Raw genomic sequence first — 243,793 nt, 5'->3', positions numbered from 1 at the left:
GCTGCAAATCAAGTTCAAAGTGCAAAAGGAGTTTGCACTCAATTACCACAGCAGGAGAGAGAGGAGAGGGTGGGAGGGAAACATGCCCTTCCCAGTAGGCCCAGGCAAAAGCAAACTGCTGCAGCTTCTCCTAGCTTGTCTGTTCTTCCTCATGAATAGTTTTTTCCAATACAAACACACTCTGGTGTTGCTTGGTTCCAAGCCTTCCAGTCTTGATCTGCAAAATGTTGGAAGATGTGGGCCACACTTGCCCAGTTCTGCCTTGCAGCAAGCAAGGGAATCATGTGCTCCTTCGGATGTTGTTCAACAACAGCTTCCATTCTCTCTCCACATGACCTGACTTTGAGACCTATGGTTGATGGGTGTTATAGTACATCCATCTGGATAGCCACCTGCTTCTATCACCATAGAGCATCCTGGAGGAGAGTGTGGTGGGAATGTTCACTGGGAACTCTCCTCTGGGCAGTGAGGATACACTGGAACATTTAAATATCAGAAAGGGTGTCATGTGAAAGAAGGAGCAAACTTTGCTAAACTAGAGGACATGGAGCAATGGATTCAAACTACAGGAAAAGAAATTTCACTTAAATTTTAGGAAAAACTTCCTGATAGTTAGAGCTGTGTGACAGTGGAATATGCTGCCATGGAGTGTAATGGAGTCTCCTTTTTTGGAGGTTTTTAAGAAGAGGCTGGATAGCCATCTCTTGGGAGTGCTTTGATTGTGTCTTCCTGCATGGCAGGGGGTTGGACTGGATGATCCTTGGGGTCTCTTCCAACTCTATGATTCTATGATTTTATGTTCTTGCAAATCTCATTTGCTATGGCTAATAGCCACCAACTCTTCTGTGAATCAAGATTCTTCAGTGAATCTTCTAACCTCCTATCAGAGTCAGTCATCCAAGCCAGCAGCCATCGCTCCATCTCATGACAGAAAATAAGATTATTACGCATGTCAGGTTTACTATGCATAAATTTATTATGCACATCAAATCAACCCAGATCTGCAAGAATCCTGGGCACAAGCTTCACATGGATAATTTGGGACAATTTAATTTAGGATTCCCAGCCATTAACTTCCTGGGTGGGGTAGCAGCAGGGGAAAGACATGTAATATTTTAACTGGACTTCTTGTACTAAGAATGGAAATGACCTTAAAAAGTGGTTCTTAAAACTTTTCTGCACTGCGGCTCGATGCTCTCAATGTGTGTGTGTGTTTGCAGACTTTCCACATGGTTTTATCTTATAACTGCTTCTTAAGAAGATTCTTCAAAGATGCAGCTCTTGCAATTATCTTCTGGTGCCATAATCCAACAAAACTACATACATGCAAGTTTCCCCTTCAATTGCTGACGAAGCAAGCAGCATTTCATAGAATCATAGAATCATAGAGTTGGAAGAGACCACACGGGCCATCCAGTCCAACCCCCTGCCATGCAGGAAATCACAATCAAAGCATCCCCAGCAGATGGCCATCTAGCCTCTGCTTAAAGACCTCCAAGGAAGGAGACTCCACTACACTCCGAGGGAGTGTGTTCCACTGTCGAACAGCCCTTACTGTCAGGAAGTTCCTCCTAATGTTGAGGTGGAATCTCTTCTCCTGGAGCTTGCATCCATTGTTCCGGGTCCTGTTCTCTGGAGCAGCAGAAAACAAGCTTGCTCCCTCCTCAATATGACATCCTTTCAAATATTTAAACAGGGCTATCATATCACCACTTAACCTTCTCTTCTCCAGGCTAAACATCCCCAGCTCCCTGAGTCGTTCCTCATAGGGCATATCTATTTCTAAGATAAAGGGTTGACTCTTTGGCATCTGGTGGAACCCTTCAGTTGTCCAGCATTTTCCTCTTTTGTTTTATTTATGACCTTAGTAACCAGCTGAAAGTGTACCAGAGATCATTCAGCTCCTCAAGCCACCATTGAAGAACCACTGCTCTAAACACTTTTAATAACAATATTTTTCCCTGACGTTTCATTTTTGAACATTAAGCTGTTCCAAAACTTCGTTTACTTTTTTCTACTGAAAAAGAAAAAAAAATGCAAATAAAAGAGACAGAGAACATGCCTCTGCCCGAACTATTTAATATGCTTTGTCTGTATCTTGGTTTAAAGTTGACCAACGCATACTATAGCATATCCTCCTATATCCAGCCAGTTTTCTTAACTAATTAGTCCTTTTGTATTAATGAGATTTTCTTAAATGTTGATGTGTCGTTCAAATTTTATACAAATTTTCTACTTGCAGATCAGAAGGAAGGTATAACGCAAGCAGTTGCACAATTCTTTGCAGCTGCCATTGCAAATTGTAAAAAGTTTGTTAAACACATGTAATATGTTATAATATAATCTCAAAATCTGTATAGATGGCTTGATTTAACAGTAAAATTTGTAAATGAGGAGGTATGGCCATATTTTACCATGCCATCAAACTAACCTAGTTGGGGACTAAAGTCTAATGAAGTTACCCCAACCAGTTGCATCTGATTAATGGCATTTTGTAGTTTAACTCTTGCTTGGACAGGGGACTGTGGTTTTGAACTAATATGTCTTGAATGTGGTGCTCTATTACACAATATGATAGAGTTGTTTGCGAGGTGATGGCAGCCTACTCATTGTGTGTGTTGTGTGTTTACCTGATCGTGCAGTCCTATCCTTACTTTTTATCCTTACTTTTTATAAACTATCATTTGTTTATATTCTCCAATCTGCCTGTATATGAACATATGGTATAAAACTAAGTTATGTTTTAAATTGGAATTTTGTAATTGTGCTGGCCAAATGGCTGTAATAAAGTTATTATTATTATTATTATTATTATATGTTGATGTGTCATTCAAAATTTGATCTCTGTTGCGTGGTACGCATTGCCCGTCCCCACCAACCCACCAAAGTTGCCCACTTTGGGCTATAGTTCCTCCGAGCTGTGAGTGCCACATTGTGCCATACTGCTCTGGCCAACAAAATGATGTTGTGCTACTCCTACTTTGCATCATCAGTTGTATGATTATACAGCAATTTATGATCTACAAAATTGAACATTTAAAAAATTTAAGATATATATAATTATTAAATATAATAAAATTATTAAATTATAATTATTTCATATAATACAATAAAATAAAAATACAACTTATGGCTATCTGTGCTGTGTATTTCTTCCTGATTTTTTTTGTTTTGGCTGCTAGAGCATACAAAGCTACTCTTCAGGTCACATCTTTGTCCAAATCCACTAAGAAGTTAAAAAACCACTTCTTGTGGATTCTGGAAAGGGCTAGTTTCAATTAAGGGTGTCACAAATCATCCACTTGGTTCACTATGTAGTGGACAAAACAAATACGTAGTGGACAAGGTCCTTTAATTCCAGGCATCCATATATGCATGTGTGCTCCTTTATTGGGATGCTTCTACGCCTCCCAGTTCTGTAGGCTGTGTCCATCGTATTCAGTCTTAATTCTGTGAAGGCTTTCTGCAATTGTACAAATGTTAAGTTGTTAAAGTAATCTGCATGTTAACAAATCTCCCTGAGTTTATGATATAATGGTGCACATGGGGGAAAATGGGCAGTATTTGAATCCCTTTGTGTGACTACTCCCCTTATTGTATTCTTAATAATCTTTTTTCCGTGCATCTGTCCAGAATCAGTCTATGGATCCACCTAGTCCAGAAATTTCTTGCCAGAGGCCTCTGGTAACTAAGGGGAAAATCCAATATGGATAAAACACTCCTCCCCTTCATGTTTGTCTTTTTTTTTAATTATTTTATTGGTAGAATGAAATTGATACATGTTATTATAATAAATTGATAAAATATTGATTAAATTCACCTTACAATAATATATAAAAAGGACTTTTACATTATATTCCCTATACATATAATATATCCCTTTATATTCCATTCTTTACTACTTTATCTAACTTTAATTCATATTTCTTTTCATCATATATTTTTCATAATTCCCCCCTTCCCCCAAGTGCTCCCCATCACCCGAGCCTGTCTTCTTATTACTCTATCTCCAGAATTGTAACTCTTCCTCTGGTGGTAAAACACCTCCTTCTTTTCCTAAAACTTTTTGTACAAATGTTTCTCATATTGCTTCGAAATCATTTCTCTTGATTATTCCTCTTCTAAACTTAATTTCACTAGTTAACTTATCATTAATTGCTATTTGCCAAATCTCTCTATACCAATCTTGTATTTGTAAATCTCCCTGGTCTTTCCACTTTTTTGCTATCATTAATCTCGCCGCTGTTAATAAATTTGTAATTAGATCCTTTATAACTTGGGTGCAGTTAATTTTATCATATAAAGATAATAACGCTATCTTTGGACTAAATTCTAAATCAATTTTTGTTATTTCTTTTATCTCCTCAAATACAATTTGCCAAAATTTCCTTACGGTTCTACAACCCCACCACATATGCATATAAGTGCCTATCTCTTGACACCCTCTCCAACATAACCTTGAATAATTCTTATTTATATGACTTAACCTTACAGGCGTTAAACCCTTCATGTTTGTCTTGAAGCATGGAGGCACCATTTAATCATTACTGCTCACACCTGTTGTCTAACATATCCCTCACAAACCCTCATTTAAAGTTGTTTTGGACACAATTGCACACCAATTGAAAAGTCCCAGGTTTTGTTTCTTCACCCCTGATTTTATACTAGGTGAAAATAAACCAACCTGGGGAGCTGGTATAAAAGGCCTCTGGTCATTCCAGGAGCTTACCTTGGGCATATCACATGCTCTCAGCTTCAGCGGAAGGCAATAGCAAATCTCCTCTGAACAAATCCTGCCCGAAAAGAAAACCCATAAGTCAGAATGACTTGAAGGCACATAAGAAGAAGAAGATGCTCTCGAAGCTGGTGCCCTACCAAATCTCTCATAACACAAAGTGTCATGAGACAATTATTCCCACAAACCCCAAATGTTACAAAACAACACATATGGGATATTCTGGATGTACAATTTGATTTCAATGCACTCTTCACTATAGCAAAACTCCCACTGATTTTCAAAGAGTAAGATTAGAGCCCCAAACACTTCTGCTTGGATGAAAAACCATTTAGATGCAATTAAAAGCAAGAATGTAGCCTAAAATGTTTCTATTTGCATTCAAAACCAGTAGGATGAAGTGCAATAAAATGCAAAATTGCAGCCCCAAACACTTTTACTTGTATTCAGCACTGAAATTAATTACAATAAAATGTTTGTTGTTTGCACCAAACCCCAAATAACTGGCATCACCTTTGCAAAACTAAGGACTATTTTTTTTCCTGTTGAAAAACTGACACCTGAAATTTTTAACTCAAGTCAAAAAGCTATCATTGTGCCAACTGGAACAGCAACAAAACCTGATTCAACAATTAAAAGAAAAATGATACCACATCACAACTGGTTTTGGATCTGATCTGATTACCGGATCTGACACAGCGAGAAAAAAGTGAAAGGTCATTCCAGCCAACCAACAGTTGTTGAAAAATCCCCTCTCCATTTCTGAAGCAACAGGATGCATTGAAACAACTCTCAAAGAAGCCCTTGTTGTGGTGAAACAAGAATCTTGTGACACCATGCAGACCAACAAGTTTTATTTGGCAGAAGCTTCTGTGGACTCCAGCTCACTTCATCCAATGCAAGGATACAGGCCATAACACATTCTGCCAAAGGGAGAGTGGGGAAAGGAATGCCACAAGATGCTTTGGTTATTTTTATCGCAGTAAGCCAACGTGGCTAACCCCTGTAGGGAAAAAACTGGGGGAGTTGGACAGTCCTCCTCCTCTTCTTGCAGTCGGATCATCTCCATCAGCCAAACTGGAGGATGCATGGATTTCCATAAGCCAGTATAGTATAGTGGTTTGTGTGTTGGACTTTGAGACCAGGGTTCAAATCCCTGCTTGGCCATAGAAACCTACTAGATGATCTTGGGCAAGTCACATTCTTTCCCATACCTTGGCTGGGAATTTGTACAGAGAGGGTTTGCCTTGGCAAAGGCAAACCCTCTCTGTACAAATTCTGCCAAGAAACCTCTGTGATAGATTCGCTGGAGGGTCACCATAAGTCAAAAATGACTTGAAGGTACACAACCACCACTACCACCACAAGAATGGACATCCATATGTTGTTTAACTGCAATTCCCATTATCCCTCTCTATTGGGTCTTTCAGTCCAACAGCATTGGGGGACCACACAGATGCCTCATCCTTGAGCAAAGTAATTTTACAGTCTTCTAATATTATCCATTCTTTGGTTTGCTATCCATGGTAGAATGGAGGAGATAACAGCAAATATCTTCACCAGCACCACAATGGACCCCAATCTCAGGACAGGCCTTAGTTTAATGGTAGCTATCCCAGGCAGAAGATCACAGGTTCACTCCCTGGCAGTTTCAGATAAAGATGAGAGAGATTCTTATCTCAGATCCTGAAGAACAGCTGTCAGCCCAATAAATACTGAACATGAAAACCAATAACCTGACAAAGTAGAAGGCTGTTTCTAAATCAGACCAGAACGTTATGTTATTTTTTTGGACTACAACTCCCATAATCCCCTGCCAGCATAACTATTGAAACTGAATTATATCTACCTAATTCTACCTAATCCTGTGTGCTTACACCCACACCATCTAGAGCAAGTGACTTGTGACACCAGTGCCTTCCCCATTCCCCAATTTGCTCACCCCTAAGTGCATCTGCACCAGAGAACTGTACCAGTTTGATAGCAGTTTGTTATCACTCCATCCTATGGAACCCTGGGATTTGATGTTAAATATAGGCTAGAATGCTAGAGGGCTCCAGCACACACCCTTGAACTACAATTCTGAGAAGTCTAAGTACAGTACCTCACCAAACTACAAATCCCACAATTCCATAGGCTGAAGCCCTAACCATAAAAGGGGGGTGAAGCTGTTCTGTGGAATGCAAGGACATTCTTTGTTTCCATTTGATCAGCTGAGCCTAAAGTCCTATGTGCTCATGCTGGGACGTAAGCATCATTGGGCACAGTGCACCATTCATTCAGGTAATTGCATTTGTGAGGCTGCACCGCACACTGACCTGTCACATACCCTCGTTCCAACTATCCCAATGTGGCAAAGGCAGTCCCAAATTAATCCCTTGCTGTCCCATTTTTTGAGATGCTTAAAAATGTCCCAGCTTCTCTCTCCTCCTCCCACTTTTCCCCTTTATTCTCAGATGACTTCAGTTGCTGCAAACTGATTTCAAAATGTGAAAACACTTTGCACAGAAATAACTGAGTGGCAGCGAGAGGAAAAGAATCAATGAAATCTTTCCATTTCCTATCATTGTTTTTGTTAACTGCCATCAAGTCGACTTCGACTTATTATGAATGAGAGACCTCCAAGTCACTTATTAACAGCCCTGTTTAGGTCTTGAACACTCGGGGCGGTGGCTTCCTTAATGGAGTCTATCCATCTGCAGAGAGGTCTTTCTCTTTTCCTATTGCCTTCTACCTTACCAAGCATTATTGTCTTTTGTAGTGAGTCATGTCCTTATCATACGACAGTCTCCGTTTAGTCATCTTGGCTTCTAGGGACAGTTCAGGCTCGATTTGCTGTAACACTCATTTCTTTGTCTTTCTAGCAGTCCATGGTACCGTCTCCTTCACCACATTTCTAATGAGTTGATTCTCTTCCTATCAACTTTCTTCACTGTCCAGCTTTCACAGCCATGCATAGAAAATGGAAATACAATGGCATGAACACTATAACTTTAATATTCAGGATCTTGTCAAGCTCCTTCATAGCTGCACTTCCAAGTCTCAGTTTTCTTTTGATTTCTTGACTGGAGTCTCCATTCTGATTCATGAATCAGCCAAGGTATGGGAAATCTTAAACTCTTTCAATATCTTCATTGTCTGCTTTAAAGTGATGTAGAGCCAGGATGATGTAGTGGTTTGAGTGTTGGACTATCACTATGGAGACCAGGGTTTGATTCCCAGGTGGTCCAGAGACGATGACCTGGAGCAATGGATGCAAGCTACAGGAAAAGAGATTCCACCTCATCATTAGGAGGAACTTCCTGACAATGAGGACTGTTTGACAATGGAACCCACTCCCTTGGAGTGTAGTGGAGTCACCTTCTTTGGAGGTCTTTAAACAGAGCCTGGATGGCCATCTGTTGGGGATGCTTTGCTTCAGAGTTCCTGCATGGCAGGGGTGGACTGGATGGCCCTTGTGGTCTCTTCCAACTCTATGATTCTATAATTCTATGACTGAGTGACTTTAGGCAAGTCACATGATCTCAGCCTCAAGGGAAGGCAATGGGCAAACTTTTCTGAACAACCCCCCGCCCCCACAAAAGAAAACCTGTGATAGCATCCCCATAGGTCAGAAATGACTTGAAGGCACACAACGATGCAGGCTAGACAGCGTAACTGTTACATGGATTTGTAATTGGTTAACTGGCCAAACCCAAAGGGTGCTCAACAATGGCTCTTTTTCATCCAGGAGTGAAGGGACCAGTGGGGTCCCACAGGGCTCTGTCCTGGGCCCAGTGCTATTCAACATCTTTATCAACGACTGGTAAAAGGTTGGACTGGATGGCCCTTGCGGTCTCTTCCAACTCTATGATTCTATGATTCTATGAACGACAAATCATCTGCAGCCATCATTTTTGTTTTCTTAATATTCGGCTGTAAACCTCCCTTTGCACTTTCTTCTTCAACTTTCTTCATCAGTTGTTCCAAGTCTTTGCTATTTTCTGGTAGCAGCATAATGTCATCTGGGTATCTTAAATTGTTGGAGTGCCTTCCTCTAGTTTCAATGCCTCCTTCTTCCGAGCCTAATTCTGCCTTTTCATTTATGTTCACCAAACAAGATAAACAGGGTGATAAAATGCAACCTTGTCTGACCCTCTTGGCAACTGGCCCTTTCCCTGTAGACTTAGGTAAAAAATAAACTGCTAGCATGTCTATTCTTCCTTTTAAATAACTTCTGGCATCTTGACCATACCCTGATGTGGCTTGGTCACACACATCTCAGTTTTCATCTGTGAAATGTTGCAGGGAATGCTGTCAGCAGAAGGGAACACAATCGGACAAATATATAAATACAGTGCATAAATAAAGTGGGCCCTTGGTATCTCCTGGATTTTGGTTCCAGGACCTTCATGGATACCAAACTGCGGATGCTCAAGTCCCATTAAATACAATGGCATAGTAAAATGGTGTCCCTTATATAAAAGGAAAAAGCAAGGTTTGCTTTTTGGTATTTATATATATTTTTGAACATATTCAAACCGTGGATGCTTGATCCGTGAATAAAGAATCTGGAAATAGGTAGGGCCAACTGTATGCACAGGATTGTGCTGAAAATCCCTATTTCTCCCATTCTTTCTCTTTGCTCCATGCCCCAAAATATGCATGTCACAAACATACCGTAGGCTAGAATTAAAAGAGACGGGCAGGATTTCCCCATTTCCACCCCAGGATAGAAGAGATTGAACAGATTCTTTTATAAACACATTACAAAGATCATCCCATTTCAATGCTGGTCCCCACCTCCCCACCCTCAATGAATTCCAGTATCTTTGCCATCTTATTGCAGCTGAACTAACATTCTCCAAAAGGGGGGAAAGTGTGACCTAGCTTCATTCATAGCTGGAGGGAAAGGGGCATCTTTTTACATTTTTGTAGTTTGCTTTGTCTCCATGACCAGCCTTCGGTTTTCAAGCCTTTTCTTCTAGAATGATTGTGGGATTTCTCTGGAGTAAGCATCTCCAGGGGCCTAAATCGCTTACTGTAGCAATCCAGCACAGGAGTTCAGCAGCACATCTGTTTCCATTTGAAGACTGCAGTTTTTAAATCCCTTACAGCCGAAGGCTGTTTTCACCAGAAGAAAAAATCTGGGTAGGCTGACTTTTGTTGCAAAAATTTGAAATAGTTGACTACCTTTACCTGGGCAATAATCTTTCCTTGATCTAGTTGCATTTTGAGGCAGGCGAGGGGGCAAAAAGAGAGAAAGAGACTACCTATCTTTCCTTCACAAGAAACAAGTGGTTAACAAACAAGCAATATAAAACTGCTATTAAAATAGCACAGAAGTATTCTGTCCTGAAGGGCTGAGAAGCAGAAGAGAGCAATGAGCAGCTCTCTGCTGCCCCTAGAAGGGAAAACTTGATGTGGCAGGATTATGTTACAGAAATGTAGATTTTGTTTGGTCATTAGAAGAAATGTCTTGATGGGAAGGTGTTTAAAACTAGAGTCAATTGTGTAGAGGATCAGCAGGCTTGCTTGAAGCCTCCAAGCAGAGACAGAGCAGCCATCTGACAAGGATATGCAGCAGTGAGCGCAAGCTTCTATGTTGCAGAATGATATAGCAGGGAAAGAACCTACTGGTCATCCAGTCTGCCCCCCCCCCCTTGCCAAAGCAGAAATCCACAGCTAAACAGTGGGGCAGTGAATCCACCATGCGCTCAGTTCTAATTTTAAAGATGCTGTCCATGGTTCTCAATTTATATTGAGGATGACATCCAGCACCTTAGAAAGTGACCTTTATGGTTTAGACTAAAAAATGGAGTAAGTCCTTCACTCCACGGATGTGGGGTCACCATCACTGGAGATGGGCTAAGTCTGGATTTGTGGCGATGGCTAAGGAGACATTCCCCATCTCTTATGATTCCATATACTTGTGTGTGTGTATGACTCAAGAGAACAGGGTTCGAATCCCTGCTCAGCCATGAAACTAACTGGGTGTCCCTGGGCACGTCACACTCTCAGCTTCCGAGGATGGCAATGGCAAACCCCTTAAGAAACTTCCCAAGAAAACCTGATCACAGGTTCGCCTTGGGGGGTCACCGTAAGTTGGAAATGACAGACAGACAGAGTGCTTGTGTGCTTTCAAAATCTGGTAACCTTCAGGGTACTACAAGACCCTTATATATATGTGTGTGTGTAAATGTATACTCTCTCTCTCTCTCTCTCTCTCACACACACACACACACACACTAAGGGTCTTGTAGTACCTTCAAGGTTACCAAATTTGTCAACTATCTCTGCTGCAAAAGCACTGGAGGGAAAATTGGTCTCCCAGGAGCCATAAAGAGACATTCGCTTTATAAAAGACCTGCTTACACTGGAGATGAAGGCTACTGAAATGGATGTGTGCCGCCATGCTTCAACAAGGCTTCAACATTTGGAGGCCTTAGCTTTGAGAGCATGACCTATGGGGACTGTCAGGATGAGCCCCTACTCCATGGCCCTTGTTCTAGCCTGATGACTCTAACCACTCCACCTCTTGCACCTGCCTGCCAATCTCAACTCTGGACTTGCCAGTTGTTAATTGCCGTCGCGTGGATCTCGACCCACAATGGTGACCCTATGGATGAGACATCTCCAGGCTCCCCTGTCCTCTCCTGCTCTGCCCAGCTCCTGCAAACTCATAGTCTCTTTAATAAAGTCCATCCATCCAGCATGTGACCTTCCCCTACTTCCCTCCACCTTTTCCAAAACCTGCCACTTTTGCCCTTCAAACAGCAGAGTGATTCCTGTGGACCCATGTCCAAGGCTTCCTAAACCAAGGCCCCAACCAGGTAAGAGCCGTTCCATTGCCACTACCCACGATTTCCCCAGCTAAACCCAAATATACCCTTCTAGTGGCAATGGCAACACACTTCACCCATGCTCAGAGGCACAATTGCCCTGCAAAATCATCATCATCCCAGCAGTGCTCTACCCTGGGCATGGACAACTGGTTCTGCAGTTTTTTTGTGGGTTTTTTGGGCGAAACATCAGGAATAAACTCTTCCAGAACTTGGCCACATAGTCCAAAAAACCCACAAAAAAACTATGGATGCTGGCCATGAAAGCTTCGACTTTGCAAACTGGTTCTGCCTCTAACCCAGATGAAACTGTGGGGGAAATGAATGGCACTTGCACATGGCAGAGAACAGTGCATAGCCATGCACAGGTTGCACATGAGGTTTTGGGGGGGGGGAGGAAAGAAAAATGTGTCCCCCTTGAGCTGGGGGAGGAGAAGATGCATAGCAGGGGTGAACCTTTCCAATCCATTTGCACACACACATACACCCAGAGAGCCTTATTTGTCTTTTTGTGGCTGTTCCAGTCCCTGCTTTCCTTAGGCTGCAGTTGCTGCTTTGCATGCATCCATGCAGAGATGCATGCAAGGAAAGCCAAGGAGCAAGGAGCTGAAGGTGTGTGTGTGTGTGTGTGTGAGAGAGAGAGAGAGAGAGAGAGAGAGAGAGAGAGAGAGAGATGCAGCCTCCCAAGTGCAACGGATCCTTTCCCTTTTTCCATCCCAAAGATCTTGCACAAATAAACGAAGAAGCCAGCGAGGAGGGAGCCCCGGAGGAGGCGAGCGGACGCCGGGGGCTGGCTGCTGCTGCTGCTGCTGCTGCTGCTGCTGGGGCTTTGACGCGAGGAAGTGCAAAACAGCCGTGGCTTTAGGAAGTCAATCGCTGGGGCTGGGGGGCGCGTGCGCAGTGGAGGAGACCCTGCCAGCCAGGAGCCTCCTTCCCTTTTTTAAAAAGGACAAGAAATCTACCTCTCTCTCTCTCTCTCTCGGCTTCTCAACCCCCCCCCCCTTTTTTTTCCCCGGGTCCTTTGCAAAGGCAGCAGCTGCTTGCCAAAAAAAGATATTACATTACATTAAAAATCAAGGAAGCCCCCCTTTCGGAAAAGGAGGAGGGGGCGGCAAGCAAGACGGATGTGCTGCAAGCAGCGGAGCCTCGGATGCCCGGAACGTGAGTCAAAAGCCCTGCTCTGGTTTTGTGGCATTTGGAGGGGGTTTTGCCAAAGGTGTCTTTGCAGGAGACCATTGCAAAGCTCGGGGGCAAAAAGGGGGGCAGAGGGGTTGCACCCAGGAGGGGGGTGGGATGAAGGGGTGGAATCGGAGCTGACTTTGCCCAAAGAATCACAGCAGCCCCTTCTTCTTTCCTGGGGGCACCCCCTCCCTGCCCTTGGGCTCTTCCTCCGCTTCCTTGGCCCTCTTGCCAACCGCTCTGCCCCTCTCGCCTTCTGGGCTAAGCTTGGCTCAAACGGGCCTTTCCCAAACCCTGAGCTGAAAGGAAAATGGCTTTTTTAAAATGCCAAGTCGGGAGGAGAAGGAAACCCGGGGCATGCATCAAGTGGGCACCGGGCGATGGCATTGCAAGGGGCGAGAAGAAGGAGCAGAAGCAGCACTGGGAGGGCAAGAGAGAGAAGCCTTGCGGGATGGCCAGCATTGAAAGGCAGTTGAAGGGGGCTGGCGGTGGGGTCTTGCGATGCCCTCCTCCGGCTGGGTTTTCATGCCAGCCATGTGCCAGGCGGTTGGGCAAAGTGAGGGGAAGCCCAGGGAGGAAGAAACCCCCGGGGAAGAAGGGAAGGAGGCATGGCATCGCCATTGGCATGGCTTTGCCCCGGCAGGCTGGCTGCCCTCTGGCGCCCTGGAACCAAATGCCTTGCAAGACGGCCAGTGAGTTGGTGCCATGTCATGCCACTTTCCCTTCCCAAATGCCATGCCTCTTCTTCTGCCAAGCCATGCATGCCATGCCACCTTCCCTTCCCAATCCTCCTCCTCCTTCTTCTGCCAAGCCATGCCACCTTCCCTTCCCAACCCAGCTTCTTCTTCCTCTTCTGCCAAGCCATGCATGCCATGCCATGCCACCTTCCCTTCCCAAGTCTCATCCTCCTCTTCTTGCAAGCCATGCCATCTTTCCTTCCCAATTCATCTTCATCTTTGTCTTCTGACAAGCCATGCATTCATGCCACCTTCCCTTCCCAAGTCCTCTTCTTCTTCCTCTTTTCCTTTTCTTCTTCCTTTTTCTATCATGCCATATCATGCCACCTTCCTTTCCCAAGCCTTCTCTTCCTCCTCGTCTGTCTTCCATGCCATGCATGCCATACCAACTTCCCTTCCCAAGTTCTCTTTTCCTTCTTCTCCATCTCTTTCTCCTCCTTCTTCTTCCAAGCCATGCCACACCATGCCATGCCACCCCTTCCCAAGCCTCCTCCTGTTCCTTCTTCTTTTGCCATGAGATGTCACCTTCCCTTCTCAAGTCCTTTTCTTCTTATTTTTCTTATTTTCTTATTATTTATTTACGGTATTTATATTTATTTATTTTTCTTGTGCCATGTCATACATACCATGCCATGCCATATTCCCTTCCCAAGTCATCGTTGTATTCTTCTCCTTCTCCTCCTCCTCCTTCTTCTGCCAAGCCATGCCATGCCATGCATGCCATGCCACCATCCCTTCCCAAACTCTCTTCTTTTTCATCTTCAGCCAAGCCATCCATTCATGCCATGCCATGCCATGCCACCTTTCCTTCCCAAGCCCTCTTCCTTCTCCTCTGAAGCCTTCCCTTTCCCCCTCAATTTTATTTTTAAGACATCAGCAATTGTTTAGTGTGTGTTTAGGCAAGAGATATATAAAATATATGATACCGTATCCAGAAGATAAGAGGTGGCTTTGGGAGAATGCCAGCCAAGGCCTGGCACCTTCCCCCCCCCCCCAGAAGAAAATGCCAGGGATCTACTGCCTCTGGCTATGGAGGGGGCCAAATACATACAGGGTGGACCCCCTCCGCCCCAAAAAAGGTGGCTATATGCTTAACAGCTAATAATGCTGCAATCCCCCCCCCAAAAAAAATGCCATTTGTAACTGTGATTAAAGTACTATTATAACATTTATTCTACAACATAAATGTATTAGCTTAGCTTTTAAATCATCGCCAGAGCTATGATCATCTGTTAAAGGGTGCATACATTTTGAGGACACCCTGTGTGCGTGTGTGTGTGTGTGTGTGTGTATGGGTAGATGTGTATAGATAAATTTATATACACACACACAAACTCTCTCTCTCTCTATATATATATATATACACACACACACACACACACACAAGTACACACATATATATCTATATATCTACACACACACACACACGTGTGTACATATTTAGATATATATGTATGTATATATCTATCATCTATACGCATGTGCATGTGTATGCGTGTGTGGCTATATCTGTTGGATCTATACACATAGAGAAATACAAGGTATATACAGATACACACAGACACATACTTACATACACACGTGTAGATGTAGATGTGGGTATGGGTATATCTATCTTATCTATGCACACACACAAATACACAATCTCTCTCTCTCTCTGTGTATATTATATACACACACACACACACACACACACACACACATGCATGGTTCATGTGTGTATATATATCTGTCTTATCTATACCCCCACATACGCAAACGGACCCAGGTATGTGTGTAAGTATGCTTGTGTGTGTGTGCATTTATGAGGATCCTGTCTTTTCCAGGCTCCCGCCTTGCATTCTCTCCTCCGCCATGTCATCCATTTTGCCACTGGGCCCCTCTGGTTCTGTGCTCTGCATCCTGAGGGAGTCCCTGCCCTGCAGGCTTTCCTTGCCCTGCTTTGCTGCACGTCCTCCCATCCATCCCTCCATCCTCAGTGCTGTAGGAAGCAGTGGTCCTGCCTGCAGTTGGGGAGGGAAGAGGAGGAGAAAGTCCCTGCAAGGGTTTCCTCTCTGCAGCATCCACTGGGTGTGGGATTCCCCTCCCTCCCTGCCTCCTCCTCTTCTTGATGCTTCCCTTTGGAGGGCACCCAGGGCCTTGCCTTCCCTCCCCACCCTGGAGCATTGGTATCCTCCCCCCTGGAGCAAGGGAATCCCTGGCACCCAGGCTCTTGCCAGCCCAGCAGATCCTGCCTTTTGCAGGCAGAGGAAATATGGCGCAGGCGGGGATATGGATGGGGGGGGGGGTGTTTGAAGTCTAGGATTTCCCTTCCTCTCCCTCCCTCCTTTTCTGGCGCTTCCTTGCAGAGAGAGGAACTCCATTTCCCTAGGAAGAGGTTCGCCTTGGCTTCGGTCTTCCCCAGCTGCATTGCTCCTGAAAGCCTCCTGCATTGTGTACGCGCTTTCAAGCTGGTTATCTGCAGCTTATGGCCACCCCACGAATGTCACAGGGTTTTCTTAGGCAAGGAATCCACAGAGGTGGTTTGGCCTCTGAAATAGAGGGGACAGAACCTGGGATGCTTTGGTGGACTCCCATGGAAGGACTAACAAGGGCTGACCCTGTTTAGCTTCCAGGATCAGATGCAGTCGGCTGATTTCATAAGGTTTTCCTAAGCAAGGAATCATCAGAGGTGGTTTTGCTAGTTCCTTCCTATGAAATATAGCCTACAGCTCCTGGGATTTGTCATTGGTCTCCCATGCTAGTGCTAACCAGGGCTGATCCTGCTTTGTTTTCAAGATCAGACAGGAGCTGGCGCCTTTGGGGTATTTAGACATATGTGCATATGTACCTTCAAGTCACCTGTCAACTTAGGGCAACCCTATGAATTTCATAGGGTTTTCTTAGGCAGGGAATCCTCAGAGTTGGCTTTGCCAGTTACTTCTTCTGAAATACGGCCTACAGCAATTGGTATTTGTTGGTACTATACTAACTACTAACTAAATATAGTTTAATATAGTTGGTACTATACTAACTAAATACTAACCAGGGCTGACCCTGCTTAGCTTTCAAGATCAGATGCAATTGGGTGATTTCATAAGATTTGTTTAAGCAAGGAATCCTCAAGAGGTGATTTTGCCAGTTCCTTCCTTTGAAATACAGCTACAGCCCCTGGGATTCCTTGGTCTCCCATCCAACTAACTAACCAGGGCTGACCCTGCTTAGTTTCCAAGATCAGAGGAGATCTGGTGCCTTCCATAAGCTTCCTCTACTTCAGTGCTGGATGCTTATCTTCTATAGGCATGGTTTCACCAGGCAGAAACCCCCAGGCTGTATCCTTGGCATATCAGGCATTCAAAAACAGTGGGAGGCACCCCACAAAAAAAAGCAGCTTTGGTGGGGGAAAAACACAACCTTGCTGTGATTCTTAGAATCAGAGCCACCACAAACCATCTTCATACATACATACCCATTATGTCTTATTTTGGAAGCTGGGTGGGATCAGGCCTGGTTCCTTCTTGGATGGGTGACCACCAGAAATGGCCAGGTAGCAATGGGAAAGAGGCCTACCAGAAAGCAATGGGAGGCATTGCTACCAATCCAAGTTGACCATGGCTGGTGTCACACTTCTGAATTAATTCAGTTTGACACTTCTTCAACTGCCATGTTATGCAATCCTGGAATTTGTAGTTTGGTGAGGCACCAGAACTCTGACAGAGAAGGCTAAATATCTCACAAAACTATAGATCCCAGAATCACATAGCATTGAGCTATGACAGTTAAAGCGGTGTCATACTGTATTAATTCTGCAGTGTAGATGCAGCCCATCTTGGGCTAGAAGGGCCAATAGTTTGCCAGCTTTCTGTGTTCTTCCGCAAGATATATTATTCCAAATACTGCTTTCTGTGGCTCCCAAGGCTGATAAATCACTATTCCACTTTGAATGTACCATTTTCATCTGATTTCATAACCTAAAGCAGGGGCAGGTCTGGTTTATGATTTGATGGGAGTCCTCTAGGGAATACCAGGGATCTCTAGTTCAGCCTAGGTTATATCCTAGACGGCGGCTGCCAATCTGAGTTGGGCTTGGTATTGAGACAGGTTCCTAAGCAGGCAGCACTAGACTGGATGAATTTTGTTTAATTTAGTTGGACCATGTTTGCCATCCATTTCTTGTTTCTTGAGCACTTTCAAATGTGCATATTAAAAGTACAATGGCAATATTAAGGATTTTAAGGGCAAAGATTTTTATTTTATTTTTAATCATGGGACATCCTTCCAATGTAGATTGTTGCTACAGCTATGCTACCGATTTAGAGATCAGAAACATAGCTGTGTTAGTCTGGAATATCAACATGCAAAGGGATCTTGTAGCACCTTTGAGACTAACTATGCAAAAGAAGTTGTAGCATAAGCTTCTGTAGAGTTGGTCTACTTCCTCAGATGCATGGAGTGAACTGGTGCCCAGGAATAACCTTTATAATCAGACTGTTGTGGTTTGACCATTGGACTACAACTCCGGAGACTAGGGTTCGATTCCCAGCTTGGCCCTGAAACTCACTAGGTGATCTTGGGGTAAGTCACATGCTCTCAGCCTTAGGGGAAGGCAGTGGCAAACCTCTTCTGAACAAATCTTACCAAGAAAACCCCATGATAGGTTTGTGTTAGGGTCTCCATAAATCAGAAGGACTTGAACAAATCTTGCCAAGAAAACTCCATGATATATTTGCCTTGTGGTCTCCATACTCAGAAGGACTTGGCCTCACACAGAAGCAGCAGCAGTAGCAACAACAACAACAGCAATGAATAGCCATAGAAATACAAAATTTATAGGTGTGATGATGGGGTGGCATGTTCAGTTTTAACTATAATGTACAAAGGCAGGAAAAAAGATGTTGCCTAAGGGCAAGGTAGATCGATGACCATATGCATGGGGGAAGCAGTTTCGAATGTGATGTGTGTCCAGAATGGCAACCAGAAAGAAGATGTGGCTAAGAGCATCTTCATGAGGTTACGGTGTTAACCAGTGTTATAATATGTGTAGTGTGCCAGGAAGCCACAGATTTAGAGAATTTCAGATAGATTGGACTAAAGAAGCATAATTTTTCATAGTACAATGGGCCCTTGGTATCCATGGAGGTTTGGTTTCAGGACCCTCATGGATACCAAGATCCATGGATGTTCAAGTCCCATTATAAAACGGTGTAGTGCAATGGTGTCCATATATAAAATGGCAAAATCAAGGTTTGGTTTTTGGAATTTATATATATGTTTTGAATATTTTCTAGCTGTGGGTGCTTGAATCACTGGATAAGAATCTGTGGATATGGAAGTCTGAATGTATGGTGTTTTCTAGCTGTTTCTAAACCCACTCGTTCTATAATTTTGAGGGAGGCTGTTTATAGCAGTTTCTTGGATCTGCACCAGAGTTCTTCCAAGAGTTGCTTTAAAAAATAAAGCAGGGTGTACTTTATGAAGTTGAAGGCTTTTGTGGCTGGCATCCATAGTTTTTTGTGGGTTTTTCGGGTTGTGTGGCGATGTTCTAGAGGAGGTTATTCCTGACGTTTCGCCAGCATCTGTGGCTGGCATCTTCAGAGAAATCTTCTTCCCTGAAGATGCCAGCCACAGATGCTGGCAAAACGTCAGAAACAAACTCTTCTAGAATATGGCCACATAGCCCAAAAAACCCACAAAAAACTAAGGTGTACTTTGTTGGGGTGGCTCTGTGGTTTGAAAGGTAAATGTTCTCTTTTTTATTATTATTTTTAAAAACAGTGTTACACTGCAAAAGTGCACTGATGCTTTATAACTCAAAAAAAGAAAGAGGGAGAGACAGGGATACATTTTGTTCAATATGGGCCCAAACAGACATGCCAAAATAAAGCTACTTTGGGTCACTTTGGAAGTGTGCTGTTTAAATGACGCATATGTCCTAAGAGGCCGGACACTGCGCCAAAGCTACGCTCCAGCTTTGGCGCAGCTTCTGGCCTCTTAAGATGCGTGTGTCATTTAAACAACATACCGCCAAAGTGACCCAAAGTAGCTTTATTTTGGCCTGTCTGTTCGGGCCCTAAGTCTCAGAATTCAAAAGATGAGTGAGAATAAAATGTTGCAGATGGTGCCAGGAATTGCTAGGAAATTGTCCAGGAGAACAACAAAAAAGTATATATTTAAAAACCCTCAAAACAACAACAACAACTATTGCGACATCCTAGCATATTTGTCCTATCTAGAGGAGCCCAGAAAGTGATTTGTGTATGGGTGTTTAGATAGGTCAAAAGTTATGGTGGGATTTTGAATTTCCTTATTCCTGGTTGCTGCTACACTGCAGAAATAAAGCAGTTTGACCCCACTTTAACTTTTTTGGCTCAGTGCTACAGAATTCTCAGGTTTGCAGTTTTGTGAGATACTTAGCTTTTCCTATCACAGAGCTTTGGTGCCCCACCAAACTACAAATCCGAAAGGTAGGTAATGGGACAGACCTCTACCTGAGACTTTGCAGAGCAGCTGTCAGTCGGAGGAAATAGAGCCTAATTCGATAGACCAGTCATCTAACTCGGTCAGCATAAACCAGTTTTGTGTTTTCAGATAACGTTTTGTTGTTGTTGTTGTTGTTGTTGTTGTTGCTCAACAGGAACTGATGATTTCCGAAGATTTGGGCACGTTGAGCCATTCTTGTGAACTCTTTTTATTGGTGTATGCCTTGCAACTTTCCTGATTTGATACACTTTTGAGATTTAGGTGTGTGTATGTGTGTGTTTTAAAGTTCCAGACATTGTTAACTTTATCATTTTGAACTGAAAAACTTCAGATTGCAAACTGGGGACTGTCCATTTTACTTCAGCGTGGTGTGTGTGTGTGTGTGTACGCGTGTGCCTGTGTGTGTGCATGCTTTACTTTAATATATACTCTCTGTGTGTGTGTGCGCACGCGCGTGTATGCAGAGCAGTAAATTTAGTGAGAATGCGATAATTAAAAGGTGGTTTATAAAGGTATATGAAAAATGGCTAAGAATGTACAAACAGTTTGAATCAACCTGATAACAGCAGGTGAAAGAAAGAAGACAGCGATAAACCATATCACAGTCAGGGGTGGGTAGTAGTTACATCTCCCCATGAATCTTCAAACTATCACATCTGTTTGTTCTGCATGGGATTCTTGATAAATATCTAGATCCTTTCTTGTGGATGTTTATGTCCAAATGTGGAAGGATGTTGCATACCACAGAGCAGACCTCTGGCTGATGCACAAGACCTTTGGGATTACAAGGGTCCTGTGAGAAGTTCCTATCTCTCTTTGCAGCCCACCCATAAAGGCTTGTTGTCTGGCAGTTATAATGCAGCCAAACTGCATAGGATCATGGAACCATATCACTGCAAGTGACCTCAAAGGTCACCTAGTCTAGCTCCTGACATAGTAGGAATCTACAGCAAAACCAGCATCGTGAAGTAGGACAGTTCTGAGCATGGATTCAAAAATAGAAGCAGTGGGGGTCTCACTCCCCCAACAAGGGTATGTCTTTGACTCCCTCTCCTCAATAGTTAGCCAGAACTGAACCACTATTTTTGTATTCTATAAAAATGCATCTCCAAGTAGCCAAAATAATGACCCACCTGCCATTGGTGAGCTTCTCCTGCCTTTAAATCATTCTGTGGTCCATGTTTTGAGTTAGCCTGTTCCACTGTTGAACAGCTTCTGCTGTTAGGAAGTATTTCCCGATCTTTAGCCAAAATCTTTCTTGTAATTTGAATCTATTGATTCAGGTTCTGCCCTCTGGGGCCTGAGAAAACAAGCTTACTCTGTATTCCCCATGACAGCTCTTCAGATATTTGAAGATGGTTATCAGGCTACATTTCAGTCTTCTCTTCTGTCTAAACATGCGTGACCACTTCAACTGTTTCTCATAGGATTTGAATTCCAGACCATTTACCTCCTTTGGGCATCCTCTCCTTTGGGAACTGGCTTTATATATGGAAGCTGTAGTCCCTAGTTTCTTCGGGTGGAAGAAGAGTAAAACACTGTCAAATCATTCAACTGGTCAGTGAAGGATTTGTTATGGGCTGCAAACTGTAAAAACCAAACCAGAAGAGTGTAAGAAAAAGAAAATTGATAACTCCCATAAATGTAGATTTAATTTTCTTCAGAAAACTAAGCAAGCTTGAGCCTGGTAAGGACTAGGGATGGAAAGAATGTTCAAAAATATTTGAAAGACCTGTATTTCAAGTGTTGAGAAACTCTGACGAGAAGAATCCTAAACTGATGAGAATATTCGCAGTTCAGGATTCATTCTGCCCAAAATTCACACATGGTTATTTCGTTTAGAAAACAGTATTTTCTGCACAGGAATAGAAAAAAGCTGTTTTCTGCACAGAAAATGCTGTAATTGGGAGTTTATTCTGTGCGATGTTTGCGTACAGTCAATTTGCATAAAAATATCTGTGCAGGATACAGCTTTTTCTGTGCAGAAAATAATATTTCTGTATTGATTGCTTGCTAATCTGTCCTCCCTTCCCTTCCCTCCCTCCCTCCATCCCTCCCTCCTGGATGAAGAAGGCAAAAACGTGAGTTGAAGGAGACTGGACTGCTCTGCCATGAAAACCTACTGGGTGACCTTGGGCAAGCCACACTCTCTCAACCTCAGAGGATAATGGCAACCTCCCTCAGAATAGCCTGCCAAGAAAACCCTGTGATAGGTTTGCCTTTGGGTCGCCATAAGTTGGAAATGGCTTAAAGCCACACAGCACACATGCACACTTCTCCAGGCTGAATAGGAAGAGAGGGAAGGAGAGAGAGAGAGAGAGAGAGAAAGGCAAAGGCTGGCCAACAGTCTGTCTGTCAGCTCTGCTGTCTCTTAACCTGTTCACCTCTCCTCCTTCCTGCAGTGGAATAGCCATGTGCCAGGTAAAGTGCAGGCCCAGCCAGCCAACCAACCTTTGCCCTGGCATCTATGATGTGGCTGCTCCGCTGCAGGGAAGATGTGGGCTAAGCAGCTTTCAAGCTTTACTGATCCCCATGAGGACATTGCAGCCCCCTGGGAGTCTGCGAACCAAAGATTAAGAGCCACCGATCTAAGTCATTGATATAAATATTGAAGAGTGTTCGTCCCAGCCTCTTGCAATGAGCAGGAGGTTGAACTTGATGGCCCATGAAGCCTCTTCCCACTTTTTGATTCTATGACAGAGTCCTCCAGCATTCCAATCAAGACCAGTTTGAAGCACAGCCATTGATTATGACTCTGAACATCATTTTCCAACAAATTATGGATCCCTCTGACACTGTTCCCATCTATTCCACATTTAACCACTAATCAAAATACCACAGGAGACTTTATCAAATGCTTTGCTGTAATCCAGATCAATGATATCTACAGCACTCACACCATCTGCTAAGCTAGTGATCTGATCGAAAAAAGATATAAGATTAGTTTGGCAGGATTTATTCATGACAAACCCATGCTAGCTCCTACTGATCACTGTGTTGTCATCTAGATACTTTCAGAAAGACTCCTGTATAATCCATGTTGATGTTTTTCCTGGTACTGAGGTTAGGCTGACTGGTTTACAACAAGTGTGGTGGTGAAGGAGGGGTCTAGTTCCATAGGGAATAACTGGAGACCACGAAGTGTGTTCTGAAGAGTGGAAATATCCATAAAGTTAGCAGTTTTATTCAACTTACTAAATTGTAAAGAGATTTGAAGCAGAAAACTTCAGCGCTTGCTTTTTGCAGGCTAGAGGGCCTGCTCCTTTCCAGAAGACTCCAGTTCACACTCCCTACCTAAGCAAGCAGACAAAAAGCTTTCCGTGTTCTGTACAACAGTACCAGATTGAATCCCTAACATTTCTAAGTAGGGCTATGAAAGAGTCCTGCCCTAAATCCTGATGTGCCCTTGCTGTTGGTCAGTTGATAGTACTGATCCAGATGGACCAGTGGTCTGACTCAGGATAAGGCACCTTCCTGTGTCCCTAACTGTAGAAAGGTCTGAGGCCATGGAAGGCTTTGAAGGTTATGAGTGAGAATCATATAATCATAGAAAGAGACTGCAAGGACCATCCAGTTCAACTCCATTCTGCCATTCAGAAAGACACAACCAAAGCACTCCCAACATCCAGCCTCTATTTAAAAACCTCCAAAGAAGGCGACTCCACCACACTCAGAGGCAGCATGTTCCACTGTTGAACAGCTCTTACCATGCAGGAATACACAATTAAACCATCAAACCTCTTGTTTAAAAACCTCCAAAGGAGGAGAGTCTATGGCATGGAACAGACCGCCCAAAAATGGCGGCCTGCCGGCACCTGGATTTCCACCGGAGGGAAGCCTCAGCCACCAAACTGAGAGGCTTCCCGCCAGCGGAAAAAGAACCCACAAAAAGCAGGTTCTTTTTGCGTCACGCTTTTGACGCCCAAGTGCACAAATGGCGCACTGATTACATTACAAGCGCGACGCGGTGTGCGGACACTATGCATCAGTCACATAATGGCAGCACCCGTGTAGACAGGGTGCCACCATTTTGATGCTGCCAGTATGTACTAGGGTTAGGGAGCGTCTGCATGGTGTGTGCTCCCTAACCCTAGTAACGCTGCCGCCACACCACATTTTGCCCATCTGTACTGGGCCCAAGGCAACCTATTCCACTGTCAAGCAGTTCTTGCCATCAGGAAGTTCTTCCTAATGTTTAGGTGGAATCTATTGTCTTGTTGCTCCGTGTTTTAGACTCTGGAGCAGCAGAAAACAAGCTTGCTTCATCCTCATATGGCATCCCTTCAAATATTTAAACATGGCTATAATGTCACCCATTAAGCTTCTCTTCTCCAGGCTAAACATAGCCAGCTTACCCTCATTCATCTTGGAGTGGCCCAAGGTCAGAAGAAACAGGAAAAAGAACTGTACACTTAGGCCTGATAGAGATGGTGTGGAAGTGCCGTCCTTAGGCCAAAACTAGGGCTGGGGAGCGCACAGCAACCACACGCTCCCCAGCCCTAGTTCGTATGGACAGTGCCATTTTGGAAGTGCATCGTTCATACAAAGTGTGGGATGATGGCATCATGCACGCACCATCTCCACACGGATTGGCGCATGTCTGACGTCACCATGATGCTGCAGGGCACTTGGGGTGCCCTTTCAGCATTGCGGGAAGGAGCTCCGAAACGGAGCTCCTTTTGCACACACACATCGCTGGCGCGGCTTCTATATGGCTGCACCAGCGATGCAAAGGAGAAAGGGGCTGGGCTTGTTGGGGTGTTCAGAGGCATGAAGCCCCATGGATACCTCTTTCCAGGCATTTTGCTGATTCTCTGTAGCCTGGATAAGTGCCGGATTGGGGCCTCTGGGCTGCCGGTGAGGTTCCTTCACCTCTGGCTGATCAGCAGTTTCATCCTATGACTGTGAGACAGAAGTGTTCTTATTTGTCATTAAGCCAGCTTTGACTTATGGTGAGCTTATAAATGAGAACTTCAGAAGAACCTGCCCTGCTGAGAACTTGCAAAGTCAAGTTGTGGCTTCCTCAATTGAGTTAGTCCACCTGTAGTGTGGTTCATCTCTTTCCCTACTGCCTTTCACTTTACCTAGCATTATCGTCTTTTTCTTGTAAATCATGCCATCTCAGGATATATCCACAGTATGATAGACTCCATTTAATGATGGACTTGAATTTTACCTAGATAGGATAACAAGTGGCCTAAATAAATATAAAGGCACCAGATCCCATTCCGTCTGATCTTGGAAGCTAAGCAGGGTCAACTCTGATTAGCACTTAAATGGGAGAATGCCAAAGAATACCAGGTGCTGTAGGCTATATTTCAGAAGAAGGAACTGGCCAAACCATTTCTGAGTACAGTTGGCCCTCCGTATCCATGGATTCAACTATCCATGGCTTGAAAATATTGCATTTTTTAAAAAGTTCTAAAAAGCAAACCTTCATTTTTCATTTTATATAAGGGGCACCATTATACTACATCACTGTATATAATGGGACTACCAATTTTGTTATCCTTGGGGGTCTTGGAACCAAACCCAAGTGGTTCCAAGGGCTCACAGTAATCCTTGCCTAAGAAAATCCTATGAAATTCATGGGTTTGGCAAAGTTAACAGGCAACTGGAAGGCACATATATACACATACATACACAAACATGCGCACACACAGAGGGTGCCAAATGAAGAGTTTGTGGGGTGGGGGAGGAAGGTGTGGGGGAAACAGAAAGCATTTTCAAGCACAGAGTCAATAGAGGAATCCATTTTCCCAGGGGGACCAATGTTTGGCTCCTGTTGCAGATGCTGGAGTCTGCAAAGGTTGTGCATATGTGTTGGTCAGATAGTTCATCTCAGGATACATAAAGAATTGGGCTCTTTTCTGCTCTCCAGACCCATCCAAGGGAGCTGGGCAGACTTCACATTGTTTAAAGTGGGTGCCAGATGCTGATGTTTGGCTCCCATTCTCTGCATTCCGTACTGAGCAACCTGAACTGATCCCTTTATCACTGAATGCACTAGCTTTCATAAAGCCATAAAGATAGGCATAAAGATCGTCCTTAGATTGTCCTGTTTTTTGAAATTTTGATGAAATGCATCACCCCTCTTGCCTTTACTGTATGGGCACAAATAAATAGCATTTGCAAAAGACATTAGGAAATGAAGGGGTTTTTTTTTTAAAGATGTTTAGCGTTTCTCAGCATCTCAGCCTTTACATTTGATTGAATTAGATTTGCCTCCTTTTAAGAGACAACATTTCCTCATAGGTCATCTTTTTGGATAAGGCCTTCAAGCTGTGTTCCTTTCCTCATTGTGCCTCCCCCCACCCCACAAAGAGTATTAACAAGTAATTGAAAAGGGATTTTCCTTCGTAATACCAGCAATTGAAGCTGATGTTAATGAACTCGGAATCAAACGGAATAAAGAATTAGACTGTCCTATATAAGTTAATCAAAGAGAAAATTGCCTCAATCGCTATTGTTTCTTTGAATTTAAAATTGGGTTTGGTCCAGCAAAAATGGGTCTCTGAATTGCATGGGGCTTTACTATATTTTGAAGGATGGAACTGGCCAGTGTTGTTAAGGCTTAGTGGTCTTAAGCAGATAGAAGTTGATATCTTATATCTCTCTTGGCATAATTCCATAGAAGAAGGAGGAAAAGATGGTAACCTGTTGAAGGCCTTTAAACAGAGGTTGGGTGGGCATCTTTCAGCAGTGCATTAGCTGGACCTTCCTGCATGGCAGAGGGTTGGATTTCATGGCCCTTGTGGTCATATAGGTTCTCTGATTCTTACCATCAGGACGTTCTTTCTAATGTTTAGGTGGGATCTCTTTTCCTGTAGTTTGCATCCGTTGTTTCGAGTCCTGTTATCTGGAGCTGCAGAAAACAAGCTTGCTCCATCCTCAATATGACATTCCTTCAAATATTTGAACATGGCTGTCATGACACTTCTTAACCTTCTCTTCCCTAGGCTAAACATACCCAGCTCCCTAAGTCACTCTTCATAGGGCATGGTTTCAAGACAATTCTCAGTTTTGGTTGTCCTTCTCTGGACACGCTCCAGCTTCTGTTATGATGCTACAACAAACAACAATCCCCAGAATTCCATATCATGGAGCCATGGCAATTAAACTAGTGTCAAACTGGATTATTTCTGCAGTGTGGATGTGACCTTATCCTGCTGCTTCCTTTATTAAGAGAATCCATCTGTGGTGTGGCTTCCTTTTGTCCTACTGCTTAAACATATGTTTAAGCTTCTGAATCACAGGGAGGATGAACAGCAGAATGAATGAATACACACATGACAAAACAAAACAGCCAGATTTTCACAGTGCAGCATGTGCTATGGCAGAGGTGGGAACAAAAGGAAATGGGTATCACTAGAAGTTATAACAGTTATTTTTGAACTACAGCTCCCAGAACACCCCTCAATCCAGCATGCTGGAGTGAGGGATTCAGAGAATTGTAGCCCATCCCCACCCCACTGCCGCCGCCAAAAAAAAAGGGCATATGGGCTGCTGCATGAAAACCCCTCATTCCCAGACCTTGTGAAACTCTGGAAATAATTTTTTTTGTAATTTTGCATGCTTTGTAAAGAAGTGGCTGAACATGGTCATGCTCTTCAAGATTGAAAAACATTGTCTCCTCATGATGCTGCTGGTACTACTGTCAGATTTCAAGCAGCCATTTATGCATTGTCAGGGGCCTGATCACCTGGTTCCTTATGGGGGGTAGGAATCACCTCTAAGTAATCGATACAGGAGAGTCTCTGGGCTCTTTCATACAGAGGAGGCAAGCGTCATTAAATCGTCATTAAATTGTGCTAATAATGCAATCGGGGGGAGGATTATCACACCTCCACGCGTTTCTCCCATTTGTGTCCCATGTGTAAACAGGGCGCATCGTTGAGTAATAATGGGAGTTTCCATTATTACCCAGTGATGCATCCATTACTGTTTACGCACAGGACACGAACAGGAGAAGTGTGTGGGAGTGTGATAATCTTTCCCCCATCGCACTATTCCTACTTTCATAGGAATTTAGGACAGTTTTCTTGTTCAGAAGTTTAATTAAATAAATATATTTTATGTTCCCTCAATCTATTGTACATACTCACCTGTAAGTCAATCTCATACATAATTTGTGGGCAGGTTTGGGGGAAACAAACCTATGGATTTTTATATGACTTGTGGATAAGACAAGGGCAAAATGGGCATGCAATAAACAATCTTTTCTCTCATTTGAAAAATGTAGAGGTGAGAAGCCCTTCTTTGCCATTACCCCTTGTCCAAACCAGAAAAGAAAGAAAGGCAGAACTCCCTCCTTCCTTGCCACATCTTTGTCCTGAGTGGCATTCAGCCACAATGTAGTGGAGCCCGAAAAATGTGGCACACCTGATATTTTGGACACTTAAGATGGAGCTGAGTGGTGGCAACCATTTTAAACAGGGGCTTACTGTATAAGCCATTTGCAGAAAGCCAGGCAAGCTTCATGAGAAGTTGACTCACTAGAAAAGACAATAATACTTGGTAAACAGCAAATAGGAAAAGTGGAAGACAGCATTCCAGATGGATAGACTCAGGGTGCATCTACACTGTAGAAATAATGCAGTTTGACACTGCTTTAATTGCCATGGCACCATCCTACAGAATCCTGTGATTTGTAGTTTTGTGCACTCTTTGGCTGAGAAAGCTAAAGATGTTGTAGGACTACAGATCCTAGGATTCCATAGGTTGGAGCAACAGCATTTAAAGTGGTGTCACATTGCATTATCTCTACAGTGTAGATGCATCCTCAATCAAGGAAGCCACAGCCTTGAGTATGTGGAACTTGAAGAGGGCAGTTCAGGATAGGGGGACTTAGAGACTCCAAGGGTCATCCAGTCCAACCTCCATTCTGCAATGCAGGAACACACAATCAAAGCACCCCCGATAGATGGCCATCCAGCCTCTCTTTAAAGACCTCCAAAGAAGGAGAGTCCACCACTCTCTGAGGGAGCATCTTTCACTAACCTCACAGATCTAAACCAATCTAGCATCCTGCAGATGCATTGGATGAAACCTCCCACCATGCTAGCCAGAGGACAAGGGCAGTTGCTATCAAAAACATTTGGAAGATGCCAGGTTTGGAAATGGATCACTAAGACAAATATGTCACAGCAACTAATCTTGCCCATTTTCCAATGAAGGTACTCAGCTAGTTCCACTGATACAACAATGATCACAAATTCACCTTCCTTCTGATTCTGAGTGGTCATTTTACTTTAGATCGAAGGGAATGCTGGCAGCAAAAGATGCATATACTTTTGCAAAAACTTGATTGCTTTTTTTTTAAATGCTTATGCAGATCTGAGTGTGCATCCCAAGGAAATTATAGCACCATACATTTGGATGCAATCCACATTTCATAGACTCATAAAATCATAATCATAGAATTGGAAGAGACCACAAGAGCCATCCAGTCCAACCCACTGCAATGCAGGAATATATAATCAAAGCACTCCTGATGGATGGCCACCCAGCCACTGCTTAAAAACCTCCAAAGAAGGAGACTATACCAGTCTCCAAGGCAGCATCTTCCACTGTCAAAAAACTTTTACCACCAGGAAGTTCTTCCAAATGTTGAGGTGGAATCTCTTTTCCTGTGGTTTGAGTCCATTGCTCTGTGTCCTAGCACCAAAAACCAAGCTTGGTCCTTCTTCAGTATGACATCCTTTCACACTAAGAGAATATGGTTTTTTAATATGTGTGTGTGTGTGTGTGTGTGTGCGTGCTAGTAGAGGCAAGAAAAAATATTCAAAAAATGGGAACAAAAGAGCCAGATATAACAGAATGGTGACTTAAATTATACGACTACGGAAGCTAACAAACTAACCAGCCTTATGAGAAATGAATCAAGAAACAAATTTAGACAAAACTGGCCAAATGTACTAACATGTTATAAAGAAATAAGGGGAGAGGGAAATGTTTTAGGGGTAGCAGATCAAATATTCAGATAAAGTTGTCCCTCAGTATCCACAGATTCAAACATCCAAGGCTTGAAAACATTTTAAAAGTATATAAATTCCAGAAAGCAAGCCTTGATTTTGCCATTTTATATAAGGGGCACTATTTTGCTATGTTATTGTGTATAATGGGACTTGAGCATCCATGGATTTTGTTATCCATGAAGCATCCTTGAACCAAACCCCAGAGGTTACCAAGGGCCCATTTTATATAAGAATATTAGAGGAAGGGAGAGAATATACAACGGGCCCTTCCCTTACGCGGAAATCTGTTCCGGAACCCCTGCCCGCGTAAGGGAAAAAACTCGTATAACAAATACAGCATGATTTCAAATACTTAAATACTGGCTATCATGTCACCTCCTAACCTTCTCTTCTCCTGTCTAAATGTATCTGGAGACTTGGAGATCTCCCATTCATAGGGTCACTGTGCGTTAAAGTCGATTTGATGGCAAATAACAACCACAATATGAACAACTTTTTTTTGCAATAGATCAGGGGTTTGTTTGTTTTTTGCAACCCTGCCTGCCATTCTTCTGCTACTTCTTGGGAGCTTCTCTGCCAAGGCTGCTCAGGAATGCTTTTGACAAGGGAGTTAGAAAATGCATTCCATTTTGTCTAAAGGGAAATGCTGATTAAATAGCTATTGACTTTTTTAAAGCTGTCTTTTTATGGAGCTTTAACCATTGATTAATAGGTGCTTATCTGCCCCAGTGTTGCCAGGCCTTTATAGATGGATACGCTTTGGGGGCATCAGCACTTGTCTGCTTTTAAATCTTAAAGCCTAGGAAGGATTACAGAGGTTAACAACTGAGGGGTAAATGAGCTCAGAGCCCTGTTGTGTTTCTCGCTGTGTGTTCCTGTTGAAACTTGGTTATTGCCACTTGTATTCCTTTATGGAGGGAAATGCAGATCTGTTCTTATTGATTAAAGATGTTTTATTTATTTATTATTTTTATTAACTATTAAAATGTTAGTGGTGGCTTCCAGTAAAAAAGCAGAGAGAAGCTTTCACGAACTCTGCTTTTTTGCAAAGCTTTTTTAATTCTATTCCGTTTATGTGGTTGCATATGAAAGGCAAAACGTGGGATACAGTTGTGATAGATGGACAGATAAACAGACTATGCTGTGTGCCTTCAAGTTATTTCTGACTTATGGAGGCCCTAAGGCAAACCTATCCTGGGGTTTTCTTGGCAATTTTCATTCAGAGAAGGCTAGCCATGGCCTTTCCCTGTGGCTGAGAGAGTGTCACCCAGTGGCTTTCGTGGCAGAGCGGAAAATCGAACCCTGTTCTCCAAAATCATAGTCAAAGACTCAAACCACTATTCCATGCTGGCTCTAGACTATATCTAGACTGAATTAGGAGTAATGGACTGTTTTTGATACAGGAATGGAAAAGTCCAGCAGTCTTTATTTGCATTCATGTTTTTTAAACCTCAAGTTTTTTCTTTCCCGAATATGTATAATTTTAATAAGAGCTTGAGAAACAAAATGAAACGAATTTTTCACTGCTCTGTGCTGGGCCAAATTCAGGAGGTACAGCTGTTCTCAGCATGATGAGGACAGTGTTGTAACCGATGTGCCATTTATATGCGCAAGAACAGGAACCTCACAGAAAAGGAAGTGGCAATCCTAGTTTAGCATTACATGTAATGTGATGCAACGGACAAAGATTCAAACCCAAACTTTTCACTCAAAATCTTGAGTCTCGATGGATTGATCTGTCAGTTTTCATTTCTTGCATGTTCAAATTGTTTCAGTTTTCAAGTTTTCCTATTTTGAATATGAACAAAATGGCAAATTTCACAAAATGGTTATAAAACCACAAAATTAGATAACATTTTTACCCACCTTATTCTGATTCTAAAGCAGAGGGGGAAATTGAATGGCCCATGGGCCACATGAGTCCCTTGAGGTCCATTATGATCTTTGGGGGGCATACACTGTATTGTTGTTTGATACCAAGTCATCTTAGATTTATGGCGACCCTATAAATTAGGGATGGGGAATAGTGGTGATTTTGGGGTTACTTCTTGTCCTACTCCGGAATAAGATATATTTTTTCTTACTGTTATTCCTACTCCTACTCCTGTAAAAACCTCTGACTCCTTTACGCCTGACTCCTTACTCCTATTCCTTCTCCCCATGCTTGGGGAAAAGCTCTGGTTGCTTTGCAAGGCTGATGTGTGTGTAAGTGTCTCTCTTTGCCTCCCAATCCCTTCCGCAGTATAATCTAATAAAATTGTTGGGGTTTTTTGGTGTTTGCATGTACAATATAATAACAAGAATAAGGAGTAACAAATATATTTTGTTACTCCTTATTCCTACTCCTACTCTTGTAAAAACCTCTTACTCCTTTACTCCTTACTCGTAATCCTACTCCCCAGCTCAGAACTTGCAAATGGCTTCCTTGATGGAGTCAGTTTAGCTATGATAATGGCCTCCCTCTCTTCCTGCTGGCTTCCACTTTTCCTGGCATCATCATCTTTCCATTGAATCATGTCACCTCATGACATGTCCAAAGTATGATAGCTTCAGTTTAGTCACCTTTACTTCTAGTGAGAGTTCAGGCTTTATTTGTCCACAGACCCATATATTTGTGTTCTTGGCAATCCATGCTATCTGTAGAACTCACCTCTAGCACCACATTTCAAATCAGTTGGTGTCTTGTGCATGGATAAATTCCCCTATTGAAGATGTTGGACATGTTTGCATGGAGCAAAACATCTGCATTTAATTCTAAGTTAAAGAGAGTTGTGCATGCAGTACCATTGGGCACCGATGTGCACTGTGCATTTTGTTGGGCATTCATTTGCAAATTTGGTGTCTTGGTTCAGTTGTCCAACGTTGGCATGTAGTACAAGATATGTGTAACACACTTAATTACATCACCCAAACATAGCTTTCTGCTCCACAATTCTGATGTAGGGTTTTGGCCACAGTGTTCCATATTTCTAGAAACCATTCATTTAGGAACAGGGAGCATGTGATTGTCAGGATTTTGGACTGCAAGATCCATCATTTGCTCTACTGGGTAGGAATGATGGGACTTGCAATTCAACATCTAAAGGGCCCATCTTAATGCTCCAAGTGGCAGCAGTAACTGCCTTTTTTGTTAGCTCCTTTCCCTTTCTGGGAAAGGGAAAAGTCCAAGTCCTTGGAGGTCTGGAAATAGGGAGAAACCAGATAACTAGCAAAACAACATATACACACTAAAATACATTGTAGAGAACGCATTGATTTTTCCATATATAGCCTGTCCTCCTTTTCAAACTCGGTTTTGCTCAGACTTTTGAAGAGCTCCTTGTCAAGGAAGAATTACCTCCAGGCATTCATTCATGAAAGTCATGCAAAACTTGTAGTTTTTTTCTCCTCCCACCCCCACATCCCCTGCCTTTTTTTAGGATACACACGACAACATAGACTGCTGAGGGCAGGCAGCCAATAACACATTTTTGTGGGTTATTGATTTTTTCTCTCTCTCTTTTTTTACAGATGGGTTTGCAAAGCTGGCTTGGTTAAACAGGAAGAGCTACCACTAACAAGAAAATGCAGATGAGCGTAGATTAAACGCACATGAGCTCTATGCTTCTAGGAGAGAAAAAAACAACCCAAAAGAAAGCCAAGCCACTTCATTAGGTGGTATTGTTAGGGGGTGAAATCCAATAATCAGGGCTTGCTTTTGCCTCCAAGCAGAAGTGCTTTTTTACAATGGCAGGCACTGGTTTTTTTATAGGACAAGATAAGGGATTACTGTACTTGAGCATACCTTGAGAAGCTGGCTAAACTTGCTTCCACCCCGATAAGCCAAGACCTTGGGTGCATCTACAATAAAGAAATAATGCAGTTTGACACCACTTTAACTGCTGTTAATCCCAGGATTTTAGTTTTGTGAGGTACCACTACTTTTTGGCAGAGGAAGCTAAAGAACTTGTAAAGCTACAAATGCCAGGGTTCCAGAGGATGGAGGTACAGCACTTAAAGTGGTGTCAAACTGCATTATTTCTACAGTATAAATGAACCCTTTGAGACTCAAATTTTCTCATCTCTTCTATGTAGCCATATGTTCAGGTTTTGTTTCTCCAGTGTCCTTTCATATTACACACTTATAATGCTGTGATCCCACTTTAACTGCCATGGCAGCATCTGTACAATCCTGGAGTTTCTAATGTGGTGAGACACTGCAGCTCTTTGGCTGAGAATTTTAAATACCTCTGGGCTTTGACTTATGGTGACTGTATAAATGGGAGACCACCAAGAGACCAGTTCTTGCAAACCAGGCTGTGGTTTCCTTCATTAAATTTATTTCATTTATAATGTGATCTTCCTATTTTCCTACTGCCATCAAGTCAGTAGTGGTTTGAGCATTGGACTATGATCCTGGAGACCAGGGTTCAATTTCCAGCATGACCATGAAGCCCACTAGGTGACTTTGAGCATGTCACACTCTCTCAGCCTCAGGGGAAGGCAATGGCAAACATTCTCTGAACAAAGCTTGCCAAGAAAACTCCATGATAGATTTGCCTTAGTGTTGCCAAAAGTCAGAAACTACTTGAAGGCACACAACAAACATGCACAACACATCAACTTTACTGAGTTTTTTCATTCTTTTCAGTGAATCATGCCTTCACAATATATGTCCAAAGAGTGACAATCTCCATTCAGTCATTTTGACCTTCACTAAGAGGTATCCTCAGACCCACTTATTTGTCTTTTTGATGATCCATGGCTTCTTCTTCCACTCTTCCTCTTCCTTCTCATCCTTTTCTTTGCATTTATTTATAACTCATATTTTCCCTAGTTTGGGTTTTGAGAAAACTTATAACTATTACAACACTCCATCCGGCTGGATTTGGTACATGGTTTTTGTGGGTTTTTTGGGCTATGTGGCCATATTCTAGAAGATTTTCTTCCTGACGTTTCACCAGCATCTGTTGCTGGCATCTTCAAAGAATGCTTGCCTGGAAAAAGTGGATCTATATATACTGTGTGAGCCAGGGAATGCAGGAGTGATTTGCATGTGTATTGTTCTGTGCTGATGGCAGGCCTCAGGAATAGCAAAATAAGGACACATAGCCCAAAAAACCATGGATCCCGGCCATGAAAGTCTTCGACTTCACATTGGATTTGGTACTTTCCATCATCTTAGAATTCAGAAACGTAGCTGTGTTAATCTGGATCTGTATGCAAAGGGATTGTGTAGCACCATTGAGGCACGCTGAGAGAAAGGAAGAAGTTGGTAACATAATCTTTTGTAGGCTTAAGTCTACTTCCTCAATGAAAGTTTGTGCTACCAACTTCTTTCTCTCAGAAGCTGCATGCATGGGCCAGAATGCCCGTTTCCCCCCACTTAGCCCAGTTTAAAAAAACCTGGATGTCTGCAGTGGTGTCCAGTAGACCCGTCAGCTACATGCCCCCTTTATCTATCGCCGCATCTGCTGTTGTCTATGCAGGCCCTTGTCGTGACCTGTGATGATTTTTGAAGGGGTCCTGACCATGTGTGTGAAGCTAGGGACCCTCCTTCCTGAGCATGGGGATGCCCTGAATAAAGTCCCACTCCTTGTAGAAGCTAACCTAGCTTCAGAAGATGTAACCAGGAGCAGTTTCTCTCCAATTTCATTTGGAAATCTCAAATGTTGGAAGTGGGAGGGTGGTTTTCTATAGGAAAAGATATAAAGAGATCTTTAAAAATAAGTTAAAAGCCTCATACAGTTTGGGTCCAGCCCACCTGAAGGACCATGTTTTCTCATATGAATAGAGTTGCCATTTGGCTCGGAAAACCTGGAAAATCCTGGATTGAAGTACTGGTTGACTGGGCCAGTTGAAGGAGTAAATCCTGGATTTCTTCATCACAGGCCAAGGGGTAGGTTAAAATGTGGCATTGGCGATGAAGCAGGAAACTGTACAAGAAGACTGGTACTGGCGGGAGCTTCATCTCACCCTGCAGGCTCCGGTTGCTACTGCACAAGCATAGCATTATCATCTTCTTATTCTTTTCCCTTTCCCTTCCCCGGCAGACCCAGAAGACGGGGAAGGAAGAGAGGTGAGAAGAGATGGCCTTGTGTGGTGATTGTGTTGGCATCTTGAGCCTAGGACTAGACAACATGGTGGAACCTCGCTTTCAAACTTGAGAGAACAAAGGGAGCCTCTCTGTTCTCTGGAGCTGTTTGGAAGCCTCCTTCTTTTCACAGGGAGAAAAAGACAAAAAAGAGAGCTCTTGTTGTTTGTTGTTGTTTTTTTTATTTATATACCGCTATTCCAAAGATCATAGCAGTGAACAGCAAGTAAGCTAATTTGCCCCCAACAGTCTGGGTACTCATTTTAGCGACCTCGGAAGGATGCAAGCCTGAGTCGAGCTTGGGCCCTTTTGCTGGTCTTGAACTCACAACCTTGTGGTTTTGAGTGAATGGCTGCAGAACAGGCATTTAACCACTGCGCCACCAGGACTCCTTGGCATGGTACTGGTACTGAGTTTGAAACAAAATGGTAGAAACCATGCAGTGATTAATGTGTCAAATTTGCATAATCAGAATGCAAATTAATAATATGCATATAATAATTTGCATAATATGCAAATTTGATGCCCAGACATGAAGGACCGGAATATGGCAACCCTACATATGTGCCTCCCTTAGAATTTGTGGCATCCATATGAGGCTTCCTGATCTCTGAGATGTTAGTCACACAACCTATTTTCACAGCCACGTTTGGTGAGAATATAGGAGAAGGTCTTTGCAGTTACTTTTCTCTGGTTCTGGAACTCTCTCCATGTGTGTGTTTTAATAAAAACCAGTAAGACACATAACATTGGGCTTTGAACACACTAGTAAGAGATAAGATTTTTCTATACTGTAGATTATTATGCGCTTTAGGGGAAAGCGTGCCATCATTGTTACGGTTGACATAGTTTATTAGCGGAGACTAGACTTTGTAAAATCAAGATTATATTTCTGTCTTTGTTCATTAACATTAAAAGATATTTTTCCACATCAATTGTTCCATCAGTGCCTATAATCCCCCCTGGTTAATTCAGCTGGGTATTTTCTAATTTTTGTACGATTATGGTTAGTACTTTGGGTTGTGGTTCCTTCCTTGTCTTTCCATTGTGAATTGTAGACTGCTATTTCAGCAGGCTATTTGGAAATGGACTTTTAACAGTATCCTGTACTTTTTACAAATTAATTTTGGCCTTTTTAATGGATATGCTTTAAATGGTTCTTAGTCTATAGTTTATTAGAATTTTTGTTGTTGTTACCTGCCTTCGTATCAGTCTCGACCCATGGCAACCCTCCTGATGAGACATTTCCAAGACCCCCTTCTTGTTGTTCTTGTTATCCACCCCCAAATTGATCTTGACCCATGGCCGCCCTGTAAATGAGACATCTCAAAGATTCCCCGTCCTCTACTCCTCTGCTCAGGTCCAGCAAATTCATACCGGTGAATCCATCTAGCATGTGGCTTTCCTCTCTTTCTGCTTCCCTCCACCTTTCCTAGCATTATTGTTTTCTCCAATGAGTCATGATTTCTCATGATGTGTCCAAAGTACGACAACCTGAGTTTTGCCATCTTGGCTTCCAGAGAGATTTCTGGTTTGGTCTGTTCTAGTACCCATTTGTTTGACTTCTGGGCTATCCATAGTATCCTCAGCCATCTTCTCCAGCAACACATTTCAAATGAATTGATTTTCTTCCTATCATCTTTCTTAACTGTCCAGCTCTCACATACATGCATGGTAATAGCAATAACATTTTGTATGGTTCCCCCCCACCCCCCGGTATGTGTTTCATTTGTATTTGTTTTAATTTTTGTAAACCACCCGGGATCCCAGTTTGGGAAAGAAGGCAGGATATCAGTCAATGATCAGTGAAGTTGCTTTAAAATTGGCAAAATTAAAAAAAACTGCTGTTCCAGATCAGTTAAAAAGTACATGGTTTTTGAAGCATTATTTGCAATTTGGGACCAATTCGGTGAAAATTCACACAGGATTGTTTTCCACAGAAAACAACATTTCTTGCATAGGAAATCATACTTCGACATAGAAATAACATGTCCATAGGCAAATCACATCCTCTCAGCCTCAGAGGGAGGCAAAGGCAAAGGCAACCCCACCCCCCGCAAACAATTCTTGCTAAGAAAACCCCATGTTAGGGTCACCTTAGAGTTGTCATGAGTTGGAAATGACTTGAAGGCACATTACAAGAAGCAATGATGCAGAAAAGGCTGGCTTTTTGTTCAGAAAAAATGGTTTTCTATGCAAATCACACACATGTGAATATTTTGCAGAAGTCCCAAATATAGCATTTTCTATCTAGAAAATAGCTTTTTTCTGCACAGAAAATGAAGTTTTCTGTGTGACATTTTAAGTTACTACCGTGCTAAAATGCTAAGGATTGGATAAAACTCTCATAATGGGGGCAAACTTCTTATTTGGGGTCAATGTCTTTTTTTTATCCTCACCATCCTATGTTTCCCCATGCTATCCTTCCTCTAACTTATTCATTTTTGTTGAATCCAGGCACTAAAACGTGTGGGATTTGGTACTGATGAAAGGGGAGGCATACAGATTAAGTCATGGGATTCTGAGATCCAAAATCCTCCAAAATCCAAAATCATCAGTATGGATAGCTGAGATAGTGACACCTTTGCTTTCTGGTGGTTCAGTGTACACAGACTTTGTTTCATGCACAAAATTGCTGTATACAAGATTATTGTCAGCTTTTGTGTATAAAGTGTATACAGAAGATAAATGAATTTCATGTTTAGACATACGTCCTATCTCCAAGTTATCTCTTTACATATGTGTAAATATTTGCAATTCCCCAAAATCCAGAACTGAAAACACTTCTGGCCCCAAGCATTTTGGATAAGGGAGACGCAACCTGTATTTCATTGAGAATCTCTCAGCCAGCATGGTGGAGTGGTTTGAACATGGGACTAGGACTCTGGAGACCAGGGTTTGAATCTAGGTTTCGGCCATGGGAACCCACTGGGTGACCTTGGGCAAATCATACTCTTTTGGCCTAAGAGGAAGGTAATAGCAAAACCCCTGTGAAGAAACACACCAAGGAACCAATAATAGCTTCGCTTTTGGGTTGCCGTCAGTCAGAAATGGCTTGAAGGCACACAACAACAGTATTCTTGTTGTTACAAAGCCAACATTGGAGTGTAGGAAGAGAACATAGCATGGTCGAAATGCCACTGCCATCCTGTGCTTCGCCTCCCCCTCTTTTTCTCTCTCTTTTTTCTCACCCACTTCCTCTCTTCATTCTCTGTGTGGCCACAAGCGTTTCCTATCTCTAGGAAGCTGTCATGAAAGATCTTTGCTAGCCGGGGCTTTCCCAAAAAAGGGCTTTGCCGTTGCATTTGATTATGCCACTTCCTTTGCCACTCCCTTTCCTGTTAAGTAAGAAGATGTTTGCTTCCTCTCTTCTTCTCTCTTTTCCCCCCTGCCACACCTCAAGTCTATGTATCTGTCCTTTTTTGAAACCATAGTATGCCAAGTGCTGTAGGTTGGCACCCATCTGTTTGGAAAGACCTCCAGGATGGCTAGATGGATCCTTGCCAGCCATGGGACAGGTATGGTACCTCTACACACCTGCAACCTCTTTACCTTGTTTTTCAGTTTGGAAGCAAACCATAAGGTAGGGTTCATGATGGTAGGTCTCTACTGGGACCAGTTCTCTGCCAAAGGAACACTGTGAGATGGAGATGCCAAAAAAGCAAAAGACAATTCCAATTACCAGGGCTTCATTTCTTCTTTCTTAAAAAAAAAATGGGTATTTTCAAATGTGAAACGATGCATTTCAAGTAAAGGATGAATTGCTCCTCCCGAAGGCTTACAATAGAAATTGTTCACCCAATACAAGCCTGTTTGAGTTTTAAGATTTTGGAGAGCTTTCTCTCCATCCCACTACCACTGCTGGCACATTTGTTGAGGGCACAGGACGGAGCCTTCTTGGTGGCTGCTCCCAGGGTATGGAATTTCCTCCCACAGAAGGTACGGTTAGCCCCATCTCTGCTTTTTTCCCCACCAGCAGGCAAAGACATTTCATTTAGGTAGGCTGCTCACGTATTTGACTCCTACCTCATGTCACTCATTTTGATACATCATCCTGTGCATTTATTTGCTTTTGCTGTTGTGTGTCTTCAAGTCGTTTCCAGTATATGGCAACTCTAATGTGAATCTATCAGTCTATCATGGGGTTTTCTTGGCAAGGTTTGTTCAAAGGAGGTTTGTCATTGCCATCCTCTGAGGCTGAGAGAGTGTGACTTGCCCAAGGTCACCCAGTAGGTCGAAGGCTTTCATGGCCGGAATCCATAGTTTTTTGTGAGCTGGGGGTACATGTGGCTCTAGGGCAGCACATTGCCCACCCCGATCTACACCAGTTTATTGCTAACCTGAGTTCCCTATGACTGCTTTGCCAGTAAAGCCCATTGATCACTCCATAATATTTGGAATTTCATACTTGTGCATAGCTCTGTGCTTTCAGAGTCTGTGATACATCATTCTCTAGAAAGTTAAAATACCAATACAGCTACAGCTGGACTTCCTTATCCATGGATTCTTTATCCACAGATGCAGGCATCCATGGCTTGAAAATGTTTTTAAACTATATAAATTCTAAAAAGCAAACCTTGATTTTGCCATTGTATATAAGGGACGCCATTTTATTATGTTGTTGTATATAATGGGTCTTGAGCATCCACAGGTTTGGATATTCACGAGGGGTGGTGGTCTTAGAACCAAACTCCAGCAGATACCAAGGGCCCAGTGTATATGTCTGATCGATGTCAACATTAATGGAAGTAATTTTTACTAGCCCCAGGGAACTAGGCAGGTGGCTACTTACTAGCCGGAAGTTGAGATATGTCTGCTAAAGCTCACCTCTTTCTGTGTAACATCCATTCCTATAAAGTGGGCCCTTAGTCTCTGCTCGGGTTTGGTTCCAAGATCCCTGTGGATACCCAAATCCATGGATGCTGAAGTCCAATCACATGCAATGGTGCAGTAAAATGGAGTCCCTTATATAAAATGCCAAAATCAAGATTTTCTTTTTGGAATTATCTTGGGGAGGGGGGAATATTTTAAAGCCATGGGTGGTTGAATCCTTGGGTGTAGAATCCGTGGATACAGAGGGCAGACTGTACATTTTCCATCATAATCAAGGCTGTGAAAATTACCTTTTTGATGTGGGTTATCTTTCTGGAATAACTGTGTTAAGAGCTGGAAAATTGCTTCAAATTCCAGATATACAGCAGCATAACCTTTCATTGTCTCGCGTTCCATTCCATTCCTTTTATCATAATCTCCCTCTTGTATTTTCCCTTGCTTCTTTTTCTTATCTTTCATGCTTTTTATTCATTCCTCTACTCTACTCCTTTTGCTAGTTTCCTTTTTATCTGCCACCAGCTCCCATCACATATATGCAAGTTCTTTTGATGCAGCTTAAGGTCGAGCACACACAAGGTTTCTTGGAGAGAGCACATAGGAAAAAAAGCAATACTTTAAGGGGGCATACTTAGGGTTTTACAAAATATAGGGGTATTTTTCTGGGTGAAATGGTATCTGATGGTAATGCTTCAGTGCTAGCCATTCTAGCAAACTTTTCCTTTTTTCAGGGTGTTGTGTTAGTGTGGCTGATGATAAAGACCCATGTGTCATTATGTCATTTTGCAACATTTTTCCCATGTAAAAAGACATCCATTCCATAGTTTGCAATTTGTTGCTGTGGTTGTGTGCCTTCAAGTCATTTCTAACTTATGGGAGCCATTGCCTTCCCCTGAGGCTGAGAGCATGTGGCTTGCCCGAGGTCACACAGTGGGTTTCATGGCCGAGTAGGGAAAATGGACCCTGATTGCAAGAGTCATAGTCCAATGCTCCATCCACTATGCCATGCTGTCTCTTAACTTCATTATAGAATCATACAGTCTTCGAGTTGGAAGGGATCACAAGAGTCATCTAATCCAATGCAGAGATATGCAATTCAGATACTCCTGAAAGATTTCTATCCAGTACTCAAACCGATATGCCATAGTCCAGTGTTCAAACGCTTTGCCATTGCCTCCTCCATATCAGAGTCACCAGTCATGGAGATCATTTTTGGAGGTCCCTGGATGCATCTATTCCGTAGAAATAACATAGTTTGACACCACTTTAACTGCCATGGTTCTGTCTTATAGAATCCTGGCATTTGTAGTTTTGTGAGGCACCAGTATTTTTTGACAGAGAAGCTGAAAGGCCTTGTAAAACTACAAATCCCATGGTTCCATTGGACTTAGAGTGGGGTCAAAGCAGATTATTTCTACAGTGTAGATGCATTCTACATCAACTTGGTAGCAACGTGGAAGACTCCAAATTGTAAAACACCCTCTGTAGAAACTTGTGGCTCAGGAAGATTGCTTGGGGACCCACATTTTTGTCCTTTTGGTGCCAAGGATCTTGTTATTTTTCCAAAGATTTTTTTTAAAAAGCAATTTGTCCTTGAATTTATTGATCTGATGCTGCTTTTGCCCATTGCTTTTAATTTTGATGCAACGTTGTGTGCAGTTTTGTATTTCTGTTCCTGATCACACTATTGATGTATTTTAACAGCCTTCAAAAATAATTGTATTTGAAAGGCAGAACACAAGGTTTATTAATAAATGTAAAATGCAAAAGAAGTGCTACCGGTAATCACATCATAACCGTCAGATTGGAGTCGTGTTTTTTTTCTCTTGACTGTGATTCAGCAATATAATACATACATCCTGAATCTCTTAATAGTAAGTGTACTTCACCTTAGTTGAATTTACTCTAATTTTCCTAGTATCTTAACCCTGATTTTCTGAGGACTATACTCACTGAAAGTCCTTGTTTGCTTACTTAATGGTTTGATCCTATTTTCAAAATCAAAATAACATTGGATGTTAAAAATTAGCTCTTGGTCTAAATCCTTTTAGTCCCAACCACTGAATCAATGGGAATGTTCTAAGTCAACATTGCATTCTATTAACACAATGTGTCTACTCTAGGTGAACCTAGCAATAGGATTAAATCTGAGTTGTGTGTCCACACTATTCTATTTTATTACCAGTTTAACTGTGATGGCTCCATCCTCTGGAATTCTGGGATTTATAGTTTTGTGAGACTCCTCTGCCAGTGAGATGTAGCACCTTACCAAGTTCAAACCCTTGGATTCCAATGGATGAAGCCATGGTGGTTAAGGAAGTATCTAAGTGATGTAGTTGTGCAGTGTAGATACAGTCTTAGGATGGGAAAAGTATGGTGTATGAGTTACATGTGCCTCTAACCCATTTCTGTGGGTCCCAGACCACCCCAAAATCACTCAGGATTTCACAGTATGAAATATATTCCCAGCAATAAGGGGAACTATCTGGTGGCAGTTGGGTTAGTTTCAGCCTTCCAAAACTCCCAAAGCAAAGCATAAAGAACCCAAGAAATCATCTATTTGTGATTGAAGTTGAAACTACATGTCGCTTCTGGTTTACACAGGTCTAATTTGCACTGCAGAACTAATGCAGTTTGACACTGCTTTAACTGCCATGGCTCAATGCTGTGGAATCCTGGGATTTGTAGTTTGGTGAGGTGTTCAGCCTGGATTGTCAGAGAGCACTGATGCCGCAACAAACTACAAATCCCAGGATTTGATAAGATGATTCCATGACAGTTAAAATGGTGTCAAACTGCATTAGTTATGCAGTGCAGGTTAGACTTCAGAATATACTGGTGCGGCCGATGATGATGATGATGATGATGATGATGATGATGATGATGATGATTTGGCCACTTGTGAAAAGAATGGGCCAGTTTGCCATTTTTATTATCTGCCTCAGTCAACAAAATTCTCTTGAAAAAAGTTTCCACGTGAGACAGATTTCATCTAGATTACTAGAAATCCTTCTGCAAGGAGGGATAGTCTCAACTACCAGTAAATAATTCCACTGTGGATATGCAAAACTGTGAAGCCTGTTGTGAATTGTAGTGAGTCTCTGTGTTGCAGTGCTCACTGTTCTAATTGTATTGTTCTTTTGAACTGTAAACTGCGTTGACTCTCAATTTTGGGGGGGGGGGGGGGAGAAGCAGGAAATAATAATAATAATAATAATAATAATAATACTCAGTAAGGCCAACCTCTCTGTTTTCATTGCTTGAGGCAAATAAAAATAAAATAAGCCATATTGGCTTCAGGTAGCTAGGGACAGAAAGGAGAAAAGCATGGTCAATACATCAGTATGGTGTAGTGGTTTTAGACCCTAAGGTGACCCTATCATGGGGTTTTCTTGACAAGATTTGTTCAGAGGAGGTTTGCCATTGCTTTCTCCTGAGGCTGAGAGCATTTGAGTTGCCCAAGGGCACCCAGTGGTTTCATAGAATCAAACCCTGGGTTCCAGGGTCATAGTGCAATGCTCAAACTACTATGCTATGGTGACTTTCTAGAGTATATTGATGCCCTTCTTTATAGACCTTACACCATAAGACCTTCTTCTTTGTAGGTCTTCAAGCAGGTTGGATCACTTGGGAGTGTTGTGCAGTTGTGTATTCCTGAATAGGAGAGGGTTGGTCTAATGGCCTGTGTGGTCCTTTCCAGTTCTGTGATTCTAAGATTCAGCCCAGGAACCTGAGTTTTCCCACCCATGCCGTACAGAAATGCCCAAGGCTTTTGCCCCAAGAGAGGTTAGTGGTATTTCTGTGGCTTTTAAGTGAGAGACTTAGGCTGCATCTCCACTACAGAGATAATGCAGTTTGACACAGCTTTAACTGTCATGGCTCTGTGCTATGGCATTGCAGGATTTCTAGTTTTGTGAGACATTTGGCCTTCTCTGTCAGAAAGCTGTGGTGCCAGAACAAACTAAAAATCCCTGGATTCCATAGTATTGAACCATGGCAATTAAGACAGAGTCACACTGCATTAGTTCATAGCGCAGGTGCAGTCTTAACTGTGCTGTTAATCTGCCACATTCACCGTATTTTCTTTGGAATCCTACTATAATTTCCAATAGCTTCTGACATCTCCTTTTATTTGTACCTAGGAAAATTTCTAGGAAAGAAGAAACAAACTAATTGGAGAATCTATTTTCTTAATACTATGAGTCATCCATCATCAAATATTACCTTTGGTTGTATGGTGGCTTCCCATATTGATGGGTGACTATGGGTTTTAATTTGAATTTCAAAGGGGCTATCCAAGGTATTGAACCCTATCACACAGATAGATGGATCCTTTAAAAATCATGCTAAAACCCAGAGTAGTCATACCATCTCATTGAAATGGGACTTCCCAGAGGACACTGACACTATCCAGTAAACATATTATCCAGGCCATGTTGGGCATACAACAAAGTACAATCAAATCCCAAAATCCACAAAACAGCTATAGCTTTTTTAGGCCAACCAAAATGCGCAAAATACATATTGCAAGCTTTTGAAGCTCCCCTACCTTTACCAAAGGTGTTAAGATCACACAGGAGCAATAGAATCACAGAGCCTATGACTTTAACATCATGTATATTTTATTTTATTTTTCCTGTATGATTGTTGCCACCTGATGAAGAAGCCAGTGGAACTTAGAAAGCTTGCAACATGTATTTTGCACATTTTGGTTGGCCCAGTAAAGCTATCACCGTTTTGTGGGTTTTGGATTTTACTGTCCTTTACTGTCCAGTAAGGAACAGGATTTGAGTTCTAGCTATGCACAGACAGCACTTCATGTTTTACCTAGTCCTGGGGTCGGCAATGTGTGTCATTTTATTTCTCAAAATGACGGTGAAGTCTCGCGCGACGTTTCACGTGGTCATGCGAGACTTTGCCGCCATTTTGCGAAACAAAATGGCAGCGGCCTAGACGCGAAGTCTCACACGACCACAGGAAACAGGGCTCCGGCAGCCGCAGCGGGCCTCTGGGAGGCCCATTGCCGTCGCTGGGGCCCTCCAAGAGGGCTCCGGCAGGGGCAGCAGGCAGGGGCAGGCAAAGAGGGGGAGGCCTCCAGCGCTGGTGGCCCCCGCTGGCTTTTTTGCCAGAGGAGGCCTCCAGCACTGGCGACCCCCGCCAGCCTTTTTGCCGGCCTCTGACAGGGCCTGGGGCCCCGTCAGGGGCCAGCAAAGAGGGGGAGGCCTCCAGCACTGGCAGCCCCCATTGGCTTTTTTGCCGGCCTCTGACGGGGCCTGGGGCCCCGTCAGGGGCCGGCAAAGAGGAGGAGGCCTGGCCCCCGGAGGGTGGAAGCTCTGCCCCCGGCATGCGGCTCTGCCCCCGGAGGGTGGAAGTTCCACCCCCCAGCTTCGGCCCCCTAGTTGTCTGAGGGACAGCAACCCGGCCCCCAGCATAAAAAGGTTGTCTACTCTTGACCTAGTCTTTCACACCCCGGGTAACATCATGTGTGACTAATTTTCAGGAAATAGTTCACAGACAATATTCTACACTGGGCCAACACCTACAGTGCTTTACACTTGTGTTTACCGCCAACCTAGGTCTCCTCCCTGCATCGCTCTGCAGTGTGAGATGAAGTTTGCAACTGAGCAGTCCTGAACTATCTATATCTATAATCCTGAACCGCACAATATTGTATGTTGTGTGCAACTGCAGGTTTCCCAGAACAAAAGAGTATGTCTCCTTTTAAAGAGAAGAAAAAAAAGACACGTCCCATTTTGTTGTCTTGGGAAATTTCCGCATTTTCAGATTGTTCCTCTTCGCGATTAACACACTCTCCCTTCTTCCTCTTTTTCAAGGGTGTTTTGAGAGAGCTGGTGGCATTATAGCTACCCAAAATGAACTTCCTTTATTTGCTGGGTAGTTGGCTCTCTGTGGATTGGTGTGCACACAAGGTGCTGTGCCTACACAACTTGCCCACCGTGATGCATTTGCCAGGCACTTTGAGCAGAAAGTTGTTTGTATTTTTTCAGAACCTGACAGTACAGCTACCGCAGAGCCTAAGGAGACATCCAGTGCACCATCTGGTCCATTTTCTTGGGATCATTTTCAGTTGTTGCAGCCTGATGATGTGCTTGAATCAGTCCATCCTACCACATGTAGTCTTGACCCTTGTCCATCTTGGCACTTAAGATCTAGCAGATGCGGGTTCATTGAGTGGGCCCAGGGGATGGTAAATACAGTGCTACCTCGGGTTACGAAATTAATTCGTTCCGCGGCGCCGTTCGTAACCCGATACATTTCGCAACCCGAAAAGGCTTTCCGTTAGCGCTGGAAAGCCGCTAGCCGCGCTTCGCATTTAAATTTTGCACCGAAATGAATTTCGTAACCCGAAAAATCTTTCGTTACCCGGAACAGTTTTTTCCAATCTAACTTTTTCGTACCCCGGAAATTTCGTAACGCGATCAATTCGTATCCCGGGGTACCACTGTACCACATCTGGAGATGGTGCCTGCTGCCTTGAAGGAGGCATCTAGTGCACCCTCTCCTGAAGAAGATCCCCCTGGAAACAGAGGTATGGGATAACTACCACCCTATCACTAGTATCCCATATTTGGGGGAAATGCTTGAACATCTGTTGGCTGAGCAGCTTCAGATGTTATTGAAGGAAACAGATTATCTAGACCCATTTTAACCTGGTTTCAGGCCAGGGTTTGTCATTGTTGTGTGCCTTCAAATCATTTCCAACTTAGGCGACCCTAAGGTGACCCTATCCTGGGGTTTTCACAGCAAGATTTGTTTAGAGAAGGTTTGCCATTGCCTTCCCCTAAGGCTGAGAGTGTGTGACTTGCCCAGGGTCACCCAGTGGGTTTCATGGCCAAGCTGGGAATACACTCTAGAAAATACTCTCTGACAGCAAACTCGAGAAAGGTCTTCACATGAAACCTTTGGGTCTTACTGCCAAACACCCACAAAACAACTCAGTTTAGATCAGACTAGGATAGATCAGCTGATTTAGTATAAAATCTTTTTTTTTTTTTACATTTCCATATATGTGTGCAATCTTCCTCTGGAAAGCATCTGTCAGTGTGTACTTTTTAGGCATAAAATAAGCCAGCAACTGGATGGGAAGATTAGCCACCAAAAATACCAACAAGGATACCAACCCCCTCCCTTCTGCCATCTGAGAATTCTTCCTTCCAAGGAAGTCCTTTGTCAAGTGCAGGTCCAAAACAAGTTCCTCTTTCTGGGAATGCATGCAAGGACACGGGGTGAAGCAGTTATTAATCTTCTCCTCAAAGCTTGTGAAAGTTACTTTTCTGGACAGAATTCCCGTGGCAGTGCTGGATGGCAGATTCTGGGACTGAGATCCTATTATTATTATTATTATTATTATTATTATTAACTTATATCCCACCTTTCTCCCAGTACAAGGAACTCAAGGCTGTGAGCAGCCAATTTAAAACAATACAGTTTAAAGACAGTACACAAGCATTAAAATGCATAAATATAATTTTTTAAAAAGCAATTAAACATGTGAAGTCGAAGGCTTTCATGGCTGGCATCCATAGTTTTTTGTGGGTTTTTCAGGCTATGTGGCCAAGTTCTGGAAGAGTTTATTTCTGACATTTTGCCAGGATCACAGATGCTGGTGAAACATCAGGAATAAACTCTTCTAGAACATGGCCACATAGCTCAAAAAACCCACACAAAACTAAATAATTAAACAATATTAAAAATTGAAACAGTTATGAATTAATATGTAACATGTCAAAAACTCAGTACAAACCTTGAAATGTAAACTGCACAGTATTTAAATCGCAGCCCAGATCCAATATCAAAGTTGTGTTGCATTAAACTCTAGCTACAAACGTATGCGAGAGCCAGCGTGGTGTAATGATTTGGGTGCTGAACTAGGACTCCAGAGACCAGGATTTGATTCCCCGCTCAGCCATGAAACCCACTGAGTGACCTTGAGCAAGTCATATGCTCTCAGCCTCAGGGGAAGGCCAGGGCAAACCTCCTCTGAACATATCTTGCCAAGAAAACCCTATGATAAGGTCACCATAAATCAGAAACGACTTGAAGGCACACAACAACAACAGGCTTATGCATTGATTTTCCTATGAGCCCCTTGTCCTGAATGGCAACATTGCTCAACTCACTGTGCAACCCACTTCACAACAAAATAATGTTTGCCTGCAGAAGGGCACTGGCTGTGTAACTCAATTGCCATGATCTTGAATGAATGCAGATGTTGCTCAGAAATGTCCGGTTCTTTCTGCCAAGGGATTTATGCATGCAGAAGGCACCTAAGCCATGCCATGGTATTTCCAATTCCTGTCTGTGGTTGGGAATGCTGGACAGTGAAGAAAGCTGATGGGAAGAGAATCAATTTATTTCTAATGTGCTGGAGCAGAGTTCTGCACATAGTACAGACTGACAAAGAGACAAGTAACTGGGCCCTGGAGCAAATCAAGCCAGAACTCACACTTAGAAGCCAAGCTCACTAAGCTGAGGCTACTGTCCAGTCGGCCCTCCGCATTTGTAGCTTTGACTTTTGTGGATTTGATTATTCACAGATTTCATTAATATGTTCTCTCTAGGAATCTCTAGGTCCTCCAGCATGACTTTGTGGTCAACGTCTGCCAAAACTCATAGAAACATAGAATCATAGAATTGTAGAGTTGGAAGAGACCGCAAGGGCCATCCAGTCCAACCCCCTGCCATGCAGGAAATCCAAATCAAAGCATCCCTGACAGATGGCCATCCAGCCTCTGTTTAAAGACCTACAAGGAAGGAGACTCTATCACCCTCCGAGGGAGTGCATTCCACTGTCGAACAGCCCTTACTGTCAGGAAGTTCCTCCTAATGTTCAGGTGGAATCTCTTTTCCTGTAGCTTGCATCCATTGTTCCGGGTTCTGTTCTCTGGAGCAGCAGAAAACAAGCTTGCTCCCTCTTCAACATGGCATCCTTTCAAATATTTAAACAGGGCTATCATATCACTTCTTAACCTTCTTTTCTCCAGGCTAAACATCCCCAGCTCCCTAAGTCGTTCCTCATAGGACATGGTTTCCAGACCCTTCACCATTTTTGTTGCCCTCCTTTGGACACGCTCCAGTTTCTCAATGTCCTTTTTGAATTGTGGTGCCCAGAACGGGACACAATATTCCAGGTGGGGCCTGACCAAAGCAGAATACAGTGGCACTATTACTTCTCTTGATCTAGACACTATACTTTTATTGATGCAGCCTAAAATTGCATTGGCCTTTTTAGCTGCCGCATCACACTGTTCACTCATGTTGAACTTGTGGACTACTTGGACTCCTAGATCCCTTCCACACGTAGTTTCATTCAGCCAGGTGTCCCCAATCCTATATCTGTGCATTTTATTTTTCCGCCCTACGTGAAATACCTTACATTTCTCCGTGTTGAATTTCATTTTGTTAGCTTTGGCCCAGCTTTCTAGTCTATTCAGGTCATTTTGAATCTTGATCCTGTCCTCTGGGGTATTAGCTATTCCTCCTAATTTGGTGTCATCTGCAAATTTGATAAGTATGCTCCCAATTCTGTCATCCAGGTCATTGATAAATTGACATCATGCTGGAAGATGTACAGATTCATAGAGAGAACACTTCTCTAGGCATTTGTGGGTCCTCCAGCACATTTCTATGGTCAGCTTCTGGCAGATGTTAACCAGAGAGTTGCCCTGGAGGACCTAGAGATTCCTAGAGAGGTGTTCTCTCAGGTTAAAAAAATAGGTTTTTAAAATTGTGATTTTTCCACTTTCACGGGCATCCTGTGCCCCTAAGCCCAGCGAATGTGGAGGACCCACTGTATTTTGGACACAACATGAGGAGACTCCCTAGCAAAAACGGTGATGCTGGGGAATGTGTAAATTAGAAGAAGAATGCAATGGTGATGGATTGATTCAGTCAAAGAAGCTATGGTCTTAAGTTTGCAAGCTTGAAGCAGTAAAATGGGTCCTTGGTATCTGCTGGGATTTGGTTCCAGGACCCCTCAGCGGTACCAACATCTGCACAAGTCTCAATAAATGCAATGAAATAGGAAAACGGCATCCTTTGTATGAAATGGCAAATTCACGGCTTGCTTTTATATATTTTTAAAATATTTTCTTCCATGGGTGGTTGAATCTGTGGATACAGAGAGCAAACTGTAATAGGGCCTTTTGGAAGGTCATAAGTTGAAGCCAGGTTAATGGCAAACAAGGAACCCAGTACAATTCCACGCTGGGAATTAAAGGGGAGAGAACATTTCTGACTAGCATCCAGTTAGTGGCATGAAGTAGGCATCTATCTTTCTATAGTAGCTCCTAAACTTTGGAATTCTCTTCCACGGGAGGCCTGCTTGCCTCCCTCTCTGTTCTCTTTTCTCTGGCAGGCAAAACCTTTTTATTTCAATGGGCATTCAGCTTTGGTGTAGTTGTGGTAGAAGGTTTTTCTTTTCAAATTAAAATCAATAAGTTTGTCTATAACTTTTAAAAAAAGAAAAGAAAAACACCTTTTGTATTATGATATACATTGTTTCAGCTATAGTTTGTTTTTGTTTTCTAACCTGCAATGTAAATTGCCTTAAGTCCATCATTGAGAGAAAGGTTGTTGTTGTTGTTGTTGTTGTTGCTGTTGCTGTGTACTTTCAGGTCGTTTCCAACTTATGGCAACCCTAAGGTTTTCCTGGACAAGACATGCTCAGAGGGGATTTGTCTTTGTTTTCCTTTGAAGTTGAGGAAGTGTGACTTGCCCAAGGTCAGCCGATGAGTTTTCATGACCAAGCAGGGATTGGCCTAGTCTCTGGAAATATAAATTAAATAAATCTACCAATAGAGCTCTTCTGCCTCCAGATCCCATCTCTTTTGTATGTGTTGTGTACCTTCAAGTCATTTCTGACTTATGGCAACCCTATCATGGGTTTTTCTTGGCAAGATTTGTTCAGAGATGTGCCATTGCCTTCCCCTGAGGCTGAGAGCATGTGACTTGGCCAAAGTCACCTAGTCGGTTTCATAGCCGAGCTGGGAATTGCCCCTGGTCTCCAGAGTTGTAATCCAACACACAAACCACTTCTCTCCCCTTTTTTCTCTTTTCCACCTTACAGATCTCTCTGCACTGCAGTCCTTTTTTTCCATTCTCTCTACCTTTCTTTTTGTTCCTTCAATCCCCCTGTTTCTCCCTTTTCTTCTTCTGCTGTTTCTTTTCCGTTTTCCTTTTATCTCTTTTTATCTTACCCACTTCAGCAGCAGAGGCACACAAGGCTTTCACTAAACCTGGAGTTAATGAGCAGAGCAACTCCCAAATAGATCCCATTCCCTGCCTAGATGATTGCATGGCTGGAGATTTGTACTGGAAATCATATTGATTGCAGCAACGTTTATGTGTGTTTGTGCCTTCAAGTAACCTGTCGACTTATGGTGACCTCATGAATTTCATAGAGTTTTCTTAGGCAAGGAATACTCAGAGGTGTTTTTACCAGTTCCTTCCTCTGAAATAGAGCCTGCAGCACCTGGCATTCTCTGTTGCAGCTGGAATGGGCATAGGATTGGAAACTGGAGAGGGTTCTAGATTCTTTAATGGTTGTGTATATACCCTAAAGGCACCAGATTCTGTTTGATCTTGGAAGCTATGTCAGGTTGGCCCTGTTTAGTACTTGGATGGGAGACTGCCAATGACCACCAGGTGCAGAAGCCTATATTTCACTGGCCAAACTACCCTTGAGGATTCCTTGCCTAAGAAAACCCTATGAAATCCATGAGATTGCCATAAAATGACAGGTGATCTGAAGGTACATCCATCCATCAATACATACATAGAAGAGGGCATTCAGCAGGTATTGCTTGTTATTCAACCAGAAAACAAGTAACACATGCTGAAATTCCCTCTTCCAAGCAACTCTTACAGTACAGGAGCCCACTGCAGCTTTCTCTCTGGCAAACCTAAATGGGCATCATCAAAAGAGAAAGTGCAAAACGTTCTTCACAAAGGCAACGTGGATCTACCTTGGATCGTGCTATGGTTCTTTGCTCTACAGCTGTTTCAAGCACCAGGACACCATTCTGGACTTGTACAGCTCTGGTTGCTTTGCGAATCCATTCCACTTCCTAATGGCCACCATCTGTTTCTTCTGGTGTGGTCCATTTAATTCCCTCTGTGTCTCCCATTGCGTATCCCTTGCTGAAGAATTGGCCTGGTTCTTCTGCTTTGCACCGCGTGTTGCTAATAGAGTAGACAAGGAGAACACCTGGGCTCTTCAGGAATGTGCATCTGGTTGTGATATTCACACACAAGCCCAGAGGAAATCTGAAAAGTTTTTCTTTTTTCTTTTAGTGGACTTGGCAGATGTTGACTAAATTGCATAACGGGATTCCGAGCTAAGCCTTTTCATAATAACATTCAGTAAAACAGTCCTTTTATTTTGTTTTTTATTCCTCCCCCACTTTCTCCATATGAGTCTTCTCAAGCCAGCTAAGAAGCTGTCTCAGAAGAAGGCCAGCCTCACAAGCTGATGCTGGGATGCGATAAAAAGTTTTAGCATGAGATGCTTGAGGAGATTTTAACATCCCCTTCATCTGGAGTCCAAACAGAAGCATGTCTGTCTTAGCCAGCAACCTTTAAAAAAAATTAACCAGTTATCATTTTATCTTTCACATCTCAAGCATTCAGAATGCTCTGACAACTTGTAATGTCAGGCGTTAGCCCTACAAAGCAAGTCCTGTGTCATGATGTCCCATCCGAACCTTGAACAAGGAAACTGGAAAAGAAGACTAGAAAGAGAAATGGCTGGATTGAATTATATTCACAAATTCCAGACCATTAGGCAGAAAGATGAATAAGGACAATGGCTTCATGGCACACTGCATATATTCATTATGCAAACGGGTCTTGTAGCACCTTTGAGACTAAGTGAAAGAAAGAAGTTGGTGGCATGAGCTTTCATAAACTTGAGCCTACTTCCTCATGCATCCGAGGAAGTACACTTGGGTCTATGAAAGCCCATGCTATCAGCTTCTTTCTTTCAGTTAGAAGATTACCACACAAGACGCTAGTGATGGAATTGAAGTGGAATTACAATTTATGATTCCTCTCTTTTTTGTATGATATCGTCACTCATCTGTTGCTGGTTCATTGCTGATCTATTGTTATACCATTATTGTCATACAATTTCTCATTAACAAGAGATACCTGTCAATACTCTCCTCCAGCCAAGAGAGGGAAGGGATGAGTCTCATAATTGGAATGTGGAAATAGAGGGGTATAACCTTTTAAAGAGAAATAGGCCAAACAGGAGAGGAGGAATAGCACTATATGTCAGAGATACTTACACCAGTGAAGAGATCCAGGACATCAATCCTGGAAGACAGGTGGAGAGCATCTGGATAAAAATTAAAGGGAGGGAAACAACAGGGATGTTATGGTGGGAGTCTACTACAGACCCCCAAGTCAGACGGAGGAATTGGATGATGCCTTTCTAGAACAGATGACCACACAGTCAGAAAAGAGAGATGTAGTAGTGATGGGCGACTTCAACTATCCTGATATTTGCTGGAAGTCAAACTCAGCAAAATCCTCAAGGCCTAGCAAATTCCTCACTTGCCTGGAAGACAATTTCATGGTCCAAAAGGTGGAAGAGGCAACAAGGGGGTCAGCTATTTTAGATCTGATCCTAACCAACAAGGATGACTTGGTTAATGGGGTGCAAGTAGTGGGATCATTAGGTGGAAGTGACCATGTTCTCCTGGAGTTTGTAATACAGTGGAAAGGAGAAGCCAGGCATAGTCAGACACGCATCCTAGACTTTAGGAGAGCGGATTTCAGTAAACTTAGAGAAGTATTGAGGGCGATTCCATGGTCAGAAATACTAAAAGATAAAGGAGTTCAGGACGGATGGGAGTTTCTCAAAAGGGAGATACTGAAGGCACAATTTCAAACAGTTCCAGTGAGAAAGAAAAACGGGAGGTGTCTCAAGAAACCAGGTTGGATGACTAAGGAACTTTCTACTGAGCTGACTTTTAAATGGAACATGTATAAGAAATGGAAAAAGGGGGAAATCACGAAAAGGGAATTCAAAGAAATAGCAGGCAAGTGTAGGGGTAAAGTCAGAAAAGCTAAAGCACAGAATGAACTCAGGCTTGCTAGAGAGGTTAAGAACAATAAAAAGGGCTTTTTTTAGATGTCCACAGCAAAAGTAAGAAGAAGGAAATGGTAGGGCCACTGCGTCGAGAAGATGGCAAAATGCTAACAGAAGACAGAGAAAAGGCAGAATTACTCAACACCTTCTTTGCCTCAGTCTTCTCAGAAAAGGCAAAGGGTGCTCAACCTGAGGATAATGGAGCAGAGGACAGAATAGGGGAATTTCAGCACAGAATAAGTAAAGAGATAGTAGAGGAACACCTTGTTAATCTAAATGAATTTAAGTCTCCGGGACCAGATGAACTCCATCCAAGGGTATTAAAATAACTGGCAAAAGTAATATCGGAGCCATTGGCAATCATATTTGAAAACTCCTGGAGAACAGGAGAGATCCCAGCAGACTGGAGGAGGGCAAACGTTGTTCCCATCTTCAAAAAGGGGAAAAAAGAGGATCCCAACAATTATCGTTCAGTTAGTCTGACATCAATACCAGGAAAGATTCTGGAGCAGATCATTAAACAGAGAGTCTGTGAACATCTAGATGGCAATTCCTTAATCACAAAAAGTCAACATGGGTCATGCCAGACAAACCTAATCTCTTTCTTTGATAAAATTACCAGCTTGGTAGATGAAGGGAATGCTGTGGATATAGTATATCTTGATTTCAGTAAGGCCTTTGACAAGGTTTCCCATGACATTCTTGCAAACAAGCTTGTAAAATGTGGACTAGACAAGGCAACTGTTACATGGATTTGTAATTGGTTGACCGTCCGAACCCAAAGGGTGCTCAGCAATGGCTCCTTTTCATCCTGGAGGGAAGTGACCAGTGGGGTCCCACAGGGCTCTGTTCTGGGGCCAGTGCTATTCAACATCTTTATCAATGACCTGGATGACAGAATTGGGAGCATACTTATCAAATTTGTAGATGGCACCAAATTAGGAGGAATAGCTAATACCCCAGAGGACAGAATCAAAATTCAAAATGACCTGAATAGACTAGAAAGCTGAGCCAAAGCTAACAAAATGAAATTCAACACGGAGAAATATAAGGTATTGCACTTAGGGTGGAAAAATAAAATGCACAAATATAGGATTGGGGACACCTGGCTGAATGAAACTACATGTGAAAGGGATCTAGGAGTCCAAGTAGACCACAAGTTCAACATGAGTGAACAGTGTGATGCGGCAGCTAAAAAGGCCAATGCAATTTTAGGCTGCATCAATAGAAGTATAGTGTCTAGATCAAGGGAAATAATAGTGCCACTATATTCTGCTTTGGTCAGGCCCCACCTGGAATATTGTGTCCAGTTCTGGGTGCCACAATTCAGAAAGGACATTGAAAAACTGGAGCGTGTCCAAAGGAGGGTGACTAAAATGGTGAAGGGTCTGGAAACCATATCCTATGAGGAACGACTTAGGGAGCTGGGGATGTTTAGCCTGGAGAAAAGAAGGTTAAGAGGTGATATGATAGCCCTGTTTAAATATTTGAAAGGATATCATGTTGAGGAGGGAGCAAGCTTGTTTTCTGCTGCTCCAGAGAACAGAACCCAGAACAATGGATGCAAGCTACAGGAAAAGAGATTCCACCTCAACATTAGGAGGAACTTCCTGACAGTAAGGGCTGTTCGACAGTGGAATGCACTCCCTCGGAGGGTGATAGAGTCTCCTTCCTTGGAGGTCTTTAAACAGAGGCTGGATGGCCATCTGTCAGGGATGCTTTGATTTGGATTTCCTGCATGGCAGGGGGTTGGACTGGATGGCCCTAGTGGTCTCTTCCAACTCTATGATTCTGTGATTCTATGAAAGGAATCATAGGGCCCAATCCCACTGAAGGAATAACCCGTATCCTGACTCGGGTCTGCCCTGCTATTTTAATCAATTCCAAAAGGCCCCGCATTCCCACTATGAAAATGGGGCCTCTTTGGAATCGATTCTTTGGGAGGGTGCGCTTGTCGTTCCCATTGGAACTGGGGAAGACAAGCAGCCCTCCACCAGACCCTTTCTCTCCTTTTCTCTCTTCTTCCCCTCCTCTCCCCTCCTCTCCCGTCCCCTCCCCTCCCTCCCTCCCTCCCTCCCTCCCTCCTTCCCTCCCTCCCTTCCTTTCTTCCTACTTCCCTTTGCTGGGCACCTGCCACTTCCCTGGGGCTGGCAAGGCTGCTGCTGCTGCTGCTGCTGCACTGCCGCCGCTTGCCCTGTGCTGGCTGGCGTGACAGGAGCACCGGCAGCCCCGCCAGCCCTGGGGAAGCGGCGGGAGCCCAGTGGAGGAAATAGGAAGAAGAAGAAGAAGAAGAAGAAGAAGAAGAAGAAGAAGAAGAAGAAGAAGAAGAAGAAGAAGAAGAAGATAGGATGGAAGAAGAAAGAGGAGGAAGGAGGGATGGGAAAGAAACGGAGGGAGGGAGGGAGGGAGGGGAGACAAGAGGAGAGGAGGGGAAGGAAAGAAGAAAGAAAGGGTCAGAAGCACCGACAACAGAAGAAAGGGAGCAGGGAAAAGAAGAAGAATCGATACCAACCTGACGTTCCCACATGTTGGATGCAGGTTGGAATCGATTCTTACCAAAAGGAGCTCAAAGTAACTGCTATCAAAATACCCCGGCCTTTTTGTGTTTACCCCGTTTCCCCCCCACTGGAATCGATCAGATGAGGATCTGAATCAATGTTCAGTGGGAACAAGGGCCTTTTAACTTGATTTTGGATTCGAGGCTTTAGGTAGTGGGAATGGGCCCATAGAATCACAGGGCCATCCAATCCAAACCCCTGCTCATCCAAGCTCTTTTTAAAGACCCCAAAGATGAGGTCCTTCCAAGGCAGTCTATTCCACTGTTAAACAGCTCTTAAAGTATTTTTGTTTAAAGTTATTCCTAATGTTTAGGTATAGTCTCTTTCCTTGTAATTTGAATCCCTTGGTTCATGTCCTAGTCTCTGGAGCTGCAAAAAGCAAGCTTGCTCTATCTTCTGCATGCCATCCATATTTATATTTAAAGATAGCTATCATGTCACCTCTTAGTTGTTTCCCAGCTTAAACATACCCAAGTCATTCCTTATAAGGTTTGGTTTCCAGACCTTTGATCATCTTGGACACTCTTCTTTGGACACATTCCAGCTTGTCAATATCCTTCTTGAACTGAGGTGTCCAGAACTGGCAAGGTCTGACCAAAAGAGAAATAATCTTGGAGGCCCATGCAGTTGGGGGCTGCAGTTTTTCTGTCCCAGGCTGGCAGTGGGAATTTACCAGCTTAGCTTTGTTGCTGTAGGGAAATACTTATAGATAGGAAGCACAGAAGTCAAACCTTTGACTGGTGATGGATGCCAGATGCTGTTGCACAAGAGAGGTCAAGAAAGGTGCTTGTGTGAGCAGGGAACTGGCTGTACAATTACGACAGACTGTGATAACACAGGTCCCCCTTAAAGTCGGTGAAGATGAAGGCATCTGCTCTAGGAAGAAGGAGAAGTGGAGGAAGGAACATCAACAATCTAAGATATGCCAAGGACACCATGCTACTTGCATAAAACATCACAGACTCAGAACAATTACTAAGGAAGGACAAGAAGGAAAATGCAAAGGCAGGCTTAATGATGAATGTAAAGAAAAAATAATTCAACTTAGATAACGAGAAAATTGAAATAGTTGAAGAGTTCCCATAACAAGTATCAAACACTGATCAGAATGATGAGTGCAGTGATGAAATTAGAAGAAGACTAAGGATGGGAAGGGCAGCTATGAAAGAACTAGAAAAGTTCCTAAAGTGTAAAGATACAGGACTGAGCACTAAGCCAGGATTGCCCAAGCTGTTGTATTCCCCATTACCATGTACAGAATGCGAGAGCTGGACAGTGAAGCAAACAGATAGGAAGAAAATCAGTTCATTTGAGCAATTCTTGGTGCAGTCTCAGAAGATTCGGCAGTGCTGAGCAATGCAGCTATTTAATTATTTATTCATTTTTATTTAATTTATATGCTGCTTTTCTCCCTGCAAGAGACTCAGGATGGCTTTCAGATAAAGGTGGCTCACAGTTTTTGATCAAGAGAAAAGATGGGAGGGGGCTTCAGCCTTATCTTTAACTTTTTGACTTCCCTCTAACACTTAACAGGAATGCAAGAATGATTTTTTTTTTAAAAAAAGAAACCAATAGCAGTAGCTTAATTTATATAATGTATATGGGAAAATGGGGGAGTTTTTTGACAAAGAGCTTAAGTCTGGAAACAGGGTTAAGGCATACACAGATCCACTGAGTGAAAATGCAGACCAGTTACTTAAAAACCTTTAGCAACTTAACACAAATTTTTGAATGTTTATAACCAGCTTGCTTCTTTCTGTATCCTATTACATTCTGATCTCGTACAGCTATGTAATTGTTCTTCATTACCTCTGACTATGGTAGCACTGATCCTGTCATGCAGTACCTTCCAACATTTCGCAGATGAAAATTGGGACACATTTGGCCAGACAACCTCAGAGCACAGTCAAAATGGGAAAAGCTGTTAATGAGGAAGAACACACAAGCTAAAAGAAGCTGCAGCAGATTGCTTTTGCCTGAACCTACTGGAAAGGGCAGGATTCAGTTCTTCCTTTCCTCGCTGCTCTGGTGAGTTAATTAAATGCAAACTACTTTTGCACTTTAAACTCAGTTTGCAGCAATCCCAGGAAGCTGAGGACAAAGGGGGAAGGTGGAGGGAGAAGGAGAAAGAAACTGGGGCATTTTAAAAGCAGCTGAAAAAAGTGGAAAGGCAGGGTTAATTGGGACTGACCCTATCAAACAGGGAATGTTGGAAGGTATGAAAATATAGTACAGATTTGGAGCATCTTCTACTGCTCCCATATGGGACAGGATTTTCAGGTCCTAAATATGAGGTGTCCCATACAAATTGGGGGCCTGGGCATCCTAACATTTTTGCAGTCTGGAGGTTCGACCAAAAACAGGACAGTTAAGGAGTATGAACTATGAAGCAGGGAGTGAGTGAATATGATTTACATCTGAAGATAGAGATTAATATCCCTGGAAGCTCAGGCTCAGATAGATCAGCTAGTCTCATTGATTACCTCTGATTTCTCTTTCTGTACTGTGACAGACTAGCACAGCTATCTCTTTCAAAGCAACCAGGTGAAAAAGTGTGTCAGCATCCAACTCTCATAGGCTGTGCCTTAGGGCTGTGATTACCAGAAGGATGTGGTGAAGAAAATGATAATTAGGCAGGCCATATTTTGAGTGTACTAAATTATGTTGTGTGGGGTACAAAAAGAGTCTAGACCCCTTTATAGAGCTGTTAAGCTGTGTGTCATGGAGTGACTAGCTGCTTTAGAAATAGTTTGCATGAAAGCAGGAGGCTGTGGGCACAAATGCAAAATTAAAATTAGAGCAAAGCAATCATTATGGGAGTGTAAACTTCCCATGCAGCAAAGTCAGGAGAACTTTGGCTTCACCATAAGATGTCCCTATGATGGCCTGTATGGGTGGAGTGTCCCTTATCTGAAATGCTTGGGACCAGAAGCATTCTGTATTTATATATATATAGTCAGCCCTTCTTATACACAGATTTGTTATACAGTTTGAAATGTTCCAAAAAAGTATAAATTTCAATGATCAAACCTTGATTTTCCATTTTTTATAAGGGACACCATTTTGCTCTGCCATTATATTTAATGGGACTTGAGCATACACAGATTTTGTTATACACGGGGGATCTTGGAACCAAACACCAGCGTATAACAAGGGTCCACTGTATTGGAATACCTGTATTTGCATATACAGAAAGAGCCATAGAACCGTATCGCATTACAAAAGACGAGAGGCAGCAAGACAAGCGGCTTTTTGCTTATCTTCTTGCATGACGTTGTAGTACTTCCGTTCTCACTCCAGAAGGAGACAACCGTAAACCGTGTGCCTTATGTCCTGCTGGAAACATCCATTTGGCAAAAGTTATGTGTTTATGACTGGCTCCCTCTGGAGGGAGAACCAAAGTACTGTGACGTCATGCGGGAAGGTAAGCAAAAAGCTGTGTCTGTCTCACTGCCTTTCATCTTCCTTTTGCAATGTGATATGGTTCGTAATGAACAGGGTGACCAGATATCCTAACCACAAAGGCACTGCAAAATGTGGAACATTACAAAATAAAAGCTAAACATTTTGAAATTCCTCCTGAACAGAAGGTTGAAATGTAGGACATGTCATGGAAAACGGGGATTTCCGGTCACTTTGATAATGAAACTAGCGAGAGACTGAGGATCTGTGAAATAGCAGGAATGCAAATCTAGTGCATGGCACAAATCCACACCTTCCACCATTTCACAGATCCTTGTGTCTCTCTCCAGATGATCTCTCTCCAGCCTTGCAAATATGGTACAGGTCTGGCACAGATTAGAAAGCTGGGTCAAAATTAACAAAATGAACTTCAACAGGGAGAAATGTAAGGTACCGCACTTAGGTAGAAAAAAATGAAATGCACAGATATAGGATGGGGGACACCTGTCTAAAGGAGACTACATGTGAAAGGGATCTAGGAGTTCTACTAGACCGCAAATTGAACATGAGTCAGCAGTGTGATGCAGCAGCTAAAAAGGCCAATGCGATTTTAGTGTGTATGAACAGACATTTTGGCGGGCTACAGACGGGCAGGAGAAGACGTCTTGGAGGTGTATTCTGCTGAATACGGAGCCTCCAGACCGCCCGCCCCGGGGGCGTGCTTCAGGTGTCGGGGCTTCCACATGGGGGGCCGTGAAGACGCCTCACCTGGGTCCGTTTCGGACCCGTAGCTTCTATACCGCCGCCTCGGAGGACGCCGCAAAGAAAGGGGCAGCTTCCGCACGGGCGGCCCAAACCGCGGCTTTTTTTTTCCTTTGCCGGCTGGCGGATGCGCAGCTGCGCAGCTGCAGCGCTAAGCAGCGGCGGCAGAAAGCCTATGGGCACATTTAAAGCGCCCAAGCCCCTTTAAAACTTTTTTCCCCACCCTGCCCAAGAACAAAGGTGGCCTCCTGCCAGCTGGTGATCAGCTGGTGTTGGCATCCTTGTCCGCTTGCACGTTGCCAATGTCACCAGCATCATGGATGCCTCCTCTCCTTTGGTCCCCGCGCTCCTGCTGAATCTGCAATGCACAGCTACAGCTGTCTCCGCTGCCACCGCTGTCCCCCTGCCATCCCCCATCACCTCCCTTGTATATATGTAAATATTTACAGTTTTAGCGTTTTTTATTGTTAGGTGAAAATGGCACAGGAATGTGTGTAGGGGCTCACTTTAAAGTCCAAACTTTCCAAGCAGCGCATGCGTACATGTTGCTCTAGGGTTAGGGTTAGGGTTAGGGTTAGGGTTACGAGTCTTAAAATGCGCTGCAGCTGTGCTGCAGCTTCCACACCTGCATGGCAGCGGACGCTGCAATTAAAGCCTGACTGCAAACTGCGCATGTTCCAAGACCCCAACTCATTATGCGACGCAGCAGACACGGAGCTTTTAAATGGGCAACTTAAATTAGTGGCGTAGCAATTCTGGTGTACCGGTGCAGCAGCTCTCATGGCTTCTTCCACTTCTCGATATGTGTCAGCATTCAGGTAGGACTGCTCCAGTTTCTGCAAAATGTTTGGCTGGGACCATATAGCTATCAGGTCAGCCGTCTCAGTATGAGACCAAGACGTCCCCCTGCCTTTTTTCGGGGTGCTGGTGGATGGCTGAGCCATCCTGCCTGGTGGCAAAGGGGAGCCGCCGCACAGCTGTGCCAGGAGCAGCCGAACTGTGCCCGTTCCCAGGTGAAAATGGCGCAGGAATGTGTGTAGGGGGTCACTTTAAATTCCAAACTTTCCCTTATCACTTTCTACAACCAAAACATCCGCCGGCAAAACTTACAACTTCCCGCGATTCCAGCAACGCATGCGCACATGGAGCTCTAGGGTTAGGATTACAAGCCTTAAAATGCGCCGCAGCTGTGCCGCAGTTTCCACAGCTGCATGGCAGCGGACGCTGCAATTAAAGCCCGACTGCAAACCACGCATGTCCCGGACCCCGACCCATTATGCGACGCAGCTGACACGGAGCTTTTAAACGGGCAACTTATATTTGCGGCGTAGCAATTCTGACGTACCGGTGCAGCAGCTTACATACGGAGCTGCGCACGTACACCGCAAATCAAAAAGAAGCGGAAAAAAGCAGCACTTTTTTAATGCCGCCTCTTCCCGCTTGGGGCGTGCGGGGGGCGTGTTCATGGCGGCATTCAGGTAAGGGCCGTCTGAAGGCTCTACCTTCATGACGTCATGAATACACCCCTTTTTGCCCGTCTGTATCCCGCCATAGTTTCTTGATCAAGGGATGTAATAGTGCCACTCTATTCTGCTTTGGTCCCCCCCCCCCCCCCCCGGAATACTGTGTCCAGTTCTGGGAACCAGAATTCAAAAAGGATGTTGACAAGCTGGAATGTGTCCAAAAGAGGGCCACCAAACTAGTGAAAGGCCTGGAAACCATACCTTATGAGGAGGACTTAGGGAGCTGGGGATATTTAGCCTGGAGAAGAGACAGTTAAGAAATGATAGCCCTGTTTAAATATTTGAAGGGATGTCATATTGAGGAGGGAGCAAACTTGTTTTCTGCTGCTCCAGAGACTAGGACCCGAAGCAATGGATGCAAGCTGCAGGAAAAGAGATTCCACCTCAACATTAGGAGGAACGTCCTGACAGTAAGGGCTGTTCGACAGTGGAACACACTTCCTCGGAATGTAGTGGAGTCTCGTAGTGGAGTCTCCCTCCTTGGAGGTCTTCAAACGGAGGCTGGATGGCCATCTGTCGGGGATGCTTTGATTTGGATTTCCTGCATGGCAGGGGACTGGATGGCCCTTGCGGTCTCTTCCAACTTTATGATTCTATGATTCTATTCCTTATGATCTCCCTAGTCCCCCTCCAACTGGTCAGGTGTTATATCTAAACACATGAAACGTTTCAGAAATTGCTGTTCACCAGTTCTCATTGAGCCTTCTTTATTATTATTCAGCAGATATACTCAAAAGTGCTAAAGTGCTCTGCTATTATCATTAAACATTAGGATCAGTTGTTTCGGTGCAACTATTTCTCTCCTTGCCTTGCTTGATCTCTGTGAAACCTGTGTCCTGGAAACAATGGCTGCATCTACAATTACTGGCTGTTGCCACATGGAAGAATTAATGCAATTTGACACTGCTCTAACTGTCATGGATTCATCCTAGGAAGGCTTGGGGTTTGTAGTTGGTTGTGGCACCAGAGCTCTGACAGAGAAGGCTAAATATCTCACAAAACTATAAATCCCAGAATTCCATGACACTGAGCCATGGCAGTTAAAGCAGTGCCAAACTGTATTAATTCTGCAGTATGGCGCCAGCCAGTTACCATATTTATTAGCAGCAGCCATCTTCGCTAGTTTCAGAACAATACAGCCATCCATCCAAGCAGAGATACATTTCATTTAATTCTTACATTACATTTCATTTTGGAAAATACTGGGTTATTTTAATGTAAAATGACCTGGGAGTTCCTGGTAATGTCAAAGGTTCCCAGAAATTATTTTGGGATATTTTTGAATGAAAAAAACGTCATGTGGATCTCCAAAATAAAATCCACTTGTACAGGAACAAAACCTGGGACATTCAGACTTTTCCTGCCTGGAAAGGGTTCTAGATATGCATTGGTAACTCACCTTTAAAATCCTAAATAGCTTGGGGCCCCAATATGCTTGTCCAGAGTCCAACTGGGACTGTTCCAGGTCTCCCATCTTTCCTTTGCAACACAAAGTGCAGCCCGGGAACCACATGCTGTCCCTAGGTCCATGTTTGTGGTCCACAGGGGACAAACATTGCCCCACAATGCACTATAGGGAGCATGGGGACATTTTTAGTGTCTTTTTGGAGGGTGTGGGCCAGTATATAAGCCCAGGAGAAGCATTTTTTTAAAAACAAAAAAATGACTTATCAGTTACTTTTTTAAAACAGGAAGCGAACTGGCAACTTCCTGTTGTTACAAAAGGCCTCTCCCGAACTTGCCCCAATGAGGATCAAAAAATGCCCCAGATGGCTTCTAGAGCAGCAGTTCTCAAAGTTTTGTCCTCTGGTTTTTTGGACTTCTGCTCCCAGAAGCCCTAGCCAGCTTGGCCAACAAGCAGGAATTCTGGAAGCTGAAGTTCAAAGCATCTGGAGGACTAAAATTTGGGAAACTCTGCCCTAGATGCCTTGGACTTCAACTCCCATATGCATCATCAGAAAGCGGTCAACGGTCAGAGGTTGTGGGAGTTGAAGTCCAGAACATCTGGAGGACCAAAGTTTGGGAACAACTGTTCTAGATGCTCCCATAAGCCTCAGAAAGCATGGCTAACAATCGGAGATTGTGGGAGCTGAAGTCTAAAATATCTGGAGGACCGAACTTTGGGAACCACTGCTGTAGATGCTTTGGACTTCAGCTCCCATAAGCCTCAGAAAGTATAGCCAATGGTCAGAGATAGTGGGAGCTGGAGTCCAAAACATCTGGAGGATGTTTTTGCCACCTTACATATTTAGAAACAAATTTTGAAAACCTTTTTAAAATTGGCAGACTAGTAAATATGATTGGGCTGTAGTTCCCAGCAGCCACAACTGGTACTGTCAGTGGTGTGGAATGATGGGAGTTGTAGTTCAGCAACATCTGGGGCCTGCACTCCCCACCCCCTTCCAGTTGCTAGTCGGTCATGTCACTTTGGTTGAGCTGTTTTGGCTGGAGCATTTTTCCCTTGCCTTCTTCACTGTATCTGTGACTCACACAAATTGGATCCTGCACCTGGGACCCATTCACACTACACAGTTCTTGCGCTGTTATTCCACTTTTGCTGCCATGGTTCCAACCTATGGAATCCTGGGTTTTGTAGTTCAGTGAGTCATTTGATGCTTATGCCAGCCTCAGCTGAAAAGGAGGAAAATATTTTTAAATTCTTTTAAAATATTTTCCTCCTTTCCAGCTGAGGCTGGCATAAGCATCGAATGTATAACTGCATTCAAGGTATAACTGACCCAAATACTTCCATTGTCCCAGTTCAGCAGGGACAGTCCCAATTAATCCTCTGTTGTTCCCTTTTTCTACTTCTTTTAAAAAATGTCCCTGCCATTTGGGGTAACAGTATCCATTGTGCAACGGTGGAGTAGCTGATGTGCCATGGTCCAATGTAAAATGGATACTGACTTGCATTGGGACATTCCCCACTGCACATCCAGGCTGCAGCTAGGAAGCGCCACAGCATGACAAGAGCACCCAGTGTGCATCAGAAGTTCCAGATGTGCATCAGATATGTCCATTGGACATCAGAAGATCCAAGTCATCTTCCAACGTGCCTGATGCACATTTGAGCTCTCTTGCCAATGCCCAGATGTTCATCTTTTGTAGTTTAGACAGAAATTATTATTATTATTATTATTATTATTAAATTTTATTTATATCTCCCGCTTCTCCCTTCGGATCGAAGCAGGATTACAACAGTAAAAACATCATAAAATACATACAAAAGACATCAATCAAAAATGCAAAGGGGAAGAGTTGTTACAGTATTTCTCACAGTCGTAAGAATCGAGTCATCATATTCAGATGTTCAAAATCAGATTAGAGGAGATCCATTGGATAGGCCCGCCAGAAGAGATCCGTCTTCAATGCCCTCTTGAACGCTTCCAAAGAAGGTATAAGGTGGATCTCTTCTGGTAAGTTGTTCCAAAGTCTAGGGGCCATCGCAGAAAACGTTTTACAAGAGGTGGTTTTCAACCTGTTTTTGGGGTGTTCTAATATTATGTTTCTGCAACATAGCTATAGGTTTTTAAAGTTACAAAACACAGACTGTGATGCATGTAGCATCTAAAGACGCAGCCTTTCAGATAGTCTGGACCAATGTTATATTGTTTTTTATAGGTTGTAGGCATCACTTTGAATTGTGCCTGGAAGGAAACTGGTAGCCAACAAAGCTGTTTCAGCAAGGGAATAATATTTTCCCTATAACCAGCCTCAGTCAGCAGACTTATGTCTGCCTCTTGATTATTCGCTCCTCTTTCTTTACACCCAGCTGTTTCATTTCCTCCACTCACTTCTTCATTGGTTTGCCTTTTTTGTGGACTTCCATAGTCTTTTTCATCAAAACGTGCCTCCTTTGGATGGAAAAGACGGGGGAATTGCCAGATGGACAATCACTCTTGAGGCTCTTTTTTGCCTGGGAAAAAGCACCTGACAGTGGCTTGGGATCTGCTGTCCATTTGTTGGTGAGAATGGTAAATTTGCTCTGAGTCCTGCTCTGGGATTTAACTCCTTTAAAGATCAGACTAACACCCAGCACAGATCTGCCACCTTACTGACATTGTAGCCACTAGCTGTCAGTATTGATTGATTGACTGATTCATTCATTCAGCTGGTACAAAATGCACTGTCTAGACTGCCAACCGGGGGCTGGTTATATGATTTCAAACAGTTTCATTGTCTAAGGGTCTGTTCCTGGGCACAATTCAAAGTTCTTGTTCTGACCTTTAAAACTCTGTATGTCTTTGTCTGGGAGACTTTCAACAATGTCAGCTCCTGAAATGGTTGAGCATGTTCATAACTAATTTTTTGCAGATCAGCAAATCTCAAATCAATTACTGAGATACTAGAGATTATCCCTGGAATACATTGGGTTTTGGCTATGCAAACATTGTCAGCCAAGTGGGTGTCGAAATGTTTGAATGCTATCTGAAAATGAAATCGAGTGGATGCCTCTATGTTGATTTTGCAGCATTTTGAATGATGTAGTGATAAGGTTTTTTGGAATGACTTGTCACTGTTGATAAAATATGGTTACATCACTATCCAAAGACCAAACAAAAGTCCTTGCAGTGGGGGCACTCAGGTTCTCCATGGCCAAAGAAATTCAAGGCTCGCAGGTCAGCAGGAAAGGTGATGGTCACTGTCTTTTGGGATAAGGAAGGTGTTTTGATGGCTGTCTGTCTTCAGAAGAGCCAAACAGTTAATGGAGAATACTATTCTAACTTGCTGTGCAAACTAAAAGAAGCATTGAAGGAAAACAAGTGAGGGAAGATGCAGAAAGGTGTTCTCTTTTTGCAGGGCAATGCACCTGCATATAGGATTGGCAAGATAATGGCTGTTTTGAAGAATTTAGGGTTTCAGTGCATATTAGACCACACACCCTACTCACCAGATTTTAGAACCATAGAATCATAGAGATGGAAGAGACCACAAGGGCCATCCAGTCCAACCCCCTGCCATGTAGGAGCTCTCAATCAAAGCATCCCTGACAGATGGCCATCCAGCCTCTGTTTAAAGACTTCCAAGGAAGGAGATTCCACCGCTCTCTGAGAAAGGAGTGTGTTCCACTGTTGAACAGCCCTTACTGTCAGGAAGTTCCTCCTAATGTTTAGGTGGAATCTCTGTTCCTGTAGCTTGCATCCATTATTCCATGTTCTAGTCTCTGGAGCAGCAGAAAACAAACTTGCTCCATCCTCAGTGTGACACCCCTTCAAATACCTAAACAGGGCTATCATATCACCTCTTAATCTCCATCTGGCTAGTTCCTCTTTCTGAACATTAAAAACGGTTTGAAAGGAAGGACATTTTTGAATGATTCGGAGGTGATAGCATCAGCAAAGCAGTATTTCCGTGACCAGACATCAGAATTTGTTTTGGAGGGGTGAAAGAAAGAAGAAACAAACTGAACTTCAGGTTGAATATGTGGAATAACATATAAGTTTCATTGTTCTGGGTGATCCCCTTCTTGGTTAGGCTGAGAACTTTTGAGCTTTTATAAATTTTTGAAATATTTTCAAGCTGTGGATGCTTGAATCCATGTTTGAAATATCTATAGATACTGAGGGCCCACTGTACACTCCAGAGTGCCATAGTTGCCCTTGGCTCCACTTGATGCACAGTTTGCCTCTTCAGCAAATATAAAAAGCAATATGAGTATCATTTGACATGCAGTTAATAGCTGAAAGCCAGTGTTATGTAATGAAAGATCAACTGGAATCCATCCTTATGCAAAACGTGTGTCCTGGAATTCCATCTGTCCTTTCTTATGGTTGGAGGTGACCTCCCTTATGTCAAGCTGCATGACACAGTTGTGAATCCTGAGCAGAACTGAGGCGTGGTACAGACAGCGCAAAAGCGCCGTGCTGGCGCCAATTTTAAAGCTAGGGACCGCACGACAACCGCACGGTCCCTAACTCTAACACTGCCATTGTTACGTAAGCACTATACGGCAACTGCACATTGCCACGCAGCGCTTATGTTACGAGTGCGCCAGTGGCACGCTCATTACGTTCCAACTTCAACGCAAAAAGAAACTGGTTTTTCTTGGTTCTTTTTCCTGCAGAGGGAAGCCACACGGTTTGGCGGCTGTGGCTTCCCTCCAGAGGAAATTAGGTCGCTGGCAGGCCACCCTTTTCAGGCAGTCTGTCCCGCGCCTGAGAAATGTTACTTGTTGGGACCACAAGTCCCATGATCCTTCAGTCTTCATAGCTTTTGGTTTTATTAGAAACAAGTAGCTGGTCCTCACTCCACTTACTGCAATGAGGGGAACACTGGACTCATGGCTAGGAAGAAACTGGGGAGACTCAGCCATGGTTGAATATTGTTGACCAGTGGCAGCTGGTAGTTGACCTGTCAGTAGAATGTTGAATCTGTTCTGGGTTTTACTCAAAACATTAGAGGAGTTGTCCACAGTGGTGAATTTTTCAGCACCTTGCATAGCTCCTTTAAATTCTACACTGCAACATGGAATGAGTTCGCCACCACAAAGCATGGAAGCCATGAGTTAGTAAAGCAGTCTGCAGTGATTTAGACTCAAGTTGATTGACTCGGACTCAAGTAATTTCAGTTACTCGAATTTGCATAAATGATGCACTGGCTTGACTCAACTTATGACTTGCATATTCTTAGTGATCAACTGGCTGGTGTCATTCACCTTCTTAAGCAGATGGGGCAATATCCACCTACAGAATGTGGGATGCATTTCTCGGAGGGGAACAGCAAATTCATTAGGCATCAAGCTTGAGGTGGAAGGGTCCTTCTAAAGCTTTTGAAAAGTGAAGTCAAAGGCTTTCACAGCCAGCATCCATAGTTTTTTGTGGGTTTTTTGGGCTGTGTGGCCGTGTTCTGGAAGAGTTCATTCCTGATGTTTTGCCAGCATCTGTGGCTGGTATCTTCAGATGCTGGCGAAATGTCAGGAATAAACTCTTCCAGAACATGGCCACATAGCCCAAAATACCCATAAAAAAACTATAGCTTTTGAAAAGGTTTAGAGGGTTCTTCCGATGTGCAGCAGGAACAGACTGTTAAGTACACCTCAAGCCCATTGCTTAATGCATTTGCTGTTCCCCTCCAAGAAACGTGCCCTGCCTCCTTTTCTTTTTCTTCTATGAAAAATTGGCTCCCAAACTTGAGACTTGACTTAAAAGTAGCTTGTGAGGACTTGAGACTTGACTTGAGACTTGAAAGTAGAGACTTGAGAGTTGGAGTAAAAGACTTGAATACATCCCTGGCAATCTCGCCTTCCTTGCATGGATGTTAGAAGGATGAAGTGGTCCAGCTGTGTGGTGTCCCTCCCACCTTGAGCAACCTTGGAGTTACTTTGTTGAAACCACTGTGTCAGAGGAGTTATGGGACCTCCTTTGTGATAGTATTTTCACGTCTACAAGTTATCATATCCTTACTTGGTGGTTATGTCATTTCTCTGTCTGTCTGTCTGTCTGTCTGTCTCTCTCTCTCTGTGTGTGTGTATGTATGTATATATATATATATGGGCACCTCAAGTGTTCACACTTGATAAAAAGCATTTTCAAGACACATGTGCTTAGTTGGATTGCTGTTAAATACTCTGCATAGAGCCACTCTCAGATTTTGAGTTTCTCCCTGGAATGAGAGGGGTCTACCTACAATGCCTACCTATAAATCCTTGTAAATTTCATTCTTGATGGTGAGAACAATAAATTTACGAGTTTTACTTCTAGCTGAGTGAAAGTAATAAAAAATAAAGTTTTACAAGACTGTTAATACTGCGGGTCTTCTTCCACGCACAAAAAGTGCCTGTGGTCTTTTGCACAGAAAACAAATTTCTGGGAAGAAAACAAGTTTCTTGTCCAGAAAACCCAGATTTCTGTGCAAAAATAAAATAAAATAAAATAAAATAAAATAAAATAAAATCTATGTGATGTTATTTTCTGTGCTGAAAATCCAGGTTTCTGTGCTGGTTTTCTGCACAGAAATTGCCATTTTCTGCATTTGAAATACGTGCCTCTTATATAACCCCAATTATCCATCAACGTCCAGGTAGATAAGAGAAGTTTTATCTTGATTATCTCCTTGCAGACTGCAGCAAATGTATAACTTTTACAGTTGCTAAATTCTTTGCAGCTGCTATTACTAGTCATAAAAAGTTTTTAAAGCAGATGCAGTAATCGATACGGCTATAATTGTTGCAGATAGATTATGTAATAATGGCCCTATCATCTAAATCTATACTATGCAACTTTGTTTAAATCGATTGATTATGTTAATATACAGGAATTTGTACAAGTTTTATATTTTAATAACTTTTTAATATAATAGGATAATCTGAAACCATGACCTTGAAATGTTTACTCCAGGAGATAGGTCTGTTTATAGTTATCTACCCATATCTACATTCTGGACCGGTATCGTGTTTTTATACACACACACACACACACACAATTTACTTTTTGGATATTCTCTAGGTTGGTGTTGTAATTATACGTTGCTTATGCTGTGTGTATATGAGCATATACTATTCTGATGCTCGGTCGCTGTTTTTCTTTTTCTTTTTGTGCTGGCTGTGCGCCATAATAAATATTCATTCCATTCATTTTCTGCATTTTAAAAAAAGGCAATGCCCATTTATTTTGTGTAGAATAAGTGCAGAACTGCACAGATTCTCATCTGTCTAAAATTCTCCTCTTCAGAGTTTCTTGCCACTTAAGAATCTTAAATTGCAAATTGCAGGATTCCATAGGAAGCTGCCAAGGCAGATAAAGTGGAATCATAGTGCTATAACTGTGTAGTGTGAAAGAGTCCCAGATGAGCATGTAGGCTGAACCCATTGTGTCACAGCTGCTCATAGGATATGCATGGAAACTGAGGGACCTTGTGCCATTCTGAGCCTGAACTACCTACCTCTCAGGGCTGTTGTGAGGGTAAAGCAGGAAGGGAAGGGAAGTAAGCCCTGTGCTTATCCTAGGAAAGCAAGGATGTAGTACATTCAAAAGCAACATGTACTGTTTAAGATTAATGTTTGAATATGATAGTTTATTTAATTATTTTAAACTTTTTAATCACTATTGCTTTTAATCTGAACCTGGTTTTAATATACACTTTGGCTCCTGTGTTAGGAGGAAGGCAAGATATGAATGAATGAAAGAATGAACGAATGAACAAACTAGCAACAAATCAAAGAACTAATAATATCACCTCGACTAGAGTAGGCCCACTGAATTTATGGGATTTTCCTATGTGTTGACTGCAACCATTGGCCCCATGGGTCTAATATAGTTAGGAATCACCAACCGGATGCCAACCTATAGCTTAAAACAAAACAAAGCATGGGATTTCCTAAGTGTCTGGTGTTCAGAACTCACCAAGAGAGAACTGTGTTGGGATGATGCTAAGAGCGGTTGTCTTTCTCTTTCCACAGGTGCCATCCCATAAGCCTCAGGGGCCCTAGGAAGGGCCGTTGTCAACGGGCCACGTGGCCAGCCCTTGGCCAGACGAGACAGCCACAGTGGTCCACAACGGCAGAAGAGAACTGCTCATGCCGACTGTTTATGAAGTGGGGAAACAGGTGAACTCCTGATCTTGTCTTACAGTAAAGTCTTCATTAGAAAGATGGTGTGTGTATGTGTGTTGGTGAACATTTTGGGCAGCACTGAAAGGGACTCCCTTCTTAAGACTTATCCCCTTGCTCCCAAGTTGCATCCCAAGATGGTGGGAAGAGTAAGCTAATTTAACAATTCAATTCCTGAACTGGCCTTGTTGACCTGTGTCAATGCTTATTATTATTATTATTATTATTATTATTATTATTATTTCTTATCCGTCTCTCCCCATGGCTCAAGGAGTTTAACATAGTTAAAACACAATCATTACATAAAATACACATATTAAGCTCCATCTCTATGCAATATTTATATTACAATACATAGGACAATCATTAAATATAAAATTCATGTTTAAAATTCATGATTAAAAACTGCCTGGATAGATAAGTTTTCAAATGTGTTCTATATTTTGACAGCTGGTTTAGCTATCAGACCCCTTCCAACTGGTTATTCTACAGTCTTGGGGTGCCGATGAAAGTTTCCCCCCCCTAAATGTGCCAGAGACTGGCACCATATTTATGTCCATTGACTACAACTCTTTCTTTCTTTCCTGGAAAAGTACTACACACCAGCAGTCATAGCTCACAGATGGGCACCAGTCCATGGATCACCATTCTTAGTGCTGCCCTAAGTGACATCAGCCTGTTGTTGTTGTTTTGTGTGCCTTCAGGTCATAGTGACCCTAGTGCAAACTTATCACAGTGGTTTCCTGGCAAGTTTAGTTCAGAGTGGGGCTGACATTGCCTTCTTCTGAGACTTGAGAGAGTGTGACATGCTATCATTGCATGTACAGCGCTGTGTAAATTTACAGCGCTTCATAAATAAAGGTTAATAATAATAATAATAATAATAATAATAATAATAATAATATCATCACCTCATGGATTTCCATGGCTGAGCTGGGATTCAGACCTTGATCTCACCAGAGTCCTAGTCCAATACTCAACCCACTACACTATACTGACTATGCACATCAACCTGTAACTAAATCTAATAGGCCAGGTAGCATCTTGACATCATCCTGTTTAATACATGATCCCTGATTGGGTGGAATCAGCCATGTGATTGACACAAGAGGAAGCTTCTTTGAATGCAACTGGCTTTGCTTGCCAATCCATTTGTCTCCATGAGGTCAAACAAAGACAGCCAAATTCATTCGCAGGAGTATTTTGTTAATTATGTGATCCCTGCTTGGCTGAGATTATCCACTCACTCACAGGTCAGAAGAAAAATATGATGAAATTCCATTGACACCTTTTAAAGGCAGGGTTAAAAATTAATTTAATTATAATTATAATTAATTATATATATTTTTAAAATGTTTCTTCCCTACACCTTGGTGTAGTTTTGCTGACATGCCGACTTTTCCTATTAATTGCCATCAAGTTGGCTTCAACTTGTGAATGAGGGACCTGCAAGAAACCCTCTTCAGATCTTGCAGACTCAGAACCCTTGGCTTCCTTGGTTGTCTATGTGTTGTGCAACTTGAGACTCTCCTTTCACCTTACAGCATGCCAGCAGCTGAGCGTTCTTTTATCTTAAGTCCAGTTGCATCATTACACACAGCAGTACTCGTACTTGTCCTCTGTTCTTCCTCAGTAGCTGGTTGAGTGCCTTCTCTCTCTTACCTTCTCCATTTTGCTTCCTTTCTTGATAGTACCCAGAGCCAGAGTACCCGGAGAGACCCCTTCCAATGTCCCAGCATGAGACTTCTCCAACAGCACTGCGACGAGCCAGCAACCATCGACGGGCCAATCCCTGCTGCCTCTGCTGGTGTTGCTGCTGCAGTTGCTCATGGTAAGTATGGTGTGCAGACTGTGATTGGGAAAAGTCTGGTATGGACAGGATGGAAGTCTTCTGCTACTATTGAATATAATTGTTTGTGTTACCTGCATGGGTATATGATTACCTAACAAAGCCAGAAATACAGGGATATTTTGCGATAGCCCATTTCATGTGTGGTGTGTTTATAAACTGGGGAGAGGAGGTAAATCCAGTTCTCCTGAAGTACACAGGTAGCCACATATCCTTCCTGATAGTTCCATCATTCCATCCCAGCTTGTGTATGTTTTTTTTTTCTCCCATTCTAAACATTTAAATGCCTCTCCTAAGCCTTATTTAATGCCAGTGGAGGTTGGCTCACACTGGAAGTAAAGATGACTAAACTGAGGCTATTATATACTTTGGATATAACATGAGATGATATGACTCATTGGAGAAAGACAATAATGCTGGGCCTAAATATTCTAAAGACACCCATTCCCATCTGATATTGGAAGCTAAGCAGAGTCAGCCTTTGATAGTACTTGGATGGGAGACAACCAACAAATACCAGGTGGTGTAGGCTATATTTCAGCAGGAAGGAACTGGCAAAACCACCTTTGAGTATTCCTTGCCAAAGAGAACCCTGTGAAATTCATGGGGTCACCATAAAATGACAGGCAACTTACACACACATGCAAACTGGAAGGTACTAGGAAAAGAAGAAGACTACACTACTATTTGTTTGTTTGTTTGTTTCTTCTGTCTTTCACCCAATATAGGGACTCCAGGCAAATTTCAAACAGTACAAATTAAAAACAATGCAATGCAAAAGCATTAAAGGTGTGATTATAAAGTTTTTTAAAATTACACAATTTATCATGTTAAAAACATTACACAATAAAATTATTGAAATGCATTAAAACTATATACAATTTTGATGTCTGAATGCTGTGCATTTAGAAGCCCAACCCTTATCGGTTTTAACAAGCCAGATGACACAAAAATGTTTTTACCTCCCTCTGAAAGGAGAGCAGGGATGGAGCCATCCTGTCTGCTCTAGGGAGCGAGTTCCAGAACCTGGGAGCAGCCACCAAATCAGCTTGAGAAGGTGACAGGACAGAGAGAAAGGCCTCTTTAGAAGATGGTAGTGCTCTAATGGGTTCATAAACATGGCCACATAGCCCAAAAAACCCCAAAAAACTATGGTTCATAAATACATATACAGTCCTTCGATTAACCTGAACCCAAGCTGTGTATTGATTTGTTCAAGGAAGCCACAGCCCTAGTTTGCAAGATCTGAGCAGAGCTGATGATGACCAAGGGGTTGGGAGGTCTCTCATTCAAAGTCGACTTGATGGCAGTCAAACCCTGGATTAGAACCCTTAACACAGTGATGGCAAACGTTTAAGAGACCGAGTGCCCAAACAGCAACCAAAAGCCCACTATTTATCACAAAGTTCCATGTCCTTCTGGCTTTCTAATAATAATAATAATAATAGGATTTATTTATATGCCACCCAATCACTGGGAATCCGGGTGGCTTACAACAGAGGGGATAATAGAGGGTACCCTGCCCTCAGGCTTACAATCTAAAAAGACACGACACAAAAGAAGGGAATGGTGGGAGGGGAGGAGAGGGGATGAGCTCCAACATTCTTCTCTCCTTCTGAGGCCTGGACCAAGGCAGATGGAGGGCTCTTCTTCTTCATGCTAGCCCTGATGGAGTTGGGCCAGCCTATTCTCTCCCTCACAGGCTGAAGTTAAGGAGGGATGAGATACAAGGGGCAGAGGCTGATGAACTCTGGCAAACTCTGTGCTGAGGTGACAGCATGTGTGCCCACAGAAAGGGCTCTGAGTGCCCCCTTTGGCACTTGTGCCATAGGTTCGCCACCACTGCCTTAACACCTGGATTCGCCACCCTACTAAGAGACACCAGCTGCAGTTGGTATTTTGGGGCTCAGCTATCACTGGATTGTGCTCCCTCAAGAACTTCAGTAGAACTGAATTCAGTTCTGAGGGTGAAAGAGATGCTCCACCCTTCCTTCACACTGATCTTCAAAATAATGAAAGATTGACTAAAAACAAAACTTCTTGTTTTGTTGGACCCATTATTGCCACTCTGGTAGGGTGCAGTGGTTGAAATGATCTCTGCTCCTTCTGCAATTGTTTTCTTTTCTTTATAAATAAAAAAAAAATTAAAACTTTTTATTTATACCCCACTTTTTGTTAAAATAATCAAAGTGGCTTACAACAGTTAAAATAGTACATCCATTTTTACCAAGTACCCCCCTTAAAAAAGATTAAACAATATAAGATTTAAAATTACATAAATATTGAAAACCAATAACAGTAGCAGAGTCGTCATATATATGTGGGGGAATCACCACATGGCTGAGTAGTTTATTCTGGAAAAGCCTGCCGGAAAAGATCCATCTTGACAGCTTTCTTGAAGCTGTCTAAGTTGGTAATTTGATGGATCTCATCCAGCAGGCAATTCCATAGACTGAGAACGGTTGCAGAAAAGGTCCTCTGGGAAGTTGCAGTCAGTCTGGTCTTTATAGGTTGCAATAAATTCTTCCCAGAGGACCTGAGTGTACAGGGCAGATTATATGGATGTAGGTGAGCCCTTAGATAAGTTGGGCCCAAGCCATGTAAGGCTTTAAAGGTGTCAACCAACACCTTGTACTGTGCCCGAAAACTAATAGGCAGCCAGTGGAGTGACTTCAATATTGGTGTTATATGGTCACTCCTGGATGTTCTTTAAAATATTTATGTCCTGCTCTATATCATGAGATCTTAGTTGCCCATCCAGGTCTAAGGGATTAGTATGGATGGCTCTTGGTTCCCACCTCAGTATCAGCAACTTGTATGCATTTAGTTTGGATTAAAAGCCAGAAGGAGTGTTCTTCTTTTGAGGTCTTTAAACAGAGGCCATCTGTCAGGGATGCTTTGATTGAGAGTCTGGCCACATCAGAATCAAAAAGCTAGCTTAGATAGACTAGGCGGACTGTCATTCAGTTCCAAGATGCTGGTTCCTACATTATGGGAAATTTACAGACGGTTGCCTGGGCCTTTGCTGGCTGATGTTCAGCTGTACTCTTTGGGATGGGCCACATACTTCAGCATGTTTATCGCTGGAGGCGAATCGGGGGAGTGTTTGACAAAGTAAGTATAAACGCCATCTTGAACAGATGGTCTTATATTTGTGCTTCACAGTGTGCGGAGGCTTTTGAAACCACTATGCATCCAGTTTTGTTTGGGTCTGGGAGTTTTTCTGTGTGTGCTGGATTTAGGGTATTATGTATTGGCTAATTTCCCTGTGATCTGTTTTAGTAAATAGAAGCCTTTCCTAGCTTAGGCTGTATGGAGTAGCATGTCTGGATCCATCAGCCATTGCTATATTTTGCAGCAGGGAATTTTACAGTTCTACTCAGTGCTGTGTGTGAAGGATGGCTTCCTCTTATTTGCCCTAAATCTCCCATCTTTCAGCTTTGGCTGGCCCTGGGTTCAAGTATTAAAAAGAGGGGACATAAACATCTCCATTTCTACTTTCTCCACATTGCACCTGGATTCAGAGATCTTCTGGTATCATATTCATGCATAAGTTCCCTAGGGACAGGGGTTGGTAACTGTAGATGGGCAATTTTTAATTCCTCTCTCCTCCAGTGGACCACATTGGTATACTCAGTGTGACCAAAAGCGATGTTATGTCATGTCCAGTTTTGAATTTGACAGATCTTTTTCCTTTGTGGTGGAATGTGAGGGCCAGAGGCAAACCCATTGTGTTTTGCAGTGGTTTTGAGACACTGTGGGTGCTTCTGGGGGTGAAAAATCACTACCATTAAAAATGTGCAGTCTAGGGTTTTTAGAGAGTATCAGGAGGGGCCAAAGGTCCCATGCAGTCACACTTGCTCCCCTCTGCCCCCCAAACATTACTGTCCTTTTTTATCTGATGCAGAACCTCTGTATTTCAGTATTGTGTTAGCAGGACTGGGCATATGGTGCCATTGCACATGGTTGTGCCTTGTGTGTGCTTTCTCATGTCCTTTGTGCATAGTTGTGCATGCTTGCACATTGGGTTCACGTAAATTGAGCCAGATCACAAACCACTAACGAAGCGGTGTGAGGTAAGCTGTGAGAGCCAGCATTGCATAGTGGTTTCAGTGTTGGACTAGGACTCTGGGGGACAAGAGTTCAGTTCTCCACTCAATCATGAAAACCCACTGGTTGACCTTAGGTAAGTCAGCAATTTCTTCCAGCTTCAGAGGAGGGCTGTGACAAACCTCCTTGGAGTGACTCTTGCCAGGAAAAGCCTTTGATAGATTCAGCATAGGGTCATTATAAGTCAAAAATGACTTGGAAGGCATGAATAATGCTTGGTCTCCTTGATACAGGATCTTAGTTAGAGTGTCTGTTTTGCTGCAGATCACTGATCAGCCAATGATTCCAGTGGGAAGAGGGTCACAACTCAGTGGCAGAGCACAAACGTTGCCTGCAGAAGTTACCCAGCATTCTCTTTAAAAGAAAGCTTCCAAATGGCAGGGCTGGCAAAGACTTCTACCTGAATCCTATACAGTAGAGATGGGAAACTGTGTGGAAGGCATTGTTCTCCCAGAATTCCCCCCCCCCCCGCATGGACCACACTGCCCACAGCAAGCCCAAATACCCCCATTTTCCTCTGCAGCCCCTCTCAAAATGAGACTAAAGTGTTGCTGCATGACTCCCATCATTTTGACAAAGACTGCAGAAGAAAATGGTGATTCTTGGACTGTTGTAGGAATGGAGTGAGGGTGTTTTTATATGTTTTAGATACTTCATAATAATAATATAATAATAATAAAAGTTTATTTATATCCCGCCCCTTGAGGTCAATTGAGGCGGCTAACAACGATAAAATACAATACATTGTAGATCAAAATTCCCTCCCCCCCTTAAAAAATTATTAAATCAATTATAATTAAAACCAACTAATTAAACAACATTAACACATACACCTTATTACAAGACAAAAACAAAACAGAACAAAACAAATAAAACAGTAAACTACGGTAGCATTTCCAAGGAGGACCTTGGGGACTCTCATAAGAACAGGGTTCCTGAGGCCAAGGTTATCTATTCCGGAAAGGCCTGCCGGAAGAGATCCGTCTTGACAGCCTTTGCATGTTTTTGTCTGGTTTAAGGGCCAAGTATGGCTGGAAAATTATGCCATTTTAAAAAAATCAAGGTGGGTATTGGTGGGTTTTTAGGGACTGGTGGGATGCCTCAGAGAGTGGATTCCAGGGGCCTGTGGGGCTCAATTTGCCCACCCTTGTTATAAAGCTACTGTTGGTACAATAGGTGATCTTTTGCTAGGCATTAGTCCATAATATTCCTCATATCCTCTATTGAGCTCTACCAAGAACACTTCCCCAATGTAAGGCAAGGATTGTCTACATTTGTCAGAATACTTGGGGCTGCCACCGGAGTATTCTGGCCATGAAATTCCACCCGAATCCCCCATTACTTGCTGTGAGTTTTTGGCAAACTATGTGCAGCAGCCTTCCAAGACGGTCCCTGCGAATTGGCCAGTGATTCTCTCTGAGGTCAGAACCCAGAGTCTTTCATTCCCACAGAGCAACTCGGCAGAGATGCGCTCAGGGACCATGTGGGAAGGCAGCCTGCCATCATGGCCGCATTTTGCTCCAGACTTTCTGGAAAACTCAGAGCAAAGGGTTAAGTCTTTTTAATGCAGGAGTTGGGGTGGAAACCCTCAATTGTGTGCAGGCATTGTGGAAACGGACCCAATTTGGGTTTTTGACCTACATAATGTAAACAACATGCAGTGAGCCCAGTGCAAATTCAGGCTTATACACAATTTAGAGACGCCCCCAGACAGACTTTTAACTGAGATGGAAAAATGTGGAGAGAGTAAACCCTTAATCAGATATGTGTGTCCGTATGTCCTTTTTTGTGTGTCCATTAACCCCAGTGGTATGAGCCAGAGGAGGGTGTGGGGCTCAAAATTACCTCTTTTGAAGGAGGATTTCTGTGGTCTTGTTCATTCCCTGCATGGTCAATTGCCCTCTGGCTGGAGGCAGGATGTGACAATGAAATGTGCACATGTGGCACCATTGTTCCTGGTAGTGCTTTAAGTGTTTGATGGTCCAAAGTTGGAGGAAAGGTGGCATTAAAAAAAGAAGAAAGAAGAGCAGTCCAGAGTATTCTGACCAATGTATATGAGCCCTGTCTTGAGTTCATATACTGGGAGGAAGGTGAGGTATAAATAAATAAAATGATAATACAGTGGACCATTGGTATCTGCTGGGGTTTAGTTCCAGCCCCCTCTCTCCTGTGGATACTAAAATCCGTGGATGCTCATGTCCCATTAAATACAATAGCATCTTAAAAAGGTATCCCTTATATAAAATGGCAAAATCAAGGTTTGATTTTTAGAATTTACATATTTTTAAAGTATTTTGAAGCTGTGGATGTTTGAATCTATGGATAAAAAAATCCATGGATATGGAAGGCTATAATAATAATAATAATAATAATAAAATAAAGCTCAAACAACATGGCTTTTGTAGTCTGCAAAAGAGAAAGTGTTAACATTTTTGCTTTATATTTGCAAACTTCAGTCAGTTAAATGGTGAGATCAGTATATTTACCAACATTCCCAGAGTGAATCATCCAGCCAATAATTGGCTGGAATCTTGGTAGTTTATAAGGTATACTTGTACGTATACCATATAGAAACGGTTGTGCTTTCTAAGAGATTGTTCAAAGGGTGGTAACCTGATCCGATTATGCAAGTGTTACACCAGAAACAAGTTGAACTTTCTAAGAGGTTCTTCGATTCCACTGTGGCTGAGGTTGTAGACCTAGGGCTATGTTCAGAGGCTGCACACCAGGGCTAAGATCCTGCACTGGGGTTGCATAGTGCAAATCTCCTCACGAGGAGTTATGTCTTAATTATGTAGAAGCCTTGTGCTCAGTGGCAGCATCATGCAACTGAACCAAAACAATAAATGTGTAAGCAAATGCACAACTAATGTGCATCCATATGCAGTATGTATTAGCACACAGTGTGCATCTGTACATAGTGCATATTGATGTTGTTACTAAGTGCTGTCAAGTTGACTTCAATTTATAGCAACCTAGTAAATGACAGATCTCCAAGTCACCCTGTCATCAACAGCCCTGCTCAGGTCTTGCCATGGGTTGACATGCCAGTCAGAACCATGGCTTTCTTGACTGAGTATATCCACCTGGAGTACAGTCTTCAGCTTTTTGTACAGCCTTCTACCCTACCAAGCATTACTGTCTTTTCTAGTGAGTCATGTTTTCTTTCTCATGATATGTCTAAAGTGTGACAGTCTCAGCTTAGTCATCTTGGCTTCTAGGAAGAGTTCAGGCTCGATTTGCTCTAAGACCCATTGATTTGTCATTTTAGCAGTCCATGGTATCTGTAGAAGTTTGCTCCAGCGCCCACATTTCAAATGAGATCATTTCCTTTTTATCAGGTTTTTTTTCACTTTCCAACTTTCACAACTATATATAGAAATCAGAAATACAGTGGACCCTTCCCATCCATGAGGGTTGGGTTGCAGCTCCCACCCAACCCCTAAATGTTGGACAGCCATGCCCCATAAAATTGAGCAGTGGTGACATGAATGTGGATGCATCAGCACATCCACATGCACTACCACCATTGAATAATATGTGACATAGAATCATAGAGTTGGAAGAGACTGCATGGGCCATCCAGTCCAACCCCCTGCCATGCAGGAAATCCAAATCAAAGGATCCCCAACAGATGGCCATCCAGCCTCTGCTTAAAGACCTCCAAGGAAGGGGACTCCACTACACTCCAAGGGAGTGTGTTCCACTGTTGAACAGCCCTTACTGTCAGGAAGTTCTTCCTAATGTTGAGCTGGAATCTCTTTTCCTGTAGCTTGCATCCATTGTTCCGGGTCCTGTTCTCTGGAGCAGCAGAAAACAAGCTTGCTCCCTCCTCAACATGACATCCTTTCAAATATTTAAACAGGGCTATCATATCACCTCTCAACCTTCTCTTCTCCAGGCTAAACATCCCCAGCTCCCTGAGTCGTTCCTCATAGGGCATGGTTTCCAGACCTTTCACCATTTTAGTTGCCCTCCTCTGGACACGCTCCAGTTTCTCAATGTCCTTTTTGAATTGTGGTGCCCAGAACTGGACACAATATTCCAGGTGGGGCCTGACCAGAGCAGAATACAATGGCACAATTACTTCTCTTGATCTAGACACTATACTTTTATTGATGCAGCCTAAAATTGCATTGGCCTTTTTAGCTGCCGCATCACACTGTTGACTCATGTTCAACTTATCGTCTACTTGGACTCCTAGATCCCTTTCACATGTACTTTCATTCAGCCATGTGTCTCCCATCCTGTATCTGTGCATTTCATTTTTCTGCCCTAAGTGCAGTACCTTACATTTCTCTGTGTTGACATGGTGATTCACAAGTGATAAAATCCATAGATCTCCAGGTCATCAATACAAAGGGTTCATTGTACAATGGCATAGACAATCCTGATTTTGGTATTCAAAGTGTGTATCTCCAATTCCTATCCCAGAATTGAATGCAACTGTTTGGCATCAGACAAAATGTCTCAACAGCTTCTGTAAGAGAACCTGTGCATTTGTAAAGCTCCAGTAGTTCTGCCACTGATGAGACAGCAGCATTGCCACTCAACTCAGCACATGATCAGTTACTCTACTGTACAGTTGTCTCATTCCAATGCAGCTATGCTGGTGGAAAGTTATGGTATGCAACCTCTCAGCATGACCTCAGTCACTGTAGGAATTGAAAATACATTCATTATTTGTTATTGGGTCAAAAAACAGGGTTCCTGTCAGTCAGGATACCTCGTTGGGAAGAATAGTAGACCAACAAGAATCTTGGGCAATTTTCACCCTAACAATGACTGTCCTGGACTGCTGTGAAGGATTTATTCTTCCTAGGAAAACATGTTTTTCTGTGCACAAAAACGGGAAGATCCTTTGGGGTCTTGCTGCAACTGCTCCTCTCAGTGAATTCCACATCTGGGAGAGCATTTCAGTCATTTCCCAACACCTTGATCTGCAGTGCCTTGGAAACCCTTTGGGCTGAAACAGCCCAGAGGGGCAACATCACTGCTGTTTATGTTAGCCCAGGTGCCAACTTCACTGCTGGTTACATTGGTCCAGGAGGGCAACTTTGCTGCCCATAATACTAGCCCAGTTGTCACTATCAGGGCAGGTTACACTTGTCCAGAGGAGCAATTTTGTTGCTGTTTACACTAGCCCAGAGGAGTAACTTTTCTGCCAATTATGACAGCCCAAATATCAAATTTGCTGCTGGTTACACAGTAGTAGCCCAGGGGAACTCGCTGCTGGTTACACTAGCTCACAGGAGCAACTTTATTGTGACTTATACTGGCTCAGGTGGCAACTTCACTGCCAAGCAATCTCTTTTAAAGTTAAACAGCGCAAGAGGTCTGCAACTTGTTTAAAAGGTGAATTGCCACTCGAGGAGGCTGCCAAGAGAGTCAGCTTACCTTTTAGCTTGACACAGGACAGTTTTAGCCAGAGATAGAACAGAATAAGGGCCAGCGTGGTGTAGTGGTTTGAGCACTGGACATAGGGGCTGTACAGAGCTCAGAAGGGGCGGCCTCAAGCCACCACTTTTCAGCCAGATCGGGGCTGTGGCAACCACACACCACAGCCCTGATCTGGCCTTTGCAGGGTGCAAAAAGTGACACCTTTTTGCGCCCTGCAAAGGGTGCGATAACCACAGTGCTGTGGCTTTATGGCGTTCCTTCAGTTCTGCTTCATGCAGACACAGCACCAGAAGAGAGCCATGATGTGGTGTGGTGTCCCTGTGGAGCAGCGCACGGTGTCACGGCACCCTGGGGGCGGAGTCAAGGTGTGTGTCATGTGGACTCTATGCCCCAACTCCCCCCCCCCCCGGCCAGCCTTTATGGCTGATCTGCACAGGGCCTAAGACACTGGAGACCAGGGTTTGAATTCTGTCTTGGCCATGGAAACCCACGGAATGACCTTAGGCAGGTCACACTCTCTCTGCCTCAGAGGATGGCAATGGCAAAAACCCCTCTGAAAAAACTTGCCAAGAAAACCCCACAAAAAGTTCGCCTTAGAGTCACCATAAGTCGGAAACGACCTGAAGGCACACAAAAACAACAAGGGCAGTTGGAGCAGTTGCAAAACCAGCCCCATGCCCATATCCATTGAGATTGCGCATAATTCAGAAGGCTGGTTTTACAGCATTCTGAATTGTGTGGAGGGCTACCACAAGTAAGTGGTGCTTCTGCTTTTCCAACACTCACCTTACATACATATGTAGAAGGTGACCAAAACCCACCCCTGTTGAAGGTATTCCTTTCCAGATGCCTGGTTAGGGACCCTGTTGTTTCCTAAATTGTGAGGCAACACTGACCTCTACTGGATGATTCAGAGAATCACAGGACTCTGGTTAGTTAATTTCCAGGGGGAAAAGCTGTGTTCCTTGGTGGCTGCATCCATACTGCAGAAATAATCCAGTTTCACACCACTTTAACTGCCATGGTTGTTCCCAGAATCCCATAGCACTGAACCATGACAGATAAAGCAGTGTCAAACTGGATTTTTTCTGCAGTGTGGATGGATTCATCCTTAGCTAAAATACCGTATATACTTGACTATAAGTCAATCTCATGTATAAATTGAGGGCAGGTTTTGGGGCCCAAATTATGGATTTGAATATGACCCATGGATAAGTTGAGGGTAAAACACAGGGGCATATAACAAAGGATCTAAAGCAGCGGTTCTCAACCTTTCTAATACCATGACCCTTTAATACAGTTCCTCATGTTGTGGTGTCTCCCACCCATAAATTTATTTTCGTCTTGGTTCCTAAGACCATCAGAAATATGTGTTTTTCTGTTTTGTATGTTGCTATTTTAAAACAATAAAACAATTTTAAAAAAGGAAATATGTATTTTCCAATGGTCTTAGGCAACCCTTGTGAAAGGTCCGTTCGCCCTCCCGAAGGGGTCGCAACACACAAGTTGAGAACTGCTGATCTAAAGGATGAAACAAAGGATCATAGAATCATAGAGTTGGAAGAGACCGCAAAGGCCATCCAGTCCAACTCCTTGCCATGCAGGAAATCTCAATCAAAGCATCCCTGACAGATGGCCATCCAGCCTCTGCTTAAAGACCTCCAAAAAAGGAGACTCTACTACACTCCGAGGAAGTGTGTTCCACTGTCGAACAGCCCTTACTGTCAGGAAGTTCCTCCTAATGTTGAGGTGGAATCTCTTTTCCTGGAGCTTGCATCCATTGCTCCGTGTCCTAGTCTCTGGAGCAGCAGAAAACAAGTTAGCTTCCTCCTCAATATGAAAATGATGCCAAAGAACTTTCAAAACTCCAGTTGGCAAAAATTTTTATGCTCACACTAAAGACTTGATGGATGACAGAATAGAAGGGGGTCAGTGTTTCCAAGGCAGATTGCATTCTTGGCTTTTACCTGGGGATGGTTCCTTTATTATATAGGAGTTAAAGTACAGAACTTAAATTGACCTGTGGATAATTCGACATAAGTTTTTTGTTCAATTTTTTGATTAACATTTCTAGACTTATACATGAGTATATACAGTAACAAGGTGTCTTGCAGCAAGCACCTTACAGACAAACAAGTTTCAATTGGGTGAAGCTTTTGTGTACTCCAGCCCCATTCTTAAGAGACTGCATCTGCTGGAGCAGCTTTCCATTCATAAAATCTCCTCCCAATCTAGTTGTGCTGTTGTGGGCTTCAGTTGTGGTGTTGCGTCTGTCCCATTCCAACTTCTCCCTTTCCTTTTTTGTGGTTAGGAATGAAGATCGTGAGCGGGCATGGCGGGCATCGCGAGACACCAAACTGGAGACCATACCAAACTGTGAATCTTGGTGAGTTGCCTTAGTTGCACGTAGGGCTGTTGTGTATTTCACAATTTCAGAACTGTAGTCTCCATGCCTGCTCCCAGAAGAACTGGTGAGCTATCAGGCCCATTCTCAAAAATTTATTTCCATTTTTTAAATCATACGCTGAAAGCCATGGCGGAAGAGCCCGATGAATGCCCTGGAAGAATGGGGTGCGTGCCCATGGTGTGTGCGTGCGCTGCTGCACTGCTGTGCCGTCGTGGGCACGAGCCTCCATTACTTCCAATGGGGCTCCAGCATGCACGGAATTCCCCTTACACAGAGGGATCCGGAACGGATCCTCGCGTAAGGGGAGGGCACACTGCATTTTTAATTTGTTGTTGCATTCTTATCCCACCTTCTCACTAGCAGATTAGTATTTAAACAGCTAACCTGACCCCCCCCCCAAAAAAAAATAATCATAGCATTGCTATCAGCCTCACTAAAGACTATGAAATTGGCAAACTCATTCCCCCCAAAATTATTTTTCTTTTTAAAAAAAAATGTAAGTAAATAATCACATTTTAATCTCGCTTTTCCGCTAATAAATTTAGAGGTAGGTTATACAGTCAGCCCTTCCCATAGGTGTGCTTGCCTTCTGCGGCTTTGAGCTTACGCGGAAGGCAAGCCCCAGCAAAAGTAATGGGGCATGTACCCGCGCCGCCACTAGCACGTGTCCCATTATTTTCTATGGGGCTTGAGCATACAGTCTTTCCCCCATATGCAAGTGTGTGTGTGTGTGTGTGTGTGTGTGTGTGTGTGTCCCCGGAACAGATCCCCCCATGTAAGGGGAGGGCAGACTGTACATCCCATAGATAGATAGATAGATAGATAGATAGATAGATAGGAATATTAATTTTGCACTTGGAGATGCAGCATACTGTTTTTGAGAACACTCAGCTGGACTGTATATGGAGGGTAAACTGCTGTGATCCAGCAGGATTTGGCTAGAGTCTCATTGAATTATCTTTGCGTATTCTCTATATGTTCTTCGTGGTTCCTTGCATGTGGTTTTCCACTGGATGGGGACCGCACTTACAGCGCCAAGCCGACCTCTGAGGAAGTCAAAGGTTGGTCCCAGTCATTTGACAAGTTGATGAAAAACCCAGCTGGCAGAAACGTGTTCCGGGAATTCTTACGGACTGAGTACAGCGAGGAGAACATGCTCTTTTGGCTGGCTTGCGAGGAACTCAAAAGCGAGTGTAACAAGCATGCCATTGAGGAGAAGGCACGGATTATCTACGAAGATTACATCTCCATCCTTTCGCCCAAGGAGGTACTAGATACTATTATTTAATATGGCTCAAAACAAATCCAGTATAATCAACAGGGTAAATAAAGGTCAGCCCTGGCTAGTACTTGGATGGGAGACTGCCAAGGAATTCCAGGTCCTGTAAGCCATGTTTCAGAGGGAGGCAAGGGTAAACCACCTCTAAATATAGTCAACCCTTGGTTTTGGTGGGCAAATGGCTCCACCCCATTATCATCAGCAGATTATCAGCATCCATTGACGATAATGGGACTTGAGGTTCAACAATTTTTGATATCTTCAGGGGTTCCAGAATGAAACCTCCACTGGTAGAAAGGCCAACTGGATTCCTTGCATAAAAAATCTCTATGAAATTCATTGGGCCACCATAAAGCAATAGAGAGTTTGAAGGCACATTGTAGTTGTCTTCAAATAGTTTCTGACTGATGGCAAATTTTCACAGGGTTTTCTTGGCAGAAGTTGTTCAGAGGGGATTTGCCCCTGCTTCCCTCAGGCTGAGTGCGACTTTTTCAAGATCACCTAGTGGGTTTCCATAGCTGAGCAGGGATTCGATCCCTGGTCTGCCAGTGTCCTAGTCCAACATAGTGGAGTCACATAGACACACACCTAACCAAAGGAGGGCTGGTGGTTTCTAATTAATCTTTTACTAGTCTTTTTCTTCACACATTAAAGGAGCTGTCCAGGGAGGTGTTGAACACTACCCCTGAATAGGCTTAGCCCCTGGAATTCATTGGGATTCATTGCCCTGCTTATGAGGGAATCGCGAGCGGTCACTAACACAAAATGGAGTGATGGCCACCTGATTTGGGATTAAAGACCAAAGCTTAGAAAAAATATTAGTAATAATGTAGCCACTTTTCCAAGCTGTAATGATGCTGCTCTTGGTTTCATCTCCTGCTTTGGGCCTCTTACTCTGCATTAAGTCCTGGTCTCTTTTTAATTTTCCTATATGATTTTGTTTCCTCTCTGCATTTTCTCTCCTGTTCCTCAGGTCAGCTTAGACTCACGTGTGCGCGAAGGCATCAACCACAAAATGCAAGACCCGTCCTCACACACCTTTGATGATGCACAGCTACAGATCTACACACTCATGCATAGAGACTCCTACCCCCGTTTTCTGAACTCTGCCATATATAAAGCATTGCTCCAGAGTGTCTCTCGGTCATCCTCAGAGTCCTAAGCATCCTATCCACAAATAACCACTGGTGGTACAAAATACAAAGTGATGATTCCTTTTCATACAGCAGGTGTTAAGTTTTATGGGGGCAGAAATGGCTCTTTCACTTGCTCTTGCAGAACCAAGAGACCTAAAATGGTATTCCTGGTACACCAGAACCCCTAATTCTTCTCAGCTGCGGCTACAGCCTGGTTTATCCAGTTACTGGAAAGATTAGTCCCATGTAACTCGTCTGGTCTTCTTCCGTCAGAAAATTGAGCCGTGACTTCTGCCATCATGCAAACCTCAAACTCAGGCCTCTGCTTTTACTACTGAATCCATGTTGGCAAACTAGCACCTGACTGACCACACAGAAGAACTGGAGTACGGAAGGGAGCAACCAAATGGTGTCTCGGGGGTGGGATGGGGGGTGAGGTGGGGAAACCTTGGGCATCGTGGCAAAAGAGAAAAAAAAGGCCAAAGTCCACATTTTCTGAATGTTGTTCTCTCTTTGATCTGTCTCTCTTTTCTGTTTTTTTTAAAAAATAGTTATTTCCACGGTGCTCCTGTAGTAGTAACTTCAGTCAAAGCCAAACTCTTGGGTACTTTAGGATAAGAAGAGTCTGAATTACACAGAGTTGCTTTCAGGAGATACGTCATAGCCCAAGTAGAGTCCTCTGTTGCTCCAAGGCTTTGGGGTTTTTGTTTCCAAATTGCATTTATTTCAATTTGGGCCAGTCTTGTCTTAACTCAGTGACAAGAGGAAAGGTGAATAATACCCAAGAAAAAAGGCTTGACTTTTCCCTAAGAATTCCAGTGAAACCAGAGCCCTCAACTCCAGGAATTGTTTTTGCCTCAATACAGAAATACTGGGTGTAAGGCAACATTTCTGAAGTCCTGGTGGGCTTTTTCTATGTGTCCCCCAAGTTTCTCCATGTTTGTAAGCCCTATCTAGCTTGCATGGAGGCTTTTCTCTGCTGACACAGCATATTACCAAGACTCAGGTGGCTTCTGCTATGGTTTTCAGATGCAAAGGAATTTCTTGAGCTTGCCAGATCCTGATGAAGTTTAGTCCTGTGCATAAGGCTCTATGATTTCTTAGAAGAGGGAAGGGGACATTTTCACCAGTGAAAAATACGTGTTTGCCAAGCTTCTTTGGAAGCAGAACTTCTGTTAGCAGTGCAACCTTTCGACTAGAATGACAGCAGTGAGGGAGCATGGGCTTTCCCATTCCCAGTGGCTGGCAGCTGGCAAAAGTAGAGTTTCATAGTCCCCTGTGGCCTAGGAATCATGCCACTGTGTGTCCTTCAGTCGCTCAAGACTACTAACTTGATTTATAGTGGGAAACTGGATGATGGCCTAATTCACACACAAGCTGCTTCCCTCCTCTGGCATTGTGCAGCCTACACAGCTACAACTAACTATACTGCTGTTCACTGGTGGAAGAATGAAGGGGGAAAACTGCATTTTCACACTGATGTAAAGCACGTACTCCCTGCTCACTTCCCTTGACAAACAGCATTTTTAAAGAATATTCTGATTGCTGCTACATCTACAGAGATGATATGGCCTTTGATGAGATCTAAGCAACAACAATGCAGTTTGACACCATTTTAACTGCCATGGCCCAATGCTGTGAAATTCTGGGATCTGTAGTTTTGTGAGATGTAGTGCTCTGGTACCACAAGACAACAAATCCTTGGATTCCGTAGGATGGAGCTATGACAAAGCCATGTCAAATGGCATTATTTCTGCTTCTGCAGTGCAGATTAATCCCTTGATAAGTGAAATTTGGTCTCAAACCAAAAAAACAAAAAAAAAAAAACCAAAACAAACCTAGCCTAAATGGACCTTTGGCCTGATTCAACCAGATTCTTCTTATGTTACCTGTAGGAATGGAAAGATTATTCAAAAATATCCCCAAAAATGATTTTAAAAATGATGTTTTATCAAGAAACTCTGACAACAAGAAACTGGATTGATGGGAATCTGCACAGTTTAGAAATTGGCACATAATGTTTTCCACAGAAAACAGCAATTTTTCTGTGCAAGAAACAGAAAATAATATTTTTGTATGGAAATACCTTGTGTGTGTGTGTGTGTGTGTGTGTGCGTGTTTGTGTAGAAAAAGCTGTTTCCTGTGCAGAAAATTGAGGATATTCCATGCATAATTCACATATAGTTGATTTGTACTGAGAAGACTTTCTGTGCAGGAAACCACTTTTCATGCAGAAATTATTTTCTGTGCAGAAAAAGCCATTTCCTGTGCAAAACAACCACATGTGAATTTTGCACAGAAAATCCCCAAAAAGGCTCTGAAAAAAATATGTAGTTTCCAAAATCTTTCTCAAAGCAGAAAGAAAATTGCTAAAATTACCCATTGCTTCTTTGAAGATAAGGTATCCAGACTCCTCAGATGGAGCTTTGAAGTACTTAAAAATGCTCTGGAGAAAGCCAGGGCTTCTACCAATGTGGTTTGTTCTCCATGACATTATTGTAATGGAAAAACATATTGTCTCATAGGAAGCCCTACCTTGGTTGGAAATGTGACAACAACAAAGTTTCTCACACCAGACATCTCACATGAACCATTTTAATTCCCATCAACCATCCATTTGGGCCTTATTACTACATGAACTCTGCTGCTTCCAAACAAGTGACTGAATTTGGGTTATCCATGTGAAATGCAGCATTCTTTTTTCCCTTTCCCCCATTCTAATAATTGAAACACTATTTCACAAGCTGAAATTTAAGTGGGCTCTTAATCATAGGCAGAAAGTATCAGAGAGTTCCTCTAGTGTCGTTAGAGTTCATTCATTTCTGAGCAGTGAAGTGCACAACTTGGAAGAATGACAATGGTGTCTCATAAGCAGCCAGAGTTCAGTTTCTTTTTCCAGCTTTCCATACAATAAACAACTTGCAAGACAAGCATCCACACACATGCCTGAGAAACAGATGAGATCCTGTATCAGAAGTTGTTGCTCTACAGCTATGTGTCAAGCCTCCCCCCCGCCGCCTGCCCCCCCAAAAAACCCACACTGTTTCAAAGTACTTTTGTCCCTTCACTATCATGGCCATTTCCAAGTTGTCAAGAAAGTAGAAGGACAAGTGGTAATGCATCCAGCTATTTTCCTGTAGCTGAGCTGCAACAGGCATCTTCCAGGTGTCTCTGCAAGTTTTCGGTAGATGTTTTTGCAGCACTATCTGTGCCATCCCATGCTCCAACATAGAAATGGCTGATTGCTGTGCTGCTTACACAAGTTGGGTTTGGGGGATTCTGGTCATTGTATAGCCAGAACAGAATCCCAACCTACATAAACATGCATAAAGGGAGTTGCAATGGTATAAATCCAACTTAATACCATCATAAATGATCACAGGATGCCAACCGTAACTTTTTTTCTGTGCAATAAATACCAGTCGTGTAAAGATTTTTGAATTGCTAAAAGAAAGAGGAGAATAGCAACAGGTATATCCTAGAACAAAGTGTGTGCGGAGGGATCCCTGGATTGGTGCCAGTCCCTGGCATGTTAGGAGATAATATATTTACCAATCCTCCCATATCAGATAACCTTAGGAGCATTGTTTTAGGACAAGTTGGTTGTGAATGTCCCTCTGGCTATTATATCTCTAGACTCAGCCATGTGCCATCTAATATGGAGACCAAAGAGACCATCCATCAGAAAAACGTGAATAATGTAACTTGGCAAGTTATTTTTTCTGATATGGGCATCCACATGTATACACACGTATTCCTGCACAAGGAGGAAATCTGGTTTGCAAAAATACAAAAAAAGGGAGGAATTGGGTGGAGAGGAGACTGGGGTATACCCACAGGGGAAAATAGGGTTTTGGTCCCCCAAATAAGAATCCTGCCTTCTTCATAGAATTTTCCTTCAGTCCCCGAATAACTAGCATGGCAGGGTAAGACACTGAAAAACATTCACATGTAGCACTTTTCTGTTGGCTGTCTTCACATTCTCTTTGTTACTGTGCTTTTCTTTAGCTCCTTAACTTTTCTAAATGCTTGATTGAAGTTTTAAGTGACTACAAGGCTAGCACATGCATTTGTATGGTTATCCATATAATCTGATTATAAAGGTCCTTCCTGCACAACATTTCACTTCATGCATCTGAGGAAGTAGGCTACAATTTCTTTCATTTAGTCTCAAGTGTTACAAGATCCCTTTACATACTGATATTCCAGACTAACACAGCTATGCCTGTGCATTCTACATGGCCAGAGGGAGCAGAATTCTTATTTGGAGAGAGCGGTACCTTCATTTTGATCGTACCCCCATAACTACACCCGGGGAGACTCAAATAGCTCAATAAGAACTGAGCATCCTCACTGGGCACTGTATAATGACGTGGAAAAGGAGTGAAAGAGGAGGGGGGAAATCCAATGGCATTTCCTGGAGGAAGGTGTGGCTAACTGGCTAAAACAGGGGTAGGCAACCTTTTTGAGCCAGGTGCCGGGTTGCTGTCCCTCAGACAACTGGGGGGCCAAAGCCAAAAAATAAATAATTAAATGTTTTTTTAAAAAATGACCTCCCTCCGGAGAGAGAAGTCTGGCAGAGGAAAGGCCTCCCAGGACAGCGGACCACCAGGCCCTGGGCTCCCTCAGGGGCCCTTCCTCTGCCAGACCTCCCTCCGGAGAGAGAAGTCTGGTGGAGGAAAGGCTCCCAGGGAACCCAGGACGGCGGCCCACCAGGCCCTGGGCTCCCTTAGGGGCCCTTCCTCCGCCAGACCTCCCTCCAGAGAGAGGTCTGGCGGAGGAAAGGCCGCCAGGGAGGTCAGGGGGCGGCCCACCAATCAGCGGCAATCGGTGGCAGGACCGGGCTGGGGCCGGTGCCAAGGCCTCGGCGGACCGGATGCGGCCCGTGGGCCGTAGGTTGCCGACCCCTGGGCTAAAATATTGAACAAGAGCATGTCTGTGCAGTAAGTTTTAGTTTGTATTTGCAAAGCATATTTGCAAAATGTCTGTATCTCATCACTCTTATTTCCATTTTGTAGACAGAAAACACTGCTTCTAAGGCTATAGCAAGACAAGTACAGTAAAACAGCTGCCAAAGGTGCAACAAGACACAACATATCTCATTGTTCACCTGACATTGCATGGATCTTTGCCTTTGTCCTGGTCAAGGGACAAACCATGTATCTGTGATACATGCTGAGTAGTAAACTGAAGAGGGATGTAAGATGAGTCAAGTCCACAGTGTGTACAACAGTAACCAAGGATGCAAATACTGGCATTTAACATGCTGAGATCAGCCCAGTACAGTACCAGAGAATTTGGTTCGAAAGAGATCAACTATAATGAAGCCTCTACCTAATGAATGCAAAAAGGGAACATTAACTGCTCATCTAGCTAGCACAACCACAGGAAGCAACTTCTTGCTTCAGTGTAGAATGTGACCTTACAAACACTTTCATTTAATATTCAGAAAAATATTCACAAAGCAGCAGTATAACTATGTTCTGGGGCATTAATCATAGAATCGTAGAGCTGGAAAAAAGGTTTCCTGTGATCAGGCCCATTGTAGACTCCCAGTTCCCCTATATGCAAATTCCTTTGAAGTCCATGCCACAAAGTGTATATTCAATGTCCAGAAAGATGGAACACAAAAATACAGATGATTTAGTATGGGTAGTCAGTGTTGTGTAATGGTTTCAGAGCTTGATTTGTCTAGTACCCATTGATTTGTTTTTCTAGCAGTCCATGGTACCTACAATCCTTCTCCAGCACCACATTTCTAATGAATTGATTTTCTTTTTGTCCGCTTTTTCCACTGTGCAGCTTTCACAACCACTTGCAGAAATTGGAAATATGATGGCATGGACAATCCTAAATGTAAATGATTATATATTTACAGTTCAGGATCTTGCCTAGTTCCTTTATAGCTCCCTTCCAAGTCCTAGTCTTCATCTGATTTCTTGTCTGCAATCTCCATTCTGATTAATGACTAAGACAATGTACAGAAAATCCTAAACGATTTCTATGTCTTCACCATCTACTTTAAAATTACGTAAATCATCTGCGGTAATTATTTTTTATTTTCTTATTGTTCAGCTATAAACCTTTCTTTGCACTTTCTTCCTTGCCCTTCTTCAGTAACTGTTCTAAGTCTGTTATTTTTTGCCAATAGAATGGTGTCATCTGCATATCTTAAATCATTGATGTTCCTTCCTCCACTTTTTACACCTCCATCCTCTGAGTCTTATCCTGCTTTACATATATGTAAAGCATACAGGTTGAACAGATAGGGTGATAAATGCAGCTTTGCCTGACCTTGCCAACTGGAAACCATTCCATTCTCTGTATTCTGTCCTGACTATACCCTCTTATCCCAAGTACAGTTTACACTTCAGGATTATTTATTTACTTATTGCACTTATATCCTGCCTGACTCTCAAAATAGGATCCAAGTCAAGAATCAAATGTTGTGACACACTCATTTCTTTAAGGATGATCTGTAGTTTTTTATTATAATAGGTAAGGCCCTGACTGATTTACTTCTGAAATATTTTGATACACTCCATTATCCAACTTATGTTTGCAATATGTCTCTTTCTTTCTTGAATCCAGCTTAGACATCTGGCATTTCTTGCTGTACATCTGGCAAAAGTCTGTTGTAGAATTTGGAATGCAATGGTCCTGTGATTGATGGAATACCTGGTGTCCCTCTGTTAGGGATTGGAATTCATATTGCGTGTTTCCAATCTATGGACCATCCTTCTGTTTTCCATATTTGTTGATTTTAGTTAGATCTAGAGCATATTCTGTCTCTGTAGCCTGAAGCAGCATTATTGGTATGCATCTCTTCCTGATGATTTATTTCTCCCAAGTGCTCTGACTGTAGTTTCCACTTGACTTCCTATAATTGAACGATTATCTTCATATGGTTCTTCCTTGAATCAATATAATCCTTTCATCTTTTTTATATAGTTCTTCCATGTATTGTTTCCATTGTCTTTTTATTTCTATTTGGTCATGTGTGATGTGTTCCTCTGCTGGTTTAAATTTCCCTTTGATTTTCCAGTTCTTGTGGAAGTGGTCTCTTGTTCTTCCTTTGTTGTCATTTCTATTTCTCTGCATTATTGTAGTACTTCTCTTTGTCCCTGCACACAAGTCGCTGAATAGTTGCATTCAGGGTTCTGACTCTATTTCAACTCTCTCAGTGAAATGACCCAACAAGGGAGAGAAACAAATGGGATTTAGGTAAAACACAATTTATGGAATTCATTGTCAGAAAATGTAGTAGCCACTGGCTTAGACAGGTTTATTTCTAAAAGGATTAAAGAAACTATTGGAAGACATAGCTTTCACAGTTTTTACTCATGATAGCTAAACCAGAGCTTAGAAGAGTTCCTTTTGAGAATACACATCTCAGGGTTTCTCAGCCAGCACGGTCAATATCTAGCATGGAAATAATAATAATAATAATAATAATAATAATAATAATAATAATAATAAATTTTTATTTATATCTCCCGCTTCTCCCTTTGGATTTTGGGATTTAGAGTTCAGAACTCCATCTTCAGTGTTGAAAGAGAATCTCCCACGGTTCCCTTTCTTCACATTTGAAAAGACAATACTGGGCTATTGCTCCAACACATCTGTTTCTTTTGTATTACAGTACACCCTTGGCTTACGCGGGGGATCCATTCCGGACCACTCCCCCCTGCATAAGGCAAATACTGTGCATGCTCAAGTCCCATTCAAGTGAATGGGGCTTGTGCATGTGGTGGTGTGGCGGTGCGCACGTGCTACGGGCACGCACCCCATTCATCCAAATGGGACGTGCCACCCCTCGCGCCCCGCACGGCTTTGCACATAAGCTCAAAGCCATGTATAACATGGGCGCACTGTACTTCTCACTATAGGGGCATTTACACTGTAGAAATAATGCAGTTTGACACCACTTTAACCGCCCTGGCTCCATCCTAGAATCCTGGAATTTGTAGTCTTGTGGGGCACCAGCACTCTTTTGACAGAGAAGGCTAAACACGTTGCAAAACTACAAATCCCAGGATTCCATAGGATGGAGCACCAGCACTTACAATGGTTTCTAGTTGCCTTATTTCTCCACTGTAGATGCACCCACAGATGGGTTTCTTTGGACTGCATGCAGAACTCAATGCATGGAGAATCTTGTTTCACAGTGGAGTGGAAATACAGTACATGATATTCATGATCTAGTTACATAAGGGAGGGTTGTGACTTAAAACAGTTCCTTCATATCTGCATTTTTATTAGAACAGCTACCCTCCATGAATATTTTCTTAAACTACATTAACAATTAAATTATTTGAAAAATCTTGCCAATCCTTCAGTTTAAAAACAAACCAGGGATTGTATTTTACCATGGACCTTGTGCTGTGATCCATACTGACATTGTTGAGGTACACTCCCTTGACCAATAGTTTCTACCAGTGGTCACCTTTGAATAAAAGAATGCCATGGTAACAGGAAAGAGTAATTTGCTCAATGCACCAGAGTTCTCTCTCCATGCTGAGCAGCTCAGACAAGAATAGAAATACTCAGCAAGGCAGTGATGTTTATTTTTGTAAAACATAAAAGATGCAAGTTTGGGAGTGGGCAGGCAGACTTGTCTGTTATGCTTGCCATATTTAGTATGTTCTCCAATTGGCACAGGTACAAACTAGCTGTGGAATCCAGTCAGAAATACACAGCAGAGGCCAAAAGTAGTGTGTTGCATTTTCAGATCATGAGGTCAAGCCCTTTTCTCTCCATATATCTGACCCATCATCTCTTCAGCCAAAGTGCCTTGTTTATTTTTACTTTTTGGTAATTCTTATTTTCCCAGCAAAGAAATGAGAGCTTTCACTGCTGTTGCTTTTAATCAAAAGTATTTTAGAAAAGAAAAGCAGTGGGAATAAATGAATAGGTCTTAGAGCTAATCAAGCTTGAACTATCATTAGATGCCAAGATGACTAAACTGTGGCCGTTTTACTTTGGACATATCATGAGATGATGTGACTCAATGGAAAAGATAACAATGCCTGGCAAAGTGGAAAAGAGGGAGACCACACCACAACTGGGTCGATTCAATCAAGGAAGCCACAGCCATGGGTTTGCAAGACCTGAGCAAGGCAGTTGATTACCAGGGATCCTGGGGGTCTCTATGGCATAGAGTTGCCATACGTCAAAGTCGAGTTGAAGACAAATAGCAACAACAGTTTCATGGTACAAGACTGGTTAGGAAATGTTACAGTCAAAGTACAAACCAAACTTGACAAATCTTCAGTCCAGGGTTTTCCAATTATGCCAGCAGAGTTGGAAAAGGCTATAACACCAATCCTGCAAGAATTACACCTGGCTGGTAAAACACACAGAGAATAGCATGACAGGCTGTATGCCCAATTCTGTTGCAGGGCTTCTGGTGCATGATAGGACAATGACAAAGAGGGCCAAGCCTACAGCTTGTTTTATAGCAGCCAGGAAATTATCCCCTCCCACCACACACAGAGACACACACACACAGATTTTTAGACACTAAAAAGACTGGAAGAGAAAGAATGACAGGTTGTACAGGTGGCTTTCCTTTTTGCCTTTAAGGCTACCCAATGACTTTTTTAAAAAAAATTAAAAGCAAATTTCTTGGCCCCAAAAATAACCGATTATGATTCACTCAAAGAGAAGACAAGTTTCCACCAAACCTGAGCTTTGCCCAATTCAGATAAAAGCCATGTGAAATGTGCTACTTATGCAGACTCAACATTCACCTGCAGACATGACTGCCTATAAACTCTGAAGTTTTCAAATTGATGTGCTCCTTTATTCACAGGAACAGTGGTTGTTCATTTACAAATTTTATTAGTTTGTTCATTTGCAACTGTACATGAGACAAAACCAAACAAACAAACAAACAAACAAAAAAACCAGGCACAGAATGCTAAAAGCAGCACAGAGAGAGAGATGCAATCCAAATAATTCTGTTTGATTTTTGCAAAGACACTCTCCTGCTACAAAGCTGCATTCTTTCCTGTTACAAGGGGCAGTACTTTGCTCCTATTGCTTTCCTTGCCCCTTGGCTACTTCAGCTAAGTAGGTGATGGCAGCACGTTCCAGGCTTTAAACTTACCAACAAAGCAAAACTGCCACCTCTTTACTTCCTCCCTTAGTAGCTTTGTTCTATTTCTCCCTCTCTCAGATCTCTTCTTGTCTTTCCCTCAGCATTACAGGACACCTCTTTTGCCAGCCTCCAATACTTGTGTGCTGATGACACCCCTCCTCAAAAGCTGCAGAGACCACTTCTTTATGTGGACCAGGTCACTCGCTCAGTTCTATGGCTGACATTCTCTTTTTCTCTACACATCCAACCCAAATGAATGATGGAGCCTAGCCCTTTCTCAGAGGTTGCTGTATGAATACAAAGGCAGAAGCATTTCTTAGTGAGTACAAACAAGGAATGACACCCTACCCTCTTGGGAAGGCCAGGAATCTCAAACAGAATTCTTAGCACTTTCAGCAAACTACAGTTTGCAGAATAATTTGAAAGGCACAGGAGCCACAACTGGTGTACACAGAGAAAATCTGAATGGTTCAACACATGGCTTCAAGTTTACAACCATGAAACTAGAATAGAAAGCAAGAGAATGAGGCCTGTCCCTTTTGTAACCCACCACCAAGTACTGGCCAATGTGAACCAACTAATGGAGAAAGTCTTCATGAAGTTCCTTCTCAGTGTAGTTTGTTCCTATATATCCCTCAACAAAAATACCTTTGTTTCTCTGTGGACACATTTCTTTCTCTGTTTTATCTTATAGCTTGGTTCTAGGGGAACATCTATAGTACACAACGTATTTAAACTGGTTTGGAACTGGTCTCGCATCCCCCTCCCAAAAAACCTCTTCTGAATTGTAGTTTGAAAAAATTCCAAAGAGCCTTGATTGAGAACAACCTGATTTCCAAGTAAAGGTAGAATGAGTTGAAATTTGTAACATATGCCTAAGCTTCACGCAGTGGCAGTTAAAATGACACCCTAAGTACCAAAAACGGAGGCCTTGTTCTCTCTTTGTTCTAGAGAGTGGGACGAATGTTCTTTAGAGCTTCTGAAAAAGGCAACTGGAAACAAGGAAAGCAACAAGAAGCCATTGCACATTATGAGAGTCAAGACTACATGCCTGGCCAATGAGTTTTTTAAAAATGAATAAACCAAAAATGTTTAATACTTTTCCAAGTCCTCACAATACTGATTAGGATGAGAAACTCTAGAGGTGGTCAGTCCACACAAATTCTCCATCTGGTACCCTCCCAACTTCCATTCCCAGCTCCTGCTCCTCCATTCCTAGGTGTGCAGATAGCTGGGCCCTCCTCACCTGGACGATGTACAGAGCACAAAGCAAAATCGGTGACAAACAACAGTACAAAATTTGCTGGCGGTCTTAGTGGGAATGTATTGTGGAGATCTGGCCCACGATTGGCTGTTGCTGCTCCTGTCACAGGTGTCTCAGCAGAACTGCAAAAGGTTGGGAGGATTAAGAAAGCAAAAGAAGAGACATATGATTTCCCCCCAAGATTTCTGTTCTGGTGGGCTTTAAAACCAATTTGCAATATAGCTTTTATGCAATTTAAAAACTAGGGAGAGGAGACAAACATATCCTAAAGCAGCTGCAAACTCTGGTTACTTATACTGATGTTATTTGGATCCCAGCCTTTCTTCTTAGCAAACATATCAACACACTCTGTCAATCTGACCTGCAGTTTCAGATGCCCTGCTTCTACACTAAGTTACCCTTTATAGCAAAGGTGAGAACTGTACAACCCCCAAGGATTTTCCTGAGATCCTCAAATCGGGGGGAAATGAAAAATATGGACAGGTTGCTTACCTGTAACAGTATTTCTTCGAGTGGTCATCTGCGAATACATACAAATGGGTTTTACTGCGCCTGCGCAGTGCTGCTCGGAACCTTTTGGAATCACTGGGCAAAGTTTACTTTGCAACATATAGAAACTTTTTAGCGGTAACTCCGCCCACCCGTTATAAGGCCCCTGCCTTCCCGCTCTTTTCCCCAGTTCCGCAATTTTTTCCGCCAAGCAGGCGATGGAAGAGCCAATAAGAGCAGGACACTGAGGGGATGGATGGGTGGGATTTGTATGTATTCGCAGATGACCACTCGAAGAAATACTGTTACAGGTAAGCAACCTGTCCTTCTTCTTCGTGGTCTCTGCGAATCATACAAATGGGTTTAGACTGACAAGCTTAGGTATGCGGCGGAGGGAGTGTCCTGAGACCAAAGCTATGGTAAACCAAAGGTACATTTATTACAACAATAAACACCTTGAACCATAAAAGGAGTCAGTCTTTGTTCTTTGCACAACCAAACGTAGCAACAACATTGCTAAACCTGAAAAGGGGAGATAAGGTCGTGCAAGACCCATCCCATTGAAATTGTGCAAACCCACATTCAACAGAATGTAAACGCAAAGGCATTATATACATAAATGCTGAAACACAACCATCAGTAGTGCAATCAATGCAACCCTGAAACCAACACAGCCCTCCCGAAAGCTGCGTCTCGGATGGCTCTGGTGTCCAACCTATAATGCTTAATAAAAGTCAGAGGTTGGGACCAGACAGCAGCCTTACAGACATCCTCCAAGGGAATCCCCGACAGGAATGCAGAGGATGCTGACATTGCCCTTGTAGAGTGGGACCGCACCCTACCAGGGAGAGGTTTGCCCAGCAGTTCATAACAGAGGTGGATGGTACCGGCCACCCATTTGGAAAACCTCTGCGCAGAGACAGGCAACCCCTTCTTCGGCTCCGAGTAGCATTGGAAAAGTCTCTCGGACCGACTGGAGGCAGCAGTTCTGTCCAGGTAAAACGCCAACGCTCTCCTGACGTCGAGAGTGTGCAGGCTTCGTTCCGCATCCGAAGTCGGATTGGAAGCGAGGGTAGGCAACACAATGTCCTGGCACATGTGGAAAGCAGACACAACCTTAGGCAAGAAAGTAATATCTGTCCGCAGGACCACCTTGTCCTTGTGAAACCTCAGGAAGGGCTGGTCCCTCCGCAAGGCACAGAGTTCGCCCGCACGGCGGGCAGAGGTGATGGCCACAAGAAAGGCGGTTTTCCAAGTCAGTAGTCTCAAGTCCGCCGTGGCCATCGGTTCAAAGGGCTTGGATTGGAGTGAGGACAGTACCGCCTCCAAGCTCCAAGCCGGCGCCGGTACCGACACAGGAGGATGCAAATTGGCACATCCCTTAAGGAACCCCTTCACCAAGGGATCCCTAAAAAAGGAAGCCCTCCCCCCAAATTGGTACTTGGCACAAATGGCAGACAAATAGCACTTGATGGATGCGAGGCACAACCCCTCATCCAAAAGCGCCATCAAAAACTCCAGCACCACTGGAGTGGACACCTGAGCAGGAGACAAGCCTTTCCGATCAAGGAAGAGGCTAAACCTCTTCCATTTCAGGGCGTAGGACCGCTGGGTGGAAGGTTTCCTCGCAGCCAGGATCACCGTCCTCACCACCTCCGGCAGGGCAGTCAGGGCTGGATCTTCCAGGCCACCAGCGGTAGGCTCTCGATGTCCGGGTGGAGAATCCGTCCATCCTGGGTCGACAGCAGGTCCGGGCGGGGATCGAGGCGGAGGAAGCATCTCCTGGAGAGATGAAGGAGGGATGCGAACCAAGGCTGTCTGGGCCACCACAGGGTGATTAGGATCGCATGCGAACGGTCCGTTGTCATCTTGGACACCACCCTGATGATGAGAGGGAACGGAGGGAAGGCGTAGAGGAGCTCTCCCGTCCAAAGGAAGGCGAAGGCATCCCGGAGGGATCCGTCCATTCGCTTCCTGGAGCAGAACTGGGGACAGTGGCTGTTCCATCTGGTCGTGAAGAGGTCGATCCGGGGGGTTCCCCACCGGTCGAAGAGATCGCTGACCATCTCGGGGAGGAGCCTCCACTCGTGACACACTGACGGAGATCTGCTGAGGCGATCTGCCAACTCGTTGTCCTCTCCAGGAAGATGAATCACCTGGAGGAGGACCTGTCACTGGATGCACCAATCCCAGATGCGGAGAGTGAGGTCGAGCAGGGTCCTGGATCTGGTGCCTCCCTGTTTGTTGATGTAGTACATCACGGTGGTGTTGTCTGTCCTCAGGAGGACCACCTTGCCTGCGACAGCGGATTCGAATGCCCTCAGCGCCTTTTCCACTGCCAGCATCTCGAGAGCGTTGATGTGGAAAAGCTTGTCCTGGGCAGACCACTTGTCCTTGACGACCAGGTCGAGCAGGTGGGCGCCCCATCCCTCCAGGGAGGCATCTGTTGTCAGAATCAGTTGGGGCTGTGGTTGATGAAAGGGCATCCCGGTGCACACGTTGCGGTAATCCAACCACCATCTCAGCGAAGTCACTACCAGTCTCGGTACCGTGAGCCACTTGGACAGGGGGTCCTCCATCGGGGAGAAGACTGAGAGGAACCAGGACTGCAGAGGTCGAAGACGAAGCCTTGACCATGGCGTCACAAACGTCGTCGATGCCATGTGGCCCAGGGCGACTTGGACATCTCTGGCCCTCACCCTTCTGTGGGAGATGCAAGGCTTGATCGATGTCACCAGTGCCTGGAAACGGTCTGGAGGGAGAAAGGCGGAGCATGTTTCGGAGTCGAGGATGGCTCCGATGAACTTGACCTGCCTGGACGGCATGAAGTGGGATTTCTCTCGATTGATGACCAGTCCGAGAGAGTCCAAAAGGTGCAAGGCGAACGAGATTGCTTCCTGCAACTCTACCTGTGATTCGGCAGCAAACAACCAGTCGTCCAGATACGGGAAGACCATGAAACCTCTCTGATGGAGGTATGCCACCACCGGTGCCATGCACTTCGTGAAGACCCTTGGAGCCGTGGCAAGGCCAAAGGGGAGCACGTTGTAGTGGTACGAGGCAGTGCCCACGGCGAAGGCGAGGAATCTCCGGTGGGACTCCCGGATCCCGATATGGAAGTAAGCGTCTTTCAGGTCGACGGTTGCAAACCACAGGCCCTGGTGGAGCAAAGGCAGAATGGAGGCCAAGGTTACCATTCAGAAGCGACGGTATTCGAGGAACAAGTTAAGTTGTCTCAAGTCCAGGATGGGCCTGATGCCACCATCCATCTTCGGTACCGTGAAGTACCTGGAGAAAAAGGCCCCAGAACATTGGTCCGGTGGTAAAGGGGAAATTGCCCCCTTTTCAAGCAGAGTGCGCACTTCGTCAAGAAGGGTGTCCGAGGGGAGGGTGGACAGAAAGGCTCCGGTCACAGGGAGCTCTTGAAACTCGAGGGCATATCCCCTACGGACGATGTCGAGAACCCACGAGTCCGATGTTATTGAGGCCCAGGTGTTAACAAAGGGCCTCAAGATGTCCAAAAAGAAGAGGGGCGAAGGAGAGACGAAGCGCGCTGCGTCCCTTCAGGCTCTCTTCTTCCCCTGGTCGTTATCCTGCCGACGGGACTTGCGGTACCGGGGCGGGAAGTTGCGACGGCCAGAGGAGGAGGAAGACTGTGAGGGGTAACGGCGCCTCTGGGAGCCCTGCTGCTGAGGCTGCCGGTCTTGTGGGAAGGTGCCCTGGGACTGACCTTGCGGTGGCCAAGGACGATTCCTCCTTCTGAAGGGTGAGATAGAAGTCGACGACATCCCATGTTTTTTCGCCGCCGCCTTCATTCTGAACTTGCGGTTCAGACGCTCGTCAGGGTCGGCGTGGAAGAGGCCGGTACCGTCCAGGGGCATGTCCTCGATCGTCGATTTGACATTGGCATTGAGGTCCGACCCCCTCAGCCAAGCATGGCGGCGTAGAGCCATCGATGCTGCCATGGCTCACCCCGCACAGTCGGCGACATTCCTGGATGCGGTGATGAGCCAGCTTCCAATCGAGTGGGCCTCGTCGCAGATTTCAACCAGGCGGCGTTGGACCTCATCCGGGACATCGGGGACGATGGGTGAGATTCCTTCCATCAAGGCCTGGATGTAAGCCCCCATACAGGCGTTATAGTTTATGGCCTTAACGATGAGGGCAGCCGAAGAGTAGGCCTTTTTAGCGAGGCCATCGATCTTCTTGGCCTCACGATCTGCCGGGGAGGTCGCCTGCTTCAGTACGAAGGTCTGTTGGGCCCCCTCGACAATCGCCGAGTTTGGCTTCGGGTGGTCAGTCAACCATGGGCAACTCGGCGAGGAGATCCGGTACAGCATCTCGACCTTCCGGGAGGATGCGGCGAGCGAAGCTGGAGCATCCCATGACCTCTGAACAATGGATTGCAGGGATGGCAGCATAGGGATGCAGGGCGGCGTAGGGACTCGACCGAGGACTCGGCGCTCCACAGGATCACGAGCCTCCTCCTTGGGAGGGGAGAGCTCGATATCCAGGGTTCGGCACATCTTAATGATGTGCTCGCTGAAGGAGCGGACATCATCAGTCGGAGATGAAGGACCCGGATGATGCATCCCCTGAGGTGAAGGCGGGTCGGATGGGTCCTCGTCTTCGTCTGACGGTTCCCGTGATGGCTGCGCGGGATCCCGGTCGGAGTCAGAATCAGAAGTCACGGGGATGTCTGGGACCTTGGCTCGGGATGGAGAGCGAGCTGGAATCCGAGGGACCACTGGCTCCGAAGGCGGATGACGAGGAACCGAAGTCGAAGCCACTGCATGGGAGGAAGAGGGTTTGTCTCCCTGGAATGCCACCGGGCGCAGGTTCAGCCTCGTGAACTCCCTGAAGGTCGTCTCCTTCGGGACCGACATGTAGTACCTTTGGGTTTCGGTATCGAAAAACATGTCAGTGTCTGGCTCCTGCGGCTCGTCCATGTCAGAACCAGGCTCAACCTCCTCAATATCAGAGTGGAAGGAGAGAGGGGACGGCTCCCTTTGGGGGGAAGCTGGAGCGTCATCACCGATGGCAGAGGGGTCTTGTGCCGGCGGTAGTGGTGTGACTAGCACGGCGGTCGCGTGCAAAGAGGCAGAGGTCTCCGGGTGCGAGGGGGCTGACCCCGAGGCCTTCTTAGAAGGGGAGGATTGCTTATGCGGGGCGCGCTCCTTCGCCTTGGGCTGGCGCTCCGACCCGGTGTGGTCCTTGGTGGACTTGGACCTCTTGGATGCGGGAGCATCAGCTGCCTCCTTATGACGCCTCTTCTTCGAAGACCTCGGCGTCTCAGCCCGTTCTTCGGGGGGGAAGAAGGGGTTGTCCGGCAGGTCGTGCAGGACAGCAGCTGACTTGGAGTGGGCTTTGGCCGGCTTAACCTTCTCCGTTGGGGCGGACCTCCCCGAAGAGGATGCCTCCGTCTCGGGCAGCTTGGATGCGTGCCAGGATGCCTTCGATGCCGCCTTGGAGGATGGAGGCGAAGCGAGCCGGACCTCCGCCTCCACGCGCTCCTTTGCGCACGAGCCCTCCGGGGATGGCTTCCTCCCGGATCTAGCCTTGGGCTCGGAACCCTCGGTCCCCGGGGTCTTCTGGGGGCGCTTGGAGGGTTCATCGGTGACACTGGGTCTCGGGGGACCACGGGTCACATCGGAGGTGGTGGGGGATCGTGTCCCAGCCGGGACAGACACCACACTCAAAACACTAGCCCGGGATGACGACGCAGGTGGCGCGATCGGAGGAACCAACGACGAGCGGGGACGTCCCTCTTGAACCTTGCCCAAGGCAATAGCCGAAGTCAACCGGGACTCACGGTTTTTCCTGGCCTGGGAAGACAGAGACTTGCAGAGAGGGCAGGCTCTGGCATCGTGGTCCTTGCCCAGGCACAGGAGGCAGGAGGAGTGCAGGTCCTGGACGGGCACCTTGCCCCCGCAGACGTCACATTTTTTGAAGGGCGCAGGCATCCTTCCAAAGTCGACACGTTGAGGGGGAATCCACAAATGAAGTCAAACAAGCCGAGAAGTCCGAAGTTACCGGGGCGGGAGAGAGAGAATGGTCAAAACACAGTCCGAGGTCAAAAACGAAAGTGATTCCGAGCAAGCGAAAGTTCCTTGAAGCAGCTAGCGCGGCGGAAAAAAAGAACTGGGGAAAAGAGCGGGAAGGCAGGGGCCTTATAACGGGTGGGCGGAGTTACCGCCAAAAAGTTTCTATATGTTGCAAAGTAAACTTTGCCCAGTGATTCCAGAAGGTTCCGAGCAGCACTGCACAGGCGCAGTAAAACCCATTTGTATGATTCGCAGAGACCACGAAGAAGAAATTTAAAATACCTCACACACACCACACACACACCACCCAGGCTCTTTTAGTTTAGTTCCTGTCCTGCAAGTGGCCAATGTCTTCCTTCAACCCTTGACAGTCTGCAGCCTCTACTTTAGAGGTAGTCTCATGAATCCTCCTTAAGATTTCTGCAAATTGTTAAAGAGACTGCTATATGAATACAGAAATGGATGTCTGGAGGTACAGCTTACCCTTCTACTTTGTGTTGTTTTGTATGCTTAAACCTGCCCTTTGCAATCTGCTTTGTTCCTTGTGGATGGGAAACCATGGGAAAGGAAGAGGAATAAACAACTTGACTAGCAGGAGAAGAATTAAACTGCCACCCACCCAGTCCTCTAGTCAACCACAAAGCCACAACTGGGTGGGTGATGACAGAACAATACGCAGAATACTGTATACATTGTCCCTTAGATTTAAAATAAATTCATCAATAATGCTTACCTTCCAGCGGTTCCCACATTCATTACACACAACAAAAGTGGTCATTGGCTCATCGGAACTGCGGGTTTGTACCTGTCCAAGTGGGAGAAAATAACATTTGAGGCTGAGCACAGGCATCTTACTGATCTTCAGAGTTGCCCAGCAGCCATCGTTCCTCATCACCTTCTATCTCACACATATACTTGATCATTTGCCCATTGCTCACTTGGGAATCCAAAACTAGCCCTCCAACCAGCAGTAGCTCCAAGTGAACTTTGGGCTGAAGTGACCCTTCTTGGAGCTCAATCCATCAAGATGTGCTCCTGCACAAGATCCACAGAAGTGAAGGGGAGCTGTGCACTACACTTCCTGCAGCACTGCACAGTCTGCCAGAGCTTGTGGATATTAGCCTGATCAAATGCAAACTCATAGCACTACAGAACAAGCACACCAACTCAAACCAGACAGCTATTCTCTTGAAGGCCAGGTGTCTCACAACTGTGACCTAAAAAGGTATCTCTTTCAACAAACATGAAAGGGCCCTGTCAGATCAAGACAAAGGCCCATCTAATCCAGCCTATTTTTCCTAACCATAGCCATTTTGGGAAATCAGAAGCAGATCCTAAGGGAAGAGGAAGGCTGCCTCTCAACATGAAGGTTTCATATGGTTTGTAAGGCTCACAGTCACTAGCCTTTACCTCCTTGAATTAAATCCTTTTCAAAGCTATCTAAACAAATGACAATCTTTCCTGATTTCTGGGGGCAGTGAATTCCACACATAGGTCATTTCTTGTGTGCAGAAATTCTTGGGGGAGGGTCTATCCCAAACCTACCAGAAATCAGATTTAGGTGTCACTCCAAGTTTTGGAATTCAAGAACCAAAAAGCAAGAAATTATTTCACAATGTCATAAAACTCTATTTACAGTGCCCCTCACTTAGTCTTCTCTTCCCAAACTGAAAAAAAAGCATCTCAGTCCATGGATCATTGTAGTCAGCCTTCCATGTAGCTTCTCCTGGGCTAGGATTTTCTATCTGAAGAAGACTGACGGACACTACCCTCAAATGCATCCATAATAAATAATAATAAATAAAAAATTTATTTCTATCCCGCTTTTTACCAGGCAATCAAAGCGGTGTACAACAAATTAAAATGCATCCATATGTACATAATGCCCCCCTTAAAACAAGATTAAACAGTATAAGATTAAATCTGCATATTAAAATCCAACTAATTCAAATGATAATCATCATGGGCAGAGTTCATAGATGGGAAGTCTTATTCGTGGCCGAGTATTTTATTCTGGGAAGGCCTGCTGGAAGAGATCAATCTTAATGGCTTTTTTAAAGATCCCTAGATTGGTAATTTGACGGATCTCGTCCGGCAGGCCATTCCATAAGTTGGGAGAGGCTACAGAAAATGTCCTCTGGGAGGTCACCGTCAACCTGGTCTTTAAGGGCTATAATAAATTCCTCCCAGAGGACCTGAATGTACGGGGCGGATTGTATGGAAGCAGGCGATCCCTTAGATAGGTTGGGTCCAAGCTTTAAAGGTGATAACCAATACCTTGTACTGTGCCCAAAAACTAATAGGCAGCCAGTGGAATGACTTCAATATTGGTGTTATATGGTCACTCCTTGCTGTTTCTTTGACCAACCTGGCTGCCATATTCTGTACCAACTGGAGTTTCCGGACTAGGCACAAGGGTAGCCCCATGCAGAGCGTATTGCAAAAATCAAGTCTTGAGGTTACCAGCGCATGTACTACAGTTTCCCCGTTCCAGGAAAGGGCACAGCTGGCGTATCAGCCGAAGCTGATAACAGGCACTCTTGACCGTCGCATTCACCTGATTCCTCATCTGAAGTGACGGATCAAGAAGCACCCCCAGACTGCGAACACAGTTCTTCAAGGATTGTAAGCCCGAGGGCAGGGAACCGTCCAATTAAAAAGATTATATGTACAGCGCTGTGTAAATTTACAGTGGTTTATAAATAAAGCTTAATAATAATAATAATAATAATAATAAGGAGAGGGTGAGACCCTCTAGGACTGGAGGTTGCAGCCCAATACCTGTTTTGGGGGTCCCCACCATAAGTACTTCCGTTTTGTCTGGATTCAACTTGAGCTTGTTTTCCCTTATCCAATCCATTACTGCCTGAAGACACTGGTTGAGGGCAGAGATGCCATCTGTCGTTGTCGCTGATGACCAGGACATGGAGAAATATATTTGGGTGTCATCAGCATATTGATAACACCTGGCCCTATATCCTCGGATGATTTCTCCCAGTGGCTTCATATAGATGTTAAATAGCATCGGGGACAGGATGGCGCCTTGAGGGACACCACAATTAAGCTCTGTTTTTGAAGAGCGACTGTCCCCGAGCATCACCCTCTGGAACCTGCCCAAGAGGAAGGAATGGAACCATTGCAATGCAGTGCCTGCGATTCTTAACTCTCTCAGGCGTTCCAGAAGGATGTCGTGGTCTACTGTGTCAAATGCTGCTGAGAGGTCTAGCAACACCAACAGGGTCACATTCCCTCTGTCGGTGGCTCGATGCAGGTCATCAGTTAAAGCGACCATGGCAGTCTCCACCCCATACCCAGTCCTGAAGCCCATTTGAAATGGATCAAGAAAATCAGCTTCATCCAAGACCACTTGGAGCTGAAGAGCAACTGCCCTCTCGATCACCTTGCTCAAAAATGGCAGATGAGAAACAGGCCTATAATTTTTCATGTCCAGGGGGTCCAGGGAGGGTTTTTTCAAGAGCGGTCTAATGATCGCTTCTTTCAAGGAGGATGGTGTATGGCCCTCCCCAAGGGAAGCACTGATGATACATCTAAGAAGTGCCATCAGTGCCTCACCCCCCTGGACAGCCAGCCACGATGGGCAGAGATCAAGAGGGCATGTTGTCTTTTTTACTTTTCCAAGGATCTTGTCCACATCATCAGTACTCACTAGCTCAAACTGATCCAGTTTAATCTCATAAACAGGTTTACTGGACACCTCATTAGTCGATTTTGCTTCAACATTGACGTCCAAACGGGCTCTTATTTGAGAAATTTTGTCTGCAAAGTAGTTGTTAAAAGCGTTGCAGCAGGCCATTGTTGGGTTAAGTAGAGGGTTCTGGGTTGAGGGCATCACCGTCAGTTCCCTCACCACCCTAAACAGCTCTGCCAGACAAGACTTTGCAGACGCAATATGAGCAGACGAGGAGGATCTCTTCACTGCTTTAATTGCCTCTCCGTAAGAAAAATTGAATTTCTTATGGAGAGTTCTGTCAGATAAGAGACCAGATTTCTGCCAATCGCGCTCTAGTCACTGTCCCTGCCGCTTCATATTCTTCAGCTCTCTGGTATACCAGGGCTTCCGATTTGAAGCAGGTCAGAAAGGACGCTCAGGAGCGATTGTGTCGATGGCCTTAGTAAGATCGGTGTTCCACATATTCACCAAGGCTTCAACAGAATCACTGGCATTATCAACCATCAAACCCTCTAGAGCTTTCTGGAATCCTAGCGGTTCCATTAGCTTTCGAGGGCATTCTAATGGGTCCTCCACCCCGAGGGAGCAGACAGTGGCTCTTAGTTCTGCCCTGACCAGGAAATGATCCGTCCACGACAATGCAGAGGTATTAACTACCTCTGCCCGTGGATATTCCTGCTCCATACTAAAGACCGCATCGAGAGTATGACCCGCACATGGGCCCGATGACCAATTGGGAAAGGCCCATGGTTATCATGGATTCCATGAACTCCCGAGCCACACCTGTTAGACTGGTCTCGAGTGGGATGTTGAAGTCTCCCAGGACTAAGAGTCTGGGTGACTCCAACAACAACAACGAGACCAGCTGTGGCAGCTCGGATAGGGAGTCTGTTAAGTAACAGGGTGGACGGTATACCAACAGAATCCCTATACTGTCCCTGGTCTTCAGGCGTAGGTACATACACTCGAAGCGGTCCATCTTCTGGACAGGTATTCTGGTCAAGGTGAGATTGTCTCTATAAACCAGGGCCACTCCACCCACCCACCCCGCCCACTTTCCCATACCTGCTCCATGACAGCATACCCAGCTGGGAGAGCTTGATTCCAAGCGATGGCACTATCTTCTCCCAGCCAGGTTTCTGTGAAACAAGCCAGGTCGGCATTCATGCATCTGCACCTTCCTTCTCACAACCCCCTAGTAACTGATATACAGAGGCATACTGCCTCCATTAATGGAGGTGACAATGTAGCCATTCAGATTAGTACTCACTGATGGTCTTATCTTCAATAAATATATCTAATCCCCCTTTAAATCCATCCAATTTGTCAGTCATCTTGAGGCATCGAATTCCACAGTTTAAGAAATGTGAAGCAATGCTTCATTTTATCTGTCCTCAGTCTCCCATCATTTGGCTTCGCCTGTTTCTATAAATCAATATGGACAGCATGGCCATACTGTCTTTCCGTTCAAAAGGAAAATTAGTAAAAGACCATCTTGAAACATGTTTCCTCTTTTATATCATGGATTTCACTAGATCCAGTTTTAGCTCTTTTTCCTTCCCCAACTCTCTTTTTGGTCTGTTAGAAATATGGCCCCAATCCTTATAGGCCAGATTATGTCAACACCCTCATGGGGAAGCTAAACACCTTCAGCTGGAAGGAAAGGACACTCTGGCGGGTTATAGACTGCCCATTTGGGGCGGGCTGCACCCGCCCCTTTCCCCACTGTATCGGGGCCTTAGTGTGCAGAGCGGCAGCCGCTGAGGCCCCAATCCGCCGCTTTTCAGGCTGCGGGGAAGCGGCAAAACGCCGCTTCCTCGCAGCCTGAAAAGGGGTGTTCTTGGGGCTTCAAGCCCCAAGGACACCCCGCAGCGGCGGGGAGGGGGAGAAAGGGGCCACTTGGCCCCTTTCTCCCTTGCTTCGCTGGGCGCAGCCGTCTGAAGGCTGCGCCCAGCAAAGCAAAGTGGCGCCTCAAACCAGGAAGGAGCTCTGAAACGGAGCTCCTTCCTGGTTCGCGCAAAGGGCGCCCTAGGCGCCCTGGCACGAGGTGAGGACGTCACATCCGCGCTGCCCAGTGTAGAGGCGTCGCAGCCGTGACGTCCTCATGACAGCGGCCGTCTGGAACGGCCGCCGTCACTTTTTATGCGCGGAGCACGTATTAGGGTTAGGGAGGTGCGGAAGCACCGCACCTCCCTAACCCTAGTACGCGCTCCGCGCGTACTTTCATGGCAGTCTATAACCCGCCTCTGGGGCCTAAAGAAAAATGCCAGCTGTTCTTTTGAGTTGTTTCATAAACATTCAGAACCTCACCTGGGTATAGGTACAGTTCTTTTTCTTACACTTTCCACAGGTGAAGAGGTCAGTCTGCGTTCCTCCTGTTTTAGCCATTTGATGCTCCCGAATAGCCTCTTTGGTCATGGCTTTCCGGATCTCCTTCAGCTCGTTGCTGGCCATTTCCTTTCAGAGGAAGAGTACAAGGACATCATTTCAGTTGTCTGACTGATGTACACTTGTTGGAGGCTAAAAGTATTCAAAGCTAACTGCAATCACATTTTTGTCCCACAGAAACTTGGAGGCAAATGAGCAACCTCCATTGTCTCAGCAAAACACTAGCTAGTCTTGATGCAGAAAAGTTAAAAGGCGTTTCAGATATGTATCCTAATCTAATATAAACAGCACTTCTGGATCAGAACATCTAGTCTAATGGTTCTCAACCACAGGGCCTCCAGATGTTTTGCACTCCAACCCCAATCATCTCATATCAACACCCAAGCTGGTTGGGCACTGAAGTCCAAAACATTTGGAGAATCAAAGGGTCAAAAGCATTGATTTAGTCCATCATCCTAGCTCCTACAGTGGCAAAATGAGTTCCTGTAGGCCACAAGCAGACCACAGGTAGTTTTCTTGGCTCTTTGTACTGCTGAATTGGGTATCCTTCCCTATCAATAGTAGCCCTTGAGAATTTTGGAAGCAGAGCTAAATTTCTCAAAGTTCTGCTTTCAAACAGAGCAACAAACTGGAACTAGTAACACTGGACTTCTCAGCTGTTCAGCCCTCCATCTCACCTCTGAGGTCATCACTGCAATTTGTTCTGCAGTGATCACCCCGCATAAGACATTCTTTCGGAGGTCAGGATTCTTGGAGTCTTTCAGATTGGAGAGGCGGCTCCTGACACGGTTTTTGTACTTCAAGTCTGTGTTTTTGACATCTTGGTATATATGTTCAAATGCCATTAAGGAGCAACCTAACAGATTTTTGCTTGTCTTAGCTCCATCCCCAAACAGATTAGTATGTCAATCTTAGAAAAGCATTGAGTGCCACCTGGGCATTTCTAGATCAGCAGAGAAAACCTAGAATTGTGAGGATGAGGAGATTATCTTGGGAAGCAGCCATCTAGGTAGCCATTCCAACAAGTATCTCCACATCTGAATGGGGAGGAAGAATGCCAAGGAATTGTGAAGCCTTTATTCCTTGCACTCATACTCCACTCGGGATTGCAACTTCGCTACAATGCCTATCCTAGTGGAAGAGACATATCACATCTTAACTAGAACATGTACCTCAGGAGCAGAATATGCCCTCCTTAACTGGAAATAGTACTTTTCAAGAGAGATAAGATCTAGGATATATACCTCACTCTAGCAGTATTTCTGACTAGAGAAGGCTTCAGACCAGTGCTGAGTAACAGTGTTAGTTATTGACTCCTAGACTAAGGTTCTCTAGCTTAAGTTATTGTCATCTCTGACTCTCAGCACCTGTCTAGAGCACTATTCTGCTATAGTGAATGTTCTTCAACATTCAGGAATCCTTACTGAATAATTGTTGATGACCTCAAAACCTTACATTTTCCAGGATTTTCTGGGAATCTTACCACCATGGTATAGAGAAAGCCTTAGGATAATGAGGAAGTTTTTGGAACAGCAGCCACCCCCAAATCCCCCTAAGATTCTTTCTACTTGAATAAAAGGATATATTCTTCTATTTGGGCAGCGATTTGCTCACAGTCAGCACCAATGGCTACATAGTCATCTGCAAAGAAATAAGAAACAAGCTAGCAAATGGACCCACAGCACGTAAGACAAATACCAAAACAAGCAGCTGCCTTTTTCATTTTGCTTTAGGTCTCACTGCACTTCACCAAAGATGACTGAATTCAGCTAAACATAGTAATGAAGACCACATATTTCAGACATGTTGGGGGGAATTTCTTGTGATAGTTTACTCTAACTTTCACCAAAAATGGGTTTTGAAGTACGTAACACAGTAAGTTTATATAAAAGCAAACAGAATTCAAACATAAAAACACACTTTAGCCATGTTCACACTTACGTTTAAACCAGCTTGCAATTCGCACTGATACAGGGTCGCTGAATCGATTCATACTGATGTGTAAGTCACACTATGTTTTCCATTATCGAATGCATTCGTGTCTATTTGATCCATAATAGATCTTGGAGCAGGACAAAGAACCATAAAGCTCTGTCAAGTGGAATGAAGTTACACTACCTGCCCTCTCTCACTTTCCAAACTCCAACTTTCAGCAGTAACTGTCATCTTCCAACACAGCTGTTCCTCACTGGTAGAGCATGTTGGGGAGGGCTCAGAGGAGAACCCAACTCAAGGCAATAGCTGTGTTGGGAGGGGATGGTTACAGCTGAAATTCAGAGTCTGGAGGAGGTACCTCTGTCCTGCTTCAGAGAAGATTACTGTACCTTGTCCTGCTCCAAGATCTGTTAAGGATTAAAGTTACAGCAGCCCCATCCCAGATCCAATCTGGCAACCCTAGTTGCAGCGACTGAGACAGGTTTCACTGCCTCTGAAAGCAGTGGGAGCAAAAGGAGAGTGTTCCCCAGATATTTTAAGATCCAGGCAGGCTTCAACAGGATGTGTTCTTTCAAACAGCCATCCTAAAGTTCAAGTTTCAAGAATTGTACCCAGAAGTCAACCAATCAGCAGCCAGCAACATTAGTACATTGTCTATCCTCTCAAAAGAGCTAGCTCTTAGCTGCCATATCCAAGGTGAGAGTGCTAGAGGTGAACTGGAGAAAATTCTCACTTCCACCTGCCATAAAGACAGACTCTTTTGCTAACTTATTAATGCTTTATAAAAATGCAGGTGGGGTAGGAGTTGTATGGTACCTTTAAGACTAACAAATCTTAGCATGAGCTTTCACATATTACAATCTGCTTCCTTAGGTGCACTGATGGAGTACAATGTTACGGCTTCATATATGGCATATTAATTTCCCAATTATATGGTAATTTCCCAATTAGACTACTGCGGTATATTTTACATGGGGCTGCCCTTGAAGATTACTCTGAAGCTACTTCCTGTGCAAAACACAGCAGCCATAATGCTGACAGGAATATTCTGTATTAATCACAAAACCTGTTTTCAAAGAACTGCATGGATTGTCACTATCTGGTCTGAAATCAAAGTGATGGTGATGAAATGCAAAACCTTAAATGGCCTAAGATATTGATATGCATTCTGTATACCGTCAGTCTCCATATCCATGGATTTTTTTATGCACTGATCCAAGCATTCATGGCTTGAAAGTATTTTTAAACATATTAATTCCAAAAGGCAAAGCATGATTTTGCCATTTTATATAAGGGACACCATTTTACTGTGCCACTGTATTTAATGGGACATGAGTGCCCGTGGATTTTGGTATCCATATGCGGTCCTGGACCCAAACCCCAGCGGATAACAAGGGTCCACTGTTTATGCCTGCTCAAGGATTAAGATCAGCTGGAGTGGCCCTTCTGTGTCCCACTACTGGGAGCAATACAATACATGAGAATGTGTGTGAGTGCCTGCTCTGCTGTGGCCTTTGAACTGGGGAACATCCTCTCCTAGGAGACCCAATTGAGACCAATACTGGTTTTATTCTGGTACCAAGTTATACAATGGCTTTTAATCAAATCTTTGGGGCTTTACTATGCTGTATCACTGAGTGATGGTGAATCTTCATACTCTTCTTGATTAGGCCATCATTCAAAGCAATGTTATCATGGCTCTTTTTTATCAGAACTGTTCCAGAATGTGAATGGGGTGTGGGAGTTATAGGTCAGATGAACCTCAGAGTTTAGCAGTGGTCATTATGAACATAACCAAATATAAGTTATTTTATAATGCCAAGATTCAGGGCTATAGAAGGAGAAATGCTACACACCAACTCTCCTGTTACTTACTGTCTGTCTGGAGGGCAGAAGTTAACATTTCTCTACACTTGTTACGCACAGTGTCACATGTGACAGGCAATGGTGGAAAGGTGGTCATTTTTGGAGTGGTGGGGGTCTTCGGAGGATCCTGTCTTTTAGTGGAGCTAAAAGAGAAAATAAACTAGTCAGAATTTCTCCACTCACATTGTTAAAGTCAAGTCATGAAGAGCTAGTGGAAATGTGAGAATGAAAAATTAGAATTGTTATCAACATCCTAAGCTTTCAGAAATAAGCTTTATAATATCCAAGATTCAGAATCCTTCAGAAATAAAAGAGGAGTGGAGAAGGCAAGCTGAAAGTATTATTCTTCATCTGCAATATGCAGAAAAGTTGTCTTAGCCACAATATTTGCTGGTACAGTCAGCCCTGTGTATCCACAGATTTTTTATTCATGGATTTAACCATACACAGCTTGAAATATTAAAAACAAATATAAATTTCAAAAGCATACCTTTCAAAAGGTATATTAAAAACAATATATAAAATATTAAAAACAAATATAAATTTCAAAAGCCATTTTATATGAGGGAGAGCATGTTACTATGCCATTGTATTTAATGGGATTTGAGTATCTATGGATTTTAGTATCCATAGGGAGTCCTGGAACGAAACCTCAGTGTTCGGGTCGACAGGTATCTATTCTAAGGTTTATTTTTTTAAAAAAACAGAGAGAGAGTTTTCTATTAAATTTCTTTACCCAAATGTATGGTCAGCCACCTGTATCCACAGCTTCTTTATCCACAGATACCATCATCCATTGCTTGAAAATATTTTTATAGTATATAAATTCCCCAAAACAAACCTTAATGTTTTTCATTTTATATAAGGAACACCATTTCACTATCCATAATATTTAATGGGACTTGAACATCCATGGATTTTGATATCCACAGAGATTCTGAAACCAAACTCCAGCAAATATCAAGGGCACACTGCAGTGTGTGTGTGTGTGTGTATGCCTTCAAATCACTTGTTGGCTTATACAACCTCATGAACTTCAAAGGGATTTCTTAGGCAAGGAATATCCAGAGGTGGTTTTTCCAGTTCCTTCCTCTGAAGGACCTGGTATTTGGTGGTGGTCTCCCATCCAAAACAAACCAGGGTTGACCCTGCTTAGCTTCCAAGATCAGAAGGGATCTTGTGTCTTTAGAGTATTTAGTCCTATCCTAAAAGTAGACTCCACATATATTAAAAACGTAAGCACCTTGCTGATTCAGGTCTAAGAACCATCTAATCTATGATCTTATTTCTCATCAGTGACCAAGTAGATTGCTGTCAGAAACCTACAAGTAGAACAAGAAGGAGGTTTTTATCTCCAGCTGTTGCTCATCTTCATACTGTTCTGATCCAGGCATGAAGATGTCAAGATTAATAATCCCTATCAGTTCCCTCATTTAGCTCACCTTTTAAAGCAGTTTAAACCAGCGGCCATATTGTGGCCAACAAATTCCATACACAAATTATGCTCTCTGCAAAAAATGATTTCTTCTTATTTGTCCTGAATTTTCTACCAAAGAATGAAACATTTTTCTTGGTTTGTATTTAAATAATTTCTTTTTCTTAAATTAGATACTAATTTCATTTTGTAAACCAATGTAAACGTTTAGGTGGAAAGAAATATATACATACATACACATATACATACATATATACATATCTTTATTGAATAAGTCTCCAGACCATTTCAAAGAATACAAGATAAAGGGGGGGAAATACATAGTTAAAACTTATATAAAAAGTAATCTCTATTTTAAAAAAAAAAAACCATACAAAGTTAAAACTTACATTAAAAGAAATCTCTATAAAATTTAAAATATATGGCTCTGATTACACTGTTCTTGCAATTTGCACAACAATCTATCTGGGTTCCTTTTCTTCGTCTTGCTTCAGTAGAATAGCAGCTTTCACTGCGAACAAGGCAACCCTAAGAGTAATAAAAGACTCAACTCCTTGCAATAGCAGAGCCAGCTTGCTTTCATCTTCCCTTTCCCTCAAATTTCTGAAGATGGGAGCTAGATATTGCTCTCTAATACTGTTATAGGTGGAAAGAAATATATAAATACTGGGCAGAGTCAAGAAGAATTTTTAACGTTTCCTTCCTAAAAGCGCAGCTGAGTAGGTGGTCTAATGTAAGACCATTACTATGAAATATTTTCCAAGGAACAGAATATAACTAGCCATTAGAAATTCTGAAGCAATTGAATAATTACACTTTTAGATCAGAATCCTGCTGCTATGTACCCTATGCTGGTGTTAACTATGCCAGCATAGACAGTGGTAGCAGTAGGAAAATGGCTGTGGATTCAATAGCCCTGAAGGAAATAAGGTGCCACAGAAATAAACTGCTTAGAGATGGCAGGTTCTATCTGCCTCTTTTGCCATTGCAGAATTCTGGGAAAATACAACCACTAGCATAACACAGCAACAGGATTCCAGCTTCAGATTCCCCAATAGCCAGATTCCTCTGGGTGATGTTCAATACATTAAAATATAACAAAACCAAGGGGGAAAAACTGGCAGCAATGGAATTGGCCAAGTATTACAAATAATTATCAACCCAGTAATTATTCAGCCAATGTCAGGCAATCTTTGCAAATGAATATTCTTGTAAGAAAAGGTGAGAATTCAAAGGTAAGGTGAAGATCAGTATTATTCTGGAGTTTTACCTCCATCATGTTTCCATTGACACTTCAAAATCTGTGTTCTGCTTTACACATACAGTTCCCAGTTTTTGATGTAAGAGAAAAAAAATCCATTGTAGGTAGAAAATAGGCAGTCTAGGAAACACCCTGAATCCCAACAAATATTAACTAGATTGTGAGACCTTCTGCTCATTACGAAGAACTATAAAATGCTTCAGAGCAAAACACATTGCAAGGATATATAGCTCGGTGACAGTCAATTGTTACAAGCCAGCAAATCTTCAATGTCTTATAGCTCCGTTGAGTATTCAGAATACTCCACATGCATTATCTTGTAATCTTTATCTTGTAATCCAGGCAACTTGAAGACACATACATACACAATGCCCTTAAAGGGTGTTGTATGTGCTTCAAATCATCTGTCAATTTAAGGCAATCCCATGAATTTCATAAGGTTTGCTTAGGCAAGAAATACTCAAGAGGTGGTTTTACCAGTTCCTTCCTCTGAAATATAGCCTGCAGCACTTGGTACTGTTTGAGTCTCCCATCCAAGTACTAACCAGGGCTGACCTGCTCATCTTCCAAGATCAGACAGGATTTAGTGCCTTTAGTGCCTGAGTTGGGACTGTTTTTTAACAGCCAGATAGAAAGCCAGTGTGGTGTAGTGGTTTGAGCATTGGACTAGGAGTCTGGAGACCAGGGTTCAAATCCCTGCTCAGCCATGAAATCCACCAGATGACCTTAGACATGTCACATGTTCTCAGCCTCATGGGAAGGCAATGGCAAACCTCCTCCAAAATCACTTTAGGGTCAGCTTAAGTCAGAAAGAACTTGAAGGCATACAACAGAAAAAGAGTGGCCATATAAGCATCAGTTAGTCTCGCCCTGTGAGTTAGCTATGAGCAAAACTTACTGAAATTATCTTCTGCACAAATCCCGCTGGACTGATTCATTCCATTTCATTACATAGAAGAATTCCCCAACAAATCATATACCTAGTTTCTGTTGAATTTCTGCCTTGTATGACAAAAATACAAAAATATTCATTACTTTGAACTGAACTAAATCTGGACATAAGCATGAGGAATACATGCATTCTGCATATTTCCATGATTCTATGTTGAACCCCTATCACTCCACATCACTTTCTAAACTGGCTGAGACCGATGAGAATTCAAGTCCAGTAACACCCAGATGAAACACTTCACGCAATAAAAGAAAAAGTTGAACCATCTTGAATCCCTATATTGGGAAAAAGGTGGGATATAAGAAAATAATAATAATAATAATAATAATAATAATAATAATAATGGCAAAGGAAAATTGGGGGGGGGGGACCAGAAGCATGAATGCAACTCTGCAACATCTAGTGCACAGGGATAAGGAAAAATACTACAATGACCAATGTAGAACAATAGAAGACAACAACAAAAGGGGAAGAATGAGAGACCTCTACTAAAATATCTGGGAAATCAAAGCTAAATTCAAACCAAAGGCAAGGGTGTTCTATGGAGAGAAAAAGAATATAATACAGGATCAAGAAGAAATAAAAAGACAATGAAGGCAATACACAGAAGAGTTATATAAAAGAGATGAGGAAATGAATGACATAGGGAAAGAGAAATCGCATGAAGATGAAGCCCAAATTCCAAAAAAGTGGAATCTGCAATAAGAGAAACTGGGAAAAATAAATCACCAGGAACAGATGATACCCCAATCGAACTGCTACAATGCTCACAAACAGAAACAACTCTAGTGTTAACTAAAATATGCCAACAAATATGGAAAACAAACAGGTAGCCAACAGACTGGAAACAATCAATGCATATACCAATCCACAAGAAAGGAGATATAAAAGACTGCAGCAACTATAGGACAATAGCACCAATTTCATATGCAAGCAAAATAATGCTCAATGTTTTGCAGCATAGACTCCAAACATATATAGAGAGAAATCCCAGAGGTGTGAGCAGGATTCAGGAAAGGGAGATGTACCAGGGACCACTTCGCAAACATACAATGGCTGATGGAGCGCGCCAAAGAATTCCAGAAAAAATCAGCATGTGTTTCATAGACTATAGCAAAGTATTTGACTGCATAGATCATGAAAAGCTATGGAACACACTCAAAGAGATGGGGGTGCCACTACATTTGATAATCCTGATAAGAAACATGTACCAAGGACAAGTGGCCTCTGTCAGAACAGAATCCAGAGAAACAGAGTGGTTCCCAATAGGCAAAGGGATCAGACAAGGGTTCATCCTTTCACCCTATCTGTTCAACCTATATGCTGAAAACATCATAAGAAAAGCAGAGTTGGAATTAGAATAAGGAGGAGTGAATACAGGAGGATGAAACATCAACAACCTAAGAAAAGCCAATGAGTCCATAATATTGGCAAAAAAAACAGCACATACTTGGAACAGTTAATAAGGAAAGTTAAAGATGAAAAGTGCAAAGGCAGGTTTAATGCTGAACATAAAGAAAACAAAATAATGACTACTGAAGAAATATATAAATTCAATCTAGACAATGAGGAAATTGAAATAAAGAATTCTCATACCTAGGACCAAACATTGACCAGAATAGTTACTGCAGTCAAGAAATAAGAAGACAACTGGGAATGGGAAGGGCAGCTAAGAAAGAACTAGAAAAGGTCCTGAAGAGTAAAGACATACAACTGAGCACTAAAGTCAGAATAATTCAAACCACTGTATAACCCATTACCATGTACAGATGTTGGACAGTGAAGGAAGCAGACAGAAAGAAAATAAACTCATTTGAGATGTGGCGTTGTAGAACAGTACTTAGGATACCATGAGCAGCCAAGAAGCAAATAATTTGGTCATTGAACAGATCAGATCAGAGCTCTCCTTGGAAGCCAAGCTTATCAAGTTAAGCTATTATAATTTGGCCACATAATGAGAAAAAAATCATTAGGAAAAAATAATACTAGGAACAGTAGAGGATGGAAAAAAGAGGGGAAGACTGCAAACCAGATGGATGAACCCAATCAGGGGGGTTAGGGGCATGGGTTTGCAGAACCTGAGAAGTGAAATGGAAGATAGGGATACTTGGAGATGTCTCATCCAGAGGGTCGCCATGAGTTAGAATTGACTCAAGGGCAGCTAACAGCAAAAACACCCCAAGTCATTATGTCCCGCAGCCCTAAAAAAGAGACTATGGGACACATATTTTGGCTGTGAGTAGGACTTGCAATATAAGTACACATAATAAACTTATTTCCATGATTCATTGGAAGAGATCATGTTAACTCTAAATTATGGTAAAATCAAATTAACCTGCAAAGAAGATATGTCCAATGACTCATTCAACTCATCCATTTTTAAGATTCATCTCCATGCACAGTGGTAGCATCAGCAAATGGGTATACATATCTCCACCCAGTCAGAATTCCCTATCTTCAATTTCCTTCTGGAGTCAATAGTATTATCCATTTTCCTACACATAATGTCATCTTTCCGAATACACTGAATTGAACATCCAGCTTACTCCTGGCATCTGGTGGTAGTACTTAGAAAATCTCAAGTCTGAAACCAGGAGAATTGCTACCATTAAATGTAGCCAATATACTATATATTCATTCATTCATTCATTCATTCATTCATTCTAGATAACCATTCATCCTAAAATATTCCAGGACAATTTACAATGGAAGTGCAACACAATAAAAATCTTCTATCTTCCTGCTCATGATCAACTGCAGTTTTTGAAGCAGTGGATTCTACTCAGTTGCCATTACACAAAGGTTGAAAAGAAGGGCTCCAGCATTTACAAGCCACCAGGACTGGGAAGAATGCATAGCAGGGGAACAGGGAGGTGCTGAAGTGCATCATACAAAGCAGAGGTCTTTAGCACTATGCCACAACAAACTGGTGTATCTGCTCTGAGTAAAAAGCTCTCACCATCCTGACCGAAATCCCATTACTATTCCTCATTAGCCACATTGGATCCGTGGGATTTACATGAATGTTTACTTAACATTGAGCAAGAAGTATGCAAAGGGATCTTGTAGCACCTTTGATAGTGGGTGAAAGAAAAGTTCTAGTCAAGGCCTGATAGGCCCTAAGGAAGTAGAACAATTCTTATGCAAAAACTTCTTTTGCAGTTAGTTTCAAAGGTGCTACAAGATCCCTTTCATATTCCAGACTGACATGGCTACGTCTCTGAATTCAGTCAGCAAATAGGCTGTTGTAGTGTGCCTTCGAGTCATTTCTTACTGATGGAGACCTTAAGGCAAACCTATCACAGAGTTTTCTTGACAAGCTTTGTTCAGAGAGGGTTTGCCTTTGCCTTCCTGAGGCTGAGAGTGTGACTTCTCCAAGATCACCCAGTGGATTTCCATGGCCAAATGGGGATTCAATCCTTGGTCTCAGTGTTCTAGTCCAACACTCAAACCACTGTACTTCACTGGCTTTTACTGCAAACAGACTGTAGCTATGTTGAAGTCTCCAAAGACATGTAAAAAAACGTAGACCCTGCTCCAATTCCATTGTTTAAACGCCTTCTATGAGGAAGAGAACAAATGGATATATATTGCTTTCATATAACTTCATATTATGGCTGCATTTTAGCACCCTGATTCTTCTATTCCCCCCCCCCCACACACACACACACAATCTTTTCCTGCAATATGTGAGTTGTCTCATTAGCTTAAATCCAGGGCTAGCAGCTCTGTAAGCCCCAGTGCATGCTTCCTCTCAGCTTGTGGAAGGGTGTGTGTATGTGGTCTTAAGAGGTGATTGACTAACACAGAACAGCAGTATGCAAAGGAATGCTGTAGTACCTTTGAGACTGGGAGAAATAGGTTGGTAGCATAAGCTTTCATAGACTGAAGACGCATGGTGGGAAGTGCCTAGGAACAGACCATTATAGCTATGAATGAGCTGGCTGCATGTTAGAATAGCAACAGAAATGCAAAGTTGTGGGTATGGTGGTAAGATGACAAATTCAGTTTTAACTATGGTTGTTGGGGAATAAAGGCAAGAGGAAAGAGGTTGCCTAAAGCCAAGGTGGGTAGACAACCACATAACCAACATTTATATGGACACTGGTGGAGGGTTATTAAGTAGAAAGGAGATATGATAAACTGTCCAAGACAACCTCCATGATGCTAAGGTGTTAACTAGTGCTATATCGGGAAACCATTGTCTCTGCTCAACCCACTGTTGGTGGACTGGAGTTTGCGGATATATTCCACTTCTCCTGTTTCTCTTTCCAGTCTTTCAATGTAGTTTTAATTCAAGGACTGCCGTTCTGGAGATCTGAGATGGAATACCCAGGACTGAAGTGTTCTGGGTTTTGTGTATGTGTATTCTAGCACAGAGCCTGGCCTGTTTAATATAAAAACGTAAAGGTAGTCCCTTGACATGACTGTCTAGTTGTAACCGACTGTAGGGCCACTGCTCATCTCTGTTTCTGAGCTGAAGAGCCAGCATTGTTCGAGGGCTGCTCTGGTAGTCATGAGGCCAGCATGACTGCACCAAACACTGTTACCTTCCCACTATCCGGTACCTATTTATCTACTTGCAGTTGCGTGCTTTCGAACTGCCAGGTAGGCAGAAGCTGGGATGAGTGATGGGAGCTTGCCCCATCATACAGCACTCAGGCCTTGAACTTCCAATCTTCCAATAGGCAACCACATTATATTCCAATTACTCCCTCCACTATTCAGTTATTTATTTCATTTTTATGTTGCCTCTCCCCCCAAAAAGGGACCCAAGGCAGCCCACAAAATAAAAACATTTAAAAAAACTTTACAGTAAAAATGTAAAAAGTTAAAATAATCTAGTTAAAACAATATAAAATTCATACATAACTATTATTTGCTATTTGACATTTTTAATTTGTTGCCTGTTCTACTGAACCCTTTCCTGTATTGTTATGTATTATTTATATGTATTATGCTATTATTTCTTAGATTGTATGCCATGGACAGGTTTACTCTTATCTATTTTGTTTGTATGTACAGCACTGTGCAAATTTACAGCACTATATAAATAATATAATAATAATAACAATAACAATGACAATAATACTCACCTTGGCTTTATGCAGCAATGTCTTTCCTCCTGCCCACAAGTTTTGCATTTCTATTGCTATTCACACATGCAACCAGCTCATTTATAGCTGTAAAGGTTTCTTCCCAGGAATTTCACTCCATCATGCATCTGATGGAGTAGACTTAAGTCTACAAAAGCTCATGCTACCAACTTATTTCTCTGTTAAACAGTGCTACAATATATACTTTTCACATACTGATGCATACTAAGGGGCTGTACAGACCGGACATTAAGGCCGGTCTGGGGGCGGAGTCGGGGCATGGCATCCATACGACGCACACCCCAATTCCGCTCTCATACCAGCGTGGTGCCGCACACCACACCACAGAGCTTCGTGATGGTCCTCTGGCACTGTGTCTACATGACGCAGCAGCAAAGGAGCGCAGAAAAGCTGCAGTGTTGGTAGCTATGGCACCCTTCCTACAGCACAGAAAGGAGCCACTTTTTGCAGCTCTTTTGCACCGTGGAAAGATTGGGGCCACAGCATGCGGTTGCCACGGCCCCGATTTGACGCTAGAAGGGCAGCTGCAGGCAGTCTGTACAGCCCCCAAGATGGCTATCTTTGAATAGAACAGCAGCTTGAACTTTTCGCCTGGTGGTTATTGTAAGTTGATTATTTTTGTTTGTTTGTTTGTTGGATTTACATAATCATTTAGCAACCATTCAGTACAGTATTTTCCGCTGTGCTTTCAAGTCTATTTGTTTTTAAATAAATATTGAGAACGAGAAAGTTTCAAATGCAGAGCTCCAGTCTGGCTTTAAAAGCTCATGGCTTGCAATGCTTTCAAGCAGGAAAAAAGGACTAAAGTCCAATCAGCACACGAAAATATGGAGTTTCTGCTGTTCTCTTGGCAACCACAGCTAATCCGGCAGGTGAAACGACTCCCCTACGCAGTTCTGTCAATTTCAATATAACAGAAAATGCAAAAAAGAAAACTTACATGGCAAAGGTTGAACAGATTTAAGCCATGCTTCTTAGGCATGCTACCTTAGTGTATGAACTTGATTTAACTTCAAATAAAATGATCCATACCCCCCAATAGTTTAAACTGAGAAATGGAGCAGAGGAATAAAAATCAATTCATTAATAAAAATTTCGGTTGCTGCTTCTTTTGGATTAAATATAGTAAAAATGCCACCTCTTGCCAATGTAGAGAAAAGTTTTTAAGCAAAAGGAATGCCAAATAAAGGATTAAAATACACAGTGGTTAAAGCAAGTATTACTAGCTCCACCTAGTGTCAGCTCCCTGTCCAGGAGAAAAACACTATCTCAAGCTGGAAAGGAACAGTAACGTTTATGTAGCAACAGAATAGCCAACCTTAGGAAGAGCTGTCATTTGCAACATCCGATCATGCAACAATTTGTATAGATCAGCTTCTCCAAATTTTTACAGAGTTGCAAAAATGAAGTACATACATGAGCTACAGGGAATCAACTCTCCATGAAATTAACCACTAGAGGACAAGATTTTAAGAGCAGCTGCTCAATTAACTGACCTTGTGTTTCCACCCAGAGTATGCTTTAAAGCAGCATAATCCAATGTTTAAGACAACAATCTCAAAGAGGGTAAATTATAATGTCCTAGAACTGGCGCCCTGCATCACTTCTGGGTGATGTATCAAAGGAAAACTTATACAAGATTGATGCACAACAGACTTCTGGAATCTTCACTATGCCAGGGCTCTGTGTGTAAAGGAAAGAATCAGAGTTCACTGCAATTTGGAATATGGGTGGTTATCAACATAGCTTCAAGTTGAAAGGCTGCAGGACTGCTGGGTGGTATTATTGCTTCCACTTGGAGAAATGTACCCAATACAATAATTCTTGCTTCAGGTGAAATAAGAAGCACAAAATGCCTTGGAGAAATAAACTTTAAGCTGCCTAGGAGGTAAGTGTGTGTATGAGTAAGTGCATGCATGGGCATGTGTGGGAGGGATAAGAATGGGTTAATTTTTTAAAAAATGAAACACAAAGAAAATCAACAAAATCAGAAAAGATGTTTTTATTAATAAAGGAAAGACAAGCATAAGAGAGAATTAAGAAGGAATGAAAGTAAATCAAATCATAAACAAGGATAACCAAAATAAACTCACAAAGGACACCGTGTTTTGTAGACATTTATTTTTTTCCCATTTACAACCACAGAATTTTTTAAAAGGCACCACCCTAATTCATTTCCTTGCAGGCACCCTCTCCTTTTGAGCAGACGTAATATATTGATATCAATCTATAATTCTCCCAGCCAACAAGCTGGTAAGGAAAATGTACTAACATTTACATTGTAGTAAGGCCAGGATATGAGGAAAGCATTAGGTGCAAGAACACTATCTCTGGCAAAAGGGAAGCATTACCTTTGGTCTTTTGAGTCACCACTCTCCTTTGAAGACGAAGTTGGCAAAGAAGAATTCTTTTTCTTCTCATCACTTTTATCCTCTGAGGCGTCTGGATGTAGAAAGAGTAGAAAAGAAGAGACCAAACAAGAACAAAAAATTAGTCCTGAAAGGTAACTGTGATCTACCCAGCAGATGTCCAACAGGTTCTAAGACCTTGTTCATTCATAAAACAAGCTTAACTACTGGCCAAATCCTGTAAGTTCTAGTGGTAAAAGAGTTGCTCCTAGTATAGTCCAATTAGGCAGCAGAGTGATTAAAACAGAGCTTTCCTCAGCCAGTGCCTCCATCAGCCCCATCATAATTACAGTAGGCTCCAACATCTCAGCCTCAGCTTCCGTGCTTCACATGAAACTTTGCAGGTTCGGGTTATTGAGAAATGGCATTTGAACATTAAGGTTTTAAGAAGAGCATGCATTTTTTCACCGTTTATAAACTTTTGTATGCTGTGAATTGAAGCTATGTATAGGTTCTCCAGCACAACTCTACGGTCAACTTCTGGCAGAGTTGTGCTGGAAGACCTAGAGAGATTTCTAGAGAGAACGTATTAATCAAAATTGGGGGGGGGGGGGGGGGAATCAAATTCACAAAAGTCAAAGCCACAAATATGAGACCAACTGTAAAGTATTTATTCTGTTCAACTAGATGCTATAGGAAGATTGGAAGCTGCCTTATACTGAGGTCAGACCAACACTCCATCTAGTCCAATATTTTCAATTCTAACTGGTTTCAGGCAGTATCCTTTCCTCACCCTACCAGGTATTACTTGGTGGTCTCCCATCCAAGTCCTAACTCAGAACCACCCTGCTTAGCTTCCAAAATTAGACGATGTTAGTTGTGTGCAGGATGATATGACGGTATGCACCTCTGCCGCTGCTTCAGAATAATGATAGTCATACTAACAAAGCAGAGACAGGGCCATGATCTCCGCCTGTTCATTTATACAGCATCCTATGAGGTTTTGAAGATAAACTTCTAGTAGAAGTAAAAATGAAGGAGCAACAGGGGGAAGTTCTTGAAGGTATCACTTTTATAATATTTCCTCATTAAAAGGAATAAAAGTATAATAATTTTTGGAATTTTAATTCAAATTTCCTACATAAGAAGTTCTGTAACCTTTATTTTGAAGGCCCACTATTTTAGAGGGCAGCCACGTCCCACTATCAGTATAATGGTAACTTAAAGTATTAATACAAATAGTACCGTAAAGAAAAGGTTATGCAAAAACAGAGCTTCTTTGTACAAAGATGGGGAGTTGAGAGAAAAAAGAAAGAGGCTGCTACCTTTATGCCCTGCTTGTGAGTATATCCTCAAAATCTGAATGACCATGAGAGCAGAAACAGAATGATGGACAGATGGGTCCTTCAAGCAGTCTGGCAGTGACAAGACTAATCTTATACTGTCTTGAAACTTGAAATATACCCTATCCCTCACCTAGAAGTTTTTTCCAGGCTTTGATAAGTGATTTGGCGAGGGCAATCACATCTTCATCTGTGCTTTGCTTTCGGAGTGCATTCACAGACATCCCAATCCGAGTCGACTGTAAACCAATTAAAAAGAATTCTACAATTAAAAAGAAGCAAAAAAGGAAGCAGCACCCAAAGACTAAGACCAAATCACAAGCAGAGAGTTGCACTCATTTTAGGCCATGAAATATCAATTTTAATGCACATTCTTCATAGCTCTTATCTTATTTATCCCAGGGAAGATTTTCCCCATGTACTTCACAGGGCCTTGGATTTGTTTTCTTCTGCTATGGGACAAGAAAGACTGTCAGAACAAGAGACAGGATGTTGCATGGTAAGCAACAATCCAAAACGCCAGAGCAGAAGGAGGTATGAATCCCATTTTGGAATCCCATTTTGGGAGATATAAATCCAATAAATAAATGAAATGAAATAGATTAACAATAGATTACTGTAAAAGGAAACACATTGATTCAATTTCTAATAGTTAAATAACTCATAATCATAAGATAACATGAGCAGAGGACAGGTCTAGCAGTAGCTTCTTCCCATGTGTGACAGAATTGAGACATTTTAACAACTGTCTTCCTCTCTGATCTGCCTAAGGTCACCCAATGGGTTACATGGCCAAGCTAGAATTCAAACCCTGGTCTCCAGAGTCACTGTCTGATGCTCAAACCACTACACCATGGAGGATTACAAAGCAACAATATATTTTTTTTCAAAATTACAAAGGACTGGTAATGTTGTTGCTTTTTGGTGTTACAAGTAATATTTTTGTGGGTTTTTTTAGCTATGTGGCCATGTTCTAGAAGTTTCTTCCTGACATTTTGCCAGCATCTGTGGCTGGCGTCAGAGAATGCTTGCCTGGAAAGGAGTTGGGTATATATATTGTGTGACCTGGAAAGACAGGAGTGTTTTGTATGTGTCTTGATCTGTTGCTAGTGACAGGCCTCTGGGTGGGAGGGTATGCAAAGGAGGATTAGTGTTTGCAAAGACCACTAATCAAGCAGACACTAATGCCAGCCACAGATGCTGGCAAAACGTCTGGAAGAAACTCTTCTAGAACATGGCCACATAGCCTGACAAACCCACAAAAAACTATGGATGCCGGCCATGAAAGCCTTCGACTTCACACAAGTAATATTACTTTTAAAATGTTGCTGGGGGGGGGGGGGGTAATGGAGGGAGGGCTTTTGTGTATTTTTAAAGCACATAAAATAACGTTAAAGGTACCTAAAAGTAATGTTACTTTTTAATGAGTAATAGATAACCTCAAATGAGTGAATTTAAACTTCATGACTTAACAAGGCACCCTTTAAAAAAGCCAAGCTCTTTGCTCATGTAACTACATTGGTCTACATCCTACATCCTAGAGCAGACCTATTAAACAGTAAGGCAACACTTTTGCAAATCCCATCTAGGTCTACTCTACCTAGTATTAGAAACTAGATTTAGACCAAATAACCCAAGGGACAGGAACATGAATACCTGTTTACCAAAGCAATGACACAATTTTGCTAATGGCCTCTTTAATTTTAATTGCTGTAAAATTATCTGATTTAATAACAGCTCAAGCACTTCCGAAAGCTGTATTCTGGAAGCATCTCCTCTTGGAAAATCTGAAAAGGCTGAGATTTTATTAATTATAGTTTTAAAATGCCATTGTTTATTATATCGAGACATCCAGTCATCAAGATACACTGATGCCAATGCAGAAGAGATAGCCAAGGATATACTGTTCATGGTAGGATTTTATATATTCACCCAGGTGCAGTATTTTGCATCATGATTTCCAAGCTTGCATTTTTAAGACCAAACATTTGAAGCAGGGTTGGACATTGAAGGCTCAGAAACTAAAAAGGGCAGTTGAAAGGGAATGTAATACAACAGACCTTTTCCATCTGTTGGGGTTTGGTTCTGGAGGCCCCTGTAGACGGGGGAAAAACTAGACTGCAACTAGAATGACTATAAGCAAAAAGTTTTGCTAAAGTTATCCCATTTACAAACTCAGTGTTTTCTTGCACCAGAATCTGGATTGTCTCTAGGGCACAATAAACAACGTCATACTACATTATTCATATTCATTACTAGTAGTAATATTTAATATCTATTTAATAATTAATATATATTTGGCATTGACAGAGTGGCACACTGGGAGGGAGAACTGAGGAGTTAGCAGCAAAGTATGAGAGGGAATACAGAATGACATGAATTACCTGCAATAAATCCAGAGTAACTGGCATACTTTTCAGTTCCTTTAGTAAATCCATTGCCCCTTCCTAGGAAAGAAATAAAAAACCCAACAAGTTAAATATACTGGCAATCAAACTGAGTCCAAATTGCTTCTATGAGATCAACTGAATGTAAGTCTAGCAAATTAGTAAAATTCAAAACAGGCTATTTGAGGCAGAGGGAGACAGCTCATGCAAAAGAAATATGACCACTCAAACCAGCAGTTCTGGCTCCAAAAGATTATTATGGGAAACTCTGTAATTTTACTCAAATCAGTGTGGATTCTATGAAATAATATTCATCTTGTAGCATTCATCAATGTATGGAAGGTGCCTCATAAGCCACTGGGTTTACCACATTCCAGTAGTGCATATCACCGCTTAGTATCCTGTTGTTCAGTGTTATCATATATGTGTCCTTACAACTGTGGAGGAACCATCAGGAAATGAACAAAACAAGACCCACCAATCACATCTTAACATGTAGTTGTCCCTTACAAATCATATTTATGGTTGGGTTCTTTTGCCTCCTAACAGGAGAAACTACGGTCACCAAAGGCTTTGGCTTAAAAGAAAGCTATAGTACAGACATGTCTATGTGTGTATGTGCTTTCAAGTGGCCTATCAATATATGGCAACCCCATTAATTTCATAGGGTTTTCTTAGGCCAGGAATCCTCAGAGGAGGTTTTGCCAGGTCCTTCCTCTGAAATATAGCCTACAACACCTGGTATTTGTTGGTTATCTCCCAGCTAAGTACTAACCAGAACTGACCCTACTGTATCATACTACTACTGTATCACCAAAATGAAAGTTTCCAAACCAAATTATTTTGTAGCAATCTGGATACAGTGAGCTGTCAGCCAAACCTATTAAACTTTGTCTGCATTTACTTCTGTGAGTAGAAAATGTATATCCCACCTTTATCCCATACAGTCCAGGGCAGCAAAATTGTGGACAGTATCTACCAAAAATCAGATGATGGGGGGAAAGCTAGATTGTGGGCATCAAGACAAGACAAATTGGATGAATTTTTGAAAATCCACTAAAAATTAATTTGTGTGTGTGCCTGTCTTCAAGTCAATTCCAACATATGGTGACCCTAAAGTGAACCTATTATCATAGGGTTTTCTTAGCAAGTTTCTTCAAAGGGGGTTTGCCATTGCTTTCCCTTGAGGCTGAGAGAGTGTGACTTGTTCAAGGTCACCCAGTGGGTTTTGTTATACAAACCCATAAGCTTGATCACAGTAAAAAACAAACAAAAAAAACCTGATGTGTTCCCAAATGGGACCATAATGAAGATCATAATTAGGTTTTGAACTTAATTCATCAGTTACTCTGAGTATCTCTTGAACAAACACTTTGGATTTCTCTATTTCTTCCTCTACAAGACACATTTATGAAGATTTTTTTTACCAAACTTGATATTTACACATTAGGTTGACACCATAAATAGTTTTACTGATGTTCCAGACTAACCAGCAAACTTCAGCTTTTTCAGCAAATTGTTGGTTTAGGAACACTGGAATGAACTTGAGTTAATGACTGCAGGTTCCACCCCTCTGCCTTTTCCTACTTTCAAATTGTAAGTGAAAACACTGTCTGGAATGTATCACGACTCTTTCAGCAATTTCTTCACCCTTTCCACTAGAAAAGGCCTTTCTTCCTCTGTTCAGCCAATGAATATTCTGGGCTTTAACAGACCACCACCTCTAATACAGTGGCTAACCACAGAAGCAAGGAGGAGGTCTAAATTGAGGGGTATTCTGTTTCTTTTATTCTTCCATCTTCATAAAAAGGGTCTATTTCATCTCAAAAAGGGATTCAGTCACAATCCAGCAACAAGATAGGGCATAGAGAGATGCATCACAACAAAACTGGAAGATTCAAGTTACAAGAATCCAGGACACACGATTTGCTCTTTAGCAAAGTTTACTAATCACTTTTTAGCTTTCTTGAAAGTCCATTCAAGCTAGACTGCACATAAAAGAATGCAAAATAAATTCTGTTTTCACTGAAGTCTTTAATCTTCTCTTCAAGCTACATTGAAGCCAAGCCAATGGTACTTATATGGCTATTCATGTAGCTTACAGTTGTAAACCGCTTAGAGACTGCTTAGTGTGGTATCAAGCTGTATATAAATGAAGCTGCTATTGCTATATTTGCATTTATGGTTTTTCCTTTGTCCAATGTTTGTTGCACAGAAGATAATCTAAAAGTCAAGAATTTCTTGACTGCAAAAATCAGGTATTTCGCCAGTGGAGATACAGTTGGCCCTCCACATTTTCAGATTTTGCAGATTTGATTATGTTCTCTATAGGAATCTCTAGGTCCTCCAGAGAAATTTTGTTGAAAGTTGACCATAGGAGTTGCACTCGAGGAGATTTCTAGAGAGGGGTTCTCTCAATTTAAAAAAATAGTGAGTGAGAGTGTGTGTGTGTGTGTGTGTGTGTGTATATATATATGCAGTTTTTTCACTTTCCCAGGGGTCTTGTGTGCTTAACCTCAGTGAATGTGGAGGGCCTACTGTACATTAGATGGTATGATCATCTACAGGCCCCTTAAAAACTGAATATATTTTGCAAGGCAATCTAATTTCTTCTTATTCTGACTGTTTGTAATCAATACTTTAAAAGAACTGCCAAAACTGCCACCATCAGATTTGATGGAAAGCAGTGTGGAGAAATGCTATGAGTAAATTCACATTTATGTTATGTGTTAATATATTTCAAGATATGTTTCAAGACTGTCTGAGAATGGTTGCCTGATGACAGATTCTGAAAGGAGACAGAGGACAGCTATCTCAAATAAAAGTGTCTATGGGGATTAAAACCAAAGGCAAGCAAGTAATACATCACTTTATGCATGCAGCACAAAGTGATTTAAAATTAAAACAAAGCAAACCAATTTAACGCGGGCTGTTGGCAGCTGAACAGACAGGAATGCTCTCCTTGCTGGCTAAAGGAGTGTTCCTCCAGCAGAAGGTAATGTATTGGTAAGTCTTCTCTGATTCCATTTTTGTCAAGGAAAATAATTTATTTTCTTTAAAAATGGGGCATCTAAGTGGGGGACTAATGTTGGGACAGTGCATTCTTTTGTGGTTACATTGTGGTTTCAACACATCCACTAAAGAAACAGGAGCCCTGTCCTTTATTTTACTTAGCAGCCCTGAATAATGTAGACAGCAATTTGTATCACACAGCTCTCTCCACCATTACCAGTCCTTAATGTCATGTGGGAAGACACACACTTCAGAATGGGTGTCATGTGCAAGCATCTTTTTAGCCATGTACCTTGTTACTGTGTGTTCTTAGGCACATATATAATGTTCATGTGTACAGGAGAATGTCATGTTTTGACAACTTTAACAACCAATTAACCACAAGATGGTTATGTTCCTATCAATTTTAGTGTGAACTGTACATTAAAACCCTTATGTACTGGAGGAAAATTCCATTACATGACTGTGCTGCCTTCAAGTAGTTTCCAACTACTTTACGGTTCCTTGGCATCCTCTGGGGTTTGGTTCCAGGACTCCCTATGGATACCAAAATCCATGGATGCTCAAGTCACATACCATACAACGGGGTAGTAAAATGGTGTCCCTTATTGAAAATGGAAAATAAAGGTTTGCTTTTAGGATCTGTTTATCAAGCCTTGGATCCATAGATACAGAGGTCCGACTGTACAGGATTTTCTAGGCAAGCATTTATTAAGAGGCTTGCCACTGCCTTCTTCCAAGGATGAGAGAATGTGACTTGTCCAAGATTATCGTGGGCTTCCATGGCTGAGCAGGCATCTGAACTTTCTTCTCCCAGAGTCTTAGTCCAACAATGGGATCCAGAACAATGGGTTCAAACTACAAGGAAAGACATTCCATCTAAACATTAAACAATTACATTAAGGTGTCCCTTATGTAAAATCACAAATCAATGTTTGCTTTTGGAATTTGTATACAATAGGCCCTCCACATTCGCTGGGGTTATGGGCACAGGACCCCTGGGAAAGCGGGAAAACAGCAAATAAAAAAACATATTTTTTTCCTTAGAGAACCCCTCTCTAGGAGGACCCACAAATGCCTACAGACGTGTTTTCTCTGGTGATTTTAGGTCCTCCAGCACACCTCTATGGTCATCTTCTGGCAGAGCTGCGCTGGAAGGCCAAGAGATGCCTAGAGAAAACATACTAATCGAATGAGCAAATAAACAAATCTGCAAAACTCAAAACTGCAAATGTGGAAGGATGACTGTATTTTAAAATATATTTTCAGGCAGTGATAACTGAATTTAAGGATGTCGAGGATGGAGAAGCTTGTTTTCTGGAGTTCCTGAGACTAGGATACGGAACAATGGATGCAAGCTACAGGAAAGAGATTCCACCTGAACATTAGGATGAACTTCCTGAGCTGTTTGATAGTGGAAGACCCTCCCTCGGTGAGTGGTGGAACCTCCTTCTTTGGAGTCTTTCAACAGAGGCTGGATGGCCATCTGTCAGGGCCACTGACTGTGAACTCCTGAGCAGTAGAATTGGGTTGCACTGGGGTCTCTTCCAACTCTATGGTTCTATGAATTGTTTCTTGCCAGTGTCTTGACTGAGCGAGGTAATAGTGCCACTCTGCTCTGCTTTAGTCAGGCCTCACCTGGAATACTGTGTCCAGTTCTGGGCACCACAATTCAAAAAGGATGTTGAGAAGCAGGAGCGTATCCAGAGGAGGGCCATCAAAATGGTGAAAGGTCTGGAAACCACCAAGTCCTATGAGGAGAGACTTAGGGAGCTGGGTACATTTAGCCTGGAGAACAGAAGGTTAAGCGATGATATGATAGCACTGTTTAAATATTTGAAGGGATGTCATATTGAGGGTGGAGCAAGTTGGAAGAGACCCCAAGGGCTACTCAGTCCAACCCCATTCTACCATGAAGCGAAGACACAATCAAGCTTGTTTCCTGCTCCTCCAGAAACTAGGACTGAGAGCAATGGATGCAAGCTCCAGGAAAAGAGATTCCACCTCAACATTAGGAGGAACCTCCTGACAGTAAGGGCTGTTTGTCAGTGGTGGAGTCTCCTTGTTTGGAGGTTTTTAAACAGAGGCTTGATGGCCATCTGTCATAAATGTTTTCACAGAATCACAGAGCTGGAAGAGACCTCAAGGGTCATAAGGTCCAACCCTTCACCACTGGGTTTGACGGTGCAGCCTTTCTTCTCCACAGGCAGCCTGGTGAAGACCTCTGAACAGATATTGTGAGTGACAGGAATTGCAGTCAAAGCCCTCCCTGTGACAGATGGCCATCCAGCCTCTGTTTAAAGACCTCCAAGGAAGGAGCCCCCACCGCTCTCCCAGGGAGGAGTGTGCTCCACTGTCAAGCAGCCCTTACTGTCCTCCTAATGTTGAGGCGGAATCTCTTTTCCTCTAGTTTCAATCCACTGCTCTGGGTCCTGTTCTCTGGAGCAGCAGAAAACAAGCTTGGTTGTGTCTTCCTGCACGGCAGAATGGGGTTGGACTGGACGGCCCCTATTGATATTATTATTTAGAGTATTTATACCCCTTTCTTCAGCCATAAATGGCTAATGAGACCCTTGGGTCTCTTTCAGCTTGATGATTCTATGAATCCGTGGATACAAAATCTGTGGATAGGGAGGGATGGCTGGAATTAAAACAGAACAGGTAACACTCCACTGTAGACCCTTCCCTCCGCAGTCGCTGGGGTCAGGGGCACAGGACCCCCTATGGATGCGGGGAAAGCGCAAGAGAGAAAGCCTTTCTAGGAACCTCTAGGTCCTCCGGTGTGGCTTTTGGTGAAAGCTGGCCATAGAGTTGTGCCGGGAGGACCTAGCTATTCCTAGAGAGAACGTATTAATAAACTCCATGAATAACCAAATCTGCAAAAGCAAAAGGCTGCAAATGTGGAGGAAGGAGTGTGGATCGCTGGGAGGTTCCACAACGTCTCAACCTAAAGAACCCTTCCCCAACCTCTGCCTTGATTTTGGTTAGAAAACGTATCCTCCAAGAGCTACTTTTCCATATTCCAAGGCAGCCATGAAGCAAGGCTATGCATGCCATGAAGCCATTCAGAGGGAAGAGGCATGCCTCCTTCAAGGCAGAGAGAAGGAGGCGTGGCTAGGCAAAAAAGCAGGGCGGAGCCAGCCAATGAAAAGCGCGGGATAGAAAGTGAGGGCGGAGCTTTCCCGTTTGGGAGGCAGGGAAGTTGGTGAGAGAATGTGGGCGGGGCCTGTTACCCTGAGGAGGGCGTTGTGGGCGGGGCTGACGCTTGAAAACCAAAAAAGGGGGGCCACCAAACAGCCGTTGAAGAAAGGCGGTTGTGGGCGGGGCTAAGGCTTCACGCGACGACGGCGCGGTTGCCAAGGCGACGAGGGGAGATGGACAGGCGGGTGGGGAAGTGGGAGGGTCTCTCTGTGTTCCGGGGGTAATAATAACAGGCGGCGAAGGACGGGGAGAGAGGAGCCTCGGAGGCACCCAAAGGGGGCCCTCCCGGCGTCCCTCGCTCACTCACCGCGCTCTTCTTGGCGACCATTTTGTCGAGCCGCTTGGCGATGCGCACAATCTCTTCCTCGCCGCCCATGGCGCCTCGCCCAGGCTGCCCGCCGCAAGGGTCGGGAGGGGAGAGGATGCCTCGGGACGCGGCCAAAGCGCGCCCTGCCGCCGCAGAAGAGCTCACGCGCCACTACTAGCACCGCCACCCGCACCTAGAGACGGTTTCCTGCGTCGGCCAAAAGCATGACGGGAAGCGTAGTCTCAGCAGGGCCTGGAGCCCCTTCAGCGCCGCCTTCGAACGCGCTCCCCGGACCGCGTTTCCCAGAGGGCATTGCGCGGTTCCTCCTGCGTCGGCCCGAAGCATGATGGGAAGCGTAGTCTTGGTTCGGCCTGGAACCCCTTCAGCGCCCAACGCGACCGCGCTCGCCCGGACCGCGTTTCCCAGAGGGCATTGCGCGGTTCCTCCTGCGTCGGCCCGAAGCATGATGGGAAGCGTAGTCTTGGTTCGGCCTGGAACCCCTTCAGCGCCCAACGCGACCGCGCTCGCCCGGACCGCGTTTCCCAGAGGGCATTGCGCGAGCGAGGGTCTGTGGAACTTCGGTCCGAAACACACTGCGGGAATAATCCGGTTTGGGACCGCTTTAACTGTCCTGTGGTTCAGTGCTAGGGACTCTCTGACAGAGAAGGCTCAATGCCTCTCATAACCACAGTTCCCAGGATTCCCTAGCATTGAGCCAGGGCAGTTAAAGCGGTCTCAAACTGGATTGGACCTTAGCCGCCTCTGCCAGAGAGCTTTGGTGCCACAACAAACTATAATAATAATAATAATAATGATGATGATGATAATAAATATTTTTATCCCTCCTCTCTACGCAACGCAGTCGAGGCGGCTTACAATAATATTAAAATACACAGTCCATATCCCCCAATCTCACCCCCCTTAAAATACAGTTAAACTACAGTTCCCAGAATTCCATAGCCTTGCGCCGTGGCAGTTAAAGGGGTGTCGAACGATTATTCCTGCAGCCAATCGTGTGACAAATTAACAGCGCAGGGCCTTTCAGCGCTTTTGGCCGAAGAGCAAAGTACAGCAACACCCCAAATCCACAAAACAGGGATACCTTTAACCCGCCGACCGAAATCCTAGATGCGAGCTTTCGGAGGGACTTAAGAATCATAGCAATGAATGGGAAACTGACACCCAGATCGAAAGTAAAAAGGGGATGATTGGGGATACGGGGAATTACCTCCACGGGAGGAATTCAGACTTTGGGTGGAATATAACTATATCAGGGTGAAAATGGATATAAAGTATCCTTATCCAAGTTGTAACAATGTAGAAAATATGTAGACGGTCAGATAGGCAGATGTTAGTCAAAGGCTTTTCCCAATGAGTTATTGGTGTGTCTTTCTTTGGATGGGTATCTATGCGAGCAAAACTTTGTATCTCTTCATATCTATTTTTCTATGGAGGCAGGTCCATATTTTTCACCAGATGCTCAAAGGGATCCGCATACAATCCTTCGCTGCCCATGTTCTCGGCTGTTTTTTAAAACAACCCGTTTTTGTTCCTTCCACTTTCCTCCTTCCTCCAGGGCTTTCCCCCCATTTGCCAGCATTCTCTGAAGATGCCCATAGCCACAGATGCTGGCGAAACGTCAGGAATAAACTCTCCTGGGACACAGGACCTTTCCACACGGGGCACAGAAGTAGGGTCAGTTCGCATTGGTCGATGCGTATTCGCGTTATATCGCATTGGCGTTCCACACCTGTGAGCTCAGAATACGTATTGACCAACGCGATATAACGTGAATACGCTTTGGCCAATGCGTATTCACGGCTGGGTTCCGAACTGAAGTCAGCTGGCTCCTCCGTTTTGCGAGTCCGCAAAAATAGTGGATTCACAGGATCCGTATTGATGGCCAGTGTGAAACCTCTGCTGCTTTGGCTGGTGTGTACATCCAATCCACTGGTTCTCCTGAAGACCAACGGGTTACAAATTTCCCATGATGCTGTGCTGGAATTTCCCCCATCTCCTTCCGTTGGCCCTTTCCCCTTTCAGGACAACCGCTGGGGCTGGGAAGCCATTTTCCCACTGAACGAGATAAAGCAGAAACCTTTTGTGTCGGGGGGGGGGGGGAATGTATATGTGTATATACATACACACACACACACACACACACACACACAGATGTGTGTGTAAGCATATACATGCAGCATTACACTTTCGGCCGCCCCACAGTTTGTGTGTGTGTGTGTGTGTGTGTATATATATATATGTGCATATGTGTATATATATATATATATATATATATATATATATATATATATATTAACACTCATACAGACAAATGTGTGTGTGCACATAAAAAAGGCATCTCACTTTTGGCTGTACCACTATGTGTATATATATAAGTATGTATATATATATACATAAGTATGTATGTATGTATTTATGTGTGTGCATATATGTATGTGTGTGTGTGTGTGTGTGTATATATATATATACACACACACACACATATACAGATGGTGCATACCCCTTTCGTAAGTTGCTAAAGGCAGCAATTCTCGTGATATTACGCGCTAAACAGTGACCTCATTCTTCACCCTGGAAGTTAAAAATGTTGCCCCCGTTCAGAGCCCCACAGAGCATGCGCAAAGCTGACGATGCACATCGGCCAATACACATTGTATTGGGCTGGTGTGGCTATCCAATCTGCACTTGCCTCACTTTGCCTAAATACGCATTGGCTGATTCGCAAAACCTCGATTTGGAAGGCTGTCCAGGTGTGAATGAACGATGCGATATGACGCGAATACGCATCGGCCAATGCGAACTGACCCTACTTCTGTGCCCTGTGTGGATAGATCCACAGACTCATAGCCCAAAAAACCCACAAATATCCTGTGCTTTCTGACTCCAAATCATTTCTAGGGATAAGCATAAGAAATAAGAACGCCTTCTATAAAGCAAAGGAAGGGGAGGATCCTGCCAGTTACACACACATAAGTTCCCCAGTAGGATGGTTTGGGCATTTTGGTGGATGCTGAATGGCCATATTATCTCTGTGACTGACAGATGCTGGAGGAAATCCGAGAAGTAATGGTGTGTCATGATTCCAAGACACATCTGAACATGCATCTGAGGAAGTAGGCTCAAGTCTATGAAAGCTCATGCTACCAACTTCTTTCTTTCAGTTAGTCTCAAAGGTGCTGCAAGATCTCTCTGCAATTTTTCTTTTAAAAAAACCAACATCTGCCTGGCTTCAACTGAAGAAAAAGCATCACACAAAGTCATATGGAGGCTATCACACGAGGAGGGAAGCGGCAATAAAGAGGTATGCGCAAACTTCTCATGTGAAGACCCTGGAATCCTCCAGCAACAAGTCATTCACAGGGAAGTCCCATGCATTAGTTTTCAGTCACGAGAATAAAGGACAATTGGCCAGGTGCAAAAGTCAATTGCAGTTTGTTCTCATGACTGAGGAAGCATTTATCCTCAATGCATTTCACGGCGGCACTTACTTCTCAAGACTGTGATCGTGTTGCAGTGGATTTAGGACTTATTCATAAGGCATGGGGCACGAATTTGTTTCCACTGGCTGAAAGTGATGTGCAAATTTTAATCTGACTTACTTTATTGTGTGGAAGGGACACAATTAGAATAGACATGTGCAATTGGGCCGAAACAGCACATGCGCGAAACCACCATAATAACACCTTACATATGTGCAGAACGCAATCGCAATATTATTTGGCTTTTGTGCTGTCATTGCTATTGCTATATTGTCATTATCTCTCTATTGCACTCATGTGCGAAAATATTGACCATTATAGTGGTACTCTCACGTTCTCTTCTAATGCTGGGATTGTTGCTGAGTTGGCTCTCATGTGATAATCTCCATAGAGTTGGAAGAGCCTACAAGGACCATCCAGTCCAACCCATCCTGCTATTCAAGAAGACACAGTCAAAGCACCAACAGATGGCTATCCAGCCTCTGTTTAAAAACCTCCAAGTCAAGAGACTCCACCACTTCGAGGGAATAAGTTCCTCTGACAAATAGCTCCCACTGTCAGGAGGTTCTTCCTAATGTTGAGGTGGAATCTCAGTTCCTGTAGTTTGAATCCATTGCTCCGGATCCTGTTCTCTGGAGCAGCAGAAAACAAGCTTGCTCCATCCTCAATATGACATGACTTCAAATATTTGAACAGGGCTATCATATCACTTCTTAACCATCTCTTCTCAAGCCTAAACATACCCAGCTCCCCAAGTTGCTCCTCATAGGGCTTGGTGGTTTCTGGACTCTTCACCATTTTGGTTGCCCTCCTTTGGACACGCTGATGGTCCTTTAGTAGAAATGATTCCAAGGTCCACAACGCAGCTATAGCAATAGCAACTTAATTTATGTACCGCTTCATACCACTAAGCAGTCTCTAAGCAGTTTACAACGTGTAAGCTAATTGCCCCTACAATCTGGATACTCATTTTCGTGACCTCAGAAGAATCCAAGTTCAGCCTGAGCCCTGGCTGGTATTGAACTCACAACCTTGTGGTTTGTGAGTGAGTAACTGCAGTACAGGCATTTAACCACTGCACCGCCAGGGCACAGGCCTGAGCCCTATTGTTAATCCCACCTGGTATAACCATATTCAACCAGAGTGATTTGCCTGTATGTGGACTCATCATTCAACAGTGGATTCCGTGAGTCTGCTTTAGTTGATACTAACCCCCCAGGACAAAGGCCTAGGAGGACTACCCTAAATCAACTGTATAAGTTCCAATGAACTGAACAGGATTTCTTCCAGAGCTGTATTCATACTGTTAATTTTACCCATTACTGCTGTTATACCCCACTTCTCAAGAGATGCTTGTGGCAACTAAAATTGTGTTTGTGCTGTTAGATCAGTGATGCCAAATTTTCCATGTATTAATTCCTTTAAGAGAGCATCAGTACTCAGGAAACATCTGCAGATGGCACTCTTGTGCCGTCCATTAAGTATTTGAAGAGTGCTGGTACCATGATGGCTCCACAACAATCAGCTTTTCCACACAATAAGTATGCAACATTAACTGTGTTTCTATGTAACCTTGAGTTGCAACCTTTGCTGTATATTTCCACGATACTGTTCCAAGGCCCTTTTCAGTTCCAGTAGTACAATACTGTCACTGTCTCGAATGCTGCTTAGGGGTAGGATGGACACATTAGCTGCGTGCTACTACTTGTCCTTCCTCTATTTTTATTTTTAAGGTACATTTTAAAAAAGATGATTGTATGTACAGTATGTCCTAAGAGAGAGGGGGGAAACAATTGCTGACTGCCCAATTCCCAAAATTTGTTCTTTTGGGAAATACAAAATGGATTCCTTGGCAAGCCCTTCATATGTTGTAATGCAGCCCATGCTCCATCATTCTGAGCTGCTTGCTTCATGATGAGGAGAGACATAGGAAGCTGGGTATGTTTCGCCTGGAGAAAAGAAGGTTAAGAGGTCATATGACAGCTCTGTTTAAATATAAATATGAAAAGGTGTCATATTGAGGATGGAGCAAACATGACCCTTGTGATCTCTGCCAGTTCTGTAATTCTAACATGGAAGTAGTCTAAATGTTTGGAGTTGGAAGTACAGATATTTCTGTACTATTAAAGTGTCCAGAACTGGGACTCTCCAGTGTTTAGTCCATTACCTATTGCTCTTTGGCAAGGAAAGGAAAACACAGTCATCACGAGGAGGGCATGATGGGATGCAAAGGCCAAGTAAGGGAGTCCTAGATGCAGGTGGAAGTGGGGAAGCAAAATTAAGAGGGATGGAAGAGCACAAATATCAATGGGACCAAGTCCAGAAACATGGAAAATGCCCAGCAGGAGGTCACTGGCAGAACATCCAGCAATTGTAGACTTTGCAGTGATAGAAAGTCAATCTCTAGCTAATCAGGAAGCCAATCAGGGTTTTCAAAAGTGCACAAAGAGATGAAAATTAGTGTAGATCTTGCCTTCACGTTCAATCGGTTCGAGATTTTGGACCTTCTGGTTGTCAGAACATTTGCAAGATATGTAGCAGTTGTTGTCTGCCATCAAGTTGGCTTCGACTTACGAATGAGAGGCTTCAAAGAACTCTGCTCAGGTTTTGCAAAGTTTGGGCTCTGGCTTCCTTTGTTGATTCAATCCATCTGTAATGCAGTCTTCCTTCCTTTCTTTTCCTGCTGCCTTCCCTTTTCCCCAGCATTATTATCTTTTTCCAATAAGTAATCTGTAGACATTGAACTCATCAAATGAGTTTGTTTGCTTTCTGTCAGCTTTTTTTCACTGTCCAACTTTCATAACTACACAAGGAAATAAGAAATACTATGGTATGAGTGACCTATGGCTACCTCTCCACAGGACTGGTGACCAGATCAAAGCATCCATTGGCACTTTCTCGGAGCAAAGAAGACTCCTCTCTTGGACATGGAAGGGGAAAAGGAATGCTGTGTCTGGATGCATGCATGTGGGTTTACCCTGACTGCCAGAATTGTGAAACGGGGTTACAAGTTGTTGTTGTGTTTATTTAAACTTTTGTTGACAATAAAGACCACAGAGCATGTGGATTTTGAGACACGTTGGAGTTTTTTACAAATTATTTTTAAAGGTCAAAATTGAAGCCTTAGCCACATGCGTTCTCATTATGGCAGGAGAAGGGAGGCAATGTTGCCAGGGATCCCAGAACAATGAGGCTCAGTGTAGTGTGCATTAGGCAATGGTCCAAACCAGAATCTGGAAAAAGTACAGTGCCTGGCAAGTTTCCATCATGTGGCAAAATCCAGGCTATAGAAGGTCAAGCTTTAGCTCAGGGATAGTGTGACAGAGAGGCTTCAATGCAGATGGCAGACAGAGAACAGGAGTGAGAGGAATGGGTCCAAGACACCATCCTGACCACCCCACAGAAGAGAGTGTGTTGGAGATCCTGTCGCTGCAGAATGCTGCAAAATGTGGTTTGCATCTTCTCATCACTGAGACAGCATATGATGTTACCCCAAATTCCAAAATGCTCAGTCACTCTAAGATGAATTAAGAAGGAATGTAGAGGAGATGAAATTTACAACCTCTGCTCCCATTTGGCTACTCTGTGATCAGAATACTGGATTGAAAGGGGCGCTGGTTCAATCTGACATGGTTCTTACATTCATTCCCACTCAAAAGGTTGGCATGTGTGCATCCCAAATCCAAGCACACCAGACAAGGTTTTATCAGTATTGGCACCCAAACTGTGGAACTTCCTTTATAGGAAAGCCAGTCTGTGGCTCCATCTCTCTTGAGCTTTTGGCAAGCAACCAAGACTGGATGGTTTTGTCTGGTCTTTTGTGCCTACAACCAGGGTGGCTTTTCTGAAGTGTGTTTTTAAGTTTTTCTTTTGTTTTAAAATGTGTTTAGGAAGCTTATCCCATGGCTTAATAAACCGATTTGCCTCTACCCGGCTTAAATCTTAATTCGGGCGGCATCCTGTTATTATTGCAATGTTTTTGCTGCCTAATTTGCTGCCCAAATACATCCTGGGTCCATCCCCACTTCCAGGAGCATGCCTCGTGGCCATTTTCTTAACTCAGAAAACTCCCAAATCCGTAAAGAGCAACGACCGTGTTGTTGTCCGGTTCATCTCCACCCTTTGAATACCAAAGGGCAGTGCCAGCAAAACTGGGTGGATAGAGTATGAAAGGAGAAAACCCCACTGTAGAAAAGTGGAGAAGGAGGTTCGGGTTGAGTGGGCGAAAGAGGAGGTAGACAAGTGGGAGGACCCTGAGAAGGAGGGGCAGGCAGAAGGAGGGGAAAGAAGGGAACAAGCGCAGGTGGAAGGGCAGACCATGCCCGAGAAAGAGAAGGAGGAGCCCGGAGACCATTTAAGGATTGAGGGCGAGGCGTTAGGGGGGAGGAGAAGGAAGAAGGGGGTGCAGTGAGGTGGGCATGGGAGGGAAAAAACAGGTAATCAAACTTTTGTCCGAGCAGGCTGCCCCATTAGCCTCCAGGCATCATATGGACACCTACGCGTAGGGCCCCACCAAGCGGTGCACCCTGTGGAACCGTGTTGGGAAGGGGTCCTCAGTGGGGAGCCTTACAACCCGGGAATAGGATGAGCTGCACAAGGTCCCCACAACCTCAAAAAGACTTGTTGGGACTCCAAAGGGGAGTGTTGGGAGCACAGCCCACACCCATTAGAAAGAGAGAAAGCAGAGTTAGACTATGCCGAGAAGGCTTTCAGACCGCCTCAGCCAAGGGGCCAAGAAGACTGAGGCCGGGAGCCTTCCCGTGAGGTGCTTTATGGACTGAGGATTGTGCGTTTCAGTGACGTAACTTGGAACCAGTTCTGGAACTGTTTTGTTTGATTGTGTTGGGGAACTCACTACTACATTAAAGTTTCGTTTCTTCTTGCTGCATCAATAGTGGTCTCACGTGTGCGTTTGGCGTCTCCCGTGGCTCATGGATTCCCAGGGAGGCCTCCCCATCCTCGGGCCACAGGCCCCGCTCACACCCACCTCTACAGGAGCCGAGCTGTTGCAACAGCAGGAATTCCTAGGGAGATGGGGAAGGGAGAGAGAAATTAGAAAAGTTCCTACTCCTTTGACTCATGACTTTTTCCTTCTCGCACTGTGTATACAGTATTAGAACATTTTAATTTGCTTTAGGAGTAATGTGAACATACATGGGGCTCTTTCAGATTACACATTTATGCTACTTTGAGTCCGCTTTAATTGTCATGTTTCCCTCCTATGGAATCCTGGTATTTCCAGTTTCATGATGTGCTTGAAATTCTCAACAGAGAGCTCTATATTCACCTGGAATACGCTGTCTAGTTCTGGGCATCACAATTCAGAAAGGATGTGGACAAGCAGGAGTGTCTCCAGGGGAGGGTCTAGAAACCACCAAGCCCTATGAGGAGAGACTTAGAGAGGTGGGTATGTACAGACTGAAGAAGAGAAGGTTAAGAGGTGATATGATAGCACTGTTTAAATATTTGAAGGGATGTTATATTGAGGACTGAGTAAGCTTGTTTTCTGCTGCTCCAGAGAATAGGGCATGGAACAATGGATGTAAAGTACAGGAAAAGAGATTCCACCTAAACATTAGGAAGAGCTTCCTGATGGTAAGAACTGTTTGGCAGTGGAATATATTGCCTCTGGGAGTGGTGGGGTCTCCTTCTTTGGAGGTCTTTAAACAGAGGCTGGATGGCCATATGTCACAGGTGTGTTGAATGTGTCTTCCTACATGACAGGGGCTTGGACAGGATGGCTCTTGAGGTCTCTTCCAACTCTGGGATTCTATGATTCTGTTGCCTTCCCAAACTACAAATTCCAGGAGCTATTCACAACAGTGCTCTTATTTCACTTTAACTGCCATGGGGCCATCCTATGGAATCTTGGAAATGTTAGTCTAGTGAGGTGCTAGTACATTCTAGATGGCCCTTCCCAAACTGCAAATCCCAGTATTCCACAGGATAGAACCATGGCAGTTAAAATGGAATGGTAGTGCTATCATTTTGTAGCGTGAATGGGCTCCATAATTTCATAGGATTCAGCAAAGGCAGTAAAACCAGCATCAAAGTGCTATAAATGTGTAGTATGAACAGACCCCTGGTTCCCTCTAAAATAATCCAGAATGCCTAGACTGTAGTGAGGAACCATAGACTGACTCTGACCATGAGTACCTCTTACTCAAAGTTCTTCAACCTGGGGGCTTCCCAAGGGGTTGGAGTATATATTGACCACCTTGTGTCCCTATATTGGGGAGAAAGGCAGGAAATAATAATAATAATAATAATAATAATAATAATAATAATACACTGCATAGCAGCAACTTTCAAACAGTAATCTTTGCCAGCATTACCCAGAGATGCCACAGGCTCCTTTTTTTCACACATTTATTGCCTTGCTCACATTGATCAAATAATATTGTTATTAATATCAACAACAATGATATCAATCAGTTACTATTTTTATCCTATTTTATATTTTATATTTATATTTATCATATTTTATATTTTACTTCATATTTTATATTTTACTGTTGTTAACCACCCGGATTGGTTTGCCAGAGGGCGGGATACAAATTATTATTATTATTATCCTGGTTTTCAGAAAATCATGTCTTCCAAAGCAGCTCACATCACATAAAAAGACAAAGAGAGGATTAAAAACTTCAGTGGAAAGGATCCAAGGAACGGCAGAATGGAAGGAAAAGGTGGTACTAGAAGAAAACAAGGTTTGGACAGTTACTTTTCAAAAGGAACTTATCATGTAACTCACTGCAAAGCATAAAATAAGTACTAGGTTACTATTTGGATTAGTCCTACCATGGAGAGAAACTGTTATATTTTCATTCCTCTGGGGGAGGGGACAAAAATCTATTTTAAAACACTAAGAAAATACTGTAAAATCTGGAAAGAAATAACCTTACATGCCCTCAAAAAAGCATTTTAGCCCCTCAAGGTACTGAGGAGTAACAAAGTAATAGTTACCCATGGATTTGAGATCCTCCAGAAAGGGCAAATGTTGCTTGAGGGTGTAGAATCAAGGGAGTTTTTCAATACGCAAATGACATTTCTGTTGTCCCAGACTATTTTTGGCAATTCCTAGCATCAGCTACAATCTTTGACTCCTACCCTCAAGTGTTTTGTCTTTTTTAAAAAAAAAAACACTGACACATAGTTGGGAGAGAAAGCCCTTTCTCTCTTCTCACCCTTTCTTCTTAATTTTCTTTAAAATATAGTGCACCGGTGAACTGACTCTTTTGAATGACTGAAGTACTCTCAACTTGCTGAGGCAGATCAGAAGGGAACGATAGTCAGTGGCATCAAAAGTTGCTAAAAGCTGACCAGGAACAAAGCTGCCCTCCCCTGTCCCTGTCACAAGATTGTCCATCTTGGCAAACAAGGGCAAACCAGTCTCAAATGTGGTCTAAAACCCAGACTGGAATGGGTCTAGACTCTAGATTATCAGTATCCTCCAAAGGTGCCAATAGGAGCTAATATTTATTAAATGTATTTTTTAGAATTTGGTAGTTGTGTTCCTTCAAGTTGTTTCCAAAAAACCCAAAGTGTTTTCTGAGGCTGATTTACCCAAGGTCCCCCAGGAGTTTCCATAGCTGAGTGTGGAATCAAATCCTGATCTCTAAAGGCATAGTCAGATAGTCAAACCACTACACCATCCTTCTCTCTTAATACTTAGTACTTATTATATATGTATTTATTAAATTCTTGTGAAACTAATGGAATTTGCATAGACATTCTCTGTGCATCCCAGAGGATCAGTGCATAAGCAGACTTCAATACATATTTAATAATATATTTATTAATATTTATATTTAAATAGATTTATTATACAGTGTGCCCTCAATATCTGCTGGGGTTTGGTACCAGGGCTCCCCATGGATAACAAAATCTGTGGATGCTAAAGTCCCGTTATCTAGAGTGGCATAGTAACATTGTGTCCCTTATATCAAATGGCAAAATCAAGGTTTGCTTTTCGAAATGTATATACAGTATTTTAAAAATATTTTCAAGCCATAGATGCTTGAATCCGTGGATGAAAAAATCCGTAGATAAAAAGTGAATCTATGGATATGGGGACTATAATAGAAATATATTTAATGGAGTGTGCATCAGTGGCATCAATAGAGTTGGTGTCACCTGGTGGGGCAACTCATGGTGTCACCACCATACAGGAATCCTTAGTAATGCTTTTTTGCACTAATGTTACTCATAAATCATAATTGTCATATGTCACTGAATGTAATGCTAATAGTTGTACCATAAAAATTAAAAACATACCTTCAAATCACAATATCACATGCACAATCGAAATATAGTTATATATGCATAGTGAAGATTTGGTTAAAATGTGATGTTTTTAAAGAAAATTTTAAAAGACTTTTAAAAAAATAAATTTTATTTTTTTTCAAAAATTAAAATTTTGAAACGTGAACTTTGAAATAATTCTGTGGCCTCTCTTTTCTTCTCCCACTGAGCATCACCCCACTCCTACCATCTCTTAAAGCATTTTAAAGGGAAGCAGGTGACTGCCAGAGCCCATTTCTGCCAAAAGGTAGGTATGTGAGAAGAAACAGTGTCACCCCCTTTTAAGATGTCACCTGGTGCAGTCCGCACCCCCCTAGTGACGCCACTGGTGTGCGTGTGTGTGTGTGTACGGAGATATTTCTTGATTTCTTCCCAATGCATGGTAAAGTTACTTTTTTAACAACAGCTCCCAAAATTCCCCAGCCACCTTTGGAGGTTCTGGGAGTTATCTTTTCTTAAGCAACTTTTAGAGCTCTGCTGCTTCCTTTTTCTCCACTGCATGCACAGAAACTGCAAGCTAGGCTATTCTATTTGTGTTCTTCACCCTGCAGCTTCTCTGCCCACTCTTTCACTGTCCTTGACCCAGAGAAGTCCGGTGTCCCTGGACTTCCCTTTTGGCTTCAGCAAATGCCCTCCTCTCAATGGCGCCACTGCAAAACTGGCTGTGGGAAGGCGGGGGCTCCCTAACTCTCACAGAGGGCTTGCACATGTCATGCTTCCTAAACCACCTCCCCCAACACACACACACACATACACTTCCCAGAAACTTCAGCAAAGCAGAGACAGAGAAGTGGGAGACAGGCACTCGGTATAATCTCAGATTTTCCCCAGGCTCTTGGCTCATTACCCTGCTCAGGTCTTGCAAACTGAAATCCCTTGCTTCTTAGGTTGAGTCTATCCATCTATTGTGGGATCCCTGCCCCTGGTTTGAAGAAACACATCTACTGCTTTCTTTGTTTAAAATGTTTCCATCTTCCCTGAGATCAGGTGACCAGACATCCTCCTTTTCCAGGACATGTTCTACATTTCAACTTGCTGTCCAGGAGGGATTTCAGAATGTCCTCCCTTTTGAGCATTGGCTGAGAAGCAAGAATTTATATTTATATTTATATTTATATTAGTGCTTTTATTGTATATACTAATGTATAAGTCTAGAAATTTTAGTCAAAAAATAGACCGAAAAAACTTGAGCCAACCTATCTATGGGTCAATGGAGTTTGTCACACGGGGGGAATCCCATGCAAAAATAGGGGTTTAAATTGGAAAACCCTCACAAAAGCGGGTTGATTTTCATACGACATCATTGTTAAACTAATGTTAACCCAAACGTTTGGGTTAACATTGGAAAATCATAAAAGTAAAAAGGAGCGGCTTTTGTTTACTTTCCATTTGGGTTGACACAAGTTTAACAGCAACATGTGTGAAAATCAACCCACTTTTGTGAGGTTTTTCTACCTTTTAAATCCTGTTTTCACACAGGATTTCCCACGTATGATTAACTACAGTGTAAGTATAGTATTTTAACTCTTATAAAAAACAAAGGAACCATCCCCAGGTGAAAGGCAAAACTATAATCTGTCCTGGAAGCAGTGACCACCCTCTACTCTCTCTCATCCATCCAGCCTTTAGTGTAACCACAAACAGTTAACTGCTGATGTTTTGTAAGTCCTTTAGCATTGTTTTCCTTTGGAGTTTGTCACACAGGAGGAATTTCTCTTAATTTCGAATGAAAAGAAAGCGAATTTACATGAATTCGAATTGCTTTCAAACTGACTTCCCATTGCTCAAAAATAGCTTGCCATTGCTCGAAATTGCATGTGATCACCTTGCATGCAATAACATGAAACCCCATGACTGCGTTCGGACTGACTTCCCATTGCCCGAAATTGCGTGTGGTAGTCTATCATGCAATAACGTTAAATCCCATGATTGCGTTCAGATTGCCATTGGATTATACTTCCAATTTCCCTTGTTTGATAAACTCTTCAGTTGACCCTGGATAGGGTTCGAATTGACCTAGCATTGACTTCAATTACGTGTGATAACGTCTTGCACAATAACATGAATCTGCATGATTGCATCTGGGATCACACTGCATTGACCTTACAATTTCCCCCAGTTTCCCCTGTGTGATAACATCCACTGTAAATATATCAACATGTCCCCTTTTCAGGGGGAAAAAGCCAAAGGTGGATCATCTGCCAGAAGATTTCTACCTGATGCTTGAAGTGAGGGGCAAAATTTTGAGCTGGTGTTCAGTCTGCTGACACACAAGACCAAGTTGCAAGTTCAGGGAATAAGAGCCACTGGCCTTAAGCAACATCTTTCCCTTGCTTTTGCCCCTCAGTGACCATAGTTAAAAACATGTCTCCTCATCACCATACCCTCAAGTTTTGTATTTCGATGGCTATTCATATACTGTAGTCTGATCCTTCCTAGGCACTGGTTCACTACATGCATCTGAGGAAGTAGACCAAGTCTACAAAAGCATATACTACAGTGGAACCTTTGTATCTGCTGGGGTTTGGTTTCATGGATGCCAAAATCTGTGGCTGCTCAAGTCCCATTAAATACAATGGCACAGTAGTTTGGTGTCCCTTTTATAAAATGGCAACATCAAGCTTTGTTTTTTGGAAATTATATTTTTTAAATTATTTTCATACTGTGGATGCTTGAATCCATGGGGAAAAAATCCATGGATATGGAGGGTTGACTACAACTTATTTTGCACAGTTAGTGTCAGAGGTGCTACAAGAATGTTTTGCACCGTGCATACTGATATTCCAGATTAGCCAGACAGTGGAGTTTATCCCATGCAAAAACAGGATTTAAAAGCTGGGGAAAAACCACAAATGCAGGTTGATTTTCATACATGTCCTTGTTAAACTGGTGTTAACCCAAATGGAAAGTAGACAAAATCCACTCCTTTTTACTTTCAGGATTTTCTGAAAGTAAAAAACAGCGGCTTTTGTCTACTTTTCATCTACTTTCCATTCATGTTAACACCACTTCAACAATGACGTTGTGTGAAAATCAACCCACTTTTGCAGTTTTTTTCCAATTTAAACCCCTGTTTCTGCATGGGATTTTCCCTGTGTGATAAACTCCTATGGTTCTGAATTCACCCCACAGATGGGTTTCTGCAACCACTATTAAAATGTTAAGATGGTTTCTTTGGATTTTTCACTGCACTTCTCTGTTGCTACTGCTCCCAGTGAGCACAGAACCCAGGCTCCTGAAAGTAAATGTCTCACTTGAACACAATGACAGCCTCTTTCCCTGAGCTGCACAATTCCCAGAAACGCACAGCCTCCTGCTAACACCTCCCTTGGGAAGCACATGCCAGCCAGCCGGCCTGTCGGCACCAATGCAAGGAGAATACTCCCTTCCACCTACTGGCAAAGGAAGCCTGCATGCTCCCAAAAGGGGGGGACCTTGGGGTTTACAGTATATCTCTTTCTCATAGTGGCTACAAAATAGGGAAGGCAAGAACTGACAGTGGCTGGAGGGAAGGGTGGGGATGGGGAGGGAGAAAATGATGGGAAACAAGCATGTGTTTGGGGTCTGGAGTCGAAGGCTTTCATGGCTGGCATCCATAGTTTTTTGTGGGGTTTTCGGGCTATGTGGCCATGTTCTAGGAGAGTTTCTTCCTGACATTTTGCCAGCATCTGTGGCTGGCATCTTTTGGCTGTTTGGGGCTGGATTTTTGGGGTCTCCTCACCACCCAAAGAGTTAAACATACAATTCTTCATCTTCATTTTTCCATAGTACAGGGGTGAGAGTTGTGGGACCTTAGGATTGCCAGATCTCCAGGCATCTTTCTCCAGTTTTCATGGCTCATCTCCAAGTGGCAGACGAGGGTGAACATTCTCCAGTTTTTGTGGGCTCAGCTGTAGGCAAAAAGAGTTGGCTGTGCACATCTCCAGTTCAATTATTAATAGAACAGCAGCTTGCTACTTTCGCCAAAGATTTCTTGATTTGTTGATGCAAATTGCAAAGACTTTCCAGTGAGGTCCAGTATTTATTTAGTTAGCCTTCCCAGTCATTGCAGTGCCAGGGCTCATCCTCCACACTGCTCTACATCCACCTTCTGGCTAGAGGCAAGTCGGCTAGATTAAATGTTCCTTAACCTGTCTTCCTAAAGCCATCTTTTCATATACACCTTATACATATAGATTAAAGGTAATTTTATGCATAACATTTTAAATAATTTTGTGTATGAAACAAAGTTTGTGTATACCAAATCATGAGAAAGCAAAAGTGTTACTATCTCAGCCAACCTTGCATCTGAGGAAGTAGACCAAGTCTATGAAAGTTTAAGCTAGCATCTCTTCCACACAGTTAGTCCTAAAGGTGTGACAAGATCCCTTTGCATTCTGATATTCCAGACTAATACAACTATGTCTCTAAATTTGGATTTTGGAGTATTTCAAAATTCAAGATGAAGAATTTTCAACCTTTATGTAAATTCCAGGATTTCTCTGCTCAGAATAGTTGTTTTGCATGTACATTCTCATCAATAACTGTGCTGTCATGCTGCATGGCTACAGCCTTTTGACCACACTTTGATGTCCCACATTTCCCAGTTTTCATCCTTGAAATGTCAGAAATTATGAAAAGGCTGACCCCAGCTCACTCTGCAATAGGAACAATATAGCAAAGTGTACACAATTGTGACACTGAATATTAGATGGTTAATTCACCTTCTTCATTCTCTAGGATGGATTTCTGCCTTAGAATTCTGTACATGCATCTTTGACGATGTTCAGACTGCCTTCCTTTAGCCTGGCCTGCATTATGGGAGACAAGATGAATCCAGGGCTTCATGGATTTACTTTCTTGACTACTAATCCCAGAATCTCAAAAGTAATATTTTCTAATCTGTAAATGAACTTTGCAGCCTGATACCCCTTGCAGGTTGAAGGATTCCATAGGGGGCAAAAATGTGTTTTGAAGCAGATTTTGAAGTGATTCTTACAAGGAAAGATTTGATGCCACTCTTCTTTGAATCCTCCAGTCTACAAACCGTGACTCACATCCTTCCATGATTCCTCTATGCAATGGGCTATGCCCCACCATAAAAATTCAATGGCTAGCATATCCATCTTGATTCTGGGGAATTTATGGATTCATATTCCTATTCATGCTATGAAATCATTATGCAGCCTTGGGTAAATCACTCCTTTTTCTCTCTTACTCAGTCCCTGTTACCCTCACCTAGGAAATAAGAACACTAATATATCACCACACAAAGGTGTGCTGAAAGTAAGTGCACTTTGGTGGGTAAGAATCACTTTGAGAGGATTTGTCCATACCCCTAGAATCATAGAATCATAGAGTTGGAAGAGACCACAAGGACCATCCAGTCCAACCCCCTGCCATGCAGGAAATCACAATCAAAGCATCCCCGACAGATGGCCATCCAGCCTCTGCTTGAAGACCTCCAAGGAAGGAGACTCCACTACACTCCGAGGGAGTTTGTACCACTGTCGAACAGCCCTTACTGTCAGGAAGTTCCTCCTAATGTTGAGGTGGAATCTTTTTTCCTGTTGTTTGCATCCATTGCTCCGGGTCCTAGTCTCTGGAGCAGCAGAAAACAAGCTTGCTCCCTCCTCAATATGACATCCCTTTAAATATTTGAACAGGGCTATCATATCACCTCTTAACCTTCTCTTCTCCAAGCTAAACATCCCCAGCTCCCTGAGTCGTTCCTCATAGGGCAAGGTTTCCAGACCTTTCACCATTTTAGTCGCCCTCCTTTGGACACGCTCCAGTTTCTCAATGTCCTTTTTGAATTGTGGTGCCCAGAACTGGACACAATATTCCAGGTGGGGCCTGACCAGAGCAGAATATAGTGGCACTATGACTTCCCTTGGTCTAGACACTATACTTCTATTGATGCAGCCTAAAATCGCATTGGCCTTGTTAACTGCCGCATCGCACTGTTGACTCATGTTCAACTTATGGTCTACTTGGACTCCTAGATCCCTTTCACATGTAGTTTCATTCAGCCAGGTGTCCTCCATCCTATATCTGTGCTTTTCGTTTTTCCACCCTAAGTGCAGTACCTTACATTTCTCCGTGTTGAATTTCATTTTGTTAGCTATGGCCCAGTTTTCTAGTCTGTTCAGGTCATTTTGTATCTTGATCCTGTCCTCTGGAGTATTAGCTACTCCCCCTAATTTGGTGTCATCTGCAAATTTGATAAGTATGCCCCCAATATTGTCCTCCAAGTCATTGATAAAGATGTTGAATAGCACTGGGCCCAGGACAGAGCCCTGTGGGACCCCACTGGTCACTTCTCTCCAGGATGAAAAAGAGCCATTGTTGAGCACTCTTTGGCTTTGGCCGGTCAACCAATTACAAATCCATGTAACAGTTGCCTTGTCTAGCCCACATTTTACAAGCTTGTTTGCAAGAATATCATGGGGAACTTTGTCAAAGGCCCCTGGTGAATTGCTCTTCAGAAGCTTGTTTTTTTGTACAGACAAGGGATTGTACTCGAAGGCCCCTGATAATGCCTTTCAACTTTATGATTCTAAGGAGATGCATGGCAGAATACTCATTCCTGTGAGTGGAAATTTGCAAGAATATTATAGAAGAGGATTGAGAAATAGCAACAGCAATAGCCAATTCATTTCCATACCACTTATCACTGAACTAGCACTCCCTAAGCAGTTTACAATATGCAAGCCAATTGTCCCAACAATCTGGGTACTCATTTTACCGACCTACGAAAGGATGGAGGACTGAATGGACCCTGGAGCCCTGCCTGGGATTGACCTCACAACCTTGGGGCTGTGAGTGGCTGCAGTACCAGCATTTAGCCACTTTGCCACCAGGGCTCCTAATGTGGCCATCCAGGTATTGTGGGAATTCAGCTCCCAAGACCAACCGTTGGATATGTTGGTGTGGGCGGGGCTGGCGCCGCAGGCTGCATGTTGGGCTCAGAAAGGGGAAGTTCTGTCCCACGTGCCAAACAAACTCACCAGGAGCACGCTTTTGCTGCAACAGTGTTTAATTCCCCAACCAACTATTCTTCCCTTCTGCCCAAGTATATAACAACAAAACAAAGTAAACAAGTCAACCAAGGTGTTTCTAAGTCCCGAAGTTCAAGACCTTAGCTTCAGGTCTCTCCGACCCCGGTGTCTCCTGGGGCGCTCCTCCTCTGTCCAGCGGAGTGCTTTTCTAGCGGCTCCCAGTCGGCCTTGTCCTGGTCTTGAGGAGTAGGGCCAATCTCCCACTTTTCCCCTTTAGGGTCCCGCCATTTGTCTTCGAGGTCCCTGCTGGGTGGTCCTTTCCACACCTCCTCGTCCGAGTAGGCAAAATCCCCTTCCGTACGAGGATGCCTTAACTCCACCTCCTGGTGGGGTCCCCTCCTTCGGAAGCCGGGCCGGGCTTGCAGGGAGACCGGGACCCCGTCCCTCCCTGGACTTCTCTTTACCTCCACTGCCCCTCTCTCGTCCGCAACTCCCCGACCTCCTCTTCCGCGGTATATCCCTCTTTCCGAGCGCCACTCTCCCTTCTCTTTTATCCCCTTCTCAGGGCACCTTGGCTCCTCCTTCCCTAGCTCCGCCTCCTCACCAGTTCCTCCCTCCTTTCCCACCTGGCTCACTTCCGCCCCCTCAGCTCTCCCTGTCTGAGGGCTCCCCTCACTACAGTTGGCTACCACTGATAGGAATTGCAGTTCAATACCATCTAGAAGGCCACATGTTTCCTACCTTTGTTCTGGAACATGGATGGTCCCAAAGGCCCTTGCCCCTTCTCAAAGTTCCCAGACCACCCAAGTTAATTTGGGGACTATTTTTCACTCCTAAACCTGCAGATCATCTCAAAGCAATTGCAAAACACTGAGATTTGAAGTAAGAGCATAGAGCAGTACAGTGAACAGGCTCTGTTCAGGCTCAAAGTGGGTGGCTCCACATGTCTTCTCATAGGTAATAGAGCACCTTCAGGCATCCATAGCAAAATGCAATTCTGTCTATGTGTACCCAGAAATAAGGGGTTATTCAAATAGCAAAATTAATCCAGGTAGAATCTAGGTTGAATTTTTGTTGTCCACATGCATTTCAAATACATAGGATTAAGTTGGGGGGGGGGGAGCTGCCAAAACCCCTACTTAATGTGGAATAATTGATGTCAGAGGGTTTTCCGAGTTTTTCTAAAAGATTCACATTCTTGGCCTTGTGAATAATTGATATGAATAGACCGGAGATAAACCAGGATAAAGCTCTGCATGTGTTAAATGTGCTACAAATACATTTGTATCATCACTTCCATCTATATTCGAGTGCTGACACATGTGAGCAACTGAATTCACAGAGATGTGCATAAATGTGGCGATTCCATAGTGTGAACATCAAACCCAGAATGCATAATTGTAAACCGCCCTGATCTGAGGAAGGGCGGTATATAAATAAAAATTTTATTTTTTTTATTTATAATTGACCCCAAAGCTTCTATGAAACAATCTTTAGCCCTTCAAAACATAGTTGGTGTCTGCTCAGCAACCTTCAGGCAATAAAAGCAAAGCATGAATATGCAAAATCCAAAGGTATGCAAAGCTCAGTTTGGTACTCTGAAGAGTATTTAACATTTGAATGCCTTGGAATAGCCTCTCCTCTCTGATCTCTTACAAGAAGCTTGTGGAGCAGACATTTCCCCCATCACTACATAATCCCGCCTGTGCAACAACCACAGCTTTGAATAATTTTTCCCAGAGGAATAGCCTCTTCCTACAGATCTATTGGCAGTTCAGGACTTATTTGGTGAAAAATAAATAAATATTTTAAAAAACCAAACCACATGAGTTTTTGAGCAGAATCAAAATGTATTTTTCTCTGCATCACTGTTGGTTTTGCACAGAAAACGATATTTTCTGTGCAGAAAACTTGCTCCCTGCACAGAAAATCACAGTTTCTGTGCAGAAAACAACATTCCAGCATAGAAAATGCCTTTTTTTTCCAATGAAAAAAAAGAGGAAAATCCACATGGTTATTTTTTTCATTCAAAATAAGCCCCAGACTGATAAGATTCTCATTCCACAATTCTCTCTTTGCCTGGCTTTTCCTACATATTGAAAACCTCCTTTTCCACTGTTGTTCAGATATTTCTTAATATCTATGTTTCTAATCAGTTTGCAAACTGCTGGGAGAACAATGCCAAAGCAAAATTTGCTGCAAATTTATTCCTTACATCTCAGGCAATTTCTAAATAGGACAAAGGCATTTTAATAAGGTCGGCCCCATTTTCAAGGGAGAGACCTAACATAAACACAAATGACAGTATAAGTTCAGACGCATTAACTTTTGGAGGGCAGGGAATACAAAAGGAGATTGGAGTGCATTTCTCAAATGCTCCTCCACAAAAGGTACTCCTTGGGTGTAGAAAACTAGCACATCAGGGAGTTATCTAAATGATGGGGGAATGAACCATGAAGAATGTTCTTGTTTACCAGCAAGGGCATTTAAATGGTTAACTTGCCACATTTCTCAAACAGCCAAGCATTTCCAGGAGTGCCACAATTGTCCGAATTTCTTTTGGAAGGAGATCACTGGAAGCTTCCTTGTGTTTTGCAGCATCTATTTATTTATATACGCTAAGGGGAAATGGATAACTTAAACAAGGGATGGGAATTGTGTGGTCAGGGGGCAAAATGAGGACATTGCCTCCCCCATACGAATTCTGCCCCCCAAATGAAATTTCCCTTCAATCTCCTAATTTGCAGAAATTAGATGATAAAAATTGCTCACACCTAGAATGCTTAAATGTGCTGGGTTCATATTCCCCTGGGATTCCCTGCCCTTTGCTTTGGATGCCTAAAATGGATTAGATTTCTAAATACCCCACTGGTTTTCACTTCCCACAGTGCTAGAAATTTGGGACAGAAAGATGATTCAGTTGGGAGTGCAGAACTCTTATTTTGGGGGCAATGCCCCAATTTTTGCCTCTGTAGTTGCACTCCTATGTATGGATCTTCAAATGTTGCCAAACTGCAGCTCCTATCAGCCTTAGCCATTGTAGCCAGAGCTGAGGAATGCTGGGAGGTGCAGTTCAACATCTGAAAGGCCGCATAATTCCCGTCCCAGTTAAACAACTCCAGCAGATAACAAAATGCCATGTTTGTTTGCCAGCAGCTGAATTATTCATATCTATTTATTATGGTGGCTGGATTTTACTTATGTAGTGTGGTGCGCTGTTTTCATGCTTAATTGTGGGTTTTTTAAAAGAAACTTTTAAATGGGGCTCGTTTTAACTTTTGTTTTAACATTAATATTAGTTAATTGTTTTTTAGCTTTTGTAATTCATGTTTTAGTCTTCTCCGTTTTATAATATTGTAAGCAGCTTTGAATTCCATTTTGGGAGAAAGGCGGGATATAAATTCAATGAAATAAATAAATGAACTCCCAAGAGTGTCGCACTGGCATCAATGAGGGGTGCAGGGGATACAGACCACACCAGGTGACACCCGAAGCGGGAGTGAAACCACTGTTCCTCAAACATTTGCCCTTTGGCAGAAAAAGACTGTGGTATTCACCTGTATCTCTTTAAAATGTTGAAGAATGGTATGAGTTTGGTGGGTTTAGGAGAAAGGAGATGCCTAAGGTTTGTTTTTGTTTTGTTTTTTTAAAAAAAAAGCATTTCAATTTTCAAAATTCAAAATTTAATTTTTTAAAAATTCTTATTTTAATTTTTTTGAAATGTTCTTTAAAAACATCACATTTTACCAAATACTCACTTTAACCACATGAAACTATGTATGTGTAAACACATTTATTCTATGCGTATGACATTGTAATTTAGAGATATAGTATTAATTTTGCTAATTGTTTCTATCATGACTTTTCCCATTGCAGTGGACCCTCCACATTCACTGAGTTTAGGGGCACAGGACCTAAACTGGAAGAACGGCAAATAAAAAACCATGGAGTCATGCTGGAGCACCCAGAGGCTCCTTGAGAAAACACAATAATCCAATCCACAAAAAATCAAAGCTGCAAGAGTCAAAGCTGCGAACGGAGAGGGCCGACTGTACATTCAGTGATATTTGGGAATTATGATTTATGAGTAAATTTGTACAAAAAACATTACTAAAGTTTTTGTATGGTGTGATATGGGAGGAGGTCAATGATGAGGAGTTACTGCATGAGTTACCGGAGTGGGTAACGCCAACCCTAGGGATGCCACAGGAGAGGGATATCTCTCCATCATCTGACACTGAGATTATCACATGGGCAAAAGTGATGGGAGAATTCCTCTTTATTCATGGGATAATGATGTGCGACGTCATCTGATAATCCTCGCACAATTGCTCAATAGTGATGGGAGTGTTACATTATACGTTTTTAGACTTTTTTTTACTGTGATGTTACCCTGAAATCTTTGGGGATTGGATGGGATATTAATATTTAATTAAAATAAAAATGAGAACTTGATCCTTTGTCCTTGAATGCTGGTGGTGAAATGGAAGAAGTCAAATGATCTGTAAAATCCCTGAATTTCTGGTATTGAAAAACCAAATGGATTTCAAACAAATAGTAAATCCCAATTCTGCTGTAGGTATCTTGCTTTTTTAGAAGTTTCCATCTTGTTTTAACATGTCTGAAACACACTCAGCTTGCAGATCTGAGTGAGAACTAGCACCTTGGCATATCCAGCTATGTTTTTAAACTGGCTGGCAACAGGGGTTTATTTTAAGCACACCAATGACTGCAACCATAAACTCTTGTGTAGACAAAAAAGCCTGTTTGCTTTTTATTGTTGGCTCAGAATCATTCCCAAAGGAAAGTTTTTTCCCCCTTTGGGAACGGACCAAAAAGAAAAGGAAAAAAAAGAGGCATGCTGCAGAAATTTCCCGTCTCCCCAGTCTGATTTTGACAGCATCTTCCTGGTTTGGGATTGCCTGCGGTGTGCCTTGCAAGCCGCCCACAGCACACAGGCTCCTTCTCCCATCATTGTTGACTCCACAATGAAGACTGTTTGTATTGTTCCTTCCCAGAAGCTTTGCCAATCGCACATGTGTCTCAAGCTGATAGCACGAAGCTTTGGCAAAGCTTCATGCTCCATCAGATAAGCACCCGGGACTTTATCCCTTCACCTCCAGCACACCAAGGGGCCAAGGAGCAGAGAGTCAGATTTAATTTATTTCTCTCTCTCTCTCTTTTAAAAAGAATAGCACTGAAGATCCACAGCTGGGGAAAAGGATAAAGCACACACAACTCCTCAGGTTTCATGTTCCATTGTGAATTTAACATCCTGTAAGAATGCATAGCTCATCTCAAGGAATGAAGAGAGTAAGAAGAATCTTCATGTTGTCGTTGTGTGTTTTCATGTCATTTCCGACTTATGGTGACCCTAAGGCCTCTCACTGGGTTTTCTCTGCAAGATTTGTTCAGAGGAGGTTGGCCATTGCCTTCCCCTGAGACTGAGAGCATGTGACTTGCCCATGGCCACCCAGTGGGTTTCATACAGAGTGACTATTTTCAATCTGTTAATTCCAATCTGGATTTCACTCCAAATCGTAAAGGAGCTATCCAAGGGGCAGAACCCAAATGAGTTCACGTTATCCTTTATGGATTTGATTCTTAGAGCAAATCAGGGCCAGGGCTATTCAATGTCTTGACACCTAATTAGGAGGAGTAGCTAATACCCCAGAGGAGAGGAACATAATTCAAAATGACTTTAACAGATTAGAAAGCTGGGTCAAAACTGACAAAATGAATTTCAACAGTGAGAAATGTAAGGTACTACACTTACACAAAATGAAATAAAATAAAATAAAAATGAAAGGCTCAGATCTAGGATGGGTGACACATGACCTGAGAATAGGACATGTGAGAGGTTCCTAGGAGTTTTAGTAGACTACAAACTGAACATGAGTCCACCATGTGATGCAGCAGCTAAGAAAGCTGATCCTAGGATGCATCAATAGGAGTGTAGTGTCTAGACTGAGTGAAGTAATAGTGCCACTCTATTCTGCTTTGGTCAGGCTTGATACTGTGTCGGGTTCTAGGCACTACAATTCAAGAAGGATATATTGTCAAGCTGGAGCATGACCAGAGGAGGATGACCATAATGGGGAAAGGTCTGAAAACCAGGCCCTATGAGGAGAGACTTAGGAAGCTGGGTATATTTAGCTTGGAGAAGAGAAGGTTAGAAGTTGGCTTGATATCCATGTTTAAATATTTGAAAGATTGTCTTATTGAGGATAGAGCAAGCTTTTTTTCTGCTGCTCCCAAGACTAGGGCACGAAGCAATAGATTCAAACTACATGAAAACAGATTCATCCTAAACCTTAGGAACAACATCCTGACAGGAAATTCGACAGTGGAAGATGCTCTTTCTGAGAGTGGCAAAATATGTATCTTCGGAGGTGTTTAAACAGAGGCTGGATGGCCATCCATTCGAGAATGCTTTGACTATGTCTTCCTGCATGGCAAAATGGGGTTGGATTTGATGGCCTTTGTGGTCTCTTCCAGCTCTATGCTTCTATGATTCTAGGCTGGACTCTCCATAGAAGCAAAGCCACAGAAGCCACAGCCATGAATCTACAAGAGCTGAGCAGAGCTATTAAGGACAGGATAACTTAGCGGCCCTCAGCCCCAGAGGTGAGTACAGCCAAACAGAACAAGTAAACATGCTTTCTAAAACTAACTTTTTAGAATATCGTTAAATCGTTTTCAAAGCACAGAGAGATTTATTTAGCCATGTTAGTCTGGAATACCAATATGTAACTTGTAGCACTTTTGAAGCTAATTGTGCAAAAGAAGATTTTGCAGTCCTGGAGCAAAATAAAAACAACTACTAGTCATCCCATTTTTTTATCCACAGATTCAACCTTCATGGCTTGAAAATATTCAGAAATAATGTAAATTCCAAAAAAGCAAACCTTGATTTTGCAATTTTATATAAGTGATAACATTTCATTGTGCTATTTTATTTCATGGAACTTGAGCATCCATGGATTTTTATATGGAACCAAACCTCAGAGGATATCAAGCATTCACACAATATCATATTTCCCAACACTGGACATTTTACAGAAATGCACAAACCCACTCATGAAAATGTGGATATTTCCTGAGAAGCAAACCTTTGAAAACCTAACATCTAAAAGCAGATTTTAACAAAGAGATTTTTTTTCAAAAAGTCATATTGTTTAGCACAAGAGGACAAAACAAATCAGGACTGAGATCAGGATAATAATAATAATAATATGATTTATTTGTATACCGCTTTTCCTACGATCAAAGCGGTTTACAGCATACATATGCATATACAAAACAAAGCAAGTAACAAAAAAAAACCATTGGGTGATCTTGTGCAAGTCACATGTTCTCAGTCTCAGGATGCAACTTCAGCAAGTTCTGGTTGCTTCCTTCTCAATGGAGCAGTGAATCAGCTCCAGGTTTTTGTTGTTGTGTGCTTTCAAATCATTTCTGACTTACGGCAACCCTAAGGAGAACCTATACTGCATTTTTCTTGGCAAGATTTGTTCAGAGGAGGTTTGCCATTGTTTTCGCCTGAGACTGAGAACATGTGACTTGCACAAGATCACCCAATGGTTTCTATGGTCAAGCAGGGACTTGAACCCGGATCTCAAGAGCCATAGTCCAACACTCAGACCATTATGTCATGTTTAGCCTAAACTTTAAGGTATCCAAAATGCTAAGCATATTGTGAGGATAGGTTTCAGTACCTTGGAGAACTCCTTGGAGTAAAACCAAAGGGTTCCGCTGGCATGACAGCCACCAGCTGCCACTGCTCAGGACTAGATTAGTGCAATGTACCAAATGTGGAGCTGCCCTTGTAGACTATTCAGATGTTGCACTTTGGTCAAAAACAGCTCTGAGATTGCTAACTGGGATGGGACAAAAGGAAAATATCTTGCCAGTTTGTTTTTTTAAGTTACACTAATGACTTTTCCAAACACGGTTTATAATACTGATGATTAGTTTTTAATGACTAAAATTCTGGATCCCAGTTATTTAAAGGATTATGTATTTTGCCCATGAGTTCACACAATGGTCATAACCATCTCTGGAGGCCTTCTTCCATATTCTTTTGCCACCACAGTTTGAGGAAAATGAACGGTGACATGGCCTTTTGGGTCATGGCCCTGTGTCTCTTGCTTGGGATGCTGGCCTGGACCCAAACATGAGGTCTTCTCTATAACAGGCAAAAATCATTTTAGCTGCCCAGAATAATATGCCTGGCATATGAAATCAACTTTCATTTCTATTATTTTATTATTTGTTTGTTTGTTTGTTTATTGAATGTATATTCTATTACAACCAGGGCGGCCAGTTGACTGAAAAAAATTTTCAACAGCAAAGTTATTGCTTTATGGTGCAGAAATATGGGGATCAGATAGTCACACTGGCAAAATAGGATAAAATTTTCCAAAAGCTCTGCACTTTACCAAATGGAACTCCTCCTCCTTTTTTGCGCACTGAATTTGGCTGCCCCTCAGTTAAAACAAGAATAGATTTTACACAGATAAAATATTTTAAACATATTGCTACCTTATCAACTAATCATCTCCCAGCATTGTGTTACTTGGAAATGTGCAACAACCAGTTCTGGAAATCAAGTTTTCAAATTCTTTCACAAAAATACAACTTTTCTGAGTTGAACGCTGTTATTGGCATGGATAAGAGGCAATTAAGAGAATTCCTTTTTTGGACTGATTCAAGAAAAGATCTGCAGTCAATTAGGACCTCACAATTTTCCTTTTGGTTCTCCTTTTTGAAGACTGAACATTTTAGAGCCAAATATTTGACTAAACTCAAGTCGCCTGCTTTAAGAATTGCCTTCACTGAGCTACAACTTCAAGTAATGCCTACTGCAGTTCCAGACGGACGCTACAGCAAAATGCCTTTTGAGAACAGACTATGCATCTGCAGTCAGTCTCAGGTGGAGGATATTGTTCACTACTTGTTAATTTGTCCATTGTACAGCAACCCTAGAAAGAAATTCTTAACACCTTTGCTGATAAACAAAAGTGGGAGCTCTACTGTTGATTCGGTCCAATTCCTTTTGAGTGACACCAACGACTGTGTTACACATCGAGAGGCTCTTTTTGCCATGGCTGCAAAAAGGATTAGAAAGAGAGAGTTAAATAAAATTGCCATGGAGATGCCAAGTATTAATTAGATTTTATGATTTTATTGTATATGTTTACTAATATTCAGGAAAGATGTCTCTTTTTCCTTTTGTCCTTTTTAACAGTTACGTATTTTAACTGCACACTAAATGTTGGGACATTTTTTGTCCTTTGTATTCGGTGCCTTTTGTTTTAAATGTTTTATGCTTTTTGATAAGCTCTTTTTGTCATGGCATTTGGCTAATACAATAAACACTAATTTGTACTTGAATTTATACCCCACCTGTTTCCCAAAAATGGGATTCAGTATTACTTATAATAATCCAAAAAAGATGTCACTAATTTATTAGCAAAAGTTAAAAAGAAATTAAATATCGGTATTATTTAAGGCATGATTAAAACAGTTGAAAACAGCTAAAATGTTGAAAACATAATTTCAATAAAAGATGTTCCAATCATGAGTTTGTCCTTTCTTGTTCTTATAAATTTATCATTATTTTTGTTTTGTAATTTGTTTTATTTTTATCTTTTGGCAGTTACTGTCAAACCGCTCTGATGCTGTAGTTTTGGGGTATCCACTACTGCAGTGGTCCTTAACTTTTGGTTCTCCAGATGCTTTTCACTTCAGTGCCCAGATATCCTGGTAGGCCTGGATAACAATAAGGGTTTTGAGGAGCTGAAGTCTTGAGAAATGCTGTTTGGAGAATTCTAAGTATCTCACCAAACTACAAATGCCAGGATTCAGTAAAATGTAGCCATGATGACTGAAGTGCTATCACACTGCTGTAAATGGCAGTGTGAATAAATCCTTGGAAGTTTTGGGAATAGAAGCCTGGCAATGTAAATTTAATGTAAATTTCTTAGATAAATGGATGCTGGCGTAGTTTAGGCCCGGTGCATACCGGCCTTTCAGGCGCCCTCATCACGTGCGAAGGTTGCCTGGGGGGGTGGAGCGCCCACACCCCCCACATCCCTCGCACGTGATGAGGGCGTAACAATGGCGGCACCCTGTTTACATGGGTGCCGTCATTGTTACGTGGCACACTTGTTATGCTGCCACCGCAGCTTCAAAAGAACCCCTTTTTGGTGGCTGAGGCTTCCCTCCGGCAGAAAAACAGGTGCCGGCAGGCCACCCTTTTTGGGTGGTCTGTACTGCACCTAAGAATCAGAAAGTTGAAAGGGACCACAAGAAGCATCTAGTCTAACCCATGCCATACAAAAATATGCAGCTAAAGCAATGGCATCACTAGGGGATGGGGGGTGCAGACTGCACCAGGTGACACCCTAGGGGTTGATGACCCCACTTCTTCTCAAACACCTACCAGAAATGGCCTGTGAAATTCACCTGCTTCCCTATAAAATGCTTGAAGGGATGGTGGGAATGGGCTGAAGCCCAGTGGAAGGAGAAAGGAGAGGCCCCCAAATTTTTTTAAATTAAAATTTCAAAATTTTAATTTTTGTAAAGTCTTTTTGAATTTTATTTAAAAACACTGCATTTTAACCAAATCTTCATCATGTATATATAAATACATGTAGGTTGTGCATATGATATTGTAATTTGAAGGTATATTTTTAATTTTGCTAGTTTTTTATGTCACGACTATTACCATTACATTCAGTGGTATATGGAAATTATGATTTACGAGTAACATTAGTGCAAAAAAGCTTTACTAAGGATTCTGTATGCTGTGAAATGGGAGGAGGTCAATGGGGGGGTGACACCATGAGTTAGCGCACTGGGTGACACCAACTCTAGTGATGCCACTGAGCTAAAGCAGTCCCAAGAGATGGCCATCTAGCCTCTGTTTAGATCAGCAGTTCTCAAACTGTGGCTCGTGACCCTTTCACAGGGGTTGCCTAAGACCATCGGAAAACACATATTTCCAATGGTCTTAGGAACTGAGACAACACAATTTTATGGTTGGAGGTCACCACAACATGAGAAACTGCATTAAAGGGTATCAGCATTAAGAAAGTTGAGATAGAGAATCCACCATCTACTCTGCTGTCAGTTCTCACTGCCAAGAACTTCTTCCTAATATTTAAGTAGAATCTTTTCTCTTGTAACTTTAACTCATTGGTTTGTGTTCTGGTCTCTGGAGTAGCACAAAACAACCTTGCTCCATTTTCAACATGACATCTTTTCAAATAAAGATGCCTACCATGTCACTTCTCACTAGTTTTCGGTGGGTTTTGCAGGCTGTGTGGCCACTTTCTGGAAGAAAACTATGGATGCTGGCTGTGAAAGACTTTGATCTCTTCGCTCCTCCAAGTTAAACATGCCCAACTTCTTAAGACAATGGTTCCCAAACTTTGGTCCTCCAGGTTTTCAGACTTAAATCCCCAGGATGTTTGGCTTTCAGCCACAATGAACACCTGGAGGACCAAAGTTTGGGAATCACTGCCTTAAGCCATTCCTCACAGGGCTTGGTTTCCAGATCTTTTACCATTTAGGTTGTCCTCCTCTGGACATGTTCCTACTGGTCAGTATCCTTCTGGAACTTACTGGAGCATGAACCATTATGAAGGTTCAATATGGAGCATTAGTGTTAGGCTGTTCATACATGCACATCTGTCACTTCATGAAAGATGGCCTATTTGCATGAATAGTTGCTTGCTTGTTCTGATATCACAAGACATCACCTGAAAACACAATCCTTGTAAATTGAGTCTCTTTATCTGTTGTTGTTGTTGTGTGCCTTCAAGTCATTTCTGACTAATGGTGACTCTAAGGAAAACCTATCTCAGGGTTTTCTATGGCTGAGACTGTGTGACTTTCCCAAGGTCATCCAGAGGGTTTCCATGGCTGTGCAAGTAATTGAACCCTAATCTTCCAGGTCTTACTCCGATGCTCAAACCACTACACCATACTGACCCTGTTTCTTTACCTGTACAGCCTTGCAAGAAAGGCAGTCAGATAAGGACTATCCCAGGGGATGAAATTTCAGTGCCCAATCCTGCAGTCTAGGGATCAGTACACTGGTACCTCGGGTTACGAAATTAATTCGTTCCGCTATTCCTTTCGTAACCCGAAAATTTCGTAACCCGAAACACATTTTCCATTGAAAATAACTAATGCGTTCTATGACCTCAGACTGAACCTGCAAGTCAAAACAAAGGTACAATAGAGGCCTATTAAGCTAAGTACCCTACAATACAAGTTGCCTGAGGCACTAAAGAGCTTAAGAATGACATGCAGGTCCATTCTAAAGTTTCTAAAGGATAAAGAAAAAAAGGTTTTGACTTATCTTTGCTGGTCCTGGCATCTCAGAGTGAGGCAGGAGGAGGAGGAGGAGGAGGGGGTGGCAGCCAAAAAACCAAATTTAAACCAATTTAACCAATTCAACCAATTTAACCAATTTAACCAATTCAACCAATTCAACCAATTTAACCAATTTAACCAATTCAACCAATTTAACCAATTTAACCAATTTAACCAATTCAACCAATTTAACCAATTCAACCAATTTAACCAATTCAACCAATTTAACCAATTCAACCAATTTAACAAAGTTAACCATTTTAACAAAGTTAACCATTTTAACAACATTTTTTTAAAAAAATTTGGTGTTTTTTTTAAGGGTCCTGAGCACCTTTGCCCTTCTTGGATGACGGTTCTCCCTCTTTTGTGAAGAACTGGTCCAAGGATGTCTGCTTTTGCCGGGCCTTAAGCAGGTTCCTAAAATGGCTAAGGCAGACATTATCAAAATGGGCAATGGCATGGCTGGTGAGCACCTTCTCAGGGTGATGCTTCTCAACATAAGAAGACACATTGTGGAATTGCCGCAAAATGTCTTTAATTTCTGCCGTTGGCAAAAATGCCCCCGCCGCCTCCTCCTGCTGGCCCCTGTAAAAATGGAGCACGTCCTCATCCACGGCCGAGTGTTGCATGGCCGCCAAGGCCTTCAGGTCCTCTGTTGTCAGGTCCTCGCTGTGCTCCTCAATGAGTTCCTCCACGTCCTCGTTGTCCACGTCAAGTCCCAGGGACCTTGCGATGGAGACAATCTCAGTCACCTCTTCTTCACCTGGCTCAGCACCCTCGGTCTGTGACCCTTCCAAGGAAGAAGCATCAGGCCACAGCTTCCTCCACGCAGCAATCAGGTTGCGCCTGGTGATCTCCTGCCAGGCCAAGTCCACCATCTTCAAGCACACGACGATATCAAAATGCTGCTTCCAGAACTCTCGCAGGGTCAGCTGTGTGCTCTCCGTTACATCAAAACACCGCTTGAAGAGGTGCTTGGTGTAGATCTTCTTGAAGTTGGCAATGACCTGCTGGTCCATGGGTTGCAAGAGGGAGGTCGTGTTGGGTGGCAGAAACTGGACCTTGATGAAGGAGAACTCAGCAAGGATGTCCTTTTCCAGGCCAGGCGGGTGCGCAGGAGCATTGTCCAAGAGGAGGAGGCACTTCAAGGGCAAATCCTCTTCCTCCAGGTACCGCTTCACAGTCGGGGCGAAGACACTGTTGATCCACTCCACGAAAAGGAGGCGTGTGACCCATGCGCGGCCATTGGAACGCCACATCACTGGCAACCTGTCCTTTTGAATGTTGTGTGTCTTGAAGGCCCTTGGATTTTCCGAGTGGTACACCAACAGGGGCTTGATCTTACAGTCCCCGCTGGCATTCGCACACAACGCAAGTGTGAAGTGGTCCTTCATAGGCTTGTGGCCTGGCAATCTCCTCTCCTCCTGGGTGATGTAGGTGCGGCGAGGCATCTTCTTCCAGAAGAGGCCCGTCTCGTCGCAATTGAACACTTGCTGTGGGACGTAGCCTTCCTCCTCCACCATGGCCTTGAACTCGATGACAAATGCTTCGGCGGCCTGGTGGTCTGTGCTGGACGCCTCGCCGTGACGGACGACAGAGTGGATCCCGGTCCTCCTTTTGAACCTTTCAAACCAGCCACGTGAGGCTTTGAATTCCGGGGTGGCTGGCTCCTCCTGGGAAGAAGTTCCTTCGCCTGCCTCCTTGCTGGCCAGGTCTTCAAAAATGGTGGTGGCCTTCTCACAGATGACCGAGGTGGTCACAGTGTCCCCGGCTCGCTCCTTTTCTTTAATCCAGAGGAGCAGCAGGCGCTCCATCTCCTCGTGCTTTGGTGTCCTCTGCTTGGCAATCGTAGTCACGCCTTTCGCAGGAGCCACAACGGCTCTGATGGCCTCCTTCTGCTTGAGGACAGTGCCAATTGTCGAAGGGTTTCTTCCATACTCCTTGGCAATGTCCACCAAGCGCACGCCCCTCTCATGCTTGGCGATGATTTCCTTCTTGTCCTCCAAGGACAAGGGAGCCCTCTTCTTTTTGTCACCGCCGCTTTTATCTGTGGCTTTCTTGGGAGCCATAGCTCAAGCCTAAAAAGGACAAAAGGCACAGGCACTGAGCAAAAGCCACAATTGGAAACCACCCCCACCCCCAAGGTCACACTCTGTGGCCCACATCAAATCAAGGCCAAACATGCAAAACTCACATCCCACACTCTCAAATCATCACAGCCATGACCAAAGCACCCCAGAACCCAAACTCAAAGGCCAGAAACCCCAAATCTGAAAATGCAACCCCATGGTCACACTCTCTGGCCCACATCAAATCAAGGCCAAACATGCAAAACTCACATCCCACACTTTGAAATCATCACAGCCATGACCAAAGCACCCCAGAACCCAAACTCAAAGGCCAGAAACCCCAAATCTAAAAATGCAACCCCAAAGTCACACTCTCTGGCCCACATCAAATCAAGGCCAAACATGCAAAACTCACATCCCACACTTTGAAAACATCACAGCCATGACCAAAGCACCCCAGAACCCAAACTCAAAGGCCAGAAACCCCAAATCTAAAAATGCAACCCCATGGTCACACTCTCTGGCCCACATCAAATCAAGGCCAAACATGCAAAAGTCACATCCCACACTTTGAAATCATCACAGCCATGACCAAAGCACCCCAGAACCCAAACTCAAAGGCCAGAAACCCCAAATCTAAAAATGCAACCCCAAAGTCACACTCTCTGGCCCACATCAAATCAAGGCCAAACATGCAAAACTCACATCCCACACTTTGAAAACATCACAGCCATGACCAAAGCACCCCAGAACCCAAACTCAAAGGCCAAAACCCCCAAATCTGAAAATGCAACCCCAAAGTCACACTCTCTGGCCCACATCAAATCAAGGCCAAACATGCAAAACTCACATCCCACACTTTGAAAACATCACAGCCATGACCAAAGCACCCCAGAACCCAAACTCAAAGGCCAAAACCCCCAAATCTGAAAATGCAACCCCAAAGTCACACTCTCTGGCCCACATCAAATCAAGGCCAAACATGCAAAACTCACATCCCACACTCTCAAATCATCACAGCCATGACCAAACCACCCCAGAACCCAAACTCAAAGGCCAAAACCCCCAAATCTGAAAATGCAACCCCAAAGTCACACTCTCTGGCCCACATCAAATCAAGGCCAAACATGCAAAACTCACATCCCACACTCTCAAATCATCACAGCCATGACCAAACCACCCCAGAACCCAAACTCAAAGGCCAAAACCCCCAAATCTGAAAATGCAACCCCAAAGTCACACTCTCTGGCCCACATCAAATCAAGGCCAAACATGCAAAACTCACACCCCACACTTTGAAAACATGAGCAAAGCACCCCACCACCCCACAGCAAAAGCATGGTCACACTGTCTCACCCCACAAGAAGAAGGTAGAAATCCATCCACCTACCTGTAGAGAAATTCCTGATGGCAGGTCTTGATCCGAAGTGTACAGTCCAAAGGCAGAAAGCCAGAACAAGTCCAAAGGCAGAAAGCCAGAACAAGTCCAAAGGCAGAAAGCCAGAACAAGTCCAAAGGCAGAAAGCCAGAAAAAGTCCAAGCCTCCACTGGAACAAAGAGTTAGAGTTCAGAAGCAACTCTTCCTCTCCAGTCCACAAGGCCAGACAAGGGGGCAGATCAATGGAAGCCGGCTTTTGTTTCTGAAGCCAGGCCACCCCCCCCCCCCCAATTTCGTTAGCCAATCCAGATGATCAGCTTGATTTCTCAAGCCAATCACTACTGCTAACGAAATTCAAAATTCGCACCAAAGCTAACCCCTAACCCAGCCCCCTTAGCTAAGCTTTCCGTTAGCACTTTTCCGTTAGCCTATAGCTGCACTTTGCAGCATTTGAATTTCGCGCCGAAATGTATTTCGTAACCCGAAAAATATTTCGTAACCCGAAACAGTTTTTGCCAATCCAACTTTTTCGTATCCCGGAAATTTCGTAACCCGATCATTTCGTATCCCGAGGCACCAGTGTACTTGCAATGTTGTATGGCATAGATCCTGGTATTGTTATAAAGGTGATGTTATAAAGAGCAGCCCCTGGTTATGTCCTTAAACAGGATCCCTTAAACCACAGCTACAGAGTATAGTTACTCAAACAAAAAGTCCCAGGTAGGGTGAAGAACGTCTTGACAGTAAGAATTACAGTAGAGAGAAAATGAGAGCATTGTCCTATAACTGGAATTCTGCCCGCTTAATGAAAATTTCCTTCAGCCCTCAAATGTCTAGCATTGCTGTAAAGTTAAAACTTCACTTGAGTAACTAGAAGTGGAGTTTAGGCATGCAAAGAAGATGGGCAGCAGAGTGACCAAGGGAATGCAAACACAGCAAATAGAAGAATTCTAGGTGTGAACCATTTTCAGTGTCTCACTCTCTGCCATGCTAGAAATTTAGGGACTGAAGGAAAAATTAATGGGGGGGGGGAGGGAATCAAAATTCTTATTTAAGGAGAACAGTGTCCTCATTTTGATGCCCGTGTAGGGATGCCATATCCCGGTGGCCGCCGGGAAAATCCCGCTTTTGGGGGGCCCTCCCGGTCCCGGTCCAGTTTGGCCCCCAGCCATGCATTGGTTCCAGTTCGGGGCCCGCTCCTGCGGCCATTGCCGCTGCCGCTAATGCCAACCCACCTCCTCCTGCTCTTCCTGGAGTGGTGGGACCGTGGGCAGCGCCAACCCACCTCATCCTCCAGCTCCGCCTTCCTCCTCCTCCTCCTCGGCAGCAGCTGCGCCGCCGCCGCCGCACCTCCGGCGCCAGGGCCGGGCTTTCCTGCCTGTGCACGCAGGGGGCTCTAAAGCAGGAGCTTGTCCCCTGCTTTGGCCAGCCAGCCAATGGCCAGCTGGCCAAAGGGGACAGGCTCCTCGGCGCACGCTGCCTGGGCCTCAGCAGGGACCAGTGGAAGCGCGCCTGCCCCGCTTCCCTCCACGCACGCGCACCAGCCACAGGAGGAGGAGGAGGAGGGGGGGGGGAGCAGAAGGAGGAGGAGGAGGAAGGGTGCCTTGAAGGGCAGAATTGGGGCAGAGGAGGAGGAGGAGGAGGAGGAGGAGGAGGAAAGCTGAGTCAGTGGCCATTAGGTCTGCCTTGGTTTTTTTGGGTTTTTTTAATTATTTTTTAAAAATATAAAATACTTATTTTATTTTATTAATTTTTATTATTTCTTGTTTTTTATTTTATTAATTTTTATTATTGCTTTTTATTTTTTTCCATTATTTTTATTATTAAATATATACACCCCTGTCTTGATTTTTATTTTTTTGTCTAGGAATAATGCCAAAATGTCCTCCATTTTGATCATGCCTTAGAAACATGCATTTAGATTAACATTTTTTAAAAATCATCAAATTTTTTCGCGTGTCCTCCATTTTAATAAAAACATGTCCTACATTTGAATATGTTGTCCTACATTTGTCCTACATTTGTCCCGGTTTGGAGGTCCTGGCTTATGGCAACCCTATGCCTGTGGCATAGCTACACCCCTGAACACCAAGCTTAACAAATGAGGAAAATAAATACTTTTTTTCAAGATAGTACTCTCATCCTAAGAGCCTTATGGCATGAAAAAAGAAATCTGAATGGAAGCAGGAGAGTAGTGACTTGCTCCTTGCCTCTTCGTCTGTCATCATAGCACATCCGTTCTCTTCCCAAAAGAGATAGTCACAAAAGAGTGACTTTTGTTGCACTGCAAAAATCCTTTTGACAAAAGGCACGCTTTTACAATCATCTGTCTTGGGAAGGAGAACAGAAGTGCTGCAGTGGCATGTGGAGAGGCATGGAGAAAGTTGCTACTCTCCAGCTCTATTTTGGCTTTCTTTCCTCTTTTCTCTGAGATTCCTTCCCCGCAACCCGAGGACTAGAGAAGGCCCTAAGATTTGGCAACCCTATGCACAAGCCATGCAATTTTGAGAAACCCAGTGCATGTGTGAATCATAACCACCCCCATCCCCAAGTATGAAAACACCCATGGGGGTGGTTATGGGAATCCTAGGTTTGGGGAAATGCTTGTGCTTTCTCTCTCCTGTGTGTTATGTGTCCCCATGCCAATTCCCACACCCAGACCTCAGCTTCTGTGGAAAGGAAAAGCGCTTTCTCTGCCTGAACCTTTCTCCCAAGACGTCGCCTGCCAATGTTCAAAAATAAAAGGATGGAGGCCTTCGTTTTCAAAGAAATCTCACTAGGAGGTGGGGGTGAGGAAGAGGAGAACTCTTGTTTCTCTTTAATCAGGAAAGAAACACTCTATCAAAATGGCCCTGACACACATCCTGCCTGCCTCTCAGACAAGTGTTATTTATAAAAAGGCGGCAGACCTGGTGCAATGGTTCCCTAGTTGCTCCATCCCCCCTCAAGCCATGCTGAGTAATCTGAAGTTTGCAGCCTGACAACTGGCCTGAAAAGGAGCTTTTTTTAAAATGCATTTTTCTTTGATTTTATCATCATTGGTTTATTTTTTTAACCAGTTGAATGTATATACCTCTGTTCTTTGAACAAAGTCAAGTTGGGTCCTCTCTACCATGCTTTTTCTTCACAACAGGTTTGTGAGGTGGGTTAGGCAGAGAGAGAAGACAGAGAGAGAGACTGGCTCAAGACAATCCAGTGCATTTCATGACTTACTAGGGGACTTGAACCTGGAGCTCTCAATGTCCAGCACTCTTTAAACACTGCAACACACATTGCCATTTCCATGCCACTCCAGCCTTCCCACAGGTCTAATCTGCACTGCAGAAATAATGCAGCTGGACACCACTTTAATTGTCATGGCTCAATGCTCTGGAATTTTGAAATTTGTAGTTTTGTGAAATATTTAGCTTTCTCTGTCAGAGAGCTCTGGTACCATAGCAAACTACAAACCCCAGGGTTCCACAACATTGAGCCACGGCAGTTAAAGCAATGTCAAACTGAATTATTTCTGCAGTGCAGATGCAGCCAAAGTTGACTTGATGGCAGTTAACAATGCAATAAGCATGTCACCTCTCTGTCTTCTCTTCACAAAGTTGAACATGTCAAGGACACACGCATGTGCAGGACATGAAGCAATGGATTCAAAATACAAGAGAAGAGATTCCAATTAAATATTAGAAAGAACTTCCTGGCAGTAAATGCTGTTCAACAGTGGAACACCCTCCATCAGAGTATGGTGGAATCTCCTTCTTTGGAAGTTTTAAACAGAGAGTAAATGGCCATCTGCTGGGAGTGCTTTGATTGTGTATTCCTGCATGGCAGAATTGGGTTGGACTGGATGGCCTTTGTGACCTCTTTCAACTGATTCTATGAGTTCCTTCAGACTTTCCTCTAGACTTTGTTCTACATGCATCATACCATTGTTGGTGTCCTTCTATGAATCCATTGCAACTTGTCTATATTCTTCTTAGAATGAGGTGCCCAGCACTAAATGAAGTACTCCAGACAAGGTGTCACTATCACAGAATATTGTGGGAATATTGTTTTCCTTAGCTAGGACACTATGGTTAAAATGTTAAAATATTAAAGCTTCCCTTTAATAATATCCTTGCATTAAGCATGTTCCTTAGCAGGTAGCCACCCATCATCAATATTCATCTGATGTTCTTTTGCTGCCTGTTTATCGATCCATTTCCTGTATTGCTATGTACTGTATATGTATTATCCTACTTGAGAGTATGTATTTTCCCTGGAAGAAGATTAACGTTCCATTTTGAAGCCAAGCCCTCCCTCCTGTCCATCTGCCTTGGTCCAGGCCTCAGAGGTAGAGAGGAACTGCTGGACCTCTTACCCTTTCCCTCCACCACTCCCTTCTCCTTCTGTGTCATGTCTTTTTAGATTGTAAGCCCGAGGGCAGGGAACCGTCTAACTAAAAAGATTGCATGTACAGTGCTGTGTAAATTTACAGCGCTTCATAAATAAAGGTTAATAATAATAATAATAATAATAATGGCTCTCCTTCATTTCAGCAGGACTGGACCAGCTGAACTTCCCAGGGAATTGCATCTTTTAGCTCTGACAGAGAAGACTGTTCTCCCTGCTGCTATTTTATCAATGATGGGGAGGGGGGGCATGAAACCATCCCTTTCTGCATATCAGAGCATTTTGTGGGTACGCAGAGGGATTTTGTTTCACTTAATCTTGCAGAACCTTTCAGAAGTTTTTTTGCTTTTGAATTGCTCCCTCCTGCCATCTACCCAAATATTATAGGAGGAAAGCAAGACAATGAAGTGTATATCTTTCCTGTGACTTTTGATCTTGCTCTATATCAGTTCTGTATTTTCTGGAAAGAGAGGAGTAAGACTTACTGAGATCTATGAGATGAGTGAAAGATCCCCAAATCCATATAGTCTGAAATTAGCTTATGAATCAGACAAAACTTCGGAGGAGGGATGACTGTAGACGGTGACCCTCCAAGGAGTTTGATGAAAGGGCCGTAAGAGCCAGCCTTTGGAGAGCAAGAAAGCAGCTTAATGTGTTTTCAAACTCCAGCCATCTGCAGTGAACCAGTGAGGTAATGGTCTGTTCTAAGTTATAACACATCAAGGACCTCAAGCAGTTGGGAGGAACAGAAAACCTTTCCCAGATGGAGACATCCCAGATTATTAGATCACACACATCTGAATGGGAGGGGAGAAAAGAAAATTCCCATTCCCCTCCCCCTGTGCTCCCCCTAATTCTGTTCTCTTGGTGTTCCTGACAAGCAAGGGAATGGCCTTCCAGCTTTTTCTCTTTGGCTCAGGGTTTGGAAAAATTACCGGAGGGAAGGGGGCTAAATCCAATTGTTAGTCCTAACTAGAGTAGATTAATTGATTCAATGGAATGTACATAAGTGCAGATTTCTCAAGTTTCCATTGATTTGGTGGGTGTACTCTAGTTGGAATCAACAACAGGATTGAATCCTTGGACTACAACTCCCAATATCCCCCATCAGCAAGGCTGACTGGATTAGGGATTATTGGAGTGGTGGTCCCAAAACATTAAGATTTAATGCTTTTGTTCTATTTGCATATTTTATTCTTCACATCCTGTTCTATTTTGCGCATTATGTTCTATTTGCATATTCTATTCTATTCTATTCTATTCTGCATATTCTATTCTATTTTGCACATTCTGTTTTATTTGCATATTCTGTTCTATTTTGAACATTCTGTTCTATTTCTGTTCTCTTGATGCCAAACTTAACTTGGCATGTGTCTCTTGTGTGTTTTTGTGTTGGAGGTAGAAGTTTGTTCTACCAAAATATATGTGGGATTCCTCCCCCCCCCCCCATATTTGTTATTTGAGGCTTATTCCAGTGTTCACCTGCTGGCATGAAGGATTAAATGGGTGGTGATAATGTAGATGTACACATAAGCCCTGCTTCTGAACACCCCCCATGTACCCAACTGAGTCTAGACTTTCCCCGTGGAGCATAAAGGTGAAGCGGTATCTGCAATTGCTCCCAGAATTTCATAGTTACAGAGCTACTATGATTAGGAAACCTGTTAATGCCAGGTTTGTGATCCTGGAAGTTCTGCAACCACATTCACCGGAACATGGTTAAAGGGCTCTCTACGATCATTCATGCTCAATGCACACAAATCAGGTTTGGGGAAACATTTCTGGGGCAGGACTTAAATGCATGCCCACGTATCCCTTCATTCTATTTCTAAGTAGAATTATCTTTGAGGAAGCTTCTGAGCCATGCTAATTTAGACCACAATATTTCCTGTAATAAAGCACCCCAAGATAACATTTCAGATATGGTACATGGCATAAAAATTGCTCCAAGGAATGTCTATTATGAATGAGACCTATAGCTCATATAGATGTACTATATAGAAAATAAAGTGTTTGTCTGTCTGTCATGCTTTACAAATCTACACACTTAATCACAAGTTGTCCAATTTGGTGTATTATTTAATGGGACCAAAATAAGAATAGAATTAACTTCATCTGTCAACTGCTTTTCTTGCCTCCAGACATATTGGGTTTCTGTGTCTTTTACTCTAGGATGCATATTTGTGAACACGTTTTGACTAAACTCCATATTGAGGTGGAGAGTGACATCCCAAACATTGTCATGCAAATGTAGCATCAATCCCCAAACAAAAACGTGTTTGTTTGTTTGTTGTGTTTGTTTGTTTGTTGTTAAACAGTTGTTTATGGCCTATTTTGTATGGAAGTTGGTGTGAAGCAAATGTTACAGTCTGAGGATACTACTATTTGGATTCTTGCCTCTTTCAAACTATAGTGAAGTTTTCAATGTCAGCCTAGGCAATGCCAGGTAAGTTTCAAGTCATGTCATATCTATATCATATCATCAGTGTTCATTTTTATCACATAATTTTGGCACAGAATTGTCTTCCCACTGTCTGTGGCCCTTTGCCATAATTTGACAGCCCTACTTATTTCTCACCTTTTAAATGATCATGGCCACAATGGGGCTGAAGGTATCAAATTGTCCACCTCAAGGCTGAAAATCACGAGGAGCTCCAAATGTTGGACTGCAAGTCCCAGCAGCCCCAGCCCATATAGACAATGAATAATGAGAGTTGTAATTCAATTACAACTGGTTATTTTTATGTGCCTTCAAGTCATTTCTGATTTATAACAACCTCAATGTGGACCTTGATTTCAGTAAGGCCTTTGACAAGGTTCTCCATGACATTCTTGCAAATAAGCTTGTAAAATGTGCTAGACAAGGCAACTGTTACATGGTTTTGTAATTGGTTAACCATCCGAACCCAAAGGGTGCTCAACAATGGCTCCTTTCCATCCTGGAGGGAAGTGACCAGTGGGGTCCCACAGGGCTCTGTCCTGGGCCCAGTGCTATTCAACATCTTTATCAATGACCTGGATGACAGAATTGGGAGCATACTCATCAAATTTGCAGATGACACCAAATTAGGAGGAATAGCTTATACTCCAGAGGACAGGACCAAGATTCAAAATGACCTGAATAGACTAGAAAGCTGGGCCACAGCTAACAAAATGAAATTCAACAGAGAGAAATGTAAGGTACTGCACTTAGGGCAGAAAAATGAAATGCACAGATATAGGATCGAGGACATTGGCTGAATGAAACTACATGTGAAAGGGATCTAGGAGTCCAAGTAGCCCACAAGATGAACATGAGTCAACAGTGCGATGTGGCAGCTAAAAAGGCCAATGCAATTTTAGGCTGCATCAATAGAAGTACAGTGTCTAGATCAAGAGAAGTAATAGTGCCACTCTATTCTCCTCTGGAATATTGTGTCCAGTTCTGGGCATCACAATTTAAAAAGTGTGTCAGGGTGACTAAAATGGTGAAGGGCCTGGAAACCATGCCCTATGAGGAGAGACTTAGGGAGCTAAATATGATTAGACTGGAGAAGAGAAGGTTAAGGGGTGATATGATAGCCCTGTTTAAATATTTGAAGGGATGTCATATTGAGGAGGGAGCAAGCTTGTTATCTGCTGCTCCAGAGAACAGGACCCGGAGCAATGGATGCAAGCTTCAGGAAAAGAGATTCCAGCTCAACATTAGGAGGAACTTCCTGACAGTAAGGGCTATTCGACAGTGGAACAAACTCCCTCGGAGAATAGTGGAGTCTCCTTCCTTAGAGGTCTTTAAACAGAGGCTGGACGGCCATCTGTCGGGGATGCTTTGATTGTGAGTTCCTGCATGGCAGAATGGGGTTGGACTGGATGGCTCTTGCAATCTCTTACAACTCTATGATTCTATGACCTATGGGATTTTCTTGGCGAGGTTTGATTAGAGGGGTTTGCTATAAGCCTTGCTCTAAGGCTGAGACAGTGTGTCACTTTGGGTGGGTTTCCATGTCTGAGCAGGGCTTTGAATCCTGTTCTCCAAGAATCCTAGGATTTTATCAAATGAGCCTCAATCTCACTTCAGTCTTGCTGTAATTGGGTTATTTAAAGAGAATGGAAACATACTGGTTTGGGAGCTTTTACTATCATACGTCTCTTCAGTAGCATGACTTTTTGTGCCACTGATGGCTTCAGTAATAGAGCTTTTTGTGCCATTGATGGTCATGAATACTCCATTGGTGGTCATGCATGCTCTCTTCTGCATTTCTCCTTAGCCACACTTCCCTACCCTATGCCCTACCTAGCATGTCTTTCATAATTTTTATCATTATTTATTGTAATGCAATTCCAGAGTTATGAGAAAGTGATTTCGTAAAGAAAAAAAAAGAAAAAAGTGAAAAAGAACAAGAAACCAGGCTGCTTGGGAATAGCAAAGTGGAGGGGAGAATGGGGAAGGACAGTGATAATTATTATTATTATTATTATTATTATTATTATTATTATTAACCTTTATTTATGAAGCGCTGTAAATTTACACAGCGCTGTACATGCAATCTTTTTAGTTAGACTAGCCAATATGGGAACTGCCATGGGAGCAGCTTATCACACATGTGGAGTAATGGGATGGCAGCTCAATTGGGCTGCTTATTGATGGGTTTTCCAGTCGATGAAAAGATGCATTCTAGCAATGCTTCAGAGGCATAGCAACAATGGATCAGAGGCGATGTCATGCAATAGGCATTGCCAAAGATGCTATTGTCGTACTAAAATTGTGGTTTAAAACAATGATAAAGTCCCTAGTCCAATACTCAGACCACTGCACCACAAAACTGCACTGTTACAACTGTAGAGGTACATAACCCCCACTCTTTACCTAACATGCTTTCTGTTGGTTGTTCTCTATGATCATGGATGGATTTTTTTTAAAAAAAAAACCCTGCCTTCCAGTTACCACCATTTTGTGATGTGCAAAATGTGGCCGGAACCATCATGGCTCAAGCTCTGAGAGGTAAAAATGCTCCCAGACCCTCTGGCAACATGTGCGCCTAAGGTTTCCATCTCAGAGGACTTTGTTTCCGGTGGAGGAAGCTTACAGAGTCATAAAGCGGTGAGGTCAGTGTTAAATGTCCTGACATTGTGTATATTTCCTGAATGACCCTCTGACAATACCAGCCACAAGAGACTCTCTTTTACTTCTAACAGGAAGGGAGCAAAGCTCTTCATGGGACCGATTCAGCAGAGGACAAAGGTTATGCTGACGCCACCAAAACTGGCCATAGAAAGCATTTGGTCTCTCTTGGTGGACCCACTGGGTCTCGTTTTGTATGCTAATGTGAGACAGCATAGAAAGGTGCCTCTCTGTAAGACAAATTACATTTTCAAAGAAAGGGATGCCCCAATCAGATTCCCAAATGAGCTGGGTGAGTGTCATGGCTGTGCAGGTAGAATTAGCCCTAGAAGTTATAGAGTCATCAAACAGAACTAAACCGACCTTCAAAGAAGGGTGACCAAGATACCGTATATACTCATGTATAAGTCGACCTCATGTATAAGTCGAGGACAGGTTTTGGGGCCAAAATCTTGGATTTTGATATGACCCTTAGATAAGTCGAGGGTAAAATGTGAAATTGGTGCTTTACTACATGATCAAACTTGCACTCAAAAGAGTTGTAAAATATAAAATTTATGGAAAGTTATAAAGTTACAGACATTAATCACTGCTACTTCTCTGGCACTGTTTTCTTTTGCCTCATCTTTTAGATCCTTTAGCTTGAATGATGCTGTGTAAGAAGCTCTCATTTCTTTGCACAACTCATTTTGTAGAGAGCAAAAGCTAATTTTGCTATTTTGAAGTACCTACTGTTTTAACAGTGGGATGGATGGTAGACCTTTGCTTGGATTTATTGCAATAACACACACATATAAAGCAAGGAAAAGCCTGCCTTTCTGTACTAGAGGTACAATGATGAAACAAGTACAGCAGAGACAGGTAAGATCTTTGTCCCTCTGAAGAGAACACAGAAGTAGCACCAACACTCTACTCACTCTGGAAGCCTTTTGCAATGCCTGGATGGAAAAAAGGAACTACAGTGGCCCTTTGAGACTTTTCTGGTGCACCAGAGAAGCGACCTCTGTCTGCCAAGGAAGGGAAGTGCCAAAAAAGCCACGGCCAGAGCTGCCATTTTTTACTCTCAGGCATTGCAATAGAACAGACCATTGGAGACTTCCTCAGCAAGAAGGTTGGGGTATCCCACCAGGGTATCTTTAACTATTAAACAAGCCCCTATCACCTCTCTGTTTCTCTTGCCATTCCTTTGGCTTTTGCCAGAAAAAAAGCCTTGCAAAGGATGTTTGGGATAGAAGGCTGATCTGATGAGTTTAAGAGATCAATGATACTTGCTGAAATGAAATACTGAGTGTAGTTTCCAAATGTCCTGAGTACTTCCATACCTCTATATGACAGCTACAGGAAAAGAGATTCCACCTCAACTTTAGGGGAAACTTCCTGACAGTAAAAGCTGTTAGATGTGGAACACATTCTTTCGAAGTGTTGTGGAGCCTCCTTCTGTGGAGGTTTTTAAACAGAGGCTGGATGGCTATCTGTCGGCTATGTTTTGATTGGGATATCCTGCATGGCAGGGGGTTGGACTGGATGGCCTTGTGTCTTTCAACTCTATGATTCTATGATTTCCCCCCATTTCTCTTTCTCCCTGCCTTCCTTCCGATCTCACCTTTGCAAAGGAGGTTTGGGAAAGAGATGAGCCTTGCAAGATCAACTTACAAGGCTGATCTCTCCCCATTTCTCTTTCTCTCAGCCTTCCTCCCGATCCCAGCTTTGCAAAGGAGGTTTGGGATGCAACTTGCAAGGCTCATCTCTCCCCATTTCTCTTTCTCTCAGCCTTCCTCCCAATCCCAGCTTTGCAAAGGAGGTTTGGGATGCAACTTGCAAGGCTCATCTCTCCCCATTGCTCTTTCTCTCAGCCTTCCTCCCGATCCCAGCTTTGCAAAGGAGGTTTGGGATGCAACTTGTAAGGCTCATCTCTTCCGATTTCTCTTTCTCCCTGCCTTCCTCCCGATCCCAGCTTTGCAAAGGAGGTTTGGGATGCAACTTACAAGGCTCATCGCTTCCCATTTCTCCCTTCCTTCCTTCCTCCCAATCCCAGCCTTGCAAAGGAGGTTTGGGATGCAACTTGCAAGGCTGATCACTCTCCATTTCTCTTTCTCCCTGCCTTCCTCCTGATCCCGGCCTTGCAACGGAGGTTTGGACTCTCTCTTTTTCTCCCAGTTTTGGCGAGCCCAGCCTTGGAAAGAGGGATTACCCTATTGACCCTTATATACGTCTACCCTAGGATTTTCAAGCTCATTTTGAGGCATAAATTTTTCGACCTATAGTCAAGTATATACGGTAATCAAAGTTCTGGAAACCAAGACTTATGAGGAGCAACATAAGGAGCTGGGTATGTCTAACTTGGAGAACAGATGATGGAGAAGTGACACAATAGTCACCTTTAAATATATGAAGGGATGTCATGGAGAAGATGGAGTAAATTTGTTTTCTGCTGCTCCAGAAACTATATTATGAGTCAATGGAATCAAATTACAAGCAAAGAGATTCCCCCTAAGCATTAGGACAGTGATGGCGAACCTATGGCACGCGTGCCAGAGGTGGCACTCAGAGCCATCTCTGTGGGCACATGTGCCATTGTCCCAGCACAGAGTTTGCCAGAGTTTGTTACTAAAAAGCCAGAAGGACATGGCACTTTGCAATAAATAAGTGGGTTTTGGGTTGCAGTTTGGGCACTCGGCCTCGAAAAGGTTCACCATCACTGCATTAGGAAGACCTTCTTTACTCTAAGAACTGTTACACAGTACAAGAGGGTGCTGAAATGTTCTCAGCCTGACCCACTTCCCAAAATCTGAGATTAATTTTGCTACTATAGCTGGAAAAAGGGTTCTTTGGTATTGTAAACTGCCAGTCTGCAGGGTCGTTGCACTAATTTCTGATATTTTTCAGATCCTTGATAGAACTATGTCAAGGAAAAAAATGTGGAATTTTCAGGTGCTGAATTCAGGGCCCTCATGAAGTTTCCATTCTGGCAGAAGAAAACTCCAAAGGAAATCCATGAGTGAAGGATGCAGACATTGAGTGGCAAATGTCTGTCAAGCTCAACTGTGAAGAGGTAGTGAGTGTACCAACTTTCAGCATGGATATTTTGAGACTGAAGATGCAGAAAGATCTGGGAGGCCTTCAACAGTGTCAACTCCTGAAATTGTTGAGCGTGTTCATGACCTGGTTTTGGAAGAATGGAAAATGTCAGCTACAACAATTGCTGAGAAACTAGGGATATCCCAGGAAGGCATTGGGTTTATAATTCAAGATCAGTTGGCTTTGCAAAAGCTGTTAGCCAAGCGGGTGCTGAAATGTTGCAATGCTGATCAGAAACTTAATTGAGTGGATACTTCCAAGTTGATTTTGCACCCTTTTGAGTCAACTATTGAAACATGGTTGCATTACTTTGATCAGGAGATGAAACAACTGCCCTTGCAGTTGTCCATGGTTGAAGAAATCAAAGCTCAGAGGTCAGCTGGAAAGATCATGGACACATTTTTGGGAGGGATAAGGAGGGTATTTAGATGAGTGACTATCCTCAGAAGGACCAAACAGTTAATGCACAATACTACTTTAACTTGCCATGCCCATTAAAGAAGGAGTTGAAGGGAAAACTGTGTGGGAAGCTGCAAAAATCTGCTCACAGGATTGGATGATATTTATTTATTTGTTGTATTGATATTCCGCCTTTCTCCAAAATGGGATACATAGTGGATTGCAATAATTTAAAAAGGATAAAAGTGAAATATTAATTGTAAAAGTTAAAAAAAGAATTAAATAATGCTTGTATTAAAACATTACAGTCTAATCTCTGGTTTTAAACAGCCAACAATCAAGGGTTCACTTCCTTCTGAGGTAGCCCATACCACTGACAAACAACTTTAAACACTAGGAAGTTTTTCCTAATGTTTTACCATAATCCCCTCTTTTAATTGGTTTTGGCCCTATTATCTGAACCAGCAGAAAACAAGCTCACATATTGGACCTTCAGCTATTTAAGGATGGTTATCATGTTGTTGTTGTTGTTGTTGTTGTTGTTGTTATTGTTGTGTGTCTTCAAGTAATTTCTGACTTATGGCAATCCTAAGGCGAACCTATCGTAGGGTTTTCTTGGCAAGATTTGTTCAGAGCAGGGTTTGTAATTGCCTTCCACTGAGTTTGAGAAAGTGTGATTTACCCAACATCACCCAGTGGATTTCCATTGCTGAACAGGAACTCGAACCCTGGTCTTCCAGAGTCCTGGTCTACTGATCATTGTGGAATAGCGGTCTATAAATAAAACGTATTATTATTATTATTATTATCTACTTAAGTCATTACATCACACCAGGTCTGTGGTTATCATATCACCTCTCAGTCTTCTCTTCTTCATGCTAAGTGAACGCCATTTCCTCAGTCATTCCTCACAAAACTTGGGGGCCATTCAGACTACATTTCACCTCAGTTCCCAAACTGGTTTAAAAGTTGGAAGTTCTCACTCGCACTAATTTTAACACAACTCGATCAGGGGCTTGCACAAGAGATCCAGGGCAAATCCCGTTAGCGCGGTTTTTCTGAAAGCGGACTATTTACCCTTTCTTTTTTAAAAAAAAGGCTCTTCCCTGCTGCCAGCAAATATGAACTCAGCCCTGGTCATGATTGGGTCAAGTTCAGGGAGGGATTTAGGTCAGAGGGCAGGAAGTGGGATGATCATGCCTCCCCGCCAGCTTTTTGCAAGCGGTTTCCCCCCTTTTGTTGTTGTTGTAATTTTTGACAAATTATGCACATGCTGTGGCTCTTCCTTCTCCTCTTTCCTCACCTTCTCTGCCTTCTTCTTTCCCCTCTTATCCCCCTCTTACCTTCCTGCCACTGCTTGCCCTCCTTTTTTCCTCCTCCTCCTCCTCCTCCTCCTCTGCCAATGCCACCCCCACGGGCTCTTTCTCCTTCTCCTCCTCCTGCTCTTTTTCCTTCTCTTCCTTTTCCTGTTCCTCTTCTTCCTCCTCTCCCTGCTTCCTCCACACCTGCAGCCAAAGAAGAGGAAGAGCAGAGTAGAGGAGGAGGAGGAGGAATGCACAGGAGGGAGAGTGGGCTGGGAGTGACCCTCAGGAGCTGAAGACTCTCGGCCCCCAAGGCAGGCAGGCAGGTGGGCAAGGCAGGCCAGGAGGGGACCCTCGGCCACTCAGCCAGCTGACTTTCCCTCCCTCCGGAGAGCAGAGCAGAGCGAAGCCGAGTGGAAGGTGGTGGGCGCTCAGGTCCGATCCAGGTAGAGGGCGTGGCCTCCTTCCCTGCCTCCCTCTGTCCCTCCACCGCCTCCTGGTCTCTGCCAGGTGGCCATGCGCCACAGGGCCGAGGAGGAGGACAGCAGACAGCAGCAGTGGAGTGCCGCTGACTGACAGTCCCTCTCTCCCTCCCTTCCTCTGGAGCAGGAGCAGGAGCAGGAGCCGGGCAGTGGCAAGTGGGGGCAGGCGCCTGGATCCTGCAGGAGCTGCCTGCCTTCCTGGTTCCTCCACTTCTGCTGGCCTCCCAAAGCCCCCCATGAACAAGTTGACAAAATATGCGAATGCTGCCACCAGTTTTTTTTAAAAAGCCCCCATTCTGTTAGCCAATGGCTGTAGGAAACATCACCTCTGACAAAAGCGGAAGTGAATTTGATTGACAGCAAAGGAGCCTTCATTTTAAACCGGTACCACTCTGCAAAGAACTGCAATGGCATTCAGGGGTAAATTACCCAAAATAAGGTAAATTATAGTGGGCACTTGCTTCCGGAGGGATTCGGGAGGTGGGGGATCCGAATCTGCCCAGTTCCATCCAGTGCAAATAGGTGAGTGGGAATGGGGCCATGGTTTCCAGATCTTTCTCCATCTTTGTCATCTTCCTCTGGATATGTTCCATCTTGTCCATATCCTTCTTAAACGATGGTACCCAAAACTGGACAAAGTCTTTCAAGTGAGGTCTTACCAAAACCCTCAAATGTCAACTGAACAATACACTTACCAAGCCTCCTTCTAGAGACAATCCTTTTATTGTGCCATCACCCTTCCCAATCCACATGTATCATTCCAAAAATGTGAAGTTACAAAGAATGAGTTCTAGTAATCAGTTCCTTTTCAAAGTCCTGAGATTACAGCTAAGTTACATTACAATTGTAACATAAACGAGGGAAGACTGCAATCCTTTTCCTGCATAAGTAACACTTTGTTGTTATTTTTAAAATTACAGGTGCATCTGGCCTCACTGAATAGTAGAGGAGGCATATGGTTCAAGTGATGGCTTGGTTTCTGCCTCATATAGCTGCATTTGAAGTCATAAGTAATTTTTGAAGCAACTTTTAAAGTAATGCTTGAGAAATAGAACAGTAAAGAGTTAGTTTTTTAAAATTATAACCAGAATTGTAAGTCACCTGGAATCCTATGTTGGGAGAAGAATGGGACAAGGCTCAATGGAAAGAGAAAGGAGAGGTCTCGGGTTTTTTAAAAATCTTAAATCTTAAATTTTATTATTTTAGAAAAATATGTGTTTGTATATATTTAAAAGGTATTAAATTTTTTTATTATTTTAAATTTTTCTTTAAAAACATCACATCTTACCAAATGTTCACTTTAACCACATGAAACTATGTACAGGCAAATATAAGGTATTATAATTTAAAGGTGTCATTTTAATGTCGCTAGTTGTTTCTGTCACAACTGTTGCCATGATGTACAGTGACATATGGGAATTATGATTTATGAGTACCATTAGTACAAAAAACATTACCAAGGCTCTGTATGGTATGGTATGGAAGGAAGTCAATGGGGAGGTGACACTGTGAGTTACCGCATCGGACGATGCCAACCCTAGTGACACTTCTAGTGTAGTGTTCTTTGGGACAGCAACTTACAACCAGGGTGCCACCACTAAGGTGATTTTGTACCTGCTCACCAGCTATTTCATGACCTGTACTTTATGCGACTACCAGGTATTGTAGGCTACATTTCAGAGGAAAAAAACTGACAAAACCATTTCTGGGTACCTCTTGCCTAAGAAAACCTTTTGCGACTCATGGAGTCGTCATAAGTTGACATGCAACTTGAAGACACATATACACACACACTCACTTTATGCAAGGAAGCCAGAAAAACAAGGTCTTTACCCATTTGTTTTGAGTGTGTGAATTGTTGTCTCTTCCCTGTTGTGCTTCCTTTCCACCCAGTGAAGCTTTTCGCTCCTGCTGAGCTCTAGACGCTATTCATTTAACCAGGAAACGCTCTTGAACGTGAAGCTATAATCCAGTAAATAAATTGTGTACTGATGCCATTGAACGGCAGCCAATTGCTTTCCTCTCTCCATGGCCAGTCGGACGAGTTGTGTCCGTGCCTTTGGCAAGCATGCTGCATTGCGTTGAGGTAATTCCTTAATGCTGAAACCAACCACCACCAAGAAAACAAAAGAAAGCCAACTGCCCCCCCCCCCCCAGCATGCTTCTGGGCATCTGGAAATAGTTGACAGGAGTGTAACACTCCACTCTGGAAACGATGTGCTGTCACTGTAGTAAATCCTGAGCATTGCAATAAACAGCAACAAAAATGGACTGATTAAAAAGTCAGGAGATACATAGTCAGTGTAGCCAATACCTCCCACAGTCCTATGCAAGTGTATTCCACACACACATGGAAAACAATCTCAGCAACACCCAAACGCAAGTAGTTCTCTTTCAGAATTCACAGATATAGCACTTTGACACCACTTCAACTACCGTGGTAACAGCTTGTGGATTCCTGGGATCTGTAGTTCGGGAAGGCATGGTTGCTTTCAGGCTGAGTAGTCTAAATTCCTCATGAAATTAGAAATCTCAGATCTAATCAAGGCAGGTTCACTCTGGAACTAAAGCCATCAGTCATTCTGGATCCATTTGTCAGTCCCCTGGGAAAGCCATTAAGGCCTTTGTTACACTGAATATAACACAACACAGTCCTCAAAATGGGGTATAAATCCACCCAAGCCCTAACCATGTTGTTCACAGACCAGGACTTCCTCAGACAGGGTCTGAGCCACTCTGTGTTTTCCATGGGCCTTTCTTCAGGATAGGAAATTATCACCCTATTTAAATCTGACTTCTCTCTGACAGTGGCAGAGATCTCAACTCATATCCGATAAGACACTTCATTCGACCTTTCTTAGGTCCTATCAAGTGGCGATAGAGGCAGCTAAGAAATCCTTCAATTCTGCATCTATTGCGTCTGCAAAATCTCGTCCAGCCGAGCTGTTCAGGGTAGTGAGGAACTTAACCCAACTACCTCCTACCCAGAACCCTGCATTAGATTCTTCTGAAGCCTGCTGTGACACTTTTAATGATCATTTTGCAGATAAAATCTCTCGGATAACAGCTGATTTGGATGCCAATTTGAGGACAGAAACAACTAGAGAGGCATCCAGTGCCTCCGCCATTACTGTTAAACTGGATCAATTTGAGTTGGTAAGTACTGAGGATGTGGACAAGCTTCTTAGTAGTTTGAAAAAGACGACTTTCCCTCTCGACCCTTGCCCAACCTGGCTGGCTATCCAGGGGGGAGAAAAAAATCATGGTGATGCTGAAAAACATAATTAATGCATCCCTCAGGGAAGGCTCCCTGCCTCCCTGTCTCAAGGAGGCAGTAGTTAGACCACTCTTTAAAAAGCCCTCCCTGGACCCCCTGGATAGAAATAACTACAGACCAGTCTCACTATTACCATTTTTGAGCAAGGTGATCAAGATGGCAGTCGCCAATCAACTACAAGCAGTCTTGGAGGAAACGGATTTTCTGGATCCATTACAAACTGGATTCAGGACGGGATACGGAGTTGAGACTGCCATGGTCGCCTTAGTCAATGATCTCCGTCTGGGCATCGACAGGAGAAGTGTGACTCTGCTGGTGCTCTTGGACCTCTCAGCGGCCTTCGATACCATTGACCACGGTATCCTTCTGGAATGCCTGAGAGAGTTGGGTATTGGAGGCACTGCATTGCAGCGGTTCCGGTCCTACCTCTCGGGCAGGTTCCAGATGGTGTCGCTTGGGGACAGTTGTTCGGCCAAGAGGGAGCTCAAATCGGGCGTACCTCAAGGTGCGATTCTGTCCCCAATGCTGTTTAACATTTACATGAAGCCGCTGGGTGAGATCATCCGGAGACATGGGGCGCGGTGTTATCAGTTGGCTGATGACACCCAAATATACTTCTCTATGTCTCGGACTGAAGCAGTGACTAAGGATGGCATCTCTCCTCTGAATGCCTGTCTTGGGGCAGAAATGGACTGGATGAGGGGAAACTGACTCAGGTTGAATCCAGGTAAGACGGAGGTACTCGCTATAGGAACCCCGAATCCAGGAATGGAGTTATGTCAGCCTGTTCTGGATGGGATCACACTTCCCCTGAAGGATTCTGTTCGCAGCTTGGGGGTGCTCCTTGACTCGTCGCTCCAACTGACAGCGCAGGTGGATGCGACAGTCAAGAGCTCCTGCTATCAGCTTTGTCTGATACGCCAACTGCGCCCCTTCCTGGAGCCGAGGGACCTAGAAACAGTAGTACATGCATTGGTAACCTCTCAATTGGACTTCTGTTATGCGCTCTACTTGGGGCTACCCTTGTGCCAAGTTCGGAAACTTCAGTTGGTACAAAATATGGCAGCCAGGTTGATCACGGGAACTTCTAGGAATGACCATATAACACTAGTCTTGAAGTCCCTGCACTGGCTGCCTATTAGTTTCCGGGCAAAGTACAAGGTGTTGGTGATTACCTTTAAAGCCCTACATGGTTTGGGCCCAGAGTACTTGAGGGAACGCCTTCTTCCCTATTGTCCGTCCCGCACACTAAGGTCCTCTGGAAGAAATCTACTACAGCCAAAAAGATCTAGGCTAACATCAGTTTCCCAGAGGGCCTTCTCTACTACTGCTCCAAAACTATGGAATGACCTGCCGGAGGAGATCCGTCACATTTCCACTCTGACAGCTTTTAAGAAAGCACTCAAGACGGATCTCTTCCGGCAGGCCTTTCCAACTTAGTTACCCTCCCCAGATATAGAGATATCATCCCCTCATTTGTCTATTATTCCCCGCCTATGTTTCTGCCTTTTTTAAAAAAATGTCTTTAATGTTTTTAATGTTTTTATACTATTATTGTTTAATTCTGTTTTAGTACTGGGAATGGGGGGCAGTAGGTCTAGGGTTTGATTTTTTTAACTGTATTGTAATTTGATGTATTTTATTGTTGTAACCTGCCCGGATTCTTCGTGATTGGGCGGGATATAAATAAATCATCATCATCATCATCATCATCATCATCATCATCATTATTATTATTATTATTATTATCTAATCTTCCACACCTTTCTTTTTGATAGCCATGTCACCTCGGTTCTTGTATGTCTGCGTGCACCTCTATAATTTTTAAATACAACACTTTATTTATCGAAACCAGAGCACTCTTTGCAGTTATTCTTGGTATGTATAGGTGAAAAGATTCCCACAGTTACCCTCCTCTTGCAGGCTTCCTTTGAACTATCATTTCCCCCAATTTCAAGGAGATGCTGGCATTGTGGTTGGGACCTCCAATGTTCCCCATCTTTTAGGGTAACAGGACTTCCAAGTCACCCTGTTATCAACAGCCCTGCTCAGGTCTTGCAGACTCAAGACGGTGGCTTCCTAGATTGAATCTATCACCTTCCTCTTTTCCTACTGCCTTCTATCTTACCAAATATTATTGTCTTTTCTAGTGATTCATGTCTTCTCATGATATAGTCAAACTACAACAATCTCAGTTTAGTCCTCATGGCTTCTAGGAAAAGTTCAGGTCTGATTTGCTCTTTGCTGTTGTTATTAACTGCCCTTGAGTTGATCTCAACCCATGGCAACCTTGTAGATGGCACATCTCCAAGAACCCCTGTTCTCAACTGCCCTGGCCAGGTCTTGCAGGCTCAAGCCTATGGCTGCTCTGATCAAATCTAAAATCTGGTGTGTGGGCTTCCATTCTTTGTACTGCCCCCCACCTTTTCCAGCATCATTATCTTTTCCAGTGATGGGGCCAAAGTATGACAGTCTCAATTTAGTAATCTTGGTTCCAGTGAGAGTTGAGGCTTGATCTGTTCTAGGACCCATTTGTTTGTCTTCTTAGCTGTCCACAGTATCCTCATCTCTCTTCTCCAACACCAGATCTCAAATGAGTTGATTTTCTTTTTGTTGACTTTCTTCATTGTCCAGCTCTCACATCTGTACATGGTGATGGGGAATACAATGGCTTGGATGATCCTAACTTTGATATTCAGAGTTATATCTTTGCACTTTAGGATCTTCTCCAGTTCTTTCATAGCTGCCCTTCTCAGTCCTCATCTTCTTCTGATTTCTTGACTGCAGTCTCAGTTCTGGCCAATATTTGGTCCATGATATGGGAACTCTTTGACTATTTCAATTTTCTCATTATCTTGGATGAATCCTTGTAGCTCTTCCCATGGTCATTCTTCTTCTTCTTAATATTTAGCATTAAGCCTACCATGGTGCTTTCCTCCTTAACTTTCTTCAGTAATTCCTCAGGATCATCGTTGGTTTCTGCTAGTGGTGTTGTGCTGTCTGCATATTTTAGGTTGTTAATGTTCCTTCCCCCAGTCTTCACTCCTCCTGCCTCTGACTCTAAGCCTGCTGTGCAAATGATATTCTCTGCATACAGGTTGAATAAACAAAGTGATAGTATGCAACATTGCCTGACCCCGAGGTTTTTGTGATCTATGCAGTCAAAGGCCTGTGGCCTCTTCCAACTTTATGATTCTATGATTCTATGAACATTTAGTATCTTCCATGTATGTGGTGCATTGATTCTACCTCAGTCTTTGTTTGGGCTGAACTTTCATGAAGCTATCCAAAGTGCTGAACCCTGTGTGCAAAATAAGCTCAGCATGTGGGTAGCTCCTCCAGTGTTTGGACTTGAATGCAAAGTTTTAGAGTCTCCCCACTTGCACAGAAACTGCCATTTTTCATGCGGACAAAGCAACGACAGAGACATAAGGGCTAACACACCCTCCCTTCCTTATGTCCTTCAACAACATGTGTCAGGAAGGCCAAAAGAAGGCTTGGTTCTCCCTTATATTTTCCCCACATCAACACTGCAAAGTTCATAAGGGAACCCAATATCATTTTGTCTACAATTCCTTTAAAATACAGGATCAAACTACATAATGTGGAATTGTGTCATTCTGCCAATCCTCCTGTGTCTGATTAAGGCAGTTCCACACCACACCTTTACACCTCTATGATCTCACCTGAAATGCTATGGTTTCATCCTAAGGAATCCTGGGATTTGTAGTTTGGGGAGGCAAGATTATGTTCCTCCTCTTCTCTTCCTTCCTCTTGCTAAGTTAATAGGTTATAGACTACTTTTGCCCTTTGGAAGTAGTTTGCAGCAACGGAAATAGGCTGAGGATGGAGGAAGGAAGTGGGAGAAACTGAGACATTTTAAAAGCAGCTTTAAAAGGTAGGATGGCAGAAGATTGACTGGGACTGTCCTTGTCAAATCAGGAGAGTTGAGGGGTATGTTGCAAGAGAGTTCATAGCATCATAGAGTTTGAAGAGACCACAAGGGCCATCCATTCCAACCTCCTGCCATGCAGGAATGCACAGTTTTTCCACTGGACCCCCTTAGTCAACCTGGGGCTGTTTGAATCAGGAGGGTGGTACTGCTTTCAGACTGTCCCTACCAAACTGGGACAGTTACGGGTGATGCACACATGTACCTGCATGCTATTTTTAGACTTGCCTTCAGATTTCAAGTTTTGAGAAACAATTACAAGTTTAAGAGTGGTGGAGGAAGAATAGGCAAGAGAGGGAGAGTTTTCCCTTCCCCGTAAACCCTTTGTGTGTTTCAAAGAGCACTAAGCTGCTGAGTCCACCTCCTCTGCAACCACACTTCCTCTCTCCAAGGTGTGGTCCCGGCGCTTGGAGACACAAGGAGCTATAAAGAGAAACTGGGTGTGTGACATACTTGGTGTGCCTGTGTGTCTCCATGCATGCGCAGGGTGGGCGAGAGGAAGGGGGGGATGCAAGATTCCAATAAAACATGGTGCAAACAGAGAAAGAGTGGGCTGCTGGGCCATGGTCTAGCTTGCCAGACGCCAGCACTGCTGAGGAGGGTGATGAGAGAGGTCACCCACATGGGCCTTCCCCCCCTCCCCACTCACAACGATCTTATCTCTGCCCAGGAAGATCCGACATTTCCTGCCTCTGTGCAGCCACTGCAAATACAAAGGGTGAGAAGATTGAAGTGGAAGGCAGCCCCCATCACACGTCCACATCTCTGTGACACCCCCACTCCCTGTGCTGACCGTTTTCAGGCCTCACCGCTTGCAGCCATCAGCCCCTTGACTGTGGTTTGTTTATCTGCTGCATGGCCCTAACAAGGTCTCCTGGTGTGTGGTGCATGGTGGCTGTGCACACAGCCAGGACTTAGAGGCCCCTTGGGAAGTGAAGGCCTTGAGTTCCTAGTGAAAGTCCAACAGACTGGCTGGGCGCCATGTTTATGTCACACCCTGGACACCAGGCCCTATGTTTATATCATACCCACAGCCCAACCTAAATCACTTTCCCTTGCCAAGGTGAGCTATGGACAAGGGTCAGTGATTCAGAAGGTTGCCAGATCTCTGGGTGTTACCCAAAAAACCAGGGTCCCAGAGGGCACTGACATCTAATATTTAATAGGAGAATTTTAATAGAATCATAGAATCATAGAGCTGGACGAGAGCTTAAGGACTATCAAGTTCAACCCCATTCTGCCATGCAGGTATATACAGTCAAAGCACTCCTGACAGCAGTGGCATCCCTAGGGTTGGTGTCACCTGGTGCGGTAACTCATGGTCTCACCCTCCCCTTGACCTCCTCCCATTTCACACTATACAGAATCCTTAGGAATGCTTTTTTGCACTAATATTACTCATAAATCATAATTCCCATATACCACTGAATGTAATGTAAGACTAGGACTTGGAAGGGCAGCCATGAAAAAACTAGACAAGATCCTAAACTGCAAAGATATATCACTGAGTAATAAAGTTACAATGGTCCATGGCATTGTATTTCCCATCACTAGCTATGAATGTGAAAGCTGGATGGTGAAGAAAGCTGAAAATCAACTCATTTGAAATGTCACGCTGGAGAAGAGTTCAACAGATGCTGTAGACTACTAAAAAGACAAATAAATAGGTCTTATAGCAAATCAGGCCTGAGCTTTTCCTGGAGGACAAGATGACTAAACAGACTGTCATACTTTGGACATATGGGAAGACGTGACTCACTAGAAAAGACAATAATGCTTGGTAAGGTAAAAGGCAGTAGGAAAAGAGGAAGACCACAGATGGATAGATTAATCAAGATTAAAGAATGCCCTGATGCACACTGGTGACCATTGCACATGGATGCTGTGGTGCATCAGTCACTCTGCTGGCTACAACTGCAGAATGAACACTTGCACATTATAACATCACAACAGTCCCTAGGTGAATATTGCTGTTCAAAACTCTCAGTTCTGTTTCCTGCTTAAGTCAGTCCACTTACAAAGATGTTAAATCCTATGCTGAATTCCAGCCACTATCTCTAAATGCTCAGCTATTTATTTTATTCCTTTCATTTAAAATGGAAGTTTTAAGTTATTGAGGACTGAACAAAAATTTCACTGAGAGGCCATTCAGACTACGTTTTGTACCGAATTGTAACCCAGATTAGAAGTCGGAAGTTCCCATTGGCCCCGGTTTAAACACATCAGAATTAGGGGTTTGCACACCCAATCCCCCTTAGAATGTTTTTTCTAAATGTGGATTATTTCCTGTATCTTTTTGGAAAACCCGTTTCTTCCTTGCTGCCGGCAAATGTGAACTTGGCCCCGGTCATGATCAGGTCGAGTTCAGCGGAGGGATTTAGGTCAGAGGAGGGCAGAGGGCGGAACATGCCTCCCTCTCGCGGGCAGCTTTCTCTCTCTCTCTCTCTCTCTTTCTCTCTCTCTTTTGTAATTTTATTTTTGACAGATTATGCAAATACTTGTTCTACAGGTTGATACATATTGATAGAATGTGTCTGCTTGTGCTACATTTCCCTTTCGTTTGCTTGCTGCTGGCACGGCACCTCACTTTGCAAGTGGCATTTTTTAAAATTAGTGTGTGTGTGTGTGTGACAGAATATGCAAATGCTTGTGTTTCCTTTTAAATTTGGCAAATTGATACTATGTGTGAATGCTTTTGCTACATATGTATATGTGTACGTAAGGCATTCTGGGGTGGCAATCGAAGTGAAAGCAAAGAAAGAGGATGCAGAGATGGCATTATGAGGTGAGGTATTGTTGTGAATCGAAGGCTTTCATGGCCAGCATCAATAGTTTCTTGTGGGTTTTTCGGGCTATGTGGCCATGTTCTAGAAGAGTTTGTTCTTGACATTTTGCCAGCATCTGTGGCTGGCATCTCTGAAAATGCCAGCCACAGATGCTGGCAAAACGTCAGGAAGAAACTCTTCTAGAACATGGCCACATAACCCGAAAAACCCACAAGAAACTGAGGTATTATTATTATTATTATTATTATTATTATTATTGATTATGTGCATGCTTTGGGCTGGAAGGGAAGTGAAGAGGATGACATGGTGGGGGGGAGACAAGGGCTTCGGAGGTGGCATTGGGCTGGAAGCGAAGGTAAGGGAAGAGGTTCCAAAGAGGAGGAAATGCTGGGATGCAAGCAAATGGAAAGCTAGAGGCTGGCATTCAGAGGGAAGTCTGTGGAAACCCATGACTTTGGGGAAGTCACACTCTCTCAGCTTCAGGGGAAAGGCAATGGCAAATCTTCTCGGAACCAATCTTGCCAAGAAAACCCCAGGATGGGGTCGTTTTAGGGTTGCCATAATCTGCAATGGCCCAAATACACACAACACACACACACACACACACACACACACACACACACACACGGAGGCTTTTAAATTTGACAAGTTGACAGAATATGTGCACACTGCTGCCAGTTTTTAAAAAAAAAAAAAGGAGGGAGGAAAGAACCAATTCCCTTGGCCAATGATTGTAGGATATGTCACCTTTGACGAAAGTGGAAGTGAATTTGATTGACAACAAAGGAGGCTCCATTTTAAAGTGGTACTGCAATGTGAACTTTAGAGGGGTAAATTGCATCGACCAAGATAAAGGGTAGTACGAACTTCTTTCCGGGCAGATTCGGTATGGGGGCAACCAGATCTGCCCAGTTCTATCCAGTGCAAATAGTCTAGTGAGAATGGGGCCTTAGGCTGCATCCGCATTGCAGAATTAATCCAGTTTGACACCACTTTAACTGCCATGGCTCAATGCTATGGATTTTTGGGAATTGTAGAATGCAAAGATATAGCTGTGTTAGTCTATAGAATCAGAATGTAAAGAGATCTTGTACCACCTTTGAGACTACGGTCGTTATCACATGACAGAAATTGGAAGTATAATCCAGTGTCATCCCGAATGCAATCAAGAGTATTCACTTTATTGCACGACAGGTTATTAGATGCATTCGCTGGCATTCTGAACACATTCCGAACGCAATTCCACAGCAATCCAAAATTAAGTAAATTTGGTGAACTACCGAATTCACAAATCCTATTCCCAGGCTACTTCGCATTTAATGCAGTGTTGTTGGGTGTGATATGCATGTCTGCTGTGGCCCTGGTATTCCCCCCGCATCAATTCCCATGATCTCCATTTTTGTTTTGGCTTCCGGGACTCCTAGGCCTTCCTTGGCAGCTGGGAGGAAAAGCAGCTGTTTTTGACAGGAAAGAGTGGGGGGAAGCTCTCCATGAGGTGTCCTGCAAGTTCTCTCTCTCTGCCCAAAAGGGTGGGCTTGAGGCTTGCCCTGCTCCTGGCCCCTTGTGCCCCTTAGGAACCGTTTTGCCTCCCTTCCTTTCTTCCTCCAGGGCCAGGGGGCTTCAAAAAGAGAGAACCCCCCCCCTTTTATTAGCCCCAAAGAGTTCTTCTTCTTCCCTCATACCTGCTCTTTTGGGGGAGGATGGAGTGGGGCAGCCCGGGGGATGGGGTCTGTTTTCTTCCCCTAAGGGGCATCGCTCTGGGCTCACAACAAACTCCAACTCTCAGAATTCCATAGCCTTAAGCCACAAAGAGTTAAAGTAGTGCCAAACTGGGTTATTTCTCCAATGTGGACGTAGCCTTAGTCGCCAGCTCTGGTTCCTGCCCAGCTTCCCCTCCCCTTTCCCCCTCCTCTGACTCAAGGTTTGCCATTGTCATTTTCTGAGGAGGCTGAGAGAGTGTGACTTGCACCAGGTCACCTAGTGGGAGTCGATCCCTGCCTTCTAGGGTCATAGTCCAGTGCTCAAACCAAGTACAGGATCACTTTCAACTGGTTTTGAATTGGCGAACTGCCTAAATAACATGAAATAAGGGGTAATGAATGAACAAATAATGTGAAACCAGGCAAAACCATGGGAACAAGAGGCAAGCCCTGCTGAAAATGTAAAAAGCTCACAAACCGATTCTGCCCTCACTGCGCATGTGCAGGGATGCTAATTCGAATTCTAGACTATGAAGGGTACGTTCTTGTATGATAATTTCTTTTGCATTTGCCCTACTTTGCCTTTGGGACAGGTGCTGTGTTCTTCTGTGCGTTTGATAACCATTTGCGTAATAGCATTCATTTTCGAATTGGCCCTAGTTTCTTTTCTTTCAAAGTTGAGAGACATTCCTCCTGTGTGATATCGTCCTAACAGAAAGAAAGAAGTTGACAGTATGAGCTTTCATAGACTAACTAATTTGTTGTAGTACCAGAGCTCTCTGACACAGAAGGCTAAATGTTTAAAAAAACTACAATTCCCAGAATTCCATATCATTGAGCCATGGCAGTTAAAGTGGTGTCAAACTGGATGCAGCCTTGGGGAAGGGAGAATTCATATGAGGAGTAATGGTGAATCTCATTCCTGCCCCCTGAGCTAAATCCCTGCATGGACTGTTCTTTTTAACTGCTTGTAAAATCTCACTGGGAAACCAACAGCTGAAGCTGCACAATTGTATAAATTATGATGATCAATGAGTGACCCGTCCCATCCCCAAATGTGAAAACAGGACTTCTTTTCCTTTCCCATTTTCTAAAGTCCTGCTTTTATCTGCATAGACCTTCAACTGAAAATGCATGAGCCAAGTGGGGCAGATATAAACATTCCCACGAACCTGCCTTTGCACTTCACTCTTTGTCATCAGCAAGGTTTTGCTCTCAAATCTGTGTCTTTCTATATTTGTATCACCTTGTCCTTCAGTCAGCAAAAACCATTTCCATGCAGTGGACAGGAAGTCATGAGCTTAGATAGGAGATTAGAACTCGTCACTCCAGGCATGAAATGCCGCCTATAGGAACCCAAATTAACTTCAAGTCCTTGACAATCTCACGCTGAAGGCTTGATGTCTCCTACCATAAAAATGGGACAATCAGAGCCTGTAGGTTTAAAGTGTAAAATGCGTGACACAAAAGTGATTTATAGGTGATTTCATTTGATAATGTATAACTGCATTTGAAACATCGTTATAATTATATTGTTAGTTGGGAGGGAAGAATAATCCAAATTTATTTTGAAAATGCCGTAGTAAAATAGCTTTCAGGCTGAAATCTGCTAGAACTGGTTTCTTGGTAGGGATCAACAGAGATGCCTGGATCTGGGATTGTTTTTCTTATTCTTCCGGTGGGGTGGAGTGGGGCTGGCTATAGAGATTGGCATGATGGGGATCCATGGGGTGCAGGAGCGAGGAATGGAAAGACTATTCCAAAAATATTTCAAAAATGGATATCTTGAGTGTCTGGAAACCTTGACCAGGAGGAAAAAAAACACCCAAATTTTTGCACAGAAAATAAAATTCTCTGCAGAAAATAATATTTTCTGCACCATAATCTTTTCTTCACAGCAAATATAAATATATATATCCATGGAATGAATCCTGAACTGCAGATAGACTGTACTGCAAAGACTGCAGTTTTTGCAGAGTTTCTCACAGCAGCAGAAATATGGTAAAATTATTTGTTCGTACCCATAAGAATGACATCTATGAAGATCTGCATCCTCAGCAGGACCTCTGGTCCTTTTCTGAATCTGACCATCTTTGTGGAATGGGAGGTGCAGCTGCTTAACCAAGTCTGCAAGAACACCATCTCAATGTCAATAGCCATGGCAGGCTCTGATACGAAGACTGACTCTTGTCATTAAACCATAAGTGTGTATATCTGTCTGTCATATCTCAGATCTGTTGGATCACCGAAATGCATTGAATCATGGCAAAACAAGCCCTTGCACAATTTCCTAGCATTGAGTCCAAAACAGAGGAGCACATTTTGGTATCAACCAGTATCTGGTGAGACATAACTGTAAAGCAAAAGAAAAACAGAGCCCTGCTACAGGAAAAGTAGTCTGAATCAGAGACAATTTTAGATGCTTCAGAGAATATCAAGGAAAAGCAGAGTGAGCATTACCAGCAGAGTTTCTTAGTACCTCTGCTACTGATCCTAATGTCAACTAACTGGCCCTTTCTACTAATAACAAGAACAATTGGAAAAATAAGGAGGAGGTTCGACATGGAGAGTTTTCCTTTGGTGCTTGCTTGATAATTTTTCATTTTGGTTTAATGACTGCTGTTTCATAATTGGCATGATAGCCATGTTTAAATATTTGAAAGGATGTCATGTGGAAGAAGGACCAAGCTTGTTTCAGCTGCTCCAGAGATTAGGAAACCGAATCTTTGTTCAGTCCATCTTGCACCCCAGGTTGGGAACCCCTGTCTTAAAGCTTTGTCTTCCAGACCATTTACCATATTGTTCATCCTCCTCAGGGTACAATCCAACAGAGTCTTCCAAGTGAGATTTGACCAAAGATCTGAATAGAGTGTATTTACTGTCTCCTTGACATTACAGTGGTCCTTCCACATTCACTGGAGTGAAGGACTCCTGCGAATGTGGAAAAAACACAAACTAAAAAACAAACACAATTCACAGAACTCCTCTCTAGGAATCTCTAGGTCCTCCAGTGCAACTCTGTGGTCAACATCTGCCAGAAGTTGATCATAGACTCATGCTGGAGGACCTACAAATGCCCAGAGAAGACTTGTTTGGATGCTGGATCACACTTTTAAGTCATGTTTAGTTTGAAGTCTACTAAGACCTCTAGATCCTTTTCACATGTACTTCTCTGAATGAGCTGGACCCTTGTGCATGGACAGCATGAGTTGTGGCAACACACACACATCATGGAAAAGGGCAGACACTACAAGCAATTTGCAAGAAGAACATGTGATGGACCCACATGTGTCAAAACTGAATGACTGGAAATCCCAGACAGACTGACCAGCAAGAAATGAGACTCACACCTTCGGCTGATCATTTTTAAATTTTATTTTTTTGTCTAAAAGCTGCAGAGTGAACCGAAGGAAGAGGACGGTTGCTTTGTTCAGGGTAAAATACAGATTGGATTTTCCCAAATCATTTCCAGACATAACACACACACACACACACCTCATAGCATGCAATCTCCCACTGCCAGTTTCTTGCACAACTCCATACCCCCATCTGAGTCAATGCAAAGTTTCAGGTTTCAAGCTGGGGTCTGGGGCATGTTTGCAAACATTGCGGGAGTGAAAAACTGAGGGAGTGGGGGACCTTTCCTTGCTAAACTGGATCTTCTGGCTGGTTGTCAGAGGGGGGATTCCAGTGTTATACAAAATGTTGTAACTTGTTCCTTTTCGGTCTGAACTGGTGAAGCACAGTAGTCTCCTCTAAACCCCTGAATCCTAAATACATTTTCCAAGATGCCATTCCCAGTGTGAGTTTCTTTCCAAGAAGGTGCCCCTAACCCTCCCTAGAAACCAAATTGACTTAAATGAGGCTGTCATACTTTGAGCATATCACGAGAAAGCATGTTGTTGTTGTTGTTGTAATTGTGTGCCTTCAAGTCATTTCCAACTTATAGTGACCCTAAGATGAACCTATCATGGTGTTTTCTTGGCTGCCCTCTGAGGCTGAGAGAGTGCCATCAAGTGGGTTTCCATGGCTGAATGGGGATTCGAACTCTGGTCTCCAGTTCTTGTCAAATGCTCAAACCACTACACCACCCTGTCTCCCTGAGAAGACATGATTCACTAGAAAAGACAATAATGCTTGAGAAAGTAGAAAGAAGTAGGAAGAGGGGAATTCTATTTTAATGTTCACCTTTGTATATTTTTAATTTTATTCCTTTCCATTGTAAGCTGCTTTGAGTTCCAACTTTGGGGAGAAAGTGTAATTGTTTATTATTATTATTATTATTATTATTATTATTATTATTTTGGGGATCATACCTCCCAGAATTTCCCAGCCAACATGACTAGTAGGAGTTTGTTTAAAAAAGGAAATTCTGCAAGATCTAAGAACGTTTGCCCTGTAGGACCAAAATCACAAAAAAGGTAGGGTCACAAAAGGATCGGATTAAGGAATCTTGTGACACAACTAAAACACACCTGTTTATTTTGCACAATCCTATATGGATTACAATCCACATATTGAGGAGGGAGCAAGCTTGTTTTCTGCTGCTCCAGAAACTAGAACGCGGAACAATGGATGCAAGCTCCAGGAAAAGGGATTCCAGCTCAACATTAGGAGGAACTTCCTGACAGTAAGGGCTGTTTGACAGTAGAACAAACTCCTTCGGAGTGTAGTGGAGTCTCCTTCTTTGGAGGTCTTCAAGCAGAGTCTGGATGGCCATCTGTCGGGGATGCTTTGATTGAGAGTTCCTGCATGGCAGAATGGGGTGGGACTGGATGGCCCTTGCAGTCTCTTCCAACTCTATGATTCTATGATTTCCAAGGCACTGTTCTGAGGGAACCCTGCTCTCCAGAGTCAAACCATGTTGCCTCCCAATATTTTCTTACCTTGTTCAAATTTTTTCTTCTTTTTATTGGGAAACATTTTTGTTTGGTTGTTTGTTGGATTTCTATCCTGCTTTTCTCCCAAAATGGGGTTCAAGGCGACATACAACAACCTCAAATGGCTAGAAATGAAACATTAATTGCAAAATTTAAAAATAGATAAATAAATACTAACATTAAAACACAACAGTTACAAACAGTTGTGTTGTTTATATATTGTACCCCGCTCTGAGATCCTGGGATAAAAGGCAGGATAGAAGTGTTTTAATTTTTTTTTACATTGTAAATTTTAAATGATGAATTTTTAACGTAGGTTGCTTTAATATGTATCTTGTTTGCTTTAAATTTTAAACTGATGCATATTTGAACTGATGTTGTATTCTTAACTGAAACCGGTCCCGATCTTACTGTGATCGGTTTCAATCGCGATGAAGAGGCAAATGCAAAACCCCGCTCTTTCCTGACCATAGTTCTTTGGCAGTTCTTTTGAAAAGAATCAATTCGGAGCATGTTCAACAAGTGGGAGCCACGGACCTGACTCGCATCGTCCTGGAGGGCAGGGACTAAGGGCAGAGGGGGGTTTACCATCCCTCCTCAGTTTTTGGTAGATCCACCATTCCCCCCTCCTTTCAGGGCTGACTTTGTGGCTTTTTTTTGGGGGGGGGTCTCTTCACACTCTAGGCATCTATGGACCTTGTTCTCAACGGGGAAGAAAGGAGAAGCCATTCCTCTGATGCCCTGGAAGAGGGCTGGACTAGATGGCCTTTGTAGTTCTCTTCCAACTCTAAGCATCTAGGAACCTAGTCCTAAAAGGGCAAGCCTTCCCCAATGATTCCCTATGAGGCCATTCCTCTGATGCCCTGGAAGAGGGCTGGACTAGATGGCCTTTGTAGTTCTCTTCCAACTCTAAGCAGCTAGGAACCTAGTCCTAAAAGGGCAAGCCTTCCCCAATGATTCCCTATGAGGCCATTCCTCTGATGCCCTGGAAGAGGGCTGGACTAGATGGCCTTTGGGGGCCTCTTCCCACTCTGGGCATCTAGGAGCATCCTTCTCAAAGGGAGAGACAGGAGCAAGGTCCCGGGGTTCCTCTGTGGATGTGTGTCTGAGAGAGAGAGAGAGAGAGGAAAGCGGAGGCAGGGAGGGGGCCATGCCCAAAGGGGGGAGGAGGAGGAGGGGGGATCCAGCTGCTCCGGACCCGGCCCTCCTTCCTCTTCTCCTCCGGGACCGAGCCTTTATAGCGCCGCTCTCGGCAGCCTGGCTCCTTTTCCGCACCAGCTCTTGGGCGGAGAGACCCCGAAGGGAGCCCTGCTTGGACCCGGAGCCTCCCTGGCTGCCTCCCTCTGGCTCTCCTCCATCCCTTGCTGCTCTCCTCTTTGGCCCCCAACTTCGCTTCCCTTCCCTTCCCTCTCTGCTGCTGCTGCTGCTGCTCTGGTTCTTTTTGGGGGGCTGCTGCTGCTGCTGCATCTTGCATCCGACCCTCCTCCTCTTCTTCTTCTTCTTCTTCTTCTCCCTGCTTTGGTTCGGCTGCTGAGAAAACCCAGAGCCCCGTCCAGCTGGAATGAATATATCTGAGCCCCCTTTCTCTCCAGAGGACGCCGCCCCGAGAGGAGCCCCAGCAGGAGGCCGCTTTTCATGGGGAGCCCCTCCGCCCCCGCCGCCGCCGCCGCCGCCGCAGCAGCCCTCTTCCGCACCGCTCGCAGCGCCCGCTTCTGACCCGGGACAGCAAGGCTACTTCCCCGCGCAGCAGCCCCTCCGACGCCGCCTGGCTCCCGATCCTGCTCCTGCCTCCTCCTCGCCCTCCTCCTCCTCCTCCTCTTGCTGCAGCCGCAGCCCCAGCCCCGACCGGGCCTTCGCCTTCCCAGCCGGAGCCTCGGGCGGAAGGCTTCTGGGGGCGGCAGCCAGCCGCTCGCCCAGCCCCGCGGAACCAGAGGAGAAGGGCTATGGCTACCGGAGCAGCAGCAGCAGCAGCAGCGGCAGCGGAGCGATCGGCGGCCGCAGCGAGGGCAAAGGCCTCCTCGGGAGCCCAGGAGCAGCACCAGGAGCAGCAGCCCCGGCGGGCAGCGAGGAGTCCCGCATCCGGCGCCCCATGAACGCCTTCATGGTCTGGGCCAAGGACGAGCGCAAGCGCCTGGCCCAGCAGAACCCCGACCTCCACAACGCCGTCCTCAGCAAGATGCTGGGTAAGGAGGGATGGCTGGGCCGGGATGGGGGCTCCCAGGCTTAGCCAGAGGGAGACCGGCTGAAGGAGGAGGCTCCTGGGAACGGGATCTGAGAGGCCAAGGAGACCCCCAGTTGGACATGCAGCAGCTAACAAGGCCAATGCGATTCCAGGTTACATCAATAAAAGTATAGTGTCTAGAGATCAAGGGGAGTCATAGTGCCACTCTATTCTGCTCTGGTCAGGCCCCATAATCCTGGGTCCAGTTCTGGGCAAAACAATTTTAAAAAGGTGACAAGCTGGAGGGCCACCAAAATGGTGAAGGGTCTGCAAACCATGTCCTATGAGGAACGACTTAGGGAGCTGGAGATGTTTAGTCTGGAGAAGAGAAGGTTAAGAGGTGATGTGATAGCCCTGTTTAAATACTTGAAGGGATGTCATATTGAGGAGGGAGCAAGCTTGTTTTCTGCTGCTCCAGAGACTAGGACCCGAAGCAATGGATGCAAACTGCAGGAAAAGAGATTCCACCTCAACATTAGGAGGAACTTCCTGAGAGTAAGGGCTGTTCGACAGTGGAACAAACTCCCTCGAAGTGTAGTGGAGTCTCCCTCCTTGGAGGTCTTCAAACAGAGGCTGGATGGCCATCTGTCGGGGATGCTTTGATTGAGAGTTCCTGCATGGCAAGGGGTTGAACTGGATGGCCCTTGTGGTCTCTTCCAACTCTATGATTCTATGGCCCTATACAGACAGCCAAAATAAAGCTGCTTCAAGTCACTTTGGAGGTATGGTGTTTCAGTGATGCATGCGTCCTAAGAGTCTTGAAACTGCACCAAAGCTGCGCTCCAGTCCTTAGGACTGGAGCATGGCTTTGGTTCGGCTTCTGGACTCTTAGGACGCATGTATCATTGAAACAGCATACCTCCAAAGTGACTCGAAGCAGCTTTATTTTGGCTGTCTGTAACAGGCCTCAGATTGGGGAATGCTTGCCCATAGGGAGACATTGGGGATGCTCGCCCATAGGTGAATGTCTGCCCATGTGGAATCATAGGAGAATACTTGTCCATAGAGAATCATAGGAGGGAAGTAGAGAGGAAGGCCACATGCTAGATGGATGGAGTCTATTAAGGAGGTCATGGGTATAAATTTGCAGGACCTGAGCAGAGCAGTGGAGGACAGGGAGTCTTGGAGATGTCTCATCTACAGGGTCACCATAAGCTGAGATCAACCCAAAGGCAGTTAACAACAAAAAGTATTCTCCAGTGTTTCCCTATGGGATAGTATGATTCTCTATAAGTATTCCCCAATGGGCAAGTATTCTCCTATGATTCTCTATGGACAAGTATGCTTTCTCTATGGGCATGTATTCCCCAATGTTTCCCTATGGTCATGTATTCCCTGATGATTCCCTGTGGGCAAATGTAGAACCATAGCACTAATCTCCCATGCAAGCAAAATCATGCTCAAAATTCTGCAATAGGCTCCAGCCATACTTGGAGAGAGAAATCCCAGAGGTCCAAGCAAGGTTCAGGAAAGGAAGAGGCACCAGGGACCACATTGCAAATATACAATGGCAAGCAGGTAGTTCGAAAAGAAAATCCGCATGTGCTTTATAGACTATAGCAAAGCCTTTGGTTGCATAGATCACAGACTATGGAACACCCTTAAAGACATGGGAGTGCCAACACATAGTCCAGATGAGGAATCTGTACTCCGCACTAGAGGCTACTGTTAGAACAGAACATGGAGAAGCAGAATAGTTCCCAGTTGGCAAAGGGGCCAGACAAGGCTGCATCCTATCATCCTACTTGTTCAACTTATATGCAGAACGTATTGTAAGGAAAGCAGGCTTGGACACAGAAGAAGGAGGAGTGAAACTAGGAGGAAGGAATATCTACAATCTGAGATACGCAAATGACACCAGAATACTAGCAGAAAACTTCAAAGACCTGGAACAACTACTAAGGAGGGTCAAAGAAGAAACTGCAAAGTCAGGTTTACTATTGAACATAAAGAAAACAAAAATAATGATGGTGTCATCTGCATATCTTAGATTGATGATATTCCTTCCTATTTTCACTCCTCCTTCTTTGTGTCCAAGCCTGCTTTTCTTATAAAATGTTCTGCATACAAGTTGAACAGATTGGGTAAAAGGATACAGCCTTGTCTGACCCCTCAAATACATGTCCATAGGAAAACATTGGGGAATACTTGCTCAAAGAGAAACCATACTTGCCCATAGAGAATCATAGGAGAATACTTGCCCATTGTATCAAAGTACAAGAATGTCCAAAATCTGCAAAACAGTGATATCCTTTATTGGGCCAGCCAAAAGGCACAAAATATATGTTGCAAGCTGGCTTCTTCATTGAACAAAAGTGTTAGAAATAACACAGGAGGGGGAAAGTGTTAGTCACTGGTCTGCATTTTGTCAAGATGTTGTTTGTGTGCCTTTAAGTTGTTTCCAACTTATGGTGACCCTATGGCTCTGGAGACCAGGATTTGCACCCTTTCTTGGCCATGAAAATCCACTCGGTGACCTTTGGCAAGTCACACTCTCCCAGCCTCAGAGGTAGGCAAAGGCAACCCCCCTCTGACCAATCTTGCCAAGAAACCCTTGTGATATGTTTGCCTTCTGGTTGTCAAAAGTCACAAATGACTGACTAATGCACACAACAACAACAAGGTTTAGTGTGTTAGTTTTGCATTCGCTTCATCTGGTCTAGAAAGTGTGCTAAACAGTTGTTACTTCTGTGTGTGTGTGCGTGTGTGCATGTGAGTGTTAACATGCACATGTATACACACAAATACAAATGCACAGATTGTAAAGAGTGGAGCTTCCCCACGATCTTGAGTTACAAAAGGCAGCAGATAGACCTATCATTTTTGTATCTTACTCTGTCAGAAAAGTACAGAGGTTAAGAAGAGACAATTAGGATGTGAACAGCCAAATCACAAGACGGATCTGAGTTTTTAATAGGTTTATACACTGCTACTAAGAATTGTATGGCCCTGTGCAATGCAAAGAGAGTATTGCACTCCAAGAATATTCGAAGCTAGGAAAAATTTTCAGAGGGTGGAGGGGAGAATAAGTCACAGAAATCCTGAAGTTGGAAAAATTCTAGTCCAAAACAGGTAATTTCTCCTTTGCTGCATCCATACTGAGAAAGCATCATTCACATTCTTTCTATAGGCAGTAGATTTAATTAAGTCTGAACTCACTACAATTAGTGAGTAATTATAATCATATTTGCATTCTTCCAGTAGAATAAAAAAGTTTCTTCCCCCTTGTCTAAATAATAAATGCCACTTGATCTAAACTTTAGAGACTCTCCAGGGGAAAATGGCATTTCTTTTATACCTTCCCTTTTCCAAATTTGTTATCTGCCTTCAGTGCAACTCTGACTTGTGATGACTGTCTCCCAGCATTTTCCTGGAATTATTAGTTCAGAAGAGGTTGCCTTTTAAAGATGCTGAGAGAGTGTGGCTTGCCCAAGGGGTTTTCATGCCTGGCTGAGGATATGAACCCAGGTCTACCACACTATCAAACCACCATATATTGCTGGCTCTGATCTTTCTGAAATAAATCTCTAGAAAAGAGAGACCCAGGTTTCTGTACATTGTCCTTCATATCCTCATACTACAAAAACCTCTGGGTTGCTCTCACAAGACCTTAGAAACACCTTTGCTAGAGCAGACCAAAGGCCCATCAAGTTTATCCTTCTGTTAAAAAATATCAGCTGCCCATGGGATGCCCAACAGCAGGACATGATAGCACTTTAACTGTATCTGTTTAATTTTTTAAAAGCCTCTTTGAGTCCCAGAACTGGGGAAAAGAAGGGAGATTATTATCTCTCATTTCACAGTTTACCAGTAGTTAGTGATAGGAGTTTTGGCCCATCAACAGTTCGGACTCTGTTCAAGAATCTAGGAATCAGCGAGGTGGAGAATGCAGCATGTTCTAAGTAGTGTCACTTTGTGTAATTGTGCTTTTGTGACCCCATCTGTGGCAACTTCATCCCAATGTTTTGCCGGTCCATTTGGAATGGCTCCCAGTGCACCTTTTACCATTGTTTTCTCCCCCCCCCCCCCCACACACACAGTTATATGCCATTTCACTGTGTCCCATGTCTACGCATTAATATGAGAGAGAGCAGTTTCTAAACTAAATGCACATTTTAGCTGATGTAGGTATCACCTTTGTGTTTCAGCACAAAGAAAGGAAATGGCGGCGGAGGGCGGGGGGAGGCAATCAAACCCAACCCTAAAGTAAAAATTGCTTACTGGGTGGGGGAAAGAGCTCCCTCTCTTTCTTGGCTCAACTCATTTCCACTTTCCAGTTTGGGAGATTCTTTAGCAATCCATAGTGAAGCTAGTATGCACTGAGTTTTGAAGCAAATGTTGCCCCACTGTTCCGGTTTGAAAGATGTCCAGATGGCATCTCACCATGTTCTGGAAAATTTCGCCAAAGCAAATTGCCCTTGGAAGGGTTGAGTCACTATCTGGAAGTGCTCAAACCTTTGCAGGATTAATTGCAATGCAAAATGGTATCATCTGCTCACCTGTGGCCTAACTTGTGAAAGAATCCTCTTCCAAAGCTTGAGTCAAGTAAATGAGAGCAGAACAAGGCATTTCCAACCCTTTAACTTTCTTCTGATTGGGACTGGAATCTGTGAAGGATGGGGTTCCCAGGTAAAAGAAAGGACAGTCCACCTGTCCCTGCAACAGAAGATGGAATTTTAGCAGGTGTTTTCACTCTCAACTCTAACTAGGGGGGAATCTCATTTGCACCTCTAATTCCCTCATTCCAATTTTATATGTGTGTGTTTGTGTGACTTTCAGGCATGTTTTTGTACCCAAACGACATAGAAAAGCCCCCAAAGGACATGAAGCACATATGAAAATACCCCACCCTGTGCCCCACAAGGATCCTTGGACAACATGTTACTGCAAAATAACTTGTTTCCTTTGCAGTTCCTCTCAAAATGGTTGACATTAAGTGATGTAATTTTCCTGCCACTATTTTGAGAGGGACTGTGGAGGAAAACAGAGGGGCTTCGTGCTTGTGTGTGGCCTGTGTGGAGAGCGGAAATTGCCCCCTGACTATCCTGCAGTTGCCTACCAATGTTGTGCAGAAATTGCAATGCTGGCCACTGTAGCAGGTTCAGGTTTAGAACCCACATCCACTAGATAGTTTTAACTTCCCATCACATTGCTGAGCAGCTGTAAGTTCATGCCCTGTGTTTCTTCTTCTTCTTTTTCTTCTCCCTTTTGGGTTGACCTCCCAGGCCAGTCGTGGAAAGCCCTCAGCGCCAATGACAAACGTCCCTTCGTTGAAGAGGCGGAGAGGCTGAGGATCCAGCACCTGCAGGATCACCCCAACTACAAGTACCGCCCCAGGAGGAAGAAGCAGGCCAAAAAGATCAAGAGGATGGAACCCAACATCCTTCTCCACAACCTCTCCCAGCCTTGCAGTGACAGCTTTGGGATGAACCACCGTGCCTCGGGGGGCATGGTCCACCCGGCCCACTCCCAGCCTCCTCCGCTCAACCATTTCCGAGAACTCCGCTCGGTGGGCTCCGACATGGAGAACTATGGCCTGCCGACCCCAGAGATGTCCCCCTTGGATGTCTTGGAGCAGAGTGAGCCAGCCTTTTTCCCTCCTCACATGCAAGAGGACTGCAATGTGATGCCCTTCCGGAGCTACCACCACCACCCACCACCACCACCACCTCCTCCTCAGATGGAGTTTTCACCTGAGAAACCCCTGGGGAGGAACATGCCGATGGGCTACCCTCCCAACACATCGACACACCTGGCCGAGGCCATGAGGACTCCCCACCCACCTGGTATGTACTACAACCAGATATGTGCTGGAGCCACCAATGGGCTTTCTGCCCACCTTGGCCAACTCTCCCCACCTCCTGAATCTCAACATCTGGATGGTGTGGAGCACATAAATCCCAACGAGTTTTGGACCGAAGTTGACCGGAACGAGCTCGACCAGTATTTGAATATGAGCAGGACTCGTCCCGACCCACCGGGATTTGCTTATCATGTTTCCATGTCCAAAGTAACTCCTCGAAGCCTCTCCTGTGAGGAGAGCAGTTTGATATCAGCCTTGTCTGATGCCAGCAGTGCTGTCTATTATAGCACCTGTATTACTGGGTAGGGCTAGTCCTTCCTGGTATGTGTTCACCAAGGGGAGAGGTTCAGGGCATATCTACCTTATAAGCTGGACCTGGTTCAACAATCATTTCCTTTTGCCAGGGAGCCCTGGGAACGCTGACAGGGACCAGGGGATCTGCAGCTCCATGATCAGCATTGTCCCCTAACTCCAATTCCCAGGATTCTTTGTGCAAAGCTGTGACGGTTAAACTGGTGTAAATTTCATGTAAGCTTGAAGCGTATATGTTCCCTTATGACCCAGTAGCAAGGAAGGCATGGTGCAGAGATGCTAATTAGGGTTGCCAGGTCTCAGGGTCCTGCCTGGAGCTCCCAGGTTTGGGTTCAGATTCTCCTTTTTTTCATGGGGTCAGCTATGGAGGAGAGAGAAAGGCTACATCTGCACTGCAGAATTAATGCAGTTTGACACCACTTCAACTGCCATGGATCAATGCTATTGAATTCTATGATCTGAAGTTTTGTGAGTTATTTAGCCTTCTCTGCCAGAGAGCATTGGTATCACAGCAAACTACAAATCCCAGGATTTGCTGTGAGTCACAGCAGTCAAACTGCATTAATTCTGAAGCCAGAGTAGCATGCAAACCTTCAGTCAGGGTCTTTTAGCTCATTTGCAAATGTTAATTGATTTAAATCAAGTGTAGTAGTTTGCAAAGACCTTTAACTTCCAACTAGAAAAATAGGTTCTCTGTGTGTGTGTTTGAATGGAGAGCTGTGAGCAACTGTGGCTGCACATAATTCTCCTTAGGATTCAGGTTTTTACCTGGAAATCTCAGGGCTAAGGATGATCTTGACCTGGCAACCCTAATTGCTAATCTTATTTTCTCAAGACAGTGTGGTTTCCTACTTCGGTGGTGGCCTAGGATTCAAATAGCGAGGGAGGGAACTCAGCCTGAAATGCAAGGGTGAAAACCCACCCTCCAACTTGGTCCACAAGCCCCTGTTGCTGTCTAGATTCTTTCCCATTGATAACTAACCAGGCTCTGCAGCTGTGTGCATTTGTTGACAAGCAGAGAGCAAAACAAATACAGCCGGGCTGGGCAAAGTGCAGTCTTTGGTCTCCAAACTTTCCAAACCACGTTTTTGTCCAGCCAAAAATCATAGAATGGATTGCTTCTCTCCAAAGCTTACCAAGGATGAATCCAAACTGCACAGTCATAGCAGTCGGGGCTACTTTCACTGCCATTGCTTCATCATATAGAATCCTGGGATCTGTAGTTTCATGAGGTGCTACAGAGCTATAGTCTGTTCCCCTGAACTGCAATGGTACCCTGAGAAAGAGAAATGAAGCCAGGGTGCCTGGAGAACTGCAGCTGAAAGGAGGGTAATAGAGCTCAAAAGCAAATGATTTGAAGTGCTGCCCAACAAATCCCAGGTTTCCATAGGCTGGAGCAATTGTGGTTAAAGTGGATCCAAACTGCTGTAATTGTACAGTGTAGAATAAACCAAGAATGGCAATTAATCCTTTAAACAGATTGCCACCCATACCACTAAACTGTTTAATACAGAAAATGCCCACTTTGCAAAACTAGAAGTGGACTTTCAACCACTTCTGTATTTTTCTTTCCATTATTTTGGTCTTTTTTGTCAACCCGTGTGACCCACCTGTGACTTTTGAGCAGAATATCTCCCCCCCCCCTGGAACCACTGCAGTCGCCCAACCCTGTTTACAGGAATTTTCAAACTATGGCTATGAAGAACTGACAGCTTGGCACGTCTGTCGTTGTGTCCAAAACAGGACTTGGGGTTCCTACCATTGAAACTGAGGGACTATGTTGTATAGAAGCACCTCTTCAGGCATGACACTCTCAGTGTACACTTAAGGACTTTTAAATGTAAATCTACAAGTGCAAAACTCTTAACCAGTGTGTTTGCAGACACATGCATCATGTTTCTTAGTGAGCTGAGGATGGACACAGCTCCCTGACAGAATTCAGAGCTTGGAAAAGTTACTGGGACTTTTATAGTGCATTTCCCAATGTCTGACAAGAGTGTGATGGGTAGCAGCTGCCATGACAGGTGTTTAGAAGTGCCTTCAATTGCAAGTTCAGCCAAAGCAGAGGACAGACGCTGGCCTCATTTATGATGCAGTGGATACTATTACTAGTCCTGAATATGGTGGGAATTAACACAGAACATGGGCCAACCTCCCCTGGACATTGATGCTCAGTGCTCATGAAAAGCCAAGGTAACAACCCTTGCATGTTCCAAGGTTGCAGCCCTCTCATGCCCCGCAAATGCCTTCCTGTGCACCAGGCTTCCAAATCCTCTCCCCTTATCTGTGAACACTGACCTATTTAGATAAGTTCATTAAATGCATTGCTTTTTTTAAGGGGAAAAACCCACGCTAAACCACTGATATACTGTATTGCTATGTAGCACAAAGATATGGACTTTCTAAAGCAGAAAGAAACTGCATTTATAGATTGCCATGGACCGTTTTCTTGAACTTTTGTTGGGTATGTTGGGGAGGAAAGTTTGGCAAATGCAGTTTCTCATCTCCGTTCAGCACTCTGACCTAACACTGATAGGAATGCTGTCTTCATGTGCATTTGCTCTCCTCCCAAACTCGCAATATCAGCTTCTTTATCTACGTAACTGGAGAAATTGGGGCAACAACATTTGATGCTTTGCGTTCAAGGAGGGGAAAGTGGCTGTCGCATCTTGAAGTGAGGTTGCCAATTTGCCCAAAGGTTATGGACAGATAAAACTTGTGGATTTGGAAAAGCACCTAAACCCCTATTGCATCCATGTGGCATGTGCAATCTGCAATTCACTGGGAAATACTGCATGTTGTAATGACCAAAGGTTTGGACTCCGAGTGCATCAGGAGAAAGTTACAGTATGTGTCCCTAAAATTCACTGGAATAAAATTGATCAGGCAGTGAACACATTGATGGAAGTGGGTTTTGAGACCATTCAAGGAAAGAATGTTATGCTGAAACTAGCAAACTAGCAAAGGTTGTGATAAGAGAAGGATTTCATACAAACCTGGGGAAAGTAAAATTCCCAAGTTATGTTGGCTAAATTGGTGCAATGTATAATGAAGGAAAAGCAAGTTTTAAAAAGTCTTTGCAAGATCTGTACATTTTACAGATGGTCTCTTTAGGTTTGCATTACTCCCTGGATTGTGGCCCTTTTCACTGCCAGTTCACCAAATTCAGTTATTCAAGAGATTTAGGAAACCACCCACACACCAATTTTATTGGCCTTCTGTTGCCTGTGCAGATAGGCTGTCCATCTAGCTATACTCCAGAAATCAGCAAGATTTATTATTCAAGAAAATCCCTTTAGGACTGGGCTGGTAATCCATCTGAGAATTATTACATTGGCTCAGGTATTGTGTGTGGAAGGGTTTCCCTTGGCAAAATCTGCAAAATTGCACAGAGGTAAATCCATAGACTTTGCAGTCTCACTGATGCATGCATTGCTATGTACAGTATTTGGAGCTGTCTTACCCTGTGGCAAACCAGTGAGTATCCCAGTAGCAGTTTTTCAAGATCTCAGAGAGGCTTCCAAAGAGGCCTTTAGAATATTTTTAGCGGTTGTGCCAGGGTCCAAATAGGAGACCTTCTGTATGCAAAGCATATGCTCCACCATTGAGCTGTAGCCTGTCTTTAAAAGATGGAGATGTCCCAGTTAATATGTTCATCAAGATACATGCTATATCTATCAAAACTGATGCTTTCAGAGTTGGAGTTGTAGGGCTCAAATGACAAGGCATTCAAAATCTAGAGGGATTCTGTTGCAGTGACTGTTGAGAATACTTTCGAGGTGCTCTCACTGACATATTTTTCACTGTTATCAAGAGTATTATCTTTCATTTGAACCATAGGACTCTATTTTTATTAAGCCTTTATTTTAAAAGTATATTATCCATTTATCTTATCTACCAATAATATTTAATTTGTTCAACCGTTTTATACTATCGTCTCAATTTCTGTAACTCTTTTTGGTAAAAAAATCAAAGGATATCTGTGCTGTTGGAAGGATTTATGTAGCAAGACTGGGCTAAAAAAGTACAGTCGGCCCTTCTTATACACGGATTTTTTATACACGGATTTAAGCATACACGGTTTGAAAATGTTCCCAAAAAGTATAAATTTACCTTGATGTTCCATTTTTTATTAGGGACACCATTTTGCTATGTCATTATACTTAATGGGACTTGAGCATACACGGATTTTGTTATACACGGGGGATCTTGGAACCAAACCCCAGCGTATAACAAGGATCCACTGTATAATGAACAGAGGGGGATATGGGCAGATTGGTGTAAAATCATAAGGAATTTGGAGAAAAGGTGAGAATTTTTCTTGCCATGACTGGCGTGGAGAGTAAGAATAGGTCCGGATCCAGTGGGATGTTCTCTGTTGAAATAAAATGGCAGCTTTGAAAGAGCAATGCTATAGCTTGCATTCAGAGGCATCCCATTCAATTGGGCCCTAAACTTTATCACTCAGTGGTAAATTATTAAAACATCTTTTCCTAATTCCTCGACTCTCATGAGCTTGTTAGAAGAACACATGTTTCTCCCCCAAATAAATGTTGCCCCCAACTGTTTCCAGATTTTTTTTTGGCAGCCGATGCCTGTTTAGACTTTGCATCGGTTTCAAGGGGAACACCTCCCACTAAGTATTGGAGGGCGGTTTGTGTGGGGGAAGAGTAAGAGAGATATGAAAGACTTGGTGAGATCATTACTCAGGTTGGCCAACGGCAGGCAAATCTCCGTGCCTGTTTTTCACTGCCGTACGTTGTCAGAGTGTTTAGATGGACATGCCATCTGTTCTCAGATTTGAAAAACCCAGTCCTCTAATAAAACACCACGATATCCTTTTCTTGATGTGTCTGTGTGTGGTTTCTTTCCCCCCACTTTTTGTTAACACAACTGCATGCAATCTGTACAAGGCTCGACTTTTTCAAACTTCTACGCACACACCCTTGTTCTTACATAGACTTGCTTGGGCCCTTAGAGAGATTTGCTATAACGAGTAAAGCCTCCTTAGATCCATTGATTCATGGGACAAATAGGGTTCCTTCCATGTGTACTGATGCTTTGTTTACAGCCTAACACATAACGCAATGACATCAAATGGCTTGGGCTTAAGCCAACTTCATCTTCCCTTCACCCCATCCTAAGCATTATTGTGTTTATTCGCAGTGTTGGCTAAAGACTGTCTTTTGTTATGTCGCTGGTGCAGTGAAGGATGTATGTTCTTTTGTTTTCATCACATTTTAAATTTTTTGGCACTGGAAAACTTAGAACCTTTTAAAAACCAAGAATGCTTTTTTGCTCCTGGTGCGTCACTGCTCATTTTCATTAATGTATAAGAAAGCTGCCTTTAAAAATCACATACCCTCCAGCTGTACTGATTTGGTAGCGACAGTCTCAATGAATAATCTCTCTTCCCATTTTTCCAGCTGCTTTTAAAATGTCCCAGTTGTCCTCTCTTCCTTCCTCTCTCCTCCTTTGTCCTCAGCTTACTTCAATTGCTGCAAACTGAGTTCAAAGTGCAAAAGTTGTTTGTACTCAGTTAACTCAGGGGTGTGGGAGACAGCAGAGTATCATCATCATCATCATCATCATCACCATCCTCTATTTATATACAATCATCAGTGTACACTTGTTTTACAAGTGAAACAACAACAAAAATAGCAGACAGCCTTGCCAAAGGCAGAGAATCTAAGATACACACTCATGCACATGGAAAGGAAGGAGCAGTACAAATATAAAATTATGCCATACAATGTTAAAACAGATTATCCAGATGAAAAAAAATTGAAAAATATATATAACCAAAATATATAAGATTATTGCCCTTCTCAGTTGGCTCCGGCAAAAGCAAACTGCAACAGTCTCTCCTTGCTTGTACCTTCTTCCTTAATAACTTTTACCATGTCTTGACCACACTGTGATGTTGCTTGGTCACACGTGTCCTGTTTTTCGTCTGTGAAATGCTGGAAGGTACAGAATCACATAAAAATTTTAATCCATGTGTCCTTTTCATCCAATTTGCACTGTTAATTTTTTATCTTAAAAAATTACAACAACCGAGCTCTAGTACATAGCCTTGCTTATGAAAAAATGTTAGAGAATAAGCAATTAAATTTTGATAAATGGGACTTAATTCAGTAAAAAGGCAAACTTAAGTTTACATTGTCCCAGACTCTCTTTGACGTTATGAACTGTCCCCCAAGAAAGATTTCTGTCCCTGGATGCATGCCTCACTCTTTCCTTTGGCACAAACTGTGGGCAAAGCAGTTTATAGTTTTTACCTCATTAATCTCCCCCATAATCTGATTTGTTATTTCCAGCCCTTTGTTTTCTCTCTCTGTCTCTCTCTTTCTGTTGTATATTTGGCCACAGAGCCTGTACAAATCGTTGTCTCCATTCCAGCGCAGCCCCCCAAAGTCATCTTTCTTTCTTTGCCAAGGAGAACCCTAAACATTTCCAATCCTTTCTTTCAATATGTTAACCCTGCCCAATTAATCAGGCTCCATATTGGTAAGAAAGGCATATGTATGTGTCTAGAGTATCTGAAAAGAAAAGAAAATTTCAGTCCGTTTGCAGGGAAATCATCATGCCATCTGTTCACTGAATGATGACAGTGATTTAAAACAGGCCATCCTTTTTCATGATTTTCTTATTCTCAGTCCCTTACACCAATGGAGTTTTCAATTTTTGGACTCATTAAAGACGAGCACATTTCACTAATGACCTGGCTTTTTTGCACTGTGGCATCTTTTGCCCATCAAAAAAGAGGAAAAAGCATAGACTCCAATTGCCTCCATTTGTCAAGGGCAGTCCTGATTAGTCCTCTGTCATTTGACTTTTCCAGTTGCTTTTCAAATGTCCCAGTTTCACTTTCCTTCACCCACTTTCCGGCTTATTTCAATTACTGCAAACAGTTAAACATGCAAAAGTAATTTATACTCAGTTTATAATTGAGTTTATATTCGGTTAACTCAGGGCTCATTCCCACTACAAAAAAAAGCGACTTCCTGACTGAATTATATGACCGTTGTTCCCATTTGAAACCGGTTCTAATTCTGGTGTGATCGATTGCAATCGCAATGAAGTGAGGCAAATGCAAAAAAACAGCTTTTTTCAGAGAGTAGTTTCAAAGTGGTTCTTTTGAAAAGAATCGATTCCAAAGAGTGTTCAGCAAGTGGGAACGACAGATCAGAATCGTATCATTCTGGAGGAGAGGGACTAATGGCAGAGGGGTGTTTACCATCTCTCCACAGTTTTTGGGAGATATCTCACTCACACACACACATACACACACACACAGTGCTGCCATTTTATTTGTTTGTGTGACCTATGGATGCATGTTTTCTAAAAAAAAAAAGAGAGAAGAATCGATTCATTGATTTTGCAACTACTTGCAAAGGCAAGTAGTTGCTTGACCCAAAAATTGATGAGTTGATCAATTTGGATTTCCTGCATGGCAGGGGGTTGGACTGGATGGCCCTTGTGGTCTCTTCCAACCCTACGATTCTATGATTCTATTTTTTTTAAAAAAAAAAAAAGCATTGCACAGCCAGCCCCATCCTCATCCTCCTTTTGCCCCCTCCAAGCCTTGCCTTCACAGCCCCATCCTTGTCCTCCTCCTCTTCCTCCTCCTCCTCTGCCCCCCCACAGGCTTGTCAAAAGGTGCCTTTCAGTGCCCTCTCCCCACCCAGAGCCTGGGCTGCCGCTTACATCATAGATGATTGACAGGGGATTTTGAAGCGGTGCTACTAATGGGGATGACAACCATGCCAAAAAAAGAAGCAATTACACTGGGGTAAGAAAAAAATCCCCTTTCATAGTGGGAATGAAGGACCTTTTGAAATCGATTTCCAACACGGAGTGAGGCTGAATCAAGAATCAGTTGAAACTGCAAGTGGGAATGAGCCCTCAGATGCGGAGAGGAGAGAAGGGCATGGGCACTTAAACAGGTTGGCTCTCCTTTATCCGAAATGCTTTGGACCAGAAACGTTTGGGATTTTGATGTTTTTTGGATTTTGGAATACTTGTGTATAATGAGACATCTTGGAGATGAGGCCCAAGTTTAAATGTGAAATTCATTTATGTTTCATATGCACCTTATCCCAGCTCAGTAATGAAAACTCACTGAGTGACCCTGGCCAAAAAACACTCTCTCAGCCTGAGGATGGCAATGGCAAACCCCCTCTGAAGAAACTTGCCAAGGAAACCCCATGGTAGATTTGTCTTAGGGTCTCCATAAGTCAGAAACAACTTGAAGGCACACAACAACAAGGCACCTAGCCTGAGGGTAATTTTATGCATAATATTTTTAAATAATTTTGTGCATGAAACAAAGTTTGCATACACTGAATCATCAGAAAGCAAAGGTGTCATTATCTCAGCTGCCCATGTGGACGATTCTGGAATATTTTGGATTTCAGATTCCAAATAAGGGAGACTCAACCTGTGCTTCCCAATAGGCTCAGGTGAAAGCAAATGGGTGCAGCCTCTCCTAGATTTTCTGTTCTTCCACAATAATAACTTTTGCCATCTTGACCACACTTTGTTTTTGCTTGGCCACATGTGTCCTGGTTTTCCTCCATGAAATGATAGAGGATATGAAAAAAGTCTTTAGCCAGTCGTACACCCTTTTTATCAAGTTGATAAATTAAATCTCCACTGGGGCAAATCACAGAGTTTTCATCTTGGGTTTGCTTTTGAACAAAAACAAAGCCCACATTGGTTTCAAAACAGAGACTTGGATGTGCGTTCCAGCTAAACCCATGGTGACAGATTTTGCTTTGTTTCCATACAGAGCATGTTAATAGGGCCAAGGGAGGTAAGGGGAAGAAAGAAAATGGAAGGGAAAAGTGACATCACCAGCTAAACAGGAGGTCTGGCTTTCTGCCATCACTTGTGCCAGAATTTGCTGGGGTTTGACTCTTCTCTCTCCTCTCCAACCTTGTAAAGAAACAGGGCAACATCCTGTGTATCCCACTGCATAGGACCATGAACGGAAATGGCCTTATAAAGGCCGAATGGCATTATATTCCCTAGAAACAAATCTTGAAGGAAGGAGATGGATAGGTTGCGGGCTGGGGGGGGGGGAGAGAAATGGAAGAGAGAACAGCTCTTGACTTATTTTGCAGATTATTGCTATGTGATCACTTCCTGAAATATAAAAGAGAAGCAAAAACACACACTCCTGTCAACCCTTTCCCCCGTTCAGCCACCAACAGGAAAGGCCATTGAGTCCTGGTCCAATCACAGAAGAAACACTGGAAGTCATTTTCAACAACTAGAACTCCCAACACCTTTAGGCACATTTCCTTGGAAAAGGGAAGGTGCATCGGTTGTCCGGCTTGCTGGGAAACCATCCTTCAGAGCCAGAAATCCCACCCTGTTTTATCTCAGATGCAGAGTAGATGCCTACCGCTCCCTAAACTCCAACTCTAGTAATTTGGTATGGAAAGACTACATTAACCCTCTGCCATCCCACTTTTTCAGCTCCTTTTAAAATGCCCCAACTTCCCTCTCTTCCTTCTCCCTTTGTCCTTGGCTAACTTCCTTTGCTGCAAACTGAGTTCAAAGTTCAAAGGTAGTTTGTACTTAGCATGGCAGAGCTCCTTCTGGTCTCTTCTGACTCTAATAATTCTATGATTCTTTGATCGTCTATGACTCTGTGATTCTATGATTCCTACCAGTATCGGGGCTACAGCAACTGCACGCTGCAGCCCCAATCCGGCCTTTCCAGGGCGAAAAAAGGAACCACAAAAAGCAGCTCCTTTTTGTGCCCTGGAAAGGGCACCATAGAAGTGTTGCTGTGGCTTGGCTGTGCTGCTTAGGCACTGCATCGTATGGAAGCAACACCGGAGGAGCGCCATGATGCCACACAATGTGTGGAGTGGCGCATGGTGTCATGGCACCCTGGGGGCAGAATCACAGAATTATAGGATCACAGAATTATAGAGTTGGAGGAGTCCCCAGGGGCCATCCAGACCAACCCCACTCTACCATGCAGGAAGTCATAATCAAAGCACTCCCAATAGATGTCCATCCAGCCTCTGTTGAAAAGCCTCCAATGGAGACTCCACCACTCTCCAAGGTAGTGGGTTCAACTGTTGAACAGCTCTTACTGTCAGGAAGTTCTTCCTAATGTTTAGGTGGAATTTTCTGTGGTTTGACTCCAGTGCCCCATGTCCGAGTCTCTGGAGCAGCAGGAAACAAGCTTGCTCCATCCTCAATATAGAATCATACGACTTTATCACATGGAGAAAATCAGGGGTTTAAAAGGCAAAAATCACAGGGAAATCATGCAATCACGATTAACATTTTCACACAACATCGTGATTAAAGTGCCATTATCCTGGGACTAAACAGGCAATAAACAGCAACAAATCATTCACAGGGAAACCCTGTGAATGATTTGTTGCTCTTTATTACCTGTTTATTCCTGAGATAATGGCTCTTTAATGGTGATGTGTGTGAAAATGTAATTCAGTTGTACGATTTTCACGCAATTTTCACATGATTTTTGCTTTTTAAAACTCCGATTTTCTCCATGTGATAAAGTCCATAGAATGGCATCCCTTCAAACATTTAAACATTGTTATAATGTCACCTCTTAACCTTGTCTTTTCCAGGCAGCTCCCTAAATCGCCCCTCATAGGACGTGGTTTCCATCGCCTAGAGAACATTTAGGGACACTTAGAAGCAAAACAAATGAGGGTGGGTGGGTTGCCCCCCAATTTTTTGACACTTGGTCTCTTAGGGTTTGATAAAAATGGCCCTGGGTACTACATGAAGGCTGTGAATCATGCTTTGCCCACCTCTGATCTAAAACAATTTTAATTACTTGCTAATTAGCTTACTTGCTGTTCACCGCTATGATCTTTGGAATAGCGGTATATAAATAAAACAAATTATTATTATTATTATTATTAATCTCTACCGGGAACAGGACTTTGGTTAAGCTAATGGGTCTTGCCTTCTCCAGTTCAAGCCTCCCCAAAATCTTTCAGATTACAGCAGGGCAGCTCAGAACAACAGATGGTTGTTAGGAAATTCCATTTCCCCTCCAGTTACTGTGGAGATTGCAGTGAAATTCAGAAAGAACAGGGGAGTCCAAGGGGTATGCGTGGTGAAGTTAAATACTGTCTCATCAAAACTTCCTGCGTTTTTGACCCTGCAAGCCCTGGCTTCACTACCCCAATCTTTAAAAAGAAAAAAACCCACATGAACCCAAAGCCCCAAAGAGCAATGACTGCTAACAGTTCTCCAAGAGCACAGATGGAATGATGTCTCTCCCCATCAATTGCACTGGTAGTCTTTTTAATGGAGATGCAAGGGAATGGACTTGGGGCCACCTTCTCCATGAAAACATGTGCTCCCCTGCACAAGGGCGCTGCATGTGGCTTGACTATCCTGTGAGGTTCATTTTGCATGCCGCACATTACTGGAGGGTTTCGTAATGAAGGGACAGAGATATGAGAGGAATGAGGTATTCCAGAGTATTATTCATACCATTACAGAGTCAAACTGGTTTGATTTGCCCCTAGAGACAGAGCTAGTTCCCTTTTGGGTTTGCTTAACCTATAAAGGATGCCATGTCAGGATGGAGGTGTAGCACTTCCTGTTTGCCTGGAGAACAGGATGTTCTGCTAGAGTAATGGCTTTTGTGTGGAGCCTACAGTTCCCAGTTGCTAAAATCATTTAATTCCCGCCACACCATCATGGAATGATCTCATGCTTGCCATGCCCAGAATGACCAGGGGACCTCCTTTCTCTCTGAGCATCTCTCACTTTTCACAAAAAAAGCTTTTAAAATTCCAGATATACAGGCTGGAATCCTATTGGTGATTTGTGCCTGTGTAAATTATCCTATGAGAATCAGTATGGTGCTGTGGTTTGAGCATTGGAGTGTGACTCTGGAGAAGAGGGTTCAAATCCTGCTGGGTGACCTTGGGCAAGTCACAGTCTCTTAGCCTCAGAGGATGGCAAAGGCAAACCCACTCTGAAAAAACTTGCCAAGAAAATCCTGTGATAGGTTCATCTTAAAGCCACCATAAGACAAAATGACTTGAAGGCACACAACAACAACAACAAAATTATTCTATGGAAGTGGCCAAACATTTGTGTCTGACACAGAAAGTCCATAATCAGTTTAAGATTGAGGAAGTGATGTTGTGCATGTAGTGCCATTGTGTATTGGGCATGCAGGTATGCTCTGCATAACATGTATTGTGCATGCAGACATGCACTGTGCATTGGCTTGCATGTTCACTTGTGCAACTTTGAAATCCACTTACAAGGTAAAGCATTGTACAATTGTCATGTTATTCTGCGAGCATAAAGTTACACTCCATTTCTTTGACACAGAAGTTAAGAGGTGACATGATAGCCATGTTTAAATAGTTGAAGAGTGTCATATTGAGGATAGAGCAAACTTGTTTTCTGACTCCCAATTTTGCAACGATAGCAACAAATGAGAAAGTTTCCTCCAACCTAAATTAGTCTGCGGAAATAAAAACTGTTGGATAGAGTTGTCAGATCTCAAGCCCTGAGACTTCAGTTATTTTTGGTCATTAGCTGGGAGATGAGGATATAAATTCTCCAGTTTTTTGGACTCAACTCTGGGCAAGGGCTGTGTGCAAATCTCTACAGTTCAGCTTGTTACAATTTGAAAGGTTGAATTGGTTTTGTTATTGCAGCTTGCAAAGACTCTTCAGCAGGTGTCTATGCATTTACTTACTTCACTTTCTCTGTCCCACACAGTCATTGTGGTGCCAGGGCTCACCTTCCACTCTGCTCTGCCTCCACCTGGCTGGAAGCAAATGTGCTAAATTAATATTTCTTATCTTGTCTTTGTAAGCAAATAAGAGAGAACAATCTCCTAATTTTATCTTGATCTGGAAGTTAGTTAAGGTTTGTGTCCTAATTGCCAAACAGGAAAATATGTTCTGTCTCTGTGTGTGCATATGCATGCGTGTCTGTAGATGTTGGAATGACAAGCCTATGAGCAGCTGTGGTTGGCACTTAATGCATAATGCTTAATGACATAAGCAGGGGTCTCAGGGGATGATCCTGAACTGACAATCCTACTGCTTGGCTGTGTGTTCAAGAAAGAGAGGCAACCAGGAATAGGTGTGTGGGTGAAATAATTGCTGAGTTCAGTTTTGGTATTTCAGACAACTTCCTTGACTGGGCATGTGCTCAGAGGTATTTTATTCCTTATTCTAAGTGTAAAGCTAGCACCCTGTTGTTGTTGTATGCATGTATAAGTTCCCTTATGCAAGCACATAGGAGTTTATCACACAGGAGGAATTTCTCTTAATTTCGAATGAAAAGAAAGTAGGGCCAAAACGCATTCACGTGAATTCGCTACTTCAGCCAATTTACTTGAATTCGAATTGCATTCAAACTGACTTCCCATTGCCCGAAAATAGTTTGCCATTGCCTGAAATTGCATGTGGTATTCTATCATGCAATAACGTTAAACCCCATGATTGCATTTGGATTGCTACTGGATTATACTTCCAATTTCCCTTGTCTGATAAACTCCATAGACTCTTCCAGCCAATGCCTAACAGCTACCTCCTGGATTTGTTGAAGGTTATGGAAAGAGAGTTATGGATGTGAAATCATTACACATTGTGCCATTTCACATTGAGTCACTTGCACATTGCATGGCTGTGTATTATATATCAATGTATCATGTACATTTGGATATGCAATGTCATAAAATCATAGAATGATTGACTCTTAGTGCTGGAAGAGACCACAGGGTCATGGAATCCCACTTTGCTGGGTATTTTTTCCCTTTAGCATGTCTAGCCATTAGATTCTATTCAGTAATTCTCAGAATGTCGTAAAACCAACTTTCCTGAAATCCAGGGTCTACGTTTGACTATATTCTTTTTTTACCTGTGTCACAATTACAAATTCTAGCATTACATGGTCACTTCCCCCTAAAGTACCAACTATTCCAGTGACCAAATGCTCCCTATTGCTTAGGATCAAACAATCCCATTGATCCTTCCTCACAGCATGTCCAACTATAGGAAAATGGATGGACACATCTCATGTTCCCTCCATTCTCTGACAACATGGAGATGGCCTTGTTGCAGGACTGAGCTGTTTACAAGGTTCTTTGGGGGGGGGGGGCGTGTGTGTGCGTGCGCGCACACACACATAGATGCAGCTACAGCTTCCATTGCAGAATTTCAGCCTTAATTAGATTTTTGGTGACTCTTTGTTGTTATCATTTACCATTTTGCATATAGAAAATATGGTTGTGCAGTGGGTAAATGCCAGTAGTGCAGCCACAATGTTGTGAGTTCGATCCCAGGGCTCCAAGGTTGACTCAGCCTTCCATTCTTTTGTAGGTCAGTAAAATGAGTACACAGCCTGTTGGGGGGCATTGGCTTACAGTTTGTAAACTGCTTAGAGAGTGCTGAGATCACAATGAAGCAGTATAGAAATGTAAATGCTATTGCTATTGCTATTCCATTTTACTAAGCATAATCATCTGTGGCTCTGCTTTTATGAAACCCAACCAGCTCCAGCAGATATTGGTGGGCTACTACAAGAAACAGAGTAAGAGAGAAATTCTTCTGGGAAAACTCTCTGCAAATAAAATTTGAAAGAAAGAAGGAGAAGGGTACATCCTTTTTATGACAGCGCTGGAATTCAGGAAACAATAAGCAGAATCTCTTCTATTTATTATTGTTCTGTGCAGTAACTCTGGAGTGGTGATCAGGTGTAGAGAGAGGATGGAAATAGATGGCAATAGAATAGTTTGGGGGTGATTTCACTGCCATTATGACTCTACCTGCAGCTGTTACAGTGCAGAGCCCCCCTTTGCTTTTATGACTTAAGCACTCCAGAGCTCAGCGCCTGATGGCCTAATGCAGCCGGAACGACTGCGTTCAGCTCTTAGCAGGTCGTTACGGGGAAAGATGGGAAAAGTCTTTGACAGGCATTTTTTTAAAAAAATAATACTGATCCATCCTGTCAACGGGTTTAAGGATGGTTATGGCGTGGGTGGGTGTAAAAAAGGATGAAGGGATGGGGACGGAATCTATTTAGCTGAAATGGCAGCTGGTTCTTTTCTGCATGCCATTGCTGACAGCCAGGAAAGCCTTTGCAAGAGTATTCTGAAGTCAAATGCTGTGTCTCGCTCTTCTATATAAAATGGGTGCACAGCACCCAATAATGTTTATGTGGCCCTTGGTACCTCCAGTATCCTCAGGTCGACTTTTTTTTTCCTAGCAAAAAAAAAGGGGGGAGGGGGGTGAAGCCTCCAAGTAGAGTCATAGAGTCACAGAATTAGGGCCATCCATGCAGGAAGATACACTCAAAGCACTCCCTATAGACAGCCATCCAGCCTCTGTTTAAAAACCTCCAAAGAAGGATACTCCATCACACTCTGAACAGCAATTACCATCAGGAAGTTCTTGATGTTGAGATGAAATCTCTTTTTCTGCAGCTCAAATCCATTGCTCCACGTCCTGATCTCTGGAGCAGCAGAAAACACATTTGCTTCATCCTCAATATGACATCCCTTCAAATATTTAAACATGGCTATAATGTTGCCTCTTAATCTTCTCTTCTCCAGGCTAAATATACCCAATTCCCTAGACCTCAAAGGTGTAACAATTTACCTTTTAAATAGCTGGCAAGGCCTCCCTGTATGGTTTACCATCAAAAAAGATTGTCCAGCATTCTGTATAAGGTACAGGTTGTGTCTTCGTTATCTAAAATGTTTGGAACCAGAAGTATTTTGGATTTCATATTCATTTTTATTTTTATTTTTATTTGGAATATTGCATATAGGTTCATGATGCAATATCTTAGAGATGGGACCAAAGTCTACACAAAAAAATCATTAAATGAATGTTTCAGATACACATTATACACATAGCCTGAAGGTAATTTTATATAGTATTTTAAAATGTTGTGCATGAAACAAAGTCCCTTATTTGAGGACTAGAAAGCTTGTCCCTTATAGGAATGGCTGGGGTCCCTTAATATGAGGATATCCCTTATTTGACAGCCAGAAAAATAATTCTATATAGGACTGGCTGGGGTCCCTTAATATGAGGATTTCCCTTTTTTAAGGACTAGAAAGATTGTTCCTTATAGAATTGGCCAGAGTCCCTTAATATGAGGATGTCCCTTATTTGAGGACCCAGAAAGATTGTTCCTTATAGTATTGTCCATGTCCCTTATTATAAGGAATGTCCCTTATTTGCAAGTGAGAAAGATTATCCCTTATAGGAATGGCAGATGTCCCTTATTTGAGAGTTGGAAAGCTTTTCCTTTGATATATTGGTGTAATGGGGAATGTGTGCAGCCCTCCAAGGTCTCTTGGAGGGGCACATAAAACCCCGTAACCTACAACAGTTGCCCACCCATGCTTGCTTTAATGAAACTGTATAAGATCCAGAGATACCTTCATTGAACTGTTGTTGGTCTTCCTCGCTGCACCAGCAAGATCTGACCTTTGCACTTATTCTGTTGGATGTCCAGAAAAAAACAGATTTGCATTAGTCCTCTGCAACCAGAAGTTGCTCTTCTCTTCCCCTTCTTCTTGTCAGTTAGAGATGCATTACTATGACGTCTGGCAAGGGAGGTTTTTCTTGAAATGCGCACTTTGGTATTGGTGAGGACCTCCCAGCGATTTGGTTGGTTTTGAAAACAAAATGCATGCATGCACGCACATACATGTGGGTTGGATTTAATGAGGAGCGTCAGCAATTTTAATAGGATTTGCTGACTTTGTGTGTGCCTGTCTTTCTGAGACTGCCAGCAGTTGGTGTCAATGAGCTTTCAGTCCCCTGGGGAAGCTCTGAAATGCATCTCTAATGGAGAGCAAATCCGGGATATCCTCCCAGCAGCTGCTTGACTTTGCTGCAAGTGGCGGTGTTACAGTTTGGTCCATGGCATGAGTTGCATTGCAGAGATTTTGGGAAGTTACTTTTATAAAGTGATGTGTTGCAGTTATAGTTGCAGCCTCCCAACTGATTTTTTTTTTTAAAAAAAATGGTCTTAATATCAAAAGCCACTGGCCTGTGGCACAAAGTTTCTTTAGGTGTGCATCTACACTGTAGAAATAATGTAGTTTGACACCACTTTAACTGCCATGGCTCCACCCTACAGAATCCTGGGATGTGTAGCTTTCTATGGCAGAGAAAGCTAATGACTTTGGAAAACCACAGATCCCAAGATCCCATAGGATGGAGCTATAGCACTTAAAGTGGTGCCAAACTGCATTATTTCTATAGTGTGGATGCACCCTAGGACTAAATATTCATTGATTTCATTCTTGAAGGCAAGCCCAAGTAATTTTATCATTTTACTTTATGGAAGGGGGTGGTTTATATTATTTCTTAACCTTTGTATGTTTTAAATTTTGAATGTTTAAATTTTTAAAGCTTTTTACTGTTTTAATTAGGCTATTTTATTTTATTTTTAAATGTTGCTTTAACATGTTTATATTGTGAGCTGCCTTGGGAGAACGGCAGGGTAAAAATAAGATTAAATAAATAAATAAATAAATAAATAAAATTAATTCTTTCTTTGAGAAAGTTGTCAAAACTGCCATCATTGAAGATTATACACAGTTCAGGATTTACTGAGTACCAAAAAATTGTAGTTGGTTCCTGCACAAGAAACAGTATTTTTTTGCACAGTACACAAAACACAAATGTTGGAACCTCCTCCAGCACTTCTGAACATGATGTTATTTTAGGCATAGAAAATACTGTTTTCTGTAAAGGAAACTTGTCTTCTGTGCAGAAAATGCAGTTATCACAAATATGTGCACCTTTCATGTAAAATAAGCCTTCAGCGGCAAAGATTTTCATTCTTCTCAGATTCTTGCATTAGGGTTTCTTGATACTTGAGACAAGCATTTTTCAACCATTTCCCACAAATTTTTGAATTTCTCTGATCCTCCTTGCTCCCCACAAGATACAGAATGGATCAACAGCTTCACGGTCTCATCAGTAAGTCTAGTGGGGCTTTGAATGCTGTAGAGGAACAAAGGAAGCTGGGGGTGTTTATCCTGGAGAAGAGAAGGTTAAGAAGTGATATGATAGCCCTGTTTAAATATTTGAAGGAATATCATATTGAGGAGGGAGCAAGCTTGCTTTCTGCTGCTCCAGAGAACAGGACCCAGAGCAATGGATGCAAGCTACAGGAAAAGGGATTCCAGCTCAACATTAGGAGGAACTTCCTGACAGTAAAGGCTGTTTGACAGTGGAACAAACTCCCTCAGAGTGTAGTGGAGTCTCCTTCCTTAGAGGTCTTCAAACAGAGGATGGATGGCCATCTGTCTGGGATGCTTTGATTGAAATTCCCTGCATGGCAGAATGGGTTTGGACTGGATGGCCCTTGGGGTCTGTTCCAACTCTATGATTCTGTCTTCTACAGTGCTCAAAAATAAGGTATGTAATGTGTAAGGGAAACTTACATATTTGTATGTTCCTAATAGGATACCAGTGTTGCACAGTGGCAAAAATTCAATGCAATTCTAAGCTGTATCAACAGAACTCTAGAGTCCACTCAAGGGACTCAAGTACCTATTTGATACTCTCCCACTATCCTGATATGGCAGTGACAGACCCAGTTAACCCTCTGTCATCCCACTTTTTCAACTGCTTTTAAAGCGTCCCAGTTTCTCTCTCCTCCTCCCAATTCCCGCCTTTGTCCTCAGCTTTTTTCAATAGCTGCAAAATGAATTCAAAGGGCAAAAGTAGTACGGATCAATTACATCAGCACAGGAGGAGAGGAGGGTGTGGAGTCTTGCCCTTCCTAGTAGGCTTGGGCAAAAGCAAACTGCTGCATCCTCTCCTAATGTGTGCGTTCTTCCTCATTAATAACTTTTGTCCTCTCTTTCACATCCTGACATTGCTTGGCTACATGCGTCCTGGTTTTAATCAGTGAAATGTTGGAGGGTATGTGAGATAATCTGCATAAAAGTTGGAAAGACACCCAAGAGTGATTTCATGGAGAAGGGCACATGGCAACATGAGAAATCCCTGAGCTTTACATTTGATCCCAGGGACTCGTACGCGATTCTGCATTGCTGAGACCTCATCTGGAATACCGCACCAGATCAGGGCACCATTGTTTAAGAAAGACTTGACAAGCTGGAAGATGTCCAGAGGATACATAAGAAGGTAAAAGGTCTGGAAACTGAGTCTTATGAGAAATGATGAAGGGAAATGGATATTAGCATGGAAAAGAGGTCTGAGAGGTCACAAAATAGTCATCTTTAAATATCTGAAAGATCAACAGGTAGGAGATAGACCAAACTTGTTTCTGCTGCTTCCAGGGGCAGGGCCCAAACCATGGGATTCAAATTAAAAGAAAATAGATTTCAGATACACTTTAGGAAGAACTTATTGCATGAATGAGGAATAACCTGTCTCAAAAGATGTATGTGGTAGTGGATTCTCCTTCATTGAATGTTTTGAAAAAGAGGTTAAATGGTGACTTCTTTGGGTGCTGTAGCACTGGATTTCTACACTGGCAGGCTTTGGACTAGATGACCTTTAATGTCCTTTCCAACTCTCTATGTAACATTATTTCTACATAGATAGAATTTACATACATGCATACATACATAGAATTTCCAATTCTATATATAACAGCAAGCAATGAAACAGCAAGCAATCCATGGAGTTGGTAGTAAGGAGGGGACATAAGACTTCACCCTGTATACTCAACCTGCCTTTTCCCTTCCATGAATCTCTTCCCCCTTCTTTTCTATCATGGTGTGTGTGTGTGTGTGTGTGTGTGTGTGTGTGTGTGTGTGTGTGTAGTATTATCATAGAATCATAGAGTTGGAAGAGACCACAAGGGCCATCCATTCCAGCCCCCTGTCATTCAGGAAATCTCAATCAAAGCATACCCGACAGATGGCCATCCAGCCTCTGCTTATTATCCTAGAGAAGAGAAGGTCAAGAGGTGATATGATAGCCCTGTTTAAATATTTGAAGGGATGTCATATTGGGGATGGAGAAAGCTTGTTTTCTGCTGCTCCAGAGAACAGGACACAGAGCTGCTTAGGAATAGAAAGGGGGAGGGGGAGAGGAGAGGTGATACCTCATGACTGCCAATATTGTAAGTCTCCAGCAGTAATGTTTCACATCTGGGGTTCAGCATGATTGCAAGTTCATTGATGGGTTTCCCCTCTCAATGAAAAGAGACACTTCACCGCATTTAGAGGATGCAGCAGCTACAGGTCATAGGCATCGTCCTACAAGAAGTATCACCAAAGATACTTTTTCCAGGTCTAACTGTGGTTTAAAAGCTGCATGTAGTACATGGCATAGTAATTTGACTGTTGGACTATTACTCCAGAGACCAGGGTTCAAGTCCCAGTTCAGCCATGAAACCCACTGGGTGACCTTGGGCAGATCACATGCTCTCACCCTGTGGAGAAGGCAATGGCAAACATTCTCTGAACAAATTTTGTCAAGAATATCCCATGTGAGGTTTGCCTTAGGGTTGCCATAAATCAGAAATGACATGAAGGCAGACAACACACACACACAGAGTAATCTCCAGAGATTAAAAACCAAACCTGATTTTGTTGCTGCAGATCAGAACAGCTGCCTGCATTTTTGGACTCCAGGTGGTGACATGATGGACATGATCCTACATTATTCAGGAAGACTGTAATGCTCTTCCTGCACAATTCCACATGCTTCCCACTGCTGGGAGGAAGCTTTCAAGCGATGTCATGCCCTGACATGACTTTTTACTGGCTAGGGAAATGAGGCAGCTAAGCAGAAGAGAGCTGACAGCTGAGGCTACCCTTATGGATCTGCAATTTGCAACATCTGCTGGAGAGCTGGGATTAGTTTAATTCTACTTGTTGCCAAATTGCATTGGGGCTGAGTACTGCCTGGGTGCTCCCCACCACCACGTCCCTTCCTGGTTGATATATGGATGTGACAGTATTCTCCCAATCATAAAAACTGCCTGAGGGGAAGGGACTTTGCAGAAGGAGGCAGTGAATACCTCCTTTTGCAACATCCAAAAGAACATGTACACATGTAACCTGGGGTCATTATGATAGAATCAGAGAGGTGGCAATGAACACCACTTTCACAGATGAAAACCAAGACACAGTTGGCCAAGAAACATTAGGGTGTGATCACGAAGGAGAAGGTTATTAACGCAGAAGCTAAGAAAGGTTGCTTTTGCCTGAGCAGATTTGGAAGGGCAAGATTCCACCTTCTCTCCTCTCCTCCATTCCCTCCCTGCTGAGATAACTGAGCGCAAACTATTTTTGCACTTTGAAATCAGTTTGTACCCATGGATATAAGCCAGGCAAAAGGCAAGAAGTGGGAGAAGAGAGAAACTGGGACATTTTAAAGGCAGCTGAAATGTTGAATGGGAAAGGGTTAATTGGGATTATCCCTGTCAAATCAGGACAGTTGGAAGGTGTGCACTTGCTTTGCTGATCACCAAACTGTCCTGCCAAATTGTCCCTGCCAAAATTGGACCCCAAGGACCAACCCCTGACCATGCAAAAATTCATTGCTAAAGCATCCCTGGAAGGTGGCCATCCAACCTCCTTTGTAAAATCTTCCAGTGAAGGAGAGTCCACAACTTTCTGATGCTGTCTGTTCCACTGTTGAACAATTTTTACCATGAAGATGTTCGTGTTTAGTCAGAGCCTCCTTTCTTGGCATTGGAATCCAGTGCTTACTTCATCTTCCACCTGCCAGATCTTTGGATATTAGCTAACCATATTACCTCTCATGCCAGGCATCAAGTGACTGCACTTCAAAATTTACCATTACCACCATTTTGCATTGTGCAGCAATTTCTTTCTTGCTATAAAGATGTCTTCAAAAGCAGTGCAGTTTTGGAAGACTTTTTGCAGTTCCATATTTATTCTGCTAAAAAATAAAAATCACACGTAGTTGCTTTCTGCAGAAAAACAGCATTTTTATATTTAAAAAATATGCATGTGTATTCTGCACGGAAGAGAATGTAGAGAAAAATGCTGTTTTCTGAGCAAAACAACTACATGCAAATTTTGTGTTGAATACATCTCAAACTGCAAAACCTCTAACCAGCCCAGGACTCTTCTCAAAGATATAGCCATGTTAGTATGGAAAACCAGTATGCAAAAAGATCTTGTAACACCTTTGAGACTAGTCTTTGAGGATTGTTATCGCCAGGGTTTCTCAGCATTGGAAAAACATGTTTTTCGACCATTTTTTCGGAAATATTTTCAAATATTCACCCTATTTCTACCTCTGACAATTCCCAAGAGCAGCCAAGGGGTCCATTCCGGTTGTGTGAAGGTTGTTTCTCCCACACACAACCACACACACAGTCACAATTCCCATGGGGGGAACTGTGGGAGGATGTGGGAGTTGGCTCCAACTCCAGAAATTTCTTTTCCCCCAACGTTGCGGGGGTAAGCCCTGGCAAAGGTTTGCATTTCTGCTGGAGCCAGAATCTTACTAGCTGCCTGAAACCCATCAAGAAAAACCTTCAGTCCAGGCTACAATGGGGCCATTCTGGGAACAGATCCAGCCATCAGTTTTGAGGAACGTGGCTTTAGAAAAAAACAACCCTACTTTTTGGCTGCTCTCCACTAGCCAATCTTCCCATATGGAACACATGTACATTTTCCATCTATTCTGTGTGTGTGCACACACACTCTTTAAAAATTCTCCTTTTTTCTTTAAATTGAGAAGGAAAGCATGGGGATAAAAAAAAAACCTTTGTGCAATATGGATGTATATAAAAGCCATGGTGGAGGGATCAGGCCCCACTGGAGTTAAAAATTGCTGTTTGGCATTCAAGGTGCTTGAATGTGTGGTATGAGACGGATAAATATGTGAAGTGTTTTGACGTATTTGGTGGTCCCTGCCGCACTTGATGTGAATGTTTGTCCACGTTACACAAGAACCACACAGCTCGAAAGCCTTGGCAAGCAAAGCTGGGGGAAGCCAGTGACAGGAACACTGGATTAACTGAGCCAAAGAGTTTGTGTGTATGTGTAGACAGAGGCGTGTGTAAGCCAAGCTTGGAAGAACAAGGAAATTGGGGTCTGTGTGCCAAAATGTGGGACTCTCGCAGCAAAGGCTCTGTTACAATTAATTGTTTCAAGAGCACCATCCACACCGAGACGAAATGATAAAACCTTTACCTTGTTTAGCCTTGTGAGAGCCATGCAAACTGGAGTGTATCTGCACCACACAGCTGCAGCATTTTGATATAAAAATAATAAAATAATGAAATAAATATTTATATTTTCCCGCCTCTCCCAGGTGGATCGAGGCAGGGTTACAATATTAATATACAATATACAAGTACAATTCACAACAATAAAAACAACAGTGGAGTACAATAAAATATAAAAATAGGTAACAGTTAAAACGATACTATCAAAGCGAAAGAGGAGAGAGATGTTTCAATCTAGATCAAAGGGTAAAATATGTCTTATAAGAGATTAGGTAGGTAAGGTCGCCGGAAGAGATCCATCTTAACTGCCCTCTTAAAAGCTTCCAAGGAGGTAGTGAGACGGATCTCTTCCGGGAGACTGTCCCAGAGTTTTGGAGCAGCTGCAGTAAAGGATTTCTGCGAAGTGGAAGTGGAAGTTAGTCTGGTTGTATGTAATTCCAACAAATTCTTCCCCGATGTTCTAAGAGTGCAGGGCAGATTATGTCAGGAGAGGTGTTCCCACAAGTAACTCAGGCCCAAGCCATGTAGGGCTTTAAAGGTAATAACCAACACCTTGTATTGGATATCACTTTAACTGCCATGCTTCCATTTTATGGAAGCCTGGGATTTATAATTTAGGGAGTTCTTTGTAGACAGTCACTAGAATTGTTAAACTTGCCCCAAACTACAAATCCAATGGGCAGCATAGCCGTTGAAATTAAAGTGGAATCAAAGTGCTACAAGTGTGCAGTGTGCATAACTCCTGGTCAACATGGGCTGTGTAAAAGGTGAGAAGGTGGCCATATAGATGTCCAGGCCATATAGAGGTGGGCATTTTGAGTGATCCCATTAAAGAGCTGAATTGTGTGACTGGCATGTCCCCAACACCTCCATCCTTCCCAAATTTCCCCACCCAAACTACACTCCCAGAAGTTCCCAATCGCATTGTAGCTCCCAGAGTCCCTCACCAGTTTTGCTGAAGAATGCTGGTGGATGCAGGCCCACAACATTTGGAAAAAACACATTTCTTCCATGTAGCCTTCTCTCAGTCTTCTCCAAGCCCAGCTCCTTAAACCTTTCCTCAGGGTTTGGTGTTCAGATCTTTCCAGGGAAGAAAAAACTGACCCCCAGCCCAGTCACTACAGCTGGCTCTCCATATCCATAGATTCTTCATACACAGATTCAACCATCCATGACTTTAAAATGTTTAAATGATATGTAATTTCCAAAAAGCAAACATTGATTTTGCAATTTTATATAAGGAACACCATTTTACTATGTCACTGTATTTTATGGGACTTGAGCATCCATAGATTTTGGTATCCACAAGGGGAATTGGGACCAAACTCCAGTGGATACCAAAAGCCCATTGTACTTTGCTGCGTTCTCTAGCTTCAACCAATTCTTTCCCAGTTCAGTTCCAGTCCTGGAATTTGAGCTGGGCTAGAAATATAAAAGAAGGTCAGGTAAAGAGGAGGCAGAGGCAAATCTTTATATGTGCTGTAAAAAGAAAAGATATACAGACACACAGCCCCACTTTTTCTGCAAAAGGGACAGACATAAATGATCAAAGCTGCATCTACACTGCAGAATTAATTCAGTTTGACACCACTTTAACTCTCATGGCTCAATGCTATGGAATTCTGGGATCTGTAGCTTTATAAGATATTTAACCTTCTTTGTCACAGAGATCTGGTGCCAAAACAAATTATAAATCCCAGGATTTCATTGGATGGAGCCACAGCAGTTAAAACATTGTAAAACTGTATTTATTCTGCAGACTGGCAACAGCTTAGAAACTTTCCTTCCATCCACTTTCTCCACCTCAGCCACTTCAACAACCAGTATAATAGAATCTGTCTGGAGAAACATATAATCCAATGGCAATCTGAATGCAATCATGGGGTTTAACGTTATTGTGAGATAACCCACTACACACAAATTCGGGCAATGGGAAGTCAGTCCAAATGCAATCATGTGGTTTCACGTTATTGCGTGATAGACTGCCACACACAAATTTGGGCAATGGTATGCTATTTTTGGGCAATGAGAAGCCAGTTCGAATGCAATGCTCATTCACGTAATTGCGCTAAACTAGCGACTTTATGTGAATGCGTTCTGGCCCCACTTTCTTTTCATTTGAATTTAAGAGAAATTCCTCCCGTTTGATAAACTCCAGTCCCTCACCAAGCTGCAAGCCTCTACAGGATTCTACAGGATGCAGCCACTGCAGTTACAGTGGTACCAAAGTGCCCCTATTGTGTTGTGTGAAAGAGACCAAAATCTATCTACACTATGCAATTACATCAATTTGGTACTACTTTAACTATCATAGCTCCATGCAGTTTGGTGAGGTATCAATAATACTCATGCTAGAGAGCTCTAGTCCACTCTTCTAACCTACAATCCAGGCATCCTTCAAGCACTGACTATTCAGTCTATATAGTACAGTATAGCCAGTTTATACTACAGAATTAAATTGATTTAAATATCTGTTCCCCTTTCCTATAAATTGGGAAGTGTAATTCTAGAGAATGGATTAAAACCATTTTTCTCAATCTTTGGCCCTCCAACAGGTGCAGCCACCATGAGCAATTTTTAGAGACCTGGAGGAATTAAAAGTCCAAAACATCTGGAAATTAAAAGGTTGAGATGAAAACCACCGGATTAATACACAGGGATTTGAACCCAGGTCTCCAAAGTCCTCTTCCAACACTCAAGCCACTATATACCATATTAGCTCTTTCTTTTCCTATTGCAGTTGGCCTTCTATATCCATGCATTCAACTATCCATGGCTTGAAAATATTACAAAAAATGTAAATTCCAAAAGGCAAACCTTGATTTTATCATTTTCTATAAGGGACACCATTTTCCTGTGCCATTGTATTTAATGGGACTTGAGCATCCATGGATTTTTAAATCATTGGGGAGTCCTGGAACCAAACTTCAGTGGATACTGAGGTCCCACTGTATTATATTTTATTACTTTATTTATTTATAGGGAACCAGTGGTTTGAGTGTTGGCTTGGACTATGATTCTGGAGACTTGGGTATGAATCCTTGCTCAGGCATGAAAACCCACTGGGTGATCTCTGACATGTCACACTCTCTCAGCCTCAGAGAAGGGCCAAGGCAACCCCCCTCTGAACAAATCTTACCAAGAACACCCTGTGATAGATTTGCCTTAGAGTTGCCATAAGTCAGGAACAATAACAGCTTATTTACATACTCCCTTTCCCCCAGTTTGGGACTGAAGGTGGGATACAAGATAAAACAGGTAAGAGTTTTTCAAAATTGCAGCACACCAAAGTTAAAAAGCAATTAAATGATCAGAAAATGAAAACCATTTTTTTAACAAATCATATCCTTCAATTTTGAATTTACAGTATTTTCTTCAGCTGATCTCAACGCTCTTTTATTAATTTCTTAGCTCCAATGTAAACCTGCCTTTTCAGCCCTCCTGCAAAGCTGGCATCGAAAGCAGAGACGGAGAGCAACCATTCCAGATTACAAAGGGGACGTGTGACAACCCTCACCACCCCATCTTTCTCCTATCCTGGCAGTTCCTGCTGGGTTCCCCCCAAAAAACGTAAAGCAGACTTAGCAGGATCCAAAAAAGATGAACCGAAATATGGTGTTTTGGCTGTGTTCTCTCCTGCCTCCCCTTCCCCTCCAGAACATTCAAAACTGATTAAGTGTGGTGGGGGTATAACAAAGCAGCTGGTTTTAATATTATGCTCTTCCAATTGTGTTTCCCCCCCCCCTCGTATTATTTCTTCTCTTGAGCCCTTTAAGTGACATGGTTACATGTATTTGATTAAAAAGCTGTAATTCAACAAGCATATTGTACCAAACGTCTTAAAGATGCAGGGTTTATTTATGGCTGGTTGGTAGAGTTTGTGTAATATGGCAGGGCAGCTTTGGCAGAAGGAAAGGCAACAGAGGGCCCTAACAGGACAAAGCTGGACCAACATACCTTTCATAGAATCACAAAATCATAGAGTTGGAAAAGACGACAAGGGCCATCCAGTCCAACCCCCTGCCATGCAGGAATTCTCAATCAAAGCATCTCTGACAGATGGCTAGGCAACCTCTGGTTAAAGATCTCTCCACAGAAGTGTGTTGAACCATTGAAAAGCTCTTACTGTCAGGAAGTTCCTCCTAATGTTGAGATGGAATCTCTTTTCCTGGAGCTTGCATCCATTGTTCCGTGTTCTAGTCTCTGGAGCAGTAGAAAACAAGCTTGCCCCCTCCTCAGTATGACATCCCTTCAAGTATTAAAACAGAGCTATCATATCACCTCTTAACCTTCTCTTCTCCAGGCTAAACATACCCAGTTCCCTAAGTCTCTCCTCATAGGGCATGGTTTCCAGACCCTTCATCATTTTAGTCACCCTCCTTTGGACACACTCCAGTTTCTCAATGTCCTTTTTGAATTGTGGTACCCAGAACTGGACACAGTATTCCAGGTGGGGCCTGACCAGAGCAGAATAGAGTGAAACTACTATTTTCCTTCATCTAGACACTATACTTCCATTGATGCAGCCTAGAATGGCATTGGCCTTTTTAGTTGGCATTGGCCGCATCACACGATTGACTCATGTTCAACCTGTGGTACGCTTAGACTCCTAGATCCCTTTCACACGTAGTCTCCTTAGCCAGGTGTCCCCCAGCCTATATCTATGCATTTCATTTTTCCACCCTAAGTGGAATGACCTTACATTTCTTGGTGTTGAAATTCATTTTCCAGTCCAGCTCTCTGTAAAGCCAGAATACACAATTAAAACACTTCTGAGAGATAAGACCTCTAAGGAAGAGGGGTCCCTCATCTTCCAACACAATCTATTCCACAGTCAGGTCTTGCAGTAAATAAGTTGTTCCTAATGTTTAGGTGGAATCTCTTTTCACCATTTTAACTGTCATAGCTCCATCCTATGGAGTCCTGGGGATTTTTAGTTTGTCACGGCACAGAGAAAGCTAAATAATATCTCACAAATCCCAGAATTCCATAGCATTGAGCCATGGCCATTAAAGACTGTCAAACTGCATTAATTATGCAGTGTAGATGTAGCCCTGGTCATGAGATGACTTTGAACAAACAATTGTGGTATGAATCCAAGGGGCTTCTCCAGCTGCCTGTTTTCAATTCAATTCATGGCAGTGAGAGTACTACAGACCATGATGATAGCAGATAAAGGACAATTACCTTCCCCACAATAATATTTATGGTTTTAAATTGAGCTAGCATGACCTAGTGGTTTGACTGTTGGACGATGACTGTCGAGACCAGGGTTCGATTCCCAGCTCAGCCATGGAACCCACTGGGAGACCTTGAGCAAGCCACATACTCTCAGCCTCAGGGGAAAGTAATGACAAACCTCTTCTGAACAATGCTTGCCAAGAAAACCCCATGACAGGTTCACCTTAGAGTCACCATAAGTCAGAAACGACTTGAAGGCACACAACAACAACCAATGGCACACAATAACAACACACACACACACACACACACACACACACACACGGCATTAGATGACATATCCTAACACTTGAAAGTATTGTCAAGTTCTTTCATAACTGACCTTCAAAATTCCAATCTTCGTTAATATATATATATATATAGAGAGAGAGAGAGAGAGAGAGAGAGAGACTTCATATCTATATCTACATCTCAAGTCAGTCTCTCTCTCTCTCTGACTTGTTATATATATATATATATATATATATATATATATATATATGAATTATAGAAGAAGACTGGGACTTGGAAGGCCAGTTATGAAACTAGACAAGATCCTCAAGTGTAAAGATATGTCACTGAATACCATGGACAGAATTGCTCATGCCATCATATCTGATTTCTTTGTGTCATTGTGAAATCTGGAGAGTGAAGAAAGAACTTAAGAAGAGAATAAGCTTATCTGAGGATGTTATTACACACGCTGTACCCTGTCATTTTCCCAAGGGGATACAGGTGTGTTTAATTGTCAGACTGGTCTTATCACATTTATCCATGGCACAGTGTATGCAACCCATATGCAGCACATATGCCACCCAGGCTTCTCTGGTGGATTTTCGTACACAGGTTTTTCCAGTGTATGAAAATCCAGCAGAGAAGCCCAGGTTGTAGACAGGCTGCATACCCCTGGCCATGGGTGAATGCAGTAAGACCTGTCTTTGACACTTAAATGCACCTGTGTCCGCCTGGGAAAATGATGAGATACAGTGTGATAATGTCCTGAAATGTGTTGCTGGAGGAGAGTTGTGCAGACACCCTGGACTGTTAGAAATAAATAACTCCTAGAGCAAATTAAGCCTGAACTCTCCCTTCAAGCCAAGATGACTAAATTGAGACTGTCATACTGTAGACATATCATGAGAAGACATGACTCATTAGAAAAGACAATAATGTTTAGTAAGGTAGAAGGCACTAGGAAAAAAGGGAGCCCTCATTCTAGATGGAGAGACTCATTGAAAAAAGCTGCAGTGGCCCTGAATCTGCAAGACCTGAGCAAGACTGTTGATAACAGGGTGACTTGGAAGCCATAAACTGAAGCTGACCTGATGGCAATTAAAAACAAACATATGTAATCACTTTTAAAGAAAAAAATTAAACAAAATGAACAAAAGAGCACACTATTAAAAGCCCATTGCAGTCAACTCCTAAAATCCTGACTGCAGGAACATTTTCAATCACAAGCAGTAAGTAAGACACTTGTGCTTTAGACTGTAAGTTTGAGGGCAGGGACAATCATAGTACAGATCTTATAAACCTCTCTGATGGAGAACCTTTTTGACTAAACTGAGGAATTCACACTAGGAAATAACCCAGTGTGGAAACTGGGTCATTTCCGTATATTTGCCATGAATGAATCTCTCAGTGGCATTTTATCCCTATTGCCATTCACACTCAGGGAACAGCAATAGGGATAAAATGCCATGGAGAGATTCAATCATGACAGGAGGGGGAGAGGAAAAAGAGGGAGGAAGAGGAGGAAGCGGAAGGAGGACGAGGATGCATGAGCCTCCATTTTCAAAACAATCCCGTGCAATCCAGATCTCTCTGGTAGTGAGTTCTCACTACCAAAGATCTGGATCATTGTGGTGCCACAAAAAAAGATGCGGTAGGTGACCTGGTGCAAAATGCACCAGGTCAAGTGGGGTTTTGGGCAGCCCCCCTGAAAACTTTACCGAGTGCAACTGGGGCAAGTGTGAACACCATGGAAATAACCCAGTTTCCACATCGGATTATTTCCTAGTGTGAATGACTCCTTCATCTCTCTAGAGATGGAGTTTCAAATCCTGGAAGAAGCCCTCTCATTTGTTATCACCAAATGGCTCAAAGAACAGGCTAAATCTCCTTTATTTGGAATTCTAAAGCCAAAAATATTCCACAGCAGACCAAAACTTTGTTCATGGATGGCTGAGACAGTGACACCTTTGCTTTCTGATAGTTCAGTGCACACAAACTCTGGCCCGAAACATACTGCAGAAATAATCCAGTTTGTTACTGCTTTAACTGCCCTGGCTCAAAACTAGGGAATTCTGGGAACTGTAGTTTTGTGAAACATTTAGCCTTTTCTGTCAGAGAGCTCTGGTGCCATAATAAACTATAGGTCCCAGAATTCCCTAGCACTGAGCCAGGGCAGTTGAAGCGGTATCAAACAGGATTATTTCTGCAGTCTGTTTTGGACCTCTGTTTCATACACAAAATTATTTGTATATTGTATAAAATTTCTTTCAGGCTGAACAAATCTTGCCAAGAAAACCCCTCTTGGAGGGGTTTTGGTTAAGTCGGAAACAATTTGAACAATTTGAAAGTCAGAAACAATTTGAAGGCACACAACAACAACAACAACAACATGTACATGAAACATAAATCAATGACAGGTTTAGACTTGAGGCCCATTTCTAAGACACCTCTATGTACATATATGCAAATATATCTATTGAAATCCCATACACCTCTGGTTCCAGGCATTACAGATAAGGTAGACTCAGATTGTATGGAGATTATGCTGCACATGCATTACCACTATGCATGGTTTCATATGATTGTGCATGTGAATTGTGCATAGTTGTGCATTACAAGTACAGATGCTCAGGCACACTTCAGCTGCATAGTGTCACAAATAAGGTGTCATTGCACAACTGCCGCATGAATGTCAGTTGTGTAACCTTTCCTTGATGTAGAATCATGGCTAATGCAAAATAAACAAACAACAGGAATGTCCTAATTCTCCCGTGTGCATTCATCCAGGAAAAACAAAATCTGGTA

The 243,793-nt window shown here is 43.3% G+C and overlaps 3 protein-coding genes and 1 long non-coding RNA gene across 7 annotated transcripts; 3 read left to right on the top strand and 1 right to left on the bottom strand.

Annotated features, from left to right (window-relative positions):
* Window positions 1-12,563: 12,563 nt before the first annotated feature.
* On the top strand, window positions 12,564-88,989 carry RGS19 (regulator of G protein signaling 19). Of its 3 annotated transcripts, XM_089513583.1 has the most exons (7): window positions 39,380-39,499; window positions 59,310-59,513; window positions 72,570-72,716; window positions 74,411-74,550; window positions 86,390-86,464; window positions 87,518-87,752; window positions 88,738-88,989. In XM_089513583.1, the coding sequence occupies exons 3-7, from the start codon at window positions 72,687-72,689 to the stop codon at window positions 88,924-88,926; spliced, it is 669 nt and encodes a 222-aa protein (XP_089369709.1). In that variant the 5' UTR covers window positions 39,380-39,499; window positions 59,310-59,513; window positions 72,570-72,686; the 3' UTR covers window positions 88,927-88,989. The 3 variants fall into 3 exon arrangements, with proteins under 3 accessions (XP_089369708.1, XP_089369709.1, XP_089369707.1); XM_089513582.1 differs by lacking the exons at window positions 39,380-39,499; window positions 59,310-59,513 and adding an exon at window positions 12,564-12,717; XM_089513581.1 differs by lacking the exon at window positions 59,310-59,513.
* A 5,321-nt stretch (window positions 88,990-94,310) lies between these two features.
* TCEA2 (transcription elongation factor A2) lies at window positions 94,311-138,314 on the bottom strand. 2 transcript variants are annotated; one of them, XM_089513579.1, is made up of 11 exons: window positions 138,043-138,314; window positions 136,173-136,322; window positions 131,520-131,582; window positions 129,269-129,374; window positions 127,796-127,886; window positions 116,689-116,822; window positions 114,463-114,519; window positions 113,556-113,710; window positions 112,801-112,947; window positions 107,533-107,604; window positions 94,311-100,388 (listed from the first exon to the last, which is right to left on the bottom strand). In XM_089513579.1, the coding sequence occupies exons 1-11, from the start codon at window positions 138,109-138,111 to the stop codon at window positions 100,380-100,382; spliced, it is 1,053 nt and encodes a 350-aa protein (XP_089369705.1). In that variant the 5' UTR covers window positions 138,112-138,314; the 3' UTR covers window positions 94,311-100,379. The 2 variants fall into 2 exon arrangements, with proteins under 2 accessions (XP_089369705.1, XP_089369706.1); XM_089513580.1 differs by lacking the exon at window positions 136,173-136,322 and having other exon boundaries at window positions 138,043-138,303.
* A 236-nt stretch (window positions 138,315-138,550) lies between these two features.
* Window positions 138,551-144,569, top strand: LOC149315522 (uncharacterized). The gene is made up of 3 exons (XR_016280669.1): window positions 138,551-138,608; window positions 141,225-141,364; window positions 144,404-144,569. It is a non-coding gene; the product is annotated as an uncharacterized LOC149315522 (long non-coding RNA).
* Window positions 144,570-205,285: 60,716 nt separating this feature from the next.
* On the top strand, window positions 205,286-217,178 carry LOC149315521 (transcription factor Sox-18A-like). The gene is made up of 2 exons (XM_089513578.1): window positions 205,286-206,182; window positions 211,446-217,178. The coding sequence occupies exons 1-2, from the start codon at window positions 205,561-205,563 to the stop codon at window positions 212,327-212,329; spliced, it is 1,506 nt and encodes a 501-aa protein (XP_089369704.1). The 5' UTR covers window positions 205,286-205,560; the 3' UTR covers window positions 212,330-217,178.
* The last annotated feature ends 26,615 nt before the right edge of the window (window positions 217,179-243,793 follow it).

The sequence above is a fragment of the Sceloporus occidentalis genome, unplaced genomic scaffold, assembly GCF_023333645.1.
Source record: "Sceloporus occidentalis isolate IW3139 unplaced genomic scaffold, rSceOcc1.0.p SCAF_3, whole genome shotgun sequence".
Classification (NCBI taxonomy): Eukaryota; Metazoa; Chordata; class Lepidosauria; order Squamata; family Phrynosomatidae; genus Sceloporus; species Sceloporus occidentalis.
The sequence above is the reverse complement of the archived record's forward strand: the minus strand, read 5'-3'. Positions and strand labels throughout refer to the sequence as shown.

Bases quoted from the DNA above. Each gene is read 5' to 3' on its own strand.
- LOC149315521 (XM_089513578.1), top strand. From the start codon at position 205,561: ATGAATATATCTGAGCCCCCTTTCTCTCCAGAGGACGCCGCCCCGAGA. The intron at 206,183-211,445 runs GTAAGGAGGGAT...TTGACCTCCCAG, and splicing joins CGTCCTCAGCAAGATGCTGG to GCCAGTCGTGGAAAGCCCTC.
- TCEA2 (XM_089513579.1), bottom strand. From the start codon at position 138,111: ATGGGCGGCGAGGAAGAGATTGTGCGCATCGCCAAGCGGCTCGACAAA. The intron at 136,323-138,042 runs GTGAGTGAGCGA...TCTGTTCTCCAG, and splicing joins TGGTCGCCAAGAAGAGCGCG to GCTAAATGTACCCAGCTCCC. The intron at 116,823-127,795 runs GTAATGCTTCCC...TTTCTCTTTTAG, and splicing joins GGTGACTCAAAAGACCAAAG to CTCCACTAAAAGACAGGATC.
- RGS19 (XM_089513582.1), top strand. From the start codon at position 72,687: ATGCCGACTGTTTATGAAGTGGGGAAACAG. The intron at 72,717-74,410 runs GTGAACTCCTGA...CTTTCTTGATAG, and splicing joins TTTATGAAGTGGGGAAACAG to TACCCAGAGCCAGAGTACCC. The intron at 74,551-86,389 runs GTAAGTATGGTG...TTTTGTGGTTAG, and splicing joins TGCTGCTGCAGTTGCTCATG to GAATGAAGATCGTGAGCGGG.